This window comes from Onychomys torridus, chromosome 18 (assembly GCF_903995425.1).
Source record: "Onychomys torridus chromosome 18, mOncTor1.1, whole genome shotgun sequence".
NCBI lineage: Eukaryota > Metazoa > Chordata > Mammalia > Rodentia > Cricetidae > Onychomys > Onychomys torridus.
The window spans coordinates 63,253,592-63,537,133 of record NC_050460.1 but is presented as its reverse complement, the minus strand read 5'-3'; the positions used below and the strand labels follow the sequence as shown (position 1 = coordinate 63,537,133).

Genomic DNA, 283,542 nt, shown 5'->3' with positions numbered 1-283,542 from the left:
TTTTAAGATTTATATATATTTTTTCTCTCTTTTTTTTTTGTTTTTGTTTTTGTTTTTGTTTTTTGAGACAGGGTTTCTCTGTAGCTTTGGAGGCTGTCCTGGAACTCACTCTGTAGACCAGGCTGGCCTCGAACTCACAGAGATCCACCTGCCTCTGCCTCCCGAGTGAGTGCTGGGATTACAGGCGTGCGCTACCACTGCCCGTCAAGATTTATATATTTATACCCATTTTGGGTAACTGTTGCCTTGCTTGCTGACCTTGACCTTGATATCCTCCATATGCTAATTCCCTGTGAGAGTCCACCTCCTGAATGCTTAAGGGAAGCTCCTCATCTGTGAAGCCTGCATATTGGTGTTATCAGTTTAGATGCAAGATTATAAAACATTGGAAGCAAACTTTTGCCTTCCAGGGTTCTCCCATTGTGCTGTAAGCCTGTGTTTAAGACCTCCTCCCTCCTTCAATAAACGGCATTTGGCATTCAAAAAAAAAGGAAAGGAAAGGAAGAATTTGAGGACAGCAATGTTCTAAAACAGGAATTGGTGATGGTGTCATGGGCCTATGAGGATGCTGGACTAAAGTCTATCAAATTGTGCAAACAAGAAAATTGTATACTATGTGAGTTATCTGTCAATAAATATAAAATATAAAAAATTTAAAATATAAAATACAAAAATAGAAAAAAAAGATTTATATATTTATTATGCATACAGTGTTCTGCCTGCATGTATGCCTGCAGGCCAGAAGGGAGCACTAGATCTCATTATAGGTGGTTGTGAACCATCCTGTGGTTGCTGGGAATTGAACTTAGGACCTCTGCTGGAAGAGCAGATGGTGCTCTTAACCTCTGAGTCATCTCTCCAGCCCTTATTACCAGAGGCAGGCGGATCTCTGTGAGTTCGAGGCCAGCCTGGTCTACAGAGCAAGCTCCAGGAAAGGCGCAAAGCTACACAGAGAAACCCTGTCTCAAAAAAACAAAACCAACCAAACAAAAAAAGCCCAGCTTTACAATCAAGTTTTTAAATATGTTTATGATTTATGAATAAATGATGTGTGTGTGCCTATGTTACAGACTACATGTGAAGGTCAGAGGTCAAACTCAGCTGTCAGTGCTCACCTTTCCCCTCGTTGGGGAAGGCCTTTTGTATGCTTCTTCATAAACCACTTTTGCTGGCTTGCAAGCTCTTGCAGATTCTCCCAGCTCCACCTCCCACCTTGTTTTACCTGGGTTCTGGAGATTTGAACTCAGGTCCTTAATCTTGCAGGGCAAACATTTACCCATGAAGCCATCTCTTCAGCCCAAAGCCCATGTCTACTTTACTTAGCTCCCGAGTTATAATGTCGGGGTTATAAATGTATTATTCTTTTATGTATACTTTCCTGGATTTTCCTAGTTCTTTACATTAGCCATGTAATTATCTACTAATGATGGGTATATGTGGTTTACTTATTTGTTTGTTTTGGAGACAGGATCTTATGTAGCCTCTCCTTGAACTCCTGATCCTCCTGCCTCCACCTCCTGAGTGCTGGGATTACAGGTGTGAGTTACCACCTTCAGCAGGAAAAAAAAATTTTTTAAAAGAAATCTTCAGCAAAAACAGAAACTCGAGGAGAAAGGCCGAGTGGTGGACACCTTGTTATGTTGCGGTTTGGGAATGGATTTTGCTATTCTTTATAGTTGCCGGGGTTATCGCATGAGCTGAGGCTCACGGTCCTTGAAGGCAGGACCATATCTAGCCTTGGCAGTCATTGGCTGGAAGACGGAGCCGGAAACCACAGTGGAAACTTGCAGCCCTCGGGGTAGAGGCGGTGGTGGTGATGGTGGTGGTGGCGCTGCTGATGGGAGGAGGTGAGGTCCCGGAAGGGTGGCTAGGGAGCCAGGGATGTAGAGGCGGGGAAGCGTTTGTGCAGCTGGGATCAGCCAGAGGAACGTGACAGCCGCGGGCCCACCCTCTGGGAGGAAGAGAAGGTTGGGGCTCGCTTCCCCTCCGGGATCCCCGCGATCGCCGGCCCCGCCCTCCCAGGCCCCGCCCCCGAGAGCTGACGCTGACCGTGGTGCTGAAACGCGCGCTCAGCAGAGCCGGCCGGGCGCGGCCTGCAACCGGGAGCGGGAGAGGCGAGCCGGGCAGCGGCGCAGGCCCAGACCCTGATCGACCTAGAGGAGGCGACCGACCTGAGACCCTCCCGATCTGGGCGTCTTCTGCGAAGTCAGGGTTGACCTTGGCTTGCCCCGCTCCTGGATACCCCGCGGGCATGCCCACGCTGAACCCTGATCTCAGGCTGCTCCAGGAGTGACCCAGGACCCAGGCCTTCTCCCTAGAGCCGTACAACTTCAACCAGCCAGTGCCCCTGTCCCAGTCCTGCGGCCTTCGCCATGGTGAAGTTGCTGCCAGCCCAGGAGGCAGCCAAGATCTACCACACCAACTACGTGCGCAACTCACGCGCCGTGGGAGTGATGTGGGGCACGCTCACCATCTGCTTCTCAGTGCTGGTCATGGCCCTCTTCATCCAGCCCTACTGGATAGGCGACAGTGTGAGCACGCCGCAGGCCGGCTACTTTGGCCTGTTCTCCTACTGCGTGGGCAATGTGCTGTCGTCGGAACTGATCTGCAAGGGTGGCCCTCTGGACTTCTCCTCTATCCCCTCCAGAGCCTTCAAGACCGCCATGTTCTTCGTGGCCTTAGCCATGTTCCTCATCATCGGCTCCATCATCTGCTTCAGCCTGTTCTTCGTCTGTAACACGGCCACGGTCTACAAGATCTGTGCTTGGATGCAGCTGGCTGCAGGTGAGCAGGGTTGGCGGCAGGGCGGCTGGGACTGGCCCAGGGCACAGCTGTGGCTTCCCATTCCTGTGGAAGCTCTGGGCCTCCTTCTACTCAGTGTTCCACAGAAGATTCTGAGGAGAGCTGGGCATGCTCCCACCTGTGATCCCAGCACTTGGGAGACAGAGACAAGAGGATTGCTGTAAGTTCTAGCCCAGCCTGGGCTACATTGTGGCACTGAAGGAGGAAAACCTGTGAATCTTAGAAAAGAGGAGGCAGGGGCTACAAGATGGCCAAGCTGGCAAAGGTGCTTGCCACCATGCCCGACACCCTGAGCTCAACCTCCAGGATTCACATAACGTAAGGAACAGACTCCATTGAGTTGTCCTGTGACCTCCATACCCATGCTGCAGCATGTGCCATGAGTGTCACACACACGTACACACACAAGTGCAAGCTGAGGCACTGTTTGGTCTTCTCATGCTGTAAAGCTACTGAGCCAGAAAGAAGTACCCTGGTGAGGGGCACATAGCTCCTGTAGAAGCAATCAGGTGTACCAGCACCCAGACCACCACACAACAGGTGTGCTGCTCCCAGAGAGGAGAGGAAGGCTATTGCCTTGGACGTAACCCCTGGCCCATGATGATGGTCTCTACCCTCACTCTGTGCCTTTTCCTGTCTCCAACTGTTCCCATGGAAGATCCCAGGGTTTTGAGATTGTTGCTGTTTCTCTGGCTATGATCTCTCTCTCTTAGCAATTTCCTTCCAAACCCCTCCCCTCTTTTATTGTGGAGAAGAGTCTTTGTCCCTGGGTGTGAACTCTATACTGAGTCGCTGTTTTGTGAGGTGGTGGTGTACAGACTGACCGGGGCCCTTTAACTCCGTGTCAGCTTTGCAGTTGTTTGTGAGGTCCCGAGGCAAGGCATCTCCTTTCTTGCTCCAGACTCAGGCGCCCCTCTTGGTCTTTGGGCCAGCTGATCTTGGTCTCCTCTGGAGCTCAGGAAGAGGTGACCTATGCCCTTCAGCAGCCTTTGGTCTCTTCGTCCCTAACCACCCACAGATGCCCATCAACAGTGGTGGAGACCGGAGACTGGAGTCAAAGACATCTTTAGCTAAAGTAGTGTTAACTTGGTGGGGTCAGAGGGTGTCGAAAACAGGGGTCTGAATCTCAGGCAGGCAGAGCTGGAGGGGACCCCAGCTTTAGATGTGGGATTAGACAGACAAAGAGGGTTAGAGTTGGCCAAGGCTATAGCTGGCCAGCAGGCAAATCAGACCCTGGGAGAATTAAGGATTCCCCCCAAATTAGTTGTATTCTAAAACCATTTTTGTTGTTGTTTTGAGACAGGGTTTCTTTGTGTATTCCTGGATGTCCTGGGACTCACTATGTAGACCAGGCTGGCCTTGAACTCACAGAGATCCACCTGCCTCTGCCTCCCAAGTGCTGGGATTAAAGGTGTGCACCACCATTGCCCAGCTTCTAAGGCCACTTTTATTGAGACCCATATTTTATAAGCAAGATTCACAAAATACTTCATTTTCTAGTGAAATCTCACACAGCCCAGCAGTGAGGGTTCCTGAATTTACTAAGTCCTGGTTCAGACTTGTGGGTATACACTTAGCAGACTTAATTCCCAGTCTGATATGCAGACCACTCACATGGCCTGAGTTCCTCCCCAGCCCCAAGCCATCCCCAAGCCTTGCTGGGAAGTAGGGATAACGGTCCATGGTGGCTATATCAGGAAGGGGCCATGAAAATCTCGCTCCAGAGAATGTGGATGTGCTTGCCAGCTGGTCTTCTCCCTCAGGGCTACAGGATGCTGGGAACACCCCATCAGTGCTGTCTACCCCCATTCCAGCATTTTTCAACAGGTGTATTGGCTGAGCAGGCAGCAGGAGGCAGGCCAGGGTGGGGGATCCTCAGGCTATTTGAGTCAGATACTATCCAGGCCATGGAACTGAAATACTGATAGCAGAGGTGGCTGAGTGCCATCCCATGAAGCATTTATGTGGGGTGAGGACAAAGGTAGTGTTGTGTTCCACTCTGTGTGGGAGAGGGGAGGGCTAGAGGGGTGTGCCCCATAGCCAGCAACTGGGGAATGCATCTGTTACCTCCCAGTTTCCCACAAAGCCAGAGGGCAGGGTGAGGGTAATTACAAAGAGACAAATAGATGCCCCTGTAGAGGTGGGGGACTGAAGCCTAAAATACTGGAGGTTGGGGTGCGGGCTGAGCATTCGTTCAGTTGTCTTCGCTGAATCTTGGTAACTTCCCATCTTAGTGAATTTGGGTTATTATAACAATTCCCAGAGGTGGAGGGGCTTAAACAATGGGCATTTCTTTCTCACGCCTCTGGAGGCTGGATGATTGAGCTCAGGCTGGTACAGCATGGCTCTCCTGAGGGTCATCCTCCAGCTTCCAACTGCTGACTTCTTGCTCTGCCCACAAAAGAAAGGAAAGGTAGGGAGTCTCTCTAGGGTCTCTTTTATAAGGATGCTAATCCCATGTATGAGGGCTTCATCTCAGGAGCTAATTACTTCCCAAAGCCCCACTTTCCAATAACCAGCACTCTGAGAGTTAGAATTTCCACATACAGGTGTGGGAGGGGATTCAAAACATTCAGCCCAGCACATGTGATCTGTAGGGTCTGGTGATGGTACCCCACCCCTTGGGGACTCGATGAGGATGATAAAATGAATGAAAAGCATTTTATAAGCACATTGAGGCCACAGGCAGCGGTGCTGAGGACCAAGAGCTTCCAACTTTGGAGCTGAAGCACTGCTCTCTCTCATGCTGTGTGCCCTCTGGCGTCATCGGGGGGCTCTGCTTTGACTGTTCTTGGTTGTCTCCGCTGCCACTGTTGCAGAGGGAAAGAGCATGGAAGGTTCTTGAAGAAAGTGAGAAGCCAGGGATGGGGCTGACCCGTGTTCATTCGGTCGAAGGAAAATTAAAGGCTCTGCAGATCAAAACCATTGCCTGCCTCACCATTATACTTTGGAGATGGAGGATGAGGGAGCATTTCTCAGAAGAGATGCAGCTTGGCATCAGATGCTGGAGGGCTCTGGAGCCAGAGTAGGCAGTGCCTTGCTGAGCCCAGGGTGAGACTGGAAGAAGGAGAGAGCCACCTGGTGTGCGGCAGAGCCACCTGGGTGAGGAGCCTGGCCCTGTGTCTATCCCAACTGCCGGTTCCCAGGACTTTAGCTTTATGAGCTTCAGCTTTTGCACTTGTATTTTACACAGATGGAAGGAGCTGCCCCGCCCCCGTGTGGTTCCCAAGGCTATCCCAGAGACCAGGGAGGTGACAGAGCAGTTGAGGGTGTGAGGGAGGCAGCTGGGGGCATGCCCAGCCTGACGCCACTGGTGCCCTCTTCTCTCCTTAGCCACTGGCCTAATGATTGGATGCCTGGTCTACCCAGATGGTTGGGACTCCAGTGAGGTGCGGCGGATGTGTGGTGAGCAGACGGGCAAGTACACACTGGGCCACTGCACCATCCGCTGGGCCTTCATGCTGGCCATCCTCAGCATTGGAGATGCTCTCATCCTCTCCTTCTTGGCTTTTGTGTTGGGCTATCGACAGGACAAGCTCCTCCCAGATGACTACAAGGCAGATGGGAAAGGTACCTGTCTTCCTTCCTCTTGGGACTGTGGGTGGGATGGTGGCTCTCGGAAGGCAGTTGAGACAAGACCAGACCCTGTGTCTCTCCTCCCTCTGAAAGGCCATCAGTGGAAGGTTGAAAGCCGGCAGGCCATTCAGAAAAGACCCATGAGCAGGAAATAGTCCTAATACGGTGTGGGGAGCTACCTTGGGTCCTCCTAGGAGGCACTGTAGCTGGGTTAAGATGTGGAGGGGGGTTGGCAGGTGGAGGGGGGGGGGGGTAGAAGGCCTGAGCTGCTGGGGAAGGTTGGGTGGGCTGTGTGGGTGGTCTTGAAAACACGATGGTTCTGAATGGACAGCTCCTGACGTGGGGATGGGGCGTGTGGGCTCCCAGGCTGCCTTCCTCTCTCCTGTCTGTCCAACTCAATTTGCCACCAGCCAGCTACATCTGACGGGGCGGGGTGGGGTGGGGTGGGGGAGGGATTGGGACAACATGGACATGGATCCCTGGGAAACTTTCCCTGACTGCTTCATGCTGGCCTCCTGTTGCCTGGGATTCTATGCCCATCTCCATTTGGCCCCTTTCTTCCCATTAGCTGAGGGACCTTTCCCGTGTCAGGATTAATCTAGCCAGAGAACAGCACCTGTCTCACAGATCCAAGGATTCCCAAATGCTGTTCCTAGCAGGTGGCCACCATTACACCTGAGACACCTTAGGGATCTCCCCAGCCTCCTGAGAGCAGTGCTATCACATCGGCCCTTGGACCTGGAAGAGGGGCAATAGGCAGCCTCTTGCCCCCAGCTGGGCCCAGGACCAAGGATACTCCTGCAGAGGAGAAACTGGAAGCCCGGAGGCCAGCCTTCTCTAGCTGAGCCTGGAGCCCACCCACCTCTGGGACTGGTAATGGGGAGTGTACATCACCAGAGGTGGATCAAGGTCTCTTTCCTTCATGGGGCTCCTGTCGCCGCTGGGTCCGCGCAGGACCCCATTTAGGGGAAGAAACGGAAGCTGGGCTTTACAGAGTGCCTTCCCCAGGCAGAGATGGGGTGATGTTTACTTGCGGGCCAGTGTCATCACCGCACACGGGGCATGTTCGGCAAGGTAGGGGTTCCAGCAGCTCTCTGCTCCGACAGCATCTTCTCCAGAGTTCAGGCTTTCCCAGGAAGGTGGAGTGGCTGTTGGGAGCATTGTAGTTCTTTATCCTGAAATCTATCTTCATATATGCAGAGTGTTCGATTTCAGTGTTTGACTCCACGGTCCTCTAGCTGCCTAGTTTTTTTGAACATCAATTTCTTTTTCTTTCTTTCTTTCTTTTTTTTTTAACCTCCCTTTTGTTTATTAAGACAGGATTTCTCTGTGTAGTTTTGGTGCCTATCCTGGATCTCACTCTGTAGACCAGGCTGGCTTTGAACTCAGAGATCTTCCTGCCTCTGTCTCCTGAGTGCTGGGATTAAAGGCGTGTGCCACCACCGCCCAGTTTATTTTCTCTTTATTTTTATTTTATGTGTATGGGTGCTTTGCTTCATTCATGTCTGTCCATCACATATGTGCCAAAGAGGTCATCAGATCATCTGGGACTGGAGTTACAGACAGTTGTGAGCTGCCATGTGGGTGCTGGGAACCTGGGACCTCTAGGAGCAGCCAGTGCTCCTAACCACTGAGCCATCTTTTTAGGCACTGAATCTCAAATTCTTCATCCAAGCCTAAAGCCCGCCAAGTTCTATGCTTTAAATGAGTTAGTGTCATATTTTATATTAATAAAAGTGAGGTTGTGCTGAAGGCTGGACAACATGTGCAAAACACAAGGATTGCTGTGGAGATAGTCTCTCCCCTGCCTCTCCAGGATCTCCACTTTCCTTCTCCCCTCTGGGCACAGTGAGTACCGTCTCCAGCTTGCAGCATGCAGGGACTTGCCTGCAGCTAGGCTCCTCATGAACATTCTCTTCTCTTTCTCCAGAGGAGGTCTGAAGCACCTGAGGGGTGGTGAGCGACACTTCTGGCAGGTGAGTCTGCAGGGGCTGACGCTGCCTGGGTGGGGGTGGGCAGGCTCAGAGGCGCTAGCCTTTGATTCCATGACCTCCAGGGGAAGAGCAAACCCAGGTCTTGAGATGGAAACCAGCCGGGCGTTACTTGTACAAACCAGTGAAGCTTGGCGAATGGAACAGAGCATTCCTGGAGGCCATCACATGATCTGGGCTTCTTCTCAGGCAGAACTTTTAAGTGATTTGTAAAAAACATGTTAGAAAACCTAATACAGGCCGGACCGTGTCGGTGGCGCACACCTTCGATCCCAGCACTCGCAGAGGCAGGTGGATCTCTGTGTGTTCAAGGCCAGCCTGGTCTACAGAGTGAGATCCAGAACAGCCACCAAAACTACACAGAGAAATTCTGTCTCGAAAAAAAGAAAAAAGAACAAGAAAACCTAGTACAGCAGAAAATAAGCCACAGAGGATAAAAAGCAATGTTCAACAAAGCTAATCTAATAGAAATAATATAATTATTTGGCATGCCAAATATTACATTTATCTTTCTGTTCCTGCAGAGCTGAAGAAAAAAAGAAACAATGACCAACCAGTTTAAACATGATTCCAAAGGAAGCATGGTGTATTGATTGCCTTTTCTTTTTTTATTTGATTTGGAAACAGGATTCTCTATGCAGCATTGGCTGGCCTGGCCCAGAACTCACTATGTAGATGAGGCTGGCCTCAAACTTTCAGATACCCACCTGCTTCTGTCTCCCTGAGTACTAGGGTTAAAGGTGTAGCTATCACACCCATCCTTGTATTGATTTCTTTATTGCCTTTTATCTCCCAAAATGACTTAGAAATTAAAAGAAAAAAACAAACAAAAAAACAGAAATCACCTCTTCTTCCCAAGTGTCATCATTGAGGGTTGGATGGTCTGTGTGCACATGAATTATATGCATTTAAACTATTCTTATTTGGGGAAGTGCCTTCCAACCCTTGGCTCTGATGGTGATGATGATGGTGGAAGTGAGGATGGTGATAATGGTGGTGATGGTGGTGGTGAGGATGAGGATGATGCTGGTGTTGGTAGTGATGATCAGCAGAGCCCCTTGCTCCATTTAGAGCAGTCCGGCACCTGTGTTTTTGGTCACTGGGAAGCTTGTTCAAAGGCAACTCCGCCATAGCAGGAGGGACCCTCAGAAGCATTTCCTCACGGACTCCGGGAACATGTGAAGAGCACAGCCGAGTGTCTACACGTATTCTCATGGTTCTCCAGTGCCCACCGTGAGACCCACACCAGTGGCTAGAATGCCGTTTTCTAAACTGACCCTGCTGCCTGTGGACACTCGGGAACTGCTGTAACATTCTGCTTTTCTGTGTGGAATCACGGAATCAAAGGGACTACACTCTCTCCACCCACATCCTCATATTCACTGTGGTGCTGGCAAATCCATCTTTTGCTGCACTAGAATCAGGAATTCCTGTCTGGGAAGAGGTGAAGTGTGACCACACACACACATAAATTTACATCTCTTTGTGTGTGTGTGTGTGAGCATGCGCGTACATTTGTCAGGGTTCTCTCCTTCCCCCTGTGGGTCCTAGGTATTGAACTTGGGTCATCAGGCTTGGCTGCAAGCACCTTCACTCACTAAGACATCTTGCTGGGCCCTGTTGGTTTTTAATTGGCTTTTAAAGTATCATTTTATAATCTAGTGGTCTTTTGTGTTTTCCAGGCCACTATTTCCCTGGCAAGGAAAATTAGGACTTGGATTCTCTCAGAGATGAAACCTTTCCATCCAGCATCCTGTTGCCAGATCCTCTGGGCCTGAGGCAGAGTCCCAGCACTGGGTAGAACCCTTCAGTCTCCCGCCACCCACAGACAACTGTCTGCAGCAGACAAGCGCTACCAAAGTGCAGTGAACCACATGAAGACATCAGGGGCTGAGTGCCAGGAGGGTGCTTACCCACAGCGACCCACGTTTTCTCCTAGCTAGCATTTCCTACCAGCAAGCTACTTTGCTCTTTGGTGGCCTCCCTGCTAGCTGTTAAACTGAGTCCATGGTTAGGGGCCTGAGCCTTATGACTCCAGCCACTAGAGAAGCTGCTGGAAGCTAAGGGTGAGCACTGCCCCTTTGCTTCTGTTCCCATACTGCTGTGCAGAGACGGGTGAGGAATAGAGACCAAACAGAGGATTAAGACATTCCCAAGGTGAATTTGACTCCTCATTGGAACCAGCACATTTCCCACAGTGCCCACAGTGTCCCAGCCAGAACTGGCTTCTAGCTTCAGAAATTTGCCTTTACATGAAAATAAATTTTCACAGTACTATCTAGCATTTCCGTGATAAGCTTGGGATTTGACATACCTGACCAGTGATCTTCTGCCAGGGAACAGACATGGCTGTGGTGCCAGGTTTACCCTGTCAATTAGTCCAGAGCAGAAAGACTCCGGAGGGAGGAGTCAGGAGGAGGGTGGGACTCTCACGGAGCATACACCCTGGAACCGAACCGTAACACTGACAAAGAAAACAGCAAAAACACACACCTGTAATCCCAGCATGGGCAGTGGAGTTCAGGGTCATCCTCGACTCCAGAGAAAGTCTGAGCCCAGCCTAAACTACCTGAAACCCTGTCTCAAAAATCTAACAAAATCCCCTAAACCACAAAGAGCAGATGTGGTAGAGTTGAGGATGAAGCTCTCAAGGCTAACCTGGGGGAAGGGGGGGGGAGTTTACACACATCAACTGTGTCAAAAATGAAAACTAGCCATTCTGGATGACACGTGCTCTACAGCCCTTTCTGGTTACCCTTGCTGCCTGACACATTACCCCAGAAGCCGGGGCTTGGCACAACATTGACTTGGTTTCTCTGGGTTGTGCATCTGACTTGCACTCTCGGCTCCTCACTGGGACCATCCTCCTCCATAGGCGACTCAGGTAGCCTGCTTCCTCAGAAGGGTCCAAAGCCGAACAATACAGTGCTAGGCAGCCACAGACAAGTCGTGCCTCTTCCTAACCCAGTCCCCAGTGACTGGCCATCTCACCTACCCTACTCAACAGGCAAAACCACCAATTGCTGAGAGGTGGGAATTATTAGGGCTTTTTGTATTATCTGCACATGTGTGAATGGATGCAGTGTACACATGTGCATCAGAGGGCCATGGTTTGGTGCTTGTTTATATAGGGTCTCCTACATAGCTCTGACTGGCCCGTAACTTGCTATGTAGACCAGTCTGGCTTTGAACTCAGAGAGTCCCCTGTCTCTTGTTTCTGTACTGGGATTAAAAGTGTGCTACCATGCCTGGCTTTCTCACTGAACCAGATTACTGATCAGCTAGAATGGCGGCCTGGTCGCTATCCCTGTAGTGCTGGGATTATAGTTGCCTGTCACCACGCCCAGGCTTTTGTGTCCTGGTAATCCAGACTCACTTTAGAGTCTTCTTCCCAGGCCTGGTGGCGCATGCCTTTGATCCCCACACTAGGGAGGCAGAGGTTCAAGGCCAGCCTGGTCTACAGAATGAGCTCGAGGATGGCCAGAACTGGAAAAACTCTGTCTCAAAAAACAAAGAAAAAATTTAAAAAGCTTCTTTTTGCAGCTACTCAATTTTCTGCTGATATGGGTATTGACTAGAATATTCTGCTGGAGTGTAGATTACATTCCAGAACCCTCTAACAGTCTTGTTTCTGAGATATGGAACACTCTGCAAACCTGCTTGTTGTCTAGGCCTGACTAAGAGCCACGTTGATCTCCACCCCTTCCGGCTTTAGGATCTACACTACTGCAGTGTGCAGCTGGGCTACTGCAGTGTGCAGCTGGGCTGCTGCAGTGTGCAGCTGGGCTATGCAGTGAGCAGCTGGGCTACTGCAGTGTGCAGCTGGGCTATGCAGTGAGCAGCTGGGCTACTGAGGTGAACAGTTGTGATACTTCAGTGAGCAGCACACATTTTTGTAGAAGAGGGCAGGCTCCACTCCTGAACACTCACTTTTGCTAACCTCGGAGCACCAAGAGCAGGGCCTACCTTGTGTATTTCCAACCCAGGCACCCTCCTCTCTACCCAACAAAAATCTGTTTCAAAAGCATGGAAGAGCAGCTGCACTTCCTGAAAACAGCCAAGTCCTCTACTTGGAGCAAGGCTTACTGCACTAAAAATAGCAAACTAGACCCAATTAGCAAAGGGAGAACTGAGGATGAGAATCCATGGGGCTCTGCTCTTTACAAGGAACAGTCATGTGTGTCCACACAGAACTGATTCCAAAGACAACTTCCTTGCTTAGAATCTTAAAACTTGTTACAAAGTAGGTATGGGTGGGTGGCAGAAACAGCCTAGTCTACATAATTGAGTTTCCGGTCAGCCAGCAAGACCCTGCCTCAATAAACAAACAAAAAACCCTAAAACAAAACCAACCCTGGGTTTAATTATCTCAATGTTTCTGTAGGAGATTGTATGCTATATGTAAAAACCCACCTCCAGCTTTGAAAAATCTCAGTGGCTGCAAAGCAACCATCCTCTTCAGCAGGCCCCAGGCTTCATCACTTCATCAATGCTCTCCAGAGTGCAGTCCCCAAGCTTCTCCGGTGTCAGAGGCCTTATTTCTGAGCTCACATGAATCCAGGCACTAACTTCAGCACTTCTTTCAGCAAGCTGAACACTTGCAAGGACTCAGAAGTTAAAAACAACACGAAGTCAGGTGGTGGTGGTGGAGGAGGAGGAGGAGGTGGCGGCACACATTCTTTACTCCTAGCGCTCGAGAGGCAGAGGTAGGAGGATCTCTGAGTTCGAGGCCAGCCTGGTCTACAGAGTGAGTTCTAGGACATCTAGGCTTACACAGAGAAACCTTGTCTCAAAAAACCAAACCAAACCAAACCAACCAAGCAAAACAAAACAAAACAAAACCCCAACACAAACAAAAAACTCAATACACCAGATAAATCTGATAGGCTGGGTTGGGCTACATCAGCAAGAAGAGTCTCTATGGACACCTTCCTTTCCTGAGATGACAAGATGCTTGCTTGCCCCAAACATTGGATTTCCAGGCTCTACGCTTGCCTACGGCTTGGAGGGAGAGCCACGGCGGCCATCTGGTAATTTATTGGTTTGTTGCATCACATAGGTCACTTTCTCGTTGGAACACAGCAGCCTCACCGTGCAGCCTAGGCTAGCATCAAATCTGTAGTCATCCTCCTGCTTCACCATCCTGAGTACTGGGACAATAGGTGCGTATTGCTAGGCCCACCCACAGTACAACAAAACCACCCAGAACACTATGTAATTCATGGGTATCTGAAAAAGGACTTTCTATGACTAACACTAAAAATGCCATAAATACAAGGCAGAAGGCAAATTAAAGTCCTAACCAAGCCATTAAAAAGAAAGCACTCCAGAGTAGACATGATGGCTCAGGGGTGCCTTGACAGCCTCAGGACAGGAGTTCGTTCCTGGAAGTCCTGTACAAGAACCAATTACCAAAAGTTGTCTTCCTACCCTACATGTGCATGTGCATATACACTGGCAGGTAAGAATTTTAAAATTACTTCTGTGTATTGGTGTTTTGCCTGCATGTATGTCTGTGTGAGGCTGTCCGATCCCCTGGAACTAGAGTTACAGTTGTGAGCTGCCATATGGAGGCTGGGAACTGAACCTGGCTCCTCTGGAAAAGCAGTGTTCCAGTCTCACAAGAATTAAAAAAAAAGAAACTAGGAAAGGCCTCCAAAGGAAACCTGAGTAGGACTGAGTGGTAGCACCCACCTTTAATCCTAGCTCTTGGGAGGCCAGGCTGGTCTACATGAGTTCTAGGATAGCTATGTATTGAGATCCTGTCCCAAATTCTCCATCCCCAAAAAGAAACCCGAGTGTTTTCAATCTCATCAGTACCCAACAAGTAATCAATCAGGACACGCCTTTTTCTGGGAGAAACCAGGTACAGGTCTGTAATGGAGCACAGCATGTCTAAGAGGCTCAGAGGTGGAGTACTGGCCTAGAATGTGCCAGGGCCCTGCGTTTGACTTGAGCACAGCAAACACTGAGACTCCAACAAAGGGCCCAACAGGCTGTCCCAAGAAACTGCCTAGCCCTTCTCTGGTTGTTACCAGAGACCTTAATAAGTGCTTCTTCGGGCTGCTGAGGTGATCTCTAGGAACTTAGCACAGGGAGATTGAATTAGGCAGGTACATTAAGACTACACAGAGTGGCTCCATCAGAAATGGTTGCATTGTGTTAGTCATTTGGTAAGGTCAAAAGGGCAGTAAAAATCCTTCACACGATGGGAAAAGGCTACTGTGGGACAGAACACGTGTATCCGCACACACACACCTGGTAGGTGGTTGTCAGACTGGCGCTATGTGCCTTCCTCTGCTGCTCAGACTCAGATAAACAGGCTGGCCAGCAAGCTCCAGGGATCCTGTAACCATCCCTCAAAGGCCATGGCTTTGATTTTCAATATTCACACCTGGTCTTTTTTTTTTATTTTTTATTTTTTGTGGGGCTTATGTGGTAGTTACAGACTGAGCCATGTCCCCAGCTCCTGGATGTAGGAAATAACTTTCTAAAGTACAGGCTAATTCAAACCCACCAGAGTGTCTGTTACTGTTTAACTGTATATTTAGTTAACTGCTTGGGCAACAAAAAAAAGAAACTTCTGGACACAAGCAGGTTATTAAATACTCTGTTTATTGTTCTGCATTTGTAAGGACACAAACAATGCACTCAGTAGAAAGAATATAAAACATATCAGGGCTTTATTCTGAACCAAGAGCCAACAGCAGTCCTCCAGTGAGACCTGGCCTCTACAGTATCCACTGTGCTCAGCCAAGCTCAGGGAGGCCACGGATGGACAGACAGCCCCTGCTGCCTCCTCCAGCTCCCCCAGGTCCTCTGGCTCCTTAGTGACGGGGGAAAGCCCTTATTTGGTGGGGCTTATTTCCAAACTGAAGTTCCAGGTTCTCCCCCCATTAAAATTCCCCATGGTATCAATGATTAAAATAGGCCTGCTGTTGGCTTGTTTCCTGGTTATACCACCTTAAAGTTGCGAGGATTCCTGTGATCCCGCAACTGTGATTTGCTGAGAAGCAGTTTCAGGTAGGTCTGCTATTGCTTTAGATGTCAGTACAGTTGACAACCCAGAGTGGATCAGAACTGATGGAGGGTTTCCCTGCCGTACGTGGTATCATCTGCTCTCTTGTTCTGGATAGGTGCATAGATAGCCTGACTTACAACTCTTTCTACAGGAACACGTCTGGTTCCAGGAGTAACCAATCAAGAGCCAATGACTGGCTGGCCAGTTCCTCAGGTGAAGCTGATGAGTTACATGAGCCTGCTCACTCGGGAGCCAATCACGAGGTGACTCTCCAGTCTCACACACAGGAAGGAGGCAGTGGCCGTTTTCACTCGGCTTGCTAGGAGAGCCTTGGCTTGCACTTCCGTGATTTTCTTCAAGTTAGAAACTGAGCTGTTTCCGGAGAGTGCTGTATCAAGACCCACTTGGTCCTCGATAAATTAGCAAGCAGCCTTTCCATGAACCCAGGCCTGCCCCTCTTCTGAGGCTCACTTCACCCTGGGAAAAAGTAATGTTTGGGTGATCAAGTTTATGAGGCTGAGCCTAAAACAAAATTCACAAAGCCATTTTGCAATAAGAAGAAAAAGCCTCAAGTACATTTCGATCATCTCAAAACTGACATTACACAAGGAAATAGCAGCATAAGATGGCTAACGGTAAAACCAGCAGGGAAAAGAAAAGTGCCTCCCTCTCCCCTCAGCTCCTCACCCAGGGTTTCATTAAACACCCGAGCCTCTGAGAAATGAGCACAGCAAAGCCACATGGAGAAACTGCATCAAGGGCAGGATTCGGGCAAGGCAGGAAAAGCTGTGAATGGAAGCCAAGAGCTGTCTGGGAAGGACTTGGAATGTGGGAACACTCCCCAGACAGTACAGCTCTGAAACCCACATCTCCCATCTGGATCACCCCAATGTTCTAGTTACAAAGTAGTAAACTCAAGCTGACAAGCCAAGTGCCAGCAGGGCGTTCAAAGCGGGAAGTGTGGAACAAAGTGACTGGTAGGGCAACAGAAGACACACAGAAAGGACTATATGCACAACACCTGAGGCTCTTGGGAAATATTCACTGGTTGTTTTGTTTACATTAAAAATCAGAATCAAAATTCCAGGAACTTAGTTATGAGAGGATGAGAGAAATCTGACAGTGCTTTCAACAGTGATAAACTGGTACCCAAATTGTTGCTCATTGAAAAATGTAGCTTAAAAGTCGCAGGAAAAAAATGTGACCATAGAAAACACAGAAAGAATCCAGGAAGATGCCGCAGCCTGGATAGAGCATGTTTAATGTCTCTGCTGTCCACAGAATCCACACCCTCCCTCCTCACCCTAGTGCTGGCAGCGGGGTGTGCATTAGAAAGCCTGACTCTTAGAGCCAGGGCTAAAAAGGATGGGCTCACAGATCTTCACAGCTGTTTAGAAAGGGCAGAGGGTGAGGCTGTTCATACTTGGAGTCTTTGGCAGAGCCCAACTAAGGCCAAATTCACCTAGGATGCCCAGTGGCTGTGGGGATTTCCACAGGGTCAAGGAAGCAAACCCAAATGAACATGTTGGAGTTAAAAAAAAAAAATTTAGAAACCCTTGAAGAAAGAGCTTCACCCTGAAAAGGGAAAAGGGAAAATCTCAGAGGGGAGGGCTGGAGGGTAGGCCGGATGAGCTCTGCTGCAGTGCAGGAGGGCTTAGGAATTCAGCCAAGGGTGCCGGAGACACTCAGCAGCAGTGGCTCTCTTCTCAGGGACCAGCTCCAACATGGGCAGCAGGAAATCTGTGAACCCGGCAGCCTCCTCCTGAGGCCACTCATACTTCTCCACCAAAACCTCCAGAAGGCCCCAAGGCTTCAGCTTGGTGATGTGTTTCAGGTCACCTGTGGGGGAGGAGACAGAACATGGCTCACACAGTCCAGTCTCATGGTGTGCTCAAACATGCTACAAACCACTGGCATAGTCTTTTCTGCAGTTCAACAGTCTAGCAAATGCGTTTCTAAAATGAGGCAATGGTTTACAAACAAAAAAGCTAACAGCATGACAAATATACACAAAATGCCAACAAATCTGGAGACTTAGCCTCAGTGGTACCACTTGGAAAGCTCAGTTGAATTGCTCCTAGGAACTGGCCTTTTCCTTTCAACCAATGGTTGCTCAGATCACACCAACTCTTGGGAGCCAGGCAGGCCTATTACCACCAAGCTGCACCCAGTTTCCAGACATTTTCTGGAGGTACCTGTCTTGCTATGTTGCCCAGACTAACCTTGAAATCCTGGGTTCAGCCTCTCAGGCAGCTGAGAACTACAGGCCTCTTGCCCCTGTCTTGAGTGAGGAACTTAAGAGGCACAACGCAAATTGCTAAACAGTCTTATTAATAGAAAACTCAGAGCCAGGTACTGGGGTGAAAACAGAGATCAGAGGAACAGAACAAGCTACAGCCAACCTCACCTTGACAACTCCTCAGCAGATCCTGCTTCCACAATCCTCAGACTGAGCGCCTCTTTTTCAAGAGAGCGAGTGTTCCTGTTTCCTCTGACTGAAAGCTTCTGAGACCTCACCCGAGGGTCTCAGTTGAATTGCTGCTAAAAGCTTCTATCTAGTTCCTGGTCCTCACGTGTTATGTACCTTCCCACTTCCTATCATCACTTCCTGGGATTAGAGGCGTGTGCCACCACACCTGGCTATTTCCAGGGTGGCCTTGCACTCACAGAGATCCAGATGGATCTCTGCCTCCCGACTGATAGGATGAAGGGTGTGTGTGTGCCACCACTGTCTGGCCACTAGTGGCTGGCTCAGTCCTCTGATCCCCAGGTAAGTTTTATTTGTTAGAACACAAAATATCACCTCCCCCTTTTGTCTAAAGTTATATATAAACTATACACAATAAGTATATACACACTGAAGAATTGTATTAATGTCCAGTCCATTAACATTTGACAAATTCAGACAAAAATTTCATTATTGATCCTATTTTGGTGAGTCCAACACAGTATTTGTATACACTACACAAAAAACCCAGTTGGGGATTTAGCTCAGTGGTAGAACACTTGCCTAGCAAGCCCAAGGCTCTGGGTTCTATCCTCAGCTCTGGGGGGAGTGGGGGTGGGGACTACAAAATAACAAAAATCCAATCCAATGTAAAATATTTAAAATTAGTAGTTGCCTTAAGAGTAGATTTAATCATCTACTTTTTTGATCTCATCACCTCTCTATTTAACATCTCCCCCAGATAAATGCTAATAACACTTTCCATTGATGAGACTGGCGAGTTTTTTCAAAGGCCATGCACGCCATGATTGACTTTGCACACAACAAGGACCCTTACGAGCAGTTTCCCGTTTTCCAGCTCAGAAGGTTTCATCGTTCTAAGGACCCTCCTGCCCAGGTTCCTCAGCACCAGTTACCAGCTGAGGAAAAGGGCACATGGCCACAGAGACAAGAGTCTCCAGACCCTTTGAGGGCCATTTTCCACTTCAGCTTCATCTTTTGTTGTTTGTTTTTTGAGAGAGGGTTTCTCCGTGTAGTTCTGGTGCCTGTCCTGGATCTTGCCCAGGCGGGCCTCGAATGTGCGCCACCGCTACCTGGCCAGTTTCATCTTTGATGTCTAAAGAACCACAGACTCCATGTTCATGCCTACAATCCCAGTACTGAGGAGGCTGGGCAGAAGACTGCCTGAGTCTGCGGTGAGTGAGGCCCTAGGCTACAGAACTAGACTAGACAGTGTCTTTATCAAGATCCCTCTTCCAACTACCATAGTATCCATCCCCTTATTCCTTGTTTTGCTTTTCTGAGATGGGTCCTTGCGATGAAGCCCAGGCTGGACCTGAAGAAGCCCTGCCTGCCTCAGGCTCGTAAGGACTGAGACTAGAGATGTGCACAATATCTCAAGCTCCTAACAGCATCAAGAGGACTATAGTGTTGTCAGTCTGTATGGACAATGTGCTCAGTCACTGGGATGCAGAGGTGAGAGAGGACAGTGTCCTTGCCCACAGAGGCTTTAGTTACTAGAAGTGCATGCTCTTAAGCACTGGGCATCCCTCCAACCTCCATTGTGTTTTTACGTAGGGGTGGGGCCATTCACCTCTAACCCAACCTGGAATACACAGGGAGACACCACCCCAAACCAAACCAAGCCCAACAGTGTAGCTGTGCTGAGCTCCTGCCCACACCAGGCAGCTCTCTCCAAAACCCACTGGGTATGTAGTACTCACCTTTCCGCAGATCTAGGGAACAAGGGCCCGATGCACTTACTTTCTAACCTTAGACACTGTCACCCTTTAATGACTAGGAACAAACACATTCGTTTTACCTTTTTTGGTGAAAAATTCCTTGGAATATTTTCCTGCCACAATGAGCTTGCGAGGCACCTTCCCCAACAGTTCTATGATCAAGGCGATGTGATCTGCATGTGCAGGCATTTCAAGGGAAAGAAGAGAACAGGGGTGACACACGTGGTTCTCTCTCTCTCTCTCTCTCTCTCTCTCACACACACACACACACACACACACACACACACACACACACACACACACACGCTTCCTGTCCGAAAGCCAAAGAAATGGACTCTTGTCTAATGCAGGGTCCAGTCCAAGGACAAGCACCTCAGCACTGCTCCAAGCAGCCCTGAGTGTGAACCAGAGTCAATCTTGGGATGAGAAGCTCTGCTTCCTCAAGCTTGTCTACCTGAGACTGAGAAGTCCCACGATTATTCCAACTGTGGCCAAAGGGCCTTGGCATCTTGCCTATCAGTGACAGCGTGTGCCAGGTGGCCTGAGATAGAAGCAAGACCCACAGAATCCAGGTGAAGCGGTAAACAAGGCTTTCCATGAATAGCACTGCCAAGGGTTAGCGGGTTAAAGTGAGGAGTAAACCCAGGTGTCCAGGGAGACTGAGAAGACCACAAATGACCAGGGTCCTGCCTGCCTGACTGACTGCAAGCTTGCTCAGTGGAGGCTGAGCTACAGCTTTACTTTAGGCCATAAACCTCAGTCCAGTGGTTCTTCAAGCAGAGGAAACAGCACGTCAGCATAAGCTAAATAATGACACACACTAGCCGTGGCTCTTAAAGCCAAACAGCAGCACAGCAGCGGGGTGTGGCTAGAGGCGGAACATCGAGACCTCTCATGTTTTGCTAGTGGAAGGTCCTAATCCATGTATGTATTCTGTAGCACACTTTATCAAGACAAAGTGCATAAAAGAGATACAAGAGGGCATTTGACAACTCCATAAACCTGCAGCTCTTCTAAGACAGTGGTTCTCAACCTTCCTAATGCAGTGACCTGTTAATACAGTTCCTTATGTGGGAGTGAGCCCAGCCGTGAAATTATCATCATTACCTTTATTTGTATTTATTTATTCATTCACTTATTTTTGTTTGTTGAGACAGGTTTCTCTGTATGGCCCTGGCCATTCTGGAACTCACTCTGTAAACCAGTCTGGCCTTGAACTCACAGAGATCCTCCTGCTGGGATTAATGGTGTTCACAACCACTGCCTTGGCATAAAGTTATTTTCATTGCTACTTCATGACTAACTTTGCTACTGTTATGAACCATAATGTAAATATCTGGTATGCAAGAAATCTGATGTGGCTCCTGTGAAAGGACCATTTGACCCCTAAAGGGGTCAAAACCCACAGGTTAAGAACTGCTGTTCTAAGAGACCAAAAGCAAGCAACAAGCAGACCACCAGTGTGGACAGTGAAGTCATCACAGAACCTTCTACCAAAAGGTGTGTGCTGTGACGTGTACATGGGAAACACACCCTACCTGTACTGAGCAAAACAAACAGGTTCGTGATTATTCAACTGCTCACCACATTACCTGCCATTTTCTAAATAGTACTTAGGAATCTTAGCAAGATTCACTGACATTGTCTGTTAATATCCAAAGGGAGCCACACTACCCAACAGAGGGCATTCTTGGTTCCACAGATCACAAAGCCAAGAGCAAAGCATGGCAGTGGAAGGCACATTCTTCACACAGGTGTCGTGGTGCCAGCGCCTTCTCAAGTACTGACTGCTCATCAACCTTGAACACTCACTGCTATAACCCAGCAAAAACAAAGAGGTCAACCATTCCCCCAACATCTTTTTTATTCACATAGGAATCTGGATATCAGGGTGGTAAAATTAGATGCACCTAGCTGTCTTCCCATGCTCTTAGATGGAGCCACTGACAATGTAGGCTTTTCCTACAGGGCCACAAAATTTAAATCCACTGTATTTTAATTTAAAATGGAATTCTGTACAAAATAAAAGGAAATACTAGATGTTAAAGAGGATAGTCTCTGCCTCCAAGTTTTACAGTGTTGCAATTAGACTAAGTGAGTGGCCTCCAAGTCAACATGGGTCAAATTGAAGCTGTGGGAAAGCCGCTGCTCTTTAAAGGAGGACAGGTAGATGTTGAGACCAACCCAACCGCCCACCCAAAGCTGCCAAGTAAGTCTAAGTCAACCAGCTGGGGACTGTCAGAGATCGTTAGTATTTCTTTCCTTAAAAAGGATGGGGCTGGAGAGATGGCTCAGAGGTTAAGAGCACTAACTGCTCTTCCAGAGGTCCTGAGTTCAATTCCCAGCAACCACATGGTGGCTCACAACCACCTGTAATGAGATCTGGTGCCCTCTTCTGGCCTGCAGGGATACATGCAGAAGGACACTGTATACATAATAAATAAATAAATCTTTTAAAAACAAACAAAAAAACAAAAAAGATGGCCAGGCGGCAGTAGCACACAATTTTTTTTGGTTTTCGAGACAGGGTTTCTCTGTAGCTTTGGAGGCTGTCCTGGACTATCTCTGAGCCACCACCACCCGGCTGCACACACTTTTAATCCCAGCACTCGGGAGGCAGAGGCAGGTGGATCTCTGAGTTCCAGACCAGCCTAGGCTACAGAGAAAGTTCCAGGACAGGCACAAAAGCTGCAGAGAAGCCCCATCTCAGGGAAAACAAAAAAACAAAAGGCGATCTCATATAGCCCAAGCTGGCCTGGAACCCACTCTAAGGATGAGGATGACCCTGAAGCTCCAAGCCTCCTGCCGCTCTCCAGTGCATGGGCCAGCTCCCTCAGTTCAAGTAGTGCTGGGGGTGGGCTCAGGGCTCATGCACACCAATTAAGCACTTCAGCAACTGAGCCTGTGTCTTCTGTATTGGACCCTAATACAGAATGTCACCCTTATTGTAAACATTTTCAGAAAGGCTGCTCCTGGTCTTCCTGCAGGTTTCCTTGGTGCCGGGATGCCGCCACTGCCCCCCTCAGCTTTGCATCAGTCCCAGTTCTCCCCTTTCAGGCTCTCACACACTCCTTGCACAACAACAAAGACCTCTGGTGCCAACAAATGATACAATGGCCAGTGAGTGGCAAGCAGAACTGCCACACAATCCAGCTGGGAGAGAGACTCACCTTCATCTCGAGTGTAATCCTCCCCCGAATGAGGCTCAAACAAGTAGTCGCCCGTGGCCAGTTCAAAGGCCTAGGAAGAGAGACAGCACATGAAGGCACCACAGGAACAACGTCTGTGCAAGGTCTACTGCTGTTCGACTCCAGTGCAGATGACCGTTTGAAAATGTCAAAATTAATTCTGAAGCACAGATATGTATTAATAAAATGGAGGGAAGAAAAAACAAAACAGAAAAACAATCATCAATTAGCACCGATGTTGGGATATTCCCATGAGCAAAAGCAACCCAAGAAAACTAAAGCTAAAACAAAAGAAAATGGAAAGAGGAAACCACAGAACACAAAACCAGAGTGGGGACGACTGGGCAACGGGTTAACAGCAGCTAACAATGCAGCTTGCATTTCAACACAGACAGAAGAGATTCTGAATGTTCCTTAAGACAATGTTTAAGCTGGGCGGTCGTGACCCATCCTTTAATCTCCAGCACTCGAGAGGCAAAGGCAGGCGGATCTCTCTCTCTTAGATACAAAGTGAATTCCAGGACAGCCAGCACTGTAACACAGAGAAACCCTGCCCTGAAAAACCAAACCAAATCAGACAAAGCAAACACAGGATTGAAATTGGATTTTCCTTATTAATCCTGTGTGAGACCGTATTGACAACTCTCAGGAGTTGGTTCTTTCCTACCATGCACGTCTCTGGGTTTGAACTTGGGCTCTAAACACAGGTGCCTTCACCAACTGAGCCAGCTTGTGGGACTAAAGTTCTCAGTGTTCTAGACACCAAGAAACTGTACGAAATGACAGACAAGCTAATGCCTCAGATTTTACCATGACATTCGCTACCCCAAAGATATGAACCCCTTATATGACACTGCCCTCCTCCAAACTCCCTAGAGTTTCCCTCTGTGGCCAGCAAAGGGCTCAAGTGGGTATTAGGGAGTCCACATACAAATCATGGAAGAGCAGCTCCCTCCAGTGTTGGAATCTGAAATCGTCTAGAAATGGAATCCACACCTCAGATTATAGAACACTGAGATTTCCCTAATTTCAATGCTTAACAAAAAAAAAAGTGTGTGTGTGTGTGTGTGTGTGTGTGTGTGTGTGTGTGTGTGTATGTATGCATATATATGTATCTTGACTATGTAGCCCAGAATGGTCCTGGGCTCCTGCATCACAAGACATAGCAAATCCTCTCCTTTGTGAGTTTTAATTCTCTTACTGCTGAGACCTGATCTGTCATACTTTGATCCTGTGCACAATTCAGATGTGCACACTTGCCACACAAGGGACTTTCTTTGCTGCGACAATGCTGAGGCCCATTCCATTCTGTTTTTTTAGGGTCACAGTGATTATCTCAGGTTCCTTCCTCAGAGGCTGGGCCAGTTCTGTGTTCTCACGCATAAGGTGACTTTCATAATCTGCACCTTCAAAATATATTGTCCAAGTACCTGGTGAACATGTATGAACCTGCAAAACCCTCTCTGGCACAGAGGGTCTAAAATTCTTGTAAACCATTTGGAATGTTTCTGACGACATCACAGGAATAGCCATCTTCTGGCAAAAGAAAAGGTAATTGTAGGTCAGGGTCCTTCTCCAACTGTACATCTCTGCCGTCCCTGTGGGCGAGCTCATCAGCTGTGTTTTCAGCAACAGCCACAACATTTTTTGAGATCCGGGGGAATAAAAGGCTCATCAGGTGCACAGTGGTAATTTTGTAATAAGGCTTGAAGTTGTAGAGAATTTAACTTAAAGCATGTGCTGTTTATATTTGGAATGTCATCAGGTACATACTTATCCATGGTAAGCAAAGTAGTAGCCTGTACAATCCTGCTTAAGTGACAATCAGCAGCCAGCTCTAGCCCCTGCTTCTCTGTCCAGGCTTTAATATGCCCTAGCTGCTGGCGGATAATTGCTCCCCAGTTTTCCCTAGTGGTGAAGAGTCCAACAAGAGTGGCCTCCCAGACTCTTTTCTAAGTCTGGCCTTATCTGTACCCTTGGTAACAAACTGCTAAGTTAGCGCTCTCTGAGGGGTTATGGGGACTTTGGTCAGAAGTTGGAAAAAAGCCAGGCCCTGAGACTACTGTGCAAAGCCAAGGCCCAGGAACAACGTCTCATACTTGTCTAATCTGGGTGGTCAGAGCCTTTCTGAGCCCAAAATACACGTCCACAGAACAATGGTGTCTGCTGGCTTGGAGTTGACAAGACAGACAGTGGTAAAGGACAGCTCAAGTCAAGAGAGAATGCATCTCCAGGTGACTAGGCTTCACATGCTGAGTGACAAAGACGTCCAGGGAGCTGCTGAACAGCAGAGAACCTAAGTCTGCAAACATTAGTCATTCACCAATACACAAAAACTAATGTCCCAGAACAATTCAGACACACTCAGGAGGGTTTCTGTCAAGTTCCTGGTGTACAGCTGTGAGTTACTTCACCAATAGGGCAGGTAGGCTTACCATGCATGCAGTGCTCCAGATGTGGGTGGATAGGCTTACCATGCATGCAGTGCTCCAGGTGTGGGCAGGTAGGTTTACCATGCATACAGTGCTCCAGATGTGGGCAGATTAGGCTTACCATGCATGCAGTGCTCCAGATGTCGGCAGGTGTGTTATAGCCAGATCCTATTAGAACTTCCAAAGATCGATACTGCCTTGTCTGGATATCTTCAGTGAAATGCTTGTGCTGAGAAATTCAATGAGCAGAGAGCTTTAATAGTCATACATTTTACAAAGGAACAGCTCAGGGTTGCTTAATAATGGAGACTAAGCTTTTAAAACACTTCCACTTAGCTGATTTCACAAGTACCATTTTCATGCTGTTAGCCCTAAAACAATTCTGCCTTACTGCTGCTCCAAATAACTTTTTAAAACTGATGAGCCTCTCCTTCAACTTGGTATGCCAGACTTTGTTGACTACCATGGGAGGCCTTACCCACTCTGAGGAGTGGATGGGGGTAGAGTGGGAGGGAGGGGAGGAGGCGGGAGAAGGGGAGGGAGGGAGAACTGGGGTTGGTATGTAAAATGAAAAAAATTTTAATAAATATATATAAAAAACCTGATGAGCCTTAAAGTATGTATGTATGTATGTATGTATGTATGTATGTATGTATGTATGTATGTATGTATTTGAGGCAGAGTTTCTCTGTGTAGCCCTGGCTGTCCTGGAGCTCAATATGTAGTCCAGGCTAATCTTGAACTCAGAGAAAATTAGAAGCAGTGTTGGTGGCACACACCTTTACTCCTAGCAGTTGGGAGGCAAAGGCAGGCAGATCTCTGAGTTCAAACTAGCCTGGTCTACATGGTGGGTTCCAGGACAGCCAGGGCTACAATGAGATCATGTTTCAAAAAGCAAAACAAAGAAACCCAAACCCAGCAAGCAAGCAAACAAAAAAATACACAGAAATATACAGAAGTACACACAAGAAAAGAGTCAGCAAGAGGGTTCAGCAAGTAAGGGAGCCTGCCAGCAAGCATGATGCTCTATCTCAGACCCAACTGGCAAAGTAATAGAACACTGTTCATCAAAAGCATTTGAAACAACATAAAAAAGCATGCAGCTTTTGACAAAGTACACACCTTTTAATAAATACTCTGAATAGTAATGGTCTCAGGAAAAGACACAGATGAGGTCATAAAGAGATAGCTCAACAGTGAAGAGCAATTATTGCTTACAGAGGACCTTTGCCAGGTACTCACTTGGACACCCTTGTTGCCCAGGTTCATTTCTCATCCCCAGCCACAGCTCCATTCTCAAAGTGAGAACTTGCTTTCAAAGTTGTAAACTTTTTTAAAGATTTATTATGTACACAGTGTTCTGTCTGCATGTGCCTGCAGGCCAGAAGAGGGCACCAGATCTCAGTACAGATGGTTGTGAGCCACCATGTGGGTGCTGGGAATTGAACTCGGGACCTCTAGAAGAGCAGCCGGTAAGTACTCTTAACTCGGAGCCCTCTCTCCAGCCCCTCAAAGTTGTATCTCTTAAATTCGTTTAACATATGAAAGTCAGCTGGCTGTGTGTGTCTCCCAGCTCTCGTAACACTATCTGGGTGTGTCAGGTCACACTTGTGGGACTGCTACTCTGTCATTTCTTTTTTCTTTTTTTTATTGCCAGAGCTGAGGACCGAACCCAGGGCCTTACGTTTGCTAGGCAAGCGCTCTACCACTGAGCTAAATCCCCAACCCCTCCCCTTCTGTCATTTTGATGGGCAGCAGTCAGCGAGCGGCCTTTCAGAAGCTGAAATCCGTCATCCCCAGCACTCCTGGCTTTAGAGGTTTCTTCTGGGAAATCTGCTGTCATTCTGTCATGCCTGCTTTATTTATCTCTACTATCAGTGCCCTGCTATTCCAAGTCGGGTGCTCTTGGTATACTTTCTCTGTGGACTTTACTGCAGTACAGTGTGGTAAGACCTCTCCTGGTGTCCTGGGTCCCAGGCTTCCTCTGTCTACACTGTCACGGGGATGTTTTCTGCTGCTACCACCGACAATGCTTTCTCTGCTTCTCCTGGGTCTACTCTGGCTGTCTCCATCAGCCTGCGGGGAGGCAGCATTCCCAAGAGCTTTACTACCTTCACTGTGCTCCTCACTGCCAGAGTTTTGTTTGCTTGTTGGTTGTTTTTTCTTTTTTCCCTTTGTTTTTCAAGGCAGGGTTTCTGTGTAGCCCTGGCTGCCCTTTCTAGAGACCAGGCTGGCCTTGAACTCAGAGATCCGCCTACTCTGCCCTCAAGCACTGGGATTAAAGGTGTGCACTGCCACCGCCCAGCTGCCAGTATTTACTTTGTTTCTTCTTTAGTATTCTTGTCTTCTTACTTTCCTATCGAATCCCTCTTTCCCACGTGGTATTACTTAGAAAGTAAATTGCTTGTGTGGCAATGGGTATGGAAGTCAGAGAGCACCTTAGGTGTTGGCTCCTTCCTTTCACCACGTTTTCTAGGCATTCAGCCTCATCTGCTGAACCACCCACACTGACTATTTCATTCAGGTGTCTGTGCTGTCTTAGAATTCACTAGGAGTTTGTGTGTTCCTTGTCTGAACAGACCAAGAACCACTCTTGAGGGTGTAGGATTTCATCTAATTCATGGTTACTGGAAGTCACTTCTGTGAGATCAGTCATGGAGGAGGGGAATGCTGTCTTGGTTTTTCAAGTTATTGGGTGTTTTGTTGGGGCTTTTTTTAGATTTACTTATTTTATGTGACTGAGAAGTGAGATCAAGCTGGGGAGATGGCTAAGATAGGCCTGAGTATGGACCCCAGGACATAGAAGACAAGCAGCAGGCCATACAGGGGGATCTCTTCAGCATGCCAAGCTTACTGAAGAATGACGAGGCCCAGGTTGAGTGAGTGTTTTGCCTGTATTACTTATGTACACTACGCGCACACACACACAGATGACTGTAAGCTGAAAGGTGTTTACTACAACCTGACCATGGGTCCTCTGCAAGGACAGTAAGTGCTCTTAACATCACTGTCTCATTAGCTTCACGGCTTCAGCCCCATCTCAGTGTCTGTGCTGGGACTTCTGCCTCTGGGGTCAGGTGGTTGGTTGGATCTGTTTATTCACAAATCACTTCAACGCTTTCAGAGGGAGTGTCTGCAAAGCTCAAGCAGTACTAGGCTACTGCAGGGCTGAGGTGTCGCTTTCTCCTACTAGACTAGTTTGATCCCCAATGCTCCCCTGAAGTTAGAGTAATGCCTGCAAAGCAATCACTGCCAAAGGTCAGGTGGGCAGGAAGCACAAAACCTATCCAGTCCATGTAAGATCGGTATGCAGGCAGGAAGTTGCCAATCGGTGACAACCTCACCAAGCAGATGCCATGATTTAAAGTCAAACCTGCATTGTCTCTAAACCACAAGTATGTAACTGAGAGACAAAAGAAAAAAAGCAAGCAAGCAAACAAATCCCCAAACCAAAACCAAAACCAAAACACCATACAAAACAAAACCCAAGCTGTCTGAAGACCATGTAATACCCGTTACTGAACACCAAATGTTGGCAAACTGATGACTGAGAAGTGAGATCAAGCTGGGGCACGTGCAGAATGTCTGCTGCCGAATGGACAGGGTGAAGTTTATGTAAAAGGAGATGCACAGGGGCCTGGACACTGCACAGTCAGACGCCACCGCCACAAGAGCTCGGAGATACAGTGACTGGGGCACTCGACACTACACAGCCAGCTGACTTTCATACCAATTACTGATGTTAAATGAATTTAAAAGGTTCCAACTTTGAAAGCAATGCTCACTTTGAGAATGGAGCTGTGGCTGGGGAGGAGAATGAACCTGGGTACCAAGGGTGTCCAAGTGAGTAAGGGTGAGATCAAACAAGCCAGCCTGGCGGAAGCTGAGTAACAGGGGACTGAGGTGGGCTTGACATTATAGCCTCCTTCCCATACGTTGGTAAATATATTCAACTTCTCCAAGATAAAATTAAGAGAAATTGAAATCATCAGTGAAATGCAGTACATAATTGCAGATGTCAGACTGACCTTCACCCAGTCATTTTTTTTTTTTTTTAGAGACAGGGTTTCCCTGTGTAGCTTTGCACCTCTCCTGGAACTCACTTTGTAGCCCAGGCTGGCCTCGAACTCAGAGATCAGCCTGCCTCTGCCTCCCGAGTGCTGGGATTACAGGCGTGCGCCACCACCGCCCGTCACCCAGTCATTTCAAAATACAGTAATGAAATAAGTGTAACTTACCACCCAGCAGGCATTCCCAAGATCCGCGATTTTCACTTTGAGTTTTTCTGCATTTTTTGGCTCAAGGGGATTAATAAGAAAATTTCCAGCAGTGAATTTTCCTACAGACAACAGCCATTGTCAATAAAAGTTTAATGAACACAAGCTACCCTAAGGGAAATAAAGGTCTCCCAGTCAAGGCTTAGACACCCCCCCCCCCAGCTTTCTCAGACACAAGTTTCTAGAGCACAAAGGCCCTGTAGAGCGATGACTGGAATGCTCGTACCCATTGCAATCAGCCACACATGGACACAGGAAGTAAGGTGGACAACTGCTACCTGGAGATGTTGCTCAGGGGTAGTTTTTGCCCAGAGTACACAGTGTATCCCACTCCCACCACTGTGACAAACAGCAGAAAAACCCAAAGCAGACACCTGCTGTGAAAATGCAGCTTGTCTAGGAACCCAAGAGCACACCGTGTAGGGTTGGGCTGGGCGGGGCCTGTGTGGTACCTTTGTTGTCCAGCGGTCCATTATGCTCTTGCTCCTGCTCATCCCCAGAAGGTATCTCTGCCCGAATGCTCTCTTGAAGTTGGCTGATGTCCTGTTCACTGAGTGATTGCTCTACAGAGGACTGGCACACCATGGTCTCTGACACCTCAGAGGTCACAGGTGTGCAAGAGTCTGTTTCTTGAGAAGCACTGCTGTCTCCATTTGGGGAGTTTAGGAAACTAGGTTCCTGCTTCAAAGTGTGGACATCACAGTCATTAGCATTATGGAGATCCTCTTTAAGCCTCAACGTTTCATTATTACTGTTTTCAGTGTAATTAACGATTCCAATGACTCCATTGCAATTAATTTCTGTTTCACCACCCTCTACACCACATTCCGTGAGTGTCTGATCCTGGCCAATGGGACTTGACTCTTCTAAAGAACAAACAGAAAGGATGCATGTGTATGTGCTAGTGCACAACAGGACAATTCTCATAAGATTAAAACATTGTCTAGAATGCTACTGAGTGGCACAAAAACAAGACTAACAGCCTGGCATCTCCTGATGAAAGGACAAAGATCTCATCCTTACCCACGGCTACAGTCTGTCTCCACCTCGGAGGAGAGAACAGCAAGTTACACTTTACTGTCGCCTGCCTAGCATTATGAGATCTGAATTCTTATAGGACACCCCCAGAGATGAGCTGCATACATGAAACCACACATTACATAACAGATACACCGATGCTCAAGTATGCCATGAAGTCATCATTGCAACGCTCTATTTATACCAAGTTTCTCTTGGGTCATTTTATTAGGTGGGTTCTCTGTCAAGGGTCTCTCAACAGGACTCTCTGATTCTTCTTGCTGGTCAGGTCTTTTTTGCCCAGGGCCCGACTCTTTCTCCATTTCCTCAATCTCCTGCATTCGCTTCTCTAGTAACTCTGCCTGGCGCTTCTGCTTCTTCTTCAATTTCTTCTTCTTATTCTTTGACATTTTGTCAGCCTGGGCGGAGATTACAAACAGATAAAGCCTTCAGGTGGCTAATCCATTACCCCTGGTCGGAGACAACTGTTAACTTTAATTATTTCCTAATGAAATTCCACTCTTTCCCTAGCATTCCATTAGTGTAAATCTGCAGAACTGTTACAAAACGGAACAAAACGACACTAACAAGTCTCTGTCTTCTGTGCAGTCTGGGGGCTGGATCACTCAGACGCCTCTATTCACAGAAGCCTCACCAGCACAGCTGGCTGCTGCTGTCGGAGGAGATTTACTGGAGGCAATCACGGAAAATGGCGCAGGAAATGGTCCTTTTCTTTGGTTTCCACTCTACATAAGCTCTGACCGTCCACATCACGCCCGTGCCCAGCACCCAGAAGTTAAATACGGAAGCACTGTATGCTTATACTTACTGGCTTAGGCTGCGGAGCAGTACTGACTGAAAAGAAAAGAGAAAAGGCAGGTTTAGAGTCCTGGCACAGGCAGGCACCAATGCAGACTGGAGGAGACGCTCCAGACGGAGACTGTCCCTCACACAGCCTGTGTTCTCAGTGACGCTGCAGGAAATGCCATTATTTTCTAAGGAAAACAAACAATACACGGAATGTGGCCAAAGTTTAAGTTGTTTCTTAAAGTAGCCGGGCTTTTTGTTTGTTTTGGTTTTGGTTTTTCGAGCCAGGGTTACTCTATTTAACAAATAGCTTTGGCTGTCCTGGAACTCACTCTGTAGACCAGGCTGGCCTCAAATTCAGAGATCTGACTGCCTCTGCCTCCCGAGTGCTGGGATTAAAGGTGTCCGCCAAGACTACCTGGCTTAAAGAAGTGTTTTAAAGACAGGGCCTCACTATGTAGACCTGGCTGACCTGGATTTCACCATGTACACAAGGCTGGTCTAAAACTCAGAAATTCACTTGCCTTTGTCTGTTGAAATTAAAAGCAACATTGTGTGTGTGTGTGTGTGTGTTTTGTTTTTTTTTTTTTTGAGACAGGGTTTTTCTGTGTAGCTTTGCGCCTTTCCTGGAACTCACTCTGTAGACCAGGCTGGCCTCGAACTCACAGAGATCCACCTGCCTCTGCCTCCCGAGTGCTGGGATTACAGGCATGCACCACCACTGCCGCCGGGCAAAGGCAACATTTTGAAAGACTATAAAATGCTCTCTCCACAGCACGCATCTACTCAGAGCCAAGTTCCTATTTAATCCCATGCCTGATGCTGTGCAGAGCAGCACCTGGAGCCCAGCACAAGCCCCAGGAGTCCCCCACTCTTCACGCTTCGCGTTTGCACTTGTCACTTTCACTTCAAAAGAGAAACTGTGTTAGCACATGGGGCACTCTGTGCCACAATGCATGTGTGTGGGGGTCAAAGGACAATGCTATGGCATCAGTTCTCAAGTTCACCTTTATATGGGTCCAGGAAACAAACTCCAGTCACCAGGCTTGCATGGCAAATGCCTTTACCTGCTGGGTCATCTTGCTGGCTCAGCTGTCAGTTTTAAAGGCTAATCTAGGCAGCATCAAGAACGAAGTAAGCCCCCTGGGTGGAGCATGTTACAGCTAACAGTCCAGCCTAGGTATGATGCTTCCTCTTCCTTTCAGAAGTATTTATAATCACGGTCCAAAGGCACAGTATAAAATTCATCTTGTTTTCATCTTAAAGAACTGAGCCCTGATCATCACCTCCATCCTCTGCTCTTTCTTGACAACTGGTGTTTCAGTGTGAGTGTCAAGGAACATCTTCAAACATAGTTCAAATGGAAGGACACACCAGTGGAGTGGTCACCCACTGAGCACAGCACTGCCGGCACTCCCAACTGCTCCACTGGGAAACTGAAAACCCACAATTCCTGTTTAAGGGAAATGAAACCAAGTGACTGAGTCAAGGTCTCCTATGGGGACAAGCCCGCAGCTCTTCCCAGCACTGTGGTGACTGGGTACACATGAGCACCAGGAGGCAAGCACATAGGAACAGCCAGCCATGGAGGAACCAGAGTCACACACAATGCTATAATCTAGGCATGCAGGAGCCTGAAGAGGATGGATCAGGAGTTCAAATTCAGCCTGGGCTACTGTGTAACAAGACTCCTGCTAAAAAATCAAAACTTAGGGTCAGAAACATGGTTTGGCAGGTAAAGACACTTGCTGCTGAGCCTAGCAACCTGAACCTGATGCTCAGGACCCATATGGTGGAGAGAACTGACTCCTCTAAGTTGTCCTAATGATCATATGCATAAAAGCTGCCCTACAAAGTAAAGAAATTCAACGAAAATGTAAAGCCCATCAAATAAAACACTTTAATAGTGTAACTCAGCTATTTTACTATATAGCATGTTTTTAATCTAAAAACAACCCCTCACTTTCTCCCCATGGAGGAAATCCTGAGGTCTCTGGCAGTTCTGATCGAGCCACGCCCCCACGCACCTGCAGACCCAGAAGGAGGTGGGGCTCCAGATCGCTGCCATTCTGTTGCTTCTGCAGCCAGCCTCCGAATGTACTGGTCATTCACTGACAACAAGATGTTTTCAGGCTTGATGTCAGTGTGGATGATCCGGCACTTGGTGTGTAAATAATCCAGACCCTGCAGCACCTGAATGAAAATGAAACAAAACCCTCAACAACAACAACAACAAAACCAAGTTTTCACCATGTGGGGGTGGCGCACGCCTTTAATTCCAGCGCTCAGGAGGCAGAGGCAGGTGGATCTCTGAGTTCGAGGCCAGCTGGTCTACAGAGCTAGTCCAGGACAGGCTCCAAAGCTACAGAGAAACCCTGTCTCGGAAAAAAAAAAAAAGAAAAAAGAAAAAAAAAAAAGGTTTCCTGGAGGGGGAAGTGGGGGAGGGAGATGGGAAATGGCTCAGCAGCTCTTCCAGGGGATCCAGGTTTCGTTCCCAGCACCCACATGGCAGACCACAGCCACCTCTAACTCCAGTCTTGGAATGCAATGCCCTTTTCTGCCTCTGCCTACACCAGGCATACATGCGATACACAGACTGTAGGCAAAATACCCATACACCTTAAAAACAAACAGACAATGCCCAGTTTTTATGTCTGTTATTAGGGACCCAAACTTGCATGTTTGCACTCATGTGGCAGACACTTTCCAAGTGAGTCATTTCCCCAGCCTTAATCCTTGTTTCCAAAGTGAGAATTTTGTTAGGAACAGGAGACACCTGACATTTGTATAGAAAAAGATACCGTAAGCCAGGTATGGTGGGGTATGTATGCTTTAATCCCAGCACCCAGGAGACAGATGCAGGCCTCTGTGAGTTCTGGGGCAATAGGGTCTAACAGTGAAGACAATTCTCAGAGATATCCCACAGAAAAAGGAGAGGGGAAGGAAGGTATCCCGCACAGCAATGGCCAACATACATACTTGCTGAATAATTTTTTTGACACAAGGCAGCGGAAGACCCTGGTAGTTAGACTTGATGATCCACTTGAGCAGATGATGCCCCAAAACTTCAAACACCATGCAGATGTCTAGGAGTTCATTAAGGAAAAAAGAACAGGCACGACGACGTAGACCCCACTACAATGCAAACACCCAGAACTGATGTCAGTAACAATGTGGCAACAGGAAACTGAGGAAGGCTGGCCTGGGACTGAGAGGCACACACTAGTTAACAGACTCAGGGGTAAGAGCAAAGACGGACCTGTCTGAAGAAGTCAAAACACCAGGTACAGGGTCAGGGTCAGACTCAGGATTCTTCTGGAATGACCTGGGTAACACTCCCACCCTCACAAACTCAAAGTAAAGAGCACATTCTTTAGCAACAGAGACAACGTACAAATCTTAACTACAAAGTGAGGAATACAAACATGTTTTTCTATGTCTGTAGTAGTATGGAACACACCTAATGTTTTGTGAGAGAAGTGCCCCAGCACCGGGCTACCCCTCCCCCACCAGCATCCTTAAAAACAGGACTCTGGGCTGGAGAGATGGCTCAGAGGTTAAGAGCACTGGCTGCTCTTCCAGAGGTCCTGAGTTCAATTCCCAGCAACCACATGGTGGCTCACAACCATCTGTAATGAGATCTGGTGCCCTCTTCTGGCCTGCAGTCATACATGCTGTATACATAATAAAAAAATAAATCTTTAAACAAAAAGAAAAGAGAATTCGGTAACTCACTCAGAAGTCGGGCTTCCATAACTCATGGTGCCGGCGGAGTGACAGTGGGGGTTTCTTGGGCAGCCTTTGTGTCTGTGCAACCTCTATCACACCACGCACTGCAAGAGTCTCTATGACATGCACTCACATTAAGAACCCAAGGAGGGCAATGTCAGGCTTTCTGATGGAATTATGTAAGTAATTCATGAGGTGAGAGGCTATGCTCCAGCTTCTCTGTAGTCACAGTAGGTGACAGGGTGCTGGCCAATAGATGGTCATTTGTTGTCACTTATGGTTACTGGAATCATTTGCAAAATGACAGAGTGAAAGGGGGTGTGACCAAGCAAAAACGGGAAAGCAGCCACTAGTGGTGCACCAGACTGAGGCTGGACTCTGGGAGTCTAAGAACCAATTTCAGGCCAGTCAGGACTACATAAAGCTTGAATATTTCCTTTGATTTTATTAGAACTGAAACAGAGTCTCTAAATGTTAGAAATAGTTTTACAAAGTAACTTTTTTTTTTTTTTTTTGAGAGACCGAGTTGCCCTAGAACTCACTCTATATAGACCAGGCTGGCCTCTGTAGATCCACTTGCCCAATCATGCTTGGCCAAACTACGTTTTCTAATCAGGTTAAACTTAGAAGATTTGGAGCTGTATTTTTACCAATTGTTAGGGATTTTTTTTTGTTGTTTTGGTTTTTTTGGTGGTAAGCATTGGTAATAGCAGGGGGGAAATCCCCAAAAGGTGGGAAGTTTTCATTGTATCAAGGGAGTTTGAACTGTGCATTAAAAACACTGCTTTGGAGCAGGGTGATGGTAGTACAAGCACTTAACCCCAGCACTCAGGAGGCACTCTGTGAGTTCGAGGCCAGCCTGGTCTGCAAAGTGAGTTTTAGAAGAGCCAGAGCTGTTACAGAGAAACCCTGTCTGTACTCCCCCGCTCTCCTGGAAAAAAAAATCACTTTGGGCCTTCCAAATGGCTCACCTGCTCAGGGCTACAAGACACTTGCCACCTAGCCTGATGACAGGAGAGCATTTCCCAGTTCCCCTCTCACGACATTGACATGTCTGCACATGCAATAAAGAAAATCTAAGACCGGCAGTGGTGGCGCATGCCTTTAATTCCAGCACTCCCAAGGCAGAGGAAGGCGGATCTCCGTGAGTTTGAGGCCAGCCTGGTCTACAATGTGAATTATGGAAAGGCACAAAGCTACGCAGAGAAACCCTGTCTCAAAAAACCTAAAGAAAATCTAAAGTTGCCCAGCTGGACTCTTTGGGCAGAACAATAGCAGTAATACCTCCTGCTAATTAATTTTAGATAGACAGGTATAGGCCAGCGTGTATGCTGCTATGAGACTGCTTAACCTTAAGAAATAGGCCTGAGGAGGCTGGAAAGGTAGCTCAATAGTTAAGAGCACTGGATGTTTTTCCAGGACCCGGACTGATTCCTAGCTCCCCCAAGGTAGTTAATAACCTCTGTAGCTCTAGTCCTATGGGATCCAACACCTTCTGGTCTCTGTGGGCACCGCATGATGTAGGCATACAAGCAGGTAAAACACTCATATGCATTAAAAGGGGGGTGGGGTGGGACACCACAGGCTTGGAGGGCCCACAGATACAGAGAATTACTCTCCTTCACTAGTGGGTGCTGAGCAAGCAGTTGCAGATTTTCATCTCAGTACACTACTTCCACTGTGAGCACAGCTGACTGTGGATCACTGCCCATCAAAGGTAACTACCCATAAAGAAAATTTTAGAGTTTCTTCCAAATTTTAACTTAGACTTGTTGAGTTCCTTCTTATGATAGGATGTGATCACCCCATTTAAATTCTTTTCTAAGTATTTATCTTACTTTATGTGTGTGTTGTTTTCCCTAAAAGTATGCATGTGCTGTGGGACGATCCTTCTGTACACTGTGAATATGTATTGTTCTATGGGTTGGTAATAAAGCTGTTTGTTTGGCCTATGGCAAGTCAGGGTAATGCTAGGCGGGACAATCAAACCGAGGACTCACTCGGATGAGAAGGGCAGAGTTGAGAGAGATGAGCCTGCAGCCCAAGAAGTAAAATGCTAGAGGACCGTAAAGCCACGGCCACATGGCAATACATGGATGTATAGAAGTGGGTTAATTTAAAAGTAAGAGATGATTAGTAATAAGCCTGAGCCACCAGCCAAGCACCCACATGACATCTCCCAACTGTCTGTAACTCAAGTTCCAGGTTATCTGACGCCCTCTTCTGATCTCTGGAGGTATTGCACACATGTGGTGCACACACATACATGCAGGCAACACACGCACATGCATAGTTTAAAAAAATAAAAAAATTGAAAAGAAAGGAAAAAGAAGAACTCAGTTCTTAAAGGATACGTGTTCCATTAACACCCGATATCTTAAAGTCATCTAGCAGCTGAACAACCATTTCTCCATTTGGATCATTCGGGTCTGAATTGCGAACCTGTATTGGGAAGAGGCCATGTTAGCACAAGTGAAGCAATCCAGTGGTCAGGCAACAGGGAGAAGCAGGCTGGCAGAGCCTCACCCACACACTGCTGTTACCCCAGTTCACTACAAAAAGGACAAGAAAGGCTTCTCTGGTAAGATAAACTTGTGTTTCTGGTATAAACCCAATCAAAGATACTGTATTTGTTCTGGGCCAGAGGTTGTCAACATCTGGGTCGCAGCCCCCGTCAGACCTCTGTCTCCAAAACATTTGCATCATGAGCATATCAGTAGCGAAGCTATGGGTGAAGTGCAAGGGAAACAGTTTTCTGGTTGGGGGTCGGCACACCAGGAACTAACTGTACTAAAGGCCGCCTATTTAGACCATCTACCTATGGCGGCCTTGGAGGGCTTTGAACTGAGACTGGCATGTCTCTGCCTCCCAAGTGCTGGGTCTAAAGGCGTGCACCACACCAGGCAGGCTATGTTTTTTTAACATAAAGAAGGCATTACAAACTTATGTAACGGTAGTGCTCTGTGTCACATAAAACACACTCAATAAAAAGTCCTGCTTACCAAGACGATGGTGTGTGCACAACACTTCTAAGAGGAACCTAACCACTGAATTTATCAATCCCTACAACACTCAGGGAACAAATACCTTCAAGTTCCTCTGGGGCTCCAAGGAGGCCGAGTCTGCAGTGGCCCTGTCTATGAGATGGGTGCTGAGACCAGCACAGCGCCAGGCCCCATGGTGACCTCACACTTACCGATTTCAGCAGCCGGATCTCATCCAGTGCTGTTTCTGTGTAATGCTCGGCACTTTTAACCACTTTCATTGCCACAAACTTCTTTCCCCTAAAAACAGACAATTCAGACTAAATTATCCGACCATGACCCGCTAGCTAAGATTTAGATTTAGTGGTGACTGAGAAAACCAGGACTGCCATGCACCTAAGAGTGGCACACAATGGCCACCTGAGCCAGCAGAAGCCTTGCCAGCTAATCCCAGGCACTCAACATCTTCTCTGAGTAAATGCCCACCTTCTGATTATGGGGACAGCTAAAGCTCTACACCACACAGTTAAGGAAACGCTACAGTAAAATCATTTTTCATTGGTTGGTCTAATTACCTAGAAATGTGCCTCTATCCAGTGGGAAGACAATTATGAATCTCTATCATACAGCATTAAACATGTGTACAGCCTTGAACCGGGCAGTGCCCCTGCTTTACTGATTTAGTCAATCTCTTGCCTCTGGGGTGACAGGAAGGCAGAGGGCTTCTTCAGCGGGGCAGCACTGGCAAGCTGACCTTGCTGACCATGCTTCTGTTGGAACTTGTGTCCTAATAAAACCTATTGTGTATAATTAGCATACACAATTATTTTTTAAAAAAAAAGAACCAACCTAGAGACAGACCTAAATCACCTCTCGGAAGCCAGACAACACGGAGGCTTATAGAATCCTCCCCAGAGTCAAGTAAACTTACTGAATGTCCCATGATAACCACACCGTTGAAAAGTGTCCCCAGCCCAGCTTTCGGATCACGTGGTATCTCCCGTTAAACAGATCTCCGATTTTCACAAGATGATAACCTCCTGGAAGAAGAAACGAGGGTAATCAGAGGAACCAGAACAAACAACCCTCTTACCCTGAACCCTGTCAGCAGTCACGCACAGTTACTAACAGCTTGTAAGATCAGTTCAGTATGAGAGACCCTTCAGTCCAATCCACCAGTGTCTGCTCAGTGGGAGGAAACTGAGCATGTGACAGTCTGCACCACGTGGCCTGTGCTCACAGCCCATAATACTATACTGCGCTTGCCTAGCAAGCGCCAAGGCCCGGGGTTCAATCCTCAGCTCCAAAAAAAAGAAAAAAAAAAAAAAAAAGAAATAATAATAATCAATACTATTAATTTAACTAAAAAAACAGAACACAGTATGAACTGTTCTTCTAAATATAGGTCAACATGGTGAGTTCCAGGCCAACCACACGATGAGCCCCAGCCCTCCTAAACAAACAAACCAAGAAAAGAAAAGAAGGAAGAAAGCCAACAGAAAGGCAGAAAGGCTGCTTCACGTGCACAGATGATCAACATTGATCTTTGTTTGTTGGGAAAAGGTCCAATTCTTCCAGCCAGCAAAACAGACCCTTTACAACATCCATTGTAAATAAGGACCTGGGAATTTTCACCAGAACAAGAGGACAGCTGGGCCTGATTGCCAAGTTATACTCATCCTCACTGCCATAGCATGAGAAAAAGGATTACATGGTATTTCTAAAACTCTATATGCCAGCTGAAAGATTAAAGGCGTACACCTCCAATCCCAGCACACACAGGCCAGACTGAATTAGAGCCAGCTCTAGTATTGGTGTGCCACACCTCTGAAAATTTCAAAGGTAAACATGGACTGTTAACTTTGAAAGAGGAAAAAAGATTTTTCTTTTTCTAATTTTTTTGTATTTATTTGTGTGTTTATTTGGGGGGGAGGGGACCCGCAGGATCTCTCTACATAGCTGTGGCTGTCCTGGGACAGGCTGGCCTTGAACTCACAGAGATCTGCCTGCCTGTCTCACGAGTGCTAGGATTAGAAGAGTGTGCCACTCCTACTTGGCCTGGAAAAGTTTGTTTTTTTAAAATGGGCTAAGTGCAGGATGTACCTGATTAGTAACTCCAGGTCCTAGTGTGACCTAGCCCTGCCAACAAGTTTAAAAACTTAATATAACCAGGGGCTAGAGAGACTGCTCAGCAGTTAAGAGCACTGGCTACTCTTCCAGAGGACCCAGGTTCAATTCCCAGCACCCACATGGCAGCTTATACCAGCAATTCCAGGGGATCTGATACCCTCACACAGACAGACATGCATGCAAAACACCAATTCACATAAAATAAAATAAACCATTTCTCACATCTGGGAAAGACAGACCAAGCAGGCAACATGAGAACTTCCTTGGTGGTGACAACCCACCCACCAGGACGAGGAGCACACCCAACATCTTACACACACCTTTACAGTAGTCATTGGGGTCTTCCTGCTCATCATCATCAGACCCCAGAATCTCCTCCTCCTGCTCTGGGATGTCACTCTCGGAGTGGGGTGCAGAGCCTCGGGGCTGAGTTTCAGGCCTGAGAAATGACATAACATATTCACTCTGCAGGACAGCAGTGAGGACCTTAAGAGATGTCACTACCTACCCCCACCCTGCACCATCAGAGGCAGCCTCAGAAAATGGAAGGTAGCATGCCCACAGTAACTAAAGAAGAGCTGGCAAATGGATCCAAACAGATCACTGAGAAAACCACTAGATTTTCCTCACTTTGTAGTTTTATAAAAATACTTACCATAATACACTCCAGAAACAAATCTGTCTCCTGCTTTTCCTAGTCTAATATACCCTTCCCCATGTCTATGCAGTCTCCCGGGTCATCATGGGGCTTCCCTTTGGCAGAAGGCTACTTATTCTAGCATTCTATTTAGCTTGTTTCTGAATTATACTGCTGAACAAAAAGATGTTTCATTTTCTGAATATTTTATATTGAGAATTGTTTTCTAAAGTCATACTAGAAAAGGGGCAAAACCTCCCCTCCTTGCAAAAAAGGTGAAACATAGAATTTACTACTGAGTCTGTGTTGTGATGCCCCTTACTCTAAGTAATTTTTGTGTGTTTCTCTGTGTAGCTTTGTGCCTTTCCTGGAAGTCACTTGGTAGCCCAGGCTGGCCTGGAACTCACAGAGATCCGCCTGGCTCTGCCTCCCGAGTGCTGGGATTAAAGGCATGCACCACAATAGCCCGGCTACTCTAAGTAACTTAATCTACGTAAACTGTGCCCAGGGTGTCACACAGCAGACAACTTTCCCAAACGTTCAGGATGTGTGGCGTATCTGATGAGCTAGAGAAGAGACCACACTCTCCTGCATTCAGGCTCTGACCCCTCGGGCCGCTTGCCATAGAAGGCTTCGACCAGTTGGCAAGGCGAACACTGTCCTTTTGCTGGGAGCCTCAGGGTGCTGCCTAGGCTGGCTTCAAGTCCTGGGCTCAAGCCGTCTTCCTGTCTCAGCCTCTCAGTCCCTGTAACAACTGTCTTAAGTCACTACACTGACTGAGCATTACTTTTAATAGCTGTAGGAAAAAAGTTAGTTATCCCTTTAAAAATGAGTTTGCTTTTCAATGATTGCACTGTTTTCCCCCTTCAAAAGATGCTAACAGAAAAAAAAAAAAAAAAGAAGAATACAAAACTAGTTACATGGTATTGAGGACACAAACACCTTGGTGGGCATCACTAGTAACTTAGGTTTTTGATGGTCAGTCCAAATTCCCTCAATTCTTATGTATGTTTCTGTCCTCCAGGGCACATAGACAGATATAAAACTGATTAAACGTTCATTGTTAATAAAAATGTCTTTCAAGTAACGAATAACTCCTCACTTTTAAAATTTACATTTACTTTGTATGGAAGAGTGTGTGTGTGTGTGTGTGTGTGTGTGTGTGTGTGTGTGTGTGTGTCTCTGTCTCTGGGGACAACCTGCAGCGGTAGGTAGACTCCCTGTCCTCACCATGGGGTTTGGGGATTGACCTCAGGTCAGGCTGGACAACAGGCAGCTCTAGCCTTGCTGGCATAAGTGGAAGGAGTAAACTGTAAGAGCTCTCAAACTCCCAAATAAAAGTTCTAGGCAGTGGTGGTGCACGCCTTTAGTCCCAGAGGTAGGAGGATCTCTGAGTTCGAGGTCAGCCTGGGCTACAGAGAAACCCTGTCTGGGATTTCAAAGGGGAACACACACACACACAGAGTAAAGTGGACACTAAACATTCCCTCTTACAATTCAGATAACAAGAACTACAATTGTGAAATTTTAAAAAACTGGTAAGATATCAGTTCTGAAACCCAGACCTAAAAAGAGTAGAATGTTAGGAGTCCTACAAGCAGCAGGGCGGTGGTGGTGGCGCACGCCTTTAATCCCAGCACTAGGGAGGCAGAGGCAGGCGGATCTCTGTGAGTTCGAGGCCAGCCTGGGCTACCAAGTGAGTTCCAGGACAGGCTCCAAAGCTACACAGAGAAACCCTGTCTCGAAAACCAGAGTCCTACAAGCACCATGTAGATAATGATCAAAATTATTTTCAGAAAAAAATGTTTCCTGAAGAGGGCTTGGACTTACAAAACTGAGCAAAGTTCCACTGTCAGTTAAAGGATTCAAGGTGCGGAGCTGAAAAATGGCTGGCTCTGTAAGAGCACTGGCTGCACTTCCAAAGGACCCAGGTTCAATTCCCAGCACACACATGGCAGCTCACAACTGTAACTCCAGCTCCAGGGGACCCAACACCAATGCACATAAAATAAAAAATAATTTTTTTTAAAAAAGACAAAACCAAAGCAGGAAGAGAAACAGGAAACAGACATATTTAATTAGATTCTCACAATCAATTAGATCCTCAAAATTAAAATGACAAGACAGAACTCATCAGCTCTGAGGGGCACGGAGACCTATATGTTGGACAGTGTTACAGCTCAGTGGCAGAGCCCCCCCACCCCCCAGCATGATGGAAGGGGCAGGGATACAGGAGCATAACAAATCTTCAATTTTGCTAGATACTAAACAGAGTTCTTCCTAGAACAAAGAAGGAGAGCTGCAAAATTGTACTTTTAAACTCCTGTCTACCATATTAAGGACTTGATACTTATGTTGGAAGCAACAATATCTCATATCTCATACTTTAACAACTTTAAGAACTCAAAGTATGTAATAAAAATTTAGGTAGGGGGTTTGCGTAGTGTAGTGATTATCATGCTGGCCTAACATGTGAGAGGTTCCCTGGTTCGAAACTGAGCGGAAACAAGATTACTGGGGGCTGGAGAGATGGCTCATTGGTGAAGAGCACTGTCTGCTCTTCCAGAGGTCCTGAGTTCAATTCCCAACCACTTGGTGGCTCACAACCATCCATAATTTGATCCCGTGCCCTCTTCTGGGCTGTAAGCACACACGCAGACAGAATACTGTGTACATAAATAATTTTTATTTAAATTAGTACATCAGTGAAACTCCTAACAAACTTTGGAACGGGCAGCAGCAAACGGGGCTAGAGATGGCGCAGCAGTTAAGCACTCCCTCCACTGAGCCCTGGCCCCGTTCCCTGCACCCACATGGTGGCTCAACACGACCTGTAGCTCCTTTCTCGGGTCTGATGCTCTCTTCTGACCTGTGCTGTTACTGCACACATCTGGTACACATATAGACACTGCGGCACATATACGTAAGATGCAACAATAAATATGCATTTTAAAAATCACTATTTGTGTATGGCTGTTTTGCCTGCATGTATTAATAATATGCACCATGTGTGCCTGGTACTCAGAGAGGTCAGAAGAGGGCTTGGAACTGAGTTACAGAAGGCTGTATGCCACCAAGTAGGTGCTGAGAACTATCACTGGGTCCTCAATGTCACTTCTCCAAAGGGACCACAAGTCAATTGCTTCTATAAAGGAGTATCTGTGTACATACACACTTTCAACGACAACCAACAACACAATTTTTAAGACACTCCTTGTTGGGACAGATCTCAGTCATGATCCACTTGCCTATATAAGTAATGCTAAGGAAGTTTATTTCTTGGACCTCCATAGATATGCTGCTGTGGCACACAAGTCCCCACATTCACACAAACTTTACACACACACACACACACACACACACAGAGCAATAATGAAATATTTAAACAAACAAACAAACAAACCCACTCCAGCCAGGCAGTGTGGCGCACACCTTTAATCCCAGCACTCAGGAGGCAGAGACAGGCGGATCTCTGAGTTTGAGGCCAGCCTGGTCTACAGAGCAAGATCCAGGACAGGCACCAAAGCTACACAGAGAAACCCTGTGTGTTGGGGGAGGGGGGTGTGCGCGTGCGCGGGGGGGGGGGGGGGGGGGGGGGACGGGACGACGGACGGACGGACATAAAAACAAAAAACCCACTCTACTTTTTTTATTATCTCAAAACAATAACTAGAGTGAATGAAACAGTTGACTTTCAGCAGTGGAGGGGACAGGCAGGGAAAAGGACCTGGTAAGGAAGATCTGAGCAACCACTCTACTAATCCAGCATAATTTCCAACTACACAGTCTACTTATCCTAATAGGCACAAATAAATGTAGTTTCCGTCAAAGAAACTTCTCTTTGCAACAGATGAAGACCATTACCGAAAACCATAACCAAGCACACTGCAGAGAACTAATGACTGCGTGGTGACCATGCCCAGCTGAAAGATCTAAACATAATTCCTGCACCTAAGGACTGGGGACCACGACAGAGGAGAGGAGGAGGTGTAAGAGCCAGAGGAACAGGGAGTTTGCTGTGAGACTGCATTTCCTAAAATGCCAGTTACATCCATGCCATCTCATTAGCACAGCTGCCTAAACAAGAGCTGAACAGGCCAGTCGGCACCGGACATGCTGACAATGGAAGGAGACATTTCACAGTCTCAACCCTTGACAAGAACGGTAACCAACTAAGGAACGCTGAGCGCTCTTCCCCACACAAGAGCCCTCCAATTGTTATCTAATGCCTAACTGTCAGCCCTGAAATCACATACATACAAATAACATTGTATGTGTGTATGCAACAACAATCAAAAGAGGCCAGTAATTTGGGATAGTAAGTGGGGAGTGCACATGGCAGGAGATGGGGAAGAAAAGGGGAAGGGGAAATGATATTTTAAATTCCAAAAATAAAAATTCCTAAAATTTTAAACAGACTTGAGACATGTACATGGTTTTTTGTTTGTTCTTTGAAGATAGGGTTTCTCTGTGTAGCCCTGACTGTCCTGGATCTTGCTCTGTAGACCAGGCTGGCCTCATACTCAGAGATCCGCCTGGCTCTGCCTCCTGAGTGCTGGGATTAAAGGTGTGTGCCACCACTGCCTGGTGACATGTACATGTTTTAACTGCTAAATAAAATTAAAGAAAATGAAAACCCTAAAGCTAAATACAGATGAAAAATAAGCCCAACTATATGTTGGTAAAATAAAATGAAGAACATATTAATTGAACTAATAATTTTGGATACAGTTCTCCAACTGTACACTAAAATAAAATGAAGAACATATTAATTGAACTAATAATTTTGGATACAGTTCTCCAACTGTACACTTTCAAGTTTAACATAACCTGAGGATTCCAGAACACCAAGGAGCCTTGAATTCGGCAGACCTGGTACTGATGTCTAATCCTCAAACTGTCTTGTGTGTTAGTAGAGAGAAAGGAATAAATAAAAGATGCCACTAAGAGGAAGGACAGAACCTTCCAATGTGCAATGGTGGAAGCTGAAGGCAATCTGGATTGGAAACACCACATACTATAGACAGACACTGTTTCAAAGCAGTGGGGTGTACACCCAATAGGTCTGTCTTGCAGGCCTGCTGATAGGGCCTAGAGACAAAGGAAATAACGCCTTGTTTTCTCTATCAGTAAGGTGGCCCTTCAGAGATCTGGGGGATTACCGTGTGGTGCAGGCCAAGCATGTGGTGAGCTTGGATAGCTGGCCAGAGTGGAAGGCTGAAGAAACAGAGGACTGAAGTTAAGGCTTGAACCATGCATACATTCTGGATGTAAAGGAAGGTGCTGTAAGGACGTGGGGCATGCTCATGAGCTGAGCCTGCTCAGTATGCACACGCCTACGGACTCAATCTTGTCCGTTCTAGCAGAGTGAATGTGGAATTGTGGTCCTTAAAGGATAAGGCCAGTCTAGACTCATGCTCAAGTAGTTAGGGTGCTATGTCATGACCTCTACAACTTTCAAATCGTTCAACAACAACAACAACAAGTTAGCACACAGTCAGCTTTACTCATAAAGACACAAAACAGAAAACCACCAAGTGATCACGAAAAGGTCACTCAGGGCCACTAAAAGCTACCAACATATACCCAACACAGAACCTCTGTCAGGGGCACTGTTTACCAGAGAAGGCAAATATAAAATACATTACATGTGGCTGCAGAACCTGTGGTCAGTCACTGCCAGAGGTAGATTCCAAAGACTGAGGAAACTTATGGAAGCTTGTGTACTTTGATCCCAAAGATGCTTTCATAGAGGCACGTGCTGACAAAACTCACATTTTACAGTTCAAAGACATACATATAGAGAGAAATGATACGGCAAAATGTCAACAACTAATGAATATGATAAATTATGGGCACTTATAATCAGAGAAATGTAAATTAAAGTACTAAAATGCCATTCTGACATATCAGAACATAAAAATGAACAACTTTTTTTTATCGTGTGTGTGCCAACACACAAGTGTGATTGGTGTGGAGGTCAAAGAGCAACTTTCAGGAGTTGGTTCCTTCCTTCAACCACATAAACTCTGGGGACTAACCTCAGGCCAGCAAACATGGCAGCAAGTCCCTTCACTTGCTGATCCATCTCCCCAGCCCCAACATCTCCCCTCTGTAAAGGGCTCCTAGACAACTGCCAACGCTAAGATTTAGATACATGAATTAGGCTGGCGGTGGTGGTGCACACCTTTAATCCCAGCACTCGGAAGGCAGAGGCAGGCAAATCTTTGAGTTTGAGGCCAGCCTGGGCTATAAAGCGTGTTCCAGGATAGGCTCCAAAGCTCCGCAGGGAAACCCTGACTTGGAAAAAAAGAAAAAAAAATTGAAATGAATTAATACTGCATTAATACTTGTTTTTATTGTGGTTACACAGGTGAGCACCATCTCTTAAAGAATAAATGTAGTACTTTAGAAAGACTCTTTAGCAACCAGGTTTGTTAACATGTAGCAGCTACAAAGCAGAGGCAGGAGTACTGCAGAGGTGGTCCACTGTCACAGCCAAGGTCTCCATGACTTTGGTTGGGTAAAGTCCTTCTTTATGAAGTTCTGTTAGGCTGAGGATATGGCTCAGTTAGCAGCATGCTTGCTTAGCATGTATAAAGTCCTGGGTTCCATCCCCAACACCACATAAAACCAGGCATGACAGTACATGTAATTTTCAGGCCTCATCTGAAATACATGAGGCCACTTCAAAATAAACTACCACACACATAAACCTGTTAAGGGAGAAAATATTTCTGACAAGAAGAGTTCTTGAGAGGCAATTTTAAAAGCACAGACTTAAATTTAATAAAGCCATACAATTAAAATTACAAGTTAACACTGAAATTTTCAGAATTAGCCACTTGAAAGAAAGCCTGTAAGAAGAAGGTGAGAAATACAAATATTCCACATGACAAAGGATATACAATTTATAAATAGCTCTTCCGAGTGAGAAAAGGGCCAGGTGGTGGTAGCGCACACCTTTAATCCCAGCACTGGGTAGGCAGAGGCAGGCAGATCTGAGTTCCTGCCTCACAGGACTGCCAAGGATACACAGAAAAACCCACGTTTTGAAACACACACACACACACACACACACACACACACACACACACACACACACACGAGCAAAAAAAAAACGGGGAGAGATGGCTCAGCAGTCACAAGGTCTGGTTGCTCTTGTAGAAGACCAGAGTTCAGTTCCCAGCACCCTCGTGGTGGCTCCCGATTGCCTGTAACTCCAGTTCCAGAGGACAGACACCTCCTGGTCTCTTAAGGCACTCACTCACGTATGCATTAATAATAATAGTAATAATAAACTAAAATCTTTCTGGGCATGATATGAACGCCTTGTGGCTCTGTGAAAAAAACAAAAAAACTCTTTAAAAAGGGTGTGATCAGTAGCACACTCCCTGCTTCGTATGCACAATCCTTGGGCTCAATCTTTGGGACAGGACAAGAGGGCTGCCCTGCAGATGTCCAGTCTGAAAAGGCCAAGCGGACTCCAGGAGCACTGCCCCTGCTGTGGTGCAGGCCCGTCTCTAAGCGCTTCCACCCACTTCCATGTGCACCTCTGTGCACTCCCTTCCTCACCTTGCTGCCACAGCACCTAGTACATTAGGTAACTTTCATACTTAATCTCTTACTGTTTTCAACTTTATTTTCAGTTTATGTGTATGGATGTTTTGCCTGGCTGTACATGCATGCCTGGTGCCCCAGGAGGCCAGAAGAGGGCATGAAGTTAGAGACCTGGTGTGGGTGCTGGGGACTGAATCTAGGTCCTCTACAAGAAGAACCAGTGTTAACTGCTGAAGCTTTCACTCGGCCCTCATTTCCCCCTCTTGTTGCTGCATCACAAGAACAGGAAACAAGAGACTCTGAAATGGCCAGAGTTGATATAAGCTAATCTGGCTAAATAAAACCTTTCCAGAGAACACATGGACCTCTCCAGCCCCATGAACTAAAATCTTTAATATCACTTCTAAGACTCTGTCCTCAGGAACTAGCTATGTGAGCAAGGATCCACATCCACCCCAGTCATTTATCTGACCTTAAGTTCAGCCAGAAATTAAAAGGAGCCAACAGAGGGATAATATATGCAAAAACCACTCATGATGTTAACTGGGGAAGCATGCCCAACAATTCCATTGGGGGTCTTATAAAGTGTATGTGTTGCCAGGTGCGCACACCTTTAATCCCAGCACTCGGGAGGCAGAGCCAGGCAGATCTGAGTTCGAAGCCAGCCTGGTCTACAGAGTGAGTTGCAGGACAGCCAGGGCTACACTGTAGTATGAATCTTAAAAGTTCTTATTAATAAAATCATATCTGAGGCCAGTTATTGGGGTGAATGCTGGAAGATCAGAGACACAGAACAAGCCACAGCTATCTCACCTTGCTAGTTACTCAGGTGATCCTGTTTCCTCAGGCTGGAAGCTTCCAAGTCCTCCTCTACATAAATCGCAGCTGAACTGTGCTGCTCCAAAGCCTGAATAATAAACCAGCCAAATGCTTAACTTAGTTCCTGGTCCTCAGGCCTTATATAAGTTTCTGCTTTCTGCTATCACTTCCTGGGATTAAAGGCTGGATTTCTGGGATTAAAGGCTTGAGTCACCAGGCCTAGATGTTTCTAAAGTGGCCTGCACTCACAGAGATCCACCTGGCTCTGCCTCCCAAGTGCTGGGATTAAAGGCGTGTACCACTACCGCCCAACTTCTGCTATGGCTTGCTCTGACCCATTTTCTAGTCACCACTTTTGGGCTCTGTATCTAGTGGCTGTCTGTTCTCTGACCCCAGATAAATTTATTAAGGTGCACAATATTGTGGGGAACACAATACCACCACACTACACAGAGAAGCTGTCTCAAAAAACCACAAATAAATAAAGTTTATGTTTGTTAACAGGCACTAAACTATGGTATTGAAACACCCAGTGAGGCCAATCTTAAAAACTACCAGAAAGGAGCATGCACACTGTATGAACTGATAAAGAACTAAGTTCCAAGGTCAGGTACACTGGCTCTGCTTTCTACATGACAGTGTTAGGAACTTTTACATTTTCCCTTATAAATTTTCAGTGTAAGAATTTAATTTATGGAAAGAAAATAAACAGATAAAAACAGTATCTCCTTCCCAGCTTAAGAGTACTAGAACAAGCATAACCATTTCCCCAGCTCAACCACACAACCAGACCCACACAACACCTATACGGTTATCTAATCACGCAACCAGACCTGCACAACAGCTATACGGTTACCTAACTTCCAGCACAGTGGAAACGGCTGTCACAACTAACCTCCCAAGCTACAGAACGAAACAGGTGTGAAACCCACTCCTGCTCCTGGGCTCCAAACCATTTGTAAACAACCAACAACTGGAGACTAAAAGCTTACAGCAAACCGAGAAAGGCGTGCAAGCCCTCCTGCACACACCGGAATCCAGTGCTCACAGGAAGAAGGAGCATCATGGTATTCAGATATAATACACAGGTTCACTCACAAGCTCTTCCCCAACACACCAAGGAACTGCCATCTAGACGTGTGGCTACAGAGCATGCCAGACCCAGGTCCCAGACCTAGCTTTGCAGATCTCTAAAGAGTTAACTACCAAACCACCTATAAAGCAAAACTCATCACCACCTATCAAATGTCAAGTAAATAGAAAATGTCTAGCCAGGTATGTGGCGCACGACTTTAGTCCCAGCACAGAAGCAGGCTCATCTCTGAGTACCAGGACAGCCAGGGATATATAGAGACCTCCTGTCTTGTTGGGGTAAGGGAGAAAGGAAGGAAGGAGAGGCAGCAGAGAGGGACGGGGAGTGAAGGAGGGAGAGGGAGGGAGGAAGAGGAGGAGGAAGGGAAGGGGGAAGGAAAGGGATGGAGGAAGAAGACAGTCTAATAAAGTAGGGTGGAGCAGGAATTGTTCAAGTAAGTTTACCTTCCCATAACCTTTCAGCACAAAGACCCAAAGTACCCACAGGGACTGTGCTCTGGCAGGAATAGTACCCTGGCAGCCAGCTCCATGACCATGGCACACTGCCCCAAGGGCCTGGGTTCTAGTTTTACAGAACTCCACAGCATCCGGACAATCCATTCCTTCAGTACCACATCATGCCTACACTATATTGAGAAGGTGCTAAGACTGTACACATCAACACCTACTTTTTGTACTGTTCAGTCCTGACCATCTTTCACTATGGTTGAGCTACTGCTCATAAAGGTATGTAAAGCTAACTGTGTCCAAGGTCAGCCTGCAATCAGAATGCAAATCAGATCTGCCTTACTCAGAAGACCAAACTGTGGCAGGCCTTAGCTTCCTGGCAGCTTAGAGAGGTGTCAGGAATGCAGTCAGAAACAAGGTCCAGTTACCTGGGCCAGGAGGGGCTTACATTTCAACTATTCGAAAAGAGGCTGGACAAGTAAGAGGAATGGAGAGTTATGATCAGTAAAATAACTGCTAGCTCTTTATTCTGTAATAGCACAATAGGCAAGCACAGAAATAATTAAGAACACAGACAATGACTAAGCTACCTGCAGTAGTGAGCCTAAGAGCAGTTTAACACAAAGCTTAAAAAGCCTGCTTTTGAAAACAAGTATATGCAGGGTGGGTGAGATGGCTCAATGGTGCACCAGGCCTCAAGACCCAAGTTCAACCCCTGCAATCTACATGGTGAGGAGAGAACCAACTTCTAAAAGTTGGCCTCTGACCCACACATTCACACCACTGCACTTGAGCAGCTCGTGTACACACACAAATAAGCAAATGTTTATATACACACACACTGCATGTTCAATCTAGACAATCTGCAGTATTGAATATCTGCTAAATATTTGACCATCCACACACATTCAGGCGCCAAATGACAGGTTTGATCCACCCTAATATCAAATTTCCATGTCTTACACAGGACAGGTGGCCTGGGAGATAAAACATCTAAAAACAAACCAAACAGGTGATTAGCTACCTAAGCATGATGGCACAGGATCAGTAATCCTATCATTCTGGAGACTGAGGCAGGAGGCTCACTGAAATTCAAGACCAGCTTAGGCTACCTAGTGAGACTCAATTCAAAACCCTCTGAAACCAAGGGTGATGTCGAATGCCTCTAATCAATCCCAGTACTAGGGAGGCAGATCTCTGAGTTCAGCCAGCTTGGTCTACAGAGTAAGTCCCAAGACAGTCAGAGCCACCCAGAAAAACCAAAACAACAAAATGAGAAGGGGGGGGGGGGAAGAACTCTTTTAAATGATTAATAAAATAATTTCCTCCTTCCATCAGAAAACATGTTATAAAACACATTCACACAGCTTCCCCAACAGGCTGAAATCACAACTGCATACAAGAGCTGGGTTAGCCCCTTGCTGTTTCTATTAACCAATTAATGTAAGATTAAAAACTAGTTCTGGCTGGAGCACGCCTTTAATCCAGCACTTCGGAGGCAGAGGCAGGCAGATCTCTATAGGCCTTCAGGCCAGCCTGGTCTACAAACCAGTTCCAGGACAGCTAGGACTGTTACAAGAGAAACCCTGTCTTGAAAAAAAACAAAACACCTATTTCCGAACAGTACCTAAATAGAAATCAACACAAGAACCTGAGCACATCTGCCCACACCATAGTCAAGTGCTTACAAAACAAAAAAATTTTCTAAGACACACAATAGAAAATGGAGCAAGAGATGATAGTCACTTACCTGTGGTCCTACTCAAAGAAGTCATTTCAAGTCCTTTCCAAAGGTTAGGGAGCCTCCAAAAACAACACACCCAACCCACCCAATCTGGAACTGTCATTCAGCAAGGTGACCTAGGAAGACCTCTGATTTGTGTTAATCAGTGCAGACCCAACTGGATGGTGCACAGCACAAATACCAGGTGAGTGGAAACCCACAGAAAATAACGCGCCTGAAAGCAAGCGATGGGCAGAGAACTTTGTAACACGACCTCCAGGAGCGCCTGCAACTACATGTTAGTACGAGAGCAGAGCGTTCTTACAGTAACTCCAAGTTCATTTGCTTGGCTTGGTGTTGCAAGCATTTTAATCCCAGCACTCTCCAGGAAGAGACAAGCAAGTCTCTGTGAGTTCGAGGCCAGCCTGGTCTACATGGAAAGTTCCAGCCAACGCAACACAGGGAGACTCTGTCTCAAAACAAAACAAAACAAAAAAACAACAAAAGGGCCACGATTATGCTGAAGCCCTCTATCCGGCGGGTTTCTATCAGGCTGTGCCCTCTCTGCACCACCCTCACCCCCCCACCCCCCCACATCAGACTGGAAAGTCTGTCCACCAAGTCGGTCCACCAAGCCAGAATCACACGGCAACTGTAACTAACTGCGCTAACTCCATTCGGCTGAGGGCCTGATAACTGGCCGGCCCGCACGCTGGGAGGGCAGAGGCGCGCCTTAACCGGGCGAGAGAAAGGCTCCTTCCTGGCCGCCCTGCTCTACCCAAGCGAGCGTGTAAGGTTGGCAGGACCCAGAGTCAAGAGGGGAAACTCATTCAACAACGTCCTGGTGGTGACCCAGCGTGCAGACAGACATCGGAGGCAAGTTAAGACGCTGCGGAGCAAGGAAGGGAGAGCAGAGTTCACAAACAGGCAGGTAATGATTACCAGCTCCGGCCGCCGGCCCACGCTTAGGCCTCCTCGGTGGAGTTGGGGAGCGGGGCCGGGCAGGCTCCGGTCCTTCCCAGCAGGCCCGGGGAGCCGCTTAAGACCCGGGCCTGGCGCCCCAGCACCCTTCCGCATGGTTCCCGGAGAGCCACTCACCCAGCAGCCCAGAAGCCATGTGGCGGGGTGGGGTTGGGGGAGCCGCCCGAACCCCGTGCGCGTCCGAGGCGCGCAACCCGGGAGGAGGTCCCCGCCAAGGGAGGGGATGTGGGGGTACAAGACTCACTTCCTCTGGGCTTTGTCCTTCTTGGCCTTGGTCCTTTTCTTTCGGGCCTGGAGCGCGAGCACTGCGGGAGAGAGGGAATGGATGAAGGGCCGATGTAAGACGGAGGTGGGGAATGGCGCGAGAACGCGGGGCCACAGGGCCTGCGGCTGCGGACCGGGCGCGGGGCCGCCTGCCCGGGCTGCACCGCCGCTGCCGGGCTCGGCGCGCCCGCAGGGGCTCGGGCCGACCATGAGGCCTCGCCGCCCCGGCCCGGGCCTGGGCTGGGGGCTGCGGAACGAAGGGGCGGGGACGGGGGGCGCCCGCGGACGCCGCGGCCGAGGGGCCCGCGGCGAGGGCGAAGCCGCCTCAGGGGGCCGCGACAGCGGCTAGGAGGGGCGCCCGGCGCCCACTCGGGAGCCGCCGCCGTTCCTCGTGGCGGAGGCCGCTCCGCCGCTCACCTTTCCGCTCCATGGCGAGACCGGTAACCGCCAGGCGCCTGCGCACTTGAGTGACGGCGACTCGGGCTCCCGCCGCGGCCCCAAATCCCAGCTCTTCCTCCCGGCGCGCGCAGGCCCCGCCTCCGGGCCCGCCCGGCCACGCCCCCGCATGGCGGCCCGCGCGCGTGCGCACTGGGCACGGAGCCTACCACCTGCTCCAGGGAGGGCCCGAGACAGGAGCTGCGGAGGACCCAGGAAGGAATCCTGAGCCGATCGCGCGCGCGGGTTCCTGTGGGTCTGGTTTCAGTGAAAGTTCTGGCCTCCTGAGGAAGGTCAGAGTCCCGCAGTCAGCCGAGAATTCCCTCAGTTTCCTGGCATGCAAAACGGATTAAGCGAACGTGTCCCAGTTCCTTCCTGAGCTGTTTGCCAATGAAGACGCTAAAGAAAAATGGGAAAATAGACTTGTGCGCGGACTCACACAGAACAAAGTCGGGAGGGAGGAAACATGTGCCCCTATCGTGATTTAAAAATAAAACCTGAGTCCGCAGCCCATGCCTTTAATCCCAGCTCTCCAGAAGCAGGTGGATCTCTATGAGTTCGAGGCCCCGTCGGGTCTAAATAGCAAGTTCTAGGCCAGCCAAGACTATATAATGAGTCCCTGTCTCAAACTAAATCAAGAAAAACTGGGCCAGTGTAGCCAGGCGGTGGTGGCGCACGCCTGTAATCCCAGCACTCGGGAGGCAGAGGCAGGCGGATCTCTGTGAGTTTGAGGCCAGCCTGGGCTACCAAGTGAGTTCCAGGAAAGGCGCCAAAGCTACACAGAGAAACCCTGTCTCGAAAAACAAACAAACAAAAAAACTGGGCCAGCAAGATGTCCCTGCAGGTAAAGGTGCCTACCTCCAAGCTCGACGACCTGAGTTCCAACCCGGAATTCCCAGGGTAGAAGAAGAGGACAATTCTCACAGGTCAGTCATCCTCAGGCGCCATGGCACCTTCTCTCTCCCCTCCCCCGCTAAATAAATAAAAGTGGTAATTTTTAGAATAAAAGCAAAAACTTCAAAAGTGAATTTTCCCTGAAAGTTTGACGTTCAAATGAAAGCTTTAAAGGAAGAGATGAATGAAAATACCATTTTCTCATTCTACCACTTTATCTTTTCAGTACATCATGGGATTTATAGGGTGTTTTCATACATTTCTCAGTGTATGTTCTCATTTGATGTTGATGTCAGCTGCAGGCTAAGGTGGTTATTATGTCCATTACACAACGATTCTGGAGGATGTATGCTCAGATTCTTGGGTGTCTCAACCCAGGGATTGAGTCATCACAACACTTACTGTAAAGTAGGATCAGCAGGTATTTCTGAGATGGGTGGGAGAGTGGATCATGAAGCTCGCTGGACCCCCATATTTCTTCTAAAACATACACAGACTGTGGATGTTTCTGTAAAGATTTACTTATAGGCACTGAAAGTGGAATTTTATATTCCTTCCCTGTGTTACAAAACAATCTCCTTTTGATCATTTTCTTCTTCTCCTCCTTCTTAGCATGGTTTTTCAGTCATGCTCAGGCCTTAGCTTGCCAACCTCTGTTGTAAAGTGAAGTCATGCATATTTTAAAGCTAGGCATATGCTCTGAGAAACGTGGCACAAGGTGATTTTGTCCTTGTGCGAACATCAGAGAGTATACTTGCCCAGAATATGGCTAGAGAGCCACCAGGTAAAGCAGATGTTAGTGTTCTGTGCCAGTAATTAGGAAGCTGAGGCAAGGGGATTGCTGCAAGTCCCATGCCACCCTGAGCTGTATAGTGAGTTCCAACCCAATCTGAGCTACAACATGAGACCATGTTTCAAAACGAACAGACGGCTGCAGTTGGGCTCTCAGCACCCATACCCAGTGGCTTACAACTACCTGTAACTCCAGCACCAAGGGATCTGACGTGTGGCTTCTGCGGGCGGCTATACTCGGGTACGCAAACCCACAAATTCATAAACATAAAAATAAATCTTAAAAAAACAAAAACAAAAAAACACCTAGCAGGCTGTAATGGCACACACCTTCAAGCCCAGCACTTGGGAGGCAGGGGCAGGTGGATCTCTGTGAGTTCAAGGCCAGCCTGGTCAACAGAGTGAGATCCACAACAGCTAGGGCTACACAGTGAGATCCTGTCTCAAAAAACAAAACCAAAAATCTCCAAATCCTTAAAACAACCAGAAGCCCTGAGGTAGCATGACCTCCAGGATTATTGCCATCTGTGAACTCCGTTGCGGACTGAAGCCTTTTCAGGTGGCACAGTCTGTCCTCCAGCGGGACAGGGCAGAGGCTCAAAGACCCTGCTTGCAAAGAAGTGGGGCTCAGGCTAGGGAAACGGCTCAGTGGGTAGTAAAGCTCTTGCCTAGCATCTGGATCCCCAGAAACCCACATAGCTGCTGGGTAGGTATGGTGGCCTGCTGGAGACAAAGGATCTCAGAGCAAGCTGGCTAGCTAGGTAAGCTGGCAAGTTCTGGCTTCAATGAGAGACCCTGTGCCCGATAATAAAGTGAAGAACAGACACCCCATGTAAAACCTCAGGCCTCTGAATGCACAGGCACACACATAATTGTGCTTACACACATGGGAAGGCATGTACATGCATACACCATACACACACACACACACACACACACACATATACACACACATACACACACACTCACACACGCATACACACACACACGCACGCACACACACACGCATACACACACATACACACACACTCGCATACATACACACACACACACACACACACATCTACGTGCAAAAAGAAGGAAGGGGAGGAGGAGAAGGCGGAGCAGGGAAGGAGGGAAAAACAGAGTAGTGAGTTGGTTGGGAAAGGAGGCTGGGAGCATAGAGCAAGCCTGGGGGCCCAGGCTCAACCCACTGAGCAAAATGGGGAAATTAGTCCAGCCGGGAGGAGGCAACTCTTGATGTGGGTGTTGGGAAATGTGTAGGGTTTTCATAGGCGGAGAACAAGATGTCAAGCATTCCTGAATGAGAAAAATCAATTGAGCAAAAGGCCCAGGCTGGAAACTTGTGGGTGGAGTCTGGGTTGAGAATGACTGCAGGTATGGAATAGGCAGGGCTAGAAAGGTGGGTTTGCCAAATGGAAATACAGATCGCTAATGTCTGTTGCGCAGAACCTGAATGATGGCATTTCTGGTTTATTGTGAAAGAGGCCAGCACCTGCTGGCCAAAGAAAATGGCTTTTTATTTTAAACTTGAGACTCAAAGGAGAGCAGGGCCAGAAAGTCCGTGAGTTCCAGAGTCTAAGGACTGCGCTGGCCAGGGAACCCGTGTAGCTGATGTGGTACAGCCATGTCAAGGACCTTGATGCCTCAGACCCATGGAAATGGCAAAGGCTTCCCCAGATGAGGCTTATAAGGGTGGCAAAGGCTCAACACACACACACACACACACACACACACACACACACACACACAAGTGTTTACTGCAGTTATGACTTGGGGTGACTCAGCCTTCCTCTGTGGCAAGTACAAGTGTTTACTAAGGATTTACCCGAGTCTGTAACAACAAAAAGCCACAAGATAGTATCACCTTGAGGCACAGCTTCCTCTTCTCTGCTGTTTGTAGCTAAAACTGCTCTCCTACAGAGACCTCCCATGAGACACCCTGACCAGTCCTTGTGCCCTACAAAATAAACACTCTCAGGTTCCGGTTGCATTGTAGTGAGCACAGCCCACCAGATCCTGGCTTCCTTTCTGTGTCTGTCAGTCATTTCTTCATTCACACACCACCACAGTCATGTTTCCAGACCCAGCAAACGCCTAGAGTGGTTTAGGATGATGACTTGGGGCTGGAGAGATAGATGGCTCAGAGGTTAAGAGCACTGGCTGCTCTTGCAGAGGACCAGAGTTTGGTTCCTATTTACCCTGTAGAGCAGCAGCTCACAACACCAGTTCCAGGAGCTCTGATACCTTCTGGCCTCCTCAGGAACACACACACACACACACACACACACACACACACACACACACAACTCCAAGTGTTTACTGCAGATCCATCAGCAAACCCTTACAGCTTACAGTGACTCAGTCATCTGCTGTCGGTCACTTCTATCTGTCCAACAACTCTGTTGAGAAGCTCTTCTGGTGCCCACGTAGAATTCACTGGACTGATTGCCCCAAATTTGTCATCTGTCCCTTTTTTTTTTTTTAAATCATGTGTTTTCCCTAGTCCCTCAGCGTAATTCAGTTCTCCACAGTATTTCTCAGATCTCTGTGAATGTTCATGTAAATTTGTACCTTCACCTCCCATCCTAAAGCTAGCTCTGTTTCTCCCCTCCCCTTTCCTCCCTCCTCCCTCCTTTCCTCTGTCTTTCCAGGCAGGGTTTCTCTGTGTAGCCTTGGGTGTCCTGGAACTCTCTCTGTAGACCAGGCTGGCCTCAAACTCAAAAGATCCCCACCTACCTCTGCCCCCTGAGTGCTGGGGTTAAAGGTGTGCACCACCACTGCTGCCTTCTGCTTCTTAATTTATATTCCTAACTTTAAACCATCATATCTCCCTGTGCTCCCCAACACCAGTTCAGAAAGGTTGCCTGGACTTCACCCTTCCAGAAATTATTCTATAGTAGTAGCTCCTGGGGCTGGGGATGTGTCTTGGTAGATAAAGTGTTTGCCTAGCAAGCAGGATGTCCTGGGTTCAATCCTCAGGGTTGCATAAAACTGAGGTGGCACATGCCTTTAAGCCCAGCCCTGGGGAGGTAGGGGCAAGGAGATCAGATGTTCATAGCCAGTTCGAGACTAGCCTGTGCTACTTGAGACCCTGTCTTAAAGAGTAGAGGCTGGTATTTTAGCATGCATCGCCTCTTGGATACACATGCCCCCTCCCCCAGCTGGTTTTCTGCAAGTCTTTTTTAAGGTGGAATTATTCAGACAGCAAAACCATCATATTTTTGGCTGCTCATGGGCGGTGTCAAAATTTAATTTCTGAAAAACATCCCATTCCTCTTGAAGTAACGTACTTGTAAAGGCTGTTCCTGCAATCTCCCCCAACGCCTCTGAAGCAGTGTCTAAATCTGAGCACACGTGTCCTCAGCCCAACATTCCTGTCCTTCGCATTGTTACCGTCCTTCAAGGTGGGTCCTGCCACGACATCCAGGCTGTCCTTAAACTCCAGGCTGTCCTCTGCCTCCGCTTCTTGAGATTATAAGGAATGCCACCACACCCAGCTCCACTCTCTGGTTTTTGTTTTTGTTTTTTCTTGACACAGGGTCTTACTAAGTAGCCTTGATTGGCCTTGAAATCACAGAGATCTGCCTGACTCTGCCTACTGAGTGCTGGGGTGAAAGGTGAGAGCCACCATGCCCAACCTATATTCTTTTATCTTTTGTTTTGTTTTGTTTTGTTTGAGACAGGGTTTCTCTGTGTAGTCCTGGCTGTCCTGGAACTCAGGCATTCTTTTATCTTGAGGGTGACAAAATATTATACTACCTAAACTAAATCCAAAGTGGCAAGTCCCCTCTAGCGTCCCTTCATCCTTCTGGATAAGATAAACAGCAAAAAAAAAAAAAAAAGCGATGTTAGCCGGGCGGTGGTGGCGCACGCCTTTAATCCCAGCACTGGGGAGGCAGAGCCAGGCGGATCTCTGTGAGTTCGAGGCCAGCCTGGTCTACAGAGTGAAATATAGGAAAGGTGCAAAGCTACACAGAGAGACCCTGTCTGAAAACAAAACAAAACAAAACAAACAAACAAAAAGCGGGATGCTTTCTGCTGATAGAGAAGTCCTACTGTTTGCACAGATAGAGAGCCCTGATGGAACCTTTTCTTGCCTTTGTGATGGTTTTGTGAACAAGGATAACAGAAGATAAATTAATGGAGGGATGGAGGCATGGATAAGGTCAAAGGGAGCCAACAGGAGATGCTGAGGTAGCAAGGGCCCAGCTTCAACTGAGTTTTCACTCCAGACCCAGACAGGGTTAGGAGCCATCTGGAGTGTCTAGATCAAGCCACAGAAATTCCGGAAGCTAGAAGCTTGGGATGCAGGTTCCTCCCGAAGGCTGGGCAGGAGAATCTCTCAGCCCTTTCCTTCCCCGGTAGGTGGCCATCTGCTCCTTGGGCCTCAATCCATAACAAAGATGTAGTAGTAAGGAAGGGCCCCTGATAACAAAACAGCCCTGGCAGGGGTGAAGTTACCCTAAAGACACACTCTTGCGGGAATGTAGCCCAGTACTTTCCCAGTATACACAAAGCCCTGGGTTCGATCCCCATAAACCTGGTGTGGTGGCGCATGCCTGTAATCCCAGTGCTTAGAGGTAGTAAGGCAGGAGGATCAGAAGTTCAAGGTCATTATCAGCTACAAAGCACATTTGATATCAATTTGGGCTACCTGAAAGCCTGTGAGTGGGTGTGGGTGTGTGCAGAGAGAGAGCTGCTCCGTGCCCCTCCCTTGGGCCATCACATTACTGAAACAATGGTTCCCAAGGACCTGCAATTTCCTCCAACAATCTTATTCTGAGAGAAAGAAAAGGCTGAAGAAGCCTGGCACCAGCTAGAGGGAACTTGTTTCCCAGGAAGACATTTTCACAGGGTTCTAACAACTGTCAGGCCACCTTGCCGGAGACTGGAGCCCGGAGAGCCCCTGGTCAGTGACGGGCAGACCCACACTTGGACCAGGACAGCTTAGCTAAGCATACCTCATGACCTCCATGAAACCTAAACCTCACATCAGGACCCCAAAGATGGACTCAGGGTCACGGGGCCTCTTTCTCATCTCAATGCGGCCACAATGAGGAAATCTTTCTCTGCTTATCACTGGCTTAACTCTTTGGTTGGCTGTTGTGGCTGGGTGGCTGAGACTGGTTGCCAGCACCCAGTCTCTGCCCTGACAACACAATAACAGCTGTGCCCTTTGATATGCACAACAGGAAAACAAACACCCAATTTCTTTCTCCTCTCATGAAAACCCACGTGAAGTTAGAAGGGGGTGTACCCTAGTTATAAAATCCTCCAGGGTAACCTCCCGGACCCAGCAGGGTGGAGGAGAGCAGAGAGTAGCCAAGTGGAGACTAGCCAGTCCAGCCTGTCTAGGAGGTGGCCTCACCCAAAGCAGTTCATGGCTTCTCTGAGGCAGGTGAGTCTGCAGAGCGCCGAGCACAGAAATTGCCTGGATCCAATCCCCTTTCCGTTTCGTTCTATCAAAGCCCAGCTTTGTAAGGACATTGAGCTTGGGTGAAGGGTTGGTAGGAAGAAGATGGAGTGGGTGGGGTGGGAATAGAGGAGAGAAGGGGGTGAGGAGGCTGCAGGCCATGGTGTCCCCAAGTGCCTCAGAGAGGCAGCAGAGGGCGTTGCCCAGTGATCTGACCACACCCAGCTCTTGGGTTTTTTTTTTTTAAGGTTGGGAATGATGCCTGCCTGGGAAGAGCCACGTCGAGGATTTGGTTCTGGAACAGCTTACTTCTGCACCATGGAAGCCAGCTGTAGATGGAAAGCTACCACATGCCTGTTGGCAAATAGTCACCAGTAGGCAGGCAGAATGTGGCGCAGATGGCCTGTTCTCTCAGTTATTGAAGTTCTAGACTGTTGTCTTTTTGGGGATCCACGGCATGAATGATGGGTTGACTGGACTCAAGTCCCAGAGTCACAGATCCCCCCTCAGAGTGGGCCACAGACAGCAGCAGGTGGACTCTGCGCTATATTTTGTTAGCCAGCGCCAAGGCACCTTCAAGCCAATTATCATAAATGGGTTTTCAGTCAGGCCTGTGTTACAGACCTGTAATTCCAGGTAACGGAGAGGCTGAGGCAGGAGGGCTCCAAGTTCGAAGCCAGCCTGGGAACCTTTGAGAGACCCAGTCTCAAGTGAGTGTAGAAAAGGCTGACATCTGTTGCAGTATCGCCCGCTCTACCACCACCCATTTACCATGTCCGAGTGAGGGGCTGTGGATCAAAAAAAAAAGAGACAAAAGACAGCGGGTCATTTGTGCCAAAGGCTGCCGAATGCCGTTTATTGAAGAAGGGAGGGAACCTTAAATACAGGCTTACAGCACAATGGAGGAACCCCAGAGGGCAGAAGTTCGCTACTGAATGTTCTACATTCTTGCAGCTAAGCTGTTTACACCAAATGCAGGATACACAGACAAGGAACCTACAGTGACAGTGAGCATTCAGGAGGGTGGAGACCAGCATAGGGAGGACATCAAGGTCAAGGTCAGCAAGCAGGACTGCAGATACCCAACTTGGGAGTTCCAGGGCACTACAGACATCAAGGCAGGCTCTGTGGTACAGCACTTGCCTGGCTGGCATGTAAGGCCCAAGGTTCCAATACAACTCTGACAGGAGAAGTGGGGCTTCACTAGTGAGAAGAGCTCTTGGTAATTTGTATAGTGGGTGATGGAAAAGGGCTGTCATTGGGCTGGCAAGAGGGCTCAGTAGGTGAAGGTGCTTGCTGCCAAGCCTGTTGACCTGAGTTTAGTCCTGAGAACCCATATGGTGGAAGGAGAGAACCATCTCCCAAAAATGGTCCTTTGAGCCCCACTCATACACTGTGTGGTATGTGTCCCCTCAATAAGTAAATTATTTTTAAATAATTTTTTTTTTGGGGGGGGGTTTCAAGACAGGGTTTCTCTGTGTAGCTTTGCGCCTTTCCTGGAACTCGCTTTGTAGACCAGGGTAGCCTCGAACTCACAGAGATCTGCCTGTGCTGTGGGATGTTCTGTATGTCAAATGTGTAGCCCAGGCTTAGCCTCAAACTCGTGATCCTCCTGCCTCCGCCTCCTTCAGCAAATCCTACCAACGTGCGCCACCACAACCTATAGTGATATTTTATTTGTATTGAAATGTGATTTTATTGGTATGTTAATAAAGTTGCCTTGGAGTAAGAGCAAGCCAGAGCAGAAGCTGGGCGGTGGTGGTGCACGCCTTTAATCCCAGCACTTGGGAGGCAGAGGCAGGCAGATCTCTGTGTGTTCAAGGATACAACCAGCGTGGAGACACACGCCTTTAGTCTCAATACCAACCATAGAAGACGTGGAAATCTGTACAGACAGGCAGTGACGAGCGAGGAGGTCATGTGGCTGGGTTTACAACCAATGAGAAAGCAGAACAGAAAATCTATGAAAATGAAAAACGCCAGGCGGTGGTGGCACTTGCCTTTAATCCCAGCACTCTAGGCAGAGCCAGGCGGATCTCTGTGAGTTCAAGGCCAGCCTGGTGTACAGAGTGAGTTCCAGGAAAGGTGCAAAGCTACACAGAGAAACCCTGTCTCGAAAAACCAAAAAAAAGAAAAAACACACAGAAGTAGGTCTCTTTTGGAGAGGAAAGACAGAGCAGCAGTGAAGGGTAAGGTTTTCAGCTCTCAGCTACTGCTCTGACCTCTTGGCTTTTAACTCTGCAATTGGATCTGTGTTTCTTAGTTAACAACGTCTACAACAACCATTTTTTTTACTAGCAAAGGCTAAATCCACCATGCAGCAGAGTAAAATGCCACTTGTAGACTCCTCATTCCCGCCACACTGCAGGTCAGACACACACGCCAGGAACCCGCCACAGTAGCTCAAACCGGCAGGCTGCAGCTAACTTGAGAGAGACAACTAGGAAGCTATTTTTAGCTCTGTTTTAGAATCTTTTTTTGTCAGGTTTTAGGTGGAAACTCTTGCCCCACATTGGGCACCATTTGTTGTTAGATTTTTCCTGCCTGGCCCACAGTCAGGACAAATCTCGCTCACCCGCCAGGCCCATAGACGCTCAGACCCAACCAAGTAAACACACAGAAAGTTGTATTGTTTAGAAACTGTATGGCTGTGGCAGGCTTCTTGTTATCTATTTCTTCTATCTTAAATTAACCCATTTCTGTTAGTCTATAAGTTGCCATGTGGCTCGTGGCTTACCAGTACCTTACATCTTCCTTGTCATGATTAATAGAAATGGGCTAAATATAAGAGTAAGAGCTAGACAATGGTAGGCCTGAGCTAATGGCCAAGCAGTTTAAATAATAAAAAAAAATAATAAGTTAAAAAAAGGGGGGGGGGGGCTGAAGAGAGGCTGGGAGAGAGATACTGCCAGCCGCCACCATGACAAGGAAGATGTAAGGTACTGGTAAGCCACGAGCCACATGGCAACTTATAGACTAACAGAAATGGGTTAATTTAAGATAGAAGAAGTAGATAACAAGAAGCCTGCCACGGCCATACAGTTTGTAATCAATATAACTTTCTGTATGTTTACTTGGTTGGGTATGAGCGTCTATGGGCCTGGTGGGTGAGCGAGATTTGTCCTGACTGTGGGCCAGGCAGGAAAACAACATGCCTGCCTCTGCCTCCAAGTGCTGGGATTAAAGGCATGTGCCGCCACTACCGGGCTAAATAAATATTTTAAATACAAAGGCCCATCAGTGAACTCTGCTGGACTGGCCAAGGAGGACCACTTTGCTGTCACTGTTTCCTGGTGGGGAGATTTGCTCGTCACTCTTGGCTGTGGAGTAACTGGCCGGGAAGCAAGCTGCATCTCCTTAGCTACCAGTTATGAGTGACAATATTTTCCATGATCCTGAATTTTTTTTGTGTGTTCAGTGCTGGGATCAAACCCAGGTCTTTACACAGGTTAAGCCAACCTATACCAATGAGCAGCATCCCTGGGTTCCAAGCATTTGTTTTAAGAAGTAGATTCACTGCTTTTAAAAAAAATGCAAAATAAATTTAAAAAATTAGTAGGTTGGGGCTTTAGCTCAGTGGTAGAGTGCTTGCCTAGCAAGCGCAAGGCCCTGGGTTCAATCCTCAGCTCCACACACACACACACAAAACAAAGACAAACAAACAAAAAAAAAACAAAAAACAAAACAAAAAATTAAATCACAGTAGTTCACTTTGTGAACTAATTCGTGTGTGTGTGCCCCTGAGGAGTGTACATGTGCCATGGTGTGCAAGGAGAAGTCAGAGAACAGCTTGCAGGAGCCGGTCCCCTCCAACATATGGGCTCTAGGAATTAAACAGGTCATTAGGCATGGCACAGCCACAGTGCCATCTCACCAGCCCTTTGTTGTGGTGGTTTTTCCAAACAGGGTCTCCCTGTGTAGCCCTGGCCATCCTGGAACTTGCTCAGTAGACCAGACTGGCCTCGAACTCACCCAGATCCGACTGCCTCTCCCTCCTGAGTGCTGGGATGAAGGGTGTGCGCCACCACCGCCCAGCAATTTCGCCAGTCTTAAGATGCCAATTGAAAAGAAGAAAGAGGAGGAAGAAAAAGGAAGCGCTCTAGAGGAGTGAAAATTTACAGTACACCCCTCTCTGACATGGGTCTGTGGTGTGGGCTATCTATCAGGGACACACTGGATCCTAGCTGAAGTCCTGGAAATTCTAGAGCATCCATTTTGTACTTAAAATGCAGGTTTTTGAGGGCTGGAGAGATGGCCTAGTAGTTAAGAACCCTCACTGCTCTTCTGAAGGTCCTGAGTTCAAATCCCAGCACCCGCTCACAGCTGTCTGGCGCCCTCGTCTGGTGTGCAGATGTACATACAGACAAAGTACCCACAGACATAAATACATACACAAATCTTCAAAAGAAAACACGGGTTTCTCACCAGGTGCACACCTTTAGACCCAACACTCTTGAGGCAGAAGCAGGCAGGTGGATTTCTGTGAGTTTGATACCAGCCTGGTTTACATAGTGAGTTTCAGGTCAGCTAGGGCTACATAATAAGACCTTTTATAAACACACACACACACACACACACACACACACACACACACACACACACACACGGTCTTTTTTGCCTTAGTTCCAAGAATGAATATACACTTTTATTTATTTATTTTTCTTTTAAAGATTTTTTTTATTATGTATACAGTGTTCTGCCTGCCAGAAGAAGGCATCAGATCTTATTACAGATGGTTGTGAGCCACCACATGGTTGCTGGGAATTGAACTCAGCACCTCTGAAAGAACAGCCAGTGCTCTTAACCTCTGAGCTATATCTCTCCAGCCCTGAATGTACTCTTTTAGATAAATTATAAATAACAAGAAGTGAGCTCATCAGACACAGGTCTGTGTTAATGCTAAGTGTGTGCAAGGTGCCATGTTGACTTGAACTGAAGATCTAGTCTCTGCCCTGTGCTCTGAGAAGTGCCTGCACCAGCCAGACTCTGGCTCTGCCCTGGAGATGGGGCCCCACGGTCAGCCTTGGTTTCTTCCGTAGGCTCAGGGTCATGATCAAGTCAATTTAGGAGGTGCACAGAGATGTCCAACGCGGCTATGTGTTGGGGCTCTGGTCTCACCCTGCTGTGTAATGTTGGGTTTATTTCTCTTTCTGACTTTCAAATCCTTTCTGCCTTGTGTCAAACATTTATAATCCAGGCATTGGACGAAGGGCTGTGAGCAGCTGATAAGAAAAACTCTTTGGCAGGCTGGGCGGTAGTGGCGCACGTCTTTAATCCCAGCACTCAGGAAGCAGAGGCAGGCGGATCTCTGAGTTCGAGGCCAGTCTGGTCTATAGGGCGAGTTCTAGAATAACCAGGGCTACGTAGAGAAACCCTGTCTGGAAAAGTCAGAAAAGGAAAAAAGAAAAACACCATGGTTGACTCTGTGTTCTCCAGGAATTGGCCTTTCTGTAATAATTGCCTTTTCCCCAAACACTGCTGCTCAATGTTCAAATGACCCTTATAGATGCTGTTATTATCCTCTGTATTTGACAAATGAGAAACTGAGGCACACTGAAGGTCACAGGAGCTCAACAAGGCAGGGCTGGAATAGAGACAGTTGCGGTTTGGGAACGATAGTCCTTTTTTAATGTTTGTTTGTACACGTGTGTTCAGAGGGCAGTTTATGAGAGTCACTTGTCTTTTTCCGCCATGTGGGGGGCCCTAGGGATTGACTCATCTTCAGGTTTAACAGCAAGCTTCTTCACCCACTGGACCATCTTGCCAGCTCCCATCCCTGAGGACTCCGTCCAGGTAATATGCCCCAAGTCACACTCAGCCCGAACCCATTTTAATGACTATCGGCTGACAACTCCCAGAGACCCTTGTAGAATTGGGTGGAAAATCCATGACTAGAAGCCACTGGACTTGGAAACAGCGTTTACCCAGTCACCACATCTCCTCATTTTCCTGATCCAGTCACCAGCCTTGTGCCTGAGCTGAGCTGCCTTGGCTTTTCCAGCATCCTAGGAGGAACGGCACCGTAGTGCCCAGGTGCTGCGCTGCCTTCACACAGGAGGCCCTCGGTGAGCGGGCAGAGGGTATGGGTGCTGTGGTAGCTGGTCCCTGGCTGTGTGCACTGGGGCCACGGGGAGGAGACAAACTGGAACCTATGTGCTTATTTAGGGTGTGGGATGGTTCAGTCGGTAACATGCTTGCATTGTATGCAGAAGGACCTGTGTTCAATCCCCAGAAACCATTTTTTTTTTAAAGGTTGAAGAGATGACTCAATGGTTAAGAGGGTGGTTGTTTGGTCCGGCGGTGGTGGCACACGGCTTTAATCCAGCACTCGGGAGGCAGAGGCAGGCAGATCTCTGTGTAGGCCAGCCTGGGCTACAGAGCTAGTTCCAGGACAGCCAAGGCTACACAGAGAAAGCCTGTTTGTAAAAACAAAAACAAGAGTGTGGCTGTTCTTCCAGGAGACCCAGAGCACCCATACCCCTGCTCACAACCATCTGTAACTCCAGTTCTAGGGAATCTAATGCCCTCTCTGGCCTCCATGGGTACCAGAAACACATGTGGTGCATAGACATACATGCAGCTAAAAGACACATATACATAAAATAAGAAGGAGAAAAAAAAGGAAGGGAGGGGAGGAGGGAGGGAAAAGGAGGAGGAGGAGGAGGAGGAAGAAGAAGGCTCGGAAGTGATACTTGTAATCCCAGCTCTAGGGAGGCAGCGACTAGTGGCTCCTGAGACCCACTGGCCAGCCAGCTTCACCTACTTTATGAGTTCTAGGCCAGTGAGAAAGTCTGTCTCCAACAAATAAGGTGGCAGCCCACCTGTGTCCAGAGGTGTCAAAAGCATCTTTTCCCAAAGGGGGCAGTCACCCAGAGTGACACTCTAATAGTTGGAGCCCAACGTGGGTCACTGTTCTTACAGTGATCTTTGGGCACAGTCTGGTGGGAGGCTCTTCCTGTGTATAAAGGGATCGTCACCCACATCCCAGTGACTGGCAGTGAGCAATCAGCATCCTCGGTGTTTGTAGAGTCTATCCTATCCTATGCAAACAGGATGCGTCTTTAGTGCCAACCCTTCCCCCACCCGTTCGTAACACAACCCTTCCCTCTTACCTGCCCAGAAATTTGCATATTGGACTCACTTTGGACTCCTGCTGTGGCAGACACTACACAATGGATCAAATGGTAGAGTTGAGAGGCCTCGGGTAGAAGCCAGGGCTGTTTGCTCCTGAGAAGAAGACTGGGGAGCAACCACCCTAACTCACTGGAATTTTGTACGCATTGTGCTCAGTTTTAGAAAGTGTTTAGACCAGAGCTGGCATGTAGCAAAGGCTCAGCAAATAAGGGTCATTGTTTGGGCCTACTGGAAGCCGCTAGTGAAAACACAGCATTATGTTCCTTGGGAGAGAAGGGCACAGGGTAACTAATGGACCAGTGGGGTGGGGTCTTTTCAGACACTGTCGTGTGCATCCTTTATAACAGACGTGCAAGGATGTCACAGAGACCAGCTACTAAGAAAGAACAAAAACCAGTGGGTGCATCTCAGTGAATGTAACCTTTATGGACCTCACGGGCATCTGTGGTCCCCAAACCTCCTTTCCTGTAAGTCCTGTCTCCTTGAGACTTCTCCAGCAGAGGGCATGTTGGAGTCCTGTCCTACCTCCCTGGTCCTTGATCCGGTCTCTATGACACTTGTCAAAAGTACTTGTCAGGGCATCCAGGTCTAGTCCGTGTGTGATATGCTGCCTCTCCCCCAGATCATGATCTCCTCCAGAGAAAGGGTTTATCCTGGGAAACCCCAGAAAAGTGTAAGGCTCAGTACATGGCAAGTACTGGCACATACCTTGAGTGAAGACATCTGGAGGTAAAGGCCTGCTATTACAGGTGACCAAGAACAGCTTCCCCTGGGCCTGGAGGGCAGATGTAGATTGGGGAGTCCTAAGAAGCTGGAGTGGGTGAGAGGGTGGCCGCTGTTTCTGCTGGTCCCTGACAGTTCAAGTTCATTAACTGAAGACAGGATTGTGGGGAAAATCTGCAGACCTGGAGACTGCAGGGGGCTAGAAGGTGTCCCAGGTGGCTTTTCTTAATCTCCATGAGAGAAAAGCATGTAGGGCAGGATACTTATTTTTAATTATGTGTGTGTGCCTATGTGTATATATGTGCACATGTGTACAGGTACCCTCAGAGGCCAGAAGAGGGCATGGGTGCTAGGTAAGTGGATCTAGGTCCTCTGCAAAAGCAGTACTTGCTCTTAACTGCTTAGACATCTCCCCAGCCTAGGTGGGTTACTTTATTGAAGCACTTCCTAATTTGTGTGTATGTGTGTGTCCGCAAATCTTCATGTGGCTACACAAGCATATGTGCACACAAGGTCATCCTCATATGTCATTCCTCTTCTTTGTGTGTGTGTGTGTGTGTGTGTGTGTGTGTGTGTGTGTGTCTGTGTGTGTGTGTGTGTGTGTCTGTACGTGTGTGTGTGTGTGTGTGGTGTGTTTTGTTTTTGTTTTTGTCTTTTTGAGACAGGGTCTCTCACTAGCTTGGAACTCTCCCCTAGGCTGGACTGGCTAGCCAGTGGTCCCCAGGAATCCTCCCATCTCTGCCTCCCCAGCACTGGGGTCACATGTGAGCCACCATACTCAGCTGCTTCTTCTTCTCCTTCTTCTTCCTTGTGCTTGTGACTGAGCCATCTCCGCAGCTCATTGGTTACAAAACATAAAGATAATTTTGTGCATATGAGTCTGTATGTATGTGTCCATGTACGTCTGTGTGCACATGTGTGCAGGTGAATCTGGATGTGCAGGTGTGGGTAGAGGCAGGAAGACTACATTGGCTTTCATTCTGCAAGTACCATCCACCTCCCCGCCCCCCCAAGACAGGCACTCTTTCTGGCCTGGAACTCACTACGTAGGCTAGGCTGGCTGGTCAGTGGGCCCCAGAAAGATACCTGGCCATGATATGTGACCCCTGTGAAAGGGTTATTAGACTCCCCAAAGGGTCAAGACGAGTAGGTTGAGAGCCTCTGCCTTAAGAGGTGGGTCTAGTGGAAGATCCTAAGGTCCTAATCCCTCCGAAGGGATGAAGATAGCTCTCAAGGGACCCCCAGCCTTCTCAAGAGTGAGTTGTTGTAAGAGCTGACTCAAGCACCATTTTTGTTCCCTGGCTTCCTTCTGGAGATGTGGGTTCTTCCTCCCACACAAGCTCCCTCTAATGTGTAGACCCGCACCAGACAGCAGGGCAGTGAAGCTGCCCAGTCTTAGGACCCCGACCCTCCAGAATCACGAGCTAAATAAACCTCTCTAGAAAACCTGCTTCAGATATTTCAATACAGCAACATAAAACCAACATACAAAACAACAACAACAAAAAAAAAAACAATATACAACCCGTCTCTTCATAAGGATTATTTTTAGGCAGGCTCTCTGCATTAGGCAAAGTTCTCTAGAACAGAACTCACAGAGCACACACACACATACACACCCAGACACAGACACACACACACTCACAGAGGGGATCCATCAGATTGGCTTACTTGACAGGGGCTGTTCAGTTCATGAAAAGGGATGCCTCAGTGGTCAGCATCTGGCCCTGAAGGCCTTCGGAATTCCTAGTCTGTCCACCTTGGAGGGACAAGGGAGCTGGAGGCTGAAGGCAGCAGAGGTCAGTGACACAGCACACAGGCTTGCCCAGGAGGCAAAGTCAGACTGGCAACACCACTTTTTCCTTGCTGGCACCTCTTGGCATCTGGGATGACCATTGGCAGCTTCTGTCCTACCCCTCAGTTTATCCTCTCTGGAAAGGCCCCAGAGGTGATTTCCTAGGTGATTTTGGAATCTGTCAAGTTGACAATGTTGTGTTACCAGGGCGGCCTGCAATCCAGGTTGTTTTCCAACTGAGCAATCCTCCTGCTTCAGCCTCCCAAGAATTAGGATCACCAGCGGGTGCCTCCAAACCCAGCTCCTGCCTCTTTTCCTGTATTCGGGGTCATGTTGTATGTGACCTTCCAGTTACAGGATGGGTGTCTGAGTCTGAGTTGATTCCCGATACCCACCAAGTACCAGAATGATAGAACACGTGTGTTGGCTCTGTGATTAGGTGTGTCTGTGTGTACTTGTGCATGTGAGTCCATGTGCGGAGGTCAGAGGAAGGCACTGGGTGTCTGTCCTCTATTGAGACAGAGTCTCTCCCTGTGTCTGGAGCTGGACATGTTTGGCTGGGCTGGTGGCCAGTGACAGAGTACCATCAATCTCCCTGTCTCTGTCACCCACACCCTGCAGTGCCAAGGCTACAGGTACGGCATGCCCAGCTTTTTTCACGGGTGCTGGAGATCCGAACTCAGGTCTTTGTGCTCAGACAACAAGTATTTGTCTCTGAGCCGCTTCCATCGTCCCAGGGCGTCTCTCACCTGACAACGAGAGAGAGAGAGAGAGAGAGAGAGAGAGAGAGAGAGAGAGAGAGAGAGAACGAGAACCCAGGCAGGAGAGTTTTGTTTATTGAGGTCAGGGGTCTGTAATTCTCTTCTAGGCTTACTTTATTAGTAGATATTATTAATAGAGAAACAAAGAAAACTAGAATAACTTTTCCTAGTCCTGGAGGTGGTAGGGCTTAGATCTGTCAGTTTGGAAATTTTATCTATTTTTTTTTTTTATATAATTTATTTAACTTTATTTTTTGTGTGTTTGTATGAAGGTGTCAGATGCCCTGGAACTGGAGTTAGAGACAGTTTTGAGCTGGCATGTGGGTGCTGGGTATTGAACTCAGGTCCTCTGGGAGAGCAGCCAGTGCTCTTAACTGCTGAGCATCTCTCCAGCCCTTCCCCTCCTTACCCCCCCCCCTTTTTTTTTTTTTCAAAAGAGGGTTTCTCTGTGTAGTCCTGTCTGTCCTGGAACTCACTCTGTAGCCCAGGCTGGCCTCGAACTCACAGAGATCCGCCTGCCTCTGCCTCCCGAGTGCTGGGCTTAAAGGTGTGCATCACCACCGCCCAGCTAGGCTTATTTTTCTCTTAATGTGCCTGTGTGCCTGCTTGTCTGTATGCATACCACATGTATGTAGTACATTTGGAGGCCAGAAGAGGGCATCAGATTCACTGGAATTGGAGTTACATGCACTTGTGAGCCACCTAGTGTGGGTGGTGGGGGCTGAACCCAGGTCTTCTTCAAGAGCAGCCAGTGCTCTAAGCTGCTGAGCCATTGCTCCCGCCTCTCACACATTTTAATCAAGTCTGGCCCTCCAGGAATACTGGCTCCAGGTTGGCTTGGAAAAACCTGTAAGGAAGAGCAGCTGTAGATGAGTGTAATCTGAAGACCAGAGAGAGTCTGGTAATGTCATCATTACGTCTGTTGGTGTCACTGGATGGCTGTGAAGCCAGCAGTAGGGAAGAGAGACAGCCAAAGTGCTCTCTGCTTTGCGGGACCTAGTGCTCCAGGCCTGAGGCGACTTCCCTTTGGCCTGGCCCCCTCTGGATGGTAACGACACCTTGCATGTCAACTCTAAGTGCTACCTGGGTTTTCTTTTGCTGGTTCCCTTCTCGAGTCCCTCCCCTTGACATTTCCTCAGGGTTGTAGGATACAGAGAAAAGCAGGAGAGGTCTGAACATTAAGTACAGTCACATATTTTATTTGAGCCTCATTTCTTTGGAGAAAGGGGAACAGAGAGGAGAGGAGGTAGTCAGAGACACTCTGGTTCAGTTCTCAGAGGTGTGGAACGTGTGTAGGGAAGCCGGCACCAGAAATCTGCTGAAGGGGGGATCTGGGACACCTGGGGACAGACCTCAGCGATGTCAGCCTTGAGTCACGCAGCCTGCGAGTATGATGAGCATGTGATCCCAGAGCCCAGTAAGAAGGAATTCAGCAGGTGCAGGGTCACAGAGCCAGGACCGATGGCTCATACCCAGCCTAGAGCTCATGCCTGAGTGATGTCTCTCAGGCAGGGAGGATTTGCCAAGATAATCTGCCTGCTGTCTAGTTCCAGTTCACCTACCAAGTGTCCTCATCTGATTGGGGAGAGTTTGGATAAGCTTGTGGCTGTTTCTGCTCCACCGAGTATGTCTGAGGTAGGGTCTGGGAAGACTGGGAGCTGGGAGCCCCAAAGCGATAGGCAGTGAAGTAGTTCCTCCAGGGGCTCTGAGACCTTGTCTTGGTCCTAGGCTGGGGCTTCCTCTCTCTCTCCGTCTCCAGCTCTGGCTCCAGCTCTTCCTCCGTCTCCAGCTCTGTCTCATCAAGATCAGATTTGCCTTGAATCTCAGACTCCAGCTCAGATTCAGGGTCCAGCTCTGACTCCTGGTCCAAGTTCAGGTCCAGATCCAGACTGAGCCCCAGATCACTGTTCTGTTCAGAATTCAGCGTGGGCTCCAGGTCAAACTCCAAGTCATCCTTAATGGGCTTATGGATCTTGACGAAGTTCGGACTTGCACGTTGGGAACCCTCCATGATGCTACTTCCGGTTTTATGTCTCAGATTGCTCAGATTGCCATTCTGAAACAACACACATTTGGAGGAGTTAAGACTTACAAATTTCACTTTCAAGCAGTCAAGGATTTCCGAACACCACAGGACATAAGGTCCTAGAACCATGGCTTTATTGCCCAGCTCTACTTCAAATCTGCACAGGTTTCTCAGTTCTTCAATATTCTTTGGGCTCAGTCAACTCCTGACTTCCGCTTTCTGTCTTTTCTAGCTAGAGTGGATTTCAAGAGACATCTTGTCTTCTTTATCTCAGTTGCCAACCCTAACACACTCCTGACACCTCTAAGGCCGGGGTAGCCTGGTCTCTCACCTTCAAGCTGCGGTGCTCTCCCTCAGCTGGACTGGCCCTGCCACTGCCTGACACCACCTAGCAGCGTTCTGGACTTATCCCTTCCACCTTGTCCATTTCCGTCCTGTGCACATGCACGTGGACAGTCTTCCTCAAAGGTGGCCAGCCAGGCTCCCTGCTTCCTCTGTGACCCAGCTGGCCCCTCAAGCACGCCCTCGTTCATTTGCAGACCTGTCCCTAGCTGGACTCTATGCTCCTTGTTCTAGATGTCTCTGGTATCAGATACTTCAGAGCCTGACAAAAAAGCAGGTGCCCTCAAGACATGAACTGTCTTGTGGAAACATTCCCCAACGCTCAGCCCTTCTCTCCTTCCTTCCTGGCCTGGTAGTTCATGGCTCCTCTGTCTCTGCTGGCTTTTTAAAGGTCCCGGACCTTGATCTTGGGGCCCTTTTCTTTTCTGCCTACACTCTCTCGAACAGGTCATTTTATGGAGGCCTTAACTTTTGTTACCTTCTGTATGCAATGAATGACTCCTGGGCTCTAACACTTCCTGGGATCTGCAGGTGCCCGTGCCTTCCTCAGTGGGCACCTCCCCCGGGTCATTTGAGGGGTAACTTGAATTTAATACAAGGTAAAGCCTGCTCTTCCCCCAGCCTCCTCCTCCTGAAATGCCAGGCTGGGGAGGGCACTTTCAATGCTAACTCTTTTTTTCCCTTTTTATGTATGTGAGTATTTTACCTATCTGTGTATCTGTGTACCATGTACATGCCCGGTGCTTGTGGAGGCCAGAAGAGGGCGCCAGATCCCCTGGAACTGGGATCACAGATGGTTATGAACCACCATGTGGGAGCTGGGAATGGCACCAGGGTCCCCTGGAAGAGCAGCTGGTACTCTTAACTGTGGAGCCCTCCCTCCAGCCCTTCACTGCTAACTCTTACTGCAAGTCGATTCCCGAAAGCAATGTCGGGTGAGCAGAGAGGTGCTTGTTAAAGAACACTGGTGATGATGACCGCCAGAAGCCACCCTCACTCCCAGCCTTAGTGTAGACACTCCAGAAGCTTCTCCCACCAATCCGGGAAGAAGGCAAGACCTAACCCTCCTGCTCACCCTGTCCTGAGGGCCCTGACTTCAGCAACAGGACATGTGAGGAAGTAAGAATCCTAACATTGAAAACAGTCGATGGGTGCTATTTTGTAGTTAAAATACTATTACGATTATTTGTGTGTATATGTGGGGGAGGGCACATGGGCATATGTGGGCACATGTGTGTGTGTGGACATGTGGGGGGCACATGTGGGGGCATTGGTGGGCACAGGTGTATGGGTGGGCACACGTGTGGAAGTCAGAGGAAACTTGAGAGAGTCCATTCTCTCCCTCCACCATTCTGGTGCATATACTAGGTAGTTCACAATCCCTTATAACTCCAGCCCCAGGGGATTTGATTTGTATCTAGCATTGGTCTAGCTGAGGAGAGCCAGATAGATGCCTTCTTTTTTTTTTCTTTTTCTTTTTTCTTTTTTGTTTGTTTGTTTTTTGAGACAGGGTTTCTCTGTGTAGCTTAGTTCCTTTCCTGGATCTCGCTTTGTAGACCAGGCTGACCTTGAACTCACAAAGATCCGCCTGCCTCTGCCTCCCGAGTGCTGGGATTAAAGGCGTGCGCCACCACCACCTGGCGATAGATGCCTTCTTGTGATTGGCACATTCAAAGACTAACTAAACACAGAGAATGCCCACATCCAGAAAGAAAGGAAAGTGGAACAATACACATCTCAATTTTCTCTGTAGTTTAGAGGGTAATTCTCCAGGAAACCTCGCCAGGGATTTTGTTTGCCTTTTTGAGAGCAGGATGGAGCCTGAAGAATACTGGTAATAATGAGTTAGGAAATTGTGGACTAGAATGCTGATGTCAATGGACTTCTTAACCAGTCTTCAAATGTATCATGAAGTGATGCTGATCAAAACAGGACACCACTAATGGAGCCACACAGCAAACCCCTAAGGTTTCCACAAAATGCTTTCGTGAAAAGAGTTTCTCAAGCCGGGGAGTAGGAAACGTTTACCCAACAGAGGTAAGCAGGTGCTAAAATTTGTGTGGCCTTCAGGATTGATATTGAAATTTAATACCCACTGTGGAGGGAATGAGAGGAGGGCCTTTGGGGAAGCAATTAAGCAATCGAGATTGCTTGACCATCAAAGAACAAAACAAAGCCGGGCAGGCAGTGGCTTACACCTTTAATCTTAGCACTCAGGAGGCAGAGGCAGGGGGATCTCTGAGTTCAAAGCCAGCCTGGTCTAGAAAAATGAGTTCCAGGACAGCCAGGGCTGTTACACAGAGAAACCCTGTCTCAAAAAAACAAACCCAAACCAGAATAACAACTGATGGAAGACACCCTAACACCAACTAGGAGCACCCTGAAAACTGCCACCATCAGGGAGATGGTTAAAGATCAAGGCGTGAGCTTGGGAGCTGGGGCCACGTTTGTTCTGTGGAGGTTGGTCGTCTGGATAGAGCCACTGAGCTGCTCTTCGCTTTTGATGGCTCTCAGGGCAGAGCTATGGGAGAAACTACCCATAATCTGTCATTGGATGGATCAGAAGACCTCAAGCCTTGCATTCAGGGCAGAGCCACCCTGGATTGGTACCACCTCCAGGTATCCAGCAAGAAAAATAGCCCAGGTCCTAAGTGAGTCCTAGATCCAAAGATCACTTGGTAACTGAGTAGAGATGAGACTCTCGACACTCACCCTAGATCCACTGAGCCAAAAACTCAGGGGGCTGGGACCCAGAGGGCCCAACTGTCTTTCACTGGATGGCAATTTTAGGTGATTCTGATGGACACCTCTGGGAGTAAGAAGGGCACCTTTGGTCCTAAGTGCTGGGATTAAAGGCATGTACCACCACTGCCCAGCTAAGAGAATTCTTTTTTTTTTTTTTTTTTGCCGGAGCTGAGGACCGAACCCAGGGCCTTGCGCTTGCTAGGCAAGTGCTCTACCACTGAGCTAACTCCCCAACCCCGAGAATTCTTAAAAAGTCTTTTTTACATTTATTTGTGTGTGTGTGTGTGTGTGTGTGTGTGTGTGTGTGTGTGTGTGTGTGTGTGTAAAGCATATTTAAAGCCCACGTAGAGGTCAGAGGACAACTTGGACAACTTGTGAGTATGTTGGTTGGTTCTCTGCTTCCATCATGTGGTCCCAGGGGTAGAACTCAGGCTGGCAGGCTTGGCAGCAGGTGCTGTGGGGACACGACAGTCAGCCCTTCCTGGTGGCTTTGTGTCACTGCTCTGTCCCAATCATTAGAGATGTTTTCCCCAGAGTGCTCAGACCTGGGTAATACTTTACACACACACAACTCCCCTGGGATGGCTAGAAAAACTTAATATGGTACCAGGCATCCCTTAAGGGCCGTGGACCTTCGCCCTGGAATGTCTGAGATCCTAGTGGCCTGCAGGCGAGAGAATAGGCTGATGAAACCAGACAGTGTTGGCCCCAGGGGCAGAGGCAGGCAGATCTCTGAGTGTGAGGCCAGCCTGGTCTACAGAGTGAACTCCAGCCAGGGATACACAGAGAAACCCTGCCAAAAAAAGAGATAGTGGCATTCCCACTGTGAGGCATTTTAATCACCTGCTTTCTGCTTTTGTAAATTCACTTATCACTGTGGGGATGGGATGAAGTGAAGTGGTTTTTTTTTTTTGTTTTTATTTTTTTATTTTTCAAGACAGGGTTTCTTTGGTGTCTGTCCTGGACTAGCTCTGTAGCCCAGACTGGCCTTGAACTCACAGAGACCCACCTGCCTCTGCCTCCTGAGTGCTGGGATTACAGGCGTGCGCCACCACCGCCCGGCTTGAAGTGGTCTTTTTATTACTATACAATGGGAAGAGAACAAGTATAGGGGAAAAATTTTCTTGCCCAGTCATGGATTCTGTAGATAATTGATATCCATCCTTATAAATCCTTCCTGTAGCAAACCCTCTGGCACAGCATGCTGGCTGGCTCTAAGGCTGCTGTCCTTCTAGCAGTAAGAAGAAATTCAGTTCATCTAAATCTGAGCTGAGTCTAAGCCTGTGGGCTTTCCCAGTGGATCGGACACAACAGCGCCTTCACCCACTGAGCCATCTTGCTGCTCCGCAGGAGAGTTCTTGCTCCAGGTGGGTGGGGTGAACCGAAGAGCTCTGAGGTTTAGAAATAGGAGTGGACTGCAGAGCGAACCAGAAGCACTGTGTTCTGGTCTTGTTGACAGGGAAAAAACTGTTCAGCAAAAAGAAAAACCCAGGACGGGCAGGCTGGGGTGGGTGGGTGAAGAAGAGCTGTGTCCTATAAGTGTGTATTTTTCACCTCACCACACAGTTTAAAGACACTGATGATCACGGGAGATGCAAAAACAAAGAGTTGACTGGAAAAATAATTCCTGACCAGTAGATAACGCTGTGTGCCTATCTGGGTTTTCATTTCCTACAGACTCTGATCTGGGAAGCCCAAAGTCCACTCAGGGTTAAGAAATGGTTCAAACTGCTGATGAATGTGTCTTCCTCTTTTGCATCTGGTCATGATGAATGAATCCTCATTACTCACAGTGTAACTAACTACCAGGGTCCTGGGAGGGCAGCTATGCCTTCTACTAACGGACTTGGGGCTCACCTACAGGTGGCGGTAGAGAGGCTCTAAAGTCTGTCTGGCGATTGGCGATTGGCGTGACAATCACCACAGGGTGATATGCAAGGATGCCTGAGACCTCTGCTGGGCTGGGGTTGAGGTCCTGGATGGGACACCCAGGTGCTGTGGCAGTGGGGGTCCTTGAAAGCTCAGGTCTCTGCCATTTATAATTGGTCCCAGAGCATGCTGGCACAGGTGCAGCCCAGCCTTTCTCGGATACCCTCACCTCCGATCAGGCAATCCCCTCTCCCCTCTTCTCCCCTGGCCCTGAAGCTCCACGGCACCCAACCTTGTCTGATTCTGAGTAGGTTTCCTGTATCACTGTCTCAGTTGCATCCGTGCTTATCTCTGAGGGCTCGGGGTTCTTCCTTGATAAGGCGTACAGCACAGCGTCGTGGAGACTGAGGAAGAGCTGGGCCTTGGTAATGCCTTCATCAAAGAAATCATTCTTCTCGAAGGACTTGACCACAGAGGCTACAAACAAAATCCAAACACACAGGTGTCAGCGCCTGAGAGCAGAGCCCCCGGGGCACAAGATAAAGACTTTCTCACAGGGTGAAGGGTACTACTCACTGTGACACCCTGAAATGAGCACCAGAATGTTGGCATTGCAGAAAGCATTGCACATCTGCAGGGAGAGAGAGCTGGACTCAGAGAATGGTACACACACACCAGGAGCAGCCCACCAACTAGCTGGGCTCTAACTCCTCACCAGCTATTCACTTTGGGGGACTCTGTACCTCTTCCTTCCAAGCCTATGAGCACTGGGAGAGTGGCCCTCTGAGTGCCATGGCTGGGAACACAAAAACCAGGGCATCTCATGGTGGGTGGGGGTGGGGGGTAGGGTTGCTTAAATCCTAGGCAGGGAGACTATTTCCATGGTAACATTTACATGAGGAAGACTCAGGATAGACGGGGCAATGATGCTCTTGGGAACATCTAGATAGTGGTTACAAAGAGTTACCCTCCTTTAAAAAAAGATGTGTTTTTATTCATGAACACGTGTGTGAGTCTGTGTATCTACAATGTGTGGCTGGTGCTCATAAAGGCCATAGAGGCCATTAAATCCCCTGGAACTGGAGCTACAGACAGTTGTGAGCTGCCATGTGGTGCTGGGAATTGAATCTGAGTCCTCTGGAAGAACTACCAGTGATCGTGACTGCTGACCCATCCCTCTCTCCCTCCCTCCCCCTCCCTCCCTCTCTCTCTCTCTCTGTCTCTAGTTAGTTTTTTTTTTTTTGTTTTGTTTTTTGTTTTTTGTTTTGTTTTGAGACAGGGTTTCTCTGTGTAGCTTTGGAACTTGTCCTGGAACTCTGTAGACCAGGCTGGCCTCAAACCACAGAGACTGTCTCTGCCTCCTGAGTACTAGGATGAAAGGCATGTGTCACCACCGCCCAGCCTATCTATTTATTTATCAGCCCCATGTTCTTTATTTTAGGGTAAGTGCAACACAATAAATTCCTCCCATGAGAAATGCACAGAACCGTTACAGAAGAATGAGGAAGCCCAGACTTTAGGATATAGATGGAGACCATGAGTCTCACAGCTGTAAGGCAAAGGATCCTGGCTTGCCTGGATCAGAAAGCCTTCTGTGTAGGTGAGGTGTGGGAGCCAGGATACAAGGTGCCTCTGTAAGAATGGGAGGCAAGGGGGGGGGAGGGGAGAAGAGCCAGGAAAAGGCAGATGCCTGAAGCTCTGAGGCTTTTCCAAGGAGGGCTGTTGTGGGGGCTGCTGGGAGAACGGAAGGCAAAGGTGTGCACAGCACATGCAGCCAGCAGACCCTCAGGCAGCATGGAGTGTGTGGGCTGAGGAGCTCTGAAGTAGCTGCCCGGCCAGCAGGAGACTAGAGGAAGGCAGCCTGGCCCGGCACCGAGGCCCACAATGGAAGAGCTCCGGAAGGAGACCCAAACACATTTGGATCTAAACTGGTGGTGGAGCACACCCTTAACCCTGGCACCGGGAAGACAGAAGCAGGCAGATCTCTGTTTGTCCCAGGCCAGCCTGGTAGATCTACATAGCGAGTTCCAGAGTTCCATACCAGTCAGTGCTTCATTGTATGAGACCCTGTCTAAATAAAAAAAAAAAATTAAAAAAAGGCAGGCAGATCTCTGAGAATTCAAGGCCAGCCTGGTCTACAGAGCGAGTTCCAGGACAGGGAGGGCTATACAGAGAAACCCTATCTCAAACAAACAAAAATAAATAAAGATCTCAGGCCTAAACTCACTATGTGGCTGATGATCACCTTGAGCCACCAAATTCCTAGCCTCCGCCCCCAAGTGCTGAGATTATAGGTATGCACCACTGCAAACAGCTTCTCTGGTACAGGGGCTGGGGTGGGATGGGGGGTGGCGCGGGATATGGAACCCAGAGCTTTGTGCGTGCTGGGCAAGTGCTCTGCCAGCTGAGCCACATCTCCAGCCTTTGGGATGCTCATAATGTTAACTCTCTAAGCCATGCTGATGAGGAAACACCCTCCGTGCATCTTAGTAATGAGGGTCAGAGGAACAGCCCAGCTCTGCACAGTCAGTCACAGTTCTCCTGCTTTGGAAAGCTTCTCCCAGCCTCAGCTCAAAGAGGAGAAGCTTCTTCAGGAGTATGAAGGTTTCATAAAGCAGGATCCAAGTCAGAAGCGGGCGTGCCCACCAAAGGAGCGCAGCTCACAATGGGGCAGATCCGTGAGAGCTGGGAGGGAGCACTCAGCACGTTTAAACTGGGCCGGTTGTGGAGAGGGCTGGAACAGACAGAAATGTCTGGAAAGAAAAGGTGGTAAACAACAAAGCCGGAATGGTAACCAGGCAGCCATGCTGTCTGCTCTTCGAGAAAGCAGAGGTTTGTCAGAGACTAGGAGGTGGGGACCCCAAAGGCAGGGCCAGAGCAGCTGAGAGGCGGGGTGTGTTGGGGGTCAGTAACTATCCTGGAGTTCCACAGTGGGTTGAACATAGATACTGCCTCAGTGACATTAAGAAGCCACCCCCCCACACACACACCCCGCCCCTGCCCCATTTCTTGAGAAATGATGAATGATTCAGGCCTAGGGGACTAACTGCTCTAGTCCAGCATGTCAGAGCTGGTTCATTTCCTCTTTATTCTGATCCAGTGTCCCCATCTCTAGTAACTGAGCAATGCCATGACTCACAGAGTTACACTGGAGTGGGGGGTCTGTGTGGGACGGGATCAGAGCCGAGGGACAGGCCTCCGTGGTACTTACCTGCCTTAATACAACCGAAGCCTGACTGTCCACAAAGTGCACCATGGAAAAGTCCAGAATGATGGTGTGGATGTTGGTCTGCAGACCCGAGTCTGAGTACGGGGCAATGACAGATCTGGATCTACTCTGTGCTAAGCCTTCTGGGGTTTCAGGCGGTGGCAGTGAACTGTTTCTTGAAGGGTTGTTGGACGCCCAGGCTTTCTCGGTGTCCTCGTAGCTCGGCCCTACGTTTCTCTGCGATGTGGAGGACACTGTGTAGGGGACCTGTTCCTCGGAAGTGGTTTCACTCTCCAGCTCCCCGTCGCCCAGGTAGGAGCAGCGGATCAGGTTAATGGAGGACTGGTCATGCTCCTGTTTGTTCTCGTAGCGCTCTGTGTAGACGACCTGGATGACAGAGGAAGGTGGGGCCCTGATGAGACTCAGGGCTGAGGTCCTCGCAGGCTCAGTGTGTCCCCAGCCCCTACAGCTCTCCTTTGAAGCTTTACCTCGTTCCGCGTTGTTTTTATGATAGCCCCGCTATCGTGTCATGCTCACAAAGCCATATCATAGTTTCTCACCTCACGGGTCCACAGAATCTTCTTCCCAACTGTTTGTGTTTATTGGTGACATTAGTCTGTGAGCCAGACTTGAAGTCACCTTCACATCTCAGGTCCCAGTGAGTCTCAGGTCCCAGTGAGTCTCCAGTGTTTATTTATTTATTTTGGTTTTTTGAGACAGGGTTTCTCTGTGTAGCTTTGCGCCTTTCCTGGAACTCACTTGGTAGCCCAGGTTGGCTTCAAACTCACAGAGATCCGCCTGGCTCTGCCTCCTGAGTGCTGGGATTAAAGGCGTGTGCCACCACCGCCCAGCGTCTCCAGTGTTTATTACAACTTCCTGTAAAGTGCTTGCTTGCTTGCTTTTTTACATGTGTGTATGTGCCTGTGTGTATTATACAGTATATACATGAGGCCGAACACATCACATGTATACAAGAGGCCAAAAGAGGGTGACAGGTCCCCTAGAACCGCAGTTCCAGGCAGTTGTGAGCCACCTTCTGTGGGTGCTGGAAACCGAACGGGGGTCCTCAGGAAGAGCAGGAAAGGGCCAGCCTGGTCTACGGAGGGAGTTCAAGGACAACCAGGGCCACAGAGAAACTCTGTACTGAAAAACAAAAGAGGAAAAGGAAAAGGGGAAGAAGGAAGGAAGGAAGGGAGGGAGGAAGAAAGGAAGGAAGAAAGGAAGGGAGGAAGGAAGGAAGAAAGGAAGGGAGGGAGGAAGGAAGGAAGGAAGGGAGGAAGGAAGGAAGGAAGGGAGGGAGGGAGGGAGGGAGGAAGAAAGGAAGGAAGAAAGGAAGGGAGGGAGGAAGGAAGGGAGGAAGGAAGGAAGAAAGGAAGGGAGGGAGGAAGGAAGGAAGGAAGGAAGGAAGGAAGGGAGGGAGGAAGAAAGGAAGGAAGGAAGGAAGGGAGGGAGGAAGAAAGGAAGGAAGAAAGGAAGGGAGGGAGGAAGGAAGGGAGGAAGGAAGGGAGGGAGGGAGGGAGGGAGGGAGGGAGGGAGGGAGGGAGGGAGGAAGGGAGGGAGGGAGGAAGGAGACACACACACACACACACACACACACACACACACACACACACAGAGGAAATATGGTGTTTGGATCAAACCCACCCCTCGTTCTTGCCACTGCAATTCCTCTCCTGTCCTACCATCACCCCGACTTCACACGGCCCCCTCTCCATGAGCAGAGCCCACTGAGTGCTAGCTGCGCATGTGCATTCCCGTGCATGGAGCGGGCTGGTTTCCTCCAAGGTCAGGCTGTGGCTGTAAAGGAACAGGCGGAGGAGCGGGAAGGCGGGCGCGGCTCACCCTGGGCTGCGGTCCCAGCTCTTCACAATCGCAGAAACACCGACAAACACTGTGTTCCGATATACTGGTTTGACTTTCATTAAACAGGGTGAATATTTCTTCTTCTTTAAGAGGCCTCTTCACCATATTGACCTGGGAGACAGGGGAGGGTCACACAGAGGTGGTCTGTGTGGAAGGGTGCTGGAAAGGGAGGCCGCAGGCAGGCGGGAGGGTGGCCTGGCAGGCGGCGGCCTCACCTCTTTCAGCAGCTTGTGCTTCAGCTTGTACACATTGACAAAGGTGAGGGAGCTGCAGCATTGCAGGATCTTCACCCCAGGGATGAGCACCACCTGCAAGACACGGGTGTGTGTGTGTGTGTGTGTGTGTGTGTGTGTGTGTGTGTGTGTGTATGTGTGTGGATGTGTGTGTGTGTGTGTGTGCCAGGGCCTCTGCTCCACAAGAGCTTCTGGCCTCGGTGGGTTGAGGGCTAGAAAAGCCCCTTCCCATTTCACCCCCAGTTTGCTCCCTCTCTCTCTCTCTCTCTCTCTCTCTCTCTCTCTCTCTCTCTCTCTCTCTCTCTCTCTCTCTCCCTTCTCTCCGGGGTCTCACTGTGTACCTGTGGCTAGCCTGGAACTAGAGCTGGGTCTCTGCTGGCCTCTGCCTCCAGAGCACCGAGGTCAAAGGCCAGCAGACGCTCCACACCTGCCACCCTGCTTTGTGGTCCTCTCCATTCCCACTCTTTAATCTAGCCTTCTTCCCCCAATCCACGGCGAGAGGCCCTCTGCTGGCTGGAGGGGTGTAAGGACGCCTGTCCCCTGGAGCCTCATTCTCCCCCACCCCTGTAGTGCCTTGGTGAAGGGCTGGGGCCCAGCTGGCCCTTCTCCACACCCCGCTTCCCCTTCTGCATGTGTGCGGGCACACAGGCGTGCAAGTGCTCTGAGGTGTATGAGGTGCATGTGTGGAGGCCAGAGGTTAAGGTCAAGTGTCTTCCTCAACTGCTGTCCACTGTTTGCTGAGGCAGGGTCTCCCCCTGAAACCCAGAGCTCGAGGACTCATTTAGTCTAGATACCCAGCTGGTACCAGGATGTCCTCTCTGGTCTCCCAAGCACTCAGATTCCAGGGAGCCCTGGGGAGGTGAACTCCTCACACATGTGTGGCACAGGCTTTACCCACTGAGCCATCTGTCCCACCCCTGGGCTGGCTTCTTACCTCCCGGTAGTCATTGATGTTCCTGTAAATGTTGGTGTTGGGGATCTGACCCAGGACAAGGATCTTCGATCTAGAAGGAAAGGCACCTGACTTAGGTCGCCTGCGCCCTTGTCCTGCCAGGCTGCCCTCCACTTACCAGAGCCTGAGTACCTGTGCGAGCGGACAGTGATGACAAAGAATGCAAAGACTAAGGAAATAAGCAGTCCCACGTCTAGTCCCAGGAAAATAGCACAGGAAAATGTCACCATCCAAACAACCTTGTGGGAAAAGGGTGGAGGGGAAGGAGACCGTGAAAATGAGCAGAACAGACCTGGCCCTAGAGGCTGTCTAGACACTCTCTGACAGATTCCTGATCATCTCTCTCTCTCTCTCTCTATTACTCTCCCAAAATGTCATTTTCCCTGTGTACAAAACGGAGACAATGTTATCTACCTTGTGGGTGGTAGGACAGGTTGACATGAGAAATCATACTTGGAAAGCCAATCAGAACTCATGGAATGATAGTTAATTGTCTGTAACTAAACATATTTATTTGTAGTATATGTATTTATTTTTAAAATTTTATTTATTTCACGCATGTATGTTAGTGCTCATGTTGTTGTGGTGGTCATACGTGTGTGCATAGATGACTGTACATGTGTGTGCCTGCACGTGGAGGCCAGAGGAACTGTACACTTTATGCTTTTCAGACTGGGTCTCACATTGGCCTAGAGCTCCTTGTAGGCTAGGCTGTTGGCCAGCAAGTTCCAGGGATGCCCCTGCCTCTGCCTTTCTAGTCCTGGGATTCTAAGTGTGTGGCACAATGCCCAGCTTTCTCAGGTGGGTTCCAGGGTCTCTAGGCAAGCATTGACTGGCATTACCCTTGGTTGCCCCTTTTGAGGAGCTTGGAGAAGCTGCCTGCAGCTCAGCTCCAGCTGACTCTTTTCCCCCTGCAGGCTCCAACCCCATCCATCCCCCCCCCCCCCTCCAGCCCCACTCCAGCCCGGCATCTGTGCTCACACAGTCATACTGGTCTTGCCTCCACAGACTGGGTAAATTGTAAATGGTTTCAAGGTAGGGTATCACATTGCTCAAGATGATCCCCGCCAGCACGGCCTGAGGGAGAAAGATAAACAGCTTTAACTGCCTCGCTGTCCCCCACTTTCCTCTAGAGTGCGTCAGATCAGGCCAGGTCACGCCAAGGTCAGACCTGGCCAGGCCCAAGTTTGTGCTTGCTTTCTGAGAAAGCTCGGCGAGGACACAACACTGTGAGTCATCAGCAGAAGAGGGTACAGTCCGGGCGGGCAGGGTCGGGTGTGGTTCCTTCCCCACTGCTTATGTTTCTCTGTGTAACAGCTCTGGCTGTCCTGGAACTAACTCACTCTGTAGCCCAGGCTGGTCTCCAACTCACAGAGATCCGCCTGCCTCTGCCTCTCAAGTGCTGGGATTACAGGCGTGTGCCACCACCACCTGGCACTTTTAAAAAATAAAATAAAATGATATTGATTTTACCTAATTTTAAAGATTATTTATTCTTGTATTTTATGCATATGAGCACATTGTCGTCATGCAGGCCAGAAGAGGGCACCAGATCTACAGATAGATGGTTGTGAGCCACCATGTGGTTGCTGGGAATTGAACTCAAGACCTCTGGAAGAGCAGTCAAGTGCTCTTAACTGCTAAGCCATCTCTACAGAGACCCTGTAGCCAAGCTTTCAACAATGTCAGAAAGGGGAGCCAGGTGTGGTGGTGTATGCCTTTGATCCCAGCACTGGGGAGGCAGAGGCAGGTGGATCTCTGTGAGTTCGAGGCCAGCCTGGTCTACAAAGCCAGTTCCAGGACAGCCCTGGCTGTTACACAGAGAAATCCTATGTTAAAAAACCAAAAACCAACCAAACCAAACAAAAACAAAAAACAAAAACCTCAAACCAAAAATAATGTCAGAAGTTGTGGGGAAGGAAAGCATCTTAACTCCACAGGGGTTGGTAGAATTCTTCTTTTTCTTTTGGGTTTTTTGTTTTTGTATTTAGAGACAGGGTTTCTCTCTGTAGCCCTGGCTGTCCTGGATCTTGCTCTGTAGACCAGGCTGGCCTCGAACTCACAGAGATCCACCTGCCTCTGCCTCCCGAGTGCTGGGACTAAAAGTGTGTGCCACCCCTGCCTGGCTGAATTCTTTTTCTTTGAACCCGAGGCAAGGAATATCTCCAGGAAACAAATCTCATCATAAAGCCATGTCCAGCAAAGCTATGTCCTTTCTGAATACTAAGGGAAAACATTCACTTGATTAAAAATTAATTACATTCCTACATGATTTCATTGAAAAAAAAAACTTTTTTTATTTCTATGAGACAAGGTCTCTCTATGTAGTTCTGGCTACCCTTGAACTCACTACATAGACCAGGCTGGCCGACAATCCTCCCATCTCTGTATACTGGGTGCTAGGATTACAAGTGTATGTCACCATGCCTGGTATATGTAATTTTTATCATTGAAGAGATAGATAGCCATGGCTAACAGTCTGGTATGTTCTGTGTATTTGGGCATGAACCTCTACTATTGCTTAGAGTCACTCTAAGTTACAGCTGTAATAAACACACGATATGGTTACTGGTCATGTCCTGTCTCAAACAAAGGGAAGAAGGGATCCAGCGAAGCAAACACACCCAGCTGAACACAGAGCTGCAAGTCAGTCTGCAGGCCCCCATCTTCTGATGCTGTGGCTAACGGAGAGGCCGTGAGACAGCAGTGGAGGCAGAGTTCAGACACAAAAGGCAGACAAGAGCCTAAGTGGCCGAGTCTCACTGGTGATGGAGTCACACATCTGAACCGGGAGTACCGTTCCTCACTGAATCCCACACCTGAAGCTGAACTTACAGCGTAATGAGACCAATCATGCTTGAGTTTCCTGACCCCTCGCTGAGTTTAACATGATCTTGTATTACACCAATATAGACATGTATTACATACAGACATGGATTCCACATAATCATGCTTAATGTCCAACCTTATGATGGAGACACTACCATGATTACTGCTGTCTGAGTTGGTCTGTGAGTTTGAGGGTGTTTGTGTGCCTAAGCACAAACAGAGAGGATGGAGGAGAACCTTAAACGTCCTGCTCTGTCACTCTTCACCATATTCCATATTCTCCTTAGATAAGGCCGCTCGCTGAACCAGAAGCTGGCTTTTTGTTTTTGTTTTAAGTTAGACTGGCTAGTCAGCAAGCCCCAGCAATCCTCCTGCCTCTGCCCACCTCCTCCCAGCACGGGGGTTACATACATGTAGCCACACCTGGCTTTTCCGTGGGTGCTGAGTATCTGAACTCAGGTACTCATGCTTTTATAGCAAGCACCCTTTCCCACTGAGCCATCTCCCTGGCTCCAAGATGTTGTTATTTGAAGAAAAATGACTGGAGACCAGGAACAATGCAACTCTCTGCGTGGATTCTTGGCCAAGATTCCTTCTTTCTTTCTTTTAAGATGTATTTTTTTTTTCAAGATAGGGTTTCTCTCTGTGTATCTTTGCGCCTTTTCCTGGAACTCACTTGGTAGTCCAGGCTGGCCTTGAACTCATAGAGACCCGCCTGGCTCTGCCTCCCGAGTGCTGGGATTAAAGGCGCGTGCCACCACCACCCAGCAAGATGTATTTATTTTTATGTGAATGCATGTTCGCCTACATGTGTGTATGTGTGCCATGTGCATGAAGAAGCCAGAAGAGGGCAATGAATCCCTGGGGACTGGAGTTATAGAAAGTTGTGAGCTGCCATGTGGGTGCTGGAATGACACCCCCCCCCCCCCCCCCCCCCCCCCCGCTCCTTCATGACAGAGCCGTCTCTCCAGCCCCCAGATCCCACCTTTCCTGATTTACCTGAGTCATTCAATCCCACTTACATTGGGCATATTGTGGAAGAAGCTCCCCATCTTCACCATCAGGAGCACCATCACACCTGCGCCTACCAGAGATGCAAACTGAGGAGATAGAGCCGGTTGGAGAGAAACCGTCAGGAGCGTGCTGGTCCCTGTCTTCAACTGAGGCCTTCTGTTTGCTGGGAAGCACGTCATTTGTTTTTCTTAAGAGGAGTTAGGGGTTCAGCACATATGCCTTTCAGGATCTTAGTGAAGTAGTCGACACATAGTAGGCACTTCATAAGTGTCATGTGACTGCTGACTGGAATGTTCCAGTTTTCCCTGGAATCCTAATTGTCACAGCTTGGGACTATGGATCTCCTAAAGTGTTTGGCTTGTATTCCTTCAAAATGTTAGCCACTCCTCACACAACTTAGAAACTCCACCCCTAAGCAGATACCTCACTGACAGCCCAAAGTTCCACCCATTCTACTGCCTGTGTAAATAGATGCCCTGCCTGTCCCGTGTTGCTGGGAGCTTCGACAACTTCCCATCTTCAGTGGTCTTTCATCTCTTCTGTTTTGTATTTGAAAGAGGACCTCATGATGTAGCCCTGGATGTCCTGGAACTTACTCACGATGTAGACCAGTCTGGTCTCAAACTCATAGCCTCTGCTTCCTGAGTGCCGGGATTAAAGGTGTGCACCCCCACGCCCGGTGTGTTTCATCTTTTTAAAAGGTCATTTTTATTTCATGTGATGATTATTTGCCTGACTGTATATATTTGCATCATGTGTGTGCCTGGTGCCTGAGGAGCCCAGAAAAAGACGCTGGATATCCCAGAACTAGAGTTATGGGTATCTGTGATCCACCTGATGGGAGTGCTGGGTATCAAACCTGGGTCTTCTATAAGAGCAGTAAGTACTCTGCAGACCTGTAACATGGTCTCTATCAGGCTTTCCTCAGCACCTTCCTCATGCATGCAACAGTCTTCCATCCAGCTTTCTTAGGAATATGGTGGTTGATTTCTGGGAAACCTGTCTTTATTTATCTCTGACTGCACTCAGTCTCCTGAGACCGGAGCAGCTGGTATACACAAGGACAGCGCCAGGGGCTGGAAGTGCCACACAGTGCAAGGCACTAGTGTGGCCTCTGTATGTGGACTGTGATGGCTGATCTTGTCATTGTGACTGGATTCATGATCACTTCCTGGTCCCTTCTTCCTCACCCTCCACTGTGTCATGCCTGCCTGAGAATGTCAGCCTTTCTGTGATCCTGAGAGCCTCAGGGTCCTTGCCAAGTGTATTGGTACAGAGGACCCGCTGTCTTCCAAGCCACACCAATGTCAATGCCTCTCTCAGCAGCACACATCCATTGCCGTGCGGGGCCTCTGGGTTTCTGAGTTCACGTGCCTCTCTGTATACCAAGGCACTGAGCCATCTCTCCAGACCCCCAGCAGGGCTGGAGATGAATGCTGGAATTACAGGCATGTCCTACTATGTGCCCCCTCCCAATAACTTTTAAGACAAAATCTGAGCAAAAACTAAGGTGAGCATGGGATCCAGACTCTTCCCAGAGTCTCTCCACTGACTAGAACATTACAGTGAGATCAACCCAGATGAAGCCCTCTGCAGACATGTAGACAGCCACGCGGACAGACGTGCAGCTCTTTCCTTACGGGGACACACTAGGGATGGGATCCCTTTTCAACACACCTGCTGTCTTCCTCCAGATTTGTCCTGGATAATAGTCCTGGCCATGGCACCAGTGAACACACAAGATCTGAAAAAGGAGCTGACCACGTTGCAAAGGCCAATGGCTATTAAATCCTGTGAAGAAACAGCAGGGCCTTTGAGTCCACTCTTTGTTGAGGAATCTGATTTTGAACTAGAGGCACACTGCCTTTGGAGGCTGAAGTTAGGGTTCTGACGCCCTTCCAACAACACTTGGCCGTAGCCTCAGGAAGCATACAGGAAGGGCTGATCTGATCTAGATTACATTGTCTCTCTGGCCTAGCCTCTGACCACAAGGGAGGGACTTTCTGAAAGCAATAAAGCTGACTCCTGCTTTCTCCTCGTTCTCATGACCCCTGGGACTCGGACACACGGAGAAAGCTCAGTGCCGGCCTCTCCCCCTCTACACTAACCTAAGTGTCTGGCTGGGACACCGCTTGCCTCTGTGTCCCTCTTGACTTTTCAGGAAAGTACCACTTTCAGAGTAGTTGGAGATTTTTCCTAAAAAATAAAAGCAAAGGCCAAAGGCGGGGCGTGGTCGTAATGACAGATACGAGCAGGCTGGTGCTGTATCGCTATCTCGTGGCACTGGTGCCCCAGCATGCATCTGGCTTCTACGGCCATAAGGAAGGGAGACAGGACATCTGCTAGTTCAGCAGTACCATGCCATATGTTGTCACTTGCTACCCTGTTTTGAGACAGGATCTCATGTAGCCCAGGCTAGCTTCACTTGCTATGAAGCTAAGGCCGGCCTTTAACTCCTACCCTGCCTCTGCCGCTTGAGTGTTGGGTAACAAACATGTGCCACCCCACCTGGTTAATTCTTTGCCTCTCTGCACCATATATATCCTAGAATTCTAGGGGAATAATGCTTGATGAGTTCAAAGTTACACACCCTCCACTTCTCAGAAACCTTATGTAGTTGCAGTCCAAGTAACTCTGGCTAACCTTCATGTTGGCGGGGGGCACTCAAATCAGAGAACAAGGGCACACAGGCTCCCTCACCTGGTTGGAATTGATTCTGTAGTTATGGAAGTTGGCAATCTTCTTGCCCAGAGATATGAGCAGAAAGGAGCTCACTAAAGATAATGACATGGCCTGTAAAATAACTTTGGTAAGGATGCCGAACTCTGGAGTCTCGGGGAACAGGAAGCTGAAACAGAAGAGTGGAATTACTGCTGGGTGGTAAGGAGTCCTTCTGCACCCCTCCCAGGCCTTCTCACACCAGGAAGGCCTCCTGGTCCCTCCCCAGCCTGTCTTCCCTTCTCAACAGCACTAAAGGACAAACAGAGGCAGCGGCTTGCCAAAGCAGCAGTGAGCTGAGCCAAGTTCCAAAGGCCATCAGACAACATCCTCTGGGGGCGTGGTCCTATCCCCCTTACAGTGAGGACACACACCAGGTGTGACTGGGGCAAGATGTTCTGCTGCTGCCTGAGAGCGTCCTGCGGGTGTGCTCAAGGTTGACCCTCCATCCAGGGTGCTTCAGAGCTCAAAGACCCCACAAGTCCCTCTATTCACATTCTTCAGGACAGGCTCTCCTCCCTGCCCTTCATTGGAGTACATACAAATTCCACCCACACCTTCTCTCCTGGAGTTTGTTTTCTACTTTCTGAATCATATCTCAGGTATCCCAGGCTCATCTGGAGTTCCCAGTCCACCGTCTGTGCCTCCCCAGGCTGGGGCTACAGTTGTGCACCCTCACGCTTGGCTCATGGAACTGCGCACTTTAAAGAATGAATCTTCCGTATGTCAAAACGATAACGAAATACCAGTGTATTTGATAGTTAAGAACAAACGAGCAAGTATTTGGAACGATTCCAATGAACCAAGTGCTCTCCAGGGGCAGCAGAACCCCGAAGCAGACAGGATGATTACACGGCGTGATGGTTGGCAGCCACCGTCAACCTGAAGTATCTGGATCACCTGGGAGACAAGCCTCTGGGCCTGGGGAAGACTTGCCCACTGTGGACAGTGCTGTTCGCGGCTGGGAGCCAGGACTGCAGGAGGAGGACGCAGATTCCCCCCTCCCCCCTTCCTGATGGAGAACGCCTCCTTGGCCCCTCAAGCACGGGAGGCTGTATGCCTCCTTGTCAGCCAGACTAGACCTCTCTCCCCTGTGCGGCTCGCAACACAAATGCAGCAATGCAAGTCACCGTCTCCCTCCTCCTACTGTCTGTGACATGCAATCCCTTTGTTTGTTTGTTTTTCTGAGACAGGGTTTCCCTGTGTAGCCCAGGCTGTCCTAGAACTTGCACTGTACACCAGGCTGGCTTCATAATCACAGAGATGGACCTGCCTCTGCCTCCCAAGTGCTAGGATTAAAGGCGTGCACCACCATCATCATCATCATCATCATCACCACCACCACCACCACCCTGTGCTCAATTCTTACAAGCGAATCAAGATTAAAAAGAAGTTGGATGTGATAGAGCACATCTATAATTGGAGTACTTGAGATGTGCATGCTGGAGGGTCAGGAATTCAACGCTGGTCTGGACTACCTGTATCACAAAAGCCAAAACCATTACCCAAAGCAGGAAAACAGAAAACACCAGGAAATGTGAGCATAGCAGGAGTTAAGTTACAGTGTCCAATTTTACCAGTTCCTGGCAGCCTTGGATAAATAATAATAATAATAAAGGAAGGGGCAAATAAAGACCATTCAGAGCAATGTTTAAATTGGGTTTTTGAAATGTTTTCTTCTCTATATGTGAATCTTAAGGATAACTGAAGTGGGCTGTGGGCTTTGGAAGCCATTAAGAACACAAACCAGGCTGAGAGATGGCTCAGTGGGTAATGATCACTGCTGCTCTCCACCAAGCCTGACGTCCTGAGTGTGATTCCTGGGACTCTCATGGTGTAAGGAAAAAACCAACTCCCACAAGTTGTCCTTGGACCTCCATATGCATGCTGTAGCAGGCAACCCCCGCACCCCCCCAAAAAAAAGGTAACGAAGAAAAAACACACACACAAAAACCAAAATGGTCTGGATATGTCCTCTACACCCGACAAGCCTCTGTTTCCTCCACTTGTACTACTGTGGGGGCAGAGGAGGTAGATACAGTGTTCACCCCGTCACTGTTCTTGTCGTCTGACTTCCCCTCATACTCCTGCCCCATGCTGGAGAGGCGCTGTCTGCTCCTGCCTGTTATCGGACAGGATGTCAAATGCACTTGACTGTCACTGCATTTCAAATGGCTAGGAGATGGGCCTGGTTCAACATGATTGCATCAAACAGCCTGCCTGTTGTTATCCTGGAGTTCAGCCAGTGTCCCTAGCACTTTGAACAATGTGGAGACGTGAGCAGTGTTCTTTAAAAGTCTGCCCGTGGGTCAAGACAATTCAGTCTAGTCCTTTCTGATCAAAGTCAAAACGGTAACTGTCTGATGGCGGCAAGAGTCTGCCCTGCCGTCATTCGACAGATGAAACCAAATGCAGAGGAGCCCTGAGTCCCTCAGGGCTGCCAGCTTAGTCAGAGGTAAGCTACCCAATTAAGAAGAAAGTGCTGTTCACTGGCCCAGTGCTTGCTTAGCCTGTGAGAGGCTCTAGCTTCAATCCCAGCCCAGTTTAAAGAAGAGGAGGAGGGAGAGGAAGGGAGAGGGGCCGCAACCCACACTCAAGTGGGTACCGGCGAAGCGACAGTCCTCCCCAACCATGGAACCCTGCGGTTTCTATCAGAGACGCTAGGAAACGCATCTCCCGTCCTATCCTTTGCTGTTGTGATTGATGTGTAGCCAAGGCTAGCCTTTAGCTCCTAATCCTCCTGTTTCCACCCCACAAATGCTGGGATTCCATGTGGGCGATACATGTCTGGCTTTCTTGCTCTGCTCTTGGAAGTTAATCAGACCAGGGGGGTCATTATAGACCCATAATGCCTATAGAAGAAAGAATCAAGTCTCTGGTGTTCTGGGCATCCAGCAGGTGTCTTAGTAAGCTGACAGGCTTTCTTAGGAGAAAAGTGACGGGGAGTGAGTAGAGAAGAAGCAGCTGTGCTGGCCGGTTTGCTCGCAACCTCTGCTCCACACTTGACCTTGGCCGGAAGGCTGAGGTCTGTACATGTGTGCTAGGAAAGACTATGAGGCAGGCTGTGTGGAGAGAGGTAGAGGAGGTGCTGCCAAGGGAAGAACAGCTGGCCATGAGGGCATGCTCATCCCGGTCATCCCGGTCATGCCAGGACTTTTGAAGCTGAAGCAGGTATTAGCATTCAGACCGGCCCCTTGGGGACCCGCCCAGTGTCCTGACATCTTACTTAAAGTCCTCTTTAAGAGAAACCCCCCCTTCTCTCTTCCTTCCTCTTTCTTGCCATGAGGTAGAGCACCCCCCTCTCTCTCCCCCTGCTTCTCTTCCCTTCTTCCCTTCTCCCTTCCCCCTTTAATAATAAAACTATCTCATGGTATGAGTGACTTTCTGCTGTGCCCCTTGGCTCCACCCACCAAGGCCACTGAGAGTCGATTTTAAAATACAACTGTAGGAAGACGGTGAGTTTGAGGCCAACCTGGGCTATACAGCAAGACCCTGTCACAAAAAAAAAAAAAAAAAAAAAAAAAAAAAAAAAAAAAGGGAAAAGCAATCTTGAAAGGTAGAATGACGCTGGTTGTTGTTGGTGGTGCATGACTTTAATCCTAGCACTCAGAGGCAGAGGCAGGAGGATCTCTGAGTTCAAGGCCAGCCTGGTCTACAGAGTTCTGGGACAGCCAGGGCTATGTACAGAGAAACCCTGTCTCAGAAAAACCAAAACCAACAAACCGAAAGGAAGAAGAAAAAGAAAGGAAAAGTGACTGACCTGTAAGGAATCATGTTGACCAGCATCTTGCTGTTCTCTGTAGCCATGCTTATCTTGTTTGTAAGTATGGAAAAGCCAAGGATCTGTCCAGAGTTCAAAGGGGAAGCATACGATTAAAGACTGTGCATTGCTTCCAGAAGCGAGGTGCAGAGGCCCCAGCGTAACAGGGAATGAGATATGGGCTGTCCTGACTGGAAAGTCAAGAGAGGCCTTCTATTTTGATTCTCCAAGCTCCTTTTGGCATTGGAACCAAAGCAATGGCAGCCCTGGTCTCTGACACATGGATGGGGACAGAGGGTTGCACAGGCACCACTGGTGTCCAGCCAGCCTGGCTAATGGGAACTACAGGTTCAGTGAGAGCCTTTCTCAAAAGAACAAAGGAGAGGGGCTGGAGAGACACTCAGGGCTTAAGAGCACATGCTTGTTCTTCCAGAGGCCCCAAATTCCCTCACCCACATCACTGGCTCAGAACCGTCTGTGACTGCTACTCCAGGGGACCCAATATCCTCTTCTGGACTCTGAGGGCACTTATATTTACATGTACATACCCCTGACATACACACATGCAGAGAATTAAAAAAAAAATTAAATTAAAAGGAAAGCCAAGGTGGGCAGTGGTGGCACAAGCCTTTAATCCCAGCACTCGGGAGGCAGAGCCAGGCGGATGGATCTCTGTGAGTTTGAGGCCAGCCTGGGCTATAGAGTTCCAGGAAAGGCACAAAGCTACACAGAGAAACCCTGTTTCGAAAAACCAAAAAAAAAAAAAAAAAAAAAAAAAGTACAACAAACACTCTTGATTCTTGCTTCATAGTGTCTTCTTTGTCTCCCTAGGTTGTACGTTTTATGCCTTTTAAGGGAGTATTTACAATCACTCCCGGAAAGACACCTACCAGAAACAGCTCCATGGGGAACTCGATGGGGTAGCGGTTGAAGGAGATGCGGATGCACTTGTTGATCCTCAGAGCCACCACAGCAGTGAGGAACAGCAGGATGCTGGTAGAGTTGGCTTTGGGGAGAGCTACGCAGTAGTTAATTATGTTCTGGAAGAAGAAAACATTGCAGAGGTTTCCTTGGGGATGTCACGGTTGCTGGCATCTAAGAACGGGCGTTCTTCTCAAATTAAAGAGCAAAGGAGAGCTGCTGGGGTCAACTGGGCTCTGCTGGAACACTGAGGGTGGGTATGAGGGCTGGGTAGTTTTGGTAGTTTTCCTCCATGCTAGGGATTGAACCCAGGCCCGTGCTCGTGGTGAACAAGTGCCCTTCCACTGCACTATGTCTCCGTCCTCTGTTTTATTCTTTTGAGACCAGGCCTCGTTAAATTGCCCAGGCTGGCCCTGAACTCATCTTGCCGAGCAAGCAGTCTGAACTTGTGATCCTCCTGCTTCGCTCCCCCAAGTGAGTGAGATTACAAGCCTGAGCCACCAGATTCACTTGCCTTACTACGTTGTTTTATTTTGGTTTTTAAATTGAAGAGCAGATACTAAAAGAGGCAATAATGTTGAATAAAGAGAGAATATATTTATATGTTTCATTGTAAGGGGAAGGAATCTGTCTTAGGGGGTTGGAGGTTCCTGGCTGGCCTGGAACTTGCTATATAAAAAGGGCTGGCCTCAACATTACTGAGATTGGCCTGCCTGTGCCTCTTGAGTGTGAAAGTTCTATTTATTAACTGTCCACTGTTATTTTTCAGGCCATGCATGTTCTTTAGCTGAACTTCTGTTTTGTTTTTGCATTCGGGAGCTACTTACAAGAGTGTGTTTAAGATACAAGTATGCTATGTGGCATGTGATAGGGAGAATTATGAAATAGTAACTTCATGATGAAATTTCATTTTTTTTTTTTTTTCCGAGACAGTTTCTCTGTGTAGTTTTGAGCTTATCCTGGATCTCATTCTATAGACCAGGCTGGCCTCGAACTCACAGAGATCCACCTGGCTCTGCCTCCTGAGTGCTGGGATTAAAGGCATGTGTTACCACTGCCATGCTAAATTTAATTTTTTAAACTTAGTTATTTAGTGTATGAGCATGTAAGTGTGGGTGTGTATACACAACTTTTGGCAGTCCATTCTCTCCTTCCCGTAGGCAGGCTACAGGTATGCACCTTAGGTCTACACAGTGGCAGTCAACTTTACCAGCTGAGCCATGTCACTGACCCCATGGCCAATTTTTTTTTTTTTTTTAAGGCAGAGTTTCTCTGTGTAGCCCAGGCTCTGCCTCTGCCTCCCGAGTGCTGGGGTTAAAGGAGTGTGCCACCTCTGCCCTGCCCCATGGACAAATTTTAATTAAAACCATCTAGTTTAAAAGGCTGAGCTGAAGTGGTTATTGCATCTGAGCATATGCTCAAACCAGCTCCTGCAGTTGACCAGAAATCTACTTCTGGGCCCCTCTTATCCTTTTGGTACAGGCAGAAGTCTGTCCACTTGGGCCCACTTTTCTTCCTAGGCCTGAGGAGGGGTGTGCGAACTCTGGAGAGGCTTGAGGTTACTCACGTAGAAGAAAGAGATGGGACCAGCGTGGAAACTGATCATAATCCCAAAGATGCATGTCATCTGGGCCAGTATGATGTGCAGGGCCACAGCAGCTAGGTAAGCGCTGATTGCGGCTTCTGGAAGGTATGTGGCCATGAAGCCCATCCCCAACATACCCATGGACAGCTGTGGGGTTGGGAAGAAAAGAAAAAAACAAAGAGACTCGGGTCATTGTGCTGGCTAGTTTTATGTCAACTTGATAAAAGCCAGCTAGAGTCATCCAAGAGGAAGGAGCCTCAACTGAGAGAATGACCCCGTAAGATCCGGCTGTAGGCAAGCATACAGGGCATTTTCTTAACTAGTGATTGGCGGGGGAGGGCCCAGCCTACTGTGGGTGGGGCCATCCCTGAGCTGGTGGTGCTGGGTTCTATAAGAAAGCAGGCTGAGCATGCCAGGAGGAGCAAACCAGTAAGCAGCACCCCTCCATGGCCTCTGCATCAGCTCCAGCCTTGAGGTTCCTGCCCTGCTTGAGTCTCTGCCCTCGCTGCCATAATGAACATGGATCTGTGACTGAAGCAGACCCATTTTTCCCCAACTGCATCTGTCATGGTGTTTTGTCCCAGCAAGAGTAACCCTAACTAAGACAGTCATCAAGTCGGACTCCCCAGGGGCCCCACGGCCTCTGCTCAAAAAAGATTCCCAACCAAAAGATAAGGGGTGTCTTGGAGAGCTCCCTAGTGAGCTGGGGTCCCTGGGTGTAGACTCAAAGGCTCCCAGCAAGCCCCAGCCCACACTCTTCTTTTCCTCTGAAATGCTGGCGGCTCTCGGCATCTTTCCCTAGGTTCTCTGCCCTCCAGACAGACATGGGGGAAGGACGGTGGAAGGCTGACAGAGACAAGGCTCATCTTTCCCAAGGCTTGGGTCCGAGCCCCTCTCACCTCTGAGGAAGGCAGGTTTTCACAAAGGAAAAGACAAGAGGGGCTGAGAAGCAGAACATGATGTGGTGGTGCTCACCTGCGGCCCCAGGACTCAGGAGGAGGAGGATCAGGAGTTCAAGGGCGTCCATGACTACACAGTGAGTTTAGGAGCAGCCTGGGTTATGTGAGACCCTGTCCTCAAACAAGCAAGCAAACAAACCCAAATGCCTTGTGACTCCTGTGTATTAAAAATGATTCAACGGTAGCCGGGCGGTGGTGGCACATGCGCTTAATCCCAGCACTTGGGAGGCAGAGCCAGGTGGATCTCTGTAAGTTTGAGGCCAGCCTGGGCTACATAGTGAGTTCCAGGACAGCCAGAGCTACATAGAGAAACCCTGTCTCGAAAAACAAAACAAAACAGATTCAATGGGGGCTGTCGTGGTGGCGCACACCTTTGATCCCAGCACTGTAGTGGCAAAGGCAGGCAAGCTCTGTGAGGCCAGTTGGTCTAAACACCGAGTTCCAAGACAGAAACCTTGTCTCAAAATAATCAACAATGACAATAAAAAGAACAATTCAATGGAATGTTTTAATCTTTGGCATACCATTCAGTCATCTCTCCAGCCCAAGTCTCCCTTTCTTGTACTTTAAATTTTTTAAGATATGTTCTTTTTTTTTTTTTTTTTTCAAGACAGGGTTTCTCTGTGTAGCCCTGGTTGTCTCAGAACTCATTTTGTAGACCAGGCTGGCCTCAAATTCACAGAGATCCACCTGCATCCACCTCCTGAGTACTAGGATTAAAGGTGTGCGCCACCCCCCCCTCCGCCCCATGATATATTTTATTTATGTATATGTATCTGTGTGTGCGTGCCCATGCATATAGCAGCCCGAGGAGGCCAGAAGAAGGTGTCAGAACACCTGGAACTGGAGTTACAGGTGGTTGTGAGCTGACTGATATGGGTGTTGGGAACTGGACTCTGGACCTCTGTAAGAGCAGCAGCACTTTACACACTAGCCGTCTCTCCTGCACTTCCTTGTTAAGATGCTCACATTGGCTTTGACCTCACTGTCGTCCAAGCAGGCCTTGGGCTGTGCACCACGTGTGCCTTGTGCCCGCTGGGGCCAGCAGAGGGCTTCAGATCCCCTGGAGCTGGAGATACACATGGTTGTGAGCTGCCACGAGGGTGCTAGACTCCGAACCTGAGTCTTCTGCAAGAGCAACCAGTGCTGCTCCCCGCTGAGCCGATTCCTGAGCTCACCACAACCCCCTCTTTTCACTGGGATCCTAGAGGAAACCTGCTGTTGTCCCACGTGTTTCCCTTTATCCTGCCTGCTCCAGGGGCATTTCCTCCCCTCTGCCTTTAGTTCTCAGAAGTTTAGCTATCATTTATCTTCCTGTGGATTTTCAGTGTTTTTCTACTCAAGAGTTTCTCAGCCTTGTACATTTATGTATATAAACGTGGGGAGTGGGCTGGAGAGATGGCTCAGAGGTTAAGAGCACCGACTGCTCTTCCCAAGGTCCTGAGTTCAATTCCCAGCAACCACATGGTGGCTCACAACCATCTGTAATGAGATCTGGCGCCCTCTTCTGGATACATAATAAATAAATCTTTTTTAAAAGTAATAAACATGTGGCTATGTAGCTAACATTTTATAAAATCCTTCAACTAGATCCTCATTCATTTACTCCTTCATCAAAGCCTCATTATGCGGCCCAGGCTGGCCTCACACTCCTGGGCTCAGGTGATACTCCTGTCTTGGTCTCCTTGGTAGCTAGGACCAGAGGCAGGCGGCATAGAGAGGCCTGCTAAAGGGCCAGTTCATCTTCCACACTGCAACCACCTCACTGATGCTCACAATGTGACAGGCTCTGGCTGACGATTTCGCATGAAGTTTTTCACCTAATCCTCTCAAGGGCCTTGCAAAACACACTGTCCCCATTTTATACACAGAAGAGCTGAGGTTCACTGAGGTGTAAGCATTTCCCAAGGCAGTCAGCTCACAGGTGTTGGTGCTGTCCACTGAGGCAGCACCTTTGTGGGCTCCTGGGGTGCTTCACCTGATGAAAGGCAGCCCTGGGGAGATCGGTGAGAATCAGCTAGAGTGTGGGTCAGTTGAGAGGACAGAGAAGGAAATCTGAAAGAATGGCTGACGTTTGGTGGGGGAGCAGCAGGTGGCCAACTCTCAGGGCCTTGGTGACAGCACCAGAGCAAATGTGGAGACTTTAGTCAGCCGCTGCGTTACTGTCCTTCAGCTGCACTTGTTATTGCAGAATCTAGCTCCACCTGGGTTCTCTGATGCTTGTCAGCCAAGAGTTCACCTTGTGAGACCACCTTCTTGTCTCAAGACTAGAGAGAGTGATTTTTGAAAGGAAAAAGCAGGAATGGGCTCTTGGCCCCTGGCCCCTCCTCTTTCTTAGAAAGGGCTGTTGAGAAAGCTCAGAGCAGTATTCTAAGTCAGTGTGGGCAGTTTCCAAGGCAGGAGAAGATCCCCGTCTGAGAAGACACTCTGTATGCTCTCCAAGTGCTCAGAGAGTAATCACTGTTTCTGGACACATCAGTTACAGGAGGGCTCTGAAAACTGCTGTGTTAGTCACTGTGCTACAGTGACCAAATGGCCGGCAAGATGGGGCTAATGTCCATCATGGCAGCATGGTCGCAGGGCTGTGCAAATGCCATTCCCTGCTCACTCACAGCCTGCAAAATAGGAAGCAAAGAGCCGACAGGAGGTGGAGCTGGCAGACAGAACCTCTAGGCCTGCCCAGGAGCTCACTTCCTCCATGGGTCTCCGTCTTCTAAAGGATCTGGAGCCTTCCAAAACAGCGTCACCAGCTGAGGACCAAGCATCCACTCACAGGAATCTTCGGGGGCATTTCACATTCAAACCACAACAGACCCGGTCTTTCTTTCATTTTTTTTATAAGAATTTGGAGATTCAGCTCCTACCTGAATAATGCCAGTCAGGAAAGTTGTGCTTGCCACCACACTCAAGGATTTGTTATAGTTTATGTAGAAGGTCGGGAGAGAAAAGTCATCCTTGACGAAAGTTCCCATGATCAGGTGGCCGTTGTTGAACGGTCTCTCCTTCAGGATGTTGATCATAAGAGCACTGACGAGGAAGAAGGGGCCTGGGAAAGAAGTTTGAGAAACAGACTGCAAGCTCAGAAAACCGGAATTCTCATTGCTGTTGTTTAACAAATCATCATCGAGAAGGGAAGGAAAGCAGGGATGCGAACGGGGGCTTCACAGACTCGAGAGCTGCTGGTTCAGGGGTTTCACTGCTTTGTGTCACGCCGTAGAGGGTGAGATTGAAGCACAAGCTGGCTGGGAGTTACCGTCACGCTTAGCCATTGTGCCGGAACCCAGAGACGAAGTTAAAAGAGGAAGGAGCCAGGCATGGTGGCACACACCTTTAACCCAGCACTCAGGAGGCAGAGCTCTAGGAGGGCTAGTTCAGCCTGGTCTACATGGCAAGTTTCAGGCTAGCCAGAGCTACATAGTGAGACCCTGTCCAAAGCGGGGGAGGAGAGGGAGGGTGTCAAGAGTGTCATCAGGAAGACAATCAGACCCACTGCTTCTGAAGGGAGCCCAGTGCAAGGAGAGACTAAACTGGCTTCAAGTGGTTTCATTTTGTACTAGTGTTGACATCACACATGGGAACAAAGGTAAATCCCACCTTTCAAGCACTAATCCACATTATCAACAGTACTTGAGCATGACTGTGAGGCTCCTTAGGAATTCGGGAATGTGGAAGTAAACGTGTTCTGGCGATATTCAAAAGGAAAATGAACATGTAGCAGTTTGAGTCAAGAATGTGAAGATGCCCTTACAGAAAGAGTGGCATCCCGTGTCTAGGGGTTGGTAGTGGTGGCCAGGCATCAGGCTGCTCTGGAGAAGACACTGAGAAGAATACTGACTGGTCTCTTACTTCAGTGAGAGTGCCGTGGGAGCCTCTCCAAAGAGCATTTTGTGATGTGGCTTCTCTGCAGTTCCACCTAGGTTCAGTGAATCTTCTCCTTTATGACCTTAGCTAGTCCAGCCACTTCTAAGACCCAGAAAGTATCTGTCCTGTGGAGCTTAGTGTTTTGATTACTTATGGTAAGTTTTCTTATTGTAAGTTAACTAAGCTGGCACATTGTATTAGAAATCATGGAGTTTGGTTGTTAGGGACCCAGCCAATGGACTGACCTATTCTAGCATTATTAAAAAATCACTGTGGACTTAAGTTGTTTTTTTTTTTTCTTATTTTGGTTTGTTTTATGTGTATGGGTGTTTTGCCTGCATGTATGTCTGTGCACTAAATGTATGCCTGATGCCTGTGGAGGTCAGAAGACAGCATCAGCTCCCCTGTAACTGGAGTTATAGATGGTTATAAATCACCATATGGGTGCTAGGAACTGAACCCCGGTCTTCTGGAAGAGCAGCAAGTGCCCTTAACCACTGAGTCATCTCTCCAGCCCCAGAATTTGATTTTTAGAGGTACATACACAGAGCTAAGGACTATTTTAAGTACCCAAGGAGACTTCAGACTTGGACTTCAGAACTATGAGCTATAACTATGGAGAGAGACTGTGAGAAAGACTGAAAGCACTTTGCACTAGGGGACAGATGTGGGTTTTGGGAGCCAGGGGTTAGATGCTATGCTTTGCTCTCAAACGCTCTTTGAAAGCTCCTATGTCTTGATGTTCATGCTACTGGAAATGGATGAAGTAGGTCCTTGAGGACATGCCCTTGAGGAGTAACTCTTGCCCTTACCCCATGTGTGTGTGTGTGTACATGTGTGCATGAATAGTCATGTGCATGCACATGTAAGTATATGTATGTATTTATGTGTATGCGTGCATGCATGAATGTGTGTATCTGTGTTTGTGTGTAAATGTACACATGTGTTTGTGTGTATATATGTATATGTGTATGTGTCTATATATGTATATATGTATATTTATATTGTGGGTATACTTGTGTGTGTGCATGCATACATGGATGTGTTGGTGTGTTCATGTGTATGTCTGCATATGTATGTGTCTGTGTGTCAATGTGTGTGGATATGTGCATATGTGTCTCTGTGTGATTGTGCCTATATAAGTCTTTGTGTCTGTGTGTCTGTGTGCACATGTGCTCTGGCAGCCACAGGTGAGCTGCTCTGCTCCACCACACACTTCAGACCATGATGCTAAGCTTCGAGACAGGCCCAGAAACAATAGATCCACGTGACACAGACTGAGACCTCTCAACTGTGAGCCAGTGGAAACCTTCCCTGTTTAAGCTGGTGTTCCCAAGCCTTTCTTCAGGGGGACTGAAAGCTGACTGGCACTGGTTGCTAAGCAACAAGTAAAGAACGGGCCTATCATCCAGCTCCTGTGGCTCCAGCACTGAACTCACCGATGGACATTTGATGACACGATCCAAAGATCACATAAATGACTGAAGAGCAGAAGGCAGCGTAAGTCACATTGAGGGGAGGGATCAGCTGCCTCGTCAGCAAACTAAGGGTCAGGCCTGGAAAGCAAAAGAACTTCCTTAAGCAAAGACAGTAGTTTGGCTTTAAAAGTTACCTTAAGCTGGCGCCAGTGGCACACACCTTTAACCCCAGCACTTGGGAGGCAGAGGCAGGAGGATCTCTGTGAGTTCAGGGCCAGTCTGGTCTACAGAGCTAGTCCTAGGACAGCCAAGCTGTTAATTCAAAGAAACCCTGTCTCAAAAATTTTTTAAAAAGTTACCTTAAATAAAACGGCTATGAATGCTGAGACCATGTGTATATATGCTCTCAGAGCTCTTTATTATAGTGTCCTAATTTCCAGCATGCGTTTCTATTTTAGCTTTTGTTTTCATTTTTTTGAGACAGAGCCTCACATAGCCCAGGCTAGCCTCCAATTCACTATGTATCAGAGAGTGACTGTGAACCTCTGTTCCTCTTGTCTCTACCTCCCGAGTGCTGGGATTACAGGTGTAAACCACGTGCCAGTTTGTGAGTGCCAGAGACTGAACCAGGGGCTCCTGAATGCTGGCAGGCACTTTACCACCTGAGCTACAAACCCTGCCCCTTAGCTCTGTCATGGACTCACTGAGCAGCAGTAACAGCAACGTGGAAAGGAGACAGTGCAGTGTGGGCTCTCGAGCTCCAGCATCTCAGTCCAGTGCTCATTTCCTCCCAGCTCCAGAAGGCCTGGGGGCGCTGGTCAGATGGGCAAGCAGTGCAGAGAGCCTGCTGCTCCTCCAGGGGCCTGAGTTTGGTTTCCAGCACCAAGGTTTGGTAGCAGCCAGCCTCCTATAACTCCAATTCCAGGGGACTGCATGCCTCTGGCCACTGAAGGCACCTGTACTAACATGTACATACTCACACACAGACATGCCCATATACACATAAGTGAAAGTAATCAAAAAAGAAAAAAGGCGGCCCTGGGAATCCTCCAGGGCCAAAGACAGAGCTGGAGAACAATGCGAAGTCACACATAACTCACTTGTCTTCTGATAGCCTATCTTCTCTAGGCTAACCACCCCAACATCTTTTCTTAGTATTCCTAAACAAGGCTTTAAAGATACTTATTTATGGCTGGGTGTGGTGGTGCAGTACTGGGCACAGGGCAGATGGAGCTCTGTGAGTTCAAGGCCAACCTGGCCTATATAGAGAGTTCCTAGTCTCTATGTAGAGTGGAGAGACCTTGTCTAAAACAACAACACAAGAACAAACCACCAAAATGCTTATTTATTATTATGGTGTGTGTGTGTGTGTGTGTGTGTGTGTGTGTGTGTGTGTGTAGGTCAGAGGACAACTTCATAGAGTTGGTTCTCTCCTTCCATGTTTCCATGGGTTCTGAGGTTTGAACTCAGATCATCATGATGGCTTGCAACCTCAGGCAGCAAGCACTCTACCAGTGAGTGAGCGATGTCCCAGTCCCCTGTCTTTTGTGGAACTTTATTTTAACAAGGCAAAGATGTGTTACATTTGTCTATGCTACAGAATGTTACTATGTGAATTAACTATGTGAAGGTGTGTTACATTGATTTCTGCTGCCTTTGTTAATGATGCAAAGATGTGTTACATTTGTTTAATTATGTAAAGATGTGTTACATTTGTTTAATTATGTAAAGATGTGTTACATTTGTTTCACCTTGCCTGCCTAAGGCACCTGATTGAGCTAATAAAAAGCTACAGAGAAACCTTGTCTCAAAAAACCAAACCAAACAAACAAAAAGCTAAGCGGCCAATAGGACGGCAGGAGAGGGATAGGCAGGGCGGTGAATAAGTAGGAAGAGAAATCTAGGCTCAGAGAGAGAAGATGGAAGGAGAGAGTGAGGGAGAGAGAGCAGAGGGACACTCGGGGCCAGAAGCTGGGCAGCTGCCAGCCCACCATGAGAAGCAGTGTAGCACGCACACAAAGGAAGGAAGGAAGGAAGGAAGGAAGGAAGGAAGGAAGGAAGGAAGGAAGGAAGGAAGGCAGGCAAACATAGGTGAGGAGAAGCAAGTTCAAGTGAGAGCTAAGCCAAGGCTGAGCATCCCAAACTAATAATGTCTTTTTGTCACGGTTTGGGAGCTGGTTGATGGCCAGCTCCCAAAGAAAAAGCCTGTCATCATTTTTTTTTTTTCCTTTTTGGGAGTGGGGGTGGATTTCGAGACAGGTTTTCTCCGTGTAGCTCTGCCTCTCCCGGAACTCGCTCTGTAGACTCAGAGATCCACCTGCCTCTGCTTCCTGAGTGCTGGGATTGATGGTGTGTGCCACCACTGGCCAGCCTCAATTCTTTTCTTAATCAAGGGTCTACAGATTACAAAAGTAGAAACTATGCTTAAATTAGCAGATGCTACACAGGAACTCTGCTGCAGGCCTGAAGGGCAGCCGACTGAAACAGAACAGCATCAGGGCCTGGGTGGTCACTGCCCTCACTTTTGTGGTCCTCAGGATTTCATGATAGCCCGCCTCTGGGCCCAGATGGGACGAAGATACATACAGATGGACATTCCTGTATATATCTCCTGGTTCACAAACACACAGATCCTTCAAGATTTTACATTCTTTTCATGAGAACTCTGGGCCATATTTACTAGGTACTGGCAAACTGTTTGCCAGGGAGATGTTCAGTAGAGACTGGGGGCCTCAGGTGAACATAGCCACTGAGCACTTTCCTAGTGTGCACAGGGCCCTACATTCAACCTTCTGCATGACCACATGGGAACCATGGACTAGTCAGAACCAAGGAGCCATGAAACCCAGCCTCTTCACAGTGGACACATTAGGTCTCTGGTGACTCTCCAGCATGTATCCCTGGAGACGGGATAACAGTAGAACATCAGTGCTACCAGGAAGTACTGGCATGGTAGAAAGTGAGCCCTGTTAGCACACTCCATCTGCAGAGAGCCAGGGGGATGCGCTGGTTTGGGGCTTCTCTGAACACAAGGACTCCCCAAACTTGGGTTGTTACTTGTGGGGGTCCTAGAAACAAGCCTCCAGGGACTGTTAACATGGTTGCTGGCTCCAGGAGCTCAGCGTCCAGCAACAGAGAAGTAGACAAAAACATGCAGCACAGCCACAGTGGAGTCTCCTCAGCCGTCGAGAGTGAGGGTGTGTCATCTACGGGGAAATGGAGGTCACCAACGGAAACACAGAGATGAAATGTCTACCCTGTGTGGTTTCTGGATCTTAGATAGGCACATAAAAGCATGCGTGTACATATAACATGTAAGTACAAGTAAAATTGTCTGGGAGAACAAGGGGACTAAGGGGCAAAAAGGGAGGAGGAGGAAGAGATGTGGGGTCACGTTCAATGGGCAGTATATACTTACATCCAGTGTGTAACACAGTACCACCTACGATCACTACACACAATGAAAAAGCTTAAAAGAGAGAGCGGAGATTTCTTTAAAGATATAGTTAGCACGAAACAGTTATGGAACCCTTAATAAATACAACATTCTCTGTCTCTGTCTCTCTCTCTGTCTCTCTCTCTCTCTGTCTCTCTGTGTGTGCGCGTGTGCGTGTGCGTGTGCGTGTGCATGCGTGCGTGCGTGTGTGTGTGTGTGTGTGTGTGTGTGTGTGCGCGCGTGTGCGTGCGTGCGTGCGTGCGTGTGAACAAGGGGAGTGGGTGCAGTGAGATGATGGCCCAGGGCATAAAGTCAAGCCTGAAGACCTGAATTTGATTTCCTGGATCCGTGTCATGGTGGAAGACAAGAGCAGACTCCCTTCGGCCGTCCTCTTAACCTCTACACACACACAACAAATAAATAAATGTTAAGGAGGAAAAAAAAATAGTTGTACCTGGTAGTACAGATCTTTAATCCCAGCACTTGGGAGGCAGAAGCAGGTAGATCTCTGTGAGATAGAGGCCAGCCTATATTATGAAATTGTCTCAAAAATAAACAGACAAAAGAGTTATTGCTTCCTATTTGGAATCAAGATTTTTGTTTGTTTGTTTTTCAGATAGATTCTCAAGAAGACGAGACTGGCCTTGAACACCTGATCTTCCTGCCCCCCCACCTTTCTATGCTGGGGTTGCAGAAGCACCCCACTGTTCTTGGATGGAAAGGAGCTTCCTACCACGCAGGGAGCTCCCATCCTGTGTGACCTTGTGGTCTTGCATCTGAACTGGTGATTGGGTAACGGCTGTGGTACGTCACCTGCTGGGGAGACACAGGTGCCCTGTTCCCCATGCTCCTCTTCTCCTAAGGAAAACCAGCATCTCCTGAGATCTACTGTCATCAAAAGTGTGAAATCATCACGGGGGCAAAAAATGACCAGGAGTGGGGATTGCCAATTTGGGGGGAAGTGATCATGGGCCTCAATTCAACCCGATCTTCTAGAAGCAGCTGGAGGGGTAAAGGAAGACATGGCAACAGCAGGAATACTGTTCCTGTTTCCCTCTGCTCATCCAGCTGAACTGTTGCTCCTGAAAGTGGTCCAGTAGGTCGGCTTTGGTAAGAAGGCTTTGGATTACCCTTACCTTGGGGAACTTGAACAAGACCAACACTTAAACCAGCAAGTAAGTCTCCAAGAAGCCAGTCCTTGAATCGATACAAACACATCCACTCGAGGAAGGGAAAGACCGTAAGCATGCATCGTAGGAACTTGTGCCATGAGCAGCTGGGAGAGAGAACAGAGACTGAGTTAGGTTCTCCAGGGAGGCACAGGGTGCAACCCTCCTTCCCTTCTGGTGCACTTTCTTATCATCAGCACGGCCGACTTTTTAATATATTGGATCAAAATCTTCTTTACTGTGACGCTGACTGTCCTGTATACTTCAGGATGCTTAGATCCCTGGCTTCTACCCACTAGATGTCGGCAGTCTCTCCTCCCCTGCCTTAGAGAACAAAGACATTGAGAAATATCCCCAGAGGACAAAACCACCAGAACCAGCAAGGTGACCTGGCAAGAACTGAGACCCCCATGTCCAGTGAACAGTCACTTCTCTGGTTTTGGTTTTTGTTTTGTTGTTGGTTTGTTTTTCTGAGTAACAGTCCTGGCTGTCCTGGAACTCACTCTGTAGACCAGGCTGGCCTTGAACTCACAGAGATCCTCCTGCCTCTGCCTCCTGAGTGCTGGAATTAAAGGTGTGCGCCACTGCCACCCAGCCAGCCCTTGTGTTTTTAATTGCTGTTTGGAGAGAGTCAAATTTCAAACTTACCTACTTCCTTTTCCCCTTTTTTTTGTTTTTGTTTTAGTTAATTTTTTGTTTTGTTTTTTGTTTTTCGAGACAAGGTTTCTCTGTGTAGCATTGGCTCTCCCAGAACTCACCCTGTAGACCAGGCTGGTCTTGAACTCACAGAGATCCGCCTGCCTCTGCTTCCTGAGTGCTGGGATTAAAGACTTCTAGTTGAAAATGAACTAGTATTCTTCATAAGAACAGTGTTTTGGGGGCTGGAGAAATGACTCAGTGGTTAAGGACACTTGTTGCTCTTCCAGGGGACCTGGGTTAAGTTCCCGGCACCCACATCATTGCCCACAATGATTTGTAACTCTGGTCTCAGGGAATCCAATCCCTCTTCTGCCTCTGCTAGCACTGCACACACATGGTGCACACACATACATGCAGGCAAAACACCCATAGACATTAAAAAAACAAAACAAAATAGTTGTTTGTTGTTATGAGACCAATGGGTGGTTAATACCTTAGTTTTTATATTTACTAACATGTATGTATTATGTATGTATGTGGGGCACACATGGAGGTCAGAGGACAACTTTCAGGAGTCAGTTCTCTCCTACAATGTGAGTCACTGGGATTGAACTCAGGGAGTTCACGCATGGCAAGCACTTGGTAACAGGTGCCTTTGCCCACAGAGCCCTCCTGCTGCAGTTAGCACCTTTAGATCATTCACACAGAAAACTCAAGCAAACATCAACTGCCGGGGATATCTAGACAGTTACAGAAACGGAGTTCTGCACTTGAGGAGTTAGCCATCTAGAGAAAAGACTGCCCATTTTAAAGGCTGTATTATCTATCTGTGGCTCTCCACCAGGAGCAGTTCTGTTCCCCAGGAGGCACCTGGGCTGTGTCTGGAGGTACTTTTTGCCCTCACGACTGGCACCCAGTGGTAGAAGCAAGGAATAGCTAAATAGTCTACAGTTGACAGGACAGTGGGGGACTGGGGATGTGACTCAGTTGGTACTGTGATTGCCTAGCATGCATCAAGCCCTGGGCTAAGTCTCCAGGACCACACGGACCAGATGCGGCATATGTGTTGCACGCACGCCTATAATCTCACTATGCAAGAGGTGGGGGCAGGAGGATAAGTTCAAGATCGTCTTGATACACGGTGACTTTGACACTAACCTGGATGACATACCTATCTTTAAAAAAACAAAAAACAAAAACACATCAGAAGCGAACTTCTGCCCTCCGGGGTTCTCCCATTGTGCTGTAAGCCTGTGTTTAAGACCTCCTCCCTCCTTCAATAAATGACGTTCAACATTCCAAAAAAAAAAAAAAAAAAAAGAAGAAGAAGAAGAGGGGGTCAAGGTCATGATGGGGAAACCCACAGAGACAGCTGACCAGTACTAGCTGGAGCTCACTGACTCTGGACTGACAGCTCAGGAATCTGCATGGGACAGAACTAGGCCGGCTGAATGTGGGTGACAGCTATGTGACTCGATCTGTTTGTGGGGTCCCTGGCAGCAGGACCAGGACTTATCCCAGGTACATGAACTGACTTTTTGGAGCCCATTCCCTGTGGTGGGATACCTTGCTCAGCCTTGATAAAATGGGGAGGGGCTAGGCTCTCCTTCAGTTTGGTATGCTACACTTTGTTGACTACTCTGAGGAGTGGATGGGGGTTGAGTGGGAGGGAGGTGAGGAGGCGGGAGAAGGGGGGGGGACTGGGGCTGGTATGTAAAATGAAAAAAATTTAATAAATATATATATATACCAGAAGAAGAAGGAGGAGGAGGAGGAGGAGGAGGAGGAGGAGGAGGAGAAGAAGAAGAAGAAGAAGAAGAAGAAGAAGAAGAAGAAGAAGAAGAAAAAGAAAAGCAAGCAAGCAAGCATTGCCAGGTATGATGGAACACTTTAATCCTAACACTCAGCAGATAGAGGAAGTGGATCTTTGTGAGTTCAAAGCCAGACTGGTCTACAAAGGGAGTTCTAGGCTGCCAGGGCCACACAGTAAGGAGCCTGTCTCAAAACTCCAACAAACAAAGAACCACCACCACCACCACCACCAGAACAGAAACAAATTCAAGCTCCCAAATGTTAGTGTGAAAAGCTGAGTACAGTGGTACACACCTGCAGCCCAGCTACTGAGGCAGGAGGATCACTTGATGAGCCCATGAACCAGCCTGGACAGCATAATGACACCTTATCTCAAAACAAAAACCAAATGCCAGTGTTGCTGAGACCGAGTAACCATAGAATAGCTTTGGATCATCTAGTCCAGTGGTTCTCCACCTTCCTAATACTGTGACCCTTTAACATAGTCCCTCATGTTGTGGTGACCCAACCATAGAATTATTTTCATTGCTACTTCATAACTGTCATTTTGCTACTGTTATGAACTGTATTGTAAATGTCTGTGTTTTCTGATGGTCTTAGGTGACCCCTGTGAAAGGGTTGTTTGATCCCAAAGGGGTCACGACCCACATGTTGAGAAACACTGCTGTAGAGGAAAGTCACAATCTTCTGATGAGTAAAACCGGTTTGGCTTTCACTTGCCTCCTGCCATTAACACTTTGGCATGGACTGGCAGCAGACTGGATGGTTTTCTTCATGTACCCGCTGGGCTAGACAACAGATTTGACTATAACAACAAATACAACTTTAGTGCATATACCACTAAAGGGTGTGCTCAGAAAAGAGGTGATTTCATGTATTTAAACATTTTTAAATGTATTGATTTTGTGTGTTCGAGTGTTTTGCCTGTATGTATGCATGTGCATCATGTGCATGCAGTGCCCAAGGAGGTCAGAAGAGGGCGTTGGATCCCCTGGAACTGGAGTTAAACCACCATGTGGGTGCTGGGAATTGAACTTGGGTCTTCTGCAAGAGCAACAAGTGCTCTTAACTGCTGAGCCATCTGTCCAGCCCTGTTCCCATGTATTTTGTCTTGCACGACCATAAGCATCTCTAAGGTACATAAGGCCAAATAAGTGGGAATGGTATTCCCAAAGTCAGAGCCACACATGAGAAGGGCTGGGCAGGAAGCCATGTCTCCTAATGCCTAGCTCAGTGTTCTGGCCTCTCTACAAACTCTGAGCCCCCTGCTGACAGATTCTGCGCAAGGGGCAAGGCCACTGGCTTGGGAGAAATGTTGAGTTTCTATTTTCATGTGGGTTTGAGGTAGGTGTGCAGTCATAATCAGAGAAAATGATCTTGATGTGCCCGCCCTTCACCTAGAGCATGGTACTGGGACATCCTGTCCCGTCACTGGGTGCGGGGGTCCCCTCCTGGACATGTGCATCTGGCTGGAGACTGATAACCCTGCAGAAGCATCAGGGAAAATTGAAGTGGACATGGAGTGAAGAAGGTCTGACTGCACAGGGCCAAGAAGGGAGGCAGATCAATGGAGAAGTGGAGCTGATGGGGAAATGGAGAGAAGTCGAATTTAATGAAAGCATCTTAAGTGAGAAACGTGGGCTAGGGATATGGCACAGTATGAAGACCTGAATTCCCAGGACCAGTGTAAAACCAGACACATAGTGTAAGACCTTGTCATCTCAATGACCCTCCAGGGAGATGGAGGTGGAGACAGGATCCTCAGAAGCTGAGCAGCCAGCAAGCCTGGCATATGCGGTGGAAAATTACAATGTCTCTAATGAGGGGGAAGGTAAGGACCAACCCAGAGTTGTTATCTGACTTCCATACTTGGGCATGTGTGTATACACACACACACACACACACACACACACACACACACACACATCTGTATCCCCAGCACTTGGGAGGTAGAGAATCAGACGATCAGTAGCTACACAGTAAATATGAGGACAGCCTGAACTATGTGAGACCCTGTCTCAAACAAACAAAAGAGTGAGGAATATAATAACTGGTAAGAAAGCACAGGGGGCCAGGCGGTGGTGGCGCACACCTGTAATCCCAGCACTTGAGAGGCAGAGGCAGGCGGATCTCTGTGAGTCTGAGGATAGATCCAGGATAGGCACCAAAACAGAAAAAGCCTGTCTTGAAAAATAAATAAATAAATAAATAAATAGAGAAAGAAAGAAAGAAAGAAAGAAAGAAAGAAAGAAAGAAAGAAAGAAAGAAAGGAAGAAAACACAGGGGGCATTCTGACGTGAAAGGGGGCATAGGTTGTTGCTAATCAAGAGGAAGAAAAAACGAGAAAAGAGATAAGACGTTTTTCTGCAGAAAGGAAGAGATGGAGTTAATAGATTAGTTTATTTACTAAGAATGTTCCTCAAGACCAGAAAACCCAAACCACTTATCTAGTGTTTACTATTTCATAGACATTAAAAACTCCTTGAAATCTTCCTAAGCAGGAGCATCATCCCTCCCACCGTACAGGGGAGAGAGAGGGCACAGGAGGGCTCCATACGTTACCTACAGCCACACAGCTGGGCAGGAGCAGAGAGCCACTTCCAGAGGAAGTCTCCTGAAGTCAGAACCACACTTCCAGGGCCCTGCTTGCCTAGATTGCTGGTTAAAATCCAGAAAAGGTTGGAACTATGTTTTAGAAGTGGGAATATGAAGAGAAGAGAAAGAAAAACATAAGATTTTAAAAATAGAGGCTGAGTCAGAACATCTATAAAAGCCCATGTGAGAGGCTGGAGTTCCCAGCGCCCTTGTCAGGGGGCTCACAACTGCCTGTAGCTCCAGCTCCAGGGGAGCCGACATCCTCTTCTGGCCCTCATGGGCACCTGCACGTACATGGCATACACGCACACAGGTATACATAAATAAAACACACACACACAGAGGCATGCAATTTTTTGCAGACAGGGTCTCATGATGTAGCCCTGGCTGGCCTGGAACTCTATGTAGAACAGGTCGGCCTCTTTGCCTGCTGAGTGCTAGGCTTAAAGGCATGTACTATCACACCCAGACTTTAAATAAAAAAGAAAATGCCCACTGGAAGCAGAGTTGGTCTTTTCAAGTATCTAGATAGAACTTTGGAGCAGGAAGAGGCCAGATAGGTTAAAATCGCCTCAGTAGTAATTGTTAACAAGAGTAAAGTTGTGAAAAGACAATCATTTTGTCCCTCTGTCTGTCTGTCTGCTTGTGATTCTGGGGGTTCAACACAGGGGCCTGCACCTGCCCAGGGCCTTGCACCTGCTCTGGTAGGAAATGCCTCCTTTGACACATATTCCCCTCTGTTGCCTGAGGCAGAGGAAGTCAGGATGGTGACGGAAGCAGAGAGAGGACATCCAACTACTACTTGCACAAGGCAGGATGTGAATAAAGGGAGTGGAACATCGGAAGCAGAGGTGTAGAGGACTTCGCTATCTGCCATTGCAGGCCAGATTGTGACACGCAGGCAGGGGCTGAGGGGCAGATAAGGCCGGATGTGGGGAAGGGCAGCTGGAGTAGTGAGAGTTACCACCATGATGCAGATCACACAGGGTTCTTAACCTCAGATTGATGGACCCTGGAGGTCTTAAGCAGAATTTGAGGTGAGTGGGAGCAAAACAGTCATTATTTCCACTAACTTCTGGCTCCTTCCATTATGGTTTTTCTGAGACAACTTGCTCTGTAGCTATCTGGCATTGTATATGATTTAGGCTGACCTCAGACTCATGACAGTCCTTCTGCCTCAGCCTTCCTGGGGCTATAAGCATGTGCTACCATGACTGGCTCTTTCAGTTAGGAATATTGCTTATAAAGTAAAGTAGAAGTCCCTGAACTGAATGTTGTAACCAGAACATTACTATTGCAATAGAGATCTTGAAATACTTATATTCCTTACTTCCTTGAAATTATGGTTTTTACTATGGTAGTTACTAGGCCTGTGTGTGTGTGTGTGTGTGTGTGTGTGTGTGTGTGTGTGTGTACTAAAGGTAAAGGCTGGGACTAAAAGCATGTACCACCACCACCTGGCCCACTAGATTTTTATACAATTGTTTTTCCTTATAATTCCTTATAATTCTATCTCTCTTATATATCATTAAATTATTGGGCAGAGGAATGACTTAAGCAGTTAAGAGCTTGTGCTGGCCTTGCAGAGAACCTGGGTTCAGCTCCCAGCATTCACATCAGTGGCTCACAACCACAGTTAACTCTGGCTCCAAGGGATTTGACACACCTCTGGCATCTGCAGGCATCTGGATCTCACACACTGATCCATGTACATACACACATAATTAAAAATAAAGCCAGGTGTGGTGGCATACACTTTTAGTCCCAGCACTCAGGAGGTGAGGCAGGAAAATCTCTTTGAGTTCGAAGTCAGCCTGGTCTATAGAGGGAGTTCCAGGACAGCCAGGGCTACACACAGAGAAACCCTGTCTCTAAAAATAAAACAAAACAAACAAACAAAAAATAAAAAACAAATAAACCAACAAAAGCAGGGAAAATATCACATGTCTTTAATTCCAGCACTTGGGAGGCAGAGGCAAGAGGATCTCTGTGAGTTTAAGGCCAGCCTGGGCTACAAAGCAAGTTCCAAAATAGCCAGGGCTATTATACAGAGAAATTCTGTCTTGAAAAACCACATAAAGTAAAATAAAACTATTCTTGCTGAGACCTTTAGTGGGAAAGTAACATTCTCTTCAACAGACCATGCTGCTAAAAGTGGCATGTCTATATATAAAAGAATAAAGCTGGATTCTGACTTACACAAGGCACTAAATACTGAAAATAGATCAGACTTAAATTTAAGAGTGAACACTAACAGGCCTAGTGGCTCAGGTCTGTGAATCTCAGTTACTTGGGATTCAGAGGTAGGAGGATCATAAGTTCAAAGCCAGCCTAGGCTACAGGGTGAGTTCAAGACCAGCCTGGGCAACTTAACAAGACCCTATTTCAAAAATAAAAAGTAATGAGAGTTGGATGGAGCTCAGTGGTGGAGCACTTGACTCATGAGTGGGAGGACCCAGGTTTAATCTCCAGCAAAAAGAAAGAAAACAAAAGAGCTAAAGTATAAAATTCTTAGGCTAAAACATAGATTGAATTTTTATCACAGTAAAATCTGCAGAGCTGGAGAGGTGGTTCAGTGCCTGAGAACACTGGCTGTTCTTCCTGAGGTCCAGGGTTTGGATCCCAGTACCCTCATAGCGGCTCACAGCTGTCCATAATTGTAGCTATGGGGATCTGATACTTCCAACCTGCATGGGCACCTGCATTCACATGTACAGACCCACATACAGACCCACACACACCTGCACATAATTAAAATAATAAAAATAATATTTTTGCTTGTTTGTTTTCCAAGACAGGGTTTCTCTGTGTAGCCTTGGCTGTCCTAGAACTCACAGAGATCTGCCTGCCTGTGCCTCCCCAAAATAAATATTTTTAAAAGACTCTAATGGAGGAAAAGACAACGTATAGAGTTAAAAAATTTACAAAACATCAGATAGGAACTGAATATCCAGAATAGTTAAAGAAATCCCCCAACTCAGCCAGGTGGTGTTGGCATATGACTTTAATCCCAGCACTCAGGAGGTAGAGGCAGGCGGATCTCTATGAGTTCAAGGCCAGCCTGGTCTACAGAGTTCTAAGATAGCCAAAGCCACCAAACAGACCCTGTCTCAAAAACAAAACAAAACAAAACAAAAAAGTTCCCAAACTCAATGATAAAAAAGAAAAATGACCTGATGTTGGAAAGGGTAAAAGAAATGAAGACATTTTTTTTTTCTTCAAAGATATAAGAGTGGCCAATAAACACAAGAAAATGTTGCTCATATCTTCATGAGAAAAACATGGATCAAAATAAAAAACAACATAAGAAGACACCACTCCATACCTGCTAAGATAATAATAATAATAATAATAATAATAATAATAATAATAATAATAATTCAAAAGACAGAAAGGGGATTTTAGAGAGTTCAGGAAACTAGATTCCTTGCACATCTCTATTGGGAATGTAAAATGGTGTCAGCATTGTAGAAACTAATATACCAGCTCCTAAAAAGTCAATGAGTGATGTAAAGCATGCCTGAATCCTAGCATTCAGGAGGCTGAGGCAGGAGGATAGTGAGTTTGGGGCTAGCCAGGACTAAGAGTGAGACCCTATCTCAAAGAAACAAAACAAAAAGAAATATGCAGGGTGAGGAGCCAGCGAGCTGGCAAAGGACCTGCTGCATATGCATGAGGGTGGCATTCAGATCCTTAGCACGTGGAAGAAGAAGAAAGAACCAGGCGGCCAGTGCAGCCTGAAATCCACACCTGGGCCGGTGGGTGGAGACTGAAGGGTCCCTGCAGCTCACTGCTCAGGCAGTCTAGCTTAATCCAAGGGCTCCCAGCTCAGTGAGAGACCCTGCATCAAAATTTAAGGTGGGAAGTGATCGAGGGAGACCCTTGACATCAGCCTCTGGCCTCTGTATGTTTGTGCACACACATGTGTGCATGTCCACATGGATATGTGCACATCCCTGTGACTGTGCACACACAGCTGCACACAGAGCTGCCGTATGACCTGGGAATTCTACCCCTAGGCAGGGTCCTGAGAGAATTAAAAGCAAGGATTGAAACGGATCCATGGCAACATTCTTCTCAGAGGACAAAAGACGGAAAGAACCCAAGTGTCCATTAACAAATGGATGGATAAACGAAGTGTATATAAAACACAATGGATTATTACTCTGCCATAGAAAAAAGGAAGTGAGTTGGCATTTGTTATAATGTGGATGAACTCTGAAAGCATGACATTAAATGAAACAAGCCAGATGCAGAAAGACAAATTTTGGGTGGTTCTGCTTGAAGCACAAGGGGCAGCAGGTTCATAGCTCAGTCTTGAACAGGCAGACTCACTGCAACAGAAGTAGGGGTGGGGTGAAAGGCAGGGGGGTCATTGCTTAATGAGTACAGAGTTTCTGTTTGAGGTGATGAAAACATTTTGTAAATCAACTGTGGTGCTAATTGCATAATAACAATTATGCCACGAAACCCCACACTTAAAAATGGTCAAAACAGCCGGGCGGTGGTGGCGCATGCCTGTAATCCCAGCACCCAGGAGGCAGAGCCAGGCGGATCTCTGTGAGTTCGAGGCCAGCCTGGTCTACAAAGTGAGTTCCAGGAAAGACGCAAAGCTACACAGAGAAACCCTGTCTCAAAAAAACCAAAACAAAACAAAAAATGGTCAAAACAAGGCTGGATGGTGGTGGTAGTGGTGGCGGCGGTGGTGGTGGTGGTGCACACACCTTTAATCCCAGCACTGGAGAGACAGAGGCAGGAGATCTCTGTGAGTTCAAGGCCAGCCTGGTCTACAGAGCGAGATCCAGGACAGTCAGGACTACACAGAAAAACTGGAGAAAAAACAAAAACAAAAACCAAACAACAAAAAGGTCAAAACACACACATACACACATATGTACACACATATACAAATACACATATAGACACACACACACACACATATGTACACACATATACAAATACACATATAGACACACACACACACACACACATGTACACACATATACAAATACACATATAGACACACACACATATGTACACACATATACAAATACACATATAGACACACACACACATATGTACACACATATACAAATACACATATAGACACACACACACACATATGTACACACATATACAAATACACATATAGACACACACACACACACACACACACACACACACGAATGTGCACAAAATAGCAGTCTGAGGACATAGCTCAGTGACAGAGTCCTTGCCTAGCATATGTCAAACTGTGGTACTGGGGATAAAAAGCAAAGAGCTGGGAGTGTAGTACACACCTATAGACCTAGCACTGGGGAGGTGGAGGCAGAGGGATCAGGACTTTAGGCTGGTTACATAGAGAGTATGAGCTATATGAGACCCTTGAAGAAGAAAAATACAAGAATAAACAAAATGAATGAAAGAAATTATTCTGAAAAGATGTGCTTTCACTTTGTCAGTTTGCAAAGAGGTTCACAGACCAGAAACAGGTTGAGAACCCTTGCTAGTGAGGGTGGGAGTTAGAGGTGGTGTGTCCTCTCTGTTGATGGCCAAGATGTGAACATCAGTAGGAACTCCTGTTACTACTGTTTAGTCCACCAGCGCTGTCTAACTTTCTCTGAGACTAATAGCAGTTGGTGTTTTACTACATTTATTTAGTGTGGCGAGGGACAGGGACAACTTTGTAGAGTCATTTCTCTCCTCCCACCACGTGGGTCCCAGGAATAAAACTTAGGTCCTCAGGCTTCGCAGCAAGTGCCTTTACCCACTGACCCATTTTGCCTGCCCTGATGGAACAAGGTGCTTATTACCCAAGATACTGCTGGAGGTCTTTGTGCCACAGTGACTGGACTGTGGCTAGTTTCACCAAAGTTCTAGTGCTGAGATCTTGGTTCCAATGGAGGCAATGTGTGGAAGTAGCAAGTTGTGGGACCTTGGCTTCAGGAGCCCCTCCCTCCCTCCCTCCCTCATGCCTGGATCTAGCTCTGGTGGGGCTGAATGAGCACCAGGAGAGCAGGTTTTATGAAGTGAGGCTAGCACATGCCGTGGCCAACTGGCAGCTTCCCTTCCTTCCCTTCCCACGGCTCAGCTATACTGTGGCACGGCAGGATGTCCTCACCAGGACACCAGCACCCATGCTGTTTGGACCCCCTGGCTATCCGAATCTTGAGCCAAAGAAACCTTTTATTTAGAAGTTCCTCAGCCTTGCATCTTTTGTTATAGTGGAATACCAGAAAACAGGCTAAAAGACAATCCCAAAAAAGTTTATAATCAGAGGACCCTGAAGACATACATAGACACACAGACAGACACAGACCTACAGACGCAGACAGAGAGACACATGCACACAGACACACATGAGAGACACAGATAGACACACACAGCCACATGCACACAGACACACACAGAGACACAGAGAGATAGAGAGACAGATAGACAGACAGACAGACACACACACACACACACACACACACACACACACACACACACACACACGAGTCAACAACAGCAAAATCACACAATAAACAGCACGGTTCAGACAACAGGAATCCAGAGAAGACATAGATAGAAGTGGGCTGCAAAGGAGTCACGTTAGCTTTCCCTCCTGCCTGGCTTGGTGGCCATTGAGAGGCTGAGGACACCCACCGGCACTGGACATGGTGCTTGAAGGTGGTGATGTTGACGTCCACGTTCCCGGAAGAGGGAGCCTTCCTCTTGTGCTCCTGCTGGAAATTCTCCTCATTGTACACGTTTCGCTTGACATCGTATGAAAAGGGGGTTCGCCTGTATCTGTTGCCCGAAGTCTGGATGCTCCTCTCTATTTGCATTCTTCCTGGACGAGCTGGAAAGACGGCAGATAAAAACAGGTATCAGGGCTGATGAGACAGCTCATTGGTGAAGGGTATTTGTGGGTGAGCCTGACGACCTGTGTTCAGTCCTGGAACCCACATGGTAGGAGGGTAGCTGACTCCTGCAAGTTGTCCTCTGCCTTCCATGCAATCTGTGGCACCGTACGCCACTCCCACCACCAGATAAATAAATGTAATAAAAACACTTAGGGCTGTGTGTGGTAGCATATGCTTATTAATCCTAGTACCTGGTAGGCAGAGTCAGAAGGATTTCTATGAGTTCAAGGCCAGCCTGGTCTATGTAGCAAGTTTCAGGCCAGCCAGGACTACATAGAGAGATCCTGTCTCAAAAGATAAGCAATTTTTTAGAAATTTAAATCATTAGCACTTTTCTTGTTTTGTTTTTTTTTTAAAGATATTTTTTGGGTTTTTTGTTTTTTGTTTTTTGAGACAGGGTTTCTCTGTGTAGCTTTGCACTTTTTCTGGAGCTCACTTGGAAGCCCAGGTTGGCCTCGAACTCACGGAAATCCGCCTGGCTCTGCCTCCCGAGTGCTGGGATTAAAGGCGTGTGCCACCACCGCCCAGCTAAAGATAGTTTTATTATTTGTGTGTGTGTGTGTGTGTGTCTTTGTGTGTGTGTGTGTGTGTGTTCACACATGTGAGTACATGTGCTCTCCAAGCCAGGAGTTGGTGGTTGTGAGCTTTCCAATACGGTTACTGGGAACCAAGCTCAGGTCCTTTGCAAAAGCTCACTTGTATTGGCTGAGCCATCTCTCTACCACCCTTACTGTTTTCGGAGAGAGGGTCTCTTGTAGTTCAGGATGGTCTTGAATTCACAATGTAGCCAAAGATAACCTTGAACTCATGATCCTCCAGCTTCCATGTCCCAAGTAATGGGATTGCATACCTGGCCTGCTATCCCTGTGTCTGTCTGTCTGTCTGTTTTCCTTCTCAGTATAGAAACTTTCTATGGTGCTCAGTCTGGTTTGGAATGATGAGTCTCCAGAGAGCTCCCTGATTCAGCCCCGAGCACTGGGACCACAGGCATGTGTAGCTGTGCCCACCTTTCAGCATACTTTGAAGGAAACGTAATTCACACATAAGGATGTTACATTTGCACAGCAGTGTTATAAAGCCCCTCCTCCATGTTGTACAGTTTTATACTCAAAAGCATTCTATCACCAGTTCAATTCAAAGGACGAGTTGTTCTCATTTTTAACATGGACAAGTTGTTAAGTGTGCTGGCCTGTCCTGTCCTGTAATCCCAACACTGTAGACACAGGGGCAGAAGGGTCAGGAGGCTGAGATCAGCCTGGGCCACATGCCAAGACCCTGTCAGAGCAAATAAACACAAAATCCCAGTTGAGAAGTTCAGAGTGTGTGTGTGTGTGTGTGTGTGTGTGTATGTGTGTATGCGCACATGTGCACGGGTGTGTGTGGAGGGGGCTGTGTTTGTTCTCTAAGAGGTCTCACTATGGAACTCTGCACTGGGAAGACGCTGGTATTTTCCTCACTACCATCAGACTTGCCTTTTCTGACAGGTGTAGGAAGTTCCTCAGCACACCACGACTCAGCCACAGCCGCAGTTCAGGCCCTGTCCCTAACACAGGTATCATGTCTTGAAAGCATGTAACCCAGAACGACACTGATGATCCCAGCCTGGGGAATGGAAAAGGACTCCCTGAGTTGAGACCCAGCTCAAGGAACAGCTGTATTCAGGGACAGGATTGGACACAATTAATGATGACCTAAAGGAAATAATTCAAAAGACCTGAGTCATGTCAGCTTTAACTGAGGGGGGAGTGTTTAAAAGTGTCAGGAGGCCCAGTGAAATGACTCTGCAGGTCAGGGCACCTGCCGCCAAGCCTGACAACCTGAGTTTGATCCCTGGGACCCATGTGGTAAAGGAGAGCACCGATTCCCACAGTTGTTCTCCGACTGGCACCCGGGCAGTGTGGCCTGCACCTACGAACACACACAAAACAGAAAAACGTAACAGTTCCTAGAGAGACTGGGTGTGGTGGCACGTGCCCGTAGTCTCAGCACTTGGGCACAGAGGCAGGGGGATCAGAGGCTCAAGACTAGCCTCTGTTACATAGTAAGCTTGAGGTCAGCTTGGGCTATATGAGACCCTGTTTCAAAATAAACAAACAAAACCATATGCCAAATAAAAGTCATTTCCTTAGCCGGGTGGTGGTGGTGCACGCCTGTAATCCCAGCACTCGGGAGGCAGAGGCAGGTGGATCTCTGTGAGTTCGAGGCCAGCCTGGGCTACAGAGCTAGTCCAGGACAGGCACCAACACTTACACAGAGAGAGATACCATGTCTCGAAAAACCATAAATAAATAAATAAATAAATAAATTTTTAAAAAAAAGTCATTTCCAGAGGGTCCTGGATGTGTGACTTGTCCTGGATGTCTTAGTCATCTGGAGTCTGAGCAGGAGTCATGTACATATGGGATCTATTTGAGAAGACAGATTGAGTCAGAGATGCTATCTTGAGCTGTGTGGTCCAGCATGCCGAGCCACCGGCTACTAAATTTACTGCTTAAATGGAACTTTCATAAAGTGAAAATTTTAAATGCAGTTCCCAGTCCATTAGCTTGACAGTGGCTCACACTGCTCACACACAGCTAGTGGCTTCCTGCCTGGATGGCGCGGATAGAAAGCTTTCTGTAGTAGGAGAAGCTGTTTGGAGCAGGGCTGGAGATGGAGAGGTCAAGGGAAAAGCATCAGTCAGAGACCCTCAGCATCGCGCTGGTCTAGGGAGAGGTTAGTAAGTCCTTTAGAAAAGGTTGGAAAGAACAAAACCAACCGACCAACCAAACAAAACCATGGAGCCACGGTGGAGAGACAAGATAGACCGCTGCTTATGATGTCGTATGTCTGCCTGAAGCATCAAGGGGAATACATGACTTTCTTATTACCAGTTTCTTTAGAAGCCTCAGGAATTGCTCCAACTCCATGACTTTGTGTATGTGTGTTTGTGTGCATGCATATGTGTGGTGTATGTGTGTGTGGTGTTTGTGTGTATACATGCATGTGTGTGTGGTGTTTGTATGTATATATGCATATGTATAGTATATGTATGTGTGGTGTTTGTGTGTATGAATGCATGTGTATAGTGTATGTGAGTATGTGTGGAGTGGAGACCAGGGGTCTATGCTCTCCAACTTTTTTTGGTAAAGATTTATTTATTCTATTTTTATTTTACTTTTACATGTATAAATGTGCATTGTGTGTGCTTGGTGTCCTCAGAGGCCAGAAGAGAGTGTCAGATCCCCTGAAACTGGCGTTACAGATAGTTGTGAGCCAACATATGGATTCTGGGAGTTGAACCCAGGTCCTCTGCAAGAGCCTTTTAACTATTGAGCCTGGTCTCCAGCCCCCTCCATCATATTTTTGAGACAGGATCTCTTACTGAACAAGAGTTCACTGATTCAGCCAGACAGAGTGGTCATAAGCTCCCTGCTCCTTCCCCATCCCGGCTCTGGTGTCTGAACTCTGGTCCTCAGGCTTTCTCAGCAAGTAATTTACTGATGAAACCATCTCCCCGACTCCTCCATTTCTTTTTGCTTTCATAAAACCCCAGCAGCATCTCACACACCAGCAGGACCCTTTCCGCCATGCTGGGATGTGCAGAACTTCCTATTGACATGCAGGACACACTGAGCAAGACCTCCTGAATCAGAAGTTCTGGGGCAGCACAAAAGTGTGTTTTAAGAGCTGGGAGAGCCGAGTTTAGTGACGCGCACCTTTAATCCCAGCACTGGCACTTGAGACAGAGGCAGGCAGATCTCTGGGAGTTCAGCCACAGTGAGGCCTTGTTTTAGAGAGGAGGTGGGCGGCTGCGTGACTCTGATATAGAGTAGCATGTAAGGGTGCTATCATCTAAGCTAGTGATCTTTCTCGTCTAGGCCTGTTTAATTTCAGTTTTTAAGACAGGGTCTCAGGCAGTCTAGCTGGCCTTGAACTCCCAATCCTCCTGCCCCATCTACCAAATGCTGGGATGAAAGGTATATGTCACCATTCACGCCTCAATTCCTTTTTTTTTTCCTTCCTGTGCTGGAAATGTTCCTGAGGGCCTCACACGCTAGGCTGCTCTACCCTGAGTCATAGCCCCAGCCTCTAGTTATCTTTAATCAGACTCTCACTGTTAAATTTGAAACACTATTAAAATACAAGCACTTTAACCCAGCTCTTTTACAACTTCCACTGCCCTTATCCATCCATCTGTCCGTCCATCCATCTGTCCGTCCATCCACCCACTCACTGACTGATTCAAAGAATCTCCATTTGGAATATTTAAATGCAAAAAAGAATATGTAACCTGATATATAAAATTTTGACCCAACAAGACATGAAACCCTGAAAATTAAGGTGCAAGAACATCTTTCACCCGATAGAGTCATCTTTCATGTTTCCTATAACCATTAGGCAAAATTCACTTCCAATTTTTAAAAATAAGCACGTGTAATTCCCAACCCAAACCACTCACTGCCTGTGACTTTCTTGGGTTTTTTTTTTTTCTTTTTCTTTTTCTTTTCTTTTCTTTTCTTTTCTTTTTTTTTTTTGGTTTTTCGAGACAGGGTTTCTCTGGTGTAGCTTGAACTCGCTTTGGAGAACAGGCTGGCCTTGAACTCACAGAGATCTGCCTGGCTCTGCCTCCCGAGTGCTGGGATTAAAGGCGTGCGCCACCACCGTCAGGCAACTCTCTCGGTTTTTATGGAGTGTACAGGGATATGGCAAAGGTATTCGCAAATATTAGCGGCAGGCGATGATTGAAGGTCAGCCCTCCAGCGGCTGACCACAGGTCACATAAACACAACACGGGACACCTTCCTTTAGTGCCACACAGTGTGATACCCAGGGGGTGTGTTGGAGAGACACTCATCATGGGACTGAACGGAGAAGGCTTCAATGCATAATCCATAAACAGGGGTTTGACTGGAAGACAGGCAAGGGGAGAGGGGGTGGAGGGGCAGGGTTCAGCCAGAGAGAACAAAATGAACAAAAGCAGTGAGGTTTGAGAGGATAAGGAGCCCAGGGGCAGAGGCCTGAGGAGGATACAGATGGGGCGGAAGTGTGGCGAAGCCCACAGACCAGTTCTCTCCGCTTTTGACAGCACAGAGGAGAGAATTTTGAAAAGGCTCCAGCCTGCAAAACCCACTTCGTCTCTTTGTCGCTGCTGTTTCACGCGGCCTTGCTATACGAGAAGTTCCAGGGACCACCGCCATTCATTCATTCATTTATTCTTTCATTCATTCACCCACTCGTTGTGCAAATAATTGAAAGAGTGCCTGGGACCCTCCTGGCCCTGCAGGTGACCCAGGCAGCCCCGCCCCGGGACGCACCGCGGCTTCTCGGCTCCCGGGCTGCAGCCAGTGCTCCCGTCTGCTCCCGACCCAGGCTCACCTGGTTCCCGGTGGCCGGCGGGAGCGCAGACGCTGGGGGCAGACTCGGCTCCAGCCTGGCTGGCGGCGGCGCTGCGGACGCGGAGGCCGGCAGTTCCCGAGCCGTTGCTGCAGAACCCGCCGGCGTTCCGGCTGTGCGGGTGACATCTGGGGCGAGGAGAAGGGGACCTGGCTGCCCTCCACACACCCGGGCCGTGGGCACCCTCTGGATCCTCTAGAAAGAGAAGAAATAGAGACTAAGAGGTCCTTTTTCTCCTGCTCAGTGTAACAAACGTAGGCTGCGCTTGATATCCTGGCGGGGTGGAGGTAGCTAGGTATGGATGGGGCTGAACTTTCCCCATTCACATTTCTTACTAGGTTTTTACAGAAGATTCCACTAGGTGGGAATGTAGGGCAAGATTTCTCTTGTAGAAACGGGAGCCAGGGCGGAAGGTCGACGGACTTGTCTAAGAGTGAGGCTCTCGGAACTCGTCGCCCTGTTCTCCATACTCCCCGAGGCATTAAGTCTTTAAAATTCTCTGCGTTTAGATTCTTAAGATTCTCCAACGTTTCCTTTAAATTTCTACATTTTTTTTTTTTTTTTGGATGGCTCTAAAGGGCAGGAGTCAGTCTCAAACCCCAGTAATGGGTTTTGGGGTGTTTTGAGCCCAGGCTGGCTTCTAACGACTCACTACATAGCAGAGGCTGGTCTTGAACTCCTGATCCTTCCAAGTGCTGGGATTACAAGCTGTGTAATGTGTGTGTATGTATGTGTACACACACACACACACACACACACACACACACACACATATACATACACGCTATATTTTATTCCTATGTATGTGGAAGAGGAGACCTTCCTGAAATGGAATGACCTACCTGAAAATGCAGGTAAGGACATGCGTGCGTGCGTGCGTGCGTGCGTGCGTGTGTGTGTGTGTGTGTGTGTGTGTGTACACATATTTCCCTTCCTCTTCCAGGACGGGAACTGAACCCAGGACCTTGCAAATGCTAGGCAGGTCCCCAGCGGGACAGTGCTCATTCTTGATGAACTACTTCTTCTGACCTTGTCCATTAGCCTCCCTGCGGGAACCTGGGATTTCCTTCTGAGCCTTCCAGGGTGGTCCTTCAGCTTGAGAAAACCCAAGAGCTACTTAGGAGCGGCTGGGGGGAAAGCTTGGGGGCAGAGCTAACACTGGCCTTGCGGGGCCGATTTCGCCAGCGTCCCCGCCAGTAAGCCCCACGTCCTTGGGCAGATAGGAGTGCAACAGCTTTCTGGACAGGGGCTGTCTGTTCCCGCAAGCGTTTCTTGGAAATTGCGCGTTCCACTGAGCAGGTGGCTCGGAGTTCAAAGGTCTCCCGGCTCTTCGCCCGACGCGGCCGCAGCGGCTTGCCGCCATGGCGCCAGGCATTCGCGCAGCCGACCAGCAGGAGGCGCGCGCGGCCCGCGCGGCGGACTCCTCCTCCGCGCCCTGGAAGAGACAGACACCGGTCCCCGAGAGTTCCTGCCCGGGCGCCCCGACTGGGTCTCTCTTCTCGCGAGAGCTGCCTCCCCCTCCCTCCTCCACCACCCATCTTCCCCCCAAACTCCCCCCCCCCCCCCGCTTTCTGCGCGCTCCTCTCGCCAACTCCCCCCTCCCACGGGCAGGTTCCATATTGGGTAAGATCTCGGCTCGCCCAGCGTCGCCTTCGGGAGCTGTTCTCGCGAGAGTTCTGCGAGAGGTTCCCGGTCGTTGCCTGGAGGATCGCGGCCACAGGAGCCCGAGCGGGCGCTGGAGCGCGAGCGGCGGTCGGGCGAGCAAGCGTCCGGCCCGGGGAGCGGCTGCGGGGGGACGGCGGCGGGAGCAAGCTCGAGCCGCACAGCCGCCGGCTCCCGCGCGTTGCCGAGGCTCGTCGGAGCCGCCGCGGCTGACAGGGGCCGCGCGCCGGGGGGTCGCAGCCTCGGCACGGGCGCGGGCGGCGGGCGAGCGGGCGCAGAGGAGAGCGTGCGGCTGCAGGCAGGGGCCCCCCGCTCGGCCACCTCCTCGCCCCGCGGCCGCCGCTGGAAGATGTCTCAGGAGAGGCCCACGTTCTACCGGCAGGAGCTGAACAAGACCATCTGGGAGGTGCCCGAGCGGTACCAGAACCTGTCCCCGGTGGGCTCGGGCGCCTATGGCTCGGTGTGGTGAGTGTCGCCGGGCCTCGGGTGGGGGGACGCGGTGGAGCAAGCAAGGGTGGCCCTGCGTGCCTGAGGGCCAGGCCTGTCCCCACAGCTCAGCGATGCGCCCAGCGGCAGGAATTCTCCTCCGGGCGTGCGTGGGGGTGCAGGGGGCAGCAGGAGCAGTGCGGGTCCTGCACCCCGCACCCTGCACACGCAGGTACGTGGTGAAGCCTGCGCGGGCGAGCCGTGGGCGCCGTGCGCCGGTGTTCCACTCGGCACGCTCTCGGCTTCGAGGATTGTGCCTCCCGGGGTCCCTCTGCAGCCGTGCAGCCGAAGGACCCTGTCCCCGGGTGCGGCCACTGGCGACGCAGGAGCCCTGCCCTGGAGTGCAGACGAGCCGGGTGGAGCTGCTGCTCGGAGCGGTAGGGCAAGGGCCTGACCCTAGGACTGCGGTCACCTGGATGAAGCTTGCAAGAAAAAGCGCTCCCTTCCCGGAATTTTTTTTTTTTCCATTTTCTTTTTTTTCCCCCCTTTCTCTCTCTTTTTTTTTTATTTTGCAAGCCTCCATCGAAAAATCCTGGTTTAGGAAACGTTCTTTTGGAATTCGCACATGAATTAGCAGCACCCCGCAGAGCTTAAAATACCGACTTTATCTCGGGGAGTGCGGTGCCAGCTTGCGTGGTGTGTTTCCGATCCGGTTGAAAGCGTATTTCCTTTTCGGGGAGGGAGGGAGGGTGGGTGGCCGTGCCTGCAAGGACGCTACCGCTCGCCGCTGAGTTAAGTCCCACTGCTCATTTCAGTATTGTTTGACAGAACTGTCTTGCCATGCGGAGCCAGATCTAAAAGGAAGGACTAGTGCTCGAAGGTGTAGATGGTTTTTAATTGAAATAATTTCTGGGGATGCTTTTCTTTTTTAAGTCCCTTCAAAGATTTGCAGGGGAGATTTGTCAGTTTTTAAGGACCGAGGTACATGGTGGTTTTCGTGAGAACTGGGACACATATAGTAGAGGAAACGATGTTTTTTAGCTTTCATTCACACCGTGGTTTTTGATTTTTGTTGTTGTTCGTTGGAGACTATGTATCTCTCTGGCTGACCTGAACCTCTCACTCCTGGCCTGGAACTCACAGAGATCTGGTGTGCCATGGCTGAGAATAAAGGCTTTTCCCACCCTGCAAGGCCCTAGGAGTGGGTTTCATATTAAATCCATACCATAAAATTTCCACTCCGGAAGTGTTTTAGGAACGTTCAAGGATTCATACAGTAGATTTTGGACTTAGTGTCATCTTAGAGCTCCCGAGCTGAAGGTAAACATCAGGTTCAACAGATTAGTCTTTCTATGTTTTAGTAATTTATATGCATTTGTGCTTTTGAAAGAGTCTCTGAAATCGTTTGTTTTGTTTTGGAACAAATTCCAGGCTTCTGGATGTGTTAATCTTTAAGTATGAGTCCTGTGTTACTTAAAGTCACACCATGAATTTCCTGTTTGGTAGAATCTTCTGGGTAATTGAGATTGTGCAATCATGTCCAGCAACAGATCGTGTTGCATTTGCTGGTGCAAGCTGCTTAAGTTATGTTTGCAGATGGTACGTACCAGCCTTGACATCTTGCTCCCATGTTTACAGTATGGCAGATTGCATTTTCTTTTCTTTCTTTTTTTGTTTTTTTGTTCTTTTGGTTTTTCGAGACAGGGTTTCTCTGTGTAGCTTTGCGCCTTTCTTGGATCTCTGTAGACCAGGCTGGCCTCGAACTCTCAGAGATCCACCTGCCTCTGCCTCCAGAGTGCTGGAATTAAAGGCATGCGCCACCACCGCCCGACCAGATTGCATTTTCAAGGAAAGGGCAGTAATCTACATCTCTCATGGGTATTTGTGATTGGTTTGTTATATTCGTTATTTCTCCGATATTAAATAGCTCATTAACATCCCTCCATTTTTCATTCCTAATGGTTACAGTATCAGGCTTTTGTTTCCATTTGAATGCTCAGGGAGTGATGCAACAGAACAGCTCCCTGTAAGGCATCTGGGCGGGTGAACGTGCCAGATTTCTGTGGACACTGCTGCCCTGGCAGAAGAGCCAGGTTTGCAGTGAAGCTCAGCAGTGGAGCGCCGGAGCGCCGTCAGCACCAGCGCCACTTCCTCTGGTGCTGTTCTGCTCTGTGAAGTAGAGCTGAGCACAGCCTCACAGTTTGAAAGGCCTTACCCTAACACAGCTTCTAAAAAGTAGGTGGTGCTGGCCCAGTGGTGTAACTCATGGCACAGCCCTGGCCTTGCATTTGGGAGGCCCTGCATTCCATCCTTAGCAACACACAGACAACACAAAGCCATTGGTTCTATATAAAGTTTGAAAAGACATCTAGCAAAAAGCCACCTGCTTCTGTTCCCCATCCATGTTTTCTGTTCCTTCAGTGACAACCACTATTCAGTCCTTGCGTGTCTTTTCGCAGAGGCAGGGTTTCTACCAGAGATTCAAGATGTAGCCCGTAACCTATGGATAGAGGAAAAGATAACTAAATTGTGCATGATGACTGAGCAGTTACCTCTCTCAAGTTATTTGAAGTTGTACTTTCTTTTTCTTTTTTTTTTAAAGATTTATTTTATGTGTATGGGTATTTTGCTTGCACGCATATGTGTGTGTACTACCTGAATGCCTGGTGCCATGGAGTCCCTGGAACTGGAGTTACAGAAACAGTTATGAGCTGCCGTGTGGGTGCTAAGAATTGAACCTGGGTCCTCTACAGGAGCACTGACCACTGAGCAATTTCTCCAGTCCCAAAGTTGTGTTTTCAGCTGGCAGCTTTTTAGGTGCAACTGAAAACACCTTTTGAATTTCTTTTCTTTTTTGTCTTTCGATCCTTGGCTGTCCTGGAACTCATTCTGTAGACCAGGCTGGCCTTGAACTCACAGAGATGCACTTGGCTCTGCCTCACAAGTGCTGGGATAGAGGTGTACACCACCACGCCCGGCTTCGTTGAATTTCTTTCTAGCCTACTGTGGGCCTTGTGCTCCCTTTCCTCTACCTTCATCCTCTGAGATGATTTGATTTTAGAAAATAATGAAGTCCATTTGAGTCCAAGTCATTGAGGGGGTTTAGAGAGAAGCCTTGAGAGAGAAGGCAGTCCAGTTGATAACACTTGTCTTACATCGGTAAGGGTTAGGCCTATACTGTTACAGCATTTTTTATATGGCTTATTGAGCTGGACCTGAGGTCTCTTTGAAAAGATACCTCTGAATGGGTCATGGCACACTTTGATGTGTAGCTTTATCTTTTTTTTTTTTTAAGTTCAGGCCTGTTTTTATTTTAATTTGCACTATGCAGTGAACAGCAACAACAACACAAAACAAAAAGTTAAGTAGCAACCTGTGTAGTAAGCAGTTGTGAATCCCAGATCAATGCGAATCAGACTAGAAATTTGAGGGTTGATATGCTTGTACAGATGTCTTTCTTTTAAAAAGAGTAAAGGGAACTAGACTAAGTTTTCAAGTTTTAAGGAACTTTGTTCGTTGTCTGTAGAGGGAAATGAAGCAAAATTGTTTAAGACCACATTGTTGCAAAGCATTGATTTTGTGGTTTGGGACATAGGGGAAAATCTCTGTGGTGAATTTAAGGAAACACAAACAGGAACTTCAGCACCTACCCTCAGGGAAGGGTCTTTCCAGCCCCTTGCTGGGCACACTTGGGCACATACATTGGGAGTGAGACTTGAGAATTTCTTCTGGATCATCTCTAGCTGTTTATTCATCAGTATTTATTGCGTACCACCAAGCAGTAGCTAGGTTCTTCAGGTAGAGTGCAGAAGAGAGCAGTTCATTTTGTCATTGGCCTTGTAGAGGAATGAGTTTAATGGCTGCATTTTATGGGTTGCTTACTGTGTTGTAGGCATGGTGATGCATAGTTTATAATCGGCATGTAAACATGTAACAAAACTTGTAGCTAAAGATGTAAGTTCTTCTAAGAAACCAACAATTTAATGCACTATATAGACAAGATTTCCAGTAAATATAGCAAAAATAAATAAGGCTTTTAAAAAAAGTACTAATAGCCCTTCATCATTAATTGTCTTTTAATGAGCCAGGGTAAAAACAAAACTCCATGGCATGAAAAGATAACTTTCTTGACTTTTGACCAGTGAGAAATCTGTGCTTTTTTTCTTCCTTAGTTGTAATAGCTCATTCCTCTTCTTCCTTCCCTCCCTGTCCTTTTCCTGCTTTCCTTTCTTCAAGACATTCTGCTGGCCTTCAACTCTTGATCCTTATGCCTGAGGCTCTCCAGTGCTGGTACCTCAGGAGTAGGATACCAAGATGCTTTTAGCTGACCTATCTTCCACTTAACTGTTTTTGTAACTAAAAGTAGAATAGTTAGCTGAATGTTACCAGTCTTAATAAGAAACATTTCAATACAATTAATAACTCCCACCCGTAGCAAAGAAAAAAAATAAGTAACTCCCCCCTGAGTTTTAGGCCCGCCTGGCATGCAGAGTGAAATGAAGCCCTGTCTGAAGAGCAGCATAGACAGACAAAGCCACCCAGAACAGGGTTGCTGACAAGAGGGTGTGTGTGTTTTATTTATTTTTATGTGTATGGGTTTTTTGCCCGGATGTGTATCTGTCTGTAGGCCACTATGTGGCCAGAAGGTGGCATCTTATCCTCTGAAACGGGAGTTACAGATGGTTATGAGCTACCATGTTGGTCCTGGGAACAAAACCCAGGTCTTCTGGTAGCCAGTGCTTATAACCACTGAGCCATCTCTCCAGCCCCAGTTCCTGGCAAGGGTGTGTATGATGGGGAGAAAGACTGATTTAAGTGTTCGTCCAAGCTAGCTATATAGTTCTGTCTTACTGAATTCCATTTCCCACACTGGACCCCAAGCCTCTCCGATCAGCCGCTTTTGATTTTGATTTCTTTTTAATTCAGCCTCAGAGATGATCTGTGTTGCCTTGCCTTCTGTGAGCAATGTTGTGAATTGTGCTGAACCCCTAGGACTTAGGGCTCAAATGTAGAGGAATTGTACACTAAATTAGTAGTCACTTTAGTATTAACTGCATTTGAAGGTGGTTATTTTCATTTAAAGTCTTGTCAGTTACTCCTTTTCTAGCTCCGTGGAGGCTGATTTTACTTCTCTCTTCTTCTTTTGTATTGTTAGTGAGTGAACAGGGTCTTGTGCATGCTAAGCACATCCACTGAGCTGCACTCCAGCCTCCAGGCTGGCATTTTAAACCTAGCTTTGTGGATGAGCTGGGCTTATTTAGAGGAGACACTGTGCCAGACCAGCTTTGGTTTGGGGTCTGGGGTTCCAGCACTTGAGTAGTATCAGTATCTTCTCATCAGTGTGGCCTGCTGAAGCTGTGTGGTGACAGCTCCTCTTGTACAGTCTTTGCGATAGAGTTGTGATTATAGGACAGAGGTCTGTAATCTACAGTGTTACTGTGCAGCTGCTCTGAAGGGTAAATGACAACCCTTTGAAGTCACATACTCCCTCAGAATTGATCAATTAAAAATGAAGTTAATGCTCGGATGAAATTTTCTCCTGAAAAACTAGGTAGTACTGATAGGTGACTTCTGGATTTATGAACACCATTCATTTGGAATTTATCAGTGTGTATTTATGGAAAGTTAAGACCAACTGTGCTGGTGTTGTATAAGTACAGTGTATATCATTGAATAACTCAGCCTTGCTAGTCCTTTGAAAATGCCTCAGGTTTTTACTCTTTGTGAAGTTTGATACAAAGCTGATTTGTCCTACCCAGAGGGGTCTAGTTATTGCCATCTGTGCACTCAGGATAGTGGTCCTTACCCAGGGGTGTCTGCTCAGCCTTGTCATGGATATGCAGATTGGGTAATTTTTTGAGGAAATAAAACCAGAACTTTCTTTAAACTTGAGTTTTTTTAAAGTTTCAGTTTTAGAAGCTTGATCTTTCTAAAGTGCTTTATAAGCTAAGTACATTTGTAGTGAGGACTAACCAGTTTTCCAGTGTACAGGATTGTGGGCTCAAATGTCTCCCAAGGGACGATTCTGTGTAGTGTGGTTACTTCCCTGTGGGGCTTCTTCTTCAGGTACACAGTATGGAATGTTAATAAAGTATGGAATGCTCTCCTTTCTGAAGCTGTGCTGTGCTGAAGCAGTGGAAAAAAATAAGCCGCATTTATGGTGCCGGAGGATAAGTGGTATTGGGAATATGAGACATGGGAAGGAAGGCACACAGTGGCTTAACTTTTTTTCTCTTCCTCCCAGTGCTGAGGAACCTAGGTCCTTGCACATGCCAGCAAGCATCTACCTGTTCGCCATCCTATGCTGCACTTTTAAGCAAGAGTGTGGTGGTTGAAGTGTCAGTTAAGGAAAGACCTAAGGGGTTGGACATGGTGGGGTGAGGAGGTAAGAACTTTATGGATTGAAAGATTAACAAAAGCAAAGACCCTGTGCTGTGTGATCATAGCTAGAGCTGAATGAATCCGGGGAGCAATCAGAAGGGGAAGGGGTTTGCAGCTGGTAGGGATTCTGGAAGGTCATGTTTGCCTTTTATTCAGAGAAAGGAAGCTGAGGTGGGTTATAGACAGAAGAAGAGAGCTGGGATTTCGTTCTCTAGTTTTTCATGTCTGTTCCTCCTTAACTGACGGAGGTACTGTTTGTGGTTTAGGATAGCCCAAGAGAGATGAACCATTGCAGATTTCTGACCTGTGCTTGACGCACTCATTCCACCAGTCCCAGAGTGCCAGAGCCAGAATTTGTGTTGAGCTCTGGAAATCCAGGGTACTCCATTCCAACTCCCTAAATGACACGGGCTGCTTCAACTTTTCAGAGCTTTGTTGCCAAAAGGAAGGGGGCGGAGAGATGAGCTTCTGGGTTCAGCTGGGAGAGGGGGATGAGCTGCTGGAGGGTGAGTGAGCGGTTTCTAATATCTTTGGCTTTGAGGCCTTTTTCCTTCACGACTGGGTCTCATTTTAAGTTGCTTTTTCTTCCTTGAGGTATCCGAGTATTTAAGATCCTATTTATTTTGTTCTTTGGCCATGTGTCTGTTTTCCATTCCTCTGCCTTTCCCTCATCATGTTCCCTGGCACTGATGTTTTTTGGCTGTGAGTCTCCACTGACTGTCAAGTTGAATAGATGGGACAGATAGCATCTAAGATACCTTGTAGCAGCTCTGCCCTGTCCTGTCTTGGCTGCCGTCTTCACGTGAGCTCCTTTCTTCTTCTTTGTCTCCCTTACTGCTCTACCATCTGGTGGCAGAAAGTAAGTTTCTACAAACACAGATTCCCATGGCAACATAACAGAAAGGTATTAGAACACATGTTTATTCTGTCTAGACCTGCTGTCTGACTAACTGTAGACCCTGAACGTGTTTACTCCTGTTGCATTGAAAGATGGTTACAGATTTCCATGTCTCCCTCAAAATCCCTTCCTCCTAGGCCTTGCCACTATGCTTGTGATAGGAAGAAAGTTGTGTGTGTGCCCTCCTGCAGCTCTACCCCAAAGTGGGTACTGGTTGGTCTCTGAGCTTGAAGTGCACAGTCAGTATTCTAACAGGAATCTTTTTTTTTTAGCTGAGGATCGAACCCAGGACCTTGCGCTTGCTAGGCAAGCGTTCTACCACTGAGCTAAATCCCCAACCCCGTAACACGAATCTTTTTTTTTTGAGATGGGGTTTCTCTGTGTAGTTTTTGTGCCTGTCCTGGATCTCACTGTGTAGACCAGGCTGGCCTCGAACTCACAGAGATCCACCTGGCTCTGCCTCACGAGTGCTGGGATTAAAGGCCACCACTGCCCAGCTCATTGTAACACGAATTTTAAAAGACCCAGCTAGCTTAGTCAGTAGAGCACGAGACTCTTAATCTCAGGGTTGTGAGTTCGAGCCCCACATTGTACCAGATGTAACACGAATCTTAAAAGGTCTTATTAATAAAAACTCAGGAGCCAGGTACTGGAGTGAATTCTGAAAAGTCAGAGAAGCAGAACAAGCCACAGCTAACCTCACCTTACCAACTTCTTAGCCGATCCTGTTTCCTCAAACTGGAAGCCTCTGCTGCTAAAAGCCTAAAAGCTTAAAAAGCCTAAAAGCTTCTAGTTCCTGGTCCTCATGCCTTATAATACCTTTCTGCTTCCTGCCGTCACTTCCTGGAATTAAAGGTTTTTAATGTGTGTCTTTCCCAAGCAAGACATGAGATCTCACTCAAGTGCTGGGATTAAAGGTGTGAGCCACCACACCTGGCTGTTCCTAATGCGGCCTTGAACTCACAGAGATTCAGACAGATCTCTGCCTCCCAAGTGATAGGATTAATTCATTACTTTAGCATTGCTAGTGCAAGGCATTGTTTTGAAGACCAAGAAAGCAAGGGACCTGGGGAGATGGGAGTGCTTGCATAAAAGCATGAGGACCTGAGTTCGATTCCGGGCACCACGTCACACTTGTGATCTCAGCACTGGGGTGGCAGGGACTGGCCAGCTAGCCCAGCCAAGCTGGTAAGCTCCAGATTCAGTGAGAAAGCCTGTCTGAAAACAAGGTGGAAGACACCTAAGGTGGTCAACCTCTGACCTACACACAAAAGCAGGAGGGGACTCGGGTTGCTTCGGAAGTCTCTGTAGCTTTTCTTTTTTGTATCTGTTCAGTGTCTGTTCTCATCTCAGAGCTGCCTTTATATTTCTAAAGACTATGTCTGTCTCTCAGCTCAGTGACATTCTAGTAGCCTGTCACATCTAGGGCAGCTTGATGCCAGGATATGTATTGGAAATCTATGTCAGGGAAGCTTTTCCATCTGGTGATTCAGATCTGGAAAGGATGACGTCAGCATGTGCCCACAAGAGGTCAGAAAACAAAACAAAACCTCTTTTGATGTGTACAGGCTCTGGAAGGCTGTTTTAGTTGAAGAGGGTGTGAGAGTAATTGGTCTAGATCCTGAGCCCTTCGATCGGTGTTGGTTTGGAGCTTGGTCATGGGCTCGTAATTATGCCTTTTACTCTTTCTGTAATACTCAGCTTGGGGTGTCTGGCTTGTGCAAGTACTGAGTTCATCTTGCATTTCTTCATTCCTGTGGCAGATCTCATTTAATTCCCAGAAATATTTCTTTATTCTTGGTATGCTCAGTAGCTGACTCTCTGCCTTTACCCGCCCCTAAACCTTTTACTTAGGGCTTTTGCTAGCTTGAACCTCCTTGAACTTAGACTTAGGAATATATAGTTTCTATTAATATATTTCTGTCATTCCCTGATAGATATGTGTGTGTGTAAATGTTCTTACATATGTTATATACATGTGTGTTTGCATATGTGTGTGGAGGTCAGAGGTTAGCCTCAGTTATTGTCCTCTGTCACTTTCCACCTTATTTTTTAACAGCATCTCTCACTGAATCGGGGGCTCATGGATTGGTTAGACTAGCAGGCCAGCGATCCTCAGGGTCCTTCCTGTTTCCACCTTCAAATGCTGGGATTTATTACAGGCACATAGAATCATACCTTTTTATTTTTAAATTTTTATTTATTGTGCATTGGTGTTTTGCCTGCATGTGAGGGTGTCAGATATTGGAGTTACAGACAGTTGTGAGCTGTCATGTGGTTGCTGGGAATTGAACCCGGGTCCTCTGGAAGGACAGCCAGTGCTTTTACCCACTGAGCCACCTCTCCAGCCCCCTGGGTTTTTTGTTGTTTGTTTTTGTTGTTGTTTTTAATGTGGGTAGTGGGGATCAAACTTGGGGTCTTCACACTTGCTGGTGTAATCACTTTCCTGACTGAGCCATCTCCCCAGCCTGTCTTCTCCTCACTTGATGCTGCAGTTTGACTTGCTTAGTTTCTGATTCCTTGGGTAGTGCCTGAGTGCCTTATGATTGGATGAGCTTTTCAAATGAGCAGTCTCAATGTGCATTGATACTGATGCCAGGCAAAAGGGTTGAAATGTAACACATTAAGAGTGTGTATCTGTTACTTCTTTGCATCCCCAAACTCCATTTATATCCCCAAACAGTGTAACAGGATTCCTCAGTCTGGACATTCTGGGTGGGGCTGATGCTTTGTTGTGGGGTCTGTCAGGGTATTGTGTACTCAATAGCAGTGGTATCTCCTAATCTCAAGATTTATAGCAATTTCCCATTGGGATGGCCAAAACTGTATTACAGACATTGCCTTTTGTTTAGGGGGTGGGTCTAGGGAGACAACAAGAACACTTAATTGAAAACGTTTGTACAGCTGTATGTATTTAGACTAATGGTCTTGAGGAGAAACTGGAGGCTGACTTGACCACTCAGCCTGCCAGCGGAGAGGAGTGCTTCCTTCTTCCCTCAACATGACGTCGGTTGTTTCCAGGAGAACTTCAGAGAACACTGGCAAGGTCCCAATTAGTGGTTGGCACACTGGCACAGCATGCATGTCATTGGCCATGTGGATAACTGTATGGTGTTGTGAAGAAACAATGTATGTGAATAACTTTTGTTTTCTTTTTGTCATGACCCACTTAGGGTTTGCAAATGTTTCTGGAAAGGAAAGCTTATTGAAGACGTTAGCATTAAGTCCAAACTAAAGGTATTTCCCCCCAGCATCTCTGGTATTTTCTGGCCTTTTCTATCTTTCAGTAGGTTTCAAAGTTCTAAAAATACAATGTTCAGGGCAGCCAGGGCTAAATAGTAAGACCCCTTCTTAAGTAAAATACAAACATTAGAAAAGCAAGAGAGTGCCAGATAAACAAAGAAATAAGTGCTGGCAGTTCACGGCACCCAGTTTGTGCTACACAGTCTAGATGGGTAGTCCTAGCTGGTCTGGAGCACACTGCAGACTAGCCTGACTTCAGACTCATGGCAGTCCTACCTCCTCCTCTGCCACAAGGACAAGCAGGCACCACCCCATCTACATTTTGAAGGTTCTTGTCAACATTTTCGATTAGATAAGCTGGGCGGTGGTGGTGCATGCCTTAATCCCAGCACTCAGGAGTCAGAGGCAGGTGGATCTCCGTGAGTTTGAGGCCAGGCTGGTCTATAGAGTGAGTTCCAGGACGGGCTCCAAAACAACACAGAGAAACCCTGTCTCGAAAAACCAACAACAACAAAAATAAATTACTACACAATAACAGAGGGTGAATTTCTTAGTAATTTTGTGGATCTCAGCAGTAACTGAGGAAAATTAGCTTTATTCTTGCTTCGGAGCCTATTATTTAGACTCATAGTTTGGTGTTTTCCTGAATTACTTGTGGTACTGCTTGGAGGGTTTTGATGTGGCAATAATTAATTATGTATTAGGATATGCAGCTTTTAATGTTTAGTGCTGTGCTTTGCATCTTCATTGTGGATAGCTTGTGGCGGCTAGAGGATACAGTCTGCCTCTCCGGAGACAGGGTCTCTCAGTGGCCTGAAGCTCACATTAGGCTAGTTGGCCAACATGCCCCTGGGATCTTCCTTTCCTGTCTCTACCTCAGTCCTGGGATCACAAGTACACAGCACCATGCCCAGCACTTTTACATGGGTTCTAGGCTAGAACTCAGGTCACTGCAGGTCCCCATTTTAGATCATCTTCATACCTCCTTAAAGTGCTCTGTTCTCATCTCTGTTTCTCTGCCTTACTCATCTTTGGGGCAGTTTTACTGTTCTTCCATATTATTTTTTATTTTTTGCATCATGACTCATTCTTAAATTCTCTTTTCTTTGTACATATTCCTTTTGGATGCATTATCTTACAGTCTTAGCCATGGCATGTTCATATAACGTGATTTCAGATTTCAAGAATGTCTTTCTGGAGGTGTAATTCAGTGGTAGGATACTGCTTAGCTAGCAGGTACAAAAGTTCTAGGTTCGGTCCCCTGCAAAGCAAGCAAGCAAGGTGGGAGGGACGCTGGCAGCAGCACACGCCTCAATCCCAGCACTCGGGAGGCAGAGCCAGGAGGATCTCTGTGAGTTTGAGGCCAGCCTGGGCTACAGAGCGAGTTCCAGGACAGGCACCAAAACTACATGGAGAAACCCTGTCTCGCAAAACCAAAAAACCAAACCAAAACAAAAGAAGTAACTTTGGTATTTTGGACTGCTCTCTTGTGCTAGTTGTAGTGGTACAGACTAGTAATCCCAGCACTCAAGAGGCTGAGGCAGGATGATTGTGAGTAGAGGTCAGCCTGGGCTACATCATGAGAACTCTGCTTCAAAACACTAAGAACATCTGATGTTGTGAATTCCAGGTCTATTGAAATGTAAAAAGTTTCTAGCATCCTACCTTCCTCTGGTTACTTTTTTGCACTTCTTCAGGGTACTCTTGGAAGATGTAGCACTGACTTTGTTGTGATGGATTCACATCATGTGTCCGTATGGCTCAGCCTTATGTAGATAGGAAGTTGGTGCTTGAAGGAAGGAATCTTGGTAGCTAGAACGTATACTGGTCTTGCAGAGGACCTGGGTTTGGGTCCTCTGAGTTTCAGACACAGAGAGCCAGGAGTTCATGCTCCCTTTTCCTGTTGATCTGCTCATGATCCCAGCCAGGGAATGGCAGGGTGTTCCCGGCTCAGTTAATATACTCAAGATAATCTCCCACAGTCATGCCCAGAGGCCTATCTCCCAGGTGATTCTAGATCCTGTCAAATTAACAGCACTAACCATCACTCTGTGTGTGTGTGTGTGTGTGTGTGTGTGTGTGTTGTGCACGCACTTATATTTATGTTTTGGATTTATGTCGTGAGGAAAATTTGTTGATATCCATCAGACAGTGTTCAAGGCTTACCAGTGTGGTCGAAGACCATAGACTAGTGGACGATATGCACATGTTGTGGGCATGTACACAAAGTGGTGGCATTGTGAGTTACAGTATTTAGAATGCCTTCATGGAGGAAAAAGGTTCTGAGAATTCTTTTGAGAGCTGAGTAAACTCCTCAGTGGGGAGGCTGCAAAGAAGCAAACGTTTTGAGATAGTAGGTACGTGCACAGCTGTGAAGGACCAGCCTGCCCCGCCGTGGTTCTCACTGTGTTTCAGAATCACTTGTGGAACTTCAACCTTACGGCATTTGAGTTCTGGCCCCAGAAGTCAAGACTCAGGTAACTGCTTTTCAGAATAGTCAAGCGTGTTTCTTGGTTACGTAGGGCTTCTGTAGGCCGTTGAGAGCGGCTCCCTTGCTGCCTACCGAGGGAAGGAATGGTGTTAAGCTCTCTGTCTGAAGCACTGGCTCCACTGATTGGGGGAGGCCAAGTCTGCAGCAGTTGTCTACAGACACCTCTCTCTTTCTGAGTGCCCGGCTTCTTTGTTCTTGAGGTCAGAGTGATGTTGTGGTGTGTTTATTATTTTTGTTTTATGTTCAGATCACAACTAGATGCCAAGGATAAAGATAAACCACAGCTTCTGCTCCCTCTCACAGCCTGGAGGAGGAAACAAGCATGCAGAGGATGGTGGTTTTGAGTTCAGTCTCTATAGGATTGGCTACAGTATATTGCTGACTACAGTAGTTCCCAGGTCCCATCTAAGAGTCGTGAAACCATGATCAAGGGTTTCAAGGACTCTCGATTATATATTAATAATCTTCTCTTTTACTGTTACTTTAGAGATATGGTCAAATTCCAATCTGAAAGAAAGAGATATAAAAATACTGAGGGTTTACTACTTGGAAAGTCCCATGCTGGAAATTGTAGGTACAAACTTATTTTATAGTTGAATTGATTTCAGTTTGGAGTATTTAAACCTACCTTCTGGGGCTGGAGAAATAGTTGTTGAGAGTGCATGCTGTTTTTGCAGAGGATCCAAGTTCTGTTTTGAGCACCAGTGTGGGGAAGCTTATAACTCACTGCCTCTAACTCCAGCTCCAGGGGATCCAATACGGGCACTGCAACCCCCCCCCCCCCCCCCCGCCCCACGTACACAGACACAAACACATGATTAAAAATAAAAAATAAGATAGTTTTAAAAACTACTAGTTGGTTTTTGTTGTTGTTTTTTTTGTTTTCAAGACAAGAGTTTCTCTGTGTAGCTTTGAAGCCTGTCCTGGAACTCGCTCTGTAGACCAGGCTGGCCTCTGCCTCCTGAGTGCTGGGATTAAAGGCGTCACCACATCACCACTGCCCGGCAAGAGCTAGTAGTTTCTTATAGTTTATAATGCTCACTCACATACTTAACCTTACATGAGCCTCTTCCCAGTATTTCGAGCCAGGTGGTGCAGGGGACTCCCTGTTTTATTATTTGGAAACAGGTATATGAAAGCTTTGACTGGGATCACTTGCTAGGAAGTTCCACAGCCCAAAGTAGAACTTGTCTTTTGACTATTGGTTTGTTTCCGTATGGCACTATGCATGTTTAAATTTGCTAAGTAGAATTTTCTAGATCAGTAAAACAAAACAAAACAAAAAAAGTCTTATGTAGAAAGATACATTGGAAATACCAGCACAGGTGTTCCTTGGCTTATATTGGTTTTGTTTTATTTTGTTTTTTGAGACAGGGTTTCTCTGTGTAGCCCTGGTTGTCCTGGAACTCACTCTGTAGCCCAGGCTGGCCCCGAACTCAGAGATCCTCCTACCTCTGCCTCCTGAATGCTGGAATTAAAGGCGTTCGCCACCACCTGCGTTTCTTTTTTCGTTTTGTTGTTGTTTTGTTTTGTTTTGCCCCCTGTAAGCTGAAAAGTAAGTCCCAGGGCTCCTAAACACCTATCCACTTCAATGTCTTGCCTTAGCAGCAGTACACTGTTGTGTGAGCACATGGCTTACTGGGACAGACACTGTTGCTGAGCATTGGGAGAGTATCTGACTGCTTATCAACAGCCTGGGGAAGGTCACATCAGAACTCCAAGTACTTGCTCCTGTATGCTTATTACCTTCTCACTGTCTTACAGGTATTGTAGAACCAAAGCTGGAGACCATCTGTGTAAAGAATTAAGACAGACGCTCCCCTTTTGAGAGGCAGAGCTTAGTTCCCTCCCCTCTCCTGAGGACTGTACTTGGTGGCTTGGTTTTCTGCTGTGTAGAATGTGGCAGAAATGAGTGTGACTGCAGGAGGTACAAAAAAGGTTGTACCTGCTGTTGAGCTTTTTCTCTGGGATCCCTGCTGTGGGAGCAGGCATATTCAAGCTGTGACCCACAGGCAGCATTGCTGGCCATGTGCATCTTAGGGTAGCTGTGAATTCTACCCAACACATTTGTAGGTGACACCATTCTATCACAGTTGGATACCCCTGGTCTAGAGCCTAGAGCATTTCTCAACTCTGATACACTCTGGCATTTGGGGTCAAGTAGTTAGTTCTTCATAGTTCCTGGCTGTCTGATCTGCTGTAGGATGCTTAGTAAGCAGCATCCCTGGACACCACCTGCTAGTGCCAGTAAGATTTTGCTCTTAGACTTAGTGATGACAACCCATAATGACTCAAATGTCCTCTGGTGGACAAAATGGCCCTCTTTTCAGAACCTCTAGGTGAAACCTGTGATGTAACTCTGGAGAGGCCTAGATGCCAAGCATTCATAGCCATGAGGGTGGGCCACCTTGGAAGAGAATGCTCTAGCCTCAGTCAAATGTAAAAATGACTTTTCAGGCAGGAGAGATGGTTCAGCAGTTAAGAGCACTGGCTGCTTTCTCAGAGAACCTGAGTTTGAAACCCAGCACCCACATGGCACCTCATTTGTCTGTAACTCCAGTTCTAAGGGATCTGACATCCTCTTCTGGTGGCTGCTGTATGCACATGGTACCTATAGGCAAAACACTCATTCACATAAAGAAATAAAATTTTAAAACAATTAGGGGAGACTTGCTGTGGCCCATGTCTTTCTGCAGTTTGCTGAAAGACTGAGCTAGACCACCTTGCTAAATTGCTCCCTAGTTCTTGACCCACAACAATGGAGATAATAAATCATGTTAAAGCTCCAAATTTTGGGATGATTTGTTACCCAGCAGTAGATGATACCCTAAGTGCTGTCACAGAGTGTACAGAGACTGTAGAAGGTGGAAAGTTCTGTACTGAGGGAAATTGGCCTATGGAGACACCAGTCTTTTTCTGTTTCCCCACACTTAGATGTGTAGCACATAGGTGTAGCATAAATAAAGAGTTAGGAACTATTGCAGTGAAAGCTTTTTCCATGCCAGTGCAGACCATAGTAACTTCAATGTAACAGTTAGTCTGACGTTTCAGATTTGTTTGAAGTGAGTTAACTATTTAGGATTACTTTAAGAATTTTTGTTCTTGAAATTTTGAAGCAGAAAAATAGAGAAGTGTCTCTGATAGTGCATTGTAGTGCTTTGGAAAATAGCCCCTCTTAAGAAGAAAGGCACGGACGAGGGGAGCATAACAGGCTCAAAATGCAGAGTATACCTGTGTGGCAATGTCCTTATGAAACCATTAATCCCAGCACTGGGGAGGCAGGGCCTGGTGGATCTCTGTGAGTTCGAGTCCAGCCTGGTCTACAGAGCGAGATCCAGGATAGGCTCCAAAACTACCCAGAGAAACCCTGTCTGGGGGGCGGGGGAATGCGGTTTCTAAGGGAATAAAGTGCACCCTCTGTTGAGAACCACTATCCAGGGAAAGAGGTCAAAGTCATCCTATGTTGAGATCTAAGTAGACCTTCTGCCAGCAGCCACAAGGGGGAGGCGTCTTCAAAGAGGCTCCTTCCAGGCGGTGCTGCAGAGGCAGGCAGACTAAAGGCGTGCATTACCATGGCCTGGCAAAACTGCATTTTTTAAGAGGTGAGGGGAAGCTTGTGTGGTGGCATGCATTGTAATCTGAGTACTAGAGAGCACAGACTGGCAGAATTGGGCTTGTTGGCCTCCCAGTCCAGCCTACTTGGTAAGTTACAGGCCAGTGAGAAATCTTGTCTCAAACTATCCTTTCCAGCCTGGCAGTGGTGGCCTGTGCCTTTAATCCCAGCACTCGGGAGGCAGAGGCCGGCGGATCTGGTCTACAGACTGAGTTCTAGGACAGCTAGGGCTACACAAAGAGACTCTGTCTTGAAAAACAAACAAACTACCCTTTCAAGTTAAAGGAACTAGATAGTGCCAGACTAGTATATAGCATAATCACATGTGGGGTGCAGTTTGAATTTTCTCCCTTTGAACTTTCAGTTTGTTTTTCACGTGATTTAAGGGTTTTCTAGGAATTTCTGCTTTTAGACATTGGAAATTAGGACAGAACACATAATTTCTCTTCTTTCCAAATACTGCTTTGATAGGGAGAGGAAGCAGGAAGGAGCCTTGGAAGAGCATTTTAGTGCAGAGCTGAGACATTAGCAGCCTTTGCTGGAGGGATGGCAACACACGAGAACAGTGTCTAGATAATTCCTGTGTGTCTCTTGTGTGTAAGGTGTGTTTTAATGGGGGTGTGTGTCCTCTGGTAAAAATTAATATGTTCTAACATAGCATGTGATTAGGGAAAAAGTAGTGAGGTGTTAATTGAGATGGTATTTCATTATGTGCACAACTAGTGTGACTAAGTACCTATCAATAACAGGGTGAGAATATTACAAAACACAGATTTGAGAAATTATCTGGTAAAATGAAAAATGGCTGGTTTAGGGATCTAGGTTCCAGATTTACATGTGGTGATTATAACTGTGTAAGTATCCTTCAAAGGAAATGTAATTGCTGCTAACTAGTAGTTTCATTGAGAACTACTCGGTGACAGAGCACTGTGATTCATGCTTCTCACTCTACTGACGGCCTGCTTGAGAGATGGATCCTTGATTTTAAAGAATATCTGAGAATAGCTGGGCGGCGGAAGCAGGTGGATCTCTGTGAGTTCGAGGCCCGCATTGTCTACAGAACTAGTTCCAAGACAGCTTGGAGGCTACACAGAGAGACCCTGTCTTAAAAAAACAAAAAACAAAAAACAAAAAAAAAAAAAAAAGAAAGAAAGAATAGAAACATATACAGTTCAAAAATATTAAAAGTCTGGGATATATTAGACATTTCTTCTGTGTGGATATTTCCCTGTGATAGGATCAGTTTTGTGTCTGAAACTTGTTCTTTGCCCTTAGTACATGAGAGACTGTGGAGTCTTGCTAATTGCTGCGTGTGTGAGATGTGAGAATGTACTAGACTTTAAACTCCTGTTGGATTTTCAAGTAGTTCCTGGTTTTCCTGTGACCAGGCTGTAAAGGACACATGTTTTGAACCCCACTCTGTGTGTTTTGAGACAAGGTCTTACTCTAGACCAGGCTGGCCTTCACCATGTTCTCCCTGTCTTTGCCTTCCAAGCATGAGCCACTCCCCACAACCTGAGCGGGGGAGAGAGGGAGAATCTTTACAGGCTGACACTTATGGATGCCACAGGACACCTTGCAGTAATCGGTTCTCTCCTACCATGTGGGTCCCAGGGATTGAGCAGTAAGTGCCTTCACCCTCTGGTCCTTTACCTGCAGTACCGTTTCATTGGGCCTCATATATGGCGTTTGTTTTTTATTAGCTTTCCAAGACAGTGTTTCTCTGTGCAACAGCCCTGGCTGTCCTGGAACTCACAGAGATCCACCTGCCTCTGCCTCTGCCTCTTCCCAAGTGCTGGGATTAAAGGCATGTGCCACCACACTGGGCTATATATATATGTTTTTTTTAAGTCCAGAGTTTTGAGAAAAGTTTAACTGTTGGCTGTTTTATTGGGCATTCTTGGAACCATGTGTATTTGTTATCCCAGGTAGATGTCAAGTTTTGTGACATCAGCTATTATATTTACTGTTTCTTTTGTATCCATTAAAAAAAAAAAACCATAATATTTGTAGTGAGTGGCGTGTCTCTAATCCCAGCACATGAGTGACTAGCGTGTGGCTCACAGATTCAAGCCAGTGTAGACAACTTAACAAGACTTTGTCTCAAAATAAAACAAACCTAGAAAAGGGTGTGCAGCTCCATTTACTGACCAGCACTTGTTTGGTGTGTGTCCAACCCTGAGGGAACTGTTCAGAGCCAATTGAGGAAACTGAGCCTCTTCTTTCTTATCTCAAAATAACTACATTATAAAATACTCTCTGGTATGTTTTTTGTTAAGCAGTTCTGGAGAATGTCCTGCATGCCAGGAATTAAGATAAGTCCTTTGTACCATGATGGTGAGGGAAACAGATGCACTTCTTGCCCTCAAGATACCCAGGGTGAGTGACCATAGCAGCCATTATTAATGTTTGAATTTGAGTTTTACAAAATTAGGGTTTTGTTAAACCTGCCATAAAAGCTAGTACCTTAGATTAGATACAAACAAATCTTTATTTTATATATCAGGTTGATAGAATTTAATTAACTTCCTCAAGATTAGACGGTTATTAAGTGGCAGAGTTGGTATTAAAACCCAGATAGTTTACCTCCAGAGCCCAGGCCTTGTTTAACTACCTGGGGGGTGGTAAACATGCAACAATCATTGTGATTTCTGGGGGCTGCTGGGTCCCGGTGAAGCGTTTGTCATCCCCTGGCCAGCTGCTGGAGTCAGATGGGGAGAACCTGTATCCCTTGCTCTGGAGCCAGCTGCAGAATAGCCTGGTGGGGTGGTTGTAATGGACCAGCTGTCCTGTTTCCCCAGCTGAACTGAACTTGTGCACACAGTCACTCCTGCTGGCCTGCCCTGCTCCCCATGGGTTCATCCCAGGAGAGGACAGTTACAAAGGCTGCTTTAGGCAGGGCACTTAGGGCGGAAGTTGAAGAAGCCACATCATGTAGGATGCCATGGCCATTTCCCCACTTTGAAGCCAGTTCAGAGAACTTCGTTTACAGAGTAGTAAGGACTTACACACACTGTGGAAAAGGAAGGCTGATTTCTTAGGGATTTGTGGAAACATGGGGAATGTAAGAGGCTGAAGGCTCACAGGGTGTCTGCCTCAGGCCAGGTAGGTACATCTCTGAGGGAGTGACTAAACCAGAACTTGAAGAATAAAGATTTAGTTGTGGGTAGGGGTGAAAGAACTATAGTAGCAGTCTGTCCAAATAATTGAAGGAACTGAAAGAAGCCAGTACACCCAGAGTAAGCCTAAGGTGGGGGAAAGACATGGTCCTGATGGATGAGCACATATGGAGACCACTGATTGGATGAGCAGTGGAATCAGGTCATCTCCTCTGAGCTTTAGGCCATGGTAGAAAATTTGCATCTTACCTCTACACCAAGGAAATTTCTTCAGTTTAAAATAGTCATGGTTTGTTTGTTTATTTATTATTACTTACCTTTTGAGATAAGGTTTCTCTGTGTAGTGCTTACTCGTCCTGGAACTGACTCTGTAGACCAGGCTGGTCTCAAACTCAGAGATCTGCCTGCTTCTGCTTCCTGAGTGCTAGGATTAAAGGTGTGTACCACCACAGCCCAGCCCTACTTATTATTTTGAAATTGTGTGTGTGAGGGCGGCGGGAGAGCAAGCCCAAGTGTGGAGGGCAGAGGACAACGTATAGGATTGAACTCAGTCATCAGGCTTGGTGGCAAGCCCCTTTACCTGCTGAGCAAAGGTGACATTCAAATGTCTGGCCAGCTGGAGCAGCTGGATGGACATCACCTGGTGTAACAGTGACAGAGGGACAGTTGTGGAAGTCCTCAGTGCCCATGGGTCTCCCCAGGACTGCCTGATGTGCAGCCACCTAGTGAGGAGGTGTCAGGAAGAGATGGAGTGGGGGTCGGTTTATAGATGGTGTTTAACTTGGGCTGTTTAGTTGATCTTCTCTACTGTGACCAAGGCCTGACGGGAGTAGTTTAAAGAGCAAAGGTTGCTGGAACTCTTTTGCACAGGGCTCAGTCTGTGCTTGCCTGGACCTTAAACTCGAGCAGAGCACCATGAGGACAGAACCGATAAGATGCCCAACCAAGCAGCCTCCCTCCAGCTAAGTTCTACCTCGTAGGTAAACACAGCAGTGAAAAGGGCTGTATTTCTTCTGTGTGTATGGATGGAGGTCAGAGGACATTTTTCCGTTGGTTTTCTCCTACTGTTTTGAGTTCCCAGAATCAAACTCTGGTTGTCAGGCCAACCCTTATCCACTGAGCCATCTGGTTGGGCCCTCCCACCTCCTAAAGTTTTAAGACTCTCTCAAGCTAGACCCAGTGGCATATCTGTGGTTCCAGTGTTCTGGAGGTAGAGGGCAGAAGGATCAGGAGTTCAAGGTCATCTTCAGCCTTATAGTGAGTTTAAGGCAAACCTGAGCTGTGTGAAACTTTTCTATCAACAGTAACAAAAGGAAACAGTGGTGTCACCAGCTGGGAATCCAGGGTTTTAACATGTGTGCCTGTGGAGGACATTCCATGTTGAACATAGCTATAGAGCGGGTCACCAGGAAGAGAATGTAGAAGGCGGCCTGGGACATGCCCTGAAGAAGTACGTAATGCAGAGGGTCCTGAAAACCTGTAGAAATGTTGCTGTGGTTGTCTGCAGGGATTAGTAAGAGGAAGGGGATGGTAACCAAGCCAGATGCTGATCCAGAAAGTGGTGCTTGTGCTTGGTTACAGAGGCCAGTAGCGCACTGGGGGAAGAGCAGCGGTTCCAGCAGGCAGGATTGAAGGAGGAATGGGAGCTGGGAACAAGCACTGTATTTAGAGCTGCGCTTCTCAAACTGAAGAGCTGGATGGATCATTGAGAACTTGTGCCTTCCTGGTGGACTCTCAGGCAGGGCCAGGGCCTCGGTAGAGGTGTAGGTTAGGACCTCTTGTTGCAGTGCATGAGGGAGGGTCTGAGAAAATACAAACCCACTGGCCTCTCCAGTTTCTGATTTGCAGCTCTAGGATGGTGTTCAGTTTCTTAAATCCTCAGGTGAAGCTAACATGAATGGTTCCCATCCTTGAGAATGTGGAGATTTCTAAGCTTTGGAGAACTTTTTAACTATGGTGGCGAGTCATCAAAGGAATTTAATGGAGATGGGGAATTTCTAGACCATATTCTGAAATGAGTGATCCAGTAGAGGGATGTATTTATAACTCAGTGATAGAGTGCTTACCTACCATCCACATCCCTGCATTCACTTCCCAGTCTGTCTCTGTCATTCTGTCCATCCCCACCCCGAATCCCTCCCTCCCCTGTGTGCACACATAAATAGTGTAACAATGTAATCCAGTATTACAAAGAAAGAAGGATACAGCGGAATATCCCTGAGAAGATGTGGGGCAGCTTCAAAACACTGTCAGTCTGGGGTTTGATCAGAGGGTGCCTTAGAGCAAGAGAGGCCATGGACAGCTGGGGGCAAAAATGTCAAGTGGTTATTTTAGAGGAGAAAATGCCCTTATGAAGAAATGGCACTACTTTAGAGCATATTTGAAATTATGTTCAGAATTTTAAAAAAAAATTTTTTTTTCCGGAGCTGAGGACCAAACCCAGGCTTTGCGCTTGCTAGGCAAGCGCTCTGCCACTGAGCTAAATCCCCAACCCTGCAGTTAAAATTTCAACCAGTCTGATTGTGCATTCCTTTTTTCTTCAACCACAGTTCCTTGGATTCAGACACGGGTCATTAAGTGTTGGGGTCACCTGAGGTTAGGTTTTATCCGAGGGAAGGGGACAAACAAGGGAGTGATTATCACTATTGGAGCAATTTGGGGACTGAAGGCAGGAGAGAGCGGCAGTCAAGTGGAGCAAACTAAAGCAAACTGAAAAGTAGGAGGGCCGGAGCCTGGTCCTGGAGGTGGCTGAGTGAGGTGGAGTTTCCTGAGAGGTCAGGAAACAGGACGTTGGATGTGCCCTCCACTTGGATGTTGTAGTCGCCAAGAATGTTAACAGAAGTTAGGAATGGAGGGCTACTCTGCTGATAGGACAGACTTTTGGTGGGTGATGGAAAATTCTAGGCAATAGATAACAGCATCAGAGCTGAGGGTTTTTTCAGAATAGCAAGCAGGGGTTTTTGGAAAGCAAATGGGTAGTAGTAGTCTTGAAATGATGTGCTACAGGAAAGTGCCTTGCAGAGAGAGCGCCCTCTGATGGCGGGACTGCGGGACTGTTTGAGACGTGCTTACTTCCATAGAGAGGTAGAGAAGGTGCAGAAAGGGAGATGGGAAATTCCAGGAGTGTTACACAGATCAAATTGATGTTTAGCGTGAGGGCCCACATAGGTTTGGGGGTGAGAAGAGGATTCCTGGAGTAAGGGAAAGTTCTGAGCTCAGCACCCTATAACGGTGAGGCTGCACTGGCGTCATGGTGCTGCTGTTCTCCATCTGGCTTTTCATCTGTGGTCACTGTGCCCATCACTATTATATGTGTTTATTCTCTCTGCCACTCCCCCCTCCGGGGGGGGGGGTTGCTTCCCACTGAACCTCAGTCTATGAAGTGCCCAACACTTTGGAAGAGCTCATTCTCCTAAAAGCAGGGTAGTTTCTGAGGCCTTCCCTTTGACTGACATCTAGCAGCTAGGTGACAGAGAGGCCTGGGCACGGGGTCCGTGCAGAGATTATCAGTGTGTTGTCTCCTTTGCACAGGTGGCTGCCTGGCTTCATGAGTTCATTGTAACATAGCCACACCCATTGTGTGGGCTCTTACTCTCTGGCTGCTTTCAGGCGACAACTGCAAGCTGAGTGTCAGGGCCCTTATCTAGGGTCTGGAGAGTCTAAAATACTACTCGGCTCCTCTCTGGAAAACTCAGAAGAGACAGAAAGAAGCATCAAGAATAAATTGGAGTCTTCTTGGGCAGTGGGTGATGAGTCATTGTAGTCTTCATCTGAGTTTCTGGTTTTCTTTTTGTGTCCAGCTGCACATTCATCTTGGAAAATGAAGTGGCCTTGAAGTATTAGAAGTCGTATTTGGAGCACGTTTAATGGCGGATGTTTGTTGTTCTCCCTCCTCAGTGCTGCTTTTGATACGAAGACGGGACATCGTGTGGCAGTGAAGAAGCTCTCGAGACCGTTTCAGTCCATCATTCATGCCAAAAGGACCTACAGGGAGCTGCGCCTGCTGAAGCACATGAAACACGAGAATGTGAGTCACTCCTGTCCTCACACAGACCGGGGCTTTGTGTGCATCACTGCATGTGGACACGTAGCACGTGTTGGGGTTTGGCTTCTGCTGCTCAAGTGTTCTGCGCTGTGCCATGGGGCCTTCAGGTCAAACCTGAGGATGGTGGGGTCTCTTCCCAGAGTTGTTGTGGTAGTCCAGGATCTTAAGATGCACTTAATTTTTTTATTTTAATTTAAAAAATTATATATAGTTTCTGTGATATGTGTTTGCCTGCTTGAGTTTTTGTGCGTCATGGGGAACAGTACCCTAGGAGGCCAAAAGATGTCAGATCCCCTGGAACTGGAGTCAGGTACTTAGGAGCTACTACTTGGGTGTTGAGAACCAAACCTGGGTGCTCTGCAAGAGGAGCCAGTGCTCTTAACTGCTGAGCCATCTCTCCAGCTCTGGTACCATTCTTTGTATGTATCTCTCTATTTTGTGGGTATGTGTATGTCAACATGTGTATAGGATGTCAAAGGCCTACAGTAGTCTGTGAATCTAGTCCCAGACACTCTAATTCCTGCTTCTGGCCTCAGCTAGCACTGTGCACATGTGGTTCGCAGACAAAATGTACAGGCAAAACACCCATATACACAAAATAATGAGAAAAAAATTTGAAGAGAGATGGAGTTTTCTTCCTTACAAGTTTGGTAATTCTGTATCTGTGTTTGTGGGGGTACATGCACGCCTGTGCAGTGCCATTGAGGACAGAAGAGGGCCTCAGATCCCCTGGATCTGGAGTCACAGATACTTGTGAGACACCTGATCAGATGTTGAGAACAGAACTCTGTTCCCTGGAAGGATGGCTGAGCCGCTCTGCAGCCCTAGAAGAGGGTTTGGTGATGTATGCTCCTGTTTAGCAGCACTCTGTCTTTGTATATCAGGATGGTCAGGTTCTAGTAGTGAAGGCTCTATACTCAGGTAGTGGTGGTTTCTGTCTTTTAAAGGTTGATTGGTTTGTTTGTGACAGGGTCCCACCATGTAGCCCTGGCTGGATTGGAACCACTGAGCCACTCCAGCCACGTTGCTTTGTTTTTGTTTTTGTTTTTTAACAAAGCAGGTTGAATGTCTCAGTTTTCTTTTCTACTGACATGTTTGAAGGGGATATGGGAAAAGACCAGAAGACTTAGACTTCATGTAGAAATTGTCTCACCTTTTAGACTACCCTTAAAACATTTGTTAGGCACTTAAAATGTAAAAACAGTTTTATGCAGTGAAGAACCAAGGCTTGGGCCTGGAGAGGTGATAGAGCCCAGGAGCACTTGCTGCTACTGTAGAGGGTCCCAGCAACTACATTGGGGTTTCACAACTGCCTGTAATTCTAGCTCTGGAGGATCCAGTGCCTCCCTCTGGCCTCTGCGGATACGTGAGTGTGCACACACACACAGACACACACTCTCTAAATATTAAAAAAGAAAGAAAGAAAGAAAAAAATTTCCAGCAAATTTGCCTGGCCTCCAAAGAGAGTAGCAATAGCCATAGCCAAGCTAACCAAGCTCTTAGAGGCCATAACAAATATCCAGTCTTTTATACAGAAAACTAATAATGGTAGCAAGTGACAGAGACACAGTCGCTATGTGGGTGCCCAGAACTAGAACATGTCTTCTGTGACTGTTTGAGTCACTCTAAGCAGAGTCAGCTCGCTTGGTCTTTTTGTTTGGTTGGTTTTTGGAGACAGGGTTTCTCTGTGTGCAGTTTTGGAGCCTGTCCTGGAACTCACTCTGTAGACCAGGCTGGCCTCAAACTCACAGAGATCCGCCTGCCTCTGCCTCCTCCCGAGTGCTGGGATTAAAGGCATGCTGGCTTGTTCTTAACTTGAACTTGCAACCCTGCTCTCATGCACCTGCTGCAAGGACTGGTTACTGAGAGGCTGTCTTCATTGTTATGTCTCCAGGGTCTGCATAGCTTGAATTTAAAAACAAATCCTCAAAGATTGTGTCAGGAGCCAGGGTCTGACCTTACTGTGAAGAGCAAGAGGCTGCTACCTGGGTGCCAAGTATAGTAACAATGTATTATTTCAGACTGGCAACTTTTGGATCATTGTAGAATAATCAGAGATCTTTGCTGTAAAGTTCTTTCTAAAGATTGACTTCTAGGTTAGTGTGACTGCTTACTGGCTTGCTTAGCCTGCTTTCTGGTAGAACCTAGGACCAACATCCCATGGTGGTACCATCCACATCAATTTTCAATCAGTGAAATGTACCCACAGGTTTGCCCACAGGCTAATCAGACTGGGACATTTTCTCAGCTAAAATTCCCTCTTCCCAATATGACATAAAAACTAGCCAGAACAAGTATTAAAACTTGGTGGGGACATTTTCTCAGCTAAAATTCCCTCTTCCCAATATGACATAAAAACTAGCCAGAACAAGTATTAAAACTTGGTGGGGAATTGAGCAGCATACTTTTCTGTTGTCTTTTCCAGGTTCCTGTATCTTGTATTTTTTTAATCACAGGAATGATTTAATTTTTCTTTGTTTCAAAGATTGCTGCTAAAAGTAGGTTATTCGGGAAGCTTTGTAGTATGAATTACATTTTGTGATTCTGTTCTTGACAAAGGCTTTCACATAGCCCAGGCTGGCCTCAAACTCGCAGTAGCCAAGGATGATCTTGAGCCCCTTGCCTTCACTTCTAAAGGGCTGCGATTATAGGCATACACTGCTGCTGCTACTAGCTCTTTTTTGTTTTTAAATCATTTGCTCTAAATACCTGCTAATTAGGGTTATTTTGAGACTATCATAGCAATAAGTTCAATATATTAAGATAATATTTGACCTTAAAAAAAATAGTGGGTTTGCCTGGCAGTGTTGGCATACACCTGTAATCCCAGCATTGAGAGGTGGAGGCAGGAAGATCAGGAGTCTAAGCTAGCCTGGGCCATATGAGACGATGTTTCCACACCCCCAACCCCCCAAAGGAAATGATGTTAACAAGTATAAAACAGAAATGCAATGTGGGTAGCAAGTCAGTACTAAGCACTTGGGTGGAACTGGACTTGGAATTAGTCCTCTCTACACTGTAGACCTAATGGGCACTGTAGGAGCCCCCTGCTTTCCTACTGTTTTATTTTTATGTGTTCTTGCAGGTCATCGGTCTGTTGGACGTGTTTACACCCGCAAGGTCCCTGGAGGAATTCAACGATGTGTGAGTGAATCTTTTGCATTTGCACGTCAGCTGGAGGATGGGGATGAGCAGCCCCCAGAACTGCTCAGCAGTTGTCAGACTTCTAGAGAGCATTCTGTCACCCACCTCTGCTGGGCTCCTGCGGGGAGCACAGAAAGTAAATCCTATGTATGCATGGCGCATTTTAGCACCGTGTGGCCTGCTCAGAGCCAGCGATGAGTCCTTACGAAAGTTCCACAGAGAGCAAGTGAGTGAAGGGAATTTTGACTATAATTTTTTTCCCCCTAAAATGCCAGTCCACATGGGTGTTTCCCTCTTTGATCCTTTATGGATGGGGGAGGTGATACTGAAGCAACATTCTGATCCTTGAAAGTTTTTGTACTGGGGCAGATGGCCAGCCCTCCATGCTGGAAAAGATGTCTTCCAGGCTGGCACCTCCTGGAAAGCGGAGCCTGGGAGTCGCAGGAGCCGGAAGTAGATTGCGAGGGAAAGGTGGTGCGTGGCTGTTAGCGGTCAGTCAGTCACCTCTGAGAGCACCGGGCTGGGAACTGCCAGGGTGTGGGAAAGAGAACGCACCTCAGACGGGGCCGTTCTTCTCATCGCTCCTAGGGTTGGCCATTGTTCATGAATGTCTTTGCACACGGGTGCCACACTTGGGAGAGCAAGACCAGTTCCAGCAGGCGTCCTGTGCAAGTCCAGCTCCCCACCGTAACAGCTGTCCTCGTATCTGATTAACACCCTGTGTTTTTTTCAACTCTGACTCTAGAATCACTGATGGCCTCTGGGCGTGCCTGTGGGGATTAATATAAGTGAATTAATTGATGTGGGAAGAGCTGTCTAAATTGTGACTGGAACTATTCCCTCAGCAGGGCATCTGGGGCTGTAGCAGTAGCACCGAACTCTTTTCTGCTTGATTGCTAGTGCAGTGTGGGCACCTGTCTCAGGTCCTACATCTGTGACTCCACACTGTCCACTGGAACTGAGCCAGAGTACAGCCTTCTCCCTTAAGTTGCCCTATCTGCTTTAGAGACATGATGTGCCGTAAGAGAAGAAGCCTCTTTTAAAGGTTTATTTATTTTTATGTATGTGGATGTTTTGCCTGCCTGTATCTGTGCACCATGTACATACAGTGCCCACGGAGGAGGGAGGAGGCTGTCGGATCCTCTAGGACTGGAGTTACAGATGGTTATGAGCCACCTTGTGGGTGCTAGGAATTGAACCTAGGTCCATTTGGAAAAGCAGTCAGTGCTCACACCACTGAGCCATCTCTCCAGCACCGAGAAGAAACATCTTAAAACACAGTTACACATTTGGTCTTGCTGGAATTCTGGCATTCCTAAGTGGAAAGGATGTTTATTGTAAAAGCCAAACAGAATTGTAGGTTATTACTGCTCTTCCTGAACTTCTTTATTAGTCAGCTTTCTTTCTCTGTGACATCATGCCTGAAAAAAATTAGCTAATGTAAAGAGAGAAAAGGTTATTTCATCTTGTGGGTTTAGAGGTTCCAGGTCATAGTTGGGCGGGCCCACGGCTTTTAGGCTTCTGCTAGAGACGCCAGGTAACAATGGTCCGGAGTGTTGGTATAACAAAAACCACTCATCTCGTGGCTAGAAAGCAAAAGGAACAAAGGGACTAGGATTCCAGTTTTCAAAGCCACACCCTGATGACCTAAGCCCTGCCGCCCAGAGGTTTCACTGCTTCTCATAGCACCCCCTTTGACACATGGGGCTCTGGGGGCGGGTCACTCAGCATCCAGATTATAGCACTTCACTCCCAATGCTCCCAGTGCAGAGCCAGCTTTTCCCCACTCTTCCTTTGGGCTGCGTGTCAACAAACAGGCAGGCAGAGATATTTTCACCATGTGTTACTTTTATAGAAAAGGGAGAAAACAGAGAGGTGAATGACAGGGATGGGATGAGAGAGCAGGAGAGGCACTTTGGCCACATTAACCCGACCCTGCAAATGAGAGTTTGGGAAGCAAATAAAGAGAAGGACGGGCGGTAACCAAGAGTGACATGCTGTTCCTGCAGCCCTGTCTCAGCGCCAGAACAGAGGTTTCCAAGGATTGCCAGAGGCTCCACACGTAGCTGAGCATAGACCATGGAGCCTGCTGCAAGCTGTGGTTGGAAAAGAGAGAGTTGTGGGGTCTAAGTGAGGAACAAAGGCTGCCGCAGTGGTGTTGTGCTTTACCTGGAAACACCAGAGTTAGGTCTGAGTTTTAACCTGAATCTTAGTGAGGATAGACTTTTAAGGGGAAAAAGATGATGTATGGACCAGCAAGTATTGTGTTTGGGTTTAATTGAACATCCTGGAATGGAAAATGGACCTGTTTTTCCTACATTGAAAGGTCTTAATGAAGGCTGATGTCTATTTGAGGGGTTAAATTTTACTGACTGTCACTTTATCCCCGCTAGGGAAGCCCACAATCACCAGTGTATCTCTCCAGTAAACTACAGTTGCATTCATTGATTCAACAAGTGCCTGATTGTGGCAGGAGCATCTGTTTTCTGTTTACCTACAGCTGGAGTCTAACAATTCTTTTGGTTTTGGTTTTGGTTTTTTCCCCCTGAGACAGGGTCTCTCTGTGTAACAGCCCTGGCTGTCCTGGAACTTGGTTTGTAGACCAGGCTGGCCTTGAACTCACAGAGATCCACCTGCTTCTGCCTCCTGTGCTGCTTCACCACCACCCCACCCCTGGCTTTTTTGTTTGTTTGCTTTGTTTTAGATTTATTTTTTAATTGTGTGTGTAAGAGTGTCTGTGTGTCTGTGTAGGTCACATCTGGCTGGAGCTATAGATGGTTGTGAGCCATAGTGTGCTCCTGGGCAAGAGCAACCAGTGCTCTTAACCCCTGAGCCCTCCCTAGTCCCAGCTCTCAGGTGCTGCCTACCGAACACTTCTTGAGTGCCGAGAACCTGCAGGACAGCTAGCGAGCTCCCTGGAAACAGTAGGGAACCCGAGCTTGCTCTTAGGAAAGTGTTTTACTTTGTGTGATGTTGCTAGCAGTCAGAAATTAGCACCTGTCCAGAGCAGTGCTTATTTCTGTGCTCTGCAGAGTCCGTTTAGAGCACACCTAAGAAAACAGACTTCGTGGGGTTGGGGATTTAGCTCAGTGGTAGAGTACTTGCCCAGCAAGCACAAGGCCCTGGGTTCGATCCTCAGCTCCACAAAAAAATAAAAGAAAACAGACTTCCTCGATAGGATTGCAAGGTTTGCAGGGCCACACAGATAACAAGACTGTCTAGTGTTACACCACTGAGTATGCCAGAGCCTGTGTCCACTAAGAAAAAACATGCAGTCAAACAACACTTTGAGGACCAGAGGCGAAATTCGCTGTGTACACAGAAGGCTCTGGTTTTGATATGCATTTCCCATGCTAATTAGCAAAAGCTGTACTTGCATTTCAGGTATACAGATGACTTTTGTTTATGCTTTCCCTATGTTTGTGCCTTTAGGTTTCAGGTATCGCTTTTCACTTCATCATATGATTCAGATTTTTGCTTCCTCTCTAAGACCATATATACCTTCAAGAAAGGAACAGTAGATTGATGATGTGTTTTGTTGTGACCAGCAAACCTGCAGGCACTGGGGATGACTTGGGAAATTAGCATATCCCATTTTGACTGCTGTATGATGTGGTTGGGCAGGTGGCACATTTTACAGAGACACAAACAGGAGGTCATTTGAGCACTTTAGGGGTTCTCAGGTATTTCCTGTATTAGTGAGTGGTTAGGTTTCATTGGTGTGCCCTCTGACCACTCTTCTTGGGGACAGTTTCCTCAGCTTTGAAGAGAACTGACTTGTCATGGGTGAAGTAGAAATGAGTCTTCCAAGTCCCTTCCTAAGCAGTTGATCACTAGGCTGCCCTTGCACCCGCAGAAAGTGCAGTCCCTAGTAAGCTGGAGCATTCTGGTTCAGTTAACTAGAACTGAAGGCATGAAGAAGATTTCTGGGATTACTTTTACAGATTCTATTCAGTGTTTGAATGTCTACCTCTGCCAGACACAGTTCTCATCCTTGAGGAAGATGGCAGGCATACATAGTCTATAATCATTGAGTTGAGATTATTGATGGAGAAAAGCAAATTTGAAATAACCACGTTTTGCAGTGTGGTATATTTGGAGAGGCCCCTCATGCTCCGTGCAAAATTTGACCCCGTGTGACTCCCTTTCCACTTCTGTCTCTGTCCTTGTCTTTTTCTTCGAATACAGACAACCAACTATATCCCCAACCAAACCTCTGCCTGCTCTCCACCATGGTCAAGCGCTCCACACTCGCTGATCAACTCTCGTTTCTCTTCGAGTCCCAGACTAACCAGGGTCTTCTGAGCAGACGCTTATCGTCTGTGCTCCTAGCTGAGCTATGCCTCCAAGTCACTGTGTTCCTTCTCTGCTAGGTTCTTTGCACATGCTGTCAGCGGATATTTCCGTTTGTTTGTTTCCTTGCCTTGTAAGTCTGTAGAGAGGTTGCTTTCCTTCTTTCCTGAGTTGTTAGCATTTGGAGCGGTTGCAGGCCTGCAGGTATTATTTTTGGAAGAAATGAATGCAAGAACCTATCAGGTGTGGAATGCTAGGGGGCCTCAGGGATGGCTGCCTATGTCCAATGTCCCCAGAGAATTCTGTACAAAATAGTCCTTGAGCTGGTGCTGAGTGGGAGTTGGAAAGACTAAGAAAGGTGAGCCCAGCCAGATATGTCCAGAGGAGCTGAGGGGGAGGTACTGCAGCTGGGAGCAAGGGGGTCATGGCAGTGGGGCTGGGGAGAATTCTCAGCAGTAAGAGCCTGGCTACTCTGCCAGAGGACCAGGGCTCATTTCCCAGCACCCACATGGCACCTCTCAACTCGAGGTAACTCCAGTTTCAAGGGATCCAGTGCCCTCTTCTGGCCTCCAAGGGCACCAGGCACATCTGTGGTACACATGCATACGCTCAGGCAAAGCACTTATAAAAATTGAAGGAAAGAAACAGATGTATACTGGGGAAAAGCTGAAATGAGAGAGGAGGGACTAGGTTATTCAGGACTTTATAAGCTAAGGAGGTTGTTCCAGGGAAGAGATCAAAGGGTCCTGGGCATGGAGGTGGAGCTGGGGAAGGCGGGAAAGGCTGTACTTTTATGTGGTGTGACTACCATTCAGCTCCCTCCCCAGTTACCCACAAACACTCCGTAATAACCAAGAAGATTTAATTTTAGCAGATGTAGTTTTTCTCCTGAGTCCACATTAACAGGGTCAGAACTGAATGACTATAGCAGTTGAAAAATTTCAGAGGCTTTTATATAGTGGTGCTCCTCATTAGTAGGTGCTGACAGCTCCCTTCTGTTGGGATTCCTTTGTTCATAAACATGGCCTGCCAGGTGTGATGGAGCACATCTTTAAGCCCAGCACTCTGGAGACAGAGGCAGGCAGATCTTAAATTTGAGGTGAGTTGATCTATATAGCAAGTTCCAGGATAGCCAGGGCCACATAGAGAAACCCTGTCTCGAAAAACCAAGACAAACAAAAGCCAAAAAACCATGGCCTTCTCAAGTGACTGGAACTAAAACGCACAGACGGTCTATGGTATTAACTGGGTTTTAGTAGTATCTCAACTTAAAAGAGGATTTGAACATAAACATGGTCAGCTGACAACACTGTGCTGTAGATCTGTCATCTCTGAGTGTCAGGTGAGGAAACAGATTGACACCTAAGTAAGTCTGAACAAAACTGCTTCCTTCTGTGTGCTCTGGCTGTTGGCTGTTACATGCCCTAGTTCATGACTGACTGCTGTTTCTGTCCTATGTTAGACGCCCAGACTGAAGACTGTCTCTGTCCCAGGCTGCTCTAATCCCCTCCTCTTTTCCCACCTTCCTCTTACCTAACCCGAATGTCTTCCACTGCTGCTTTCTTCAGGCCCGACACTGCACTGTGACTGGAGTGGCCACCCTCCTGCCCTCCTTCTGTACCTGTCGGTTCCTTGGCTATCTGACAGCGTGCTTGGGGCTGTGTGTCTTTCCTCTACCATGGGTAGTATAGATATTTCAGAATAGTGATTCCGCCTGGGTGATGCCGGTAATGTAGAGAATATCTAGTAAGCTGTGTTTCGTGTGAGGACGGTGAGTTGTGAAATAAGCTTGCTAACCATTGGATGGCTGCTCTGCCCTTCGGATAGAAGACTGGTCTGATTGTGTTCGAGCCAGGCAAGAGCTTGAGCTTACACGCTTCCTGTCATACCGTACTGCTCTCAGTTGTCCTGCACCGCCTGCTTTAGTGCTCTCCTGGGCCAGACACTGCTCTGGAGCTCCCCTTACAGGTAGAGAGGACAGGCTCCACAAAGGTGTCCTCTGCCCTATACACACACAACTAATAAATAATACAAGTCTTTTCTTGTTGTGAAGGAATTCAACCCATAGTTGTCTAGGGAAGCACGTCTCTGGCAGATAAGTCAGTGCAAAGATCCTGAGGCAGAAGACTGCATGCTGTGTCAGAGCTCCAGTGCGGAGCCCAGTGCGCAAGTCGCAGGTGACTGGGGCAGGAGACTGGACTGGAGGGGTTCTCTGTCTTACTTGGAGGGAGGCAGGGCGGTCATGTGATCTGATTTTTACTTTTGAAAAGAAGCACTCTGGTGAGGCCTGGTGGGTAGATGGTCAGCTCCTGCAGCTGATTGAAGCCCTGTGTAAACACGAGACATGCTCTGCCTTTTTGTAATGGCTTTGAATAGAGCCAGGGGTGGTGGGGATAGCGGGCTAGAACAAGAGGGTTTGGTTTGGTTTTGAGCCTTCATTGTACTGTGCTTTCAGAAGGCACGGGAGGGCAGATCTTGACAACTGAGTGCCACCCAAGCAGGATTCAGGAAAGGAGGCTCAGTCTAGAGCCTGAGAATTGCCAGTCCTGAGCCCCACCTGGTACTGGCCCAGTACATCTCTTAATTGGTTTCACTGGGGGATATGTGAGGAGCGTAAGTTTAGAGGATACCACCTTAACAAGAGAGAAGCAAGATTGGAATCAGGCTGTAAAATCATCTTTTTGGCCCTCAGCTTATAACATAATCTCACTTAATCTTTTAAAGATGAGGTATTAGAATAGCTTTCCAACTACAGTGCACTACAGCCTTCCTTAATTTATTTTAGGAATTTTCGGTTTAGTCCAGTGATACTATCAGGAATGTCTTCTCAAATGTCACTAAGTATACTCCCCAGAATCAAATCCTGTAGAGGTGTGTGACTCTCTAGTGGCGCCCCTTTCGGAGTATCCGTCTTGCTTTATGGAGCTGGGGTGGAACCAGGGTTGATTTTGAGTTTGTCTACACTTGCCCTTCCACATCCTGCTCAGGGTCGAGAAGTGACCGGTCTTCCCTAAACAGTGACTTTGGGTGGTGCTTGCTCCTCTCCTGTGCTGTATGATTTGCTTCGGAGCGCCCTTCATATGTGAGCTGAAATTTGATACTTGATGGTCAGAGATTGATCTTGGACCTTGTGAAAACAACAGGAAAAATAATAACAATTCTACCATAAATCATGCTTTCGTTGACTTCACTGTATCCTGGACTAGTGTGGTGTTCCTCTGGAAATGACTAATTGTGTGCAGATACAGTGGTTTGACAGTCTCACCCTCCTAAAAGTGCCTCTGATGAAACGCATCGGAAGCACCGCACCCACTCTATGGATCTCCCAGATAATCAGATACAGTTGTGTGTGGTAGAAAGGGACTGAGAGTTACACAGGGGTGGTATATTCCAACTGTTATGTGTGCCTGTATGTTTGTGGTGTGTGGTGGTTGCAGAAGCATGTACACTGGGGTGCACATGTGGAATATGGTCAGAGGACAACTTTGCGGAGTTGGTTCTTCTCCATCCACCTCCTAGGGATTGAATTTAGGATTTCATGGTGATTGCTTTACCCACTGACTCCTCACAGTGGCCCTGTTCAGTGTTCTTACATTTATCAGATTAGATGCCAGTTTGAGGCTAAAAATAGACAGTTCCTAAAGCAGCACTCAGGAGGGTGAGGCAGAAGAATGTCCAGGTCAAGGCCAGCCCCGGTAAATAATGAGATCCTGTCTCAAAAGCTCCAGGACTGGAGGTGCACCTCAGTAAGAGTGTCTGCCAGCATGCACGGAACACTGGGTTCAATCCTCAGCACTACCAAAAATGAATGACTGGGATTTGGAGGGGATGGTGTGCTCTTGACAGTCATTTATTAAGTATTGAAGAACAGAGAAATTGTCTAGAGATAAGGTGCCCTGGATTATTGTGACTTCTGTCAGATGTTAACATTTTATTAGTGTGTGTATGAGTCCATTTTCATGCCTTACAACATGCATGTGGAGGCCAGAGAACAGCTTAGAGGAGTCAGTTCTCTCCACAGTGTGGGTCCTGAGCATGGACCTGCCTTTGGTTATATTCTTTGAGGCTTGAAACATCACTGAAGTACAAACTACCTTGATGAAACACTTCAAAGAGTCCAATTTACTCTTTATATTTTTGAGAATTACTTTGTGTATATTAGAGGATATGTATTACAAGCATTTGTAAGCTACCTGACATGGATTCTGGGAACTGAACTCAGGTCCTCTGGAGAGCAGGAAGTGTTTTCACTGATGAGCCATCTCTCCAGATTCTTTATATTACAGGGAGAGCTCATCTTTTTCCTAAAGGCAGTATAAACACACGAGTTTTAGGAAATCGGCTAAAATCTCACTTTAAAGTCACAACTAGCCCAGGTCCCTCTGATCTTCACAGGATAGTAGACCCCTGGGCATTGTGAGAAGCAGCTGAGCTTTGGCTCCTGGAGGAGAAACACCTGCCCTCACTCACAGACTCAGCCTTGTGGTTCTGCCCTGCTCTTTATGTGTCTGCCTGCTGCTGCGGTAATGGTGGGGTGAAGACATTGGGTCTAGGATCTCTGTGGCAAACCTGCTGAACTTGAATGCAGTCACTCCCGCATCGTACCACATAAAGGCAGGGTTACAGGTCAGCACCACACCTGTGGGAAGCTCTGGACCGCCCTGTTCCTGCTTCCTTTAAGGGTAGTGCCAATAAACAGCCTTTTGCTAGTCATTCCTGAAAAAAAGAAAATTACACTTTGAAAATCTAAGGGCATGCCTGTTTTAAAACATAGGACTGGAGAAATTGTTCAGCAGTTAAGAGCACTGGCTGTTCTTCCAGAGGACCCAGGTTCAATTCCCAGCACCCACATGGCAGCTCACAACTGTAACTACAGCTCCAGGGGATCGGATTCCCTCACAAAGACATGCAGGTCAAACACCAATGCATATAAAAATTAAATTAAATTTAAAAAAAAAACCTACAACATAGATTTACAATGAGGTAAAATAAAAATACAATCTTTTATTATGGGTGTGCAATTAGTTATACTGTGTATTTATTTCTCCTGCAAGAATAAGAAGACTGGTGGGGCTGGGGTGTGGGTTAGAGGCTTGCCTGGCATTCCTGAACCCTGGGTTTGATCTCCAGCACTGATGGGGCTGGGGTGTGGGTTAGAGGGCTTGCCTGGCATTCCTGAACCCTGGGTTTGATCTCCAGCACTGATGGGGCTGGGGTGTGGGTTAGAGGGCTTGCCTGGCATTCTTGAACCCTGGGTTTGATCTCCAGCACTGTTGGATAGCTGTGAAGAGACACCATGACCAAGGCAGCTTACAGTTTTAGAGGGTCCGTTATGGCTGGGGGTGGGGAGTATTGATGTGGGCTTTTGAAACTTCAGAGCTCACCTCCATTGACACCTCCTCCAACAAGGACACACCTCCTATCTTAGTCAGGGGTAATTTTACTGTGCTGAAACACCATGACCAAAAGCAGCCTGGGAGGCAGGGTGGTATTTTACTCACAGTCATACCATCAAAAGCAGTGAAGGCAGGAACTCATCCAGAAACCTGTATGAAGGCAGGAGCTGATGCAGACTCCGTGGATGCTTCTTACTGGCTTGCTCCTCATGGTTTGCTCAGCCTGCTTTCTTATTGAACCCAGCACTACCAGCCCAGGGATGGCACTACCCACGGTGGGCTGGGCCCTCCCCCATCCATCACTGATTTAAAGATGCCGTACAGACTTGCCTACAGCCCGATCTTACGGAGGCGTTTTCTCAGTTGAGGCTCCATGGTTCTAGCTTGTGTCAGCGTTGCATAAAAGTAGCTAGTACACCTCCTCATCCTTCCCAATCCCAGTTCCGCCAACTGGGGACCAAGCGTTCAAATACATGAGCCTATGGGGACCATTTTCATCCAGACCTCCATGGTGGTAGTCATCATCTAGCACCCAGGAAGTAGAGGCAGGAATCAGGAACTTGGGGTCATCTTTGACTGAAGTTTGAGGTGGCCTCGGCTACTTAAGACTTGTCCTAGAAAAGAGAAGACTGCCCACAGTGGCCCGTGTGTCTTTGTAATCTCCATCTTTGCTCTTTTCTTTTCACCTCAGTTCTTTTCTTCACAGAACCTGGAAAAGCAGGAGTGGGTACAAACGTGGTGAGATTAGATTGCCGACTTGCAGGTGGCTGTCATTGTGGTGCTCCCTGAGTGGTCTTTCCCAGACTGGTATGTGACTCCTCTTCTGTCTCTAGGTACCTGGTGACCCATCTCATGGGGGCAGACCTGAACAACATCGTGAAGTGTCAGAAGCTTACTGATGACCACGTTCAGTTCCTCATCTACCAGATCCTCCGAGGGCTGAAGGTACAGGCAATAGCAGTGTCTTGTGGGGAAGGAATTCTCCCTCCTTTTCCATCTAGTAAGGACTTAGAACAGTTTTCTTAGGAAAAACTTAGAAGAGTTACAGAGTCACCCAGCCCTGCTGCTCTTGTATTTATTTCCTAGGCCACACGTTACTATAAAGCAAGTCTAAGTGTTATGTTGTCCATTCCTTTGATCCTTCAGTCTGAATATCCAAGAGAAGGGAACTGTTAGCCATATCAAAAACTTGGTAGCTTCTTGATAGAACCTGGAGTCTGATTAGTGTGCTTTGAGGCTTTAAAACGTTCCTCAGGCCTGCGCTGGTCTTTACACTCCCTCTCGGGACTTGAGAGAGAAAGGAGGACCACTCTGGGTACCATAATGAGTGCCCCAGCCAGGGTTGTGTAGTGAGATCTTTGTGGGGAGGGGTGCTCTTCGGGAAAGCTAATCTAATTGTAGGAGGGCTGGCAAGGTGCTGTAGAATTAAGCCACCTTTGATACTTAGCACATCATAACTCTTACTGAGGTCATCATCGAGAAAAGAGGATGACAGCTCCTGTAGGTGGAGTGGGAATGGTAGTTAGTGTCGTGAACCGAGGAGTGGCAGCCCCTGTGAACACGAACAGTGCTCACTGCCGAGGAGACCACTGCAGACATGCTATCGGATGTGACATGGAAAGGCTGGGAATGGTTTTCACTCAACTGACTTTCTTCTCGTTCGCAGTATATACACTCAGCTGACATCATTCACAGGGTATGTATTGTGCCTTAGATGATGATTATTTTGATGGTATGAGCCGGGCTAGAAGAGTGGCATCTAGTTGAGATCTCAACCTTAAGATTTAACTGTGGAAATAGTGATTGACTGCGACGTTGCTCTCAGTGTAGACTGGTAAAGGATCACCTCCCCTTGTACCTGCTGAAGGTGCTTTGGCTCAGACACTGACCATAGCGTGGAGGTCCTCCGTGTGTCTGCATCCTCTGCACCTGTAGGGAGGGGACTCTGTGTGTCATCAAGTTGATACTGTTCCCTCTACTTGCTTCCTAGGACCTAAAGCCTAGTAACCTAGCTGTGAACGAAGACTGTGAGCTGAAGGTAAGAAAGAAAACATGGAATTGTTTGCTTCCCTTGACTGTTCCTTAGCTGACCAGCTGACTTTGAGAAAATGATTCATAAGCCATGATTTTCTATCCTAAAAGCCATTTGTCTTCAGGAATATCAGACTCTGGAACTTTGAACTGTTGGCTAAGCAAGCTGTTTAAATGACCTTGGAAGTAGTTTTCCGGTAGCACATGCCTTTAATCTAGCACTTGGGAGGCAGAGGCAGGCAGAGTCTGAGTTCAGACCAGCCTGGTCTACAGAGAGCGAGTTCCAGGACAGCCAGAGCCACACAAAAAAAGCCCTGTTTGGGGGGAAAAAAGGAAGGAAGGGAGGAAAGAAAGAAAGAAAGAAAATTAAATTAGAAATATAACATGTTAATTGTGATAAAGGGATATTATAATCTGAATGTCAATTAAGCATTCCTAGAACACTCATTATTAGATAAGTTTCTAAAAAGAAAAATGACAGAAACTCAGTGATTCAAATGAGACATAGGTGAAGTGGCTGTCTGGAAAAAGTAAGTAGTAGTATTTTTTTAAAATGAATCTTTGGAAAAAAATAACATACAAGGGGCTGGAGAGAGCTCATTCGCCAGCACCCACATGGTGCTCATCACCATCTGCATCTAGAATCTGATGCCCAGATTGTCTCTCTGGGCACTGCATGCACTCAGTACACAGCATACATGTAGGCAAAATACCTATCCACATAAAATTTAACAATGAAAAAAAAAATGCAGTAAAATACACCCATTTTGAATTCACCTTTTTTAGGTTCTAATGTCCATGTAACTACTCCAGTTATAACATAGTAATCTCCATAACTTCAAAAAGTTCTGAGTGTCCCCTCCTAGTAACCCCCACCCCCACCCTGATCCAGGCAGCCACCGAATTATTCTTTTATGGTGTTTCATATAACTGGAATCCTGCAGAATCTTATACATCACAGTGTTACAAGTGTTGCTGCGTTCTTCATCTGTGCTGTGTGCATCAGTGTTTTCATTTTGTTGCTCACTAGTATCCGGTTTCATAAGCACACCAAAATTTGTAGCCTGTCTTCCTGTTAATCGCCCTTCAGGTTCTTGGAGTATGTTTGCCATGCATTTGAAGTCAAGACTGCAAAGCCCACTTAGTGAGCGCAGCACTGTTTCCTCGTACGTGAATTGCAGAACCTACCTGCTCCCGTGCCTGATTTCTGCTCTTGCCCTTAGATTCTGGATTTCGGGCTGGCTCGGCATACTGACGACGAGATGACCGGCTATGTGGCTACCAGGTGGTACAGGGCGCCTGAGATCATGCTCAACTGGATGCACTACAACCAGACAGGTGCTGCTCCAGTCACCTGCCCAGGCTGGGCCCGTGGGGGGAGGGGCCCTGCTCCCATGGCTTTCAGATGACTCAGGACTAGGTCTTCACCAGAGGGGAGTAGGTTGACAACTCAGTATTCCTGGGAGATCCACCGCTCACCAGTAAGAAAGGTTTGCCCTTTTGTGAGATGTTTACTTCGTTTATCTTAATTATAGTCTGACTTACACAACCTATGGAGCCCTTTAGTGGGTGACAGTCTCTGTAAAAAAAATGGTTGTTGGACCTAAGGTGTCTTAAATGTGGGTTTGAGTCTTTCACTCCCAGTTAGAGTCCAGTTTGTGGCCATGAATATGAATAGAAACCATGTCTGTGCTTGTGTTCTCGTTACTGTTCCAGTGGATATTTGGTCCGTGGGCTGCATCATGGCTGAGCTGTTGACTGGAAGAACGCTGTTTCCTGGTACAGACCGTATCCTTTAACACGTTTGGCCCTGCTTCCCTCCCATTTGTGTTCTGCTGTCGTAGATGTGTCTTCCCCTTCCTCGTTTGTGGGCGAGACTCCGTCCCTTGCTTTAGTTCAGGTGTTGCTTTGGAGGTCTGTCCTCTCGTTGAGTAGCTCACCTTGCCAAGCAGACAAGCTTCAAACTCACTTGTCATCCTTGTACGGCTCCTGCACACCCTTAGTGAGTGTGCACAGCCCTGTCCCTCCGAGGCTGCGATCCCGTGCTGACATGGCTGCTGACTCTGGTCCTGTTTGTTGCCTAACAGCAGACAGTAGAAGCAGGAGGAGAGAGGCCCTGTTGTATGCTTCTGTTTTCCACACAGCATTGTCCCTGGTTAGAGCCAGCCCACCTTAGTCTCATTCATAGCACCGTCTACTTCAGGGCACCAAGCACCCTTTCTGTCTGCTGGGCACACGCTCCGTGGCTTAGTAGTAATACCGTCCAATATGGTTTGTGGGAACTCCCATCAGCTCTGCTTGGGGGAGGATATTTAGATGAGCATGTTAAAACGGATGCTGAAACAATCTTCAGGAGGGTTGCAGAACTTGGCCGACTAGACGGCAAATGGTTTTGATTGGGCTCCTAGAAACACCACAGCAGTACGTGCTTCAGCATCTAGTTGCAGGGGAGCTCTCGCCAGACACACCTGCATCTGTAAGCTCAGTCGCTGACAGTGCCTTTCGTGAAGTGGAACCTCTGCTCCTCAGGAAATGCTGTCTGCTCCTCCGCGTGCTTCTGGACAGAGTCTAGCCTCCCCGTGCTTAGCTCGCTCTGTCTGTCATTCTCCACTCTGGGACTTCACTGCCTAGAACATCTCCCTTCCCTCGGGATTTGGTTTACTTTGTTACAGTCTAGGCTGAGAGGATTAAGAGGTTTGTGGCTCCTCGTGCTGTCCTCTGAGACTATCCTGAAGCTGCCCTCTGTTCTCTTCCCTCCTTGTGAAGTCTCTCCAGCTCCCCTTTGGCTAGTCCCAGACAACATACCTTCATAGACAGACAGACAGCAACATCTGTAGGGAAACCTCTCAGTGTCAGGTATTCACCGGTTAGGGGCCTAGGCTCCAGAATTTAGATTTTAGCCCTTTTATTTAAAATTATGTGGCTTTGAGCAAGTTTTCCAACCTCAGTATTTCTCAGTTTCCTTAACATAAGATGACATTAGTGTACAGCTCAGAAGGTGACTGAGAATTGAGAGTGCTAGCCCCATCTTCATCGTGGTTGTGTCAACCACTTGCCATGGCCACAGATACCTGAGAGAGAGAATTGAAAGGAAGAAAGATTGATTTTGGCTCATGGGCTCAGAAGTCTCAGTGCCTGGTGAGGCAGAGCATCGTGGTGGTGGGAGCACGTGGCAGAAGAGTCTGCTTACTTCATGGTGGCCAAAAAGCAGGAAACAGTGCGAGAGGAGGTGGGAGGGGAAGAAGCCAGGGACAAGTACTCTTCTAGGACACGTCACCAGTGACGTACTTCCTCCCACCAGGCCCCACCTCCGAATGTTTCCTGCACCAAAATAGCACTGCCAGCCAGGGACCAGACCTTCAGCAGGAGGCATTTAAGGTCCATACTGTGACTATCCTATCCCTAGCCTCTGAAGGCCATATTCATCTTATAGTGCAAAACGCATTCAGGCCACGTCCAAGAAAGAGTCCAGATCCTCTTGAGTCTGAGGCTCAAGGCAAACTCTCTGAGCTGCTAACCCCTGTTAAAAACAGATTGTAAAGTTCCAATATTCAGTGTCATAGACATTCTCATCCAAAGGTAAGGAAGGACCAGACCAAAGAAACAAGAAACACAGCATTAAAATTCCATAGTTACAGGTCCATCATTGGAGGCTATGGCGGTATGAGCTGAGTTCCAAAGGACTTGGGCAGCCCAGCTCCTGTGACCTTGCTGGGTGTATCCATATGGCCTCTCTCTGGGCTTACTGCCTACAGCTCTTTCACAGTCCACATTCTGGGTACTCACATTTCTGGGGCCTCACTCTCACGGCTTCATGAATCATGCTCTCAGGCCACTCGCAAGAAATCTAGCCCTGGTGTACATAGCCAAACTTCTCAGGCTTCCCCTAGAGATCTGGTGGATACCTCTGCCACCCCATAATTCCTGGATTCTGCATGCCTCAAAAACCAGCATCATGTCAGTTGCCAGCTTGGGTCTGTTGCCAACGTGGGCACTAGCTAGGTCTTTCTGGACTGTGGCTGCAGTGACCTGTGAGTAGCTCAGCACCATGACTGAGTCCTGGGAAGACACTTCCTCAGTGTCCCTTAGTGGGCAGGGGATTCTCAGGGTGCTCTTTTCTAGGGGTGTTTTAGATGAGTTTACACTTTGCATCCTGGGCCTGCAGTGGTTAGAGGTCTCTCCAATTTCCGAGGGTCTCTGGCGAGTTTCTTATCTTCTCTGTACAGAGTTTGGTCTGGCTTGAACCAGTCTTAGTTGTAGCCCATGCTCACCTGTGTATCTCAGGATGGCCTCAGCCTCACAGTACTCCTCTTGCCTTGGTCTCTCAAATACCGGGTGGCTGTGCCTTGTATTCAGGACTGCCCAGGCCCTGTGGAACTCAACTCACGCCACCCTGAGCCTCTAGTGGTAGACTTGGAACTATGGTTTTTATGCTGTGCTGGACCTAGAACCTAGAGCTCTGTGCGTGCTAGGCGAGCACTTTACCTGCTCAGTCATATCTCTAGCCCAGTGAAGTCTCAGCACCTCTGCTAGGCTACTGTCTTGAGTAAAACTAGGAGTTAATCCACTTGGGTTCAGTTGAACTGGGTGAACTGAGTTAGTTTAGCAGACCTCTTCCATTTTTCTTAAGGTCTTGATGAATCAGGAAGTTCTCTTCACTGTCTTGTTCTGATTTCTAGAGTTCCTTTCAAGGACTCTGGAGATCATGCTGACCCCACAGCAGCCCGGCTCGAAGGCCTGAGGCCATAGCTGTGAGGTTTACAGCGGCTCACTGACAGTCTGCAGGGGTTCAGTTCCTCTGTGGTTTGTGTTTGCCTCTTTAAGTCATTGTGCCTTTGGAACTGATGGTCTTCTAGCCGAGAACTGCCCGGTAGGACTTTTTGAGACATTGTGGATGTGTTTTGTGTGTGTGTTGTCCTATATATGATCCATAGTTATGAGCCTGTGTGGTCCGTGTAGCTTGATGACTGGTTTGAGTTCTGTGGGAAAGTGTATATAATGTAAGATTTCCATGAACAAAATTAACCTCAGCAGTTTTAAACTTCATAGCTTAATAGCATTAATTACATTCACGATGTTGGACAGTCATTGCTACTAACTACTATGCTTGTGACTCTTGAAGACCCTTCCATCTGGCTTAATAGTGTTAATATTAATTGTGTAAAGAATAAGCCCTTCTCTAGAAGCCTGACTGAATCATGTGAGTTCAGCTGCATAAATCACTGTTCTTAAGCTGAAGTACCAGGCATCAGTGACTCCAGTACCTAACACTCACACATTTCAAAATTGGTGGGATCTGGAAAAAGTTAGGATTCCACCTGGCGAGACAGTCTGCAGTCTCCCTCTTTGGCTATTAAGGGTTTTATTGCTGTGAAGAGACACCATGACCATGACAACTCTTATAAGGAAAACGTTGGACTGAGGCTGGCTTAGTTTCAGAAGTTTAGTCCATTATCATCATAGTAAGACATGGCGGCATGCCTGCAGACGTGGTGCTGGAGAAGGAGCTGAGAGTCTTACATCTTGATCTGTAGGCAGCAGGAAGTAAACTGCCATACTGGGTGTAGCTTGAGCATAGGAGACCTCAAAGCCCAATCCCACAGTGACACACTTCCTTCTACAAGGCCACACCTATTCCAGTAAGGCCACACCTCCTGTAGCGCCACTCCCTGTGGGGGCCATATTCTTTCAAACCACCACAGCTTGTTATTTTTCTTTTCTGTGTAATCAGGTAAATTTCCTTTGTGTGTAAAAGTCCCTCTCCCCATTATAATGGACAAATTACTTTTAAGATGCAAACTGTAGTATGGAGAGATGGCCCGGTAGTTAGGAGCATCTACTGCTCTTCCAACAGATCCATGCTCAAATCCCAGCCTGATGGTTCACATCGTCTGTAACTCCAGTCTCAGGGATCTAGTGTCTTTTGGTCTCTGTGGGCACCAGGCATGCACATGATACAGATATACACACAGGCAAAATACACATAAAAATAAATAAAGATTTTTTTAAAAAGACATGAACGAGAAGGTGCTGGTTGCCACTGGGTTACACTCACGCTTCTGTTGCTGCTCTGACCTATATAATGTCCTCAATGTATTAGTCATTCTCAGTGCAATGTTAGTTCTTTCTTCTTTCCCAAATGTGTTAGGAAACATTACAGACTCACAGACCGTGTGTGTGCTCTATGCAGATGATGAGCTGTGTGGGTGGTTAAGCCAGCCCACTGGAGTGCCCACGATATCATATCTGCCCATCACTTTCCATTGTTGGTTTCCTGTATTTTCCTCGTTTTTTGTTGTTTTCTTTTCTTAAACTCAGGGAGGGACTTATATATGCTAGGCAGATACTGTGCCACTAAGCTGCATCTCCAGTACTCTTCCTCATTTTTGAAAAGAGAGAGGTGGCTCGGGGGTTATGAGCTCCACACCAGCCATTCCTATAGAGGACAGGATTTAGTTTCCAGTGCCCATGTCAAGCATCTTACAACTGCCTGTAACTTCAGATCCTTCGGCCTGTCTGCACACACAGACATACGTACATAAATTTAAAAAAAGAAAAGAAAGTCTCTGATGCCATGGCCAGGCATGATATCGCATACCTTTAAGCCTAGAGTTTGGGAGGTGGAAGCCTGTTCTAACATGGTGTGTTCCAGTCCTGTCAGGACTCACAGTGAAACCCTTTTTCAAAAAAAGAAAAAAAGCAAGTGTCTTAGGAAATGGTGAGGGAGAAAAGTATTTTATGAGATTATTATTTGCCCTTTGTCCTTGAAAATGTAGTAGATGTCCCATGCTTGTCAAAAAAAAAAAAAAAAAACAACTTAGGGGGCTGGAGAAATGGCTCAGTGGTTAAGAGCCACTGGCTGCTCTTCCTGAGGACCCAGGTTCAATTCCCAGCACCCACATGGCAGCTCCTGTCTGTAACTCCAGCTCCAGGGGATCTGACTCCGTCACACAGACATAAATGCAGACAAAACACGAATGCACATGAAATAAGATCAATAAATAAAAAAAAAATAAAAATAACTTAGAAAATATTTATATGTGCCAGTGGAAATGGCTGCATCCACACATAGTCCAGAAGAGCAAGCAGCAGGCTGGGTTCCATTGAAGCTTGTCCAGTCTTGTCATTAGAAGGACTTCCTTCTCTCCCAGAGTCTTGTTCAGCCAGGCATGAGAGTACACACCTGTGTTCCCAGCACTTGGAAGGCTGAGGCAAGGAGATTTCTGTGAGTTGAGGTCAGCCTGAGTTACATTAATTATCTAGTTATCCATTATCCTTTCCCCTTACCTGTTTATTCTGCCTTCAGCATCTATTACAGAGAACTTAATCTCAGAAGTAACCTTGGGCCTAAATTGTCTTTTCCTTCATATTTTTGTAGACTCAGGGAATTATGAGTTAAAACTTGGTATTGTCATCCTAATTGAAACACATTTGGAACATACCTTCTATGTAGGGACAAACGGCTGCACAGTAGCGAGGGACAGCTCACCGCGGAAATGGGGCTGCGACGAGTTTCACTGTGTGGCTGGTTGGCAGCTCTGCAGTAGGGAGTGTTAGGGTTTACAGGTTTGGTGGTGCTGGTGTCTGCATGCTTTGCTTTTCTTCACGCAACATCTTTCAGCTACTAAGGCGGTTTGCTACCTTCAACTCCCAGGTTGTGCTACAGCAACTCCATCCACAGCTCTCCACACTGGGACAGCACTGTGTTCATATAGTTCATTAGGGTAAACACTTCAGACACTAAAAGCAGCAATCTTCTTTACTTTTTTTTTTTTTTTTTTTTTTTGGTGTGTGTGTGTGTGTGTGAGAGAGAGAGAGAGAGACAGAGAGAGACAGAGACAGAGAGCGAGAGAGACAGACAGAGAGTGAGAGCGAGCTTTGCATAGAATGTGTTGTTCTGGGTTTGGAGGATCAGACGGTGATGGCACACACCTTTACACCTTTAATCCCAGCCTGGTCTACAGAGTGAGTTCCAGGAGAGCCAGGGGTACACAGAGGAACCCTGTCTCGAAAAACCAGCAACAGAAAAGAAAAGAAAAGCATATTAGAGCAAGTCTCCAGGTTACCAGTGTTTGTCAGACTGGGTGCGCCAGGCAAGGTGCTGAGGAGGGAAATGGTACCACCTTGCCCTCCCAACCAGGGTGGTCAGGCTGAGCTGACAAGGAGAGGTGGCGCTGACTGGAAGGCTCTTCCTCTGGTGGAGAAACAAGGTGGAGTGGGTAATAGAGGTCTAAGTAAATTACTAGGGAGAAAAGTCAAGCATGAATTAGAACTTCGGATAGTTAAATTGCAATGCACATGCCAGTAACCCCAGTTCCTGGGCGTGGAGGGAGGAGACTCAGGAATTCCAGGTCACCTCAGACACATAGTGAGTTTGAGGCTAGTCTCAAAAAAAGCATGTCCAGAAGGACTTCCTGTTTGCAGGAGGGAAAGGAAAATAGAGACTGTACTTTTAACACGCATAAAGAGGCTTGGACGTGCCTGGAACACTGGCTGTGATTGAAGCGTTGAGCCCACTCGAGAATAGTCATTTAGCTAAGCAGAGATGGTTTCGTGGCAGATCAGAGAGGACCATGAGTGTGAAGCTGAGGAGTCACTCAGGGTCTTCACCCTGAGAGTGTTCACACCTGCAGACAAGGGAGAAGGTGTGGAGCCATCTGCCTGTTGATGAGTGAGCTCCATTATCAGGCTGCATGTTCTTCAGGGCAGCTAAGAAACAGCCCAGACTCCACCTTCCCCAAAGGGAATATGCAGCTGGTTAGGAGACCTTATACTTAGTCAGTCACTTTATGGAGTTCTGAGGCATACATTGTAAAACCCTGTCAGGGAGTTGGAAGAGTGTTTCCTCCTGTGACACACTTCAACTTGCAGTAGCTACTCAAACCCATGTTCCTGGAGAATAGAAATGTGAATGGAGCTGGATTCATGTAAATGGAGTGACCTATCTGCAAGAAGATCCTCTTGTCTCCATGGAGTGAGTCACCCAGAGGAACCAGCTTTCAGCTTCACTTAGAGCACCTCATGTTGACCATTTGCAGTGGCGGGTTTTGTTGGTTTTTTTTTAACCACTCTAACTTCAGAAATCTCTTGTGTGGGTGGACTTGCTTCTGGTTGCCTCAGTTTTCTGTAAGATGCAGTTGCTGGGTCTGTTGGTTCATCTTTTTCTTAAAGGGCCAGATTAGCAACTGTTGCAAGCTTTGTGAACCGGGAACTGTGAGAGTGGCTGTGACCACACACACAGCCTTGCTAGACTCCAGGAAAAATTCATGTATAAAACAGGCAGCAGACTGCGCCTTGCTGTCACCTTTCTGGGATTTTGTCCTGTTTAAGGAGTTTGGTTTTTTTTCCTAAGTCAAGATGCTGTCCAATTGCATCAGCAATTCCTATGACTAGGCAACTGTGGTCTGCGGAGCAGTTCTCATTAGTAAGTCACGCTATCTTGCCTCTTGCAAGATATCTTGCAAACCAAATCAAGAATATTTTCATCTATTCTATCTGCACTTTAAGTGTTGTGTGTATCTTTTATGTACCAGATGATAATCTCGAAATTAGGGGTAGAATATGGATGATGGCATACATCTGTCATCCCAACACTTGAGAGGAAGAAGCAGAAGGATCCTGAGTTCAAAGCCAGTCTGGGCTGAATAGGCTGCAGAATAAACGAGCTGCTTCCCATCCAAGAAAGTAAGTGGGGATAGATACCATACACTCCTGGCCTTGTCTGTCTGGACTTGATGGAAAGACAAGGCACAAGCTCACAGACAGTTCCCAGATGCACACTATGGTGTCATCCAACACAGTGCTGAGAGAGGCTAAGGATGTTCTTAGGTAGAGTGTCAGGAGGTGGGAGGGGATTTTAGAGTGGTACGTGAGAAAGGGTCCAGTCCTGCAGAGCCTGGTGGGGTCAGTTGGCTTCCTCCTCCTGATCATCAGCATAGGTCTGAATAAGCTGTTTAGATGTTCACAGAAAATATTAAAGGCCAATGAGCAAGGGGAGTGTTTGATCTTCTGGTGGACGCATGCTTATTTGTTCTGAGTAGACAGCAAGGTGCTGGATGCCAGAATGAATATCCTGGGCCCTTTGCCCTTATGCTTAAAGCATTTAGTGTGTGAAGTGTGCTAAACCTTTGCATTCATAAGGTCGAAGCCTGCTGTGCTCAAATTTACTGCACTACTCTTGACAGAACTCACAGTGTGCCCTCTGCCGGCTGGCTGTCCCTATGCTCTGTCTTATAGAGGGGTGAGGGAGGTTTTCAGAGGGCACTAACAGAGGGCAGGCTTTGAGATCAGAGCAGGCCTCCCAGCTGTCAGATTGCAAGCTCTTAGGTCAAGCCTTTGGGGAATAGTCACAAATAGACTGCATAGCTCTGTGCGCCATTGCTGTTCATCCAGCAGTCGGTCCTCTGCTTGCCAGCACCCTCTGCTCAGCTGGCTCCTGGTGCCGAGGTGGAGGCTGGCCCATGGACAAGTGGCACAGCCTGTGTGTTTTTCTCTGCTCTCTCAAACCCAACCACTGTGCTTTACTTCTGCTGTATGATGTTAACAGATGTGTGTGTGGTGGCATTTTGAACCTTCGTACAGGAGGAGCGTGTCTTGGAAGTGCAGCCCTGCAGAAGCCTTCCACCTAGGATCTTTCACCATGTTGGCCTTGTTTGGGGGTTTTGATTTTTGTTGTTGGAGTGTTTTGTTTGTCTGTTTTATTTTGTTCATTATTATGTTTTCCACTTTTATTTTGTCCCGACATTTTCCTTTATAGTCCATCATTAGACATTGATCAGTTGAAGCTCATTTTAAGACTCGTTGGAACCCCAGGGGCTGAGCTTCTGAAGAAAATCTCCTCAGAGTCTGTGAGTTAATGCCTTGATTGTAACTCCTGCCCTATCGGGGACCCTCTGCCACTTGCCTTCCATCACTCTGCACTTTGACTTTTGAATGTTTGCAAGTGTGTGTGCTCTGTGTGCTGACTTCTGAAGTAAATGTGTGTACGCACACATGTGAGCCTGCATGTGCCTGCTTGCATGCCTGAGTGTGTTCTATTCTATCTTTATCTGGGTGTGGACTTAAAATCATGGGAACCCCTTTGGGGCAATTATATGCTAATAAAACTGAGAGCTGAGATTCCAGTTCATTCCAAGAGATTAATGGGCAATGTGTGTGTCTGCTTCTGAGCCCTGGCGTCTCTGAAATTGCCCACACTTTCAAGCTCTTCTCACTTCCTGCTGAGTCTGCTCTCTGAGCACTTAGCATGTGCTAGTCTTGACTTCATCTCTGAAGGGTTAACTGCTCTTTAACTTCCATCGAGGGGCACGGCCTAGTAGGGTATCTTCCCATGGGGCTCCTGTCCCCACCCTCAGACCACACAGAGCAGCTTGCTCCACTCCTGACAATCTGCAGATGACTCTGAGCTCCTCCAGGAACCTTGGTCAATACAGTGACACCATGAGGGAGCCACTTAGAACTCATGCTTTCTCCATGGAGGCCTAAGAAGGTGACTGTGTTTTTAACTGTTGGTCACTTTCTGAGGTCAGAAACTTTGAGGAGGCTAGGAAAGCCACCCCCACTTTAGGGAAGTAAACTGAGGAGCCAAGCCCTGCCCTCCTCGGTGCTCCTCCCACCACTTCCCAGTACAGGGAGCATCTGCCCAGTTGGGTAGCAGGAGGCAAGCAGCCAGCACATGGGTTTGGTTGTTCAAAACCAAACCCTCACCTGGCCTGAGAAGATCAGGACCCAGCATGTGGTGTGTGGCTGTACATAAAGAACTGTGGAGCTCAGAGCAGCTTTGAAGTTCTGTTCGAGGGGTGTGAGAGGGTGTACTGGGCCCATTTCATTGTGTTTCATTTACTTGTTTATGATAAGGAAGTGAAAACCCAGAAGCTGTGACTTGCCTGAGTCATGCTTGAGTCACTGGGCAGAGGCAGTTGATCTCAGATGTTCTGGTAATAGGAGCTGATCATCTCATGCACTTGCACATTATTCTGAAAGTCATTGTCAGAAGTATTGACCACAGCCAAAGAGTGCTTTTGAAATGCAGGAACTGGGAATGGAGAGCCAAAAATACGAGGTGGTGTCTAGAAGAGGTAGGCTTCAGGTTTTGTTTTAGTGTGTACGGAGAATGGTTGGTAAGAGGACCGTGGGGCAGAGTGGGGCTTGGAAAGGGGCTCAGCTGGGTAGAGAAGAGTGCCGAGGTGCCCGTTCCCTCCCTGCCGGGGTTACTGTCAACAGCTCTGCATCCCTTCATCCCTCCACTCCACCATCAGCCTCGCAGGTATGTGCCGCTTGCTTAGGTTCTGAAGCACACGTATGGGAAAGGTAATGCATGCCCATCACTAACCCATCATTGATGTCTAAGAAACAGTGCTGCTGCATGCGTGGCCTAATAGTGAGATGTCGTTATCTTACCATGAGATGGACGAATGATACATTTCAACAGTTCTAGTGCAGCCCTGGGCAGGATAAACAGCCTCTCAGTAATACTCTGTCAAGTGTAGTAATGAGGAAGGAGTTCCCTCCATAATCGTCATGAGCGGGTCAAGGTAGTCTGTGTGTTTAAAAGGGTGGGCAAGGTTGATTTCACGTTGATGACAACACCCATTATACCAAGTGTGATGGTACAAGCCTGTAACCCCAGCACTTAAAAGGCAGAGGCAGGCTGGGCGGTGGTGGCGCACACCTTTAATCCCAGCACTCGGGAGGCAGAGCCAGGTGGATCTCTGTGAGTTCGAGGCCAGCCTGGTCTACAGAGTGAGTTCCAGGACAGGCACCAAAACTACATAGAAAAACCCTGTCTCGAAAAACAAAACAGGGGTTGGGGATTTAGCTCAGTGGTAGAGTGCTTGCCTAGCAAGCTCAAGGCCCTGGGTTCGATCCTCAGCTCCACAGAACAAACAAACAACAAAACAAACCAAACAAGGGGGGGGGGAGCTAGTGTTGTGCTGTAGCTCAGTTACATCAACAAGGCCGTGGGTTTCTTCCCCAGGACCCCAGAAGGATGGGAAGCACATAATACCTAAGTCCAGGTGGAAAAAAGCTGAGTGCGTAAAATTACTCAGAAATTTTAAAAGGGACTTTAAAAGTAAGTTCCCGACCCTCACATGGAGGGGTCTGATCACCTGTTTTGACAAAAGCAGAGAAACCCGAGTCCTGTGCATGCCTTTCCCAAGGAGAGAGCTGGCAGGTGAGACCTAACTGAATCCTGCCCTGACTGGTTCTCCCTGTGACTGTTTGTTCTTTCTCGTAGCATGCAGAGTATTGTTCAGTATGTATTTTGCTTGAAGATAAGTCTAGAATCTGGTAGAAGGAGCCAGCCCATCTTTAGGCTCAGGTAGAGGAAAGGCAGATGTTATCAGTAATCTGACATCTAGTAATCTGGTGTCGACCACAGTTCCGCACACTTGAGCTAATGTGAAACAACGTTCAGGGGAGCCATGAAGGAGTGAAATTGTTTGGTGTTTATTAAAGATGAGGCTTCAGCTAAAGGATCGACTTGATACTTAAGAAAGCAGAAGAGAAGCTCACTAAGTCACGCTAGATTTAAAATACTACCATCACTCTACTTGAGAGGGAGTGCAATCAACTGGCAGTGGGTTCTTAGAGTTTAGAAGCTGTAACGTATAACTGACGAATTGTGTTGTTATTGATGGCATGGTTAAAGGAAGTTTAGAGTTGACCTAGCATGTGAATAAGGACACCGAGATGGCTCAGTAGCAAAGGGGCATGAATTGATTCCTAGAACCCACACGGTGGGAGGAGAGAATTGACTCCTACAACTTAGAGGTCCACTGACCTGCATGCATGAGTGGTATGTGTTCCCCTCGCCGCCACACACACACACACACACACACACACACACACACACACACACACACACACACACACACGTAAAAATGTAGTGAGTAAAGTTGTGCCCGTCAGAGAAGCACAGCATTTTGCAGTTAATATGCTCACTCATTACAGGCATGGGGATAACCGTGGCGTGCTCTGACACTGTCACCAGCCTGTGGCTTCTGTTTTGCTTTTGCCATCGGCTTCCTAATTGTACCCTTCTTCACCTGCCTGTGTGTGCGTGGCGTGCTTTTGTTTGTCTGCTTTTATTTTTTATGAGACATAGTTTCTCTGTGTATCCCTGGCTGTCCTGGAACTTGCTTTGTAGACCAGGCTGGCTTGAACCCACAGAGATCCAGCTGCCTCTGCTTCCCGAGTGCTGGGACTAAAGGTATGTGCCGCCACCACCCAGCTGTGCCATGCATCTTCTATGTACCATTGCCAGTGTCTTTGAGACTTGGCATAGCTCAACACACATGCTCCCGGTGGTTCAACTTGTAGGATGTGACTCCTAGAGAGTCTGTACCTCAGGTAGATGTAGTGGATAGGTGAGTTTTCCAGAGTTTCGTCACCATTGCCTCCGTCTTCTGTGTTTGCCACTGTGGCAGACAGGTTTCGGCTATTGGTACTTGACAGCAGTTCTCTGGCTAGCATCCTGGGTCAAGGAGCAGTCTGCTGCTTCCAGGGAACTTGAACTATTTAACATTAAAGTTGACACTTAGGGAAAAGCTAGTTTTTATGTCTGCATGGCCTCTCACCGGCTACATGCCTAAAAGCTCCCGCCATTCTCCAAAGAATGTTTTAACACACGGCCTTAGGCTCGGGCTTGGGTAGGTGGGAAAGAGTTGTTTTGTTTGGGGATGGCTTTTTGACTTTAAAAACGAAAGGCACAGCTTGAGTTGATTTTTGCACTGTGTGTTTAACAATACCCTTGACTAGGCATCTAAGATATTAACCAGCTTCAGCAGATAATGCGTCTGACGGGGACACCCCCTGCTTATCTCATTAACAGGATGCCAAGCCACGAGGTGAGAACAAATAGCATGTTCAGGGAGGTCTGACTCAGAGGCCACCTTCTCACTGTAGTGTCCGTGTATAACCGGCAGTTTCTAATGTCACCAAATGCTTGCGTGTGCCCCGAGGACTGCTGAGGCAGTGACTGGCTGTGTGCTAGCGGAGTATTGACACTTGGGATGAAATGTCATGCAGACTGTGAGGCAGTGATACTGTGTAGGCTTGTAAGTAGGAAGCAGTGTTCCCTTGGTGTTTGGTTTTCTGAATCTTGTGCTTGAGGCACTGTGTGTCTTTGTAGGTGTGTGTAGTTAGGATGCGCTGCAGCTTCTTCACAGGTGCATGGAGCAGAGTGCACTAGCATGCTTTCCTGCCCATCCATTTTTAATGACCAAGAGAGGATTATATGCAAGTGCACACTATAAAATGCTAGTTGGGTGTGCTTTTAAAGACACAAGCAATTCATAATAAATGTGAGCACTCAGATAGAATCAGGTTCTTGACCAGTTCATAACCATTTAACCTAACTCCAGTTCATAATCAGTGGAGACTGGGGTACTTCTAACGTGTCCTTAGTGTTTGGGAAACCAGGTTAGCAAACGAACAAACTCTCATGGCAGCGGTGTCTGCATTTTAGCCCTAGCTGAACGCTCTTGTTGTTGGTATTGAAGGATTGCTTCTCTGGGTGGGATGGGTCTTCTTACCTTTCTGCTCCCTTCCTTCTTCCAGTCTGCCTGGTTAAGTAAGAAGGGATTACAGCCAGGTGTGTGTGTGTCCTACAACTTGATTTCAGAGTAGAGGGTCTCTGCTACAGTACCAGCTCTTTCACACTTAGCTGATTAGGAAGGCAGTCCTGGAAAAGACCACTTCTTAGAAATCTCTGTTCTGTTTTTAAACTTCCGCTCCTGTGGTAAGAAAGCTAATGAGAGGGTGGTTGGTTGGTTAGCAGTCTCATCCACGTGAAACAGAACTGTGGGGAGACAGCAAGAATAAAGTCAGTGGCTACAAAAGAGGAGAAACTCCGGCATGAGCATCTGGGACAGTGATGGGCACTGGAATGGGGTGGGCCTCAGCTCAGCCACTGGGCCACTGACACTCTGAGAGCGGTAACACCACTGAACCGTCATTCTGAAAGTCCATGTTTTTACAGGCAAGAAACTACATTCAGTCCCTAGCCCAGATGCCGAAGATGAACTTTGCGAATGTGTTTATTGGCGCCAACCCCCTGGGTGAGTTGATCATGTTCATTTTGTGACATAGATTGGGAATGTGGAGGTTTGTTCTTCAGGTGTCTTTTGGGTCTTAATAAATATGGCTGTTACTGTCTGTCTGTACTGTCACATTTAAAGAAATCATGCCATGGGCTTGTGTATATGGTGGTGGGAAGGAGAAGCGCAGCAGAGAACAGCAGGGAATTATGGGGACATGAGGTGGAAGGAAGGAGGCCTAGAAGCAGGCCATGTTCCTCAAGCTCCTGGGGCCGGGTGGGGCCCAGCTGAGGACAGACTGCACAAGTGCAGGTGCACGCTTAGTGCCCAGCACTGGGCCCTGTTGTCCTCCATCTCACAGACGCTTCCCTTTTCCTCTTCTCTCTGCCCCTCAGGGGCATAATAACCAGCTGTCTTTGCAGAGTTAATTTGCCATCTCAGACTTGGGGAGATGGCTCATTTCCTTCCTGCCCCTATTACCTCTAGGATCTCTGGCAAACAGAAGTGACAGTGGTAGCTACGAACATGTTTTGCCAGGGCCTGGAGAGATAGCTCCGTGGTTAAGAGCACTGGCTGTTCTTCCAGAGGATCCAGGTTCAATTCCCCGCACCCACAGGGCAGCTCACAACTGTCTGTAACTCCCATTCCAGGTGATCTGGCACCCTCACATAGACATACATGTACATAAAATAAAGAGGTGTGTTTTGCCTTAGCTAAAACTCCAGTTATTATTCCTTAAGGATGGGGCTAATACATGTTCAGGTGGTTCCAGGACAGTGTGCTGGCTGAGGCTCTAGTTCCTTACTCTGCAACGGTGTCGCAGGCAGTAGTAGACACAGAAGGGCCAGACCACTGCCTCCCTGCAGTAGGAAGGGAGGGAACAGGTGTGGCAGCTCGTGTCCTGACCTCCTTACATTCTTGCAGATGTTCCTGGAGGGCTCCTTTTAAAGCTTACTGCACTTCATTAGTCTATGTGGGTCATATCTCTTTCTGTGGGTTCCAGAAGCCATGCACCAGAGTTAGTTGTTGCCTTTGGAGAGCTGATGGCCATGGCAGTGGGTTCAGAAGCTGCGATATGCAGGCGCTGCTTCCCTTTCAAGAATGTCATCCATAGCTCGGTGCGAGAGTGGTGGTCCTGTGGCAGGAGAGGGGCCACACTCACTGTGGCTGTGGCTGCTGTGGTCCTGTGGCAGGAGAGGTGCCTGCACTCTCGGAGGGAGTGTTCCAGCCTAAGCTACGTCACTCAAGCCTCAAGTGTGCAGGATACTGAGGGTGGGTGGCTTGTGGTCTCCCTGGCATGCTCTCACTAGGCCTTCTGTGACATGCTTGAGCTGCATCATTCAGGTCTGTGAGGTCTCTGTGATCTGTAAGCTCTTGGGGATGTTAGGTGATGGAGTGTGAGTCCACCTCAGCACCCCACATTTTAGATGCAACAGTGCCCCCTGTCTGACTCTCTTATCTGCCTCAAAAGGATGTCTTCTGCTTTTGATTGAAGTCACACGTCCTGATAGGTGTCCCCATTTAAACACTGAAAAGAACTGGCTACCAGGAGTCAGAAATCTGGTGCTCAGCACAGCCTGCTCATATCCAAACGTGCCTCACAGCCCATCGCCAAGTGTTGATGTCTGAGAGAACATGCTGTGACCGATCACTAGCTGGACCGCACACCACCGATATAAATATTAACAGCCCTGTTGTCAGTCACTGGCTTTGCATCACTGCTGTTCTCAAAACACAACTGAGAACTTCGTTGCCCTTTGATCTTAGTGTCTATTTCTGTCTGCCACGATCCTTGAAATCTTTTTCTTGCTTCTGACCTGGTTCTCCTCTAAGTGCATTGGTCCTCAGGATGTGTAACTTTTTACCATAGGGTGGCAGGCACCCACCCATTTGTGTTCAGTATAAAATCAACAGATTTGTAGAACACGAAAAGAATATCCAGGCAATTCACCTGGTGCTTTAGTGCTGTTGAAGATAGGGTCATTTGACCTATTTTCTGATCCTCTGCTTTCTCACGCAAGTGCTGGGATTACAGCTGTGCACCACCATGTCCCATGTATACAACTCTGGGATTACAGCTGTGCGCCACCATGCCCCATGTATACACTGTTGGGATTACAGCTGTGCACCACCACGCCCCGTGTATACACTGTTGGGATTACAGCTGTGCACCACCATGCCCCGTGTATACAACTCTGGGATTACAGCTGTGCACCACCACGCCCCATGTATACACTGTTGGGATTACAGCTGTGCGCCACCATGCCCCGTGTATACACTGCTGGGTTTGGAATCAAAAGCCTTGTGCACACTTGGCAAGCACTCTACAATCTACATCCCAGTCCCTTTTTAAAGTGTAGACTCAAGAATCTAAGCCAACATATGCACATTTCCTGTTTCCTCTGTACACTCAAAGCCTGACTCTAGAGTTCAGGCTGCAAGATCTGTGATCACTTGATAAGTAGAGGGACATCACCTATTCAGGAGGCTTTCCTCCTCCTCAGAACCCATTGCCCTCCACTGTGAAGAACTCATCTGGGGCTGGAGAAATGGCTCTGCCATGGGAGCTGGCAGACATGCACTGCAGTGCATAGAATTAAAAAGGAAGAACCTGTGGTGTTTGGAGAGCCTTTCTGTCTCATTGATAACTGTTCAGGATGGCATTACCCAAGCAGAACGTCCTCCTCAGACAGAAGTAGACAGCTCTGTTCCTCAGAGAGAAAAATCAGTAATGCTAAAACCATTATTGAAAGTAACTGATACTCACCAGGAGTCAAATGTTCCCCCAGACTCCTCACTTGGGGAGAGGAGAAAGATCTTGAGATGCCAGTTACCTTTAGCTGCACTGGCAGCGGAGCAGGTTGCCCCTCCTGTTCAGAGCATCACCTGGGCATGTTCTTGCCCAGTGTGCCTGACTTCATCGTTACCAAAGACTGAAATCTAATTCTGGATTTTGATAAATCTAAAGGATAGAGGGAAGTGGGAGGGTGGTATATCAGAGCTCAAAGAAGGAGTAACAGCCTGTGATGATGGCTGTCTGTATCCCAGTGCCCAGGAGCATGAGTTCAAATCACCGTGGACTACATATCGAGTTTGAGGTCAACCTGGACTAGATGAAACGGTTTCAGAAAAGCTAGAGAGAGCAAGCCCCATCAATGAGTCATGGCTTGAACAAATGAGTTGTTGGGAGACAGCTTTGGTACAGTTGGAGACATTTTACAACGAGCTAGATTTGGAGTTAATGACAGTGCTCTGGTCATGTAGGACGATGTCTTTGTGCTGAAATATTTGGGATATAAAGTGTCATCTCAATAATCTTAAAACAGTTCAGAGAACCACAGAAGTATGTGAAAAATAGGTCAGATATGGACTAATGTCCCTGCATGGGGCATGGGTGCCCTGCTGTTTTAACGTCTATTTCTGTATTTCAAATTTTCACCGTGGAAGTCTTAGGGACCAGATACCTTTGTCGAGTATCTTTTCTTCTGCGACCCTCTGGGAAGCCCTCAATCTGCTAATTGTTTGACATTCTGGGTGAATATTTATTCATTATATACCGTAATGTAAGTTGTATAGTATAGGAAGGGGTAAAAAAATCAAACAGCAGAAGCCTTCTATCAAACAACCTGCCTCACAGATCAGCTTTAGCCGTTGGCCTCCATCTCAGTAGTTTGATGCAGTGTCACTGTGGTGTGGCAATGCAGGAAAGCTTGGTCAAAGCCTCTGCTCTGTTCATTTGAAGAGGTTTTTTGCAGAGGTGGGGGGTGAGAGAGGGTCTCACTTTGCTTGTCCTGGAACTCGCTATGTAGACCACGCTGGCCTCGAACTCAGATCCACCTGCCTCTGCCTCCTATGCTGGGATTAAAGGCGTGCACCATCCAGCGCAAGTTTTTTATTTTAATTTTCCCTTTACTAGTTTGTTTTGGTTTGTTTATTGCCTGGGTTTGAAACCCAAGACCTCAAGAATGATCAGGGGAGTACTTTGTACCTGCCCAGCCCAGTAATGTTAAAATGTACCAGCTACATTCGTGTACACACAGGAAAGGGATTGCATACAGGGGCACACACCTGACGGGATTTTTTTTTGTTTGCATATGGAAGGAGCTTGCATGGTGGTGGCACTAATGTCATGTTTTCCTCTTGTGTGACAGCTGTGGACCTGCTGGAAAAGATGCTTGTTTTGGACTCAGATAAGAGGATCACAGCAGCCCAAGCCCTGGCACATGCCTACTTTGCTCAGTACCATGACCCTGATGATGAGCCTGTGGCTGACCCCTACGACCAGTCCTTTGAAAGCAGGGACCTCCTTATAGATGAGTGGAAAAGTGAGTCCCAAGGTGGCTGGGATGGGCCCAGGAGCTTGACTTCAGTTTGTTCTGGGTTTGTTTGGTTTTTGAGCCAGGGCTTTTCTCTGTAGCCCAGGCTGGCCTCAAACTCAGACCCTCCTGCCTCTGCCTCCCCAGTGCCGAAAGGTGTGTGCCAGCACGCCAGGCTTATTGGACCTAACGCCTCTCAAATATACACACATGTTCCACCACTGAACACATGCCAGGCTTATTGGACCTAACGCCTCTCAAATATACGCACATGTTCCACCACTGAACACATGCCCAGCCCAAGAACTTATTTTTAAAAATCTTTTCTGGGTGATTCTCAATAATCAAAAGCCTTGGGAAAAATAAGAACTCATCAATGGCAACCTAGTATTGTATACACACTTGTGGTTCCAGCACTCAGGAAGTAGATTTTCAGGTTTAAGGTTGTGTAGTTTGAGGCCAGCATGGGCTACATGAGAGCCTGTCTTAGTAAAGCCCTGTTACTACAGCTCTCTGAAGTCGTATCCTGGGTCTGTGCACACTCCTGAGCAGTGAGTAAGTGGACAGGGTAGTTCTCTTCACGTGAACCTAGCTGCAGGTCAGGAGCAAGGCAGATATGAAGGAGTGTCTGCCCACAAAGACAGCGGTCTCAGTTCTCACAGCTCGCCCTTCCTTCCTTCCCTGTCATAGGCCTGACGTACGATGAAGTCATCAGCTTTGTGCCACCGCCCCTTGACCAAGAAGAAATGGAGTCCTGAAAACCTGGTTTCTGTTCTGTCGATCCCACTTCACTGTGAGGGGAAGGCCTTTTCATGGGAACTCTCCAGATATCATTCAAGTGCCTCTTGTTCAAAGATCCTTCATGGTGGAAGGGGGTGCATGTATCCACATAGTGTGTGTGTGTGCGTGTGTGCGTGTGTGCGTGTGTGTGTGTGTGTGTCTGTCTGTCTGTCTGTCTTTGTGGGTGGTAGTCACTGTGATAGCAGTGACTTCGTGAGTCGTGAATGCTCCATGGCAGCCTCTGCCTGCTTTCTCAGAGTCTGGGCAGGCAGATGGGAACTGCTATCTTGTTAGGGATGTATTAAGTGCAAAGTAAGAAATATTAAAATATCCCTGTTCCCAGTTACACTTTTGCCCTGCCTTTCCCACACACCACAGTGGTACAAAGAGGCTGTGTCCTCGTGTCCCGTGTGTGTCCCCCATCCCTCCCCCTGCCCCCACTCCACCCCCTGCTCCCCGCCATGCAGACAGCCGAAGAGGACCTGGGCTCTTGCCTGTGATTGGCTTACTTGCTAAGGTGGTCCTCAGAGCCTGACAGGTGTGTTCACAGCTGTCAGTCAGTTTGTGCCTTAAAAGGAAAAGGACGCATAGATAGTCACAGAACCGCAGCTGCTGACGTTCTGAGCCAGGCGAGTGCACAAGGCTGTTGGGTGGCCAGTGGTGAGCTGGAAGAAACCAGGCAGCCTTTGGGGAGGCTGTGTGTGTGTGTGTGTGTGTGTGTGTGTGTGTGTGTGTGTGTGTCTGTCCACCTGCCCTCCCTCTCCTAGGAGTGAGTGGTATCCATGCTTACCCTTCACCTCAGTGCAGAGGTCTCCAGTGCCGGGCGCAGGTTCCCGCCGTCACCCGCTTCCTGTGTGCTCTTCACATGTAGCAGAGTGCAGGTGTTTGCATGCCATGCTCTTGGAGCTGCACAGCCCATGTCTGTCCTTGGGAAGCCCAGGCCGGCACGTGAAGACTTCTGGCGGTTCTAGTCCACGTTGCCTCAGCTGATGCTGTGGGCAGGCTACTGCCTCCTCACTCCAGCGCTACGTTGTGTTGAACACGCTGATCCTCCAGGTGCTGTGGTGCAAGGATACATGGGACGGACAGAGCACCTGAACTCTTGCTTGCTGTCTGACCGTCACCAGTTCCAGGGAAGGAGGCCTCTCCTGAGAATGTCCCCAGCCCTGAAAATCATGTTCTCCTCACTCGTGATAACCAGCTAAGAAATGCTGAACCACAGTGAGGACCAGAGGCTCGTGAGGCTGGGGCTCCTTTCTCTGTCCTTCTCAGAGTAGAGTTGTTAAGAACAAAACCGTGAGTCAGTGGCGCCTCTCCTCAGAAGGGTCCTCCCAGAAGCTAGACACTGACTGGTTCTCGGTCTTGGTGTTGATTAGGGAGAAACAATTTTGTCTTGGAATTTTGTATGTTGTAGGAATCCTTAGAGAATGTGATTCCTTCTGATGGGGAGAAAGGGCAAATTATTTTAATGTTTTGTATTTTCACCTTTATAAAGATGAAATCCTCAGGGGTGAAGAACTGTTTGCATAATTTTCTGAATTTTGGGCACTTTGTGCTATATGAGGACCCATATATTTAAGCCTTTTGTGTAGTAAGAAAATGTAAAGCCAATTCCAGTGTTGGCCGTGACAGGTCTTGTATTTAGGTCAAGGTGTCTCCATTCTCTGTCAGTGCAGGGACGCATGCTCCAGGCAAGCAGGGTAGGACCCCAGATCATCCAGGGCCCAGAAGGAAGCAGACTGGCCAGGCTTTGCCACCTCAGTATGCAATTCGGCTCCTCGCCAACCCAGCAAGATGCGTTCTAGTGGCCGTGTCTGGTTATGAAGGCAAGTGTGATTTCCAACAGAATTCTGCTCGGATTACTTTATTGAAGATGTCTTTGCACATGTGACCATGCTGTGTTAAGAGGCCATGCTCCAGGGCCCGGACTCACTGGAGCTGGCCGAAGAGCTCCTGGCATCCATAGCCAAATGCTGCCATCTCCAGTTTCTCTACCAGAAGACAATGGAATGAGGGAACTGCTGTTTTGTTTGTATTCATGAACGTGGCTGTAGTTCCAGATGCCATAGGATGTCAGACAATACCACTGGTTAAAATAAAGCCTATTTTTCAAATTCAGTTGGTTCCTGTTCAGTGTGGTTTCAGCATGGCCTGGCATAACATTCTCTGTATAAAGCTGTTTAGTAGTTGACGTGTGGAAGAATCATGTCTTTGCTTTAAGTGAGGTGACACACACACGGAGTTGAACAGCATATAAGAACGGCCTGGGCTGGGTCAACAGACACTTGTGCCGTCTTCAGTGAATCGTTTGCACATTCTCAAAGGATTGAAATGGTCAGAATATTTTTGTAGCATGCATGAATACATACATACTCAAATCCTAGTGTCCAAAAATAAAGTTTGATCAGAGAGTGCATACCCACAGATTATCACTTGTCCTCTGAGGCTTTCTTGCTACAGTGACAATTGGAGTAGTTGGGACAGACCACAGGGTTTACCCAATTACCTGCTTAACATTGACCCTTGTTGGGTTTACTGACTTGTTTGTTTGTTTGTTTGTTGAGACAGGGTTTCTCTGTGACCTCTCTCTGTAGAGGCGTGTGCCACCACCGCCTGGCTGCTGATCACTTTTTAAAATGAATTTTAAATTGCTTTCTGATTAAACATTCTAAGACTGTCTGTATGCTGTATATTTTTAACCTTAAAATTGCCAGAGAGAAGGCTGGGTGTGTGCCTGTGTGCATAGGATCGTAGTACATCTGTTTGACTCTGCTGTCCTCACGCCCCTGGAAAATGCTCTTCCAAACTAGTGAGCTACGTGGTGGGATTACAAGGCTGCAGGGTCTCCCAGCCAGGTTCTCTGGCTTGCTGGAATGGTTCTCCAGCTATCTTGGGAGGACAGTGAAGGAAGCACTCAGTTGGGCGTTTTGTCCTCTGATGGCCAGTCTCTGGCTGCCAGCTGGGAATAATGTCAGTTGTCTCATGCAACACTAGTTGTAGGCTCCATTCATTTCCTCTGGAGGGTGAGAGAAGATGGCTTCAGCCAGCGTGCCTGTGTGGGTAGCTCTGGTAAACTCAGCTGCGCCAGCATGATGACTTGGAATAAAGAGGCATGTCACCAAGCCCGACAACCTGAATTCAATCCTAGGGACCCACGTAGTAGAAAGAACTAACTCTCAAGTTTCATCTCCATGCTTAGACAGAACTTTTAAATTAATAAAAATCAAGCCGTTTTTGGAACTAACAAACCTGGACCCAGCTCTCCTGGGGTTATGAGAGGGCCTGCTTAGACCAAGGAGAACTGATCCAGAAATTCAGGTGAATGCCCATAATACGGTAACCAGAGCTTCTTAGGATATAGATGGGAAGAGGAAAGAGTAGCGCTGTGGTTGCTGCTGTTGCCCCAAAAACAGCTAACAAAGGTGTGTTCTTAATTTCCAATCTATATCCGTGAACAAAGAATGATCTCAGTGTTTGGTTCTCAAATGGGACACTTAATGTCTTCCCTTATCCTCAGTTTTTTTTGTGTGTGGGTTTTTTTGGGGGGCGGGGGGTTCGAGATAGGGTTTCTCTGTGTAGTTTTGGTGACTGTCCTAGATCTCACTCTGTAGACCAGGCTGGCCTCGAACTCACAGAGATCAGCCTGGCTCTGCCTCCCAAATGTTATGGCTAAAGTCTTGAGCCACTATACCCAGCTTCCATTTTAAATAAAATTTAAAAGTAAAATTAAAGCCTGGTGGGGAGGCGGGCAGTGTCAGCACACGCCTTTAATCCCAGCACTCTGAAGAGAGAGAACCCAAATTTGATTCCCAGCATTCATGACAGGTGGCTCACAGCTGCCCATAACTCCAACTCCAAGGGATCCAGTGCCACTGGTCTCTGGTATCCAAGGGCAGCTGTACTCCTGTGCACATCCCCACACAGATTCGCATATGGACACATGCTTATAAATCTTTACAAAAGTCAAGTTCTCTCTTCAAATCTCTCCCCCACCGGGATGCCCATTTTGATGTGGGAGGAGACAGTTGTGTGCAGCGAGAGTGAGATCCAGGACAGGCACCAAAACGACACAGAGAAAGCCTGTCTCGAAAAACCAAAAAGTTGTTTGCCACCACTGCCCGGCAACTACCACCTACGTGGTGCCCCGAGAGTAGAGCCTCCCAGTGCCCAGACTAAATGCAGCTTTGGACATCTCCCTGACTCACTGCTGACAGGCAGTGGGGTTTTACGGGAAAGTCCAAGGCCTGGGTGTCCTGGGTGTTCCCTGGACCTGCTGAGCTGGCTCTACCGTTCCCACTGTAGTGTCAGGAGATCATCTGCCACTGTGACACCAAGACCCATTTCCCCCAAGTATTTGCTCAGGCATGATGGAGCCTCCGTGAAGACTTGTCACCCGATGACTGTGACAACACTGTGGAGAGTGTCCCCACCTACAGGTGCAGGACAGGGTGACTGATCCATTCATAAACACAGCTGCTTTCCAGGCTCCCGTCATCCATGCTCAGACCCTGGGTGTCCGTGGCTTGTCAGAGATTACTGATACAGGACTGCCATATGACTTTTCCTGTTTTTTAAGATGTATTTTTATTATTAAGCCAGATGTAGTGGCACACACCTTTAACCCCAGGAGGCAATGTAGGCAGATCTCTGAGTTTGAGGCCTGCTCAGTATACAGAGCGAGTTCCAGGTCAGGCTCCAAAGCTATGCAGAGAAACCCTGTCTTGAAAAAACAAATAAAAACTACCCACTATTATTCTTTTTCTTTTATGTATGTGTGTCTGTGTGAATGTATGTCACATGTGTGGGCGCCCAAGGAAGTCAGAAGCAAGTGTTGGATCCCTGAAGCTGGAGTTACAGGCAGTTGTGAGCTGCCTGATGTGGGTGCTGGGAGTTGGATTCTGCTCTTGTAGAACAGTCAGTGCTCGGAACTGCTAGCCATCTCTCCAGTTAACCTGTTCGTTGTTGTTTTGGCTGGTTGGTTGGTTTTTTCGAGACAGGGTTTCTCTGTGTACCAGTCGTGGCTGTTCTAGCACTTGCTCTGTAGACCAGGCTGGCCTTGAACTCACTGAGGTTGGCCTGTCCGTACCTCCCGAGTGCTGGGATTAAAGACATGTGCTGACACCACCACCACCACTGCCCAGCCCCCAGCATTCCTTTAAAAATAATTTCTTAGCTAGGCACGGTGGCGCACACCTTTAATCCCAGCACTCAAGAGGCAGAGGCAAGCGATTCTCTGAGTTCAAGGCCAGCCTGCTCTACAGAGCAAGTTCCAGGACAGCCAGGACTATACAGAGAAACCCTGTCTCAAAAAACAAAACCAAACAACAACAACAAAAACCCAAAAACTGTAAGGGCCACCAAGATGGCTCAGCAGGTAAAGGTGCTTGCCTCTAAGGCTGATGACCTGAGTTTGATTCCAGGGACTCACAAGGTGGAAGGGGAGAACTCTTGAAAGCCCCTCTTAGCTTACACACACGTGCTGTGTGCTCCCCACACCACAGAATAAATAACCAAACGCAATAAAAATGTAGATGCAATCATAAATGCACGATATCACAATGCCAGTAAGCTGCGTCAGAATGACTGAGAAGCTACAGCCATTTCCAGACAGAGGGAAAATGTAAATGAAGAAGGAAGTGAAACCCAGAAACCACAAGGCTAATGGACTTGGTGAGGGTGAAACTTGCGGATTCAGTGAGGCTGGTTGCCGCCAGGAGCCATACCTGCTGTCCTACTCCAGTGTGACCCCCAGGAGTGCGGACAGACACCATCACCTGTACCAACAGAAAGATGAAGCCAACCTCAGCCCCGGAGCTGAAAACACCAGCAGTGTGTTCAGACAGAAATACTTCACAGCCAAGGAAGCATGGGAGCTGCGGCCAGATGGGCATGATGACACATGATGGAACAACAGCATTTGGGAGGCTAAGGCAGAAGGGTCAGGTGTTCAGGGCCAGCCTGGGCAACATGATCTGAAACACACAGAGAGAATGTATCAGGGCCAGTGAAATGGCTCAGTGGGTAAGGGGGCTTGCTGCCAAGACTGACAACCTGAGTTTGATCCCTCAGAGGAACCCACATGGTGAAAGGAGAGAACCGACTTCCAGAAGTGTGTCCTCTGACTCCACTAGCGCGCGCGCGCGCACACACACACACACACACACACAGTTAAAACGTAAAAACAAATTCTAAGTCATAGAAACTCGCATGATTTTGCCTTCTTTGCCCCATATTATCTATGCACCAGGGACTGTTGGCACTGTCTGAAATTTGGACTACCACCCTTGACATGATCCCAGCACATGAGGCAGGGAGAGGAGCTGGGGAATAAGTTAAACATCCTGCAGTGTGAGGGCAGTCCCTCCTGCCCAGGGGTCGCCTGAGCCAACATACAGTCGTGTCTGGGCTGAGGAGCCAATAACGACATGGATGGGGAGGGGGCAACAAGATGGTTCAGTGAGTCAAGGTCTTGCCGCTAAGCCTGTGGACCCAAGTTCAAATCTGGGACCCACAGGATAGAAGGAAGGAACAAACTTCCTACAGGCTGTCTTCAAGGCCCCTGTAATACAGCAAATCACTATTCTGTTACTTCCTCTGCAGGGCAGACCCTGCTTGAGGACAAGCATATGACACCTGTCCCCACACTCTCGGGGTCCTGAGAGGTGCCCAGCCACCTCCCAAGTAAACAATGCAAAGCTTTTTCCACACACTGCTAAGTAGTCAGGGATATCTGAAGGAATCCCTTTCTGCCCTCCATGCAGTGTGGACCCATTTAGATACTCAGATCGTTCTGGTTTCTTAAATTTATTTATTTTCACAAATCATTCTTCAGTTTGGGCCTGCTGTACCCTAAATCCTCCAGGAGTCAGAGGAGGGAGAAGATGTGTGTGCAGGCTCTAGAGACCAGGCCAAGTTGCTGTTGAACCAGACTGGGGGGCCAGGGGTGTCGTGGCCTTGACAAAGCAAAGGAAATTCCAGACAGGCATGGCGACAGCCCAAGGCGCAGCTCCTGGCTGAGTAAGAAGGATGTGGGGATGGAGGGTGTGGGTGCTATGAAGACAGGGCGCACTTCGTGAAAGGCAGAGACTCCCCAGTGAGGCTGAATGAAGGTGGAGACTTGCCCCGAGGCGCCTGGAGATGCAGGGTGGGTATCACCAGGCAGGCCATTAATCACACCAGGCTGGTCCTCACACTGAGCCAGGCTGCTCCAGAGCCTCCTTCCAGGGGCCCAGAGTTAGGTGGGGTAGCCTCTGGTTGTGAGAGGGATAACTATGAGGGACGGGCTAATATCTGTCAACCAAGATGCACTTCATTTCTCTCTCTCATTTTCGAGGGTGTGTGTGTGTGTGTGTGTTGATTGTATAGGGAGTGTGCATGTGGATGACCAAGCTGATTCCAAAGTCTGGACTCATTTTTGATCCATTGGTTGAGATTGAGGAAGTCGTTCCACCAAATCCAGAGCTCAGTGCTCTGGCTAGTCTCCCCAGCTGGCTTGCTCTGGAGATCCCGTGTCTCTACCTTTTGAGGCTGGAATACAGTGGGCTGCCATGTACAATTGGCAGTTCATGTGAGTTCTGGAGATCCCAAGTCTAGCCCCCATGCTTGGGTGTGTTAACCACTGAGCAAGCTCCCCAATCCTATTTGCTTATTTTTGAGATGCTCTTGCTGTATTGCCCAGCCTGCCTCAAACTCACTGTGTAGCCCAGGCTGGCCCTGAACATCCTGATTCTCCTGTCTCCACCTTCTGCATGCTGAGATGGTAGGCATGTGCCACCTGGCCTGGCTGTGAGACGTTCTCTCTGTCTCTTCTAAAGTTAGAATATATACACTATATAATAGATAATAATATATACATTACATGTAATATATTTATAGTGTGTAGTGGGGGAAGTCAGTTATTTCTGTTCTCTCTTGTGGGTTCAAGAGAGTGAACTTAGATCATCAGGCTTGGTGGCTAGCGCCCTTATCTGCCGAACCTTCTCGACAGACCTTGATGCTTTCTTCCGTCCAGGGCCGTGACTTGGCCTTACGGAGCCGTCGAGGCCACTCTGCCTTCAAGCTCCTCTAGCTGTCTCCCAGCCCAGCACTGGCTCTGTGTCCCCAGGAGAAAAGGGGGTCCAGTCATGAGATCTGAATAGTGGTGAAAAGGGGGATCCACAATTATGAAGCCAGACGGAACTTTCTGGAAAGTGAGTACAGAGCTGGATGAAGTCAAGAGAGCTGCTTTTTAGATTCTCGGAGGGATCAAGGTGGCCCTTCCCAAGTGTGGCTGAGCAGGGTCACTGGGAAGGACACTGGCAAGAATGACTGGGCTGGACCCTGTCTGAACACTGACTGCTGTATGACTATGAGCTCTTCTGGAGGACTCGAATTGAATTCTTTTTTGTTTTTATTTTCTCCAGACAGGGTTTCTCTGCGTAGCCCTGGCTGTACTGGAACTCACTCTGTAGACCAGGCTGGCCTCAAACACAGAGATCCACCTGCCTCTGCCTCCCGAGTGCTGGGATTAAAGGCCTGCACCACCACCGCCCGGCTTCCAAGTTCAGTTCTCAGCACTCACATTGGGTGGTCCACAACTGCCTATAACTCCAACTCTGAGGAATCCAGCACCCTCCTCTCTGGGCACCCCCATCTCCCCCCCCCACACATATACACACACACTCACATAAATAGATTTTAAATTTTTTAAAGATTTATTTATTATGTCTTCAGTGTTCTGCCTGCATGTATGACTGCACACCAGAAGAGGGCACCAGATCTCATTACAGATGGTTGTGAGCCACCATGTGGGTGCTGGGAATTGAACTCAGGACCTCTGGAAGAGCAGCCAGTGCTCTTAACCTCTGAGCCATCTCTCTAGTCCAAAAAATTTAAATTTTTAAAAAGATTAACTTTATTTCTTACTATCTGTGGTATGTGGGGCAGGATACCTGCAGGTTCCAGAAGAGGCCAGAGGCATCAGATCTCCCGGAAGTGGAGTTACAGGCCCCTGTGAGCCTGCTCATGTGGCTGCTGGGATCCAGCCTTGGATCCTCTGGAAGAGCATTAAGTGCTCTTAACTGGGGACTCATCCCTCCAGCCTCTAGAACGCTTTTTAACTAGAATATCTTGCTTTCACTCACATACGTATACATATACATGACATGTGTTGGCATGCGTGTGTTTGTGCATATAATGCATCTTGATTGTATCCCCCCCAGCTCCCTCTCTCCCTCCCACTCCCAACATGCTCCCCTCCCCCTCCACACCCTCGCCATTTGTTTTTGTAACCTGTTGAATCCAGTCAATGCTGCAGCTGGCACATCGGCCCATCTTGCTGGGTTCATCGTGAGCAAATAACCATAGCTGCTGTGTTCGTAACTGCAACCATCATGTCCTGTCCAGAGGACAGCATTTCTCCTCCCCAGCCTCCAGCTCTTCCGGTCCTTCTGCTCTCTCATCCTCCATGGTCCCTAAGCCGTGGGAGGCGGGGTGGCTGGTGCAGGGCTGAGCACGCCGCAGTCACTCTTGGCAGCTCGACCGGTTATGAGTCGGCATTAACTGCTGCCACAGCTGAGAGAAGCGTCCTGGGACAATTTTGGCAGTTAATTAATATGTTAATACTGCTCTGTTGATGTTTGCTAAGCATATAACAAATATATTGAATATAACATATATGCACACACACACATATATTCAAGAGCTGATGTTACAGAGAGGCTGTCTGACTTCCCTAAGGCCACACAGCCAAGTACATGGATTCAGAGCTCAGTCAGGGTCACAGCTGCCAGGCCGGGCCTGCTTGGTCTCTTTGATCGGAGACACAGATATTTACCTAGAAGGAGTGGAGCGGCCAGACCCAGTGACCTCTGTCCTGGAGATGCAGGTTGTCCCTGAGGTAACAGGCAGGGCACAAGGGAGTCTGGGCAGGGTCATGACCCCTTCGCCACAGCTGGCAGGTCATGTGAGCTGGCACAGCCCCAGGCAGGAAGGAAAGCTGGCTGCACAGGTGTAAAAAAAAAAAAAAAAAAAACAGCAGCTACACAGTGGTAGCAAGAGCTGTGACGAAGCCCCACCCACACCTGCCATTCCCTCCTCCACCACACTGGGTGCTACTCGGGTTCTTGGAATTGGCATCCGACAGACAAAGACCTGACCCTCCTGAACTCAATGTTCTGGTCTAAGGGAACAAACAGTCAGCGCATTAACGAGAGTCAGGAAGGGCCTGGGCACCGTGAGGCCAGGCAAGGCCGGTGGATTGTGGCGGTGTCCGGTTCTGCAGGGAGGAAGGGACTACTTCAGGCCTGAAACTGTGCAGCCTTGTGTCAGCCATCACAGTCTCCTCCTTCCCCGCCAGGTGGATGGTGCTGTCCTGATGGTAACAAAGTCCAGAGACATGCACTTATCTTCTCAAGGTCACACAGCAGCAAAGGGTAAGAATCAAACTCAGCCTGGTCCTGGTCCTTGACACTGACCTACAGGAGCACGCCCAAAGAGACTGGGTGTCCTGAGGCCTGGGGGTTCAGGGGGTCATGGGGTCCAGAGCAGGCAGGGGTAATCCTGCTTTAAGATGGCTTTTTTTTCCTCCTAGGTTTATATATATATGATCTTTATTGACAGATAATTCACATAGTATACAATTTTTCTGTTTGCACAATTTGTAGACTTTAGTCCAGCATCCTCATAGGTCCATGACACCATCGCCACTTCCTGTTTTAAAACATCACTGTCTTCAAATTAAATTATTTCTTTCCTTTTTTTTGAATGCTGGATGCCGTTTATTGAGGGAGGGAGGAGGTCTTAAATACAGGCTTACAGCACAATGGGAGAACCCCAGAAGGCAGAAGTTCGCTTCCAATGTTTTACAATCTTGCATAAGGTGACTTTTTAAAGATTTTTTTTTCTGTTTTTTTGTTTTGTTTTGTTTTATTTTTGTTTTTGTTTTGTTTCAGCTGAGGATCAAACCCAGGGCCTTGCACTTGCTAGGCAAGTGCTCTACCACTGAGCTAAATCCCCAACCCCTTTTTAAAGACTTTTAAAATTACATTTATATGTGTGTCTGTGTGTGGGTCTGTACATGTGAGTGCAGGTGCCCGAGGAGGCCAGAAGAGGCATATGACTTCCTGAGCTGGAGTTACAGGCAGTTGTGAGCCCCTAGACACAGGCGCTGGGAACCAGACTTGGGTCCTCTGAAAGACTAGTTCATATCCTTAATGGCTCAGCCATCCCTTTAGTCCCCTCCCCCTTTTTTAATCATATTGTATTTATTTACTTTGTGTGTACCAGTGTGTGCATTCCATAGTGTGTGGGTCAGAGGACAAACGGTGTAGTTGATAGTCACCTTTCACCACAGGATCCCAGGGGATCAAACTCAGATCATCAGGCTTGGCAGCAGGCACCTTGACCTGCTGAGCCCTCTCGCTGGCCCATACCCTGCTTTCCAATGTGCTTTGTGACTTTTCTTGGGGAAAACAGAGGGAGATGCCCGTCTCCCCAACCAAAGCAAGGATTCCGACCACATCCAGCTTGGCAGAGCAATGAGTTTATTGGGGTTACTTGCAGGAGCATGGGTGACACTGGCAGCTGAATCACCCACAAAGTCATGTCCCAGCATGGGTGACTCAGGAAGGCTGCACATCTGAAGTCCCCTCTTAAGTCTTATGGCATCGCTAGCTCCCAAGACCCAGCTGGGGGCAGCTGGGATAGAGGGTGCCGTGTGAGGAGGTGTGCATGACGCCCTGGCATTCATCCCCAGCAAGGCATAATTGGGCTTGGTGACCTACACTTGGAATCTCAGCACTGGGGAGGTGGAAGCAGGTAGATCAGAAGTTCAAGGACACCCTTGATTATATAACGAGTTACATGAAACCAGCCTGGGCTGCAGGAAACCCTGTCAACAAACAGACAAATCCCAGGACAGATCAAAGCCACTGAATAGTGATCCCACCCCTAGATGCTCCCTGGCGGCCCTCATTCCTCACATACACTACTGCTCTAATACAATCACGGGGGTCTTCAAACGGCTCCCTTCTCCTTTCCACTTGACCAGAAATCCAGTGTCATCTCTGGCCCCTCATGCACAAAGGGCTGGAGAGACAGTTCTGTTAAGAGCACTGGCTGCTTTGCAAAGGACCCAGTTCAATTCCCAGCACCCACAAGGCGGCTCACAACTGCCTGTGACTCCAATTGCAGATCTACCTCCCTCTTCCAGTCTCTTCAGGTACTGCACACATATGGTATACAAAACAGCCACACATAAAAATGAATAAATCTTTAATAAGAAAAAGGGAAAAAAGAATTTACCGAGTAGCCATGGGGAGCCGGCAGAATACCTGGGGACCAGGTAGGTATCCAGACACTCACAAGGAACAAAGTCAGACAGACCTGTCTGGGACCACATCTTTCCAGGTGGAGTGCTGTGAGGTAGGAGGTGGTGAGGCATATCTCCGTCGAGTGGTCCTTACCGCCTTTCTCCACCAGGGTGCGCCATAGCCAAGCAGGCTAGCCAGGACTACCCTTGGCTGAACCCGGTTGTTAAATACCAGTGATTTCATACAGCTCAGCCCGATACTGCAGCTGTTGGCTTGGTTTCCATCGGTCTTCCCTTGGAATGTTTTGTTCCTGAACTCAGACCAGTCCCACCATAAATCACCCTCAAAAGACTAGTGGTTTTGGTTTTTTGTTTTTGTTTTTGTTTTTGGTTTGGTTGATTGGTTGATTGGTTGTATAGGGTTTTTTTTGTTTTGTTTTGAGACAGGGTTTCTCCGTGTAACCCTGGCTGTCCTGGAACTCTCTTTGTAGACAGGCTGGCCTCAAACTCACAGAGATCGCCTGCCTCTGCCTCCTGAGTGCTGAGATTAAAGGTGTAGGCCACCACCACCCAGCTGGGATTTTTTTTTTAAGTGCATATGTGTGCATGTGTTTGTGTATGTGCCTGTGAAGGTCAGAAGTCAATGCTGGAATGTTTTCTCAATTCATCTCCCCTCCTTCTTAAATATATTTTTAATTTGTGTGTATATCCCCTTTGTCTTCATGTGCACCACATACATGCAGGTGCCCAAGAGAGTTGGCAGAGGGGTCAGATCCTCTGAAACTGAAGTCACAGGCAGTTATGAACTGCTTAGTACGGGTGCTAAGGACTCAACTGAGGTCCAAGGATAGATAGTGCTCTTAACTGCTGAGCCATCTCTCCAGCCCCTTTTGCAATTTTTAAAAATTTACATTTCATTTCTGTGTATGTGTGTTGGTCTGTCTGTCTGTCTGTGGCAGAGATGCGCTTGACACCACATTGAGGTCAGAGGACAACTTCTGACAGTTGGTTCTGTTCTGTCAGCGTGTGGGTCCTCGGATCCAGCTCATGTCGGCAAGAGCCTGTGCCACCGAGACATCTTTATGTTGAGACAAGGTCTCCCCCTGAACCTGGAACTCCAGAGTTTGGCTAGACTAGCTGGCCAGCAAGCTCCAGAGAACCTCCTGCCCCTGCCTCCTCCGTGCTGGGATTACAGGTGTGTGCCTCCATACTGGGCTTTTATATGTGGGTTCCAGGGATTTGTCCTCATGTTTACATGACGCCTTACTTAGGGTTTCTATTGCTGTGAAGAGACACCATGACCACGGCAACTCTTAGAAAGGAAAACATTTAATTGGGGCTGGCTTACAGTTTCAGAGATTTAGTCCACTATCATCATGGCGGGACTTGGTGGCATTCGGTAGTCATGGTGCTGGAGAAGGATTTGAGAGTTCTACCTCTTGATCCCACAGGCAGCAGAAGGTGACTGCCACACTGGGCATGGCTTGAGCATGTATGAAACCTCAAAGCCCACCGCCACAGTGACACACTTCCTCCAACAAGGCCACACCTCCTAATAGTGACACTCCCTTTGGGGGCCATTTTCTTTCATAACACCACACACAGCAAGCACATTACCCACAGAGCCCGCAGAACACGAGTGTTGAATGAATCTGTGGACAAACGCGTGTGCCAAGTGTTGGTTCTTGCATTTAACAGAGGGGTTGGATGTGAGTTGGATTGGAGCCCACTTAGGACATTGGAAGAGCCAAAGAGCTGGACAGAACTGCACTTGCTCACTGTCCCCTGGAGGGGGCAGGAGAGTCTGATGGGTTCCTACCACCGCGCACCAGACCCCAAGTTCAGCATTGTCTCACATCGTCTCTTTCGCTGTTACTCTCTGGGAAGGGAGCTGGTTTCTGTTACCTAACCCAGCCCAGAGCTTCCCCTAAGTCCTTGACCTCCACTTCCCAGACTCCACTGGTGTATGCTCTCCTCCGTGAGGGACAGATTCAACCTGCTCACGGCCAAGTTGAAATCCTACCCTGCGGCTTGGTGTGAGAACCTAGTTTGCCTGTACTTGGAATGACATGATCCTAAGACTTTGTACAGTGCCCCAACACACACCTGAAAAGGAATCCACTTACTGTTTTCCTGCTCTGTAATGGAGCCAAAGCGATCCATGTTTGGTAGCACTCTCCCAGCTGCTGAGAGGACGGAGGATGCTCTTGATTGATGCTGGAAGTGGCAGCCACCCTTACCCCTCACCCTCAGCCAGGTGACTAAACATCGGACATCCACCTTGTGTTGTGACTAGCTGTCTACACGGAGAGTTACAGGCTAGCCAGGGATACACAGTGAAACCTGCCTCAAAACAAAACAAAAACAATTAAAAACAGGGGCTGGAGAGATGGCTCAGAGGTTAAGAGCACTGATTGCTCTTCCAGAGGTCCTGAGTTCAATTCCCAGCAACCACATGGTAGTTCACTACCATCTGTAATGAGATCTGGTGCCCTCTTCTGGTGTGCAGACATACATGCAGGCAGAACACTGTAGATATAATAAATAAATAAATCTTAAAAAAACAAAACAAAACAAACCAGGTGCATACCCTGAGGACTCTAAGACAGCACACCTCAGAGACACCTGAGCATCCCATGCTCACTTCTACCCTAGTCACCACAGGAGGAAGTGGAACCAGCCTACATGCCCATCAACAGAAGGATGACAAAGAGAATGTGTTACATCTGCAGAGTGGAATTCCACGCAGCCATGAAGAAGGATGAGGTCATGGCATTTGCTGGACAACAGATGGAATCGAAGGTCATTACGCTAACTGAAGAAAGCCAGCCCCAGTACTACAAGTACCACACATTTCTCTAACTGAGGATTCTAGATGCTAAGCTGCATCTAATGTGTATGGAGTGTGGTGGTGGGGGGGTAGGTCATAAACTTCTGAAAAGAGCCCTTGAGAATGGAAGGAGAGATCTTAGAGAAGCAGAGAGAACAGAATCATTGCCGTGAAAGAAGAAGGGGTGTGTAGGGGAGGGGGAGCCTGCAGGGGGAGAGTGAGGGGCACAGAGAACAGAGGGAGATGTAGAGAAGAACCAGCAAGAACAATGTATGAAAGGCCGTTATGAAACCCTTTACTCTGTATGCTAATATAAAATAAAGGCTGAATCAAAGTGAGAAGAAGCAAAGAGACCAGGGAGACATCTCGGTGAACAAAAGTGCTTGCTGCAAAGCCTGGTGGCTTGATCTCTGGAACCCAGACAAGGGTGGCTCAGAGCTGGAGAGATGCTCAGAGCTGGAGAGGGGCTCAGTGGTTAAAAGTATTCGCTGAGGGCCCAGGTTTTCAGCACTCACAGCTCACAGCCACCTGTAGCTCCAGCTCCTGGGAGTCAGGGTTCCTCTTATAGCCCCCCAAACACCTGCATACATGTGGTAGTCATACACACACACCTATACCCATGGCATTTACATACACACACACACACACACACACACACACACACACACACACACATCAAATAAAAACAAAAATAAATAAATCTCTCTTAAAAGCCAGATGCTGTGACTCACATCTGTAATCTCAGCCCTGTGGTGAGATTGGAAGTGGAGACAGGAAAATTACCCAGAAGCCTATGGGCCCAGCCTGAAGTACAAGAGCAACAGAGATAAGAGACACCCCCCCAACACACACACACACCTCAACAAGGTAGAAGGAGACAACAAAACCCCACAAGTTGTCCTCTGCCCAAACATACACACCTAACAATAATGAACAGAAAAAAAATGGAAACTGAGGCTGATAAGATGGCCCAGCAGTCCCAGCACCCACATAAGATGGCTCACAACCACCTGTCACTCCAGCTCTGGGGGATTAGATGTCCTCTCTGGCCTCTGAGGGCAATGACATTCATGTACACATACCCACAAACATACACCCATGTACACGTAACTTTGTAGAATGGTGACTGGACAGTTGAGAGCATCAGCTGCTCCTGTAGAGGACCTGGGTTTGGTTCCTGGTGTGTAAATGGTGGCTTGTAACTGCTGGTAACTCCAGTTCCAGGGATCCAGTGTTCTCTTCTGTCCCCTGTGGGCATCAGACATTAATGTGGTGCAAAACACTCATACACATAAAATAAAAATAAATAATTTTTTTTTTAATGTTTAAAGTATCTTTAAACGTGAGGAGGGAAAGGTGAGTTTGTCTGGACATAACCTCACAAGCCAAGGAACTTCTACAAGCCCCCATGTGTCACCTCTGATTTACAAGGGCACTCACGTCAGGATGGGCTGAGGAGACTTTGGTCTAAAGTCACACAGAGGGCAACACCAGAGCTGGGGATTCAGGTCTCCTTCCAAAGGTGGGTTCCTGACTTTCTGTGACCCCAGTACTGAAGTGCATCAGTATCTGAGAGGGAGAGGGGCTGAGGTCCTTAGAGCTGGGAAAGCAGAGCCCAGCTACCCACGATGCCCTTGGTGACCCTTCCCTCCTCCTCTCTCCACCCTGCTCCTCTCTTCCTAGTCCTCCCCCCTCCCCCCTCCCCTCCCATCTCCTCCCCCTCCTGCCCCCAGTGACTCCCTTCACTGGATTGAAGGCAGTTCCCTCCAAGGCTGCCAGGCTGCTGAGTAAACCCCAGCCCAGCAGGGCCCAAGGTGAGGGTCATTGTCAGCTGAGTCTAAGGCCTGAGTCACTTCCTCACCCTTGCTCAAGAGGAGTCCAGAGTGGCCAGCTGTGCCAGGGGGACACTCCTGGGCCTTGAGGGCTTTCCTGGGGTTCCTTACCTTTCTGGGCTCAGCTCCACCCCACTGCAGAGATTCTAGCCCAGCTCTCGACTCCCAAGGGAACCCTGTGTCTCAGGGCCGACTCTCGCTGGCTTATGTCTGGCCCTAGACTCTGGCTTCTGGAAGCATAGTTCCTTAAACCAGAACCAAAGGGACTCAAACTCCCACGGTCAGGACCAGTGAAAGGGCTGGGGCAGGAAATGGGGTGCACTGGGGGAACCAGGTCCTTACAAAGATTAGTCTAGGTGGTTTGGAGACCCCCGAGCCTTGCTGGCAAGAGCCTGGGCTCCAGGGCCACCATGCCCACTTCCTCACCCAGCTCAGCCCTTCTGCAGCCATGTGACCTTTAGCTAATTACTTAACCTGTCTGCCTGTCTGCCACTTCTCTGGTGAGGACACTCAGCCTGACTCACCAGTCTTCTATCCTGGAGTGGAATATGTAAAACACTAATGGCCGGCACATGGCAAGCACGTATGTTTATTAGATAATTTTTTTTCACGCCCAGTGACTCTCTCATTCTTACACAAGCTTTGATATGTTCCTAAAGACAGATGCCCTGCCCACAACATGTGTTAAACATTTCTGTGGGCTGTTCCCCCCAAAATGATCTGCAGACTGTGTGGGAGAAGCAGTTGGGTGGTTTGAGGTCTGCAGACAGCCTGATGGGGTCTCCTGGAAGCCTCCCTCCTCTGACAAGGAAGCAAGCTGGCCCCACTCCTTTTGCAGAGAAGCCAGGGAGGGTGGGACACATCCACAGGGCATGCACGAACTGTTCTTCCAGAGCACACGTGACTCAGATTGAGAACAAGATCGCCCTGGGACCACACAAGACAGTGCCGTTCATATGGCCTTCAATCAAGCAAAAACCAATACTCAGAATTGGATATTTACTCTGAAGATGGAGGCAGGGGAATATCTACGTACAAGTTAGAGACCAGCCTGGTCTACATAGAAAGTTCCAGGCCAGCTAAGGGCTACATAGTGAGAGCCTGTCTCAAAAACCACCACCACCAATGACAAATAAACACACTCCCCTGGACATGTGAATCTTTGTGAATAATGAGGACCATAGAGCTAGCTGCTGTTGACTCTGGGTGTAAGGCACCAGGCCTTTCATGGGAAGGACAATTTGATGCCTGGACTGGATTTTGTGGAAAATGAGGAATGAGGAATAGATTCTGAGCCTGGTCAATGATGAACCTTAGGATCTGGGACGCAGAAATGATTTTTCTTAAAAAGAAAAGAAATTGGGCTGGAGAGGTGTCTCAGAGGTTAAGAGCACTGACTTTTCTTCCAGAGGTCCTGAGTTCAATTCCCAGCAACCACATGGTGGCTCACAACCACCTGTAATGAGATCTGGTGCCCTCTTCTGGCATACACGCTGTATACATAATAAATAAATAAATCTTTTAAAAAAAGAAAGAAAGAAAGATAGATAGAAAGAAAGAAATGAAAAGAAAAGAAAGAAAAAAAGAAAAATAAATCAGCCAGGTGGTGGTGGCACACGCCTTTGATCCCAGCACTCAGGAGGCAGAGGCAGGCAGATCTCTGAGTTCAAGGCCAGCCTGGTCTACAGAGCAAGTTCCTGGACAGCCAGGGCTACACAGAGAAACCCTGTTTCAAAAAAAAAAAAACAGAAAGAAAAAAGAAAAGAAACGTGGGGTCTCAGGAGCTCATTTAGAACCCCTGCATTGTAGGGCTCTTGTGTGCTGTTATGTTTTTGTTTTTGGCCCCCACCCTCCCATCTTTGGTTTTTTGAGACAGGATTTCTCTGAGATGAAAGATGTGTTGCCACCACATCCTGTTTCGTTTGTTGGTTTTTCCTTTTCTTTTTCTTTGTTTTTAACTATGTATACAACGACATAGGTTCTGGGAGCCAAAGTCAGGTCCTCTTCAAGAGCAGTACAGGCTCTTAATCTTTCCATTTTCAAGGTTGTGTTGAGTCAGGGTCCCGCTATGTAACCTATGCTGGCCTCCAACCTGCTTTGTAGCCAAGGATGACATTATTTCCCTGCCTCTTTCCTTCCTTCTTTCCTCCCTCCCTCCCTCCCTCCCCACTCCCTCCCTCCCCTCCCTCCCCCCCTCTCCCCCTCCCCTTCTCCCCCTCTCTCCCTCTCTCCCTTCCTCCCTCCCTCCCTCCCGTCCTCCCTCTTTTCTTCCTCTGTCCTCTCCCCACTTCTCTCCCTTCTTCCTCAGAGTCTCCCCCAGTCTGGCCTTGAACTCACTATGTCCTGAACTGGACCCGAACTCATAGCAATCCTCCTGCCTCCGCCTCCCCTATGCATAGAGTACAGACCTGAGCCACCATGCCTTGCATCTGTGGGGTTTTATTTCTCAAACTATCAACACCGCCCCCCGCCACCCCGGGTTCTTCCCGCGGGGCTGGAGGGATCTAGGCAGCCTGGCAGGCACCCCTTCCCGCAGGGCACCCCGCACCTGCAGCAGGTGGCAGGCGGGGCCCGGGGCCTCCGCGGGGGGCATGGGCGGAGTCCCGAGCGCGGGCGGCGGGGCGAGCCGGGGCGGGGACGCACCTGGGCGAGGCGGCAGGTGCGCCGCCCCACGGGGGAGGAGCGGGCGCGGGGCGGGAGGGCACCGCGGCGGGACACCCGGGGCCCGCAGCCCGCGGGCAGCCACCGCAGCCGCCGCGCAGGGCCGCCACCACGGGGTGCGGGATGAGCCTCACCCGGAAAAGGGGGTTCTACAAGCAGGACATCAACAAGACGGCCTGGGAGCTGCCCAAGACCTACCTGGCGCCCGCGCACGTCGGCAGCGGGGCCTACGGAGCTGTGTGGTGAGACCCGGGGACCCCAGGAGGCAGAGGAGCCGCGGGCCACCCCTTGGCACCCTCCCCGGGCTCACCCGGCGGCGGTGGGGCCCCTGTGGGTTGAGCCGCTGCCGAATCTGGTTCTCCAAGGCTGTAACTTTTAAAAGGGACCTCGGAGTTGGTGGGGCAGATCCCTGCAGTTGCAGATGAGGCCCCAAAAGGGAACTTGCCAAATCGCAGAGTAGGGACTCCCGGGCTGCTCTGCATCCTGTCAGCAGCATGAATTGTTCCTGCCCCTGCCCTGCTGCCCCTTTCCCGGTGCCCCCAGCCCCGGCGCCCGCGACACACACACACACACACACACACACACACACACACACACACACACACACACACACACACTCTGCTGACCCCCAAATCCCTGGTCTCCAGCCAGCCTGGGGGATACAGAGTGGGCATGGCCTCGCCCCTCCCCCTCACCTGCCTGTGACCCCGCAGCTCGGCCATCGACAAGCGGACCGGGGAGAAGGTGGCCATCAAGAAGCTGAGCCGGCCCTTCCAGTCGGAGATCTTCGCCAAGCGCGCTTACCGCGAGCTCCTTCTGCTAAAGCACATGCACCATGAAAACGTAGGATGCGGCCGGGGTGTGGATGTGTTGGGGTTCAGAGGGCAGGGAGGGAGGCCCAGGAGACCCTAGACCCAGGGTCCTAGGTGCAGGGCCAGGAGAAAGAATCGTCCTTGCTCCACCCTGGTTGCTCAGCTCCTTAGCCCAATAAGAAGGTGCCAGGGCCTGCCCAGTTCACTTCCCAGAAAAAAGCACTACGTTATCTCGTTTGTGAGGAGGAAGTAGGCACGGGGAAACTTTGTGATTGGTTCTGTGAGAACTCTAGTCTTGAGCCATACTGGGACTCCAAAGCTGACAACAGATACTGAGTATAATTCATGCCATGGGCTGGCTAACTTAAATCATCCACAACACATACCATCAATGGCACAGATGAAGAAACTGAGGCACAGAAAGTTTCCCGGGTTATGCCCTTCATCAGCGGCAGAGCTGAGGTTGGAGGTCAAGGCAGTCTGGTGCCTGGCCATTTGGTCTGGTGGAAACAGCTGGTGATCCAGCTCTGGCCTAGGCAGAAAGGCTGGAGTCCATTTCAAATGGTGATTTCAGAGCATTGTACATAGTGAGCCTCTCCGCGGCAGCCTCCAGCTGTGAGGTAAAGTGGGCTTGCCCCTGCCTCTGAATGAGTCCTGTGGCAGGCAAGGACAGACTGACAGACATAGCTGGAGACCCAGGGTCCAAGGCCCTAAAGCCTTTCACGTCCCCCATCCTGCCCCCACCATTGACCCTCATGATTTGTTCCTTAGAAGTGGGTTTGTTCACTCCTCACCCTAAGTTTGGGAGCAAAGGGCTGACCATGTTCTCAGCCTGACTTTCCATCATTGTTATTGCAAACTTCCTTTTCTGCCTGGGCCCCCGTATTGTTTCTGTGCCAGCGGGGGCTACCTTTTGTAGCAGAGGGTGACTTGGATGGTGGCCCTGGGTGGCTGAGACCCTGGGGAGAAGGAAGAGAGGTGGTGGCAGTCCAGCCTCACTGGTGACCCTTCCACAGGTCATTGGACTCCTGGATGTCTTCACCCCTGCCTCTTCTCTTCGGAACTTCCAAGATTTGTGAGTCAGGCTGCACTGGGTTTGGGGGATTGTCAGATCTTAATGGCGGCTGGGGAGTATTTTGGAGGAGGGTAGCTTCCGGGGTTGTGTGGAAAGGGGGTCTCATGCCTCTTTGCTGGAGAGGTACCTCCACTCTGGGTGGAAGGACTGTAGGGTGCCTGGCTCCTCAGAGCACAGCTCCTACACTTGTTACCAGGCCCTGGTACCATGAAGATGACTGCTGGTCCTCCCAGGGTGTTCACTAACCCCCCTCACCAATTCCTGGGAGTCAGGTGTGACTTTGGACCTCATGATACCTAGAGTTTTTTTCCTAGCAGGAAGTGAGGGTAAGGATCAGGGAGGCCTGGACAATCTGGCTCATGGAGTTTGGCTGTTACAAACAGGCAGAACATTTAGTCGCAAAGTGTCAGGTTCTGCTGGCGCGTGCCTGGGCAAGGATGAATTGTTTGGATGACACTGAGAATTGTGTGTGAGTGACAGCCCAAAGCTGCTTCTCACCCTACCTCAGTGCCACAGAGATTGTGGGAGTGTTTGGCGTCTTGTGTTTGTTTAGACGGGATCTCTCATGTATCACAGGCTGGCTCCCAACTACCTAAGTAATCAAGGATGGCCTTGAAGTTCTGATCCTCCTGCCGCCAACTCTCAAGTGCTCAGAATCCAGGCACTGATGCTGGGAATTGAACTCAAGGCTTTGTGCATGCTAGGCAAGCACTCTACCAACTGAGCCACACCCCCAGGCCACTGGCTATGGAGGTTTTTAAGCAGGATGTTGATACTGTCTGTCAAATGTTGGGGACCCCGCCAGCAGCTATGAGAAAGGAGCAGGGAGGGGGGGGAGAAGCAGCAGTGTTGAGGGCCCCGACTTTGATCTATAGTACAGTGTAGGGTACAGAGGAGAGACTTGAGGCCCACATAGACAGCAGTGACGGGACTTGTCGCGTCTGTTGGGATATGGTGGCTGAGGGATATGGTGCTGGTGGTCAGGAGTCCCAGTTCAGGAAGCCAAGGTAGAAGAACAGACACGGAGTGAAAGGAACTCCATGTGGGTCCTTGCCTCAGACATTGCAGAGCCTGTGAAACGGTAGGAGAGGACAGTGTGCATGCAGACCAGTCTAGAATCATCTCCATGGGTGATAGCTAAAGCCCGGGGACAGGTCATGGCAAAACGGGATGCAATGATGTTGATCCAGAGTCCACGCTTGCTGAAGGTACGAGGGGTGAGCGGTGAGCGGATGAGCCGAAGAGAGAGGAGGGCTGGCAGCAACCGTGAGGGAGTTGACACTTAGCAGGACACACAGGGAAAAAAAAAAAAAAAGAGGAGTCTGTGTTCGTGAGGTGGTCATTGGCGACCATGGTCCCAGCAGTTTAGGACAGAAGCAGGACAAGGCTGTGAGTGTCTGAAGGCGGGGAAGACGGTGGACTGCTTCTCCAAGGCTGGAAAAGGAAGAGAGGCTTAATGTATTTTATTTAAAGGTGTGTGTGTGTGTGTGTGTGTGTGTGTGTTCGTGTGTTCGTGCGTGCACAGGAGGGAAGGTGCCCCTGAAATTACAGGCAGTTGTGAGTTGCCTTATGAGGGTGCTAGGAATCAAACTTGGGTCCTTTAGGAAGAGCATCAAGTGCTTTTTTCTTTTTCTTTTTTTTAAATTTTTTAGTTTCACTTTCGTTGGTGTTTTGCTTGCATTTATGTTCATGTGAGGGTGTCAGATCTTGGCGCTACAGTTGTGAACTGCCACGTGGTTGCTGGGAATTGAACTCAGGACCTCTGGAAGAGCAGTCAGTGCTCTTAACCTCTGAGCCATCTCTCCAGCCCCCCCCCTTTTTTTTTCCTTCAGTTTTTTTGAGACAGGATTTTTCTGTGTAACAGCCCTGGCTATCCTGGAACTTGCTTTGTAGACCAGGCTGGCCTCAAACTCACAGAGAGCCACCTGCCTCTGGGGCTAAAGGTGTGCACCTCAATACCTGACTGCAGCAAGTGCTCTTAACTTCTGAGTGACCCCTCTAGCCCTCAGCAAGAGCTTACAGAAGCAAAGGACCAGGCGAGGTGGTGTACATGTGTAATGCCAGCACTCAGGAGGCAGATGGAGCCCTGTGAGTTCCAGGTCAGCCTTTTCTACACATTCAGTTCCAGGACAGACAGGGCTACATAATGAGACCCTGTCTCAAAATAAAAGTAAGTAAGTGTGTGTGTGTGTGTGTGTGTGTGTGTTTCATTCACTTCAGGGGACTGAGGGTGTAGCTCAATGGGCAGAGTGCTTGCCCGGCATGCAGTGGCCCTGGTTCCTTGCCTAACTGAATAAACTGGGCATGGTGGTGTGTGCAAGTGATGCCAGCATTAGAGAAAGACAGCAGGCTGAAAAGTTCAAGGTCACCTTGAGCCTCGTGGTAAACCAGAGACAAGTCTGAGATACGCGAGATCCCGTCTCAAGAGGGAAATACATACATATTGGTGTGTGTGGGCTGTACGCACACACCTTTTCTACGCTATTGCTTTTTGTCCTAAACTTTGCTGTGACCACCTTGAGTCACACAGTTCTGGGTTGCTGACATTGACCTGTTTCAAAATCCCACTTGAGTGCTGCATAGCACAGGCCCCTTCTTCCTCTGCTCACTGCAGATTGTTTCCTGTTTCCTTCCTGGAAGGGCAGACGAGGCATGACTCTCTGGTGGGAGAAACTTTGGGGTGGAAGCAGGAGGAAATGCTGGCAGATGCTGCTGGCTCACAGCTGGTCTGCTGTGGTCGCGGAGGAGGGCAGAGCCAGGGTACCTTTGAGGAGTGTGAATACAGCCATCTGGTTTTACTGAGGATGCTCCAAGGCTGGTGTTCACCCTGAGCTCTGCCAACCAGGCTGCTGTGGTAGGGATGCCAGGAGCTCAGGCTGGGTACTCTGGTTCTTCTTTGTTTTGTGTGAATGTGTTCATGTGTATGGAGCTGCATATGTGTATACAGGCATGCATGTGTGCGTGTGTGTATGTATGTGTATGCGCGACTGGTCAGAAGTCAAAGGTCAACCTCAGATGTTGTTCCTTAGGCACTATCTACCCTGTTTTCTTTATTTCCCTTATAATTGTCTGTAGCTGGAAGTTTTTCTGTGTCTCACCTGGTCCGCAGCCGCTCAGACCCAAGTAAACACACAGAGGCTTCTATTAATTAAAACTGTTCTGCCATTGGCTTAGGCTTACTACTGACTAGCTCTTACCCTGAAACTCAGCCCATTTCTGTTCATCTGTATGTCACCACATGTTCTGTGGCTTTACCTGTGTGCCATTACATGCTGCTCCCTGGATGGCTGGCATCTCCTGACTCAGCCTTCTTCTTCCCAGAATTTTCCTTGTCTGCTTATCCCACCTATACTTCCTGCCTGGTTACTGGCCAATCAGCATTTTATTAAACCAGTGTACAAAAGCATTATTCCACAGTAATTGTTCGTGTGTGTGTGTGTGTGTGTGTGTGTGTGTGTGTGTGTGTGTACGCACGCACGCATGCACACCCCTGCATGAGTTTCTGTGCACCACATGCATGCAGGTGCCCACAGGGGCCAGAAGAGGGCGTCAGGTCCTCTGCAACTGTAGTTACAGGTGGTTGTGAGCCTCCTGACGTGGATGCTGGGAACTGAACCTGGGTCCTCTACAAGAATAGTGAGTGCCCTTTACTGCTCAGCCATCTCTTCAGTCCCCTTCCTTGTTTTTTGAGACAGGGTCTCTCACTGGCTTGGCTATTAAGCTAGGCTGGCTGGCTAATGAGCCCTGGGGACTCTCCTGTCTCCACCTTCCCAGCACTGGGATTGCAGTGAACTGAACCCCATCACACCCAGCCTTGTATGTGGGTGCTGAGGCTTGAGCTCAGGTCCTCATGTAAGCGAGTACTGTGTCAGCCGAACCATCTCTCCAACCCTGTTTTCTGTTGTTATCATTGTTTTTTGTTTTGTTTTTGTTTTTTAAGACAAGGTTTCTCTGTGTAATAGTCCTGGCTGTCCTAGAACTCGACATATAGACCAGGCTGGCCTCAAACTCACAGAGATCCACCTGCCTCTGCCTCCCAAGTGCTGGGACTAAGGTGTGTGACGCCACTGCCCGCTCATTGTTGTTTGTTTTTTGTTGTTGTTGTTTTGTTTTTGAGACAGGGTTTCTCTCTGTAGCTTTTGTGCCTTTCCTGGGACTCACTTGGTAGCCCAGGCTGGCCTCCAACTCACAGAGATCCGCCTGGTTCTGCCTCCCGAGTGCTGGGATTAAAGGTGTGCGCCACCACTGCCCAGCCTTGTTTTTTTTGAGACAAGGTCATGTCGTGTAGACCAGCCTGCCCTGGGACTCACCATGTAACACAGGCTGACCTTTAACATGTGGCAGTTCTCCCACTTGAACTCTGCAAGTGTTGGGGTTACAGGCATGAATTATCAACTCTGACATGCCCTCTTGCTTGGTGTTGTCTCTCAGGCTCCTGTTGTGCCCCACTCCCGCCCCTCTGGGGTCACATCTGGGCCTGTGGGAGGCTGGGAACTGTGCTAAAAAGCCTCCTGCCTTCCAGTTACCTGGTGATGCCCTTCATGCAGACGGATCTGCAGAAGATCATGGGGATGGAATTCAGCGAGGATAAGGTCCAGTACTTGGTGTACCAGATGCTCAAAGGTCTAAAGGTAAGTGTGGCCTGCATGGTGGCCAAGAGCTGCTAAGTGTTGAGACCTGGCTCACTGTGGTGGGGCAGAGGAGGGTTTGGTGCCGGCATGGAAGCTGGGACCTCTGACTCACCATTCTCTCTCTCTCTTCCTGTCAGTACATCCACTCAGCTGGTGTCGTCCACAGGGTGAGTGAGCTTCCTCTGCCATGGTTCTCTGGGACCCTGGAGCCCTTCTGCAGGGTGTCAGGGAGGAACTGGGTGCTCTGGTGGCCAACAGATTGGGAGCAGTAGAGGGACAGTTCTCAGGAACCTGGGCTGTGACTGTGTCAGCCTTGAGAAGGGGAACATGATAGAGTGCCTGTGCTGAGGAGTAGGGAGAGACACTTCGGGAAGCTGCCACCCACTGAGTCCTGTGCAGACACTTCAGCCTTAAGGACAGGAACATGGTGGAAAAGGATGTAGAGTCCAATGTCTTTTTTTTTTGTTTTGTTTTTTGTTTTGTTTTTGTTTTTGTTTTTCGAGACAGGGTTTCTCTCTGTAGCTTTGGAGCCTGTCCTGGACTAGCTCTGTAGCCCAGGCTGGCCTCGAACTCACAGAGATCCGCCTGCCTCTGCCTCCCGAGTGCTGGGATTACAGGCGTGTGCCACCACTGCCTGGCTATTTTTTTTTGTTTGTTTTTGTTTTTGTTTCTTTTTGAGACAGGGTTTCTCCGTGTAGCTTTGTGCCTTTCCTGGAACTCACTTGGTAGCCCAGGCTGGCCTCGAACCCACAGAGATCCACTTGGCTCTACCTCCCAAGTGCTGGGATTAAAGGCGTGCGCCACCACAGCCCGGCTCTAATGTCATTTTATACATGAGGAAGCAGCTTGGAGGGGGAGTGAAGGGACCAGCTGCTGTTGCAGTGTGTCATGAGCGTGTGTGTGTCCGTGTGTGTGTGTGTGTGTGTGTCCGTGTGTGTGTGTGTGTGTGTGTGTGTGTGTGTGTGTGTGTGTGTGAGACAGATCCAGGACCACCTGCTGGCTCTGCATCAGCCTGGTGCTCCGTCTGTCTTTCCTCCCAGGACCTGAAGCCAGGCAATTTGGCAGTGAATGAAGACTGTGAGCTGAAGGTGAGTGGGTCCCAGAAGACCCACCAGAGGGGTGAGGTGGGTTTTGTCCCCTGGAGCCCCTCTCCTCAGCCAGCCTGTTCTCCCCCTGTCCCTTGAGCCATAGATCCTAGACTTTGGGCTGGCGCGGCATGCAGACGCCGAGATGACCGGCTATGTGGTGACCCGCTGGTACAGGGCGCCTGAGGTGATTCTCAGTTGGATGCATTACAACCAGACAGGTCAGTGGGCGGTTGCCCAGGGTGGCCCTGGTGACCTGCTTTGCGATCATCAGGTGTCCACACCCCCTCCTTCCTTGCAGTGGACATCTGGTCTGTTGGCTGTATCATGGCAGAAATGCTGACCGGAAAGACTCTATTCAAGGGGAAGGACTGTATCCTTTGCCGGAGTAGGTGACATCCATCTGAGGACCTGTACCTTCAGCAATGATATTTAAATGTGTCTCAGTGTGGCAGCAAGACAGGCCCCCCTCAAGAATTATTTATTTTATTTTCAGACAGGCTCTCACTATGTAGCTCTGGCTGGCCTAGAACTTGCTATGTAGTTCAAGCTGGCCTCTGTAGTGCTGGGATTAAAGGTGTGCACCACTACATCTGACTTATATTTTAGTTTGAAACAGGGTCTCCTGTGTCTCAGGGCCTCAAGATCATTATGTAGCCAAAGATAACCGTGATCCTTCCTGCCCTCCCAAGTGCTAGGGTCACAAACGTGGGTCACCGTGCTGGGGGTGGAACCCAGGGTTTCATGCATGCTAGACAAGCAGTCTTCTAAGGCCCAACCCCTAGAATGTTGGTTTTTTTTTTTAATTTAATTTTTTTTTTTTTTTTTTGGAGCTGAGGCTCGAACCCAGGGCCTTGTGCTTGCTAGGCAAGCACTCTACCACTGAGCTAAATTCCCAACCCTAGAATGGCTTTAAAGATTTAATGTTATGTGTGTGTGTGTGTCTGTATGAGTGTATGCTGCATGTGTGCAGGTACCCTGAGAGGCCAGAAGAGGGCGTCAGATCCCCTGGAGCTGGAGTTACAGGTTGGTTGTAAGGCACTTAACATGGGTTCTGGGAACTGAACTTGGGTCCTCTGGAAAAGCAGGAAGCACTCTCCAGCTCCCTAGAATGGTTTGAAAATGCAGATAATCAAATTACAAAAATGACTTCTTTCTGCCCCCCACCTCTGTTAGGAAATCCCTCATAAGTAGATGGGGAGCCCTCATGGGCCTGGCAGGTGAAGAGACAAGGGGCTGCCCACCCAGCTCGAAATGAAGAGGGAACAGGGCAGGGTGATTTGGTGGGGTGAGTCTCAGAAAGGCACACCCTGGGCAGCCTTCTGACCTGGGCTGTCGGGAAGCCCTCCAGAAACCTGCTCCAACTGTCCCAAGACCTGGCCATGGTTAGATGGGGCCGGAGCCAGGAGTATGTGCCAAGCTGGCTAGAGCAAGGCTGGGGTGGGAAGGGCAGGCTCAGAGCACCACAGAGAGCAAGGCTGTGGCCTTAACTGCTGCCAAGACCTGGACCAGCTGACCCAGATCCTGAAAGTGACCGGGGTGCCAGGCGCTGAGTTTGTGCAGAAGCTGAAAGACAAAGCGGTGAGTGGCCCCTTCCCGTGTGGTCGTTCTGCCCTGGCAGACCCTCTTGTCCTCATCCTGACAGGCCTTCAGCCGTTCTTTCTCTCCTCAGGCCCGAGCCTGAAGAACTCTATGCTTCTCTGTCTTCCAGGCCAAATCCTACATCCAGTCCCTGCCCCAGAGCCCCAAGAAGGATTTCACCCAGCTCTTCCCACGTGCTAGCCCCGAGGGTGAGTCCTGGCCCCGTCCCCAGAGTGCTTGCTACCCATCCCGGCAGCGGTCTGTCCCAGGCCAGGCATGATGCTCACGGTCATGCCCCCTGCAGCCACGGACCTGCTGGACAAGATGCTGGAGCTGGATGTGGACAAGCGTCTTACAGCCGCTCAGGCACTGGCTCACCCCTTTTTCGAACCCTTCCGGGACCCTGAGGAGGAGACAGAGGCTCAGCAGCCATTTGATGATGCCTTAGAACACGAGAAACTCACTGTCGATGAATGGAAACGTAAGAGATGTCTCTGCCTTCCCTCCTTTTCGGCCTGAGGTGGTACACCTCCGTCTCCAGTAGCGGTTTCTCCTTGAGCGGGTTCGGGCTCCACTGTCTGAAGGGTGGGCTCTCTCTGCCCCCTTCTCCCTCCCCCTCCACACACACACCCCTAAAACCCTCACTTCCCACAGAACACATCTACAAAGAGGTCTTGAACTTCAGTCCCATTGCCCGGAAGGACTCTCGGCGACGCAGTGGCATGAAGTTGCAGTAACTGTCCCGCAGTGGAGCATGACAGTGTGACGACTGTGACAGGGCCACACTCTGTGCCTCAGGACCAATAGTTTCTGTCACAACTTAGGTCTCAGGGTTCCTGGGAATGTAGCCTCCTGAGCAGACGGAAGTATCTCCCAATGGCCTATCAGGCCCTGAGGAAGCAGAACTCCAACCTGCTGGTTGAGGGGTTGGGGGTTGGGAGGTGGGGGGGGGGTGGGAGGTTGGGGGGTTGGGGGGTCAGGAGGTTGGGGGGTCGGGAGGTTGGGGGGTGGAGGGTCAGGGGAGGGGGAGCTGTGATGGGAACAGGCTGTATTAAAACTCATGTGGGCAAAAGCCTGATGTGGGGTCCTTTCCTTCCTGGAGGGGTGGGACTGAGGATGTGTGAGCCTGCAGAGGGCCGTAACAGTGATGGGCAGGGTCTGCTGCTGGGGCAGGCGCAGCCCAGAAATCAGACTGGGCTCACAGCAACAGAGATGTCCTCCCCTGCATCTCCGGAGGTCAGGAGCATAAGACCAGGGAGGGCCATGTTCCCTCAGAGGCCGCAGAAAAGAATCCTTCCTTCCTTCCTTTTAGCTCTGCTGGCTAAAGTGCCAAAGTGTCATCTTCAGTATTTCTTACACACACACACACACAAACACACACACACACACACACACACACAATTTAAAGAGTGGTCACATATAGTACAGGAAGGACTCAAGTCCTCCCCTCCCCCTTTTGGATTACAGGGTCTCACTCTGTAGACCAGGCTGGCCTGGAACTCAGAGACCTGCCTGCCTCTGCCTCCAAAGTGCTGGGATTAAAGGCATGCGCCGCCGCCGCCGCCGCCGCCGCCGCCGCCGCCGCCGCCACCACCACCACCTCACTGTTGTCTTTTATTTTGTCTTTTGGGGGGCCCACCACTCAGCTCCCAGATAAATCACACATGGAGGCTTATTATTACTTATAAATGCCCGGCCTTAGCTTGGCTTAGTTTCTAGCCAGCTTTTCTTTGCTTTAGATTATCCCATCTACCTTTGCCTCTGGGCTTTTCCTTTTCTGTTCCTGTATACCTTCTTTGTTTCTTACTTTATGGCTTGCTGTGTAGCTAAATGACTGACCTCTGGAGTCCTCCTCCTCCTTTTTCTTCCCAGATTTCTTCCTTTATTTCTTCTCTCTGCCTGCCAGCCCCGCCTATCCTTTCTCCTGCCTTGCCATTGGCCATTCAGTTCTTTATTACACCATCAGGTGTTTTAGACAGGCACAGTCACACAGCTTCACAGAGTTAAACAAATGCCACATACACAAAAGTAACACACCTGAAAATCATATTCTACTACATCTCACCTTCTAGCTTGGGCTAGGCTTGAACACACAGCATTCTTCCTACCTCAACTTCCCAAGTGCTGGGATTGGCGGTCCATCCTGGGCAGTTCTTAGCTTGTGGTGCGTCTCTCCGGCCTCTACACACGGCCTTCCACAGGTGATGTCACTTCCTGTGTACATAACTCTTCTCTCAGCTTTTTCTCAGGGTGCCAGGCATGGCCCACACCTGCAATCCCAGCACTTGGGAAGCTAAAGATCTCAAGTTTTAGGTCAGATCAGCCTGGGCTACATAGTGAGACCCTGTCTCAAAACAACAAGTGGGTGGGTCTAAACAACAGAAGGGCGGCGTTTGGAGTCAGGCCCGTCTAGCGAGATGCCATCTTACTTACATCAGCAAAAGCTCTCCAAATAAAGTCTCATTCTGAGACTCCAGGGGGATGTGAATGGGGGCATAGTTAACTTGCTACAGATGAATGCAAAGGAGGCCACTCACTCTTGGGCCCTCTGCTCTGCCCTCTGCTCTGTTAGGGAGCCAAGTGTGGGAGGCCATTGAGCCAGGAGTTGCAGGTGGCTGACTATTGCTGGCAGTGAATTTTGGGTGCCTGATAAGCAGTGGAGACATGAGACAACATGACTGACAAGTTAGTGCTGCAGCAGAAGACGCGGGCTTTTCTCAGCTAAGATGGCAAACCTCTGTTCTTCCCACATTGCTCTGCGCTGGGAACAGGCATCTCAGAGCCGGATGGCCAGTGATGGCTCAATCTCCGCTCTGCTTTGGTAGAACAAAGTTGTCTATGCAGGACAGTGAGCAGCCTGGTCTGGGCTCCTGCTTTGGATTTCTGACACTTGGTAACATATGCACCAAAGGAACTTGTCAAAATACTGGTGTCCAGGGTTGGGGATTTAGCTCAGTAGTAGAACGCTTGCCTAGCAAGCGCAAGGCCCTGAGTTCAGTCCTCAGCTCCAAGGGGGAAAATAAATATATATATACACACATACATACATACTGGTTTCCAGGTCTGAACATGTCAACAACCTCCAACCCTGACCCCAGAATGACTAAGTTGTATCAGCCCAAGCTGGAACCCCACTTCTGTCTACATCCCTTCTTCCCTGGGTGGCCTGCCACAGAACATTAGTCCTAGGATCCACCATGAGGCTGATCCTATATGTATTAGCAGGTTAAAGGCTCTGACAAGTCCTGCAGAAAAGAACCCTCTTCTGTATTGTTTATTCCAGAGCTTTCCAGCATGGTGGCTTCACTCTCCCAGTGGCTCAGATGGAGTGTTTGGGGCAGTGAAGGTCTTCTGGTGACAGGCATTGTGTTAGAATCTGTGCCCTTTAGAATGGCTGAGTTGCCTTTAGCCTATCGGTTATGGGTGTGTCGAACACACAGATTGCAAGCCCAGCACCACTTAGAGATCTTTGGCAACAGTTAACTCTGCAGCTCTCACACGACTGAGCCTGTATGATAATGAGTATTCAGAGATGGGTAATTCCTGGGGGGTGCTCACCAACCTAAGACAGAACACCTGTGTGGCCTGGACAGGTGCCTCCATGACGGGTAAGGTGACCTACTGATGTCCCACGTAACCTAAGTCAGAAGCTCATTATTTAGTAAAGTGGGGGAAACCTGTAGGGCCCTGGCCCCCGTTTTGGGTAACTGTTGCCTTGCTTGCTGACCTTGACCTTGATATCCTCCCTATGCTAATTCCCTTCAGGGTTCCACCCTCCTGAATGCTTAAGGGAAGCTCCCTGTCTGTATCCTGCGTATTGGGCATTAACAGCTTAGGTGCAAGATTGTAAAACACTGGAAGCGAACTTCTGCCCTCTGGGGTTCTCCCATTGTGCTGTAAGCCTGTATTTAAGACCTCCTCCCTCCTTCAATAAATGGCATTCAAAAAAAAGGAAAGAAAGAAATTGAAGACAGCAATGTTCTAAAACAGGAAGTGGTGATGGTGTCATGGGCCTATGAGGATGTTGGACTAAAGTCTATCAAATTGTGCAAACAGGAAAATTGTATACTATGTGAATTATCTGTCAATAAAGATCTCATAAAAAAAAAAAAAAGAATCTGTGCCCTTTAAAAGTAAACTCCCAAGTGAGCGGTGGCCTCAAGTTACCCAGAATGTACTGCTGTTAGGCCACCGTGTGTAACCAATGTGCCATGCTCATGCAAGACTAGCTGGGGACCCGTTGAGGGTGGGGAGCAGTGTCCAAGGGTCCTCTATACTTTCCGTAAACCAAAAGCGCCCTGAAGATAAAGTCTATTTGAAAACAAGAACTCTGAGGCCTCAGAGAGCTGGCATTAGATGTCACAGCAGGTGCTGCTGGAGGTGGGATTGGGACCCAGGGGCACTTGACGTCAGGCTTCAGCTGAAGCTGGATGGCAGGGCTGCCCCCGTCCTCTCCAGCTCTGGCTCGTCAAGGCCGTAACTGCTGGTTATGTCTGTACTCCGTCCCCTTCCCATTTGAGCAGCTCTGTTGTTGGGAGGAGGCCTTGCTAGGACAGACTGGTGCGGCAGCCCTGCCACCACCCTGACCTTATACTGGTCAGGGTTCCTCTTTTTTTTTTTTTTTTTTTTTTTTCTGATGCAGGGTTTCTCTGTGTAGCCCTGGCTGTCCTTGAGCTCCCAGGGATCCCCCCTGCCTCTGCCTCCTGATTGCTGGGATTAAAGGCATGTACCACCACACCTGTTTGTTTGTTTTTCAGAGTTCCTCATTTTAAATCCTGCCTCTGAGCCTCCATCTTGGTCCTGAGGAAGAGGCTCAGTCTTCTCACCTGGGCACTCACAGCTCGGTCATTTTCTCAGATTTTACCAATGTCCCTGTGTTCCATAGTCCTTCTGCAAGGGCAGCCTGCTGTAAAAGGCTTCCTGTGTACACTATCAGCTTAGAGGTGCTAACAAGTCCTGAAGAAAAAAGTATTAATTTATTTTGAGACAAGGTTTCACTATGCAGCGAGCGTTGGCTGTCCTGGAGCTCTCTCTGTAGACCAGGCTGGCCTTGAACTCACAGAGATCCTCCGGCCTCTGCCTCCAGAGTGCTGGGATTAAAGGCATGCACCACACACCCTGCAAGAGCTCCATTTTACATTTAACCCAGACCTTCCTAAACATACTTACCCACAGGAGCCCATTTCCTCCTGACTGTCACACAGCCCTCTGCCCAGGGCAGGGGACCCACACTGTTCCCCCAGCAGATAATGTATGTGCCTTGGTCTCCTCTTCCCTGCAACTGGGAGCCCCTGCTGGGAGCAAATACCCATGTGTGAGTGAATGAAGGCATTATGGATGTCCCCAACTCTCAAAGAGTGTGTTTCTGTTCAGCCAGTCCTGTGGTAATGAGGACTACAGAGAGACAGGAGAGGGTTTTTTTTTGGGGGGGGGGGCGGCACCAAGCTGCACCCCGGAGAAAACTCCCCACCCCCAAACAGCAGCTCCTCAAAACAAAACAGAACAAAAAACCCCAACCCCAGCATCTCAAACCAAGGCTGTTTCTCCAGGGAAACAGGGAGGTGATTAACAGAGGACTCTGTGGCCTTGGGCATCATCCACTGGGGGCCTGTTGGCTGGCTGGAGGGAGTGAAGTGAATGAATGTTGGCAGGCCCTGTGACCCTGACCTTGGTGGGTGAGCTGAGCTTTGTCCTGGGTGGAGGGTGACTCAGAAGTCCAGCAAGCCTCACTCAGAGACAGCCTCCCTCTCATGCCACTGGAAGGTGTCCTTGCACAGTGTCACAGCTCCTCTGCCCAGATGGACCTCAGGGCCGGAGCTGTCCCGGGTCAGGCCTCGCCTGGCCTGGCACTGGGTGGGTGGAAGCTGTCTGCATCTGTCAGGCTACAATGAGGCCCGAAGGAGCTGCTTTGGTAGAGAGAGCAGAGCCAGTGTGCACGCTGTGCAGAGCCGGAGCTGAAGTAGGGAGGGGGTGGCACATTGTCACCACAGGAGAGGGACCCCAGCAGCCCTGCATCTGCCCTCTGGGAAGGAGAGCTCTCTTCCCGCTCCGGGCCTCCGTGTTGTCCTCGAAGTCCGTGACATTCCCTGGGGCACGCCCCTTCCACCCTTCCTGTGCTCTGCGGTGGGGTCTCAGCCTTGAGGTTTTGTCGCCATCTGGTTCAATGAAGGGAGAAGCTGGGGACCCCGAACCTCAGCCGGCAGCGGAGGCCCAATGCTCAGTAGAACAGAGTACCCTGTGAGTTCATGGTCACGGTCACTGTAGAGGCTCCAGGTGAAGGTCCTGGAGCAGGATCAGTGAGTAGCTGGTTTTTTTCTTTTCTTTTCTTTTTCTTTTTTCTTTGATTTTTCGAGACAGTGTTCTCTATGTAACAAAGTCCTGGCTGTCCTAGAACTTTCTTTGTAGACCAGCCTGGCCTTGAACTCACAGAGATCCTCCTGCCTCTGCCTCAGGCAGCTGTTTTCAATCTTGGCTGGGCCGGAGTGTCAACTGAGGCTGCTCACCAAAGGCTCCTGACTTCCCTTTGTGCCAAAAATCAACCTCCCTTTATTTCAATGTTGTGATGCCAACAGGATATGGCCATTGTCCCTCCCCACATGGGCCAAATGCTAAATCCCTGATTTAAGGTTATAACCAAGCTACAACCATTGAGGACAGTGGACCCAGGATCTTCCCATATGATCTTTGCCATATACTATGAATCTGTGATTACTTCAGAATTAAAATTTTTTACTTAAAAAGATTTATTTATTTTTTTAAACCGGTATACTATGAATCTGTGATTACTTCAGAATTAAAATTTTTTACTTAAAAAGATTTATTTATTTTTTTAAACCGGTATGGTGGCACACCCCTTTATCCCAGCACTTGGGAGGTAGAGGCAGGAGGATCTCTGTGAGGCCAGCCTGGGCTACAGAGTGAGTTCCAGGACAGCCACACAGAGAAACTCTGTCTCAAAAAAAAACAAAGAATAAACAAAAACCCGCATCCTTGAGAACAGCTAAAAAAGTAAGTTGTTTTAGGGGCTAGAGAGATGGCTCAGTGGTTAGGAGCACAGGTTGTTCTCCTAGACGACCAGGGTTTGGTTCCCAGCACCTGCATGGAGGCTCACAGCTGTCTGTAACTCCAGTTCTGGGAAACTGATCCTTTCTTCTGGTCTCCATGGACACTGAACGCCTGTACACAGAAATATGTGCAGGCAAACACTCATACACATAAAAATAAAAGATTTTGGCCCGGCGGTGGTGGCACACGCCTGTAATCCCCACACTTGGGAGGCAGAGGCAGGCGGATCTCTGTGAGTTTGAGGCCAGCCTGGTCTACAAAGTGAGTTCCAGGAAAGGTGCAAAGCTACACAGAGAAACCCTGTCTCGAAAAACCAAAAAAAAAAAAATTTTTTTTTTAGTAATTCTTTTTCATTTCTAAAACTGTGTGTGTGTGTGTGTGTGTGTGTGTGTGTGTGTGTGTGTGTGCGCGCGCGCTGTGAATGGGTACCCTCAGAAGCCAGAAGTGGACATCGGATCCCCCTGGAGTTTCAGTTACAGGTGGTTATGATTCACCTGATGTGGGTGCTGGGATCTGAACCCAGGTCCTCTGTAAGAGCAGCAAGTGCTCTGAACTGCTGAACCATCTCCAGCCCAAATAAGATCTAAAAAAAAAAAAAAAAGCTTTTCTAAAGGTATTTCTAGTTCCCAAAGAGGTTACTATGGCTTACCCCGCCGTATAAAAATACTGTGGCGGGAAAGCTCTCTCACAGACTCTGACCGCGAATGCCAGCGTGACTCTGGTCGTCCCTGCGTCCCGTCCCTGTCCCCCCCCCCCCCCCCCGTTTCCCCCCTTCCACCTCACCCCCACCCCCACCCCCCACCCCCGTCCACCTCTGCCGGATGTTGGTGAGCCGGCATCTGACGCATCTGGCGTTCGCTTTGCTTGCTCTCTCCATTGGACCACTCCATTGGACCACTCCAGCCATCCCTGCGGGATGTGGCAAGCTCCTGCCTGGATGATGTTTCTCCTCTGCCACTCACTGTTGGTGCTTTTGCTTTTGCTTGGCACATGCTTAATAACCTCGCTCATTCAAATCTGAGAGGATGGCTATGCACACCATCTTCTGGACGAGCAGCATTAACTGGCCTAGCCTGAAGGATCTGCGGGCCACTGTGAGGGAAAGTGAATCAGGAGCTGTAGGATGGCCGTGAAGCCAGGGCCGAGCTGAAGGCTGATGAGGGGCAACCTCACCCCTCACAGGTGGGCCGTGAAACAGTGCAGGATGTAGCTAAACCTGCAGTGAAGTGATAGGCTCAGCACCCTGGCTCTCTGTGTATCAATCAGCCTCCTTGCTGACAAGATAATTTACAGTTCAAGGTCATTACGAGCTTTCTATTATCAGCAGACTCTTGTAACTTCCTTGGCGCTGAAGAGATGATTCTGCAGTTAAGAGCGCCGACCGCTCTCCCAGAGGATCTGGGTTCAGTTGCCTGCACCCACATGGCAGTTTGCAACCATCTGTATGCCCAGTTCCAGGAGATCTGATGCCCCCTCTCTGCCTCTGCAGGTACCAGGCACACACGTGCTGCTCAGACATACATGCAGGCAAAATACCAATTCACATGTAATGAACTAAAAGTAAAGTAAGATTTGAAAGACTTTTTTAAACGTTAAAAACATTAATCTGTGATTATTTATATGTTCTTAAACACCTAACAGGAAGGTATGGCCAAAATGTAATTCTGTGAGCTTTGGCCAGTTTAAAAGGGGCAATCTGGGGTTGGAAGATAGCTCAGTGGTTAAGAGCACTGGATGCTCTTGCAGAAGACCTGGGTTCAATTCCCAGCACCTCCATGGCAGCTCACGGCTGTAACTCCAGTTCCAGGCATTCAATGCCCTCTTCTGCATACATACAGTATGAAACACTCACACACATACACACAAAATAACAAATAAATCAACCAAGAAGGTGCAATCTGTCAAATTCCAATAAATTACTGTCTAGATGCATCTGTCCAGGGTTAAATCCTGTTTCCCTGAAAGCACTCAAAATGAAAAGTAAAGCAGGCCCGCTGGGAAAAATCAACCATTTGAAGACTTCCGCCTTCTCTTGGACAGGGATGCCAAGAGTTTGGATAAGCCCCTGTGTCAAGCAGTCGCTGCCTCTTGTGAGACCCCTGCAGGGTCTCCTCAGGTCTGTCTCCAGATCTGCTCATCTGGGTTATATTTCTCCTACTCTTCCTCTTCTCTTAGCTGGTCATTTCACACCCAAACCCAGCTTTGAGACTTTCTCTTATTTTTTCCTTACCGTGTCCCTACGTAAACCAGGCCTCGGCCTCCTGAGTGCTGGGATTAAAGGTGGGCACCACCATTCCTGGTTGTTATTTATATTTTCACCCTAATGTCTTAAAAGATTTTTAACTCAGACACTTGTTTTTCCCATACCATTTCTTTCTCAGAAATTTGGGACCAATTTACTGGGGTACGGGGTAACAACAGCTCTGGCTAGATGAAAAGGGGCATCAGCCACATGGGTTCTGTCCTTGAGGTTCATGCTAAGGGAAGGTGGGATGTACGAATCCAGGGCCAGGGACTGGCGATGATCCAGCCTTTGTATGAGGACGTGGTCAAAGGTTGGCTTTCTGTAGTCAGACTTACAGAGTTTCGGGGTCTTGAATCTGGAAGACATCAATTGCAAATGAACAAAGATTAAAGACACAAAAACTTAATGAAAACAGTAAGTGGGGCAGGAGACATGGCTCAGTGTTTAAGAGCACTGCTGCTCTTCCAGAGGACCCTGGTTCAGTTCCCAGCACTCACATGGCAGCTCACCACTGCCTGAAACTCCAGTTCCAGAGGATCTGATGCCTTCTTCTGGCCTCTGCAAGTCCCAGACTTGCATGTGGTGTATAGACACACATGCAGGCAAAACAGCCGTATGCATAAAATAAAAATAAACATTAAAAAGGTTTTTATGTTAAAAAAATTAAATACAGACATGCTCACAAGCCAATCTGATGGAGCCAATTTCTCAACAGAGGTTCCCTCTAGAGTTTGTCAAATTGACTAGAAACTGTCTCCACTCAACCATTGTTTTCTGTTTTTGCCAGTGACTGGCTTAGGAATGAACACATCATCAGTTCTAGACAGGAAGATCTTAAAGGGATTCTTCTAGAGGCTTCTAGGCGATGTCACCTCGGCCTTAAAAGCTACTCACACCCACCTGTAGACATCAGGATGTCTGTGACACTAAATGACTGAAGTCATCATCATCAGTGACTTTGTTACAGTCATTTGTGATTGAGGGAGGCTGGCCGGAGAGGAAGGCCACCCACACAGAGATGGGAGAGCAACATGAAGAACAACGTGGGTAGAGCTGGAGAGACAGCTCGGCTGTTAAGAGCACCGCTGTTCCTGCAGAAGACCCAGGTTCGATCCCTAATACACATGTGGTGGCTCACCACTGCCTGTAACTCAAGTTCCAGGGGAACCAGTTGCCCTCTTCTGGACAATATGGGTACCTACACACATGTGAGTGACATAAATACATGAAAATGAATTGCAAAGAGAAGAAACATTTCTTCTTCTTCTTCTTCTTCTTCTTTGTGTGTGTGTGTGTGTGTGTGTGTGTGTGGTTTTTTGAGACAGGGTTTCTCTGTAGCTTTTGGAGGCTGTCCTGGAACTCACTCTGTAGACCAGGCTGGCCTCGAACTCACAGAGATCTGTCTACCTCTGCCCTGCCTCTGGAGTGCTGGGATTAAAGGCGTGCACCACCACAGCCAGGAGAGATTAATTTTTTTTTTAACATTTCTTTTTAGAATTTAAAAGTTTTGGTTTTGGAGCTGGAGAGATGACTCAGAGGTTAAGAGCACTGGCTGTTCTTCCAGAGGTCCTGAGTTCAATTCCCAGCACCCACATGATGGCTCACAACCATCTACAATGAGATCTGGTGCCCTCTTCTGGCCTGCAGGCCAAACACTCACTGTATACATAATAAATAATAAATAAAATCTAAAAAGATGTGTACCACCATGCCTGGCTCTGTTTCCAGTGTGGCCTTGAAGTCCCAGAGATCCAAATGGATCTCTGCCTCCTGAGTAATAGGATTAAAGGTGTGTGTGCCACCATTTAAAAAAAAAAGTTTTGGTTTTGCCCAATCACTGGGCAAGCTTTAGTGAAACATTTCACTATTAGGATAAAATTTGTACCATATCAAGCTGACGAAAAAAATATGCTGGCTGTACTTTCAGGAGGGAGGCTAAAATCTTGTTAGATTATGGATTAGCCTATAGAAAAATGTCTGCCGTAAATCAAACAGTGAAGGGGAAGATGAACAGGAATCTCACTTCCACAACTTAAGTAAAACATAGCTCTCTAAACAGATGAAGATAGGTTTCTTCTGTATCCCAGAATCTAATAAATATTTATATGTATGATTCAGCTATTATTTGACTTAAAAGTGCTTGTTGGGAAATGTTTACTATTTTCTACAGAGAAAATATTTTACTGTTTAAGATAACCATGGACTTTTAAATTATAACCTGTTTTTATGTTCGAGCTATCTGAGTATTATTTCTCCTGCAGTTGTACATAAATTGTTTTTACATTTGAAAAAAGGACAAATACTACAGAATTGTATTACATGAAATATATAGAATATACACATTCATAGAGACAGAAAGATTAGACATTATCTGAAGATGGAGAAGAAAGGAATATAGAACAGTAATTTCCTAAGTACAGAATCTCTGTTTTGTGTGATGGAAAAGTTCCACAAATGGACAGTAGTATCAGGACATAATATCATGAATGAAATAAGTAAATACAATTAATGTAATTAATGAATATCATAAATATAATTATTGAATGAATACTGCGAATGTAATCAATGAATACCACAAATGTAATTAATATCATGAGTGTAATTAATGAATATCATGAATGTAATTTTTTTAAGTTAAAATAAATAAATAAATAAATAAAATTCATCTACAGAAGACAAGGTCTCACACTGTAGTGTAGGTTGGTCTCAAAAAATATATACAAATTCATAGAGACAGAAAGATTAGATGTTATTTCAAGATGGAGAAGAAAGGAATATAGAGCAATAATTTCCTAAGTACAGAATCTCTGTTTTGTGTGATGGAAAAGCCCCACAAACAGACAGTAGTATCGGGACATAATATCATGAATGTAATAAATCATATCATTAAATATAGTTACTGAATGAATACTGTGAATGTAATCAAGGAATACCACAAATGTAATTAATATGAGTGTAATTAATATCTTGAATGCAAAAAAGAAGTAAAATTTAAAAAATTCCACGTGTGAGTGTTTTTGTTTACATGTATGTCTGTAGGTCAGCAGAGGGTGTTGGATCCTCTACATCAGTGATTCTCCACCTTCCTAATGCTGGGACCCTTTAATACAGTTCCTCATGTTGTGCTGACCCCAACCATAAAGTTATTTTCAATGTTACTTCATCATTTTAATTATGCTACTGTCATGAATCATAATGTAAACATCTAATATTTGACACACACACCCCCAAAGGGTTTGCGACCCACAGGTTGAGAACCACTTCTTTAGAACTTGATTTACTAACGGTTGTGAGCCACCGTGTGGGTGCGGGGAATCTCACTCAGGTCTTCTGGAAGAGCAGCCAGTACTCTTAACCACGGAGCCACGTCTACAGCCCCCCTCCAAGATGTATTTTTATTATTTTAAATTATGTGTATGTGTGAGTGCATGTGTGTGAGTTCAGGTGTCCCCTGGAGGCCAGGGGCCTTGAATCCTTTTGGAGCTGGAGTTACAGGAAGTTGTAAACTGACTCATGTGGTTGCTAGGAACCAAGCTCAGGACCTCTGGAAGAGCAGCAAGTGCCCCTAACTGCTGAGCCCTCTCTCCAGCCCCCAGTGTAGGTTTTATGGCATTCAGGGATATTTGAGGTGGAATTTTTTCTGGCAGCAAAAGCATCCTGTGATCCTGGGATGAAGTTGGAACGATAGAGCCAAGGGACACTTGGGCAGCCTGCAGGGAGCCCTTGGTCTGTATAGCCCTGATGGTCCAGGGGCAATCCTTGAATGGGTAGCCACTGGGATCTCAATATGGAGTCTGTGGCAGGCCTCACCAGCAATTACAGACCACGGCTGGGGCACCCACTGTTGAAGCAAAGCCATGGCCTCGCTGATGACGAGAAGTGATTATTTTCATCAGGAAAACCTGTTCTAGCCTTGTGCCTCGGTCCTGGGGAGACTCCAGCGCCGGTGTCCACGTCACCCATTGTCTGGGCCACTCAGCATTGACACGGCTTACCAGACTGTAGCTGTTCCTGAAAACACAGCAGGTCGTAGTTACTCATACCTCCTCCGTTCCAGTCCCACAGCTGCCGCAGAGCACCGCAGAAAGCCCCCGCGAGGAGAGCTGGGCTTCCAACCGACTGCGGCAACACCTCCTGAGACTGGGGTGCCGGCATTCAGGGTGCATTAAGTGCGCTGAGTCACAAAGCAATGAATAGGAGATCCGCAGCCGCTTCTGTAATTAGAACAGATAGGTATGGAGACAAAGGACGACGGACATCACCTTTCATGACTAAGTCTAATGACTGACTCACCAAATAAGAGCCTCTCATTGGGGCTCGCCTGCTTGGGATTCAGGGAGCACTGCTGCCTCTAGAAAAAGACGGAGCAGCGTTTTCCCACTGGTCATTTTGAGTTTTTAATTTTTTAAGAATTTCATTTGTTTGTTTGTTTATTTATTTATGGTTTTTTGAGGCAGGGTTTCTCTGTGTAGCCCTGACTGTCCTGGAACTTGTTCTGTAGACCAGGCTGGCCTCGAACTCATAGAGATCCACCTGCCTTTGCTTCCCGAGTACCGGGATTAAAGTTGTGCACCATCACGGCCAGGCTGTATTTTTGTTTTTATATACGTGTGTATGTAGGTATGGGTACCATGTGCACACAGTAGCTAGACAGGGGCATGTGATTCCACCTCCTCCCAGAAACCGGAGTTTCAGGCAGTTTAGAGGCATCCAACATGGTGGTGGGAACTGAACTCGTGGCCCTCTGAAAGAGCAGCCATTGCTGACTGCTGAGCCTTCTCTCCGGTCCCAATTTTGGATCCACACGATAAGGGGGAAAAACGTAGGTCCCAATGTTGACTAGGAAGACAGACACTGACTAATCTTGTCCATTAAGAAGAAGGAAGGAACCAGGCGGTGGTGGTGCACGCCTTTAATCCCAGCACTCGGGAGGCAGAGGCAGGTGGATCTCTGTGAGTTCAAGGCCAGCCTGGTCTACAGAGCAAGATCCAGGACAGGCACTAAAACTACACAGAGAAACCCTGTCTCAAAACAAACAAACAAATAAATAAGAAGAAAGGTTGCATCACAGTGAGGGTCAGGTTCAAGGTTAGAATTCGTTTTAGAAGCTTGTTGTGGTGGTGCACGCCTTTCATCCCAGCACTCAGGAGAGAGGAGCAGATGAATCTCTGTGAATTCAAGGCCAGCCTTGTCTACACTGTAAATTCTAGGCCACCCAGAGCTACATTCTCTTTCTCTCTCTACCTTTATCTATCTGTCTATTTAACATCTATCTGTCTGTCTGTCTATCATCTATATATCTGGCTGACTGGAGGGCCTTCCCCTTTTACAAGTATGTAAACCATTAATAAAAGCCAGTGAGAAGTCTGAGACTCGATGTGTTCTTGGGGACACATTTCTCTTCACTGGATCAGGCTCGCAGCTAGCTCAACAGCTGGTGGCCTTCCCAAGCTTTAGGATGCAGTTCAAATGTCCCTTCTCCAGAGCCTTCCTCCCTGGCTGGGTGCAGAACCTCTTTTGCCTACAAAGTCTGCTAGCATCTCTTGAGATGCTCATATTCTGAGGCATGTTCAAGTTCCTGATATATATATATATATATATATATATATATATATATATATATATATATATATCCAATCTCATGTGGCCTTGTCTTTTTTTGAAAACTCTTTCTTTCTTTCCTTCCTTCTTTCTTTCCTTCTTTCTTTCTTTCTTTCTTTCTTTCTCTCTTTCTTCTTTCTTTCTTTGTGTAACCGTGGCTGTCCTGGATCTCTCTCTGTAGATGAGACAGGCCTTGAACTCACAGAGATCCGCTTGCTTCTTCCTCCCCAGTGCTGCGCCACCACAGCTGGGCCTGCTTTGACTCTTAAAAACCAGGATTAGTGGGGTGCTGAGATGGTGCAGTGAGTAAAGACACTTGCTACCAAGGCCTGAAGAGTTAAACCCTTTGAAGTCACACAGCAGGAGATAACCAACTCCTACAGGCCCCTCTGACCTCCACCCTGGGCACTGTGGTATGAGTGATCTAAATAAATAAATACAATGAAAGGAAAACCTGAAGTGAAAATGTAGAGGAATGGAAGGACTTAGAATATACAGTAAGGAAGCTCAACAGTCTCAGAAAGGAGAAAAGCATGTGTTTTTCCTGACACTCTGATCCTATGTTCCTATGAACAAATATACAGGAGGGAACAGGACAGCATATAGAAAAGAGAATGAGAAACGTTAGGTGATGAAGGACCGATGCAGACAAAGGACAGGAGTCGTGATTGCTAGTTTCAGCTCTCTCATGGATTTTCCTTTTTTTTTTTTTTTTGAGACAGGGTTTCTCTGTGTAGTTTTGGTGCCTGTCCTGGAACTCACTCTGTAGACCAGGCTGGCCTCAAACTCACAGAGATCCGCCTGACTCTGCCTCCCGAGTGCTGGGATTACACTACTACCGTCCGGCTGGATTTTTCCTTTCTTGTGGCAGATAAATGTATTAAAAATATATTTGATAATGATAGTGTAAAACCCAGTATGAAGCTCCACAGCTTCGGAATGGCTATCCCAGCTTCAGAGAAGTCCATTATCTTGGTGAATTTTGGGTCTGGTTAATTTTTGTGTGTGTGTGTGTATGTTTCATTACAAGCTTTTTTTTTTTAAATAAAGATTTATTTATTATGTATACAGTCTGTCTGTACACCAGAGAGGGTACCAGAACAAATGGCTATGAGGCACCATGTGGTTGCTGGGACCTGAACTCAGGACCCCTGGAAGAGCAACTAGTGCTCTTAACCGCTGAGCCATCTCTCCAGCCCTCATTACAAGCTCTTCACAGTAACGTTTTTTGCTCTATTTAGTTGAGACAGGCTCTCTCGGTGAAGCCCTGGCTGGCCTGGAACTTGCTATGTAGACCAAGATGGCCTGGAACTCAGAGATCCGCCTCCTGAGTGCTAGGATTAAAGGTATGTGTGTGTGTGTCAATAGTTTTAATAATAAAGAAGAAACATTAAAACAAATATTTGGATTTGTTTTGTTGAACTTAATTGTAGCACTGTCTAATGGACAGGCCAGGGACTGATGAACTCAAATTCTTTAAGATAGCTAAAGATTAAAGGGAATTAAATTTAGTGCCTCTGGGATGTCTGATTCAAATTTGTTTTTAATGACATAATTGTTGCATGTTACACCTGAGATTACATCCCAGAGAAGTGGTTATGTGTGAGGTTATGCTACAGGAAACCAATTTCCCAGGTCAAAACAGCTAGTAAGGGTGGCTGTAATGCTACCAATTTAAACATGGGGTGGGGGTGGAGAAGACACGTGAGTGAAGTCTCAAGAAACAAACAAGGGAAGGTGAGCGTGCACGATTAGGTGTGTTTTCAACAGCACTTAAATCACTGTGCGTGCAAACTGGGATATCTTCTCAAAGTATTTGTTCGTCTTAGTGGGAACTGATCCTTCCCAATCATGCAAATGAGGTCACGCTAAATAAACTTCAAGAACGTCGTTCAAGAATCGAGTGTGTGAGGTACATGTGCATGAAACTGTCGAAGAATAAAAGACAAGAAACACGTCCTATATAAATGTTTATGTTTCATATTGTAAAAGAACAAGACATGAAATTCCTATTTCTGTTTCTCGTTTTTTTTTTTTTTTTTAAACTCAAAGTAATTGCAGTATTCTTTTCCTCCAGGGCTTTCCCGTCCACAATTAATCTTCACAGTCCCCCCCCTCCCGTCCCCGTCCCCCCCCCTCCGTGATTATTCCCTCAAGCTTTAGAACACTTGACTAATTCGCAGCATTTCAGCTTCAAAGCTTTCAAAACATTGCCCTGCTCTTGCTCAGCTCCACAAGCCACGCCCTTCGCCCTTTCCTTCTTAAAAATTGGTTATTTTTGCAGTACGTTATTCCCACCTATCGAGAAAACACCCCTGTAACGAAAACTAACTTCCTTGCTTTACTGAACTGGTAAATTCTGCATTATTTACTTAGGGTGCCGAACACCTATACTTCGATGTTTGGACCCTAAGAGTTTATTCTCTATCCTTCCAACGGTAGCACCCCCTGTCCTGGATATCAGAGCCAAGCAAGCAACTGTGAAAGTCTCATCAGCCTTGCCGGCGAGAGGAAACCGCTTTCAAAATATGTCGTTCATCTTCATATTCGGTGGCAGCTTATCCATATATCCTTTATAAGCACCATTAAGTACTGGTGCTTAAGACTTCAGTCATGAGAGGTAAGCTTTCAAATTTATAGGGACAAGGGGTTGGCAAGGAGTCTTTGCTCTTACTTATTTTACTTTTTTTTTTTATTAGAACAAACGCCAGTTTGAGTCCACCTCAAGGTCTGGAGTTGCTACGCATCTTTTAGAAAGCCGCGGAGTGCGTTAAATTAACCGACTCCCGGACAGATCAGCTTCAGGGGGAAAAGTATTTCCCACGCCTGGAGTGACACCCGGAATTACGGAGACACGCTTACACGGGCTGTCAAACTTTTATGTTTACTTAAAAAAAAAAAAAAAATGCACACACCGACAGATGGGGAAAAGTCAGGTCTGTTGCAGCCTTGTGTGGTGGCACCAGAGGCTCACCTGGGCACACAACAGACGCGGGTCTTTCCCGGGCTGTGCAGCCTGGTGGAGGGGGGAGCGGTGGACATCGCTGGACCTTTGTCCCGGGGACCTGGGGAGGGACGGCTTTCGGGGAGCGGCGCGGGCCCCGGCCCCGCGGAAACCACACACCGCCAGCACGGACCTCGGGGGTCGCCCTGGCGCCACCCTCTAGCCGGGACGCGGGGGACGGCCACGGCTCCCTGGATCCCGAGCGGGAACCCCGGCTAGATCTGCTGCGGGGCAGGCCCGGGGTGTGCGCTCGGCCCCCGCCGCCGCGTCCGCACCGCCACCGTGAGGCCGAGCCGGGGACGGTGCCCCGTTGGCGGCCGCGCCGCCGCTCCGCGCTCCGTCTCCCCGCCGCCGCCGCCGCGCCGGGCTCGGGCTCGGGCGGGGGCATCCGCTCCGGTCTCCCCGCGCTTTCGCGCTCCCGCTTCGCGTGCGGCGGCTCGAGCCGGGGAGGGAGCGAGGGAAGGGGTGGAGGTGGCGGGGGGAGGCCGAGGGGCGGATCCTGCCTGGGGGCTGATCCCTCCCTCCCCTCGGCCGGGCTCCGTGGCGGCAGCGGTGGCGGCGGCGGCGGCGGCTCCATTCCCCCTCCTCCCCCGGGAGCGGCGGCCGGGCCGGGGGGAGACGGAGCGCAGGGCCGGCGCGGGAGGAGGCCGCGCTCCCTCCGCCGGGCCGCGAGCCGACCTGCTCGGGTGGCCCGGCCCGCCCGCCCGCCCGTCCGCCCGCCCGCGCCCAGGGGGCCCCCCGAAGCCAGGGGCCCGGCCGGCGGCTAAGGTAAAATGGGGGCGGCGGCGGCGGCGGCGGGGCCAGAGCGAGCGGGGGCGGCGGGGGGACCGACGGGGACCGAGCGCGGCGCGCGGGGAAGAGGGGGTGCAGCCGGGGCGCCCAGGGGCGTCCCGGTGGGGCGCGGGGGCGGCGCGCGAGCTCCCCCCTGGAGCGGGGGCGGCGGCGGAGCCGGGGACGGCGCGCGAGGGGGAGCTGCAAAGCGAGGACCCCCTCCCGCACCCGCCATCTTGTTCCTCCCCGGTCCTGGCAGCCCGGCGGCTAGGCCCCGCCCTCCACGTGCTCTCCCATTGGCCAGGCTAGACGAGAGTTCCGCCCCCGGGGGGGCCGCGCTTGGCGCCCGGGTTTCCCCTTGACGGGCAGGTCGGGCGACCAATAAAAGTGCTGGCCTCGCTGCCCCCTCCCCTTTCTCCCCCCCCCACCTCGTTCCCCGGCGCCCGCTTTCTGTGTAAGGGTCGGACTCCGCGTCAGTCTGCGGTGCGCTCACCCTCTCTGGTGTCGGGGGCGAGATGTTTCTCTCCTTTTCTCCTTCGGGGGTCGGTGCCGTGAGGATCCTTCTGGATGAGGCGCCCCTCTAAAGGGGCGGGGACCGTGTCTGGGGGTGGGGGTGTCCCTCCCGGTCTCCCGTGTGGCGTGCAGGGCGGGTTCCGTCCAGTGGTTGAAACTCCTCGTCCGGGGGCCAGGGTGAGGTGGGCGAGCGAGCGAGGTGGGGCTCGGGGGGCGGCGGAGATCGCCCCTGGAGGGAGGGCTGGGGAGCCTCGGGAGTGTGTGAGTGTGTGAGTGAGAGTTGTGTACGTGAGGAAACTCCCGCCAAAAACAACCCGGTCTGGATGTTCGCTCCTTGGAGGCGAAACTCTCCGGTGTTCCTCGGGGCTTCAGGAACCAGGACGCGGCTGCTGCTGCCCCGGGTCTGTTTCCTTTGGCCCCAAATGGTGGTGTGTGCCTGCCTCCCTTTGCTCCCCAGCCAGGTTGGTTGAAGTCACACCTTGGGATTTAAAGGCCTCATCACTGTGGCTGTCAGCGATAATTTATTGATCGTCCTTAAGAAGTTTATATTTGCTGGGCTGTGGTGCTCGAAGGCTTTAATCCCGGCACTGTAGAGGCAGAGGCAGGCGGATCTCTGTGAGTTCGAGGCCAGCCTGGGCTACTGAGTGAGTTCCAGGACAGCCAGGGCTACACAGAGGGACCCTGTCTCGAAAAACAAACAGACCAAAACGTAGATATTTTTGTTCTTGCTTTTATTTATTTAAAAAAAAATTTTTTTTTTTTTATGTGTATGGGTATCTTGCCTGATGTATCCTTGGTTCCTCTGGGAGTCCAGATACCAATACTGTGGAGCTGGAGTTACAGTTGTGATCCACAGTGTGGGTGCTGGGAATCAAACCTAGGTCCTCTTAACTGCCGAGCTCTCTTTCCAGCCCTCATATATTTATTGTTTAAGGAAGAGTCTCACCTATGTGCTATGGCTAGTCTGAAAAAACTCTGTAGATGTGGCTGGCCATAAATTCCACAGAGATAGGCCTGCTTCTCCCTCACAAATGCTGGGATTAAAAGTATGCCTCTACACCCAGCACTGCCCTTGTGTTATGGATGAAATGTGGAGATAAAGAGAAATTAAAAAAGCTTTGTCCAGGTTATGTAGGCCCAAGATTAGAACCTAGATTGGTGCAGAGCATCTCACTGGTGTTTTTTTTGTTTGTTTGTTTTTGTTTTTGTTTTTCGAGACAGTGTTTCTCTGTAGTTTTGGTGCCTCTCTGTAGACCAGGCTGGCCTCGAACTCACAGATATCTGCCTGGCTCTGCCTCCAGAGTGCTGGGATTAAAGGCCTCCACCTCCACCTCCACCACCACCACCACCACCACCACCACCACCACCACCACCACCACCGCTGCCGCCCGCCTCTCACTGGTGTTCTTAACCTCTGAGTTCTTAACCTGAACAGGAGATCTGGAGCTTTGGCTGAGGCACAGTTTTTTGAGCTTCTGTTTCTTCATGCCTGAAATGGAGATTAACAATGTGCACAACCTCCCGAGGTAGTTGTGAGAAATAGTAAAAAGAAAAGGCCATTGTAGTTTGTTAAAGTATGCCGAACTGTTATCATATCTCAAGTCTTCCTGGTAATGATAGGAACTGTCTGTGACTGCTCCTTAGGGCCTTGGCATAGTTCCCTCCAGCCAGAGAATGCTGTGGGAAGCATAGGGCTTTCTCTGGTACAAGGGTAGATTAGATGTAAGTGTCATGGGATAGAGATTTCTGAGGTAATAGTACATTGAGAATTCACCTCAGATTCTACCCCAAGAGCTCAGACAGGCTACTTAAAATTTAAAAGATTTTTAGAGGCATTCCCAGAGCTTGTAAGGTTTGTGGTTGGCAATGTCCTAAGTAGTTAGTTTAGGTGTTGCCTTCTGCAGGAAGGGCCCTGGGTACTACAGTTTGAAGCATTTTAGATGTCTTTTCTCTTGACAGGGCCAAGAGATAGGGTTTCTAACCATGGTAAATGTCTTGGGAGAGGCCTTAGACCCGTGGTTTCATTTTATATATTTATTTATTTATTTAGAGACAGGGTCTCACTATACAGCCCTGACTGTCCTGGAACTCATTTTGTAGACCAGACTGGCCTTGAACTCAGATCTGCCTGCCTCTGTCCTGAGTGCTGGGTGGGATTAAGGGCGTGGTGCACCACCACTGCCTGGCCTTTTCTTGTGTCTTGCTTTTTGTTTTTGTTAGAAAGTAGGTAATAGTCTTATTGTCACCACTATTGTCTTTGCCTTCCCTTTTCAAAACAAAACGAAACACAAACAAACATGACCTTAGCTGAGCACCACAGCCTGTATACTGAATTTCAGGACAACCAGGGCTAGGTAGAGAAGTCCTGCCTCAAACAAACAAACAAACAAACAAGAAGACATGGTCTTGGTTTGTTGCTGACTTTGAGCTCCTGGGCTTAAGCAATCCTTCTGATTTAGTATGTTGTTTTCGTTTCTTAACCATCATCTTTTCCCATAGTCAATGTCTCATAGCATTGCATGTGTCATTACAATATTAGATCTCGTCCTGGGTTTTATCAGGATCTGTCTGTGTTCTGTCCCTTTAGTTGGATATAGGGCTCTGTGAGGACCGGGATCATAGTATTTAATTTCAAGGCCGAGGAAACAGCTCAGTGGGTGAAGGGCTTACTGAGTAGGCATGAAGTTTGCTCCCTAGCACCTACCTAAAAGTCAAATGCAGAGTAGGTCTATACCTCTTCCAGTATTGGGGGACAGAGATAGGCAGATCCCAGGTGCTCATTGACCATCCAATCTAACTGAAACCACAAACTCCAGATTCAGTGAGAGGTTTCATCTCAAAAAGTTCGTGGAACATGATTGAGGAAGACACTTGACTTTGGTCTCTGGCTTCCACATGTGCCTGAGTGGGCAGGTACACATGCACACATGTCCATATAGACACCACACACACAAACACAGAACTATCTAGTTTCAATCACCTGGCGCTTACCTAGGTATCCTTCTAGACACTGAGGACACAGCAGTGAATGAGATAGGCAGGCAGTTCTTTCCTCTATGGAGTCTACATTCTAGCCAAAAGAAGTAAAAATAATAAACACAGTAAATAGGTAAATTACATGGCATAGAAGATGGTGTTACCAAAAAGAAAATAGAAACAGAATGAACAGTTTCTGTGTAACCCTGGCTGTCCTGGAACTTCAATGTGTAGATCAGGCTGGCCTGGAACCCACAGAGATCTGCACTTCTCTGCCTCCCAAGTGCTGAGATCATGGGCGAGTACCACCTGGCTGGGATTTGTAATTTTAAAGTAATTGGAAAAAAAAAAGTTTCACTGATAAGTGATGTTTGTAAAAAGACTTAAAGAAGGTGATGCCTCATGGATGCTTTAGAGGGCTGTTGTATGGAGGAAACAGCCGGATCTCTTGGTGTCCACTTGATTGCAGGGTGAATGAGTGCATGTAGCAACAATATCCAGTTCACACTTCTGTGGCCTTCTCTCCTTAGGCTTGTCCTTGCGGTTTCTAGTTGCCATGAGGAAACCTCGGCGAAAGTCACGGCAGAATGCCGAGGGCCGGAGATCCCCATCCCCATATAGTCTTAAGTGCTCACCCACACGAGAGACATTGACATATGCCCAAGCCCAGAGGATTGTCGAGGTCGACATCGATGGCCGCCTACATCGTATCAGCATTTATGACCCACTCAAGATCATCACTGAAGATGAGCTAACTGCTCAGGATATCACTGAATGCAACAGTAACAAGGAAAACAGTGAGCAGCCTCAGTTCCCTGCCAAGTCCAAGAAACCCTCATCTAAAGGCAAGAAGAAGGAGTCCTGTTCCAAGCATGCATCTGGCACCTCCTTCCACCTCCCGCAGCCCAGCTTTCGTGTGGTGGATACGGGTAGCCAGCCGGAAGCACCCCCATTGCCTGCTGCTTATTACCGCTACATTGAGAAGCCTCCCGAAGACCTGGATGCAGAGGTGGAATATGACATGGATGAGGAGGACCTTGCCTGGCTAGACATGGTCAACGAGAAGCGTCGAGTAGATGGGCACAGTGTGGTGTCCCCAGATACCTTCGAGCTGCTGGTGGACCGGCTTGAGAAGGAGTCATACTTGGAAAGTCGCAGCAGTGGGGCTCAGCAATCACTAATTGATGAAGACGCCTTCTGCTGTGTGTGCCTGGATGATGAATGCCACAATAGCAACGTCATCCTGTTCTGTGACATCTGCAACTTAGCCGTGCACCAGGAGTGCTACGGTGTCCCCTACATCCCAGAGGGCCAGTGGCTATGCCGCTGCTGCCTACAGTCTCCCTCTCGGCCAGTAGATTGTGTCCTTTGCCCCAATAAAGGTGGGGCCTTCAAACAGACCAGCGATGGCCACTGGGCCCATGTAGTCTGTGCCATCTGGATCCCTGAAGTCTGCTTTGCCAATACCGTGTTCCTGGAGCCCATCGAGGGCATTGACAACATTCCACCTGCCCGCTGGAAACTGACCTGCTATATCTGCAAGCAGAAAGGGCTGGGTGCCGCCATCCAGTGCCATAAAGTGAACTGCTACACTGCCTTCCATGTGACATGCGCACAGCGGGCTGGACTCTTCATGAAGATTGAGCCCATGAGAGAAACCAGCCTCAATGGCACCATCTTTACCGTGCGAAAGACCGCGTACTGTGAGGCCCACTCTCCCTGTGTTACCACTGCCAGGAGAAAGGGTGACTCACCCAGAAGCCTCAGTGAGGCGGGGGATGAGGACGGGCTGAAAGAGGGTGGCAGGGAGGAGGACGAGGAAGAAGCAGAGGAGGAAGATCAGGAAGGACAAGGTGGGGTGGGCAGCCCCCTTAAGGCGGTGTCCAAGAAGCATAAGATGAGCTTAAAGCAGAAGATGAAGGAGCCAGAGGAAGCTGGCCGGGAGACACCCTCCACCACCGTCCCCATGGTCACTGTCCCACAGATACCCTCTTACAGGTGAGCTTCATCCGAAGGGCTCTTGGTGTGGTCTTCTCCAAATGTGGTGGATGGATAGCTGACCTCCTCTGGGCTCCCATGTTCAAGCTTGTTCTTTGGAACCAGGGCCTCTTTTGTAGTTTTGTCGTGCCCCCAGTAATGTTTCCTCTGGCTCAGAGTGGCATAAATCACTTACGTCATTTAGAAACTCGGGTGACAGTGTATCAACTAAGGATGATAGTTTTCACAGTGACGCTAAATGGTATTGAGAACAGTATAAGTCTCCACTGTTAACTATTCCGTGGATTTCTAGGTGGCTATCATCTCTGGTCTTTGTTTATGCAGGCTGTGTCCTTCATGAGGACATTGCCTCATCCGTATGGCAGCCCCAAGGGCTCTCACACAGGCTCCCCAAAACCCATGTAAAGACAGAACTATTCTAAACGGGGAGCTGCTGTGTTAAGGGTTCAACACTCACCTTGCAGAAAGCTCTGTCCTGGGAAAGATGGGGACTTTTTATTTACGAGGGATGTGGTCAGGGCCGTCCTCCTTGAGAAGCTTTATATTCAGGGGAACATTCCGCTTTATCAGCCAAGCCACCCGGGCCTCCCTGAGTCTGCAGAGAGACCACTATGCCTGTACCAATCCGTCAGTGCGTGGCTGGGCGGTAGCTGGGGCTGCGGGAGGGTCAGGAGCTTTTAGGGAAGATTTTCCAGCAGAGGCCACCTCAAGGTGATTCCTTGAAAAAGTATACAGTGGTAGCTGGGTGTGGTGACACACACCTTTCATCCCAGCACTTGGGAGGCAGAGTCAGGTGAATTTCTGGGAGTTCGATGTAGTAAATTCTAGGCCAGTGAGGGCTGCACAGTGAGACCCTGTCCAAAAAAAAAAAAAAAAAAGAAAAGAAAAAAGGGAAAGGAGAGTCTATAGCATTAGAGAAGGAAGGAATCTTGGAGACTGTCCATCTAATGTAGTCCTTGCACCTTCTCCACATTCCTAGATGAAGAAGCCACAGCCACAGGAGGTAAAGTTGTTCACGCCTTTGTTCATTCAATGAGGTGTTTATTGAGCACTTACTACACGCCACGTCCTGTTCTAAGGGGTGGGGCTAGATGGAGAGGGGCAGATTCTGGGCTGTCTCCTGCCCAAGTCTTGATGAGAAGGTTGAGGATAAAGGAGTGTTGGCAGGTTTTAAGGCAGCGTGCGTGCGAGGGGACGTGTGGGAAGGTAACCAGAACAAGACGAGGACAGGGAGGCTCTGTCGGGAACGGCAGCAACTCTCATGTCCTCTAGACACAGACTGGCCTTGGTCATCTCTTTCTTGAGGTCACTGGGTCCGTGCTTTGTCCCCAGATGTAGGGTGTCTGTACCCCGGGGCTAGCCTTTGGTTGTCATAGCTGCTGTTTGTGGAGCCGCTCTGCTGGCTAAGAACAAACACCATTTAATTCTTGGTGTGACCTTTGGTAAGTTGCTTAATTGCTCTGAGCCTGGGTTTGTGAGCGAACTCACCTGACAGACTTGTAAGGAATAAATGAGGCAATGTGAGTCAAACACTTGGCACAGTACCTGGCAGATAGTAAGCGCTCAATAAACGGTGGCTGCTGCTGCTGCTACCTTACTGTCTCTCCTCCCCTACCTGCACAGATGCTATTGACCCCACCATGGCCAAGAGGCAGGGGCAGGGGCTGGCCTGCAGGTGGGCAGGTGTGCTTGGCATGGGTGGGGAGCTGTCCTTTGGGGAAAGGCCTAGGTAAGCTTGGCTTTGGGGCAAGAACATCTGGCCGGAGATGGAGAAGGCGTTGATGGGCAGTGCCCGCCCAACACGCCCATCTTGAAGTCTCACCTCAGTTAGCTACACTTGGTTCTCTTTCTGTGGAGTGGGGCGGAGAGGTGGAGCAGAGGGAGGCCCAGGAGCACGTGACCTTGCTCACCATGTACTGTAGCAGAGAAGGGGTCATGGGTTCAGGTCCCACCTAGGGCCACCATGCTAGCTGCATTAGGAGCGTTGGTCTCCCTGTGGTCCTCAGGTGCCTGCCCGTACTCTGAGACGTGGGGACGGTGCTGCTCTCGAGGGTGTTCACTGGCTCCTTCCCTGCTCCGCCCCCACAAGCGGTACTAGTTTAAACCCAGATTTTCAGACTTTGCTGGCTGCGACTTTAGAGCTTCTACCCTCTTAGGTTTAGAAATTTGCTGTTTTTCTCCTTTTTCCATTTGGTTAAAAGATTAGGCATTTTTAGGATGCTAAGAGTTTTTAAATGAAAAATCAAAGGTCAGTTGGGTACATGCCTATAACCCCAGTTACCTGGGAGGCTGAGGCAGGAGGATCGTAAGTACCAGGCCAGCCTGGGTGGTATAGTGAGAGCCCATCTCTCACACATGTACACACACGAAACCCCTCAGAGGTCAGGCTACTCTAAGAGGTTACATTGGGTGCAGAAAGCAGTAACCTGGCTGACTTTGAGCTTGGTTGTGGGCTGCCCAGGGTCTGGTGAGATCCTCAGCCACAGAGGGCAGGACACTGGCCACATAGCATGCAGCTTACTCAAATTCCTGTTTTCTTTTTGCTGCTTCCATCAAGAGGGAGCTGTGGGTTCAGGAGCACAGGCCTTTCTTTCTCAGTACCTGGACTGAAAAAGGATGTGACAGCAGGCACTAGGACTCCCGTGACAGGGCTCCTTGGGAAGAGCAGGCCTGCAAGGCAAGATGGAAAAGCAGGTGACACGTGTCTTGCTCAGTCCGAGCTGCTTAACTCTGCTGTCTTTTCTTAGTTCTCCCCTGAGGTGAGGCAGTTGGTCACTCTATTCTGTCTTCCTCTGTAAGGTCAGAAGTGAACTGAGAGCTGGATAGGATGCGCAGCTGTGTGTAGCTTCCCACTGACCTGTCACTCCTCCCTGTGCCTCTGCTCAAGGTTGAACAAGATCTGTAGTGGTCTGTCCTTTCAGAGGAAAAACCAATTCATGCAGCGGCTTCACAACTACTGGCTGTTGAAACGGCAGGCTCGGAATGGCGTGCCCCTCATCAGGCGCCTGCACTCCCACCTACAGTCCCAGAGAAACGCTGAGCAGGTAGGTACAGTGAAGGTGGAGGCTGCTGGGGGTGGGATCCCGAGCCTGGAGAGTCACCTCAGAGTGATCTGTCCAGACCAGTCTGCAACGCTCAGATCCTCAGACCTGAAGGGAGATGCTTTGCATTGCTTCATAAAGAACTCCAGAGAGGCCATTCCTCTTGGATTAATTTGACCACAGTTCAATTCTCTACTTCTCTCTCCCTGTGTCTTACATCTGTCTGCTCTACCTGTAGTTTGTCTGTTGCCTATTCTATGTGTGTGTGTGTGTGTGTGTGTGTGTGTGTGTGTGTGTGTGTGGTCTGTTGTGCCTCTGAGTTGTACCTGTGAATGATGTCCATCGTGCCTGTATCCAATGAAGGGCTTTCCTCTGTATTAATTGAACAGCACAGAAAACATGGCACGGGAACCAATGAGGGTTTTGTTTGTTTGTTTACATTTATTTTATGTGCATGGGTGTTTTGCCTGCATGGGTGTCTGTGTACCATGTGGGTATCTGTTGTCCACAAAGACCAGTGGATGACCTAGAACTGAAGTTATAGATGGTTGTTAAGCCCCCGTGTGCATGTTGGTAACTGAACCCTGGTCCTCTGCAAGAGCAGCTAGCCCTCATAACTGCTGCACCATCTCTCCGGCCCAAATTCCTTACACAAAGTTTTGACAGTTTTACAAGGAAGAAGTCATTTTGCCCCAGCTGACCCAGAAACATGCAATACTGCCAAGAAACATTAACGAGTTATGTCCACATGTTGTTTCCAAAATCTATGGTGGATATTTGTTTTAAGGTTGCTTCTAATCTTCAGCAAATGATTATCACAACACTCAGGCACTCTCAGGCGAGTGTACACACACACACACACACACACACACTCTAGTCTGGGAAAGAACATAACAAAATGAAAGCTGTGCTTAGGTTGTAAAAACTGATTGCACAGAAAATCCAAGGCCAGTAAGGTTGATTACATTGTCTCTTAAAGGCAGGTTAAACAGGCTGAGTACACAGTAGGACAGCAGATTGAGTACATAGTCTTCTTTAACACTGTATAGCGCTGGCCGCCCTGGAACTCTGTAGACCAGGCTGGCCTTGAACTCAGATCCGTCTGCCTCTGCCTCCCGAGTGCAGAGTCTTAAATGATCTCAAGGCATATTATTAACTTGGCCGTAGAGTCTGCCAAAAGTTCAGTTTCTTTGAGGTCAAGAGATATTTTTGTTAAAAAAGTGTATCACTACAAGGCTTGACTTAAGGACAGACTCTAGGGCAGTGTGCAGAGCCCACTGTCACAGTTACATAGGCCGACCCCCTCCAGATGTCACAGAAGAGGTAGGCTGAGTGTGGGCCCACTGTGTAAAGGAAGAGCAGGTGCCCTTTGCTGGCCAGCTGTGGCAGCCTTTTCACACCAGCAGTCACTGCATGTTAAGTGTTTTCCGCCCCTTGTTCCCTTCCCACATTCACATCGTGGGTTATTCCTGCCGCAGCTGGTCCATTCCATCTCTCCTTGGCTCTCCTCACTCTCCTCAGAGAAGCACAAGAAAGACTTCACATGACCTGTGCCTTGGGCATCCTGTTTGCATGTCATATCTAAACTCCTGGATCACTAGCTTCTATATGGTCCCTCTTGAACCTTTGGTTCCCAGAAGTCTCTGCAGCATTAGCAAACCCCTCCCAGCAAGTCTTGTTCTGATTCTCACCTTGACCATTGTATTACACTTGACATTATGGATCCCTGTGCCCACAGATTTCAGTTTATGTTACCAGTTTTTGTTTGTTTTCAGCCGTTACATTGTTATGTTTCAGATGCTGAGTTTCCTCCTTTCCTCAGCAGTAGTGACCTCTTCCAGGATGGGAGTCACTGATTTTTTTTTTTTTTTTTAAGATTAATTTTTTAAGTGTGTGCATGTGCATTTGTGTGCACACGAATTTGTGCAACAGTACAGATGCCTGTAGAGGCTAGAGGCAGACTCCCCTGGCACTGGAGTTACAGGAGGTTGATGTAAGCTGGGTCACCTGCAGGTCCTAACCACGAAGCCCTCTTTCCAGCCCTGCCTTCACTCATGTTGGCTGTTCTACAACAGTATTTTCGAACCACAAGCTGCTAGTGGGAACTTTACTTTGTTCTCTAGCCAAGGCACGGCTCTAGGGTGAGATTCTTTCAACCCCTGCTTGCTAGTTTTCTCCTGAAATTCTTTCCAGCTCTGAGGGCCAAAGCTGAGCCACCATGTATGTCTCTGGGGCTGGGGAAGCAACCCCAGGTTACTCTTCGCTGTTTGTTCTTGCTCAGCACCAAGGAAGCATCATAGCACGGGGAAGCTCGGAGGAAAGGCCCTGGGTGGTGTTGGGAAAGGGCTCTCAGCAACCTTGGGCCCGGGAAAAGTCAGGAGTCCTGAGTGTTGAAGCAGGGACTGTGGGAAGGAAGGAGGCCACAGCCCTCTTGTTCTTGCCTTGCTCAGCGGGAGCAGGACGAAAAGACGAGCGCGGTGAAGGAGGAGCTGAAGTACTGGCAGAAACTCCGGCACGACCTGGAGCGGGCCAGGCTGCTGATCGAGCTCATCCGCAAACGGGAGAAGCTGAAGCGGGAGCAGGTGAGCAGAGGCCCGGCCGGGCTCTCGCTAGGATCCCTTTCTCTCTCTCTGTGGCACCAGGGGACTCGGGGCCACCTCTCCGGTGCCGGCATTCAGTCTTCCCTCACGTGCTGATGCACACTGTGGGCCTTGTGGTCTGCCCACTTGGTACTGGGTGGAATGCTTCTGGAGGCTTCTGTGTTTTTGTGGCTCAGCTCATTTGGGCTGGAGCCTAAGCTTTGTCCCTCACACCTGAGCCCATGACTGGAGTTTCTGATTTAGGAGATTTTGGAGGGAGATTGGCCTGGATGTTTTGAAAAGCTTCTGGGAGCCATTGCCTGACATTGCAAGAGACAGCCTCCAGCCTGAGGCTCTCCCTGGGCCTTTAGCATTTATGGACTCAGCGTCATTTAAAATTTCTAGCCTCAGGTCAAGAGCATTCTAAAGGTCCCTGACCACAGGGAATGATAAGGTCGGTGGTAAAGCGTGTGGCTGAGGAGCAGGAGGTGTGTTGCCAGACTGAGTCTAAACCTGGCTCTGTTACTTTCTATTTCTGTAGCATTAAGCAAACTGCTTAATCTCTGAATACTTCTGTTTCCCTCGTCTTCAGTAAAGAGATAACGGCAGAGCTGGCAGCAAAAAGAGATGAATTCATATATGTAAACAGTTGAGAACAGTGCCTGGTGCATCGTCAGGGCTGGCGAGGTGGTGCGCTGTTATTATTAATGGTAGTACTGATACTCTGCCCTGCTGGAGTGTCTGCTGGAGTGCTCCGCACATGGCACAGAGCAAATATTATTAATTGAACGGATGACAAGCCCAAACTGTTCTCTCTAGTGCAAGAATGGCAGCTGTTCTCGAGTGCTTTCAAGGCCTGGGTTGAATTTGTTCCTTCTCCTTCCACTCGGTTCAAGCACAAACCCTTCTTCCCCAGGCCGACGGCTTGAGTTCCGCTCTGCTTCCTGGAGTGGCCAGGGAGATTCTCTCAAGGTCTCCACAGGCCAAACTATAATTTGTATCCAGGCTTGGTCCTATAGCTGAGATTACCTTCCTGCCTCTGGTTCAGAAAAATGAGAGGAGGAGGCGGCCCTCGCTCTGGGGAGGTAGGCTGGTTTATGTTGGTGTGGACAAGAGGCAGGAAGGAGCTTGTCAGTCTCAGCTGTGGCTTTGTGGCGTTTCATGTCAGGGCATACATGTAAAGTGTCATTGTACAGGGTACCGCTGAACGTGCTGCTTGAGCGGTGAGCCTGGACTCCCTGGTCACCCGGGCCACAGATGTTCTCAGCGAGAGCTCTTAGTGCTTGAGATACACACGTGCTCACATTCCGTTTTATCCATGTGCTTGGACCAAGACCCAGGCTCAAGTGCTTTCTGTTACTTTCCAACCAGGTAACTCATGGTAATTCAACCATGTTGTCACCAAATTTCATGAACCATATTTATAAAGTGAAGGTATTAATTTCTGCTACAGTTACTGTGTCATTAATTGAGGTAATACAGGGAGAAGAGCAGTGTGGCATAATAGTCTGGAGTACTCTCGAAGCTGAGTGGAGCTCCATGCTGACTTTGCCCCATTAGCTGTGTGACCTGGAGCCAGGTCTCTCTGTCTCCACTTCTTTGTGAAATGTCTGTCTGTACCTACCTGGCATATTCAGTGTTACATAAAGTGCTCAGACTGGCCCCCGCACGCATACATCCCATAGAACGTATACACATAACTAAAAAAAAAAAAAATCTTTTAAAAAAAATGTATAGGCCATTACTTGGGACCTAACATGAATTATAAAAGTGTTAATTATTATAATCAATAATTGTTATTACTTCTGTAAGTTTTGGTGTGGTCTTGATACATAGAAGACATTTATAAAGTAGCTGTTTGTTCTAATCTGTTCTCTGCCGCTATAATAGATGATCACAGACTGGGTCATTTACAAAGAAAAGTTGATTTAGCTCCCAGTTCTGGAGGCTGGGAAGTATGGGTATGGTGACAGGCTGGTGAGAGGGCTCCATGCCGCGGCATGTCTTGGTGGAGAGCACATGTGGGAGAGTGTGCCTGCACAACCGTCACCCCTATGGATTCCAAATCCATCCTGAGGGGGAAGCCCACGTGATACCAGCACCTCTCCACCCTCATGCCCTGGGAGTTAAGATTCTGACCTGTGAACTTTTGGGAGACATTAATTCAAGTCGTACCACTCTTGGCGTCTTTTCCTGGGGACGGGGGTGGGTGGGCAGCTTCATCCCTTGTGGAGATTTGTGGCACCTGACTGACAATCAAGTTAAAGATTCAGTGAGTCTTTGCTGAGGTATTCTGGTTATTCCTCGTTCCATTACAGGTCAGGGTGCAGCAGGCCGCCATGGAGCTGGAGCTGATGCCATTCACAGTTCTGCTGAGGACAACTCTGGACCTGTTGCAGGAAAAGGACCCTGCACACATCTTTGCTGAACCTGTCAGCCTGAGTGAGGCAAGTCACCCCTCCAAGCAGCAAGCCTGCTCTGGAAATAGCCACTGAGTAGGCCAAGGAAGAGGTTGGGCCACAGGGCATCCAGAACTGAGGGTGGGATGGTGTCTTGGCAGGCTGGTAGACTTGCCCATTGTCTGGGTGGACCATGCCCTGAGGCTCTTAGTGAGGCTAACATGGCAACAGCAGAGTTGGGAGGTCAGTAGCAGTGAAGGGTGCGCCTGTGTGGCTCATAAATAGTTGTTGTAATTGTACAGGTTTTATATGTTTAGGTTCCAGATTACCTGGAATTCATATCCAAGCCAATGGATTTTTCTACTATGAGGCGGAAGCTGGAATCTCACCTGTACCACACCTTGGAGGAGTTTGAGGAGGACTTTAACCTTATAGTTACCAACTGCATGAAGTATAATGCTAAAGACACAATTTTCCACCGAGCAGCTGTCCGCCTGCGGGACCTGGGAGGGGCCATCCTGCGGCATGCCCGTCGGCAGGCAGAGAACATCGGCTATGATCTCGAGAGGGGCACCCACTTGCCCGAGTCACCCAAATTGGAAGACTTTTACCGATTCTCCTGGGAGGATGGTGAGAAGCTTGGATGGTTAGGGAGGAGGAGGACCAGGAAGAAAGAGCGGCAGAAGGACAGGGTCCAGAAAGCCCAGGATCAGGGTGGGCCTTGGGGGGTGCAGAGCTGTGGTTGGGAGCCAATGGGTGTGCTCAGTATGCGGCTAGAATAATTCTGAGGCCTAAACTGGTGCACTGAGTGCCTGTTGAGCAGTAGGAAAGGCATAGCTGGCTGTCTGGAAAGCCAAGGCCTCTCTGGAGTCTTTCCTGCACCCTGAGTGTGCACTGGTGCATGGGGTGGGGGCCAGAAAGTAGGGTGCCTGTGATGTGAGTACCACACTACTCGGCCTGTCCCTGCTTGCTGCATAATCATTCAGGCCAGGGATTGCTACACCACTGCATGCCTGCTGTATGGCCATAGCTGAAACTGAATTGCTTCCTATAGTTGTTCCCATGCACCGACCTATCGTTTCTAGACAGCAGTGTTGTAGGAAGTCACTGACCTGGGCATTCCAGGGCCTTATTTTCCATCCAGAAGATTACTCTTGCTCTGCGCTGGGCACACATCCTTCAGCCTCTTCTATCGTCTCTTTCCCCTGGCAGTGGATAACATCCTCATCCCAGAGAACCGGGCCCACCTGTCCCCAGAGGTGCAGCTGAAAGAGCTGCTGGAGAAACTGGACCTGGTGAGCGCTATGCGGTCCAGCGGGGCCCGCACCCGTCGCGTCCGCATGCTGCGCAGGGAGATCAATGCCCTTCGGCAAAAGCTAGCACAGCCAGCGCCACCACAGCTACTGTCCGTGACCAAGACAGTGTCCAATGGGGAGCTGCCAGCGGGACCTCGGGGGGATGCAGCTGCGCTGGAGCAGGCCTTGCAGGAAGAGCCGGAAGACGATGGGGACAGAGGTGAGAGAGGGTCACAGGCAGGCAGGGTTCGGGGTGGGTAGGGTAGTCAGGAGGAATAAAAGGCTAACATCTCTTGAGTACCCTCCTCTGAGTATAGGTTTGACCCTGCAGGTAAACAAAGCCCTTGGAAGGGGTCTCCCTTCAGAACACATTTGGGATGCTATTACAAACATTTAGCGATCAATAGGGAACAAAATTTATTTGTCAGAGTAGATGTTGGCTCTTGTATTGGTCTGGGCTCCCAGGGGACCCAGAGGTTCTGGAAGGGTTAGGGGCAGGGCTGTCGAGTCATAAAGATTAGGGTGCTGGAGCCCAGCAGTTTCATACTAGTTAAGTATGAGGCAATTTTGCATGGTACAGCTTACTCTTCCACTCTGGAGAAGCTCCGAGAACAGGTAGACTAGGTGTGAGGGGGAGTCAAGGCCCTTCTTCTGGCCTGGACTATTGGGGTTGTTGTTGGTTTTTTTGCTTGTTCGGCTGGTTGATTAGTTGGTTTTTCGAGGAAGGGTTTCTCTCTGTAGGCTGTCCTTGAGCTCACAGATATTTGCCTGCCTCTGTCTCCGAGTGTGGGGATTAAAGGCCACCACTGCCCAGCTTAACTCTTGGTTTTGATCCCAGGTGGCCATGACTGTAGGCCATCCTAGGCAGAGGTTTCAGACTATAAAAAGTCTAATTGAAGCCGGGCGGTGGCGGCGCATGCCTTTAATCCCAGCACTCGGGAGGCAGAGCCAAGCAGATCTCTGAGTTCGAGGCCAGCCTGGTCTACAAAGTGAGATCCAGGACAGGCTCCAAAACTATATAGAGAAACCTTGTCTTAAAAAAACAAAACAAACAAATAAAAAAGTCTAATTGATTTAAGCAGGTGGCTTTCTCAAGTGTAAATGATATTTGCAACCAACGTATTAGAGTCACCTGGTAAGCTTTCTAAACTGTCCCCTACCTTAGTGATTTGGGGACATGATTCTAAAAAACCCGGGAGCTGTTTATGAGCTGAGCTGCTTCCCACACCTTCCCTTTGGTGAGGACAGAATTATCTTAGCGGTACCTGCCCTTGCCCTGAGCCCAAGGTTTGGGGAGGCCTGCCACTCAGTCTAAACATGGAGTTACCTCTACTTGGTAAGGCTCAAATTGAAGAGATTGGAGCGTTTTATTGTAGGTTGGGGACATGATTGAGAAGCCACATGGGACATCAGAAGGCCATGTGACCACTGTGACTCCCCGTAACTTTCATATGGCAGTCCGAATGTCATTTGAATTCCACTCCTTGATTCATGCACAGTAACAGTGTCCCCCAGAGGGTTTCAAGATAAAGTCACAGAGGTTCATATGGGGAGATCTGGGCTATGGTTAGGAGTAAAGTTCCAGGTAGGGCAGACTTGTCTGGGACCACTGAGTTAATGCACTTGGTCTGAGTTCCCTACATCTGCAAACCCCCTTTCTGCCTGCTGTGTGCCATCACAAGACAGCTGAGGACAGGTGAGAACTGTAACCCTCCAGTCTGTCTAGCTGAAACCTCACCTAACCATTGACTAAGGCAGCTTTCTCAAGTGTGTGTGGTGTGTGCAGCACACACTATCAGGCTCACTTTGTAAGCTCTTTATAGGACACCCATCTTCCCTTTGTGATTTACCTTCATTTGGTCTGGAGTGTAACTTAGGCTTAAATTTTTTTTTCTTTCTTCCTTCCTTCCTTCTTCCTTTTACTTTACTTTTTTTTTTCCTCAGAGCTGAGGATCGAACCCAGGGCCTTGTGCTTGCTGGGCAAGCGCTCTACCACTGAGCTAAATCCCCAACCCCTTTCTTTTACTTTTTAATGATTTTTATTTTTATGTGCATTGATGTTTTGTATGCATCTATGTCTGTATGAGGATATTGGTCCCCTGGAGGCACAGTTACAGGCAGTTTGTAAGCTGCCATGTGGGTGCTGGGAATTGAACCCGGGTCCTCTGGAAGGAACAACCAGTGCTCTTAACCACTGAGCCATTTCTCCAGCCCCAGGCTTATAATTCTTACAAAACTTCCTGGTTGATTGTGACACACAGCGAGGATTGAGAACTTTTAAGTGTGAACAACGCTTATCCCTCCTTTAACTTTTGCTTAGCTCTAAGGCCTGAAAGGCATCAAAGCCTTGGAGTAGTTCATGCTTTTGGTCCTTGCTTATCAGAGTCAGTATCTCGCTTGTAGGAGCAGACTGTTGCTAGAATGTTCAAGCAGGTTCTCTTTTTCTCTAACAGATGATTCCAAATTGCCTGCTCCACCAACCCTGGAGCCTACCGGGCCTGCACCGTCCTTGTCTGAACAGGAATCTCCCCCAGACCCCCCCACCCTGAAACCCATCAGTGACAGCAAGCCTTCGGGCCGATCCCTAAAGTCCCAGGAGGTGGAAGATGATGAGCTCTTGGAGAAATCAGCCCTGCAGCTGGGGAGCGAGTCCTTGCGATGTTTGCTCAGTGACAATGGCATTGATAGACTGTCTCCCGTGAACCCTGACAGCCCTCCTGGTACCCCTCTCAGTGGGGTGGGCCGCCGAACGTCAGTCCTCTTCAAGAAGGCCAAGAATGGGGTGAAGATGCAGAGGAGTCCAGACGGGGCCCTGGAGAATGGCGAGGACCACGGTGCAGTGGACTCTCCTGCTTCTCCAGCCAGCACGGAAGACGAGCACTGCTCCAGGAAGCGGCCAAGGAGCAGGGGCTGTAGTGACAGTGAAGGGGCCAGGTCCCCTCGGCAGGAGGAAGAGCCAGGTGATCCTGCCTGTGACTTCTTTTCCCACCCGCTTCCCTGCTCTGCCCCACCAGGGGGCTCCTCCTCCAGTCCGCCATCTCCCGGGGCCTCTACGAGAAAACAGGCTTAGAGCAGTTGTTTTCAGAGGGCCAGATTGTCCAGGAGACGATCACTGGCCTTAAGGGAATGTCAGATTTCATGTGGTAAAATGTTCTTACCTTCACTTCAGTGTGCTCTTGAGATATTTTTATCAGACACTGTCTTAGGCACTGGAGGGAAATTAATGAACAAAACATGAAAATCTCTTACAGAAGTAGACTAAAGGCAAATGAGAGCTCTTCTTGTATTAGAAACTTTGTAAAAAACCACACATCAATCCATCAGAGGAGAGGGCAGAGAGTGCTAGGGGGCCTGAGACAGGCAGCCAGGGAAGGGGACATTTGATAAAGATTTGAAGGAGCTGGGTTGGGATTTAGCTCAAAGGCCCTGGGTTCGGTCCTCAGCTCTGGGGGAAAAAAAAAAGATTTGAAGGAGCTGAAGAAGGGAAGACTATTCTGAGGACAGATAACATGTCTTGGAGGGTGGGAACACACTTGCATGTCCAGAGCAGCAAAGGAACCAGCTGCAGCAATGAGGTAGGTGGGAGAGGAGGTCGCAGAGTAGGTTTAGAGTCACTGGAGTCCTGACTGCATGCCCAGTGTGAGCTGGTCCCCGGTGGGAGAGGGTAATACGTCAGGGCCAGTTCCAGCTCCACAAGAGTCCCAGTCCAGGAGAAGGTAGAGAGGTCCTCTAAGTCGCTGAGAGATCTGAGCCCAAAGCAAGGGCTCGGGTGTGGGGTAACAGTGCCAGAGCTATTCGGAGAACTTCACCTGGAGTTGAGACTTGTCTTGAAGGTGGCACCTGAGCTGGCCCTGAGGGTGAGGGTAGCTGGTGTGAAGGGCCCAGGGCCTTCAGAGCATGTGACAAGGAGGAAGACATTCTCTCTAGGACAGTTCAGTGTGTGTTCACTGCAGCCTGGGGAGCCGAGGCGCAGATGGGGGCCTTACGGGCCAGGCAGGTGAGTTGGGGTCCTGGTGGGGTAGGACAGCCGCTCTTCACTTTCACCCTTCCTGCCTCTCATCCTTTGTGTGGTGTCTTTGAATCGCGGGCCAGCATTTGCTTTTTCTCTCCTCCCTTCCTGTCCGCCACGCTTCTCCGTAGTAGGCTAGACGTTTAGGATATTAGGGCAGGAGCTTGAAGGTCAGATCCTGACTTCCTATTGGCTCTGTGGCCTGGAGCGAAGTTCCCTCAGAGCCTGTTTGTGGCTTACTGATGTGGGGCTGGTGGTCCCTCCCCGCCGGCTAAGGTTGGAGCAGGTTTGGAACACAGCAGATAGCAGCCTGCAGGAGCAGTTTTTCTTGGCTTCACACCTCTGTGTCTCAGCCAGACAGCACGAAGAACAGTGCACCAAAAATGAAAGCCTTTGCTAGTCCCTACGTCAGGCCCATCAGCCTGGAGCCCTACTGCTTGCGGATACGCTGAGCTTTGCTTTCCTAGCCCTCCCTTGCTGGTACTCAGGAACACTCTGTACACAACCGTAGTTGGAGCTCAGAAAGCAGGCGCTGATCCTTTACAGGCAAGGCACAGTGGGGTTGGTTCTGTGACACACATTGAGGTCGTCACACTAGAGGGAGGGCCGGGTTAGGAAAGCCACATCTTGGCTCAGGCACCTGCTCTCACAAGTGTGGCTGGCCTCACAATTTTCTAGCCAAGGTGTCTGTCACAGCTCTCTAGTCGGGCCGATCCACTTTCAGTCTCTGTTCAACAGTCAGAGTCATAGAACTCTGGAGTTAGGACTCAATAGGTCAAAAAAAAAAAAAAGGAAGCCTTCATGGTTAGGTGATCCTGGGATGATGAAGCAGCCCGCTCTACCCGAGGTGCCTTGCTACAAAAGGAGTCATACCAACAGCATCCTCTGCTTCACAAAAGGCAGGGGCCAAGCTCAGCCTGGAGTCATGGTTCTGATGCTCCATTCTGCGATGATCTGGGCTGCTGTGGCCCTTAAAGTCTCTTTGGCTCTCCCCAGCTCTATGAGATATCTCCGGGTGTGGTGGACACGGAGCCCTTATCCTGCCTCAGCTTCTGCCATCATACCCGAAGAAGGAAGCTACTGCTGCCAGCTGGGGTGGGGAGGGCTTGGGGGTGCTTATCAGCAGAGGCTGGTGGCTCCTTGAGACACAGGAACTCCCTGATAATTGAGGTTCAAAACTAGTGCAGATCCAGGGACTTGTGAGCTTGCCTAGCGGGGAAAAGTCTTATGCTTTTCCTCAGTAGTCAGGTGTGTGCTGCTCAGGTAATACAGTCTGCTCATTGCCACCAAAGATGCATTCCTTACAAGGGAGGAACAGCCTCCCACCCACTCCAGTCCTCTGAGGCATGTGTCAGGGAAGGGGCTTCTGCACTCAGGGCTCACTCTGTGTGTCCTTGGCAGGCATGACTAACGGCTTTGGAAAACACACCGAAAGCGGGTCTGACTCGGAATGTAGTTTGGGTCTCAGTGGAGGACTGGCGTTTGAAGCTGGCAGGTAAGGATGCTTACCCACAAAGCTCGGGCAGCCCTGAGACCACCTCTCCCTTACTTTCCAATTCAAGGACAGGTTGGGCTTCCTTCTTTGTTCTCGCTACCGCTACCGTTTCCTCAGTCTCTAGTTCGGAACCGGGAGCCCTGAGGAAAAGGGGCTGCCCCTTGTTTCTAGATCTGCTCTTAGTGTTGATAAGTTTGTGGGGCTCAATCTCCTATGGCTCAGTGAAGTTTGCCGTTTGAGACACATTCCCGGGTACACACACACTGCATAACTCAGCTTGTTGTGGACGTGGTTTTGACTAAGCCTCTTAGGGCTTCATAGGGTTGGCCCTTTTGGTTTGTTTTGTCTTCTGTGGTGCTGAGGATTGAACCCAGGACCTCACACATGCGAGGCAGGTGTGCTACCAGTAAGTTACAACCCAAGCCTCTTTTGGTTTGGTTTTGTCTCTTGATATGGGATCTTGCTGCGTGGTTTTATTGCCTTGGTCTCCCAGGTACTGAGATTGTGGGCTTATATCACTATATCTTGATTTAACCGGTGGTTCTTTTTGAAATAGGATCGAGCTAAGTAGCTCCAGCTAGCCTCCAGCTCTCAACCTTTGAACCCCCACTTCCCAGGTGCTGGGCTGGCAGGCATTTCTCAGCTACACCCAGTGCCTCTTGAGGGATATTATGTAGGGATGACCGAGCATGAAATTTTAAAGGCCCTTTTTTCAAAGGCTCCCAGGTTACCTGTCATTGTTGAGAAGGGATGGGCTTCTGTTGTTTTTTTAACCTGAGTTCCTAGCTTCCTTCAAAGATAGATACTTAAGCCAGGCCTGGTGGCCCATACATCTAACCCTGACCCTTAGGCAACTGAGATAAGAGAATCACGAGCTTAAGACCAGCCCAGGCTACATAGCAAAGTCCTGCTTAAGAAACAAAAACAAGGGCTTGGGGATTTAGCTCAGTGGTAGAGCGCTCGCCTAGCAAGTGCAAGACCCTGGGTTCAATCCTCAGCTCCACAAAAAAAAAATACTAAGTAAATATGTAGTGCTTGGAAGTTCAGTTTACTGGAGGTGGTAGGAGTGAGGTCAACCATCGTTCCCTCCCAGTCCTTGGCTGAGGTGGAAAGGATACTGTTGTCCGTCACGAAGGGCACACTTCCCAACTGTGAGTCACAAGAAGCAGGCCAGGCTAGCCTGCTGGTTCAGGGGATGCTTGCCTTTGTGATGTGAGTTCAGTCCCCAGGATCACACAGTAGAAATAGAGTCAGACTCACAGGCTGCCCTCTGACCTCCCCACACATGGATGCGTGCCAGCACCTACACACACACACACACACACACACACACACACACACACACACACACATTTTAAAAAGAAATGAAAGTAAGTAAAATTGGAGATCCAAGGGTTCTGACTCCAGTGTTCTCTCTCTCCATCCCAGCCCCATCCTCTTCAGTCTGCTAGGAAGAATACAAAGGAAGCTTTTATCTGTTGGACAGAAACATGTTCTCTTTTTTTGTTGTTCTGGTCTGTTGTTGTTTGAGACAGGGTCTCTCATCTTGGCTCTGCCTGGCCTCGAACTCACAGAGCTCCACCTGCCTCTGCCTCCCGAGGGCTGGGATCACAGGGTTTGCTGCATGGTTGGTCTTTTCCAGTGGTCTTCGGAGCACCTGTCCATTCATTCTTGCACTCCATGGCAGTCTCATGTGCTCAGACTGGGAGTGCACTGTGACTCAGGCTGGCCCTTGGTCTCCTCATGCCCCTGGCTCCACCTCGTGAGTGCTAGCATGACATTCAGGCCCCACCATGCCCAGCTGCTCCTCCTCTGTGGGTCGTTCCTCTAAGTGCTGGTAATTCAACACCTATGGTGTGAGTCACGTTGTTGAGGTTCATGTCAGTTTCTAGAGTTTATCTGGTAGAGGAGGTAGATGGAAACTATACGTACGTCACTGTAGACTGGCTGTACCTCATTGGCCTGGGTCTGCAAAGCAGGCCTCAGTGATGACCACCAGAACCACACAGAGCTGCTGCAACAGTCTAGTTTCCAAGACCTTCCCTGCCCATACTGGTAGTCTGTGCTATGACAGTCTGTGATACTAGACCTGAAAACACAAAGCCATCCCCAGAGTACAGTGTGTGTGTGTGTGTGTGTGTGTGTGTGTACTTAGGGACTTCCACAGCACCACTTGGGCGGTCACTGGTCGCATCACAGAGGTGACGAAACAAGCTGGCACGGCCTTTACTCATCTCTTAGCTGCCTTGCCCTGCTTTTTCCTCCTGTGTCCTAAGATATCTCCAGGTCCAGGGTGTGAACTTAGAGAGAGACTTCTCGTGACATCACTAGTGTTTCCATCTACACATCAGCCTCTCAGGTCCGTAGACAGGTTTTGTAGGGTGAGTGCACTGGATCCTCCATACAAATTGGGTCTGGCTGGTATTGTTTCCCAATGGTACTGTTTCCCAACAGGTGCCAGCTTTGTTTACTGAATGGATGTGAGTCATGGTTTTGGTTAAGCTGAGTTGTCTTAGCATAAACTCAGTTCTGACTCAGTGAAATTGAGTACCACACTAAAGCCATTCCCACCCCTTGCTGCATTTTATCCCAGGGTCTTCTAAGCATTTTGGCTTTTCTGTAAAAATTGGCTGATCTTTTAATTTAATTTCTAGTTGAAAAATTATAGAACAGCAATATTTGAGACCAAGTCTTACTATGTAGCTCATCTAGTTTGAAACTCATTCTGTAGCCTCAAAAATCATAGCGCTCCATCTTCTGCCTCCCTAGTACTGGGATTAAAAGTATGTGCCACCAGACTCCAGCAGTAATGTTTTTAAAGTTTGATGGAGGTGGGGGTACCCTGTCACATAATTCTTGCCCAGAAGCTCTCAGCTCTAGATTGAGCATTAAAATTGCATGAAGAGCCGGGTGGTGGCGGCGCATGCCTGTAATCCCAGCACTCGGGAGGCAGAGGCAGGTAGATCTCTGTGAGTTCGAGGCCAGCCTGGGCTACAGAGTGAGTTCCAGGACAGCCTCCAAAGCTACACAGAGAAACCCTGTCTCGAAAAACCAAACCAAACAAAAAATTGCATGAAGAGCTTTTTTAAAGCCCCAGTGCCTTGGTGGCCTTGGTTCAGCTTTGGTTATCACTTCCTTTCCTTGTCTTGTGTACAGTTTACCTTTTCTTTCTTTCTTCTTTCCTTTTTTTTTTTTTTTTGCCAGAGCTGAGGACCGAACCCAGGGCCTTGCACTTGCTAGGCAAGCGCTCTACCACTGAGCTAAATCCCCAACCTTTTTTTGTTTTGGAGACAAAGTATCACTCACTATATATCCCTGGCTGGCCTAGAACTCATTCTGTAGACCAGGCTGGCCTCAGACTCAGAGATCTGCCTCCCAAGTGCTGGGATTAAAGGCGTGTGCCAACATGCCCAGCATTTAATTTCCTTTTTAAAAGTATTATAGGGTGGTGGTGGTGCACAACTTTAATCCCAGTACTCGGGAAGCAGAGGCAGATGGATCTCTGTGAGTTCGAGGCCAGCCTGGGCTACCAAATGAGTTCTAGGACAGGCACCAAAACATAGAGAAACCCTGTCTGAAAACCAAAACAAAACAGCCCTGAAAGTATTTTACTGCATCTGTGTGTGTGTTCCCGTGAGCCACTATGTTTGTAGAAGTCAGAGGACAGCTTGAAGAAGTTAATACTCTTCCACCATGTGGGTCTGGGGACTCACACTCAGGCCTGGCAGCAAAGGCTTTTACCCACTAACCCATCTCACCTACCCGACTTTACCTCTCTGCTGTAGCCTTGTTTAAAGAAAGAAATTGCTCTCCTTTTTAGTTGGTTTAAAAAAAAAAAAAAAAAAAAAAAAAATCCTACCCAAGAAAAACTTTCACACACAAACCATTTGAAGTGAGAAGCTGGTTTCTTTTTCTTTTTCAATTTAAAAATGTCTTTGCTAATTCTGGAGAGAAGACATGCCTGTTATAGAACATTTAGAAAAGAGGCGAATTTTTGGACCTCAAAAATAAACTGGTTTCTGAAGGTGAGGCATGTGGGACCCAGAGTGCAGATTTGGACAAGTGAGGGCCTCCTTGTGGACGGACTGCCCTCTGAGAGGCTGAGCTGAGACTGGGTGATGGCCTTCTCTCTGTGTTGGTGTTCTTATGGTTTGGGGTTTTTGAGACAGGGTTTCAAGGTGTAGACCAGGCTGGCCTGGAACTCACAGAGATAGATCCACCTGCTTCTGTCTCTGGGATTAAAGGCATGCGCCACCATTCCCAGCCCCTTCTCCAGGATGGCCTGAGTTTCTGGTCACATGTGCCATGATGAACATTGGCCTGTAGAGGAAGTGGAGCCACTGTCTTTTCCTTTGTAGCTCTATGCCTTTAGAGGTGGAAAAGCAGGAATGGGCTTGTTACAATCGACTGCTCATATCAACCCTCTTCTGTGTGCAGTGGTCTGACACCTCCCAAACGCAGCCGTGGGAAGCCAGCCCTGTCGAGAGTGCCCTTCCTGGAAGGTGTGAATGGAGACGCGGACCACAGTGGCTCAGGTGAGGAGACTATTGAGGCAGAGAGCTGGGGAAACGCTCTGAGGAGCAAGCTATGGATAGGCTGCTGCACTGCAGGGCTCACAGCCTGGCTGTCAGTCTGTGAGCCTCCCCCCTGCCCTCCCCTCCAGACACTGGCTAGAGAGCTGGCCTGCACTCCTGGGCCACCAACACTTTTTTAAAACTACCTTCAGTTTGTGTTGCATTTTGAGTTTATATTGTTGTGATGATGATCATGGCCACTAGCCACATGAGGGGAAGGCTTTCTTCTCCGTACCTGTAGTCCATCCTGAAGGGCAATCAGCCAGAACTAAAGCAGAGGCCATTGAGGAACTCTGGGGACTGGTTTGCTCTCGAGATGTGTTAGCCCGCTTTCTCACACAGCCCAAGACCACATGCCCAGGGGTGGCATCAGCCACAGTGGGCTGCATCTTCCCATATCAATCACTGGTCAAGAAAACGTGCCACATGACTTGCCCACGGGCCAGTGTGATGGAGGCATTTTCTCATTCGAGTCCCCTCTTCCCAGAGGGCTCTAGCTTGTGTCTGAGTTGACCAAGAAACAAAGTAAAACTCAAAAACAAACTAGCCAGCACAATTGGAATAGTTCACACGTGCCCATGGTAACAGAAATCCGGAAGGCTCTTAGGAAAGCCTGCGTTCCTCTCTGGAACATCAGCTGCTAGCTTTCGTTGTGGTTGTTTTCAGAGCTGTTTAACGTATATCCAAGCTGAAACCTGGGTGTATGTTGGAGAGAGGTGTCGAGGGCCCGCCATTCTTTCTTTGTACCTAGTGTACCCTGGAAATATTTTGCTTTCTCTCAGTTCCCCAGCGGCCCATTGAATGAGAGGACTCTTCGTTGGGCTCACTGCAGCCCTCCAAAGACAGACATTTAAAGTGTCTTCATCGACAGGGCTGCATTGAGCAGCCTATGTGTGCGGAGGTCACTTCACCCTTGAAACTGTGAGGTTGAAGGGAGGCTGTCTTTATAGTTTCGGTTGGTGCTACCTGGCTGTGATCTCTAGAGTCGTCAGTGAGAACATGTATCACTCACAAGCCTCTAGCTTGTAGATCGTGCCTGTCTAGCCTAATTGAAATGAGGACAAGGCAGGGGTAACGGGGTGAGGCTGGGGTGGTTCCCAGACGGAGCAGGTCCAGAGCAGCCTGCTTCTGAACATGGTTGTCAGTCACATGCACTCTGGGTGGCCTGTCTCTGAAGTTTCCCTCTGATGTACAGGGCTCTTTCCCTGGTCCAGCCGCTCCCTTCTGCCATAGTGTCGCCCCTTTCCCAGTGTGTGTTGACGGGTGCATGCCTTTGAGTTCATTACTTTGTGACTGTCTGCACTCGGATGACAGGCCTTGTGTCCAGATGAATTTGTACATCTACGCTTGAAGCCAGGAAGTGGATCTGACACACTTTGTGCTTCTGGTGGTGACGTTTTTTTTTTCCCTTACTTTTTAAACCCCCATACTAGAAACGATGCCAAAGGATGTTTAAAAAGAACTGCACTCCCTTAGCTCCGCCATCGGAACACAGCTGTCTCCACTCTGTGCTGCTTCCGTTTCTTTGAGGCACATTTTAACAAGTGCAGATCCGATCCGCACACTCCTGTACTCACCAGCTTCTACTCGGATACTTTTTTCCTTGTTGGCTCGTGATCTCTCTGTGCTATTGTGTTAATGGAACCATCGATCTTAACCACCAGTGCTTTGCGATTGACTTGTGTGTTCTAGTGGGCATTGGGTTAGCTCCAGCTTTCAACATACATAATAGAATTAATGCACACTTTTGCCCCAAATCCTTTTGTTGCCTTTCTTATAATAAATTGCCAAAGAGGAAGTTTGCTGGAGCAGATGGTTCATACATTTATTTTAATGCTCCTGGCACATTGCACATAATTGCATTCCAAAGGGCTGGACTGGTCTGAGGTTTCTCCGGTACGTGGCTGCACTGGTTTCTCCTCAGCCTTCCTCGGTGTTAGGTTTTATCTGTTCACTGTTACTGTTCTTCACTCACTGGTGTCAAAACAGCACTTTTCTTCTTTATCTTAGTTAGGAATTGTGCATCTCTCCTCTCAGATTTGACCCCTTTTCTTAGCCAGATGAACAGTCACCTAGGGTCACCAAAGACCTGCCAACCTGCTTGGCTGGCTTTGTTGGTTTGTGGTGCAGCCAGGTGCTTGGATGGCCCGTGGTGGCCTGGTCAGAAAAATGTTCAGCAGATGGTTCTATTGGGATGTTCTTCTTGGCACTTTTACCCTATGAAGCCTCCATGAGAACGACTCCCCGCTTGGGTGCAGACAGCATCGTGTCTGCTTAAGCTGGGGTATGGCCCTTCTCCTGAGAGGCCCTGGGGATGAAGCCCTTATATTTTGTCAGGGAAGCAGTTCCAGAATTCAGGTTCAGAGGTTGGTAAATGATAGCTGCCTGTTTTTATGTGGTTTCATGAGCTAAGAATGGTTTTACATCTTAAGTTATGAAAAGGGTGATATTTTATAACATGAAAATTGTATGAAATTCAAATTCCAGTGTCAGAAACACTAGTTATATTGGTGAGTAGAGACACTCATTCGTTTGGACTCTTTCCCTGCTCCAGCTGCAGGACCACGTGGCTCCTAAGAGGATGAATGTTTACTCTGGCCATTTAGAGGGTTAGTTTGCTGACACCTGACCCAGTCCAAGAACTCCTAAGGAAAGGGCAAGGAAAAGGAAGGGTGGAGTGCTGTTGCTGGCTCAATCCTGGGCTGCCCCAGTTAGATGGAAGCCACAGGCAGACTTTGGGGCATCATGCCAAGTCCCCTCTGGGCTCTGTCTCCTCCCCTCCCCCACCCCCAGGCAGAAGCCTCCTGATGCCCTTTGAAGACCGCGGAGACCTGGAACCCCTGGAGCTGGTGTGGGCCAAGTGCCGAGGCTACCCCTCCTACCCTGCCTTGGTGAGTCTGCCCCAGACGACACCCTCCTGTCCCCCCTTCCCCCGGTGGCTCTGGCCCCTGCCTTGCTTTGGGGGATTATCTGATTGGATCGAGCTGGCAGAGTGTGATGGGAGTCAGGGCACCTTTAGCTGCAGAGGGCTGGGGGGCTTTACCATAGCTTTCCGGGGCAAACCAGCAAGCCTCCCCTCCCCACTCCACACAGACAAAGGCTCCAGGTGTTCAGAAACCAGGTTCTCAGGGCTTCCTTAGCATCGTTGTTCATTTGCTTCTGTGGAGGAGGAACATTGCCTAGTGGAGTTTTAAAATGCTGCTAATAATACTTAGCTGTGTTAGTAAACATCTGCCATACTAAACCCTTGGAGTGCCAGGGTTTTGTAGGGAGGAGAGCAGGGTCTGTTAGCCACTGTCAGCCAGCTAATATTAGCAGCAGGGTTGGAGTTGGATTCCAGAGCTCAAAATGTGATGTAAAGCCTTTGTTTTGAGCCACCTGTCCTGTCCTCTCAGGGCTGCACTCAGCCCCTTCCCCGTGCACCAGTGTGCACATGAGGCAGTGCCGCCTTTATTTACCCTGCCCACATCACAGCGTACCATGAACATGTCCGTCTCACATGATGTCCTTGTTAACGATGACATCATCCCTCCGTTGATCTCATGTACCACACTTGGACCATTTCTTAGTTCCCCGTGTAGATTTACCAGTTCACTGTTGTCAGTGAACATCTTAGCTTTATCTTGGCTCACAGTTGTGATTATTTCTCAGGAGTGCCCACTAGGGCTAACGTCTAGACAGAATTCTGGCACAAGTTGCCAGATTGCCTGGAAATTAGTTCTGATGTATACTCCCACTAGTAGTGGCTAACAACTATTTACCACCTTGGCTGCAGCCTCCTAAGACTTTCCCAGACTGGGAGCCACGGGCTCTGAAGACAGCACCCACTGGGGACCTTTGGGTCTTCTAAGAATCATCTGGGAGGTTTTAGGGTGTACAAAGTCAGCTCCACCCGAGAACACCAGATGAGGCATCCGCGTTCTCACACATTGCTTAGGGTCTGTAGCCCAGGTGGGAACCACGTTCTCCCCTGCACAGCTCTGGGCTTTTCCCAGCCCTGCCTCTCTGTGACTCTTGAGCCTAATAGCAGCTTCCTAAGATAAGGCAGGAACTCTGATCCTGTTTGAGACGGTGAGGAAACCCTGTCTCATTGATGTCGTACCAATTCCTGGAGCCAGATTGGTTCGTTTTGACTATCTTGTCCCCCTTGCTATGGCAGGTGTGGAAAATCCACACTGACCCAGTAGCTGGAGACACTGGATGGGAAGGCCTGTAAAAATGAGACCACACCTTAGTCAGTAAGGAAGTGATTAATGCTGGTGGGTTTGGAGTGGGGTTTTTTTGGTTTGTTTGTTTTGTTTTAGGATTTTTTTTTTTTTTTTTTTTTTTTTGAGACAGGGTTTCTCTGTGTAGCTTTGTAGCTTTGGTGCCTGTCCTGGAACTCACTCTGTAGACCGGGCTGGCCTCAAACTCACAGAGATCCGCCTGCCTCTGCCTCCCCACTGCTGGGATTAAAGGCGTGCACCACCACTGCCCAGCTGTTTTTGTTGTTGTTTTTAAACCTCACAATGCAACAGTGACATCCAAAATTAGTCTTTAGAATATAAGCAAACAAAACACTGGGACATGGTGGCACATGCCATTAATCCGAGCATAGGCAGGTAGATTTCATTGAGTTTGAGGCCAGTCTACAGAGTTCTAGGTCAGCTAGGGTTACATAGTGAGACCCTGTCTCCCCCCTACCCCCCCAAAAAAGAAAGACTATGAAGAAGAAATTCAATCACCACCTGAACACAACCTGTGTTTTTATTTTGGTGCATGCCCTGCGGCCCTTTTCCTGTGCATGTAGATTTTGCATGTTATGCTGCATTTTAATCTTTTTAGAATGAATGTGTGTTGGGGGGGGTGTTTTTTGGAAAAGCAGGAAAGAAGAAAGCAATGCAGACCACCCCGTTGTAGCATGTTGACCGAATGTTTGTATTATCCCCTTTATCGCTGCTCATGTACTACAGTTGTAATGGTACGTGCACTTTGACCATATGGCACGTTGAGCCTGCCCAGGAGCTTCATGTCTGTGCTCTGTAAATCAGCATCCTGTTCACTGAGTGAATGGACCATTATCGTCTTGGGGTGTGAACGCCGCCTTCACGTGTCGACTCATCCTCTCTGTTCTTGCCCACAGCAGGTCTTCACAAGTAGCTGGATAGTTCTTGATAACCAGCATGTGCAAGTGGAACAGAGTAACCCCACTGTTTCTTGGGTCGTTGAGGAGGCTTAGGGCAGGGTCTGTTTTCCCCTTACATCCTCAGCTTCAGTTCCAGGAAGAGTGACAGGCCGGGAGGTGGTTTTGACCACTATGTAGCTGGTGGGTAGGCTAGAGGTCGGTTGTTCTTAGAGTCTTTATGTTTTTTTTTTTTTTTATTTTAGATTTATTCATGTGTATGTACATGAGTATTTTGCTTATATGTATGCATGTATGTATGTATGTATGTGCACCACGTACATGTCTGGTGCCCGAGGAGGTCAGGAAGTGTCAGAGTCTCCTGGAACTCCAGTTCCAGAGGGTTGTGGGCCACCCTGTGGGTACCAGATGCTGAACTTGGGTCCTTTGGAAGAGCAGCCAGTGCTCTTACTGCTGAGCTGTCTCTCAGTGCCTTAGCGTGAACTCTCAACGAGACCACCTGCATTCAGCTGTGTGTCCTGGGGGACATGGGGTGCTGGCAGATGCCCAAGAGTGTGAGAGCAGTTTGTTATGAGAGGAGGTCCCCTGGGACAGGGCATGGGAATTAAGATTGCTCTGTCTCTAGAGGGCTGCTTCCTCTGTTAGTTTCCAAGTCTCTCTGGCCTTTGTGCACAGAGAGATTATGAGCCGGCTGCTCTGGATGTGGGGCTGTGTTGGAGGCTGCCTGGAGCACAGGCATAATGGTCCTTGTGAGGTGTAGTGCCGTCCTCCGGTGCTGATGCTTCCTTCTGACTGCTGACACCTGTCAGAGATTGAAGTGAGATAGTGTGTGGATAGTTAGGAGCCCTGGGAACAGAAAGTGTTCCACAGACCTGGAGAGCAGCTGTGCTGTGCTGTTCTCCTGCTCACTGGAGAGCTGTGCTGTGATGTTCTCCTGATCACTGGAGAGCTGTGCTGTGATGCTCTCCTGATTACTGGAGAGCTGTGCTGTGCTGTGCTGCTCTCCTGCTCACTGGAGAGCTGCTGTGATGTTCTCTTGCTTACTGGAGAGCTGTGCTGTGCTGTTCTCCTGCTCACTGGAGAGCTGTGCTGTGCTGTTCTCCTGCTCACTGGAGAGCTGTGCTGTGCTGTTCTCCTGTTCACTGCAGAGCTGTGCTGTGATGTTCTCCTGCTCACTGCAGAGCTGTGCTGTGCTGTGCTGTTCTCCTGCTCACTGGAGAGCTGCTGTGATGCTCTCCTCTCAGGATAAGATGGCTTTGCCCTTCTGGAGCTTGCTGCCTAGATGATTAGTGCTTTGTTTTTCCCTTAAACCTGAGCCTTTCAGCTGTCTTTTTGTCTCTTCTCCAATCTTACCACAGAGTTATCTGGCCCCACGCCCCTTGGGAAGGTGCAGAGCCAAAGGCTGTTACACAGAATCCAAAGTGTTGCCCCTCTTGCCAGGCTGAGCCTTCTGCATAGTGAGAGCCTAGGTGCCGATGGGCAAGGCCCTGAGTACTGGAGGTGATGTGCAAAGGTGGTGGAGACCAACACGGTAGCGGCCTGCAGTCCTTTTCTAAGTCACTGTAAGGAAAGGGCTTGCCTCCGTGCCTTGGACCTCCGAATTGCCTGCTCAGTCCTACCCAGTCTACCCATCAAGTTCTTTCATCTGGAGGATTGTTTGAATGAGGCTGGGGAGAAGGTAGGACAGTGGACTGGGGGAACAGTCAGGATTTCTATTTTGAGGTGCAGCCCCTCCGTCACCTGGTTGTTTGCAGAACTGAACCCTTGTGTGCTTAGGGTTTTGGTGCCTTGATGGCTGGTCCTGTAGCTCTCCCATCCGCCCCTGCTCAGAGCCTGTCTCCTTTTCTGCCTCCAGATCATCGATCCCAAGATGCCCCGGGAGGGCCTCCTGCACAATGGTGTCCCCATCCCTGTCCCTCCACTGGACGTGCTGAAGCTGGGCGAGCAGAAGCAGGCAGAGGCTGGAGAGAAGCTCTTCCTTGTTCTCTTCTTTGACAACAAACGCACCTGGTAAGTGGCGCAGCTGCGGGGACCCTTGCCAGGGTGCAGGCTCCACCCCAGAGGAGGAGGAGGAGGAGGAGGAGGAGGAGGAGGAGGAGGAGGAGGCGGCGGCGGCGGAGGCGGCTGTGGCTTCAGCTGGCCCACGCTGCTTATGGTAGCTGTTCCTAATGACACCAGCTAATGGTGCTTAGAGGCAGGGTGGAGTGGGCCTCTTGGGGAGCTCTTTAAGAGGAGCCTTTCACCAGGGAGCCCAGAAAGCCACAGGATAGAGGCCACAGCCCCAGGCAGTGGGAAAAGTCCAGCTTCTGCTCACTTTGAGTAGAGCTCAGGAGAGGTGTTGGGAATCGAGGAGCTCTGCACCCTTAAGCCAACAGTCACTAAATGCCACCTTTCCCTGGGACAGGCATGGCCTTGGATAGGCAGCTCTCAGGGTAGCTGTTCCTGGAGCAGAACTAAACTGAAACACAGTACTCGCCAGCTGAGGGAAAGTGTGTCCCAGTCCTGAGGAAGTCTGGGCAATGTGGTGTCCTTCACGGGGGTCTTGGTGGCCAGTGGCTAACAAGTGCTGTTCCCCTGGCTTTGTGTAAAAAGGAAGCAGAATTGCTGGTAACAGCAATGCCCTAGGGCAAGGCTCAGGCCTGAGGGGTTACCTAGCCTGGCTGCTGGATAACAGTTGGGGCTCTCTGTCTTCCCCTTGATCTTGTTTGACTGGTAGCTGGGCCCAGAGGAGCCCCGTGGCATCTCCTGCAGCCACAGCTCAGCTCTGCTTGTATTTCAGGCAGTGGCTTCCAAGGGACAAAGTCCTGCCTTTGGGTGTGGAGGACACCGTGGACAAACTCAAGATGTTGGAAGGCCGCAAGACCAGCATCCGCAAGTCTGTACAGGTGGCCTATGACCGTGCAATGATCCACCTGAGCCGAGTACGTGGACCCCACTCCTTCGTCACTTCCAGCTACCTGTGAGAGTGGAACTGGGCCTGTGTCTGCCTGCTTTGCCTCTCCTCTGTCCCTGAGGCATGAGAAGCCTCTTCTGCCCTTGCCAAGTGTCTGGCCGGCAGTTTCTTTCTCATGGCAGGCCCTGACTGGACTGGGTCTCCAAGGGCAAGGCCCAGTATTGACCAATCATGGGGTTCCCCTGGAGGGCCGCTGTGTGCCAAAAACTCCCACCCGAGGTCCCTGGGGATATTCCCCCAAAGAACCACTTAGAGGCAGAAACAGCTGAGAGTCTTGGCCAGCCAGGGAGGTGGACCTGGCCCACAGGGCAGGAGGTCCTAGGCTGCTTTTCTGGGGCCAGCTCCTCCATGCCTCTCCCAGCTAACCATACCTCAGGGTAGGCAAGGTTCTGACACTGATCCCAGAGATGTGCCAGGGTCCCTCGGGAACCCGCTGAGCCCCCGTTCCCCCACAGCACCCATCCTTACCCCACAGCACCCATCCTTACCCGGCCCAGGCTCTCCTTCCCACAGTGCTCTCTTTCTCCCTGTGCCAAACTGACAGCAACATCACCAAATTGATCTTTTTCTTTGCCCATTTCCTTCCTGGCCAGCTGCTATGTTAGATAGGTGTCTACCAGGCGCCCGAGCCCCAGGTAGAAGCTGTCCCACTTGTAAGGACCCTTCCCACACCCACAGACTTCCACTTGTACTGCTGATAGGCCTAGCCCAGCTACACGCGCATGCCCTGTGGAGGGCGTGGGCTTCCTGCCCTCTGTCTTCCTGAGGAGCGCTGAGGGTGGGACCCTGCCCGTGCACAAGGCTGGGTGGGTATTGGGGCGGCACGGGCCCTTCAACCGGCATGCTGCTGTCCCTCCTCCCTCCTCGTGGGCTTTTCTCTTCCTGCAGCAGAGGTAAGCCTTACTGCATCTCGTCCTGCCGCAGGGGGCATGGGCTGCCCTCCAGCACCCTCTCCTGGCTCTGCTGCTCCTCTTCCCAGAGCCCTTTCCCTTCATACCCTTCCTTCAACCCCCTCCTCACCTCCACCTCCCCGCCTCCTCCCTCCCCACAAAGGAAGGAAGACAAACTGTGAATGAGGAATGCAACCAACTTTGAGAGGCTTCTGCTCTTGACATTTCTTTTCACCTCTTAAGCACCAAAGCCGCAGGCGGGTTTGCGGACCGCTGATTGCCATGTTGATTTCTACCTTGATGTTATTTTTAATTGTTTTAAATTTTTCATAGGGGAGTTTTGGGCAAAAAACAAAAAGAAAAAAGAAAAAAAAAAGTCCCTAGGGAGATCACTGCCATTTTTACATATTCAAACTTTTTAAAATACAACCAACCACCAACTTGTTACACATTTGGGACATGAGCCAGAGTTTAAAAGGGAACCAACAAAACTCACAGAGAGGGCGGGGTTCTGTCCAGTAAACAGCACAGCAACAACGGGACAGAACGGGTGTACATAACTGTAAGATACTGTCTAAGTGATTCAGGCCTATACTCTCCATTATCGGAATCCTCCATTGTGCAGCCACGCAGTGTGGTCTAGTTAAAGGAGCCGACACGTCCCCTCTCCCTAGGTAGCTGGTCAGCTGTGGACTCTGTGACCCTTGTCTAAACCTGTGTTGTACGATCTCGGGGCTTTCTCCCCTTCTCTCCCCTCTTCCCAACACTTTATCTTCTATTTTTCAGTCTTGAGTCTTTGGCTCTCTCTGAGTCCCATCTAAGAACTGGTCTTTAGAACAGGGTGCGGCTCAGATCCTGCTGTGGCATGGGGCCTCGCGAGGCCTCTGTCGCGTCTGCTGTGAAGCACACGATGCTCTATTTATTGTAGAAAGTGACTTTATTTGCCTTCTAGAATTGTTTATAACAGATGGTTATAAGAGAGGTAATAAACAGAAAAGTCTATGCCTGTAAAGAATACGAGAGTTAATTTTACCTACTATAATATGACCTCTTATTTTCTCTCTGAGAAATAAATGTTCTAATGGGCAGTGGTTTGCTGTGCTGTGTTTGGTTTCCTTGGTGGGTGGAGCCTCCTATCCTGACTCCACCCACTTCTCTGAAGGCAGGGTCAGTAAGAATGGGCTTGTCTTGTCCTTTGGATCTCACGGGTGGGTGTGAGAACCAGCTCAGACTGGGAGCTGAGGATGGTCCTGAGGGTTGCCACGCCTCCCCGTTACCTTCTCTGGCCGAGGTCCTTTTTGTGCTGGAGAAGTGGTTCCATTGGCATCCTGGCACCCCACCAGCACGCTCACCCGACTGGAAACTAGAAAGATCAAGCCTCCTTTGCTGTCCCTTCTGTAGGTGAGCAACTGGGGCACAGAAATGGGTACCGGAGAGGAGGAAGGGGCTGGAAGAGCCGAAGGAACAGTCGCTGGAGGAGGAGGAGTGGGAGGTCGGAAAGGCGGCGCTTCATTGGCAGGGTCTGGAGTAGCAGTGCGAGGTTCCTCTGGTACAGGTTGCACAGGGAGGGGCACGTGGGCAGGTGAGGAGGAGTCAAGGAGAGAGGGTTGGAGCTGAGATAGAAAAAGGCCTGGATACAAGGTAACTCTTTCCATTTGTGCATTCGCTGACAGAAGTTAGTTAACTCCCATAAAATATCAGGTCCGGTGAGCCATTAGGTGGCCATTTTTATTGTTATCTAAGGGATATTTAGTCCATTTTTTAGTTGCAGAGGCAGATAAGTTTAGAGATCTGTAAGTATGGCATTAAGCTGAGAGGTTTGAGGGTTTCCAAAAGGCTTCCCAGAGGAGATGTGGGGCTAAATATCTCAGGTGTCCCAGAGATTAGGCGAGGATCAATAATGGCACAAATCGCTCAGTGTTCCATTGAGCCAAGACCGAGGTCTGGGATGGTAGCCTGAGGATGAGGGTCCAAGAGACGAGAAATGAATGAAAATGAGGCAGGCCTCAGCCCACGAGGGAGAGTACCCCCAGCGACACCAGAGGGATGCTGACAATCAGCAGTCATCCCCACGGGTCCAGGAACTGTTTACGCTGACTGACCGGTACAGGGAAAACTCACCAATCAAAGTAGCCAGTGTTGTGCAAAGTGATCCGGCAGCCGGGCAGATGGAAAGTGGGCAGTTGTAGATGAACCAGCCTCCGTTCAGGACCCCTGCCAGGAAGGCCTGTCACAGCACCAATGTTATTTATTTGTCTGTGTTATTTACCGGGTGTGAGAAGACATGAGGTATGGTGGAACCCACTATAAGAGTTTTTATTAGGGAAGGGAAAGGGTTGTGGTGTCTAGGCCTACCAAAAACAAAGGTGTGGGTTGGGGGGGAGGGGAAGAGAGAGAGAGGTATATCCTGTCAGGACCCTAAGGGCAGGCCATACAGATGCCCAAATGATAACAATATCCACTTCCAGCAACTAGGCTATGGGGTACCTTTTCATAGACAGAGGCAGTGTTCCTTACTTTCATATCGCAGCAATGAAATACTCTGACAAAAGCAACTGAAAGGAGAAAGGACTTATTTTGGCTCACAGATTCAGAGGGATAACCATCCACTATGGCAAGATGCGGTGGCAGGGTCAGAAGCTGTCTCATCATGTTGCATCCACACGCAAGCAGAGTGGTGACCAGAAAGTGATGCCAGTCCATAAAGCTTTCCTCTGGTGAGACTCCACCTCCTAAAGGTTCCATGACTGCTCCATGGTATGGCTAAAGAGAAGGGTTTTTTTTTTTTTTTTTTTTTTTTTTAAAGATTTATTTATTATGTATACAGTGAGTGTTCGGCCTTCAGGCCAGAAGAGGGAGCCAGATCTCATTGTAGATGGTTGTGAGCCACCATGTGGTTGCTGGGAATTAAACTCAGGACCTCTGAAAGAACAGCCAGTGCTCTTAACCTCTGAGCTATCTCTCCAGCCCAAAGAGAAGGTTTTTAATTGTAGATGAGATGGAGAACAGGCAGAGACTTCTGGAAGAGTCCAAAGTAAGAGAAAAGTAGACTGAACATGGCCAGCAGACTGGACTTGGCCATGAGGAGAAGCAGGAGCAGAGAGAGAGGGCATCAGAGAGCACAGTAGGGTTATAATGGATAGCTGCAGGGAGGGAAGCCCAGGCACTGGGCAGTTCAGGTAGGGCGAGGGTGAGAAGGATGTGTAACAGGTACTTCTGATACAGAGGGAGCCTGGAAGCCAGCATGCACTTTGGTGTGCTAATGGGCATCACGGACAACCATTTGTCCCTTCTGCCTTTTGGAATTTGGAGAAATGAGTTTCCTTTGGACCTGACATCGAGCCTGAGAACAAATGTTTAAACACGTAAGCTGGTGGGGACATTTCACATTCAAACTACAACATGGGCCGCAGACCAGATTCCATTCCACCTGCAAATATCAAGGAATGAGTCCACAATGGCCATATAATTCTTTGCTAGCATGGAAAGTTCCTGTCTCTGCTTTTGGGTTGAACTGCCCCCGTCGAGGACGAGAGGTCACTCTTAGGTGGACATATCACTTTTGAGGCTAAGTCTGGAATGGTTTCAGACGCAGCTTTACAAGAAGTACCTAAGATACACCGGCTGCAGCTTGAGTCTGTAAATTTTTACTAGTGGATATAGCCGTGAAACCTCCACCCATGTCAAAATACAGAACATTTCCATTGCCTTCCTGATCCCTACTCTGCTTCACAGGGACTGCCTTTTGGGGAATTCCACGTCTGGCTTCTCATTCAGCACTGTGTTTCTGAGTCCATGCTGTGGCTCATGTAACCATTTGCTCTGTTACTGCTGAATTTCATTATATGAACACTGTGTGTCTGTCCATTCTGCTGATGGACAGGGGTGTTCCCAGTTCGGGCACTGGAAATAACTCTGCTAGGAATGCTTTAACTTTTTCCATAGCCTGCCCCCACTTTCACGTGCGATTATTATTACCTTTTCAAGGCACAGCCTCACTATATGGCCCTGGCTGCCCAAGATCTGCCTGTCTCTGCCTCCCAGAATTAAAGCGTGACATAACTGGCCATCATTACACATGTTATTTGATGGGCACAGTGGCCATTTCCTTTTGCTGTGACCCCAGGGGTGACCTGCTCCATCATGAACTAGATGTAGTTTGACTTTAATAGATTTTTGCCACCGTCCCTTGAGTCATCCAGTGTGCGCTCCTGAGGTGGTGTGAGTCCACAGCAGCTCCAGGCCTGTCGCTGTCCACCCATACCAACTCTGGCACTGTGACACCGCAGCCCTGCTTGCTGGCAGCTTTCAAAAAGCTCATAGTTGCAGGAAGGATGATTGTCACCTGGGAACCCTGACTAGGGAGGGGAGGGGATGGTGAGGGGAGCGGAGAGGGGGGAAGGAGGAGTGGGGGAGGGAGAGCTGCCCTGGAGGTGGGTTCCTGCAGGTTCAGTCGAGAGGCTAGGTATGTGCACACCTGGCTGTGAGAGGAGTGTCTTGCACGACTGAAATGCTACTCAGATCCCCACACCAAATTTTTGTAAAATAGTCACACTAGTAGTTCAGAGTAGTACAGTACCCCTGTCCACATCTCATCTGTGCCCCTGGGCTCTGGAGGACACAGCCTCCAGCACATCTGTCCTCAGGCCTCCTGGTGACAAGTAATAGAGATGGCACCCCCTTGGCCTTATGTCCAGATCTTTCCTTGGCCAGAGGCCGATGCCTGAAGTTCTACCTGTTTACGTTGCTGTGAAGAGACACCGTGACCACGGCAGCTCATAGTTACGGTTGTGAGCCTAGCTTTTAGCCATCTCTCCTCCAGCCCTTTTTTGTTTGTTTGTTTGTTTGTTTGTTTTGCTTTTTGAGATAGGTTTTCTCTGTGTAGCCCTGGCTGTCCTGGAACTCACTCTGTAGCCCAGGCTGGTCTCGAATTCCAGAATCCACCTGTCTCTGCCTCTGAGTGCTGGGATTAAAGGCGTGCACCACCACACCCAGGCAAGGCAACGCTTACAAGAAAGTATTTAATCAGGGGCTTGCTCACAGTTTCAGAGAATTAGTAGTCCACGATCATGGCGGGAAGCAGACAGGCAGTAGCTCAGAGCTTCACATCCTGATCCGTAGGAAGCAGGCAGAGAGAGACAGTGGGTCAGATGTGGGCTTTTGAAACCTCAGAGCCCACTCCCAGTGACACAACACGTTTCCAACAAGCCACATTTCCTAATTCTTCCCCAACAGTTCAACTAGCTGGTGACTAAGCATTCTAATGTCTGAGCCTCTGGGGCCATTCCCATTCAAAACACTGTTGTTGAGGAGTTTTAGTCTTTTTCGGGAGGCCCGCCACCCAGCTCCCAAATAAGTCACACACATGGAGGCTGATTCTTAATTATGAATTCCTGGCCTTAGCTTGGCTTAGTTTCTAGCCAGCTTTTCTTAACTTTTTGCCTCTGGGCTTTTCCCATTCTCTTACTTCCGTAAATCTTACTCTTACTCCATGGCTTGCGGGTTGTGTAGCGTGGTGGCTGGCCCCTGGAGTCTTTCACCTTCTCCAGCTCCTAGATCTCTCCTCCCAGATTTCTCCTTCTGGATACACTCTCTGCCTGCCAGCCCCGCCTGTCCTTTCTCCTGCCTTGCTGTTGGCCATTCAGTTCTTTATTAGACCATCAGATGTTTTAGACAGGCACAGTCACACAGCTTCACAGAGTTCAACAAATGCAACATAATCAAAAGTAACACACCTGAAAATAATATTCAACTACATCTCCTCCTCTTTGTCTAAATAAAAATGAATGGTTTTTAAATTAAACATAGTAAGACTATATACAATAACAGTTACCAAGTAAGGATTACATTCACAATATTCTGCCTATTTGTAGTTAGCATATTCAGAGAAAATAATGCATTATCTACCCTATCTTAGTGAATCCAAAGTTTTACACCTAATTTACTTTCTATAGTAACTAAGGAAAACTGCAACAGTAACTATCTAGTCTTCAACTCCATCAAAGACCCAGAAGGAGGTAATATAATCTAACAGCAGAGACATTTGGCTGCCTGGACAGTCACCCAAAGTTCCTCTGCAACATTGGAGCACCCATCTTCAGCCTACAGGTCCAGAGCATCTGTCAGACTTTTCAGTGAAACAGGAATTTTGAAAGACTGTCCTGCCTTGTTTTGGCAAAGTTCAACAGTCTTTTTCCTGTGTGTCCCGCAGAGTATCTGGCAGACTCTTCTGTGAAGCAGGAATTTTGAAGGACTGTCCTGCCTTGTTTTGGCAAAGCTCAACAGTCTTTCCTGTGTGTCCAGCATATCCATTGTCAGCAGTCAAAGGCAAGAGCAGTTCCTTTATCCAGTGGTTAATCTTGCCACAGTGAAAGCAAACTCCATAAGGAGTTTCTTCAGTGCCCATCATCTCTGAAGAAAATGGGTGTGGTCAGGAGCAGATGTGTCTCACTGATGTCAAAAGTTAACAAAACATTTTAAATGCCATATTCTTGTTTGTTTGTTTATGGCAGTGCTGGGCTGAAACCTGGGACTGGTATAAACCAGGCCTGTACTCTGCCACTGAGCCACTACATTCTGTCCCTAATTTCCCTCTCAATGGAACAGAGCAGGTTCTGATGGAACAACAGAGCAAGGTCACTGGCTGCAGGATTTAAAAGGGACTGGAGGTGTGGCCTAAGGAGGGGCAGCACATGGGCTGTCCTGGGTTGGCTGCACTTGGGCCCCTGCCTGGGCCTCTTGTATGCGTGTGGTGCAGAATAGAAACAACTGAAGCTGGGCGGTGGTGGCGCACGCCTGTAATCCCAGCACTTGGGAGGCAGAGGCAGGTGGATCTCTGTGAGTTCGAGGCCATCCTGGGCTACAGAGCTAGTCCAGGACAGCCTCCAAAACTACAGAGAAACCCTGTCTCGAAAAACCAAAAAGAAAGAAAGAAAGAAAGAAAAGGAAGGAAGGAAGGAAGGAAGAAAGAAAACCATTGAATTGGCCCTCTGTGGTTAAGGGGAAGGTTTTTTGTTTTTGTTTTTAATCGGAGATAAGAGAGAGAGAACAGCCAGAGGCATCTGGGGGAGTCTCAGGGAATGGAGAACAGAGCAGAGAAAAACAGCAGGGAGAGAAGACAGACAATGGCTGGGCTGTGGGCGCAAGACAGCAAAAGTAGTGGCAGAGTCCTGCCAGTTCTAAGGGGTTCTGCAGCAGCGGGAGGGGGGCAGGGCAGATTAGCTGGACTGGTGGCGGCGTGGGAAGCAGTGTGGGGTTCGTTTGTGTTACCAGAGAAGAAGAAGCTCTCTCCGGAGACTTCTGGGGGCTGTCGGAGCAGATGAGAAAATCACGGCTTCTCCTGGCAAACGGGGACCACTTTGCATGGCTCCTAAGGAATGCGGGGTGTTTACTGGGTAACTCAGTTTTGGACCTGACCCCCCTGGGATGGGTCCTCGCTCTCCTGGGCTCTCTTCCGCCCCTCAACCCCTCACACCTTCAACTGCTCTTCTCTTCCCCTCACCACCATGTCTGCTCTGTCTCCCCTCCTTAGCTCTTAGGATTTCAGATTTGCCATCATGTGATTCAGAACTCCAAGTCCAGGGAAGTCTCTCTGTTCTCCTGTTTTCACCTCCCATCTCACATCAGAAGCATCGGAATTACAGCGGTGCGCCCCTGCACCTGCAGCTTCTGGGATTGGAACTCGAGACCTCACACCTGCAAACACATGATTTACTCATTCAGCCTTCTGCCAACCCCACACCCAAACCTCGTTTCCCACCTTTTTTTTTTTAGGAGGCTGGGTCTCATGTGGTCCAGGCTAGACTCAAATTTGCCTCCTAGCCAAGGCTAGCTTTGAACTCCTAATCCTCCTGCCTCCATCTCTGAGATTACAAGATTACCGCCATGTCTAGCAACAGCTTGCTTTTATTGTACCCACAGTAATGGTCTTGAGTCAGCGCGGTGTCTGTCTGTCTGATGGTGCTGTCCACTCCCGTGTTCCACTCTAGGGAGGCATCATGATCGCTTCCTTGATGTAGATTGAAGGCATCTGGTGTTGGAACAGCACAGCTGTAATTGTTTCTCCAGGGTATCCATGGAGTCTGGGTAAGGATTTCCCTAGGGCTCAGGCAGAGTCTCGGGGAATGCACTGCTTGCCCAAAGTGGTTGTAACCATTCCCATACCTGCCAGGAGTTCCCGTGGGTCAATGTTTGTGTTTTCCAGACTCATCTAGAAGAGATGTTGACTTGACTTGGTAGGTCCTCCCCACCCTGGCTAGAGAAGGATCCGCCCCATGACAGTCTACACTCACCCGCTGTTGAATGATGGGCCCCATGTTGGCAGCCGTACTTACAGTCAGTTCTGCAGCAAGCCGCCTTGGGCAGCCAGCAAATGCCGCTGCAGAGAGCAGGCTGTTCGAAGGGGGTGTACAGGTACCTCTGGGGTGTGGAAGTGGAAATGGGAGCCAGTTTGTCCCCTGTGCTATCTTGAGGTGGTTTCAAAGAAAATGGCCCCCAAAGGGAATGGCACTTAGGAGGTGTGGCCTTGTTGGAGCAGGTGTGGGCATGTTGGAGGAAGCGTGTCACTGTGGAGGCAGGCTTTAAGGTCTCATATATGATCAAGCCATACCCAGTGAGACAGACCAGTTCCTGTTGCCTGTGAGTCAAGCTGTCCGCTACCTCTCCAGCACCATGTCTGCCTGCATGCCGCGAGTCACACCATGATGATAATGGACTAAATCTCTGAAAACGTAAGCCACCCCAAATAAATGTTTTCCTTTATAAGAGTTGCCGTGGTCGTGGTGTCTCTTCACAGCGATAGACACCTAATTAAGACATACCCATTTCCTCTGATGTCCTGAGGGATGGCTTCTTCCTCTTTGCAAGCAATATACTGATGCTTGCTTCTCTGAGGCGTGGAGTGGACTAGATCAGTTCTTTCCTCCATTGTTATTCTTTCCCTCACTGCCAGGGAGGTTACACCGTCACCCTCTTTTACACCCACACAGCCTCAGAGAGGGTGAGCAACTCTGTCACTTGGCTCGAAAGTGGCAGAGGTGGGATTTTTAAGTCTGGTTCTAGAGCCCCATGCTCCACAGTTTTTACTGTTTATCTATTTATTTTTCTACCTTAGTAAGCGTTCTGTGACCCCTGAAAAGGGGGACTAAAGCACTCCGTCCTGTATCTTGACCCCTCGGGTTCCTCCCACAGCGCTCCCTCCCTCACATTCTGGCTGTCCATTTAGGCCCAGCTTCTGGATGCTTTTTGGGGGAAGGGCATGTGGCAATGCCCTCTGTGGTCGGCACACAGTAGGGCTGCAAGCACTCAGCCTGGGTGAGCTGGGCACACTCTTTCCTACACCTTATCATTTCTTCTTGAGGGCGCTCAGGATGTCGTTTGGCTGGCAGTGTTTGCCTGGCGTGCATGTGGCCCTGGTCTCCCTCCTCAGCACCACAGGAAACCCAGTGCAGCCAGTGGTACAGGGAAGTGGAGGCCGGAGAATCAGAAGTTCAAAGTCAGTCTTTGCTACATAGCAAGTTTGAGGCCAGACTGGTGTAGAAGAAACCTTGTTGGGGGAAAAACACATGAGACATCTTTAAGATGCCCTGGAAACCTTGCCAGGGGCATAGAGAGCTCCCTTCCCCTGTCAAGGTGAGCAGCAAAGACCCAGGATGCTCTGGTTTGCTCTTGGCCATATTTGTCCTTAGCCTCTTAGGCCTCATAGACCCAGGACCTCTGACTCCATGCCCTTGTCTCAGCCCCTGTGACCACACTGCCTCCCAGTGGCAGCTTGAAGGCAACTAGACAAGGAAGGGTAATTCCACACAGGCCTGCTATGGTTGTTTGCCTGCAAAGATCAGAAAGTTGAGAACACAGAGGCTGGGGGCGCCTCCCCTCCACCCCCAGCTCACCTGTTTCTCAGAAGCAGAGCAGGCAGGAGCTGCCCCCCCCCCCCCCCCCCCCCATCCCCAGTGTGCAGCTGGAGGTATGAGAGGAGCAAGGCTGAGCCGCTTCCCTTCACTCCACACGGTGTTTGTGGCCTTCTGTGGCTTATCAGCCGCCGTGGGCTCTCCTGACAGGACTGTCTGGTTGAATGCTTCAAAGATGGTAGAAGGTCCTCACCCATAAAAAGCCAGCTGTCCCTTGCCAGCTCAGTGTCTTTGGTGGCAGCTTTGAGGCCTGTGGAAAAATGAACACTTTTTGGCTTTGTTACAAGCCTCTGCTCTTCAGGACAATGGCTCTCTTCCCTTGTGGGTCTGCTTTTATTTTTATTTTGTACGAGGGTGTTTTGTCTGTGGGGATGTCTGTGTACCAAGTGTGCCTGGTGCTCAGGGAGGCCAGAAGAGGGCACCAGATCCTTTGGAGTTACAGATAGTTGTGAGCTGCCATGTGGAGCTGGGAGCCAAACCCAAGTTCTCCGCAAGATCAAGAGCTTTTAAACCCCAAGCTATCTCTTCAGAGCTCTGCCCCCCATGTGGTTCTTATAATATGAGGCTCTTCACAAATGTGAACCTGAACTGTGGTATTGAAGATGTCTTCAGCTGAGCAGTCTTAGAGGGATGGAACATTTGCCTTAGAGTCATGGACTGTAGTAGAGAGAGAATATCTGGTGCCCATGTGTGGGTTGCATATTGAACCTAGGGCCTTACACATTCTAAGAGGCAAGTGTATTTGTTTTAAGTTTAAAAAACTGGGGACTGGAAAGATGGCTCATGGGTTAAGAGCACTTGCTGTTCTTTCAGAGGCCCCATGTTCAGATCCCAACACCCATGTGGTGGCTCAAAACCATCTGTAACTCCAGTTCTAAGGTTCTGACACCCTTTTCCCACCTCTGCAGGCAGCAGACACACATGTAGTGCGCACACTATGCTCAGCTGAGATGCTCATACACCTAACAATTGCAAAATCTAAAATACAATGAAAAATTGTTTAAAATTATTTAGAATTTTTTTTTGAGACAGGGTTTCGTTGTATAGCCTTGACTGGACTGGCATATGTTCTGTAGTTGAGGTTAGCCTGGAACTCATAGAGATCCGGTTGCCTCTGCCTCCCGAGTGCCGGGATTAAAGGCGTGCGCCATTATACCCAGCTTTAAATTATTTACTTTTTGAGAGTCATGGCCATGGCTCCGTGGGTAAACATGCCTGCCACTAGCCTGAGGACCTGAATTCAATCCCTGGAACCCACATGGTGGAAGAAGAGGAAGAGGTCCTTCAAGTTGTCCTCTGACCTTTGCAGGCAAGGTGGCATGTGCGTGTCCACACCCTACACAGAATAAGTAAATCAATGTAGCACATTTTAAAAATTACCTAATTTTGAATCAAAACCCTATACAAGTGGGTGAGCATTGAGAAGGTCTGTCCCAATGCTGGAGGCTGCCCATGTCGGAAGGCACTTGTGTGTTCTGAGGTTTCTATCCACTTCAGTGACGGAAGAACCCTCACATGCTCCGCTGTCCTCCTAACAGCCCGCAGCACGCCGCACCCCTTCCCCTGAAGCTTACTTTTTCACTTAAAACATCTTAGACATCCAGCTCCTGGCCCCCTACCATCTTGCTTGCTTTTGTTCTCTGAGCTCACGAGCGTGTCTGTCTCTCTATGGGCTCCCTTCCGTCGGTGTTTTCAGGGTGTGGTTTTCTGAGGGGACGGGAGCACAATTCGAGGCTAGGTCTCAGTTGCCGAATGGCCGGCCGTTGCCAATGTTGCACTGTCTCACAAAACGCTGTGTGAGCCTCTACTCACTGGGCAGATGTTTATGAATTGGGATCTGCTGTGCCCAGACACCTTCCCTGAGACAAGCAGGGGAAGCCAGGAAGGAGCTGCCATTCTGGGGACCTCTGAGTACAATTTGGGCCTGGTGCAGGATGAGAGGGAAGAGGTTTGGGGGGGTGGTTTGTGTTTTTGCTTTTATTTTTAAGAGAAAGTCTATACAGGCAACTCAGGCCGGTCGTCGGAAACTCATGGTCTTCCTGCCTCAGCCTCCCTACTGTTCGGATCACAGACATGCACCACCACACCCTGCCTAACCCACTTCTTCGTGAATCAAATCCACACCGTGCACCATGCACAGCACTTCAGGAGTAACAGTGCAGCGCCCCGGAAGCCCTGTGCTGTTCATCTTCTCTTGGGTTTGACTAGATCTGGAGTTGCCTGGGAGACGCACCCCTGGACCTGTCTGTGAGGACATTTCCACAGGGAGTTAGCAGAGCAGGGGAGACCCAAGTGGAATGTGGGTGACACTACTCCCTGGGCCAGGGTCCCCAACTGAGTACAAAGGAGAAAGCGAGTCCAGCTCCAGCATTCACCTCCCTGCTTCCTGAGTGCATGTACAGTGTAGCAAGCCGCCTTCCAGTCCTGCCCCGTGCCTCGTTGGGAAGGGCCACACCCTCAACCCTTCCTAAACACCTGAACAACCTTCCTAAATTCCTCTTCTTAAGCAGGTTGTCACAGCGATGTGAGAAGTCACTGATACAGGACTTCCCATGTACCATGACAACATCCTTTTCTTTCTCCTTTGTTAGGTATAAACTAGGCACAATAATGGTAGATAACTTGTGAGCCAGTGAGATGGCTTTGTGGGTAAAGGCCCTTGCTGCCAAATCAGAGGACCTGAGTTCAATTACTGGGTCCCACACGGTGGAAAGAGGGGGCTGTTCTGGTTTGCTTTTCTGTTGCGCGGTAGCACCATGACCAAATGCAGCTTGGAGAGGAAAGGGTTAATTGGGCTGCCATCACAGTCCTTCCTGGAGGAAGCCTAAGCAGGAACCTAGAGGCTTTCTACTGGCTTGTTCCCACACTCATGTCCAGCTTCTGTTCTTATACCCCAGGCTGCCTGCCTAGGGACCACGCAGTACAGTGGGCTGGGCCCGCCTGCATCAGTTAGCGATTAAGGAAATGCCCACAGGCCAGTATGATGGGGTAATTCCTTAATTGAGGTTCCCTCTTCCCAGGCAAGACGACAGCTGAAGCTAATTGTAACAAGAGTCTACCTCAGAAAATTATCCTCCGGTCTGCACATGTGCACCACAGCTCACTCTCTCTCTCTCTCTCTCTCTCTCTCTCTCTCTCTCTCTCTCTCACACACACACACACACACACACACACACACACACACACACACACACACACACACTTATTTTGAGACAAGATCTGGCTGTGTAGCATTGCCTGGCTTGGAACTCACTGTGTAGACCAGCCTGATCTCAATAGAGAAACTGAGAAACTGCCTGTTTCTACCTCCTGAGTGCTGGTATTAAAGGTATTGCACGACCATGCCCAGTTTAAAAAAATTTTTTTTTCCAAGACAGGGTTTCTCTGTGCAGCCCTGGCTGTCCTGGAACTCCCTCTGTAGACCAGGCTGTCCTCGAACTCAGAGATCCACCTGCCTCTGCCTCCCAAGTGCTGGGATTAAAGGTGTGTGCCACTACCACCCAGCTCATATTTTATTTGAAATATTTTATTTTAATATTTAATATAATATTTTATTTGAAATTCATTTTTATTTTATGAGTATGGCTGTTTTGCCCACATGTATGGCTTGTTTTCGATGTGCATGCAGTACCCCTAGAGGACAGCAGAGGGCACCAGGTCCCCAGAAACTGGAGTTACAGATGATTTAAGTCCCGACATTGGTGCCGGAATTCAAACCTGGGTCCTCTGTAAGAGAAGCCAGTGACTTTTTAGCTGCTGAGCTGTCTTTCTGGTCCCCAGATATTAAAATAAACAATAAAATCTTCCTCCATCCAGTTTCCTATGCTGTGTCCCAGTTTCTTGGTCTGCCAAAGGTACCCTGCCACTCCCTACCCTCAAGCTAAAAACCAAGCATTATCTGCCTGTGAATCATGTCGCTCATCCAACCAGTCCCACATCCAGGACTCTCTGTGGCAATAGCTTTGCTGACTAGTCCTCGCTCAGCCTGGCCACCCTGTCTGCCTGGCTCACCAGCCCTGACCTCACCTCCCTTCTGTGGCGCTCCAGCTGGAGGGCACCTCCAGCCCTGGAGTGTTCTACACAGAGGTCACGTTTCCCTTCTGACCTTGCCTTTCTCTGCCACAGACTCCAGGCTCCATCTGCTCCAGAAGCCTTGGACTTTATTGCCTTCTCATAATGACAGGCATGCCACGTGCCAGGCACTGGCAGTCTTTATAACTCCTGTTCAGCTTGGGAATTACGGCCTGTTTTGCAAACAGGGGAAATACACTGCACATAAATAGCAGAGCTGAGGAGTCAACCTGTCTGTCTGTCTGGTTCCAAGACCCCTCCTGTGCCTCCCCATCAGGCCTCCGCTACCTCCCCTGCCCTACATCCTCCTGGTCTCCCCACACCACATCCAGTCTCTAGTCCCCAGCTTCTCTGATGTTCCAGCTCACAGAGCTCCCTCCCTCTTAACTCCTCCCGAGGCAATCTAGCCTTGCACAATTGAGTAGTTAATTACAGAGTAACTTGGATGGGTCTCTGGTTATTTCACATTCGCCTGTCAGACTCCCAGGAAACCTGTTAGTATCTGG

The 283,542-nt window shown here is 48.5% G+C and overlaps 7 protein-coding genes across 16 annotated transcripts; 4 read left to right on the top strand and 3 right to left on the bottom strand.

Moving 5' to 3' along the window:
• The first annotated feature begins 1,785 nt into the window (after window positions 1-1,785).
• Lhfpl5 (LHFPL tetraspan subfamily member 5) lies at window positions 1,786-10,648 on the top strand. Of its 3 annotated transcripts, none has more exons than XM_036167274.1 (4): window positions 1,786-2,784; window positions 6,136-6,372; window positions 8,309-8,354; window positions 10,052-10,648. In XM_036167274.1, exons 1-3 carry the CDS (start codon window positions 2,373-2,375, stop codon window positions 8,317-8,319), a joined length of 660 nt encoding a protein of 219 aa, XP_036023167.1. In that variant the 5' UTR covers window positions 1,786-2,372; the 3' UTR covers window positions 8,320-8,354; window positions 10,052-10,648. The 3 variants fall into 3 exon arrangements, with proteins under 3 accessions (XP_036023167.1, XP_036023168.1, XP_036023169.1); XM_036167275.1 differs by lacking the exon at window positions 10,052-10,648 and adding an exon at window positions 8,997-9,070; XM_036167276.1 differs by lacking the exon at window positions 10,052-10,648 and adding an exon at window positions 8,894-8,990.
• A 4,317-nt stretch (window positions 10,649-14,965) lies between these two features.
• Window positions 14,966-54,216, bottom strand: Srpk1 (SRSF protein kinase 1). Its single transcript, XM_036167273.1, has 16 exons — window positions 54,083-54,216; window positions 53,646-53,706; window positions 40,463-40,581; window positions 38,944-39,052; window positions 38,225-38,312; window positions 37,383-37,470; window positions 34,279-34,385; window positions 33,327-33,492; window positions 31,322-31,347; window positions 30,698-30,911; window positions 29,928-30,341; window positions 29,437-29,537; window positions 25,320-25,427; window positions 22,749-22,818; window positions 19,659-19,751; window positions 14,966-17,229 (listed from the first exon to the last, which is right to left on the bottom strand). Exons 1-16 carry the CDS (start codon window positions 54,093-54,095, stop codon window positions 17,045-17,047), a joined length of 1,962 nt encoding a protein of 653 aa, XP_036023166.1. The 5' UTR covers window positions 54,096-54,216; the 3' UTR covers window positions 14,966-17,044.
• An 18,604-nt stretch (window positions 54,217-72,820) lies between these two features.
• Slc26a8 (solute carrier family 26 member 8) lies at window positions 72,821-126,122 on the bottom strand. The gene is made up of 20 exons (XM_036167009.1): window positions 125,836-126,122; window positions 120,218-120,413; window positions 108,491-108,630; window positions 103,940-104,056; window positions 101,504-101,685; window positions 97,663-97,827; window positions 96,065-96,214; window positions 95,175-95,257; window positions 91,397-91,544; window positions 90,374-90,487; window positions 88,705-88,782; window positions 85,835-85,930; window positions 84,986-85,092; window positions 84,836-84,905; window positions 83,884-83,976; window positions 83,648-83,779; window positions 81,809-82,192; window positions 79,174-79,228; window positions 78,890-79,074; window positions 72,821-73,671 (listed from the first exon to the last, which is right to left on the bottom strand). Exons 2-20 carry the CDS (start codon window positions 120,397-120,399, stop codon window positions 73,174-73,176), a joined length of 2,979 nt encoding a protein of 992 aa, XP_036022902.1. The 5' UTR covers window positions 120,400-120,413; window positions 125,836-126,122; the 3' UTR covers window positions 72,821-73,173.
• A 1,384-nt stretch (window positions 126,123-127,506) lies between these two features.
• Mapk14 (mitogen-activated protein kinase 14) lies at window positions 127,507-189,849 on the top strand. Of its 6 annotated transcripts, none has more exons than XM_036167279.1 (12): window positions 127,513-127,980; window positions 151,584-151,713; window positions 154,817-154,875; window positions 165,398-165,509; window positions 166,231-166,260; window positions 166,555-166,602; window positions 167,819-167,933; window positions 168,312-168,383; window positions 181,365-181,444; window positions 182,578-182,656; window positions 186,787-186,960; window positions 187,642-189,849. In XM_036167279.1, exons 1-12 carry the CDS (start codon window positions 127,865-127,867, stop codon window positions 187,707-187,709), a joined length of 1,083 nt encoding a protein of 360 aa, XP_036023172.1. In that variant the 5' UTR covers window positions 127,513-127,864; the 3' UTR covers window positions 187,710-189,849. The 6 variants fall into 6 exon arrangements, with proteins under 6 accessions (XP_036023176.1, XP_036023173.1, XP_036023175.1 ...); XM_036167278.1 differs by lacking the exon at window positions 181,365-181,444 and adding an exon at window positions 177,363-177,442; XM_036167280.1 differs by lacking the exons at window positions 181,365-181,444; window positions 186,787-186,960 and adding an exon at window positions 177,363-177,442 and having other exon boundaries at window positions 127,509-127,980.
• Window positions 189,850-207,405: 17,556 nt separating this feature from the next.
• On the top strand, window positions 207,406-217,433 carry Mapk13 (mitogen-activated protein kinase 13). The gene is made up of 12 exons (XM_036167976.1): window positions 207,406-207,585; window positions 208,057-208,186; window positions 209,172-209,230; window positions 213,753-213,861; window positions 213,999-214,028; window positions 214,902-214,949; window positions 215,053-215,167; window positions 215,248-215,319; window positions 216,448-216,527; window positions 216,658-216,736; window positions 216,832-217,008; window positions 217,182-217,433. Exons 1-12 carry the CDS (start codon window positions 207,467-207,469, stop codon window positions 217,262-217,264), a joined length of 1,101 nt encoding a protein of 366 aa, XP_036023869.1. The 5' UTR covers window positions 207,406-207,466; the 3' UTR covers window positions 217,265-217,433.
• An 8,556-nt stretch (window positions 217,434-225,989) lies between these two features.
• On the bottom strand, window positions 225,990-235,448 carry LOC118569433 (basic proline-rich protein-like). Its single transcript, XM_036167178.1, has 4 exons — window positions 235,275-235,448; window positions 234,413-235,205; window positions 229,881-230,051; window positions 225,990-226,192 (listed from the first exon to the last, which is right to left on the bottom strand). Exons 1-3 carry the CDS (start codon window positions 235,446-235,448, stop codon window positions 230,017-230,019), a joined length of 1,002 nt encoding a protein of 333 aa, XP_036023071.1. The 3' UTR covers window positions 225,990-226,192; window positions 229,881-230,016.
• On the top strand, window positions 234,917-270,148 carry Brpf3 (bromodomain and PHD finger containing 3). Of its 3 annotated transcripts, none has more exons than XM_036167609.1 (13): window positions 234,918-235,210; window positions 239,233-240,700; window positions 243,588-243,744; window positions 246,192-246,323; window positions 248,639-248,767; window positions 249,037-249,349; window positions 249,932-250,234; window positions 252,468-252,974; window positions 255,425-255,518; window positions 259,956-260,053; window positions 262,886-262,983; window positions 267,070-267,224; window positions 267,994-270,148. In XM_036167609.1, exons 2-13 carry the CDS (start codon window positions 239,259-239,261, stop codon window positions 268,175-268,177), a joined length of 3,612 nt encoding a protein of 1,203 aa, XP_036023502.1. In that variant the 5' UTR covers window positions 234,918-235,210; window positions 239,233-239,258; the 3' UTR covers window positions 268,178-270,148. The 3 variants fall into 3 exon arrangements, with proteins under 3 accessions (XP_036023504.1, XP_036023502.1, XP_036023503.1); XM_036167610.1 differs by lacking the exon at window positions 234,918-235,210 and adding an exon at window positions 235,757-235,903; XM_036167611.1 differs by lacking the exon at window positions 262,886-262,983 and having other exon boundaries at window positions 234,917-235,210; window positions 267,994-268,056.
• The last annotated feature ends 13,394 nt before the right edge of the window (window positions 270,149-283,542 follow it).

Coding starts and splice junctions, on each gene's coding strand:
- Lhfpl5 (XM_036167274.1), top strand. CDS start 2,373: ATGGTGAAGTTGCTGCCAGCCCAGGAGGCAGCCAAGATCTACCACACC. Junction 2,785..6,135: donor TTGGATGCAGCTGGCTGCAG/GTGAGCAGGGTT, acceptor TTCTCTCCTTAG/CCACTGGCCTAATGATTGGA.
- Srpk1 (XM_036167273.1), bottom strand. Junction 40,582..53,645: donor AAGGACAAAGCCCAGAGGAA/GTGAGTCTTGTA, acceptor GTCATTTCTCAG/GCCTGAAACTCAGCCCCGAG. Junction 25,428..29,436: donor TTGGGAATGCCTGCTGGGTG/GTAAGTTACACT, acceptor TGAATTTCTCAG/CACAAGCATTTCACTGAAGA.
- Slc26a8 (XM_036167009.1), bottom strand. CDS start 120,399: ATGCAAATAGAGAGGAGCATCCAGACTTCGGGCAACAGATACAGGCGA. Junction 96,215..97,662: donor GTCCCATCTCTTTCTTCTAC/GTGAGTAACCTC, acceptor TTCTTCTTCCAG/AACATAATTAACTACTGCGT. Junction 85,931..88,704: donor TCTTCCACAATATGCCCAAT/GTAAGTGGGATT, acceptor TTTCTCCCTCAG/GCCGTGCTGGCGGGGATCAT.
- Mapk14 (XM_036167279.1), top strand. CDS start 127,865: ATGTCTCAGGAGAGGCCCACGTTCTACCGGCAGGAGCTGAACAAGACC. Junction 151,714..154,816: donor AGCACATGAAACACGAGAAT/GTGAGTCACTCC, acceptor GTGTTCTTGCAG/GTCATCGGTCTGTTGGACGT. Junction 165,510..166,230: donor AGATCCTCCGAGGGCTGAAG/GTACAGGCAATA, acceptor TCTCGTTCGCAG/TATATACACTCAGCTGACAT.
- Mapk13 (XM_036167976.1), top strand. CDS start 207,467: ATGAGCCTCACCCGGAAAAGGGGGTTCTACAAGCAGGACATCAACAAG. Junction 208,187..209,171: donor AGCACATGCACCATGAAAAC/GTAGGATGCGGC, acceptor ACCCTTCCACAG/GTCATTGGACTCCTGGATGT. Junction 209,231..213,752: donor CTTCGGAACTTCCAAGATTT/GTGAGTCAGGCT, acceptor CCTGCCTTCCAG/TTACCTGGTGATGCCCTTCA.
- LOC118569433 (XM_036167178.1), bottom strand. CDS start 235,448: ATGGCGGGTGCGGGAGGGGGTCCTCGCTTTGCAGCTCCCCCTCGCGCG. Junction 235,206..235,274: donor GCGCGCCGCGCTCGGTCCCC/GTCGGTCCCCCC, acceptor ATTTTACCTTAG/CCGCCGGCCGGGCCCCTGGC. Junction 230,052..234,412: donor CGCGTCTGTTGTGTGCCCAG/GTGAGCCTCTGG, acceptor TTCTAATTACAG/AAGCGGCTGCGGATCTCCTA.
- Brpf3 (XM_036167609.1), top strand. CDS start 239,259: ATGAGGAAACCTCGGCGAAAGTCACGGCAGAATGCCGAGGGCCGGAGA. Junction 248,768..249,036: donor AACCTGTCAGCCTGAGTGAG/GCAAGTCACCCC, acceptor TTATATGTTTAG/GTTCCAGATTACCTGGAATT. Junction 260,054..262,885: donor CGCGGACCACAGTGGCTCAG/GTGAGGAGACTA, acceptor CCCCACCCCCAG/GCAGAAGCCTCCTGATGCCC.